The following is a 273209-nucleotide window of genomic DNA, read 5'->3' on the forward strand; positions in this document are numbered from 1 at the left end:
GTGCAGGATGGATCATGCAAGATGCTTATAACTACTGTTGGGATGAGGACCCAATGGGGTAAACTGATGGCTACTCTTAGTGAAGGTGGAGATGATGAGACCCCATTGCAGGTTAAACTGAATGGAGTTGCAACAATTATTGGGAAAATAGGTTTGTATTTTGCTATTGTGACATTTGCTGTTCTGGTTCAAGGATTGTTTAGCCGTAAGATACAGGAAGGTACACATTGGATTTGGTCTGGAGATGACGCTATGGAAATGTTGGAATTTTTTGCTATTGCTGTTACAATTGTTGTGGTTGCTGTTCCTGAGGGACTACCTTTGGCTGTGACATTAAGCCTTGCTTTTGCCATGAAGAAGATGATGAAAGACAAGGCACTTGTCCGCCATCTGGCTGCTTGTGAGACAATGGGATCTTCTACAAATATATGCAGTGATAAAACAGGCACACTAACTAGTAACCACATGACTGTTGTGAAAACATGCATTTGTGAAGAAATCAAGGAAGTGAGCAGCTCCAATAAGAGTTATAATTTTAGATCTGCAGTTCCTGAATCTGCTGTGAAAATTCTACTTCAGTCAATATTCAATAACACTGGGGGAGAAGTTGTTAATAGCAAAGAAAACAAAATTGAGATACTGGGGACACCAACAGAAACTGCTCTTTTAGAATTTGCATTATTGCTTGGTGGAGATTTCCAAGCTGAACGACAAGCATCGACAATTGTGAAAGTCGAGCCTTTCAACTCTGCAAAGAAGAGAATGGGTGTAGTTATAGAGCTTCCTGAAGGAGGTTTCCGAGTGCACTCTAAAGGTGCTTCTGAAATAATCTTAGCTGCATGTGACAAAGTAATAGACTCAAATGGTGATGTTGTTCCCCTGGATGAACGATCCACCAATCATCTAAAGAATATAATTGAACTATTTGCCAGTGAAGCACTTCGAACTTTATGCCTTGCTTACATGGATATTGGAACTGAATTTTCTGTTGACAGTGCTCTTCCCCTTAAAGGGTACACTTGCATAGGCATTGTTGGCATTAAAGATCCAGTACGCCCTGGTGTTAAGGAGTCTGTGGCCATATGCAGGTCAGCTGGTATTACTGTGCGGATGGTCACAGGAGACAATATAAACACTGCTAAGGCTATTGCAAGGGAAATTGGAATTTTGACTGACAATGGTATAGCAATTGAAGGCCCAGAATTCAGGGAGAAATCTGAGGAGGAGTTGCATGAACTAATTCCAAAAATGCAGGTGCATTCCTTTATTTCCTTACACTATTTTTGGACAACACAACAAATCTTGATGAAGCTGTTTCTTCATAGCCACTGGATATTAGTTGAATTTAGTTTACATTTCATCCTCAAAGAGATCAAAAATTGCATCTGCTACTGTGCAGCTCTTGAGAAAGTCCATTCATTAGGTTGTCATGCATACTCAGTAGTCAGTACCTATGACTACTTTTTGTGTAAACCCTAATATGAATTCTTAACCCTGGGTTTCAAATTAATTAATTATGTTTAGATCTTAAAATACTACATTTTTGGGGAAAATAATCTTATAATCTTTGTTTATTTAAGGTTAATTGTAAGATGATATGGTAGTGCTTGATGAAACAATCAAAAGTGGGATTGTTTTGTGGCAGTAAGGTCAATCTCTTATCACATATTTTGGTGCACCATTAGAAGTCTCGGACAGTAATAACTGACTTTATTACTCTTATATGAGTTTGCCTTTTAGATGCTCCTCATAATAAGAGAGAACTTTTGCACAACTATTTCAAAACTTTGCAGGTAATGGCTCGATCTTCACCTATGGATAAACACACTCTTGTGAAACACCTACGAACCACATTTGGAGAAGTAGTTGCTGTGACTGGAGATGGTACAAATGATGCTCCAGCACTTCATGAAGCTGATATTGGGCTTGCAATGGGCATTGCTGGGACTGAGGTATATCCTAAATGCTGTTCCTTCAGTTTTCTTTCAGAAAAGTTTTTAACTTCCAAATATATCTTACTAGTGGCAAAATTAGATATACATACATACATATACACATATATGTATATATATATATATACATACATACATATACACATATATATGTATATATATATATACATATATACATATATATGTGTATATGTATGTATGTATATATGTGTATACATACATATATATATACACATACATACGTATATACATATATATATATATATATTGTTGCGTACTGTTGCACAGCCCATCCACTATTTCCCCTCTTATTGTAGTTTTGTGTTTTTTGCCACTGTTCTGAAATCTTCTTAGCCACTTAAAAAGGCATTTCATATGCTTAAAAGTGTATTTACAATCCACAGGTGGCCAAAGAAAGTGCTGATGTCATAATCCTGGATGATAACTTTTCCACAATTGTGACTGTGGCTAAATGGGGGCGTTCAGTTTATATAAATATCCAAAAATTTGTTCAGTTTCAGCTGACAGTCAATGTGGTTGCCCTAATTGTCAACTTTTCTTCAGCCTGTTTAACAGGTAAGAGACCCTGCTGTTGTCACTTTGATATGGATTTATCACTTCTTTTGCATGAATTTGGCAATAATGCCTTTCCCTCTATTGTTTTGAGATTTGATATGATTTATCATTTCTCAGGAAATGCTCCGCTCACTGCTGTTCAACTTCTATGGGTTAACATGATCATGGATACGTTAGGGGCACTTGCATTAGCTACAGAGCCTCCTAACAATGACTTGATGAAGAGATTACCAGTTGGTAGGAAGGGAAACTTCATCAGTAATGTAATGTGGAGGAATATTTTAGGGCAGTCCATATATCAGTTTGTGATTATATGGTATCTTCAGACAAGAGGAAAGGCAGCTTTTCATCTTGACGGCCCAGACTCTGAGTTGATATTGAACACACTTATTTTCAACTCATTTGTCTTTTGTCAGGTAATGTCAAAATCATTGCCATATTTGACTGTATCAGTACTCTTCAAATATTTTAAGATACTTTCATCTAATTGGACGGTCCTTTCTAGATTCACTAGTGCTCATGTAGAGAAGAATGTGTTCCAGGGCTCTCTGCTTTATTTGATATACCTTTGAAATACACATGATCGAGTACATTACTAACTAAATAATAGAAGCTCAAGTCAAATCGGTGATGATGGATAATGTACATGAGTGACTTTGATTCACTTTAAATTTGTTAGAACTTTCAATATTTATGGAATTCAAGCCACTTAATTGAATGTGAGTGACATTGTTCTGAAATAAAATTATCCATAGATTTGACTGAGCTAGTTCTCCTTAATTTAGCTTTCTCTACTTGTCTAATTTTATATCTGCTTCAGTTGCCTGATTTACACCAATGGATGCTGTCTTCTTCTTCAGGTTTTCAATGAAATTAGCTCCAGAGATATGGAGAAGATAAATGTTCTTAGAGGCATACTGAAGAACCATGTTTTTGTTGCTGTGCTAAGTTGCACCATCATCTTCCAAATTGTAATTGTAGAGTTCCTTGGTACCTTTGCAAGCACTTGCCCTCTCACTTTGCAGCAGTGGTTTGCCAGTGTCTTCCTTGGATTCCTTGGGATGCCAATTGCTGCCGCTTTAAAGTTGATTCCTGTAGGCTCAAACTGAGATCAGGGCAATCTAGATACTTGATTTTTTTTTTTTGACATGTTTGTCCAAATTGTCATCTTGTACTTTGTTTTTGCCCCTTGTTTTGTTTAATCACTTGGTCACACAGCAGTAGCATCATTGGATGATGAAAATTTTATTGCACAGTAAAGTCGAAAGGCCAGCAAATTTTTTTTAGGGAGGTCGCTTATACTGCTGCAAGACATGTCAACCTTTTGTAAGCACGCTCTTACATATTCTTTCACTAAAGCATTACTTGGAATTGAAGAGATTTGTACGGACATTCTAATTTGATTTATGACGCATTACCTTGTTGTGCTTTTAAAGTTTTCTGAAGGCGTAACTCATGCCAAAAACTCGTTCCAACTGTACCAAATTTCACCATATTTACAAGAGTAACAATTTGCTTATGCAGGCAAGAGACATGCCAAGGTTCCAAAAGACATTGATTGGCATCATTTAGAATTTGTTTTTCACCTTTTCTGGCAGCTCAGAAGTGTGGGGTTCGTAACACTTGCGCCTGTTCTTTAGCTGATGAATCTAGGAATGGCTTAAATTGTTGCAGGTGAAGCCAGTAAGTGAAGTAGCTTTTACGTGTATTATTGATTGTTAAACTCTAATGAACTTGAAAGTAAAACAAAGTTGTCCCCAGGCAGCTAGACAACAGTAGTCTCTAGAAGCTTCTAGGTTAAGGGTCGTCAATGTGCAGGAGAGGATTGGAATCTTCTAGACCTTAGGGGTGCTGAAAACTCCCAATTGTAAATATCATGTTCAATAATTTCAGAGAGTTCCTAGAGAGATTTGAGATCCAAGAGGCTTTTAGAGGATCTGAAACCATTCCATGTAAGGACTTCCTTCTGTATAAAGGGTCCTTAATCGTTTGTATTGGCAGACCAATTTTTTCAAAGAAATACATGCCAAAATTCCTTTACTCTCTCTTGCAATCTATTTACATTTCTACTTTAAGCGTGACAATGATTTCTTTACTCTCTTCACCATTCCACAATCCAATTTTAAAAAATCATAGATTTGGTGATTGATAATTATCAATTTGAGGATCTTAACCTCTCTTTGCTGATGACAATATTTTAGGTAAACAGGATGCTTGTGCAAGTGTTGCTTTCTTATACCATAAAAGAATGACTCAATTTAGGGGAAAGGTGCTCCAAAGCAGGCAATATTAGCCGCCTAAAGCAATTTGATTATGGGAAATGCTAATGCTGAAGGAAGTGGGGAGGAGAACAAGGTAAATTAAACAAAAAATGGTTCTCTACCGGTAAAAAATTAAATAAAAGAAGAACTTAACATATTTAGGTGATAGCCAGAGGTGCTGGAAAAATTGGGATATAGATTAACCCTTCTTGAATAAAGCTAGATATCATTACATCAAGGCATGCATAGTTTCTTTAGCCAGCTTAAAAGAACAGTTGTAGGAATAATGCTGTGGGGTTATATGTACACGGTACACTCTTAACTCCAAGCACCGTATTCCAATTCATTAGCATTGCGAAATTTACTAGCAAATCAACACTGGAAAATATGCCAGATACCCAAAAGCACAATTGCACATGCTTTGTTTCATGTATTTTTGGCGTATTCAAATACCCTTTGGTTCAACAAAACTGTATAATGTTGATGCATGATAAGACTGGAGATTGTGGATGACAGGACGAGTGAAACTCTGTATATAAGCCAAAATGACTAAAATTTTTGAACTCATTGCGATTTGATGTTAGATCAGAGAAAAGTACCAAGTACTTGTTTGTCAGTTTTGAACCCCAAAAGCCATTGGTTGCTGAGGAAAAAACAAATCGTTCACAGGTTCACCCACAGTCCACCATATGCAGAAGCGCCAGCCTAATCTCCCCAGATCTCTGGTTTTGGTCAAATCATCCGACTAGGAAAAGGACTCTTTTTTGTTTTCTGTTCTTATTTACTGTCTAAAGAAAACAATGAAGCAGAATTGGGCTACCCTGGATTGGTTTCAAAGTTCAAACAGTGCTGTTGCAACTTTTATCGTTAGAAATTTTACCCAAAAATAGTCAAGGAGAAAAGATCTTTTCAGGTTTAGACAGATGTGCACAAAGGGAAGCCAGGAAAATACTGAAGGGCTATTCCAAGCTAAAACATATAGCAACCGTGGCTTCACAGTTATCTAAAACATATCGATCAACAATCGAATTATTGGTTTGAGTCATTGGTCATAGAGGTAACATCAATGGATAAGCCTTAATATATATCCCTACATTATCAGCAATGAAACTGGAATATGACATGGAGAAACTGTAGCTCAGTGCAAGCAAAAAAGGGAACAAAAAAAAAAAAAGAGAGGTTCCATCAGATTGTAATCAAAATAGAAATTGGCCTTGATTCCATAAACAATGTATAGGGTTCCATGACCCTCGAATCTCAACATAGGCAGGCAAACACTTGACAATAAGTAAAGAGCAGGGGGTCCGTCTTAAAAGGCATCACCAAACATTCAAACAAATCCAATCACATACAACCTTTACAATATAAGTAGGGTACCCTTTTCTTCATGATAGGCCAACATGCAACACAGATGCATCAAATCAAAATAAGCAAAGCTCCCCCTTTCCCCTCTCACTCCACATTGTTATCAGCCTTTTCAAAGACACAAGAAAAAGCATTCCCAAAGCATCCCATCAAAAGGTAGGGTTGCCAGAGACATTATATAGAACTCATACTAAAAGAAAGCCAAAAGATATGGAAATAAAAATTTAAAGAATGAGCAAAAAGAAAGAAAGAAAGAAAAAAAAAAAAAAAAAGGGGGAGAGGGGGGGTCAGTAAGCTTCAACTAACTGTTCTCCAGCAGCCTTCAGTACCACCATTCTGACCTTTTTCTGCACTTGGTGGCATTGGTGTATGAAAAATCTACTTTTTTATATGTTGCCCAAAGCTTTCCTTTTTCATTTTTCTTTCTTTTTTTTTCCTTTTCTGTTTCTCCTGTCTCTGAGTATTTGTTGCTCGAGTATACATATTCAATCAACTCGAAATCATGTCCATGAAGCAATAAATAAAAAAACACACTCATTAGAGACCAGCAAATAGCAGTAACAGGCCACAGGTAAAATATTGCGGTATGGTGCTCAAAAACTAAGATGTTCTCTAGCAGAGCCGCTTCTCATTAGGTATATCATGACCACTGTTGTCACTTTTATTGAATGTAAGCCTCTTTCTCTTGGTGAAAACTGCAGCAGAGCTTGAAGAATCGTCTAAAACATTGATTGCCCTCAAACGTGTTGGTGATAAGTCTGGGGAATTTACAGATTTTGGTATATCAAGTTTCTGCATTAAACTGTAGCATGTAAAGACATCTTCCTGTGACAGCAAAAGAAGCCCACATATCAATTCAAAAGCTGTCAATCAAGTATCCAGTAACTTATTTGACTCTTCTGAATATCAAAAACTGACTCAGATGACAAAAGAAAAGAAAAAATGGAACAAACTTTGACTCACAATTTCAAGAAATCCACAGTAAGAAACAGAATTCATTGTACACTCCAATGTTTTTCTTGTTAATCTCTGATCCAATGCCCTCAATGTTGCGGCAGCGGCAACGACAGAAGGTCGATGTTCCATTAAGTTTATCTCTATTTTCAAAGAGAAAAACATAAAAATACAGCTAATCAGTGAACAAAATCTAAAACCAGTTCAAAATTCTATATAATTTAAATTAACATGATTGGTTTGATAAGTACCTCTCATGATAGCCAGAATGAGTTGTACAGTCTTGGACACAAGATGGCCCGGTGGAGATTCCTTGCACATTTTTGTAATGAAGAAATGTAGAAAGGCAAATGGAGTGATTGAACTCATCCTCCATTCCAACGTATTCAATACAAGAAGCTCCATTCTTTGAATCACTTTGCTTTTAAAGTTGCATTCTTCAGACTGGAACTCTGAAAGTGCAGGAACTTTTATCTCCTCCATCTTTGCAGCCAATGAGAGACACGCCATTGACAACAATTGCATTGCCCATGATTTTTCACTCTGCAAAAAGAAGAGAAGATCAATGACAAGAGAAACTATGATTTGCAAGCAACAAATTTGGATAATTTAAAGAGAACTAAAAACTTACATCAATGGACCTCCTTGAAAGGAATCGATCAAAGTAAATGACAGATAAATAAGCTGTTTGGAAACGAAATCCAAAGACTGCTCTTGTCTGGATTGATTCAAAAAGAAGAAAGGATATCAATGCCAATGAAAGTTTGATAACTTAAGCTCAATCAAGGAAAAGGAAAAGGAATTGCAAAACTCGAAAGAAACTAACTTTGAGAATCCATGTGATAGCTTCCAAACGAGCATATTTGAGCCAGTTACTAAGCACCAAGGATTCATTCTTTTTGAACCCAAGACTCATTTCTCTATCAAATAACATCTGCACACACTCTTCATCATATACAGCAATGTAATTCTCATCAACTAACCCTTCCTTTTCCTCCAAACTAGTCTCATTTTCTAAGCAAAGAAGGCCAGACAAAGAAGCATCACCATCCATCTCCAAAACCCTCCTTTTAAAACTTTCCTTATTAATTTTTCTTCCCAGAAAATCTAGGAAAGCATATCAAATACAAAAGCTGATAGTAATTGCATGATTTATATAGAGAAAAAAAAATGTAGTTCACTTTGACCAACTTGGAATTATGCTGAGCCAATAAAAGATGATGATAATGGATTGAAACGCTATAATCTAGCAGAAATGGTTTACTGTTTTAGCGGTTAAAGATTGAAAAAAGGAAAAAAAAAAAAGAAGGGGTTTAGTTTGTTGGGCAATCTCTCCTTTCTTGTCTACAAATCAAACCCCCTTTTTTTTGTGTGTTAATTTTTGGGTTACTTTTGGTACTGTTGTGTAACTAGCATTATTTTGCTGAGGACTGAATTTTGACTGGGAGTTCTGATCCAGGGCGCGAACAGTTTTGGATACGCAAGTTTCGAGGGCGTGCAGAACACGGTCCAATAAGAAGACGGCATGATGATGTCAGGTAGATTCCGTACAGGGCTAGTTGTTGAAGCCCGCACACCAGTTCAGGCCTAGAAGGGTTAGACTCGGAATAGTTGGGTCCCTGTCCTGGAAGCAGTGGCCTGGAAGGTAATTGGCCCGAGTTAGAATACGAAGCAGGGTGCTATTGATTTAATGCACAGATAGGGATGTTAAATAAATACTTTTTAATTGAGTGATTTGTATTATTTGATTTGATTAAGTAAGATTATTATATTTAATAACTAAGTTTGAATAGAATTTAGATAATAAAATTATTCTTCATTACGTGTTTGGATAATAGTCTTAGGTACTCACTATCCGTTATTACAAATTATGATTTTAACATTTAAGTTTTAATTATATATATGTTATTTTTTGTTTATAAATTCTTATAATTAATATGATACTCACAAAAATTTATTAATTATTATTAATATGATTTTAAACTTTAACTTATTTTTTATAAACTTTCTTTAATTTACTAATTTAATTTTCATTAATAATATATATCAAAGTTATTTTTAAATTTATTTTTATCGAATATTTAACTGGCAAAAATATTAAATGAGTAGCGTTTAAGATATTTGGATGTGTATTCGGATATCAATTTAAACATTTAATCCTTATTTATAAAATTCGAATATTTTATCAAAAAATAATAAGATTGGAATTATGATTTTTAATAATTAGCAACACTTCACTTGTTTGACATCATTGTTGAAAGATTCTATAGCATCAAATAGATGAGGCTATATGGACGGGTGGGTCAAGCTAGGTAACAGAGCACACTGGGCAACCTAAAGAACAACGGTCTCTGAAAGGTTTTGGGCAAACAAGGATGTGCCAGTGTGTGGGAGAGGATTGGAACCTTATTACGAATGTTCTTTGTTCTTAGAGAATTTCTAAACCCAAGAGACTTTTAGAGGGTTTGGAGCCATCCCATGCAAAGAGAGTCTCCCTCTTTATAAAAGGTATCTATATATTTGTACATACACATTATCTCTAGCAATTTACATTTCTGCTTTAAGTGTGAGTGTCATTTCTTGCTATCCAACTTCCTTAAAAGAGGGGCTGAGTTAGGCAAACCATATTGTGAAAACCTGCCTAAGGCCTCAAGTTTGGCTTAGGTCTTAGCTTAAACAATAGCCAGCGTCGTATTACCTTGAAACCACGCTTGGATTCTCGGTCATAGGTTGAGATTTGGGCTCAAGCGGGACAGGTCCCTCTGACGATTTGACTAGTCAAATCGTAACTAAAATTTTTTTAATTGACTTAATTTAATTGGATTATGAATTAAAATATCTTTTAAGAATAACTAGAATCAATGTTAATCACTTAATTATCTAACAAGGGATTGATCATGCTTCTTTTTATCTGAATTAAAATAATGAGTTGATAATTTGTAAAAAAGAACATTTAACTTTTCTTTATTTAAAGAGTAAAAAATGGAATTGAGGATAGTTGACTTGCTATTTTGGTATCAACTTTGTATGCCATCCATTAGAAAAAAGGAAACTTTTTATTTGCACTAACTGATATATAAGGAATGATTCTCTCATTCAATCTTGTTGGTTGGTGCAATTGAACTCAATCCACATCTTTTTGGGCTTTTTTTTTTTTGTGCATTAATCTGTTTTGTTCTTGTTTTAATTTGATTTTGAAAAATTAGAATACTAAAAAAATTAAGTATGGACACATTTTTAGTAAATTATTAATCACTTACATTCTATTTGCAATTAAATTTTGGATAATTATTACAAATTATAAATGCAACATTTTTTTTTCTGATTTTTTTTTGACAGATTATAAATGTTATGTTTCATCATGAATAAATTTTCCAAAAACCTCAAATAAAAAAAAATCAAAATAATATATTACAAAAGTTATGAGTTTTTACATAACTTGATGGTTGCTTGAAAAGTTGATATGAATCTGTCATTTTTTATTTGATGGGGAAAAAAAGATTCAAATTTTCATTTTGGAATAAAGATCATGTAAAAATCATTAAACTAAATACATTATATGAGTGTTTTAAGTTATCTATCTAATGGAAAAATGGGTAATAGAAAACATCAATGTTCATGAAATTATGAACCATGTATTAAATGATTTCAAATCCTTCCTTTGGCCCTGTATTTGGAAAACACTTTTCAAGCAAGACAAATTCATTCAATCAAATTATTTTGATAATAAGAAAATGTTTTCTCTCCCAAATAGCCATTAAATGAAAGCGTTAGGTGGATAACAAGGAAAAATGTAATGTTAATATGAAAAATAAAAGATAGCAAGAAGCAAGCAAAGGTTCAATGTATGCACAATCAATACATGCAGTAAACTAAGGCAATTGGCAATGGCCAACCCCACGCCTCATTAAACAAGAAGAGGTATGACACAAGATCCAAAAGCCAACTTAACCATCAAATTTAATGGCACCTTGGCATGTTGCAAAACCCTCCAATTTAATAATGTAAATTAAAAAGCATTTGTTTTCAGTAATCTCCCCGCATCCCTCTTTTGTTCTTGAACTCCGTTGATTAAACTAGTTTAAGCAAAGAAATTAATATATCAGTACTTAATTATACCCTCTTTAGTTAACATTTGTTTAAAGTACGTAAAGATGAACCTGTTTATGTCCTTGGTTCTGCCTTGTTATATCTTATGCCTTTAAGGAATCTTCTTCGTCATCATTGTCATTTGTCACAGTCTTAGGTCATCACCTTCAGTTTTAAAAAATGACTTGGAGTGAGGCTGCTTTTGACCGCTTAGGGATGAGTTTAATTGCACTTAAAATGATAGAATATGTTATAATTATTTTCTTCTCTGCAGTCTGGATTCCTTTGAAATGCCAGTGATGCCAAGGAAGGAGACCAGCAAACTCAAATCTCCAAGCCCAGTCAACATTCCAGCAATATATTTTTTTCCCCCTGAACCTGATGTCTTCCTTGAGTCTTTCTTTAGAGGTTTTAATGAAGATTAAATTAAATCAGATCCAAGTTTTAGGGTGACTCGTAAACCCAATGAGTATATGTTCTGCCAGCAGCACCCTTGTTTTAAATACAACTCTGAAACTCCTTTAATTGAACAATATTTTTTTTTCCCATTGAACTCTTGTTATTGATCCTGGTGCCAGGTCAAATTTGCTCTGTTTCCCATCCTTACAACTCCAAAGTTAAATGTAGCTAGCTAGCTCTCGATGAGAAGAGAGGAGGGGATCGAGTTTTTCATCTATGGGGTAAGGTTTCAGAGGTTGCTTTTGGAGGTTTATCCATTGTGGGCATATCAAGTACTTAAGCACAATGTTCAGTTCGTTATTGACGATGCAGCAATATAAATTTGTAGAGGAAAAAGTTACAGCACATGCAACATGACATAGAAATTCATCATAATTCATAGACATATATCCAAACCTTGGGTATTGTGCAACTAATTATCAGTTGAAATTTGTTTAACATTGGGGGGGGGGGGGGTGTTTCATATCTACCGGTTTCCATGGAGACAAGAAATAAATTCAACTAATTATTGTACCAATAGGCAATAGTTATTTTCTTTTATCATTTATCTCTTCGTGAACTTCTGAAATTTGCCCCGTGAGTTTGTTTCCACTTAGTTAAAGAAAAAATATTAAATTTTTATTTCACATGAAAGAGAAAGAGATGATGTAGTATCTCTCTAAAAGATTAGGCTTGCAAATCATATATAGTCAATAAGGGGTTAACTTCACAGTGAGTGTTACTCTGACTAAAAGCCAAGCTTGCAAGTCCAGCTTGAATACGTGGATATGTTTGTTCACAGCATTGGCATAGATAGCATAATTTGTTTATATATATATATATATATATATACACAGTCAGTAAAATTTGCTTGAAGTATACCTGTCCTCATAAGCTCGTGTGTGGTTCATCTCAGAGATCTCTAATCAAAGTGAAGAAGACTTTACATTGATGAAGGATCAAAGATCTGATCTGGTATATATATATATATATATATATATATATATATATATCACATATCCAAAAATCCCTAATCATTTCAAATTGATGAAACAACACGTAAAGATGGGGTCCCCTGTTCTTTGACAGTAAATCATCCACTGTCTTATACCAGAGCCGAGCGTGATTTACATATAGTAAGGTGAAAATGGGCTCGCATAAAGGGACAGCGAAGCTGTAAAATAAGCGCATATTATGAGTATTATTATACGCTTACAAAGGTGAGTGTAAGGACGGTGACACATTGACATAGGGCACTCCTTGCTGGGAAGCTAGCTGTTGTCCCCTGCAACAACCATAGTGCATTTGTGCCCTGGAGATATCCCCCAGTCTTTTTCAGGCGAATGGTGTCGACTTCCCATGCAACCCTGTATTTGGGGGGCAGGTGGACCTTAATTTCTAACTTGGGCCCCTTTTGCGCCCATGCATGTTAGTATAATTTTAAGCTACCTATTTGGCATCTGATTGGCATTGTCAAGTTATCAGAGCTTTCCATTAGACATATAGACTGTTGTGTTGTCTATCGGTGAGTATTGAATACTAGCGACATTCACAGTTACTTACATCTCCCTGGTTTTGTTATTGCCAAGAATAATCTTCTTGAATAAGTGTGTTTGCCATCTTTTATCTTTAAAATTAATGTTAATAAAGAGCAATAAATCACATGAACACTGCCCACGAGTCTGTAAAATAAGCAGAGGTGAGCAGTTTAGATTAAGAAATTTGCAAACTGGATCACAGTAAATGCTTGCCATTGTAAAGCGAGTGCACATGCAGGGCATTTTTGTTCATATTTTTGGTAATTGTGAAGCCTTAAAAAGTAATAAAGGAGTGCATCCCAGCTGGGAAAAACCCAGGGTGAAATGAAAAGTAGACACTCGGCAGCTTTCCCAAAATGATGCATGTACATTCAGCCACTACGTACAGCTGAATATGGACCCCAGTTGACTCATTCAGGAAATTAATTAGGACCCATGCAAAACCTGACCATTTAACAACTTCAGGAACAATATATAATAACAAATCCATGACCATTTAATCAGTATAAACTGAAACTGGAAAACGTTGGCAGTGATAGAATGAGCATGTCTCTCTCTCCTGCTTGACCCAACATGAATTAATGTAACACTTCCTTCCAAGCCCTCTCCCTATCTGTTTCTAGAGAGTTTCAATTTTACTTTGAGCCTCTAGCTAGACCCAATATGAGTCACAAGTTAAAGGTGTTACTTGTGTAGAAAAAAGAATGGAAACGGTTGCTCTCCCAGATGAAGACATGTTCAACATTCCTTCCAATCAAAATTTTAGCAGTTTCTTTGACATTTTTTTTTTATTTTTATATCATTTCAAGAAAGTTCTAGTTATCTTTTTGAGTACTGATGTAGTACATGTACCCACATTGGGACTCTGGGAGGTTGGTGATAGGAGTTATATTGAACACCAGAAATTAAGTGTTCTGTCATGGAGGGAAATTACAGCAAACTTGATGGTGCCCTGAAGAAAACAGAAAGGAGAGAGGGGGAGCCCTGCATGATTGTGGTTGGTGCCTTATAAATTTCTGACAAACGAGTGTTATACCCCACGAAAACACGTCACCCACAAATACAAAAAACACACTAACTTCCATGCCATCCCTTTCAACAAAAGTGCCTGCTGAGCTTACCTTGTATTCCACAGGAAGTCAGGAAGGCAAAGGAGTTTGGGGTTCCCAATGTTTTGACTGCTCCTGCTCCTGATCCCCCCTTTCAAACTTCCCACTCCCCAAACCTCCTCTGGGCAGTGTGCTCACATGGGTGTCCGCTTCCAGTATGAATACCCCACCACCAGCCCCCACTCCCAAATCCCCCATGCAATAAAGGCCGCAGAAAGGCAGCAAATGCCAGTCTCATAAAAACTTAATCTGCATTGGGCTTTTAGGTCCAGATCCAACATGTGGGCCTTTGATTCTTAATGGTCTTTGGGCACCATAAAAACAACTCACTTTAGCTAGGTCTCTGATCAGCTACTCCCCAGGCCAGCTATGTTATTATTCTGTTATGAGACAAGAATCCTCGACTGCACTGACAATCTGAGAATCAAGTCCGTGAAAGGATCCCTTGCCGCCCCTTTTAAAAACGAGCTCTTTCGGTATTCGGAAATGGCTGCAAGCTTAGCTCTTATCTGCTTTGTTTTGTTGGTTTTTGAAGAGCTTATTCTTAATCTTAACATTATTCTGTCTGAGGAATATATACGTCTACTTTGGATTTCTTTTGTTGTCTTTTCCTCCTTTGAGAAAACGGAGGACATTTAATCCCCCTTCGATTGAAATCTCTTGGGCCACTAGCTCCAAAATCCACTTTGTAAGAGGCCATATTTCTCTTCACAGGACACTGTGAAAGGGCCAAATGGGTCTGTTTAATTGAGGTGGCCGATGACCATCTTGGATTTGGGCTTGGGTTTGTTTAATGGACCAATCATTTCCCTCGTATCATTGCGTGGCATTTTTTTATTGGATTCCCTCCAAGTACTATTTTGTTTCTTCTCTTGATTGGCTAAGAAAGTACTTTGATCATATCTTTGAATTGCATATAAGCCTGGCCCATGAATTTAGGAACGTGCGTGCAAGAGTAAAAATATTAATATCAAGTCACAAAGTAAGGGTAATTTCCTTAATGTTCAGTTGGCTGTCGCTTCTTAATCCATCACGACACTGCTTAGTTTACCCTCAAAATCTACAAAACCTCTCCGAGAATCCAGCGAAAACCAAATCAACTCTCCTCCTAAATCACGTGTTTCACCCTAATTCTTCCCTACAGCAGCCTCGTGTCCCACTTGGCGCGTGACGCCGACAATCCCACTTTTCCATCAGATCCATCAACGGTGGTCACCATGCCACGTCATGGGTAGCACAAGTACTGGCTCCACCTCGCAACACGTTGGCGGAATATTCCATACCACCCAAATTGAATAATTCCGGTAACAAGAAAGAGTAATAGAACCCTCCCCTCAAACCCAAAGTTAACCTTTTTCTTATAAAAGGGTTCCCTAATTTATTTACAACCGATTTTTCCCTTGGTTCTGTAATTCCATAAAATTTTGTCCTCCAAGCAAATAATTATTACCAAAAAGAACAATTTTAATGGCTGCATCGTCCTTCGATTCACTTTTGTTATTGTTCTGTTTGGGATCTTCTTCGGTTCAGTTTTGTTTTGTCGATCGTTCTTTAACTTCTAACCCATCTCATCCTCAGATTCTTAGTCAACGTCGTACCTGTTTCTGACACAGAAACTAGCGGAGGAGAAGGTCATCACTCATCACCAACATGGGAAAACGTACGAAACTATTTTTCTTCTTGATTTCTTTTTTATTCTTTGGGTAATTCCTGTCTAAAGCAATTGATTAACTTTTTGTCTCTAGGTTTTTTGGTTTCGCAATTATTTTATTATCTTTCCAGAATGCGAACAATTGCAGGGTATTAATTACTTGGTCAAAGCGCGTCTGAAGAATTTTCTATTATTTGTTTCTATCTTTAAGCTGAAGAAAAGGACTTCTTTCAATCTGGCAGGTAAAACTCAGCGAAAGAATGCGGCGATGTTAGATAGCGACGATGATAATAGTAGTGTAAGTTCATCGTCAACCATGCGTTCTGATCGAATGTCGGTGTCTGGCACTGAAGAAGTAGAGTTTAATAAGGATAGTTTACTTGATGAAGCTGTCGATGCATTATACGAAAAGAGGTTAGAATTAGTTATTTGCTTCTTGATTTTATTTATTTTTTGGATGAAAATGTTTTGCATTTGTATGGTTTCATTGTTTGCTGTGGTGAAGGGAACAACTGTTGGGTGTGTTGAAATTCGTTGCTTTGCAAGGTTTTCTCAAATTTGCACAATTTGAGACTAATTAGGGTTTGGATATGAATGTGGCTGAATTGGTTTTTATAACTTTTGTTGGTCAAGGGGTACTACACGAGTGAAGGCCTTGGAACTGATTATTGATGCCTTCAATAGCAACTTGCAGCACCAGTTTGTGGAGAAGAAGTAAGTTGCTTTTTTCCTAAATTCTTGTATATTTGTCGTAATTCATGTTATTGCAAGAATTGCAGATTAGGAGCAAGGTTCTATGAGATCTCATGGAGCTGTGATGGGTTGAATAGGATCCTTTAGTTGGTTTGTTAAAAAAAGGGTATCTAAAGAGTTAGGAGCGACATTTTTTTAGTGAGATTGAGCAATTAATCCTACTTCAAGTCTCATATTCTTAGATTGTTATTTTTCATTACCAATCGCATGTCCAGATGTAGCTGAAAATGTTTTTTATGATTCACAAAGTATGGTTGAATACTTAAAACTGTGTGCTTCTGATGGTCATATTATTGTTCTGTTGTCCAGATTTGCTACATTACTGCATCAATGTCTGAATTGCATCAAAAAGGGGTCCAGCAAAGAAATATCTTTGGCATCTCATACCATTGGTTAGTCTTGAATGCTTAATGCTGATACCCTTTGCAAATACTCATGCACACATGCACAGAAGAAAACACAAGGCTTCAGTATTCAAGCTGATAATTTCTTTTGTAGGTTTGCTGGCTTTAACTGTCGGTTCTGGAGATAATGCACGGGAAATATTGGAAGAATCAATCACTCCTCTCTCACAGGCTTTTAAATCTGGCTCTGAATCTTCTAAGATAGCTTCGGTACATAAGAAATTGAATAAAGATTGGAATTCATTCTCCCTTCAATTTTTTTGCTGGTATTACGAGACCCAACTATTTTTTTTTCTCATGACATGGTTTCTTATTGTAGTTACTGGAGTGTTTGGCTATCATCACTTTCATTGGGACAAATGATCCAGAGGAAACAGAAAAATCAATGCAAATTATGTGGCAATTGGTTCATCCTAAACAAGGTTCTAATGTAAGTACGCATGCCTGATTTTCTCTAATTGAAAAGCATCTGATAATGTATTAGAGGTTTTTGTATCAGTTATTTTTGGAACTTGTTAATGAAAACATGATGATGTATTAATGCATGTTGTTTGCTTTATTTGAGGATTAATTATTTCTGCTTGAGTTGTAGGTAATTACTGTCAAACCTTCTGCAGCTGTTATAACAGCAGTTGTGTCTGCCTGGTCGTTTCTTTTGACAACCATGGATGGATGGAGACTGAGTTCGAAACTTTGGCAAGAGTGAGTGACATTTCTGGATCATACTTTGGTCCTTTTTTTTCTCTCTGATAATCTTTTGTCTTGACAATCCCTGCATGTGTACCTCAGCTAATCCAATTGTTGGGATTTAAATCTTAGAAAAGTAGGTCAAAGAACCTGGTGTGAGATTTGAATTATGCTCCCACAGCATAGATCTCACTGGACTACAAAAGTAGGAGCACAAACCTGGGTAACTTGAATGGGCCAAAAACTGATTGGTCTTAGCAAAATTATGCAGGTCCATTACATTTTTGTCTAGTTTACTAGATAAGGATGACCGATCCGTGCGCATTGCTGCCGGTGAAGCAGTGGCAGTAATTTTTGAGATGGGAAGCTTAGAGAAGTTTGCAGCTGAAGCTAAAGGTTCCAGTGATGGCTCAGTTTCAGAAGGAAATAAATCTAAGGAAGGATTTTCACATATACAAGGACTGAAGGGAAAGATTTTGAACCAAGTCAGAGACCTCTCTGTGGAAGCTGGTGGTAAAGGTTCTGCCAAGAAAGATCTTAACAATCAAAGGAACTTGTTTAAGGATGTGTTGGAGTTTCTTGAGGTACTCTTATTATAATATTCCATTTCCATGAATTTATGATTCTTGGGACTTCTCATGTTAACCGTAATTCTCTTGGTGATGTTAGGAGGGTTATTGTCCTGAGACATCAGTGAAGATTGGTGGGGATTCACTACAGACATCAACATGGTCCCAGTTTATTCAGGTTTCTCTTCATCTTCTAGTTCTCCAGTTTTTTATGTTAGTTACATGCCATGAATGTTTACAATAGTGTTCTCTAATTTCAATCCAACAGTTGAACTTTTTGAGGCGCTTTCTTGGAGGAGGTTTCACTAAACACATGCAGGTTGGTGTCCTTTTAGAGACATTGACATCTGTTGATGCAAATTGCTTGTCTTTTTAATTTGCAGGTTGATTAAGATAACAATTTTTGTTTCTTTATGCAGGAAAATGAGTTCCTTCAAGATGTTCTTGGGTTCACTCCAAAAAGAAGGAATCTTCTTGGCAGTGAACATATATCCAACACTGAAAAGGTTGGTTCCTACTGTATTAACATGTCCATCCCAATCACAATATTTCTGTAATTATGGTAATTTAACTGTTTATCTGTCAGTCCTTTTATTTTTTGATTCTAATGGTAAGATTTAAGCCTGTGATTCATTAGGCCATCCCACCTCTTTATCACTTTAGCCAGTCTGTGGGGCCTTAACAATACATTGTGAGCTATCACATTTTTACAGAAGAATGCTCTGTTAATTCCTCAAAAGGTATGAAGTTAATATTGATTTCTTCCGATTCTTTGCTGCAGAGAATGTACAGATCACCAAATTCAGTCCTCAACAAAGCAAGAACCCAGCTATTGAACAAGCAGCGGATGCTATCTGAGGTGAGTGTCTTTCATGGAAAATAGGGCACTTTACAACCAAATGCACCATTAGTGAATTGCCTGGTTAATTGTTTGTTCCTTTCTTGTATTCAGGGTAGAAACATCGGGCACTTTGCTGTCAACGTAGGTGATGAAGATTTCTAAACTTCTGTAGGGCGGGAACTAATAATTGTCTGCCTGGCTCGTATTAAATCATACATTAATTTATTGAAACCCAAAACTCTACAACTAATAACTAGGGAACTATTTTGGTTAAATTGGTGATGGATTCATATACAGATAGTTATTCTAATCGTACTCGTGTAACGTTCATTGTACTTTTCTGTGCTTATTTAAGCATCGATGAGAAGTTTCTTGAGTTGAGATGTTCCTTTAATGGAATTGAATACTGTTTTTCTCCGTGAGCCCACCACTTCCGCATGATGTTAATGATTTACACATTAAGGATTTGTTTGTACTCTGAATTTTCCACATCAATCTCAAGCCCCATGCTTAGAAGGAACAGAAATCTGCCAAAGTTTCGATCAACAGTCCATGATCAAGCCATGATATATGATTGGTTGCTTGTTGCCAACTAGCTATAAAAAGAGATTAAAGACATCTAACGGTCGAGTATCTGAGTAAGCCTAACTAAAAACTTATAAATAATGTATGATTTCTGTTCTCAACTATAATGGCCCTCTTGTATCTAACCCAAAAAAAAAAAAAAAAAGAAAAGATATGACCCTCTTAATTGCATATAATGGAACACAAAAGAAATATACATTACAATTATTTGCAGCTTCCTGTAAAATAAGATTTAAGAAAACTTTTAAAATGGAATAGGATCGTCCGTATGCAAAGGAAAGCTTCTTTATCATGCGTGCCTAAAAACCAGTCAATCCAGAGAAGTGCTTATTCATGGCCCGATCCTTCCTGTAATGATGTCTTCCGCCACTCCTTCCCCTGCCCCTCTGATTTCCCGCATTTCCTCTCCCTTCCACTTCAGAGTTGTCAGACTGGTTATCTTGCTCCTCACGGGACTCTCTTGGTCTTGCTCCACCCCCTTTTCCCCTACCCCTAGGGTTCCTTGCATGATCTCTCCCTCCCATTTCAAAAACATCAGGCTGGTTAGTTTGCTCCCCATGCTCCATCAACTTCTTAACTGCACCAAGAGGAAGGTTGCCACCGCGTCCAAGGCCATGTATTAATTCTACTTGAGCTTGGGTAACTAAAAAAGCTTCATTGGCATTTGCAACTGCAACTGAACCTGCAACCTTATAACTATAATTCTTACCATCCTTGACATAGTACTGAGGATTCTTTCTGGAGCCCCACTTTGAACTAGGCGTAGATTGACCATAACTTCCTGATTCTGTACCCCAGGACTTCCCCAAATCTGAGCTAATTTTATCACTTAACATCTCATTTTCCTCCAATCCTGACTCTGCAACACTTAGACCTAGGTCATCAAAAGAGTCATCATACTCGTCTTCATACTCATACTGAGAAATCAGAGCAGCTTTTCTTGATGAATCCTTCTCCTCTCTGGTGTCAAGAGTAGCATAATAAGGTGAGTCATCTTCAGACTTCCTAACAAACCTCCCAACTGATGATGATGATGATGAAACTGATGGGCCCTCAACCAGTTGTCCACTAACTACTGGTACTGCTGTAGTTGAGGATACTGCTACAGTGTCAACGAGTTTCCCTTTCCCCTTATCAGTATCAACCAGTTTTCCTTTCCCTTTATCAGTCCTGCTCAGATTTGAAGCAGACTTGGGCATTGGCATTGTCTCCAGGGAAGTGTCCAAAGCCTGCAGATCTTCATGAAGAGTTCCCTCAAGAATCCTCTGAATAACCTCTTCTGGATTTTGGTTATAAACTTCAAGGCATGCAGCTAAGAACCCTTTGCCATGATCAGGAAAGAGATCTTTTATTTGGCTGATTTTGGATTCCATAATTGCTGCATCTTCATCCATCTGTACCTTATTGCCTGTCACAGAGGCTGGGATGGGAGTTTTAGGGGGTTGCACTTTAGCAATGCCTTGTTTTGTATACATCATAATCCCAGATAAATACTGAAATTGTTCATCATCCGTGAATATCCACCCTGCAAAAAGCAAGTTGAATACAAATTACTGCATGGATTAAGTACGAGCACATTTAAGAAAAAAATCAGAATAGCAAAGGATCAGTGGAGAAACAACATTCATTGGCACTATTGACATCCTCTAAATGCAGAAGTTTAATTTCAGATGGTTCTGAAAAAAAAAAGGGTCTGGTTCACAAACATTGCAGCAATACATCACTCCCGACCATGTATTAAGATAACAATTGTTCATCTTATCAAATGACAATAAATATACAATAAGCCACCTACAGTGCAAAATGTATAATTGTAATGAGAAGAAAAAACGTCATTCTTTAATGTTATGAGCATATTTACAGACTTAAAGAAGAAATATATGTATAGTTGCTTATTCACAAAATGGACCTTAATGCTAACAGGTAACTGCTCATCAGCATGGTGGTTACCAGCCTTAGTGGAGAGGCACCTAAGCCTAGGTTCAAGTACCTTTGTCCCAACCACCATTTTCTTCCCTCAATATTCTCCATTGTAATAAATGAACAAACTAATATGAAATATGATCATAGGATTTTCACAATTTGATTATAAAGGCAGCATCTCAATCTGAAGTTAAGGGATGAATTCTAATGAGTACACTGACCATTATTCTGCAAATTCTCAAGTTTGCTCATTATATTGCAATTCTTTTCAACATTCTGAAGGAAAGTATCCCGTTTCTCATTCTCCTGACTTTGTAGTGAAACTCCATTTATCTCCCTAAAAGTTTGAACCAAAATATCTGCTCTTATGAATGGATCTTCAACTGTGGCTGGAAACATCTTTGTTACAGTTGGGATGGGATGTCCATCCAAAAACACTTCATCACTAAGATAGCAAATATCTAATAGTTTCCAACCAAATTTGACTATTCTCATAGATAACATCTTCAAACTTATAGCAATATCTGTTAACATTCCATATTCTTCAGATTCAATACTCCTTCGAAAACCCTGCTGTAAAGATGGAAGCAAATTATCATGCACCCGTGAAAGAGTTGTGAGCAATTCTTCATTTCCGTAACTGCATACAGAGAGAAATTTGATATTAAATTGAGTCAGAGCATAACTTCCTGTGTAACTTGTGAGGGAAAGAAGGGACACATACAATAGAAGTTTCCCACATAACAAACCAAAGAAAAAGGTCCAAACAATAACATCGAATTGTTGTTAGATTATTTGAAGTGTCAAAGTTGAAGTTCCAATAGAAAGATCCTCAATCAGTTAGGTTATGCTCGTTGCGAATAAGTACTTGAAACCCACAACTTCAAGCAATATCCAGGGATTCTTATTGCATGGATAACAAGCATGTATTAATTCATATAGAAAAGAACTTCCAGTAATAAAAGAGGTACCTCATTTCAACAGGGCAAGAGAAAAACAAAGCTGCAGGTCTATATGCAGTAACAAAAGCATCCATAGATACAATGGCATCATTAATGAAGTCAATCACCTGCCCCAGGAAAAAATAAATGAATAATGTTAAAGCTTCACTTGCAGCACAGAAATTCAACTTGAGATAGGAATAAACCAATGATTCAGGAGGTCATCCTATCATATCACTGGTTCCACCTTTGACTAATCCCACCACCCCTTGACATGGTTCTGTCGTGCTCTTTATTTATTTGTTTGTTTGGTAATTAATTCGTTTTTTGAAATGAAAATTATTTACTTCAAAATACACATACTGGATATCTTTTTTTTTCAGCTGAAAATCATCCCTAGAAACAATATACAAGACCATAGTATCTTCCAACTGCGAGTTCACCACATCATAGAACCTTTCAACCACTGCCCCACACCTAGCACCAACAAAACACACTCACAATAACAACAAACCTCCAAAAAATCAGCATGAAGCCGGTCAAATCCATAATCTCCATGACTTCCAGAAGAAAAAAGAACCTGTCCAGTATGAGTAACACATACATAAGCAACCATGAATGTCATAACTAAGTAAAGAATTGATGCTACTGCAGATGAAAAAAATTACCAGGAATGCAGAAAATGTTTAATATTACACAACAGAGAAAGAAAATCTCTTGCAAACTCAAAGCTATTTAGAAAGTACCTCCAAAGATGTGCTGCACCGTTCATGCATCGTGTGAACAATACTCAAAAAATGAGACAGTACTCCAGTCAGATTATCATAGATTGTAGGCTGAGCTTTCAGAGCATTTGCAACCTGAAAAACATAACAAATGTGAGAGAAAGAGAGAGGGAGGAGGGGGGAGGGGGGGGGGGGGGGGGGGGGGGGGGCTTGGTGAGGAGCAGAGAAAGAGTAGAGCTGCAGTCAACTTGAGACATAAGAGGATATCTCCCACAATGATCAACTATGAGACACGCAAACTACTATGACCTAAAAGGGTATAGACGTGGAACATTTGAAAGATCTATCTAGATTGTAGCTAAGGTGAAAAAGTCCAAGGCCTATTAACAATTTAGCTTTGTATGGACTACTTAATTTAGAAACTGTGGAAAATAATTTTTATCTCAGCCTTATTGATTGGCCTTGGACTCTGACTCTGCAGGGTGGCTGACAAATATTGGTTGCAATTATGACTTGCAATGTGACCATTGGACATCTCCTTTTGACAATAGTGGAAGCTTAGAAAGCAAAAGGTTCAAGGGCAGCAAGAGATCTTTGGTCTCTTAGTTAATCAGAGATACTTGCATTGGAAACTGAAGCAGATACTCTTCATAAGAGCAGCTCACCTATAGGCCTTAGCACGGTCAATACATGTAGAAAGAATTCTAAATTCATTAACCATTAGAAAAGAGCATCAAGTCTTCAATCACTTTCTACAAAAGAATGCTTACCAGCAATTTGGTCAGATCATCATTTTCATGACCATATATAGCACAAATGTCCAACAACTTTGGCAAGTCGAGCAACTTCTTCTCCTGCAAGATGACTACATGCAGAATTAGTGAACAAAATGTGCATATGAAATATGATATACAGTAAAATTTAACAACATTTTGGGGTTGGGGGGGGGGGGGGGGGGGGAATTATATTGATGAACAGAAACTGCACATGAACAGGCTAAAATACACTCATGCCCCAATAAGAAGACACAGAAATGAGACAACCCACCTGCATGGTCGTTTGCACTAAGACTATCAGCAGCTCGAGCAGCAGGATCCCTATTTGAAGATCTACAATAGCAAGAAGGTCTATATCAATTTACCACAATACAATGGTGACTATGAAAAGAAGAGTTATACAACTGAAAACTTACATTCTGTACAACACCATGAAGACACGGCGGCTTAATTCAAGCTCTCCTACAATAACCCCAGCAACGATCCCTTTCACACCACGATGAGGAAAATCATACCACCTGCTCCTAAATTGCAAGAAGCTGTCCAGAAATTTGTGCAACGAAGTGTCCCCAGACACTGAGCAAAATACCACAATAAATGAGACTGAGAAATAGTAAATGCATTAAAAAAAACACACACACAATAAAATGGCAGTTAAAAGTTACCCTGTTTCCAGAATTCTCTGGGACTGAGCTTGAGCAAGCGAGACAACTCTCTGTTTAAGAGATCAACTACTCTCTGTGATTCAACTGGATCCAATCCTCCCTCCTCGGCGCCAAGCCCGGCAGCCACGGCCTCATCTTGGGGCAAATAATTTACGAAATTGCCATCGGGAGTTGATGGAGTTCCTCTGATAGGCACCCAATCTCCGTTTTCTCCCATCCGAACACGGCTACTGGCAGAGCCAGAGGGTGCGGCGGGACTGCCGGATGGCGGAGCATCTCGTTGCTTGGGAAGAGATTGCCTGAGGGAAGACGAGAGGGAGGTGGTGGGATTAGGGGTTTGGTTTTTGTTTTTATTTTGACTTTTGGGGATGAATTTCTTTTGGGTTTTGGGGAAATTACTTCGCCTGTCGCCTTCTTGCCTGTTGATGTGAGTATGTCTGTGAGACATTTTTTGGGAGATAGTCTGCGCTCAGAGCCAGCTTCTCAGTGTCCTAGGAAGAAAGATAAACTTCTCATCAGTGTTTTTCAATTTATAGTTGTCGCAGTCAGCCTGTTCCCATAAGGGTTTAGCTTTAGGTTGCTCTTCTCTTGTTTATTGCTATCTTTCTAAATTTTCTTGGCTTAATACGTAAAAAGGAAAAACCCCAAATTTAGTTACGGTTTTTTATACTCGCGGTAAGTAAAGGAGAAACCATCAAATTTTTTATTTTGTACTACTAAGAGTGTGATTATTGAGTATATAATTATTGAAAATATAACTTTACAATATTTGATTTAATAAGAAAAAATAATAGTTGCAGAGAATGTAATTACTGAGAAAATTATATTGTATTATTTAGTTTATAAGTATTTTATCGAAAATATAATATAAATAGATAAAATTATTTTTATATAAAAAAAATATATAAATTGAATAAATTTATAATTTTTAATATAAAATTTGATTTTTTAATTTTAAATAATTAAAATAATAAATAATAAAATAATATTTTTATATTAATTATTTAAATATTAAAAAATATATAATTATTATATATTTATTTTCACTTTTTGATAATTGAGTTTTTAAGTAAGGGATCATGCACTAACCAATGAGTGACAACTGTTGTTAAAAGTTTGAACGTGTTATATAAATAAATGTTCTCATCTATAAATAGATATTCAATTTTAAACATTCTTAATGTTTTTTTTTTTTTCATAATTACAACACTAAACATCTTTTCCTTTCAAATCCTTTTAATTTCTTAGTAAATTTTGTATATTCTAAACCGTTTAAATGTTTTTCGACATCAAAAGTATAAACTTTTCTTAAAATACTGCTAAATTTCTTAAAATTTTGAATTAAAATTTTATAAAACTCAAAGTCTCAATCTCTCAAATTTTTAGATTTGACAAGACAATTTAATCCAAATATGTTAGTGACGAGCTACCTTTTCTGCAGGCAATGAAAAAAAGAAAAAGCAGAAAGGAGAAAAGAAAGGTGAGAAAAAGGCATGGTAAGATGAAGGATAAAAAAGCAAGAAGGAGAAGAGAAGGTCCAAACAAGTGAGATCGAAAATTTGGATCGGAAAAAATATGTAACTTTCCTTTCCAGAGAGAAAGGTACTTTCCCTCCATGAGAGGAGAACGACCTTCTCTTATTGTAATGTGATTACAATTGTAAACATATTACATTCCTCTTTTGTCAACCAAACGTCACTATGTATTAACCGATCCACAGAGTTTTAAATAATTATCATCTAAACCTTAAACCTCAATCAATGGACGAAACACTAAAAGCCGCACTCAAGAAAACAATGATCAAACAGATTCAGGAAGAAGAATCCACCTTCACACGATTTGGATTGATTGTTGGTCACTTTCTAATGCAAACATAAGCCTTATAGGCAATTATATTAGTTTTAATCTCGTTAACATTTATATAACTTTTTATATTAATTACAAAATAACCTCTAAAACTTCATTAAATAATCGTGTATAATTCAAAAGCTAAGTCAATTTTCCTTCTCATGAAACCATTTTATTTAATTGGAATTATAATTTGGGTACGCAAAAAAAAAAAAAAAAAAAAACCAAATTTCTCTTCTTATGATGGGCAAACAAAAGAATCGAAAGCGCCCACTTAATTTAGGTGGCCAAGCACAAGTCAATTCATTTTTTTTAAGAAGATGGAGATGAGTAACTACCCCTGCAAACTGCTACAAAGGATGTTCATACAAATATCTATATCGTAAGTTAACAACAAAATTCTGCCGTTGCCACATGATAACAAGAAACGTTGCTTTGCTATAGGATTCCCAATCAAATCCTATATCATAGGGAACTCTCAAACAAAACTAGAGATTATTTTTTATTCACAATTTTTAAGTTTAAAACTAAATCGTTCCCAAAGTGTAACTCACAAATCTAATAGGCTCGCAAGGGGGAAAAAAAGTTTTGTACAATTGGAGGATGGAGATAAGCATCCTTACCAAATTCTTCAGGTGATGCGTGAGATACCATCGAGTCCATTCTCGGTTTGAATTTCCAAGGAGTGAAACAAGCAACCACTCTAGGTTGCTCCCCCTCGTAAGCCACTGTAGCTCATACCCACTCAAAGTTTGTTTCTTTGGGCAAAACCAAAGCAATGAGGCACTCAGATGAATTAGGTGCAACTGAAAGCATTGAACATGCCTCTTGTGAGTAGGGAAGAATAAAAAGTAGCCTGGACCACATGGATTTCATTGCTGGAATCTTAATCACTCCTGCACATTCCCTCTGCTTCAAGTATGAGATAAAATCCTGAAACTGGAGAAAGAAGTTGCAAGATTACGAACTTAGTGCAATTACATAACAGAAATTCTAAATTAATTAGGATTATTACTGAAATTTGATAGAGAAGCCACATTATTATTTTCCTTTTCATATAGGTATCAATAAATTGTTTTGAAAAGAGCACTTTTGGCAACGCATAAGATTGCTTCAAGCTGAAGCCGCTATTAGAAACAATCTAAATGGGGAAATGAGAGGCTTGAACATAAAATCTTGTGCACAAAGAACACAACGTAACATAAACTATTTAGGGATAAGTTTTTTAATATGAGATCACTTACGCCTTTATGGTCACCTGAAGAAGAAGGGATCAAGCAACAAACTTCCCTCTACAACACAAAAAAACACAAATGAATACAACTGAAAACTGGACGACAGTTTCTGTTAAATAAAAAAGGAAAGAAACTGCAAGAATATTCAACTCAGCTCTTTCCACAATAATAATCTTAAAAAAAGAAAAAGAAATATTATTGACTCACTTTATGTGGTGGGGTATTGGTGAACGTTGACTTTACATGCCGAAAGTCTGTGCGTTTGGTCATGTCTAATTTGGCAGGCCATCTGCAAGACACATCCAGAGGAGAAAGTTTTTAATATAAATTATTCTGTACTCTTGACAAAAATTATAATCAGGACATATATTAAAGGGGCAAAAAGGAGAAGAAGAAAGTTCATACTCTGCAGGTTCAGAAATGGCATTTGAATATTTGCAAAGATCTGACTCTAGTCTCTGTGCATAAATTGTGCAATAATGAGCCCCACTCTTACATAATGTGCCCTGCCACCAATGCTTTACACACAGTTCAGAACTTCCCGTATCAGTTGATTCTGCAATAGGTGGAGGGGGAGGAGGTGAATTAGGTGGAGGAGGAACAAAAGGTGGCAGCGACTGTGGCAATGGTGGCGGAGATAGAGGTGGAGGAGGTGGAGGTGGCATTGATGATAAAGGTGGTGGGACAACAGGATGTGGAAACATCTGCTCAAAATGCTGTATTGGAGGTCCCTGTATCTGAGCAAGTGGAGTCACAGAAGCAGGTATAAAGGGGGGTGGAACAGCATTGCCATGAAAAGTATTAGGCACCACACCTGGTGAAATTGGATTCTGAGGAAACTGGTGATTCAAACCTCTGGGATCCCAGGAACTGTTTGAAGGATGGTAAACAGGTCGCATAAAGGGAGGTGCCTGGAGTTGTTGTGGTGGTGGAGCAGAAAGGCCCTGTGTTCCTATAGGCATGCATGGCATGGTCCCAGGTGCTAAATGCAGCTCACTTTCAGGTTTCTTATAATTCCATACTTGTCCAGAGGCACCAGAGACAACACCACCACCTATAATACGGTTAGTTAATATACAACTATGATAAGAGAATAAGAGCCAGTATTAATTACAATTAGTTAGTATTACAACATTACCTCCTTGTGTATGATCTGCGATAAGGTTGTTGTCATAACCATCAACTTTTCTCAACCCACCTTCAGGCATATCAGTACAACCTGGAGCAGGCCAGTTTGACTGATATGGATGTGTAACTGGTGCTGCAGTTCCATGATTCTCACCCCTCAACTTGGGAGATACAAGTTCCATTGAGCTGCTAGACATGTTTGCCGAGTTACTATTTTTTATGTCAACATGGATAGGTGGAGCAGCACCAGACCTTCCACTGTCAACATGAGACATAGAGACATTAGCTGGCCCTGCATTAAATGCCGGCATATGGTTACTTCTTTCTTTTCGATGCTTTCTGAGATGTGTCATTACAGCAGCAGCTTCTTCTGGAGTCTCATATTCCAGCAGCAATGCACATTCACAAGTAAGATCAGTGACCATGTAAGGACCCTTGTAGACCGCTTTCCTTGATTCATGCAAAATTTCATCCTTTACCCATTGACTTGTAACGTTTCCAACGTAAACATGAGAACTAGAACCAACAGCAACACCATTCATGGCACCCCTGGTTCCCAACCCTATATCCATGAACATTACTCGCCAAGGAAAACAGCCACGGACATAATCCCTAGACCTTATGGCATCCATGATATTTCTGTACTCAACCAATGCAAACCCTTTGATTGGAAAGAAGAAAAATTGCTCAATGGGAGCAAACCTCTCAAGCTGAAATCTTATATGGCCTTCAGATGCATCAGGCCCCAAAGCTCCCAACCATAGCTGCCGAGAAGCTGAGAAAATACCCATGGCAGCAGGCTCACCATCAAAATACCAAGCAGTTTGAGAAGATGCTGAACCATATGATGCTGCAAACCGACTACTGGGAGATGCCACAGCATTGCTTACACCTCCACTAGAGGATCTCAAGGCAGAAGCGCCACTTGTATTTGAAACTTGATTCTTGTCAACATTCTTAACGTGATTTCTGCCTTCAAAAGAATTACTCCTGAAGTCCAGTGGTGTTCTAGTGACAGGTGAAAGCATCTGATGGCTTGATAAGTCCCTAGCAACAGAAGATCTGCTAGCAGACAAATCCCCATGGTCATGCCTTTCAAAGTCCATGGACCTTGAGCCTCCACTATCATGACCAGAACCGGTATTCAGGTGGACATTAGCTTCAAGGGGAACAATGTGAGGCTTCAGATACTGACCTGATACATTTTCAGCACAACTCTCATTGCTGGTTTTATTGCTTCCAGATTGGTCAGTTGAGGTTTCATGTTGATTAGAGCTTCTAGACACCAAGTGTGGCTGACTAACAAATTTCGAGGAATCAGAATCATCCTCATCACTGTCCGCTTGAACTTCTATACTAATACATTTTCCAAATGATTCAAAGATTCCTTCCAAACTAGATATAATCCCTGGCACAGATTTAGATGGAGACAACTTACACAAGTTCTTGTACTTTAAGACCATCCAACTTCTCAATGATGGATTTCTACCAAAAACCTGCATTCAAGGATATGGGATGGCACTAGAAATGAGCAATAGACAAACATAAGCAAAATTTTAAGAATACAAAGACAAATATAATCCGTACACCAAAAGGTAATTAAAATAATTACCATTGCTTTAGTGTCAGAAATAAGAAATTAGAAACAACTCAATTCCATGAAATTTATTTGATAGATTGAATAAAATATTACCAGACCCAACAAAGAGCTCTTCAGAGCAGGAGATGCATCTTCTGTGACATAGCAACTATCTGATCTTGGTGTCTCACCACTAAGCAAACTGCCTTTGGTGCTTATTCCAGGGGAATCTGTACATGATTTAGGCCCTACAGTTATTTTACCTAAAACACTTTCGACATCTACATTATCAAGCCTGCCTGTTGCCTGTCTCAGAAAATACAGTCCTTTATCAGCTTCTTCAGTTGCAGATGACCTGAAGAGCTCAAAACAGGCAGCAAGCAAATTCTTTGGACAACGGAAGAAAATCCACAGTAGACTTAGGGCATGGAATTTGGATAACTTAATCAATGAAGATTCATCTTCATCTGAAAATCTTTGCTTTAGCTCAGAAAATATTTCATCAGAATCCTGCATTCTCCAAATATCATTATCAACAATCTGAAACAAATCTTTTCCCTCAAAGGACGATACAAGAAAGGAGAGCACATTCTGGAAAACTGCTGAGCAGATGCCTCTGACAACTGATGATGTTGGTGCCTCTGCAGAAGCTGTGCAACAAAGATCAGCTAGACCAAAAATACAAGCTTTAGCGGTTTGAAATGCAACATTATCAGCATCTCCTCCCCTATTAATCACCGCCAAGCTAGAGTTATGCACATTGATAATGACTTTTGTAGCAGCTTCAAGAGCAGTTGGACAGTACAAGGCATAACGAGGAATGAAATCGGCGACAAGACGCTGCACGCTTGTACAGCCTGCAAACGAGTAAAAACCATTGTTACTAAAATAGTTTTAATGCATAATTATGTATATTTCATGGCATCCAAAACACTCTAAAGAAATGAAGTTCCATTTAAATCCAACCAAGTTATATTAATTCTATAAAAGGGTTCTTGTGATAGGAAGAGGAAGCATCAAAAACAAGTAAAAGGGTGCACCGGAGGAGGTGGAGAGGAAGATCGAAGTAGTTCCTCAAGTACTAAGTGTCGTGGCAAGCGGAAGAAAATAAGAAGAGAATAGGTAGAGAATTAGAGAGAAGTTAGAGAAAAGCTCTAGGTGAGAATGTTCTAGCTTTGGAAAAAAATTCTTCAAATGTATTGTAAAGGCTCCATATAAGAAGAGTTTTAATATTAGTTAACTGTTAATGAGCTTTAATATTGAATAACTATTAGAAATCCATTATGTGAATATTGAAATAATATGTTTAATGACCATTAATAATATAATACAATTTATTCTTGAGTAGATGGTAAGGGGAAGAGGTATAAAGAAAAAGCTATACGAGAACAAGAGGTGTACGAGAACAGATACAAGAGAAAAAGATGTACATGAACAAGTACAAGAGAACAAGATAAGAGAGGGAGAGCCACACTTTGTATTTCAAGAAAAAGTTAAGAAAAGACTTCTTAACTGTATCAACATCTAAGCCATCAAACCAAACTCTCCAAAACATCCAAGATAAAAATAACCCGTCAGTTATTTCGGGTTACTTTCATTGTTGTCCGTTTGAAATTATTATTTCATATGAATTAATGCTCCATTTATTCTAGTGTTACACTTTTTTAGTTGTTATGCGTAAAATAATGCTTCGCATGTTTTAATTGTTCTCATTATTTTCTATACACCATTCCGCTATAAAACATTCCTAAAAAAAATAGATAGTTACCAAAATCATCTATCTACAAATTCCACACCTTGAAATTTACTCACTAACTAGAATTGAACTCATTTAGGTTTAAATAAGAACTTTGTCTCTAATAAGATTCTACCAAAACATGTTTAATTGGATTAATTTTTCTGCTTCAATACACACTGGATCAAAATTCAATATCAATAACGGATAATAGGAAGGGTAAGAGAGTAAAAGAAGGTGACCTCTAGAAGCAGTTATGAGAGCTAGGTAAGCTTGTTCAAGCTCAGGCATGTGCCGAACATCTTTCCCTTTCAGGGCGATACAAGACTTAATCCTCTTGTAGTTCTCGTAAACACTTCGAATCTCGTCTCTGTTTCTCCTTCTCGCAAGAATCTCCTCCTGAGACAGCGGAGGTGGAGTGGTCGGTGGACCCACGGAGGTCTCTGGCTGCGCTACGGTTTCCGGTGGCTCCGGTGGCGGCTCGTACAGCCTTCGCTTCTTCAGCGGTTGTTCGGAAGATGCCATCGCCATTTCCGCGGAGAGAAAGAGAGATGCAGGCGATGCCGGATGCAGCAGTGTTTCTCTCTCGCTCTGAGGAGTGAGAGTTTTTTTCGCGGAGTGGGATTCGACGGATGAGGCGGTTTTCGATGTAAGGAAATTACTTGCGTGCCCTGTGCGTTACTGCCAACTCCGCAAACTTGCAATCATCGTGACATATGCCACGTAAGCCAAAATTTTTTTTTCTTATATTTATTTGATGGGCCGGGCTCATTTCGGTAAGCTTGCTGAGGCCTTCACAAAGGTCCAATATATCAAAGTTTTAATTTCGTCAAGATCCAAATTCTTTGGTCAATAACAAAAGTACCATGTCGAACTTAACAAAATAAAATTCATTTGTCTTGTTGTGTACCTGGATTAGTGCTTCGCTTTGTTTTTTTTTTTTTTTTTATAATTTTTAGTCATATTAATTTTATGTTATCAACAAAAAAATCTTAACTCTTATACTCTAAATCTTAAATTTAAATCTTAAATTTTGAATGTTAAATTCTAAATTTAAAATAAATAATTTAACGATAAAAGTGATCTTAATACGTGACGTAAAATTATGAAAAAAAAAAACACTAAATAAATTACCAAATGAGAGCAAAAGATTTTTATTCAGATCTCGGATTCCATGGCTAAAGATATGTAATCATGATTATTGGTATCTTAAAATAACAAATTTGTAATTTTTTAATTTAAAATTAAAAGATGATTAATATAAGATTTTATTACATCAAAAGAGTTAACATTACGGTATTAATTATGACGGTACAGATGCAATAATAATCCAACCAGTCCTACAAGCATGAATAAAAATTTTGTCCTATAATTTCAACTATATATCCTGCCAAATTAGTTTATTATAATTAACGTAGCATTTTATTCTGTTCTTGCAGCTCCCAGCTAGCGTATTAAGTCTGAGTTCACCATTGTGATTGAGCATGCAAACTCAACCATTGAAAGCATTGATGAAATTGAGGTCAAAACTCAAAGCCCTAGTTTTGGGATCTACGTCCAGAACGCAAACTAAGTCTAAGGCAACAGATCCATGGCTACATTATTGCTGTACACTTTATATTATTCTATCCAGTTTGGTGCTTAGTTCAGTTGATAGTTTCATGATCAGAAGCATTCATTGAATTTCTGTAACTTGACAATCCCCCGCGGCACACGCATCTGGAAGCATGTGCTAGGGGACATTCAGTTGGAATATACTAATAAATGAAAGAAAACAGATGGGATATATCATTATCAAAACAAGGATTACTCCTCGTGATTGAAAAATGGAAGTTCATTCAGATTTCTGAGTACTACAAGTCAGCAGATGTTTATTATTTATTGTTTCATTTGTTGTCAATTAAATTAAGTAGTCGCTCCTTCCAGGGTCATAGAAGTGTGGAGATTTTCTCGTTAAGACCGATATCGATGCCATTGTAAGCAATGGGAGCATACATCCACAGATCATCGGAACTTAAAAGCTGCAATCATACACAGAACACTCTATTAGAATAATGGCTTAAATGTATTGAAGTAACTCTTTCATAATTTGTTTTAAGGTTTTATTTAATCCTATTGATTCTCTTACCTTGATTTGGAGCTGCAAAAACTTCACATAGTGAACAGCTTCTTCAAGCATTGTGCTGATATCAACCTGTATTGCCATCAATGGAAGTATGAGTTTAGAACTTTCTGTGTTTGTGTCTTAGTTATAAATTAAGTAGCTATACAAACCTCATATATATGGAAGTGTAATGCTTACCTTTGTTCCGTTGGGCACAAGGTTCTGTAAAATTCTCAATCTCTCATTAATCCTTTCTCTTCTTTTCTGTGATAACCAAGCAAAAGGCAGTTAGGAAAAATGCCATAGTTGGAACACCTGAACTAGAGTAATGAACTCATAAATCATGATAGTTAGGCTAGCTGGTAGGGAATGTCTTACCCTTGCATAAAGGCTCTGGGGATCGGTTGCTGACCCTCTGCTAGCTCTTGTCTTTCCATTCAAGTTAAGAGCTGGAGAAGCTTTGGAATCTGAGGTTGCCACCCCATTAGTGTCCTGAGAAACAATGTCATCCTCTGAACTACAGGTGCTAGAACTCTGTCCATCCGAACCAATGTTACTCTCTCCTTCATTGCCATTTAAACTGATCTTGCGGTTTTTCTTTGACTGCACATTCTTATAAACTTTCGATGCCTGCATTTCCAATCCATGAATTAGAACTAATATAATAAAATTATATGCTTCAGAATAAGAATGCCCTAGTTTATTTCTAGTAGCTCAAAATTTCTCTTACATCTTTTGAGACCCGCGGTCTTCTCTTTGCATTCTCAGATGAATTGCTATTGATGATCATTTTATCTCCTTCAGCATGCAATTCCAGCACGTCAAACTTCCTCTTGAGTAGCAATTCGTTAGCAAGCACAGTATTAGCTGATGGGTGGCTCGCATCTAATAATTTCCCTAGGCTGTCAGTGCTCAAATCTTCAATGACATTAACAGTGTCTTCCCTTGCAAGGTTTGGGAATACTGGGGGAAATGAGCCTGTAATTTTATCACCTACCCCGCCAATATCCATTGACATATCCAAGGACATGGTGATGTCATTTGTTACAGCAACATGATTAGAACCACTAAGGCAGTAGGTTTCAAGATTTGGAGGGGAAACAAAGACACTGCCGCTAGAATTGCTACTTTGACTACTTTCCTGAGAATTGTAGTGAAAAGTAGAGTCAATAGCGTTGGAAGAATATGACAAACTCTCAGTGACACCAGCAATGCTCATAGTGCCTTCAGGAATCGGACAAAAAGTCGATGAATTTATGAAGCTCAATCCCTCATCATGCTCCATAGGGAAAGAAAACTGATGAAGAATTTGCTGTGTGAAATCAAGCTCTTCGGTGGAGAACATTCGGTTAAAGGAGTCCCATTCTCCATCAGGAAAAGCTGCGAGTGACTCCATCTCTCTTGTAAAACTGAGAAGGCTATGGAGAAAACAAGGAGGTTTTGTTTCTGTAGTGCTACTTGCTAATTGAAGCTGTCAAAGGTGCTTGAGGTGAGCAGAAACCAGGGACATATATATTTATACCCCGAACCCAGAAGAGAATGTTAGCAAGGATTGACCTCCATTAGTTTATTGAGTTCTTAATTCCAAATCATTATTCTGTTACTAATCCAGGAGTCCACTGTGGGGCCAAAACCAGGCAAAGTACAACTCATAGGGTGGCCAAGTTCATGCATTGATAGATAAATTAATGCAAAGGGTTCAATGACCCTTAAACACCTTGGACCTGATAAAAGTGCAATTAGAATGACATAAGGGTCCAAGAAACAATCATTAAGAGGTGACTAAATGTGATTAATTAGTCTCATTATGCAGGCGATGCAGTGAGGCTGAGGGAGCATGAAAATGAAGCATAAGGACTAGACTCTTCCCATTTTGACATGTCAGAACGTGGGAGTCTCCCTTGAATATAATAAGCATGAGGAATGTTTAGCAGATTAAACAAAAATGTAGCAGCAGGACGGCCAGAACGTGGGAAATGAGTCTGACATTCTTTAAAATGAACTTAAAAACCCGACACGGTAAACACCAAACTCGTTCCCTGTCCTAGATGGCAACTGGCAGGAACCTAACAGTTGTTGCTTTGCTTTAAGCCTTCTAGCTTGCTGTGATCATCTATATATCAATTTCATACATTGGTAAGACAGGTACAAAGTTATCTCTTTACAACTCAGTTTATAACAGTTCAAGTCAAATCCTCACTACAAAAGAAACTCTGCAAAAGCATCCCCTATTCCCGCGTTGCGTACGTGTCACTAACTGACCTATCCCTAAGCCATTGCAATTGCAAAGGCAAATTCATATGCATCAAGCTTGCTGAGATTGCAGCCCTGAAATCAGGCTGTGATTAATTGAAGCTGCCCCCGGGAGGCTAACCTGTCATCTTTGTTCATCAAGTGGCATATATCCAGGAGGAACAATCCAAGAAGAAATTGGTGAAAACTATCAACTAAATTTAATTATACACTAAGTGCAATAACATAATATAATTCATGTACCCAATCCCACACAATGAGACACTAATTAAGGCCAATTGTCTATACAGTTGCACCAGAAGCTTGCACCTGATCGATGAAAAGGTTCTAACCATGTGAAAATTATAATAAAATGAGCACAGATACCCTCAGCCTTTTTTGTTTTCGAGCATCTCTTCCATGTTAACGTTTTACATGCATGGTATATGTAAATGAATACTTTACATATCTTCACAGAACCAATCCCATTATCCCTAAAAGAAAAAGAAAGAAAATCTGTACTCAGATTTGTTAACAGGCAAACTTTTTTGCATACGATAAGAGATAGATAGAGAGTAACTTCATGAGAAATAAACAAAGCCAGGATTCCCTGAAGCTTAAGCACCATATCTATGACAAACTCAATATATCCCAGCCTTGATATCTTAGTCAAGGAAATTAATCCACGGTAGTAATAATCCAGTAGATTACCTGAACAAAGCCATAAACACACACACAAATTATTGTACTTTGGCCCCTATGATTCCGCCGAAACCCTCGTTACAAACTGACGTGTCAGACAGAGACCATTTTTGAGGGTTGTTAAAAGGAAAGTTCGTTAAGTCTTTGGTGTGGTTTGGAACTTGCACCGGCCATTGCACGACCTTTCAAACAACAAAACTCTAGCATGTCCTGAAAGGAACAAAATCAAGAAAGACATAGCCAAGCCGCATTGGGATTTTTAACTTACCAAAATCTGATATTATTCTTCTTCATTGGAATTTAGAATTAGCTGTTTCTTTGCTTTCCACATTCCCCTGAAAATCACCAACCTTTTTATATTGTAGCTTACCAAAGGTTTTTCTTCTTTCTTTTTCCTTTAAAATGACAGAGCATCAGGACAGCCAGCTTGCTTCCTGTCTAGTCAAACTGCCAACGACCTAATAATTTGCCTCCATCTTCATCTCCTACCTTTTGGCAATGTGACTGCTCTTTATTCAGCCACCTGTCCATTTGTTCCATTCCTACCTAAATTAGAAAACAATATCATCATTCATCCCTCAATTCCCGACCCGGTCATTTCCATTACTAAACAGTGAACACTATTAATTCATACATACATTAGTTAAGCACAAAAAAGAAATTGTAGGTGGAAGAAAGTAAGCTAATCCAAAAAATTCACCAAAAAAATAAATATAAATAAAAAATATTGACAAAACAAAATTTTAACACAAGGTAACCGACTTCATTTTACAAAGAGAAAGAGATGATAATTCCGTACTCGTTTAATTAAGACTAAGCATCACTGATTAGTTGTATTCATGTAGAGTTAAGTAATAAAGATACATAATAAGAGGGATATGTCTCCAAACCGATAGTATAGGGTGGAGTGTAAAAAATTAATTAATATTATCTGGTTTTTGAAAAGCCATGTTAAGGTGGGCCGACGTGGTTGGTAAAACAATGCTTTCTTCATCAAGCATAAAGAGTTAATAAGCATGAGTGTCTCCAGTCCACGCTTTAGAATATAATATTAATTTTGTATAGTTTATATATATGTTCCTTCAAATGAAAGTTTTAATTTTTGTTTTCGCACCTTAGTCTAATAGCCTTTAAAATAATGTAACATCAAGTGGTGCCTGGGGGGGGGGGGGGGGGGGGGGGGGGGGGGGGGTGGGGCGTTTAGAAGAACTATTTCATGATAATTCTTGCAATATCGAAATTAATTTCCCTAAATGATACAAAAAAGGACTTCAAATTCTAATGGTATATATTGACAAATGAAATTAAAGAGCAATAAAAAAAATGCTTCATTGAATTAGAAGTTCATTCAACTTTTTCCATTTATTATGATAATAAATTGAATATACAACTTTGTCAATACGCATGGATCCAAACCAAAAAGAAAGGGTCATGATATTATTGATCAGATTATATATATATATATATATATATTTAGAACTCCCCATATTCTCTCAGTCTTTTGGCTAAGTGTCTATATAGCTCATATATTATTGTCATTAAAGGAAAAAGATCTTCTTAAACTAAAAAGAAAAAAAAAACAAAAAAAGGGCCTCCCTTAGAATTTTTGTTTATATTATTGACATTTTTATTGTTGAAGGTAATAAAAAGAATTAATTTCTATTATTTAATTATATTTATACACTTGTCTTATCTTTTGCGTGTAATTATTAATTTACAAAGTCAATGATCACTGAATTTAATTATTTTTTATAGGTGCATATAATTATGGTTAAAAGAAATGATAAACTAATAAAATGTCAACTTTTTATTATTAAATGTATTATATTATTTCATGGGAAACAGGGAGATTAATCCCGAGGGTTGAATGATTATTATCAAAATAATGGTGAAATAAAGGGACCACTTATGCTCAAAAATAACCAAAAATAAAAAAAAATAAGGGACCACTTCCAAATTCAGTTCCAGACTTCCAACTCTTTTTTTTTTTGTTGGGGGGAGATGGCTGACTAAAATGAATCATACAATTAAATTACCTTTGCTTGTTATGCTTGGTTTTTGTTTAGTAAATCTTTATTTTCAAACAAAAATTAAAAAAGGTTAAGAATATAAAGGCTTGGGAAGAGCATGGCGCATGCGCGAAGAACCTTAGTCAAGTAGACCGTCGAGCATAATTGCAGTTTGAAAGTAACTACTAGTTCATCATTGCTATTCTTGTGTATTAAGGAAAAGATTAGTTATTCCTCTTACAACTATATTCCATGTATTAATTTACTATATATGATGGGCAAGGATAAAGAAAATGGACCATATTTTAGCTTTTCCCTTCAGTATGAGGTTAGGCAAACAGAAATATGAATTCATTAATTTATTCAATGCCATGGGAAGCTTCTATATATTATTATGACGATGAATACCTTAATCCTGGCAAAGTTTTCTACATGTCAAGTAATTGTTAGTTTGATGCTATGAGGCGAAAGCCATGGTAGAAATCTAGTATTAGGTTCAAAAATCAATTTCATGGTGAAGTAAAATCGCTAGTCTTTGGGTGTTCTCTTAAAGACATAAATGTAAAATGCTACAGCACAAGGGAGTTTACCCTTGCCTCTTCACTGTCATGGAAGCAAAAGCTTAAAAAACTGTTTTACCGCATGGCGAAAATTCACTTCGCCTTTCTTTTCCGACATACATACTACAATGTTTTTATATTGCTAAGATACAACTAAGAGGTTTTCCTATCCTCCTGATTTTCTTTCTTGGAATAGAAAATTGGACAGAACAAACTTGTTCCCTTCTGGAGTCTCCTTTCCTTTGTGATCTTCTCCATCACCAACTTATTTCACGCGGCAACATGGGATTAAAAAGTAATATACGAGTGCCAAAATCAATAGTCAGCAAGGGGTGAATTCAGCTTGACAACAAAAACAATGGCCTTCACAAGAGAATCTCTTGCATCAACAAACAAGACCTTTCAATTAAAAGCCAATCCAACCATCTGTGCAAGCAGGAATACAACCTTTGTAGTAGACACTCACCTCCAGACTCTCTTCAGAGATACAGACAAGAATGTCAACAATACCTAAACTTATCATAGTTCTTAGTTCAATCTAATGTGACCTTAAATACCAACCGTAGCCCTTTTATTGAACCAAGTAGTTTGTTGGGCTTCGGGCTAGCTATATTGCAAACTCAAAAGGCCGATAAACAGGCTCTTTGACTGCAAAACTTCTGAGATCATGCGGAGCTTACAAGAACAAACAGTGGTGTGTCTCCTAACCGTTCCCGACCCTGAAATATAAATGGAGAAGAGAATAAAAAGAAAGCAAATAGCAATGCATAAATAACACTAGAAGAGTATAATATGCTTTACGCTTGACGCATGGCACATGAGAAGTCAGAAACCAACAGAATACACAAGTCTGTAATTTGAAAGCTTTACTAGTTGATACAAGGAATTGGCAAGACAGCAAAACGGACATATAGCACAAACTGAAATGACAATGCAGTTAATAGTTGTATTTATTGGCCTACTGTCAATACATGACCTAATTTCAATGTGGAATTATATCCATGCCTCTTTGCTATAGTTGAATTAAATTAATGATAATCATTACATGAAATTTACTGCCATAAACTTTGCTAGGTTCATTTTCCAACTTTTTTTAAAGAGAGAAAACATAGATCCTAACGTTCAAACCTCCAGTGAACAAAAAGGACAAAAACTAGTGAATGAATGCAATTACATTAAAAATAAGAACCCAAGCTCCTTAAAACCCTACATCAAATACGTAAAAGGACAATTATAGTCATATTGAAGATGACAACGGAATTATATCTTTATGATCTTATTGTCAACCCTAATATGTTTTGGCCTAGGCTCAGAAAAGAAAGGAAAAGAGGATGACATTTGCAATATGAAACTAGAGCAAAGAAGATATCCCTCCTTTAACCTAGTATGGCACCAAAAAACTTGCCTACCAAGTCTAATTACCATAAGCAACATCTGGCAGACTTTTCCTTTTACAATATTGTAACACTTGTTTGTTTTTTTTTTTTTCCTTCAAAGCTGAATTACTATTCTAAATATTTATGTCTTATGATTACCCCCTTGACATGCCTCACTACAAACTACTCCATAGAACATTTATAGACATATTAATAAGCTGAACCTGTAGCTTTATTGGTCATAATAGTTCCAAAATAGTCAAGTCTAAGTAAAGTTCAGCATTATCATAGAGACCAGTTTGGAAGGTAGAAGAAACTGAAGCCTAACAGCTTAGCAATCTATAAACAGCTGGTAGATCTGAGATTAAGGACACATACCTTTAGCTCTGGCAATTCAATAACACAAGCACACTCCACAACATGCACTCCAACGCGCTCTACAAAAAATAACCAACCAGGGAAATAGCAATGTTCTAATAAGATAAACAGGAGCAACAGCAAGCTCAAACCCAAGGAGAAGACAATCCTAGGGCACTCCCTTGTTCTCCTCCCCAAAGTCATATGCCCCCTTATAGTTGTGGTGACCAATCACAGTCACTCTCCAGCATTTTATGTCACATAAAGATGAAAATAAGCAAGATCTCAACATTCATATTTAAATTCAACTACCGAGTAGCCTGATTGCAGCAGACAAGGTTCCACCAGTGGCAACGAGATCATCTATTATCAACGCACGATCTCCTGCTTGCACAGCACCAACATGCATCTCCATTTTGTCTGTTCCATACTCCAAAGAATACTCCTCTGATATAACCTCCCCTGATATAGATCAAAACATTTAACATTTAATACAAAAATCGTAGTCGTTAATAATTAGTACTATGCTTGCATTTGTAGGATAAATTGGGAGATTCCTGAAATCAAACCAAAGGCAAGATTATCAATAGTGAACCACATCATATTATTTGTTGAGTCATTCATGAAGTACTGCATGATGACAAACATTAACTAGAAAAGAAAAAAAGAAAATTTTGAGAGAGGCGTCACCACTTTTGGTAGAGCTGGAATAAATAAATAAGATTAAAAATTGTGATTCTTTAATGGTTAATCAGGTTCAATGCTAAACAAGAACTCAATCCCACAGAACTGTAAAAATCATTATGAGAGAAATCAGCTGCGGAAGATATACCAGGCAACTTATTGGGTTTCCTCATAGGAACAAACTTTGCCCCAATAGCCAATGCAATAGGTGGACCAAATATGAATCCCCTTGCTTCTATACCTGAATTTTGGCATCAACATTACATCAGCTACAAAATCATAAACACAATTGCTACATATCAAAAAAGAAAATACTACAGACATTAATATAGTAAAAAAAAAAATCAGATAACACTGAATTAGTGAAGTTTGATCAGTTCCCAGATGCATTTTAATGTCACTTCTTAAATTCTTGTACTTATGGCTTGCTAATCAAGCAGGGAAAAGGATTTTCACGTGTTCAAAACAGATTGATATGCATTTAAGAAAAGAAATTACCTGCAACAACAGAGATATCTTTCCCTCTGTACCTCTCAACAAACAAATCAATAGTATCACGAAATGCCTTGATATCAAGAAGTAAAGTTGTTATGTCTTGAAACAAAATCCCTGATCAAAGGAAGAAGAACTCAAAAACATTAATAAAGGCAAAAGAGAAACCTGTTGCAGAAAAACAAAAAAGAAGCAAGATGCAAAGAAGAGTAAAGGGAAGTTCTTTACCAGGTTTGGGAAAGTCTGGGATGACACGAATCACAGAAGAAATTTTGGAAATCCGAGGGTCTCTCTCATCTTGAGACGCCATTTGCTGTTGATTCGTCACTGAGTCACTCCCTGCTCAAACCCAACAAATACAGGACACACCCAATCAGATACTTTCGATTTTGCTTTGCCAGAAGAGAGAAAAAGCTACAGAGAGAAAGACCGCCCAGTTGACACTCACTGACAAAAAAAAAATCCAAAATAAAATAAAAAGTAACCAATCGTAATCGATTGGTGTTCATTTGACCAGACTGCCCCTGGCTTAAATATCTTCTTCCCATGTATTTTACGTTAATAGCCTTCAACAAACACTCTTTCGCTGTACCAGTTTAGTTGGGGGAGTAGTACCAAAACAACGACATTACCAGAGCAGAGCAGAGGAGGGAGGGCACGTTGGTAATTTCGCAAGCGAAGTTCCGGTGGCTGGAGGGGAGAGTAAGGAGCGATCCAGCCGCGGTTTCGTTCGGGGAACACGGCGTTGACAGGCGGAGTAATCGGTGTTGACAATTGAAGAGAGATTGAGTTTGAAGAAGAGAAAACAAAAGCTCTTTGCATCATCTTGCGCCAGCGATGACTTTACAATAAAACAACAAAAGAATCAGAAAGAAAAAAAAAAAAGCAGAATCAATCTAGAAGAGGATAAAAGAACACGAGTTTCGAATGTTAAAACTTAGACAGGTAACATACGTGCAAAGTTTAGGAATTGTAGAGGGTAATTTAGTCTATACGTGAATATTGATGTCCAAAAACGCCCACCAAACCGGGATCTGTAACGGGCAAGTCAATTATGAAGGATCAAAGTTGGAACTCGGAACTCGGAACTGAACTCAATTCATTTTAAATTTACTTCTGCTTGAGAATTCGGATAGATTAAATAAAATAATTTGAATCCTAAAACTAAATAGGTCCCAAATTAATTAGTGACAAAAGAGTGTCTCAGGTTTAATTAGAGTTAATCAATTAGTTTTTTGTTATAGTTTCGGTTAGTTGTTTAGGCACCCAAATCTGACCAGTTTTTTTTAGATGAGCTTCTTTATGTTTGTGGTATGTAAGAACAAAATAGATGTAGACCAAATCAGTTTGGGTTGGGTTCAACAAATGGGGCTTGGCAGTCTTAGTTTCATGTCTTAATTATGATTTCAAAATGTCATCTTCTCTATGGTTGTAGGCTTAGGCAATGAGTTGGAACCAAATCCTAACACTTGTACCTAAGCCAAACTTACATGCTTTTGGACTTTCGATGTTTTCAACTCAAAACGTGATGAAATTCCTTCCATGTCATCCGTGACTCCACCAATAGGGCAAGACCTTCACGTCCGCTCTGGTGCGGGTTGGGGTGGGTGTCTGAAATTATTAATTAGTCCAAAGGTGGGAAGGTCCGACCGAACAAGTGGCGTGCATAATAAATTAATAACGTCGCAATCTTCTTACGCAAGTGCTCCAACCAAAATAGTTTCAACTCAAAACACTAGCGCTACTTGGACAGATTGCGACAGCTTATGCCATCTTCCATTGAACACTTTCCCAGCCCTTGCTAAAAGTCTTTAAGCATCTGATGCTTTGCATATCCCAGAATTCTACTCCGTACAGGTAGTGAAAGAAAATGTCAAAGTGAGCTGAATCAGTTCCTTGAACATGTACTCATCTACAGACCTAAACAGATAAACATCAGTTATCGATTCCAGGCGGCAGTTTTTTTTTTTTCTTTTTTCGACTTGAAAAAACCTTGGGCCTGTAAAAACATTGAAAGCTAAAAAATCGCACGTCTGTCGTTTTCCTAACTAACTTTACAGTGAATTGATCGGTTTAAAGTTCAATGACTCTTCACTGACTGCTTTGGACAATCTAAAACGAGAAACCCATGTGTTGCTGTTTGGTAATAGCCTTCTGTTTTGCACCCAGCCGGTTACGTAGGCGGGCTGAAACTGAACTAAAGAAACACAAAGATTATGTGATTTATGTAAGCGATGACCTCAGAGTGCAGGGGCAGGCTGTGATGCTGCTGCGTGCTGCCTACATCTATTCCCCATGCTTATCCTGCTTTTATATTCGTCTTGCTCTCGGACTAAATTATTATATGTTACTTGTGAGTCTCTTTTGGCTTGAGGGAAACAATCTTGATTTGCTTGTGGAGGATCTCGCTATCTAGAGTATCGCTGTGCAAAGCATATCGATCGAGAGGCAAGTTGCAGAAGAAAGTAAGGCTACAAGGTTTTTGTAGTCATCTTTTGGCCTCTAGCTACATCGAAATGTCATCAGAATTTTTGGAGCGTAAGCAAATATGGATTATCTTTTGCTTTTAAATGATGGGTCTGCTTAATGTAACAGAAACGACACTTTGATTAGTGTATATCTTGATTCCGACCAAGTTATTATCCGAAACACCGACCTTATACAAAAGAATATCAAATTATCATGATATAATTGAATAAGATTAATCAACTTCGTCGCTTTATAAAAACTTGCTGATCATAAAAGAAAAATCGATTGCTAACATCATTCTTGTTATGGTACCAAAAGAAACCTCTTGAATATCTAAAAGAAGTATACAAATTTGCTTAAAAGCTTCAATTCAAGGTGTGGTGTTTTTGAAAAGCAGAGACAATATACATAAACTCCACAATTATTGGGGAATCATAATGGACTTCACATCTTGTTCCCAAGGCAAGAAAATGAAACCTCAAGATGTCCCACGAGTAGCTTCTAGCACATTATTAAGTGAAGCAATATTACATTCTTTTTTCATTTGGAATAGCTTCTTTCTTTATTCATTGTTTTTTTTTTTTCTCTAAGGCTGATTTGGTTGATCTGTGACGGCTCCTATCGAGTGGATCTGACATTGTGGAATCTGGAGGAATGTTTTTCTTCTTTTTCCCTTCTTAGATTTTAGTGATTAAACTTTGATTTGTTATTCGCTGAAAAAGAAAAACTTTTGATTTGTTGTTATTCGGATTTTGGACGGCTATTTTCTGATTTAACTGGGGCCCAATGGGGGACCCTACAGCCATTAGGCGGCCTCGCGGTTGTTCGCGAGATTGTCCCGATGTTTCGAGTAACTTCCCCGCAGCGTTCTAGAGAGCCAATCAACATTGAAAACTCAATCACAACATTAATTATAAACTCATTTTTCTGATTAATTAACCGACACTCATCATTTCTTGCAAAATTGTAGTAAGCTGTGACATATAGGCGAGCCAAATCGTGGGTTTCTGGTGAACTAACAGAATACTAGTAATTCAGTGAACAAGTTGGTCATCCATGCTGTTTTTACTTTTACTTTTCTAATACAGGCCATCCACTATGACTTTCTTCAAGAAAAAAAAAAATCTTAAATTGTCAATCTTTCCCACGTGTTGATCAATTCATGAACCAAACCAAACCCAACCCTTTAACTAATGGATCTTACCTTCCCGACGGACACCTTTGGGTTTTAGTCACTTATTTGCTTCAAGAGAGACGGCTTACCTGTTTTACCAATATCTATTTTCTCACTCTATCGGATGAAGTACTCTCATCTTTCTCATTCTAATTCAAACTCAACATATACACATCTTTATCTCTTTTCTTCTTTCTATCATCATCAGATATGATCGCTTTCTTTTCTGATTATTTGTGGACTCTGAGAATTCATTTGCAAATTCAAGTATGAAATATTAAAGAATATGATATTTCGAACGAAACCCAAATCAGAAGTTTCAATTTTTGCACAAATCAAGCATGAAAACTTGAAAAATCAGAATTTTTAAGCTGTTGTGGGGGAAGAAGAACTGTAAATCACCGCCAATAAAACTTAGATGATACATAAAGATATGTGAATGGAAATTAGCGTGTGAAAGACACAAATAAGAATGGAGAGAACAGCTGTCAAGCCCATTTTTTTTTCCCTTTTTCTCATCAATCTAAAGCAAACAATCAAATAAAAACAAAAAGGGTTTTTGAAATTCAGTAAGTAATTTTCAGTTTTCGATCAATTTGGGAAAGGGCTCTTGTAATGGTCCATGACATTACACAACTGTGAATAACAGATAACACAAAAACTCATAAAATTTGGAAAAGAGAAAGTGGAACCGGTTCAGAGACTTCCCAAATTTTATTTTCCTTAACTAACACGTGAGGAAAATACATTTTTCCCGGATTTCATGTGACTCTCAAGTCTATAGTATTAATGGCTAATTCAATGTAGCAAACCCAAACTTTTATGGGCGAAGAAAAAGAGTTTCTCTCTCCAATCAATTTCATAATCTTATATTATATAATTATATTCCTTTACTAAAATAAGGTATCGTACGTCGGAGCCTTTGCATCAACAGAGAAACTTAATGGGAAGTATTCTGGGTTGTTTTCCACGTCCAACTGATTGGCAATTTATAGGCTCATTAATCATCAAAACCGTGTGGGACTTAACCCAAAAATCTATGCCATCTGTTCACATGACACTGAAGTTCAGTTCCATTCTCACACTGTAGCCAAGACTGACTCCATTAATTTGATTTCGGAATCATCGGCCGCTGTAGTAAACTTTTTTGCTGTCAGAATGAGTGGAAAGTGGTGGAATGAATACAAATCTAATCAACTCATCAAAACTTGTTCGAAAGTTCTGGGCCACGTGCATGCACGAGAGATCTTTCACCGCCTCCATTTGTTATTGCCAACAGAAAGAGAGTTCATTCCCCGAATGATCTGGCAAGTAGTAATTAGCGGTTGATAAGAAAGCAGTGGCGCTGCTGCCCCAAAATTTAAGTTGATTCTTACTCGGTGGAAAGGCCAGCTGACAGGGAAAAGTCTTAGCCCCGGCTGCTTTGACAGAGCCGGGCCTGGGTGCTCCTCAAAATTGAACCGCGTTTTTTATTTTGGAACTCGGCTGTGTTGGGGTTTTAGTATTTGACTTGGACGCTGTCTTTCCAAGTCTTTCACTTTAAAAACTCACACTCTTGGAAAAGGACCCACACTCTCTACTTCCTTCTTAGACCTTACTATTCTTAGATTCAATCTTCATTCTTTGACCGACTCTATGGGGAATCGGCTCTTAGCCACCAAGAAAACTCAACTAAACGTGCTCCACCCCCTTTCCTATTTGTTTCTTTCACCTCATGCCAAATAACCAACTATTTGTCTATATTATATGAATTTAGCTTTTCTTTCTCACCACTTGTCACGCAACTTCCTTCCCTCCACTCCCCTTTAAAACCCCACCCTCAGTCTCACTCTCTTCAACTCAACCATTTCCCCTTTCACTCTTCACTCAACAAAAAAAACGCTTCAAAATATCCCCCACATCTCTCCCCACTCTTGCTTTTCTTTTGTATTTGATTTTTCAGTCTCTTTGAATCAGATGGCTTTAGAAGCTCTTAACTCTCCAACAGCTGCCACGGCTCCTTTTCACTTTGAGGATAGCAACTTAAACTGCCTGGAGTCATTTACCAAGCGTAAGCGTTCGAAGCGACCACGTTTCGACTACGTTGCCACCGAGGAAGAATACCTCGCTCTCTGCCTTATCATGCTGGCACGCGGCGGCGGAGCCACCTCCACTTCCAGTATCCCAATCCGCCACCGCTCTCCTTCTCCAGTCACCGCACCACCGCCAGCGCCAGCACCGACATCGGCAACATCCGAGCCAAAACTTAGCTACAAGTGCAGCGTTTGCAACAAGGCTTTTAGCTCTTACCAGGCTCTGGGTGGCCACAAAGCCAGCCACCGTAAGCTTTCAGGCGGCAACGACGACCAGTCAACGTCAACAACGACTTCTGCCACCGCCGGTGGAACCACTTCCGCAGCATCGAACCCAAGCGGTAGGTCCCACGAGTGCTCCATCTGCCACAAAAGCTTCCCTACAGGGCAGGCCTTGGGAGGCCACAAGCGGTGCCACTATGAAGGTGGAGCTGGAAATAGCGCCAGCGCGAGCGCCAGCGCGAGCACCAGCGCTAGCGGCGTGACGTCATCTGAAGGAGTGGGCTCCACCAATACCCTGAGCCACATCAGCAATCGGGGCTTTGACCTGAACCTGCCGGCTTTGCCAGAATTCTCACCGGCTTTCTTCGTTTCTGGTGATGATGAAGTGGAAAGCCCACACCCGGCTAAGAAGCCGCGTCTCTTGATGCCACACAAAATTGAAGTCAACTAAACAATTATAAGAATCTTTTAGGTTTTTTTTTTAAGTTATGTGTAGGACTTACATTTTAGGCCAGATTCGATGTATTTCTTTTCATTTGATGAGACAATTTTTTTTCTGTAAATAGCTCTTGAACTTCCTCAGTCTCAATTGCTACTGTTTTCTTATGAATAAGTCAATTCAATTAAATTTAATTCTTCTTAATTCATTAGTATTTATCTCCGGCTCACTACTTGTTTAATTCTAATACGTTTTCTCTAACATGCGCTTTGCTTAACGTGCGCAGCAGCAGACCCAGTAGTTGGTGGTGGTCGGCGGTGGTTGTTCAAGTTTCGGTTTAAAGGCAAGTGTGGTGCATGAAACTAAAGTCTACTTTGGTATTTACTGTTATGGTCAAAATAATTGGAAATTAGATATTTTTACTGAAGTTTAATTCTTTTAAAAAGCATTAAAAATTCTATTTTAAATTTAAAATAATAATTATATGAATGATTTTATAATTAAAAAAACATAAAATAAATATTCTAGTTTTTTTTAACTCAACAGTGTAAAAATATGGTGAAAAACACATTTGAAACTAAATAAACATGTATTTAAAATTAAAACTATTACGTCTGGATTAAAAATATTTTTGGACTCTACAAATGCAAATTATAAAAATGCAAAATAAAGTCCAACTGCTGTGTGTTTCTTTCAAGATTATGACGCGCATGTTGCATGTTGTATTGTTTTGTCGGCCTAAGTCGTAATTTCATTTGTACTATTTAACTAAAAGCTGGATTTTAGCGTTTGGGCCAGGGATGGGGGGGGGGGGCGGTGTGTTGAATGGATTGGTGACGGCAAGGGATGTTTGGTGTGGATAAGAAGATAGGCATGGAAGTATTGTTGGACAGTTTTTCTGTTTTTGCTTTGGCACGCCGTTTTCGTGTGGGAAAGTGATCAGGTTGACAGGTGGCTTTTGCTTAATGGAACATATTTTCTTCTTCTTCTTCTCCAATTTTTTAATTTCTTTTTCTATTATTTGTAACCGCTCTCTCTTCTTCTTATTGGTTTGGTTATGCTTATTTGATTTAATTAATTAATGGTATGGTTATGGGGGGATGTAGGAGAGTGGGGATTCTTCCTTGTCATGGCCACCATTTGTCCACACGACGTGTGAAAAGGCTTAGTTAATTTAGTGCTGTTTCATGTAGCCATGAAATTGAATATATATATTAGTATAAGGGTACGTGCCGGGTTTTGCTGTCTTCCATGTGTCACTAATTGGGTATTTTGGTTTCTTAATTTGTACCCACGATGGGTTTACTTTGCTTCTCGCGGTTTTGCTTGGAAACTCCCTTTCATGATTTTCTAACAATAGCTGTCATACGCACAATGCATGCGAATCTTCATCGATCTTAAGCACGTTCCTTTTTTGCAAGGTTCAGCTTTGTTTGTCTGGCTTTGAATGGTACAAAATACAACAGGAGGATTAATGGAAATGGGAAACCAACTACCAGCTTTTTCCAGTTTTTACATGCAAGATTTTGCTACTGTTAAATGTGACTTTCAAGGAACCTTCTCCTCCAAGTACAAGAACACCTTTGATTATCTTAGAGATCTTTTGCAATTCAAGCCACCACCAAGAAAAATAACCAGGGCAAGGCATTGCCGTGGGTGGTATCCGAGTAAACACCCAACCAAACTAAAGAAAAGGTGTACTGCCTTAAGTAAAAGAAATTTGCAGAATCACGAGTTTGTGACCTCCACATCATCATCAGTCTCTTACTTTGGCAATTTGACGTCGAAATGCTCCAATCTTGGGCTGATCTTTTCACACACAAGATGAGAGATGATTAAGCTGGTTTCTTCATATTGTTTAGCTAATTAAGTACGTAATCTTTGCCATGATTTCCTCTTCCATTTGCTGTAAATATAACCTTTATTATAAGCAAGTTCTTTGAATTTGATGTGTGGCCACGTTCTCTTCTAGCTAGTTCCTCTTTTTTTGTTTCCCAAGCGAATGTTCCACCAAAAGAAATTGAAATGTAAAACAAGATGCTGACTTTTATCCTTAAAGTGCGAAAGGTTACTTCTGAATCCAAGTCAAGTCTAGCAAAAGCTTGGGTCTTAACCAAAAGTATATAGGGAAAAAATGAAGCCCCCTTTGCGTAAGGGAAGAGATATACTGTCTTTGAACGCACAATCAACCCAAAGAAAAAGCAAAACACACAGATCCCACTAATTTTTAGTCCTTCTACGCTTTGGTGCATACGCACATGAGGTTAATGATGTGATTAAAAACTAAAATAATAAGAAACTGAAAGAGACAACAAGATTTAAGTGATGATCGATGAAGTCGACTAGACAATGTCTGAACTCAAGGCAACTGTAAAACCGCGTGGAAGAGTCATGCATATATAGTCCTGCTGCAATTCATGCCTTGCAAAAGTCTTCTAACAAAAGCATTAATAACCCTACTATTATGAAACTTTAATTTTGTATACATGTCTGTCAAGCAAGTTCTGAATAGATATATAGGCCCGCCATTGATAGATGCATTTCTGGCTGTCGTCTCATCCTCTCTTTGATCGTCGGGCCAGATAACTAACCTCACAAAACTACTTAAATAATTAAACTATACAAACTAGTAGTACACATCGGCAATGATTAATAAGTTGGTTGGCAAACCGACAATATAGTATGAAAGAAAAAAGGGGTTTGTTTCGATAACGCCACGTGGCTTGTTTAATCAGCTTTGATTAATGGAGAGGGCTATAGTAAATTAGAGAGTCAGAGCTATATATTTGAGCTAATTCGATTCACAAATTAAATATTAATTTGTTTGTTAAGATGATAATTAATACTAATAAATCTTAATTAGTGTGGCCTAATTCAGAAAATATCTACTACTATACCCATGGTGGTTAGTATATCTTGGATGACCCTTTGACAAGTCATGTAATTCAAAGTCAATAGTCCATTTTCCATAAAAAGAAAAAGATTTTAAGACCCTGTGAGTGTAAATAGAGGCACAAACAATTTCGTGCTGACCAAACTGAATTAATTTCTAAACCAATTTTTTTAAAAAAAAATTTGATATTAATTAGTATGGTTTAGAATAGTTTGATTTTTATAATATAGCATGCTTTAAAATTCCACCGAATTTGTTATTAGTTTGGCAAAATATTAACCAAGGAAAAAAAAACAGTTATTCTTTGGGTGTATACCTAATATTTCAAGTTTCAACTGCCAAATTCCACTGCCACTGCCAGGAAGCTTCTCTTTTTATCTCCAAGTTCTTTGTACTTGAAATTTTTTTTTTGGGTTGACCGTACGGTATGACTTGGAGAGGACGTCGGCGTTCTTGTTTGGTGGCCAAAGGCAATGAAAGAAAGATAAGAAGAGAAAGGCTCAAAGTCAAACATTGACTCAGTGTTGGCTGTAAATGAGTACATGACAACAAGTCATAAACTAATCTTTATCGAGATTAATTAAGTCGGGGAATCCGTGGTCCTCCTCACCGCTACCTCAGCTGAAGAAGAAAAAAGATGCTTTTAGGCGAGTGGGTAAGCCCAACTAGCACTCTACCTCTTCTTCCTATTTATTAAACCATATTTTTCTTTCACCAGTTGATACTAATCCAGCAAAAAGGTTCGGTAGCTTGACAACTGAAACTCGACCACATTCAATGCAATTCAGTATAACTATTCAACTTTGTAACAACTTCTTCCCCCCTAAGATATTAACTGTACTTCTGACATTAAAATATCATCATATTTATTGTATTAATTAAATTTTTTTTAATTTCGTTACTGAAATTTAATATTAATCTATTTATCTTAGAGTAAACTCCTTGGTAGGTAAAAAATGTTTGTGTGCGTATATGTATAAGAAACTGAGTCCAAATGAAATGGCTTACACTTTATCTTTTAAGTCAACTCTTTGCGTAGGATTCATTTGAAGAAATCAAGCAGAGCCCTGATTGCGGGGTAGGAATCATATCAGCATTCTTTGTACCCAGTTTCTGTTGTTCAAAGTGGAAGTGGGATTGGGAGCATTGTTTTAGTTGATATGCCACTGCTCTTTTGAGTAAATATTTTTATGGGGCATCATGATAGAAGCAGGCCGTAGATGAGTATTCAGTCGTGCATTTTGTCGCCCACATTGGATGGAATTAGATCGAGTGGATGATACGTGGCTTCCACATTTACCATAAAAAAACACATGAAAGGGTAGAGTAGAACACATCGATAAAAGCTCAGATTGGGCAAATTCCTTTTGTCTTTTTATGACAAAGAAGTAATCATCACGACAATGAGCTTCGCGGACAACAAGCATGGAATGGGAACAGGAATACGGAGGCATAATCTGATGTTGTCGAAGCTGAAGCTGTTATCATACAGTCTAACTCAAGTAAAGGGACTTCCCAGGTTTTGCACAAAGTACAATCACAGGAAGACGGAGACATAATCTGATTTTGTCGAAGCCGAAGCTGTTATCATACACCCTAACTCAAGTAACCAAAAAGGCACGCCCACCGTGGGGCTCGAACCCACGACCACAAGGTTAAGAGCCTTGCGCTCTACCGACTGAGCTAGACGGGCTTGAGTGGTTTTGTGAAATGCCGGCGACTTGATAACCGGACTACACATTTCAAATAAATTTATGAAACAAAATTATTGAGAAGCCCAAACCAAGCTTAAACGTGGGGCAGGCCTTAACTGGGCCAATTGTTGCATTTTTTTTTTCTGGTTTAATATGCCTAGACGCCCCCTTCTCCTTCTAATCTTTAGCAGAAATTCGAAAAAACAGTGATTATTATCCAATGCAAAAATTATCTTTCATCTTGATTCATCTAAAGAGGCAAATTCTTTGGGGTCCAAGGTTTGATGAAAAGAAAGTTGCTGAGCTTAAAATTCTCCCTTTTCTACCTTGGGCAATCACTGAAGTCTGAAATAAACAGACTCTAATCCAGAGTATCCATCTATTATCTATAGATACCTTTGTAACTGATTAAAACAGTACAATCACACTGTCGAAATGCAATTCCCAGGCGAAAAAAGGCAACAGAATTCTTTAGTTTTGTAATATTTGATAAGACGCATGTTGAAGATATATACTATAGAGTAGGAATAGATGGTTCTTATCGCTACAGACCCAGAAAACTGTACGCTGATAATAAGCCAAGAAACAATGATGTCATCTTCATGGAGACCGCAGGCTTCATTGTCCACCACTGAACTTGCTCCAAAAAGACAATTATCGTAAAAAAATCAAAAATAAAATGAGAGTTTTTGTCCTGGGTAGCTGAAGCCAGAAGTTTCCTTCTAGTCCTTGATAAGACTGAGATCCACTTGTACTGATAAATTTCGGTGTTTACTAGGAAAGCTACAATCTCACACTGTTAGCAGATAGGAAGGTCTGAAGCCTGGGCTCTAGTCTCTGTTTGTATCTGAATACCAAATTCCAGGACGAAGAGCTTGTGCCATGACAGAAAATCTTGCATCCGTTTGTGTTAGTAACATACTGATATCACAAGTTCAGTAGACCGGTGCCTTTTTGTAGTTCAACATTTAATATAGCATAATGGTGCGATAACATTGATACAATATTCTCATTATTGTGGGGGTAAGTAAAACTAAACTGGATGCAAAGTTAGATGTGGAAAGTTTCTTAATGAAGTGGGTTCAATAATGACGCTACATTAATTAGTATGTGTACTTAAAAATTTCAACCTTCCATGACTTTACACTTAACTTAGACTGCATTAAGTAATTAAGAAGATAAAAGGGTAGACAAAATGATTTTTAGAATATGCAAATGGTTCCTACCAAATGCATTATAATGAATTTTTTTTTGAATAAGTACTAAAAAAATTACTTTTTAATTATATAGTTCCTGAGGGAAATTGAAAGAAATCAATATTCATACTCCTAGCATGCTAATGTATGCTAATGAGACAAAAGTTTGATGTGCACTCGAGGAAAAAGGGAACTATCAGAGGAATATAAATTCATTTACCCAATCCTCAACACAGATGCTTCTAACCAATTATTCTGTTGTTATACGCCAGGGGAGCTCTCCCAATCTGCCACCGGTTACAATTAAAGCACCTATATAATAAAGACAAATATGGTTTCATCTTCTTTAACTAACTAGAAATGAAATTTGGTGCTCTTGGGAACAGATACGAAAAAAAGTGTTCCAAAGATTAGACTGATCAAGACTCAATGAGTCATTAATCGCATTTGCACACACACAGAGAGCGAGCGAGCGAGAGAGAGACATGAAAGCCTAAGCTAACTTGGTTTGTGGTGGGAGACAGATTTGAAGCTTCAGACCTCGATCTATCAATGTACATCAAATGGTACTCAGACAGGTAAAAGGAAAACAAAAAGAAAGAAAGAAAGAAAGCTGGATTGAGCTGAGCTAAGCTAAGAAGTTGCTTATGCTCAACAAAATCAATTATTTTTGCTACCAACCAATATGTTCCATTACTATGTATTGACTAATGCTAAAGTAGCACCTTTGCTGATAAGGATGGCAGGTTCCGTCCCGGACTCCGCATATTATTTCCAATCCCACGTCAATTAAGATTCCCACTCATATCATCATCATCATCATTTGAAAAACAAGCCCTTGTTTCCCTCAGAAAGCAAAACCTCAGTTACTTCTTCTAAGTTCAGTGCTTTTTCAAGTCTATTAATTAAATTTATAATTATACATTGGTTTTTTAACCTTTGATGCCATAAATAGGTGGATTTATGAATGAAAAATAATTTGGATTTTATGGAATTGCTAGTAGGTTAGGGCAGCATGAGAAGCAGGTGGGTTTTTTACTTTAGTAAGAGAGAATATAATTGAAGGGTTTTAGGGTGGGAAGGAGGGTCCAGGATCAGGTTCGCAGTCTTCTAGTTTTTGATAATTTCGTACTAAAGGGAAGTACATGAAGAGATTGAAAAATTGGATGGACTAAAACCATCCAACGATACACATCAACCAAAAAGATGGAATCCAACGGTGCACATGAAAACAAGAACAAAAAAGGAAGCGGAAACACGGAGCCGCTCGTGCCCAGAGTTTGGAAGATATTCCTCCCTCCTCGATTACCCCACCACCACGTACCCACCACCGTCATAAAAAGAAGAAGAGTTAAACTCTACCCGCCCAACCCAACCATGGTTAACTTAACTCAACCCTTTAATCATCACGTTAATTAATACACCCCCTCGCTTCATTTCTCTTTCGTCTCGTGCTATACGTTCGGATTTCAAGTTCACTCTTTTCTCACTCACTTTCTTTACCTGCTTGCTTGAAACCCAAGTCATCACCGGTCAAACTCGAAGGAAAGAGAATTTTTTTTTTTAAATTAAGATCAGACGGTGGATAGTTGAGGAAAGAACAAAATGAGCTGCAACGGTTGCCGAGTGCTCCGAAAGGGGTGCAGCGAGACATGCGTGTTACGGTCGAGCTTACGCTGGATCGAATCCCCCGAAGCCCAAGGCAACGCCACCTTATTTCTCGCCAAGTTTTTTGGCCGTAGCGACCTCCTCTCTCTTATTTCCTCCGTCCCCGAAACCCAACGCCCCGGTACCCCTCGACAAATACTTAATTGACTGTTTACATTATAGTATTTTTGTTTTATTTTGTTACGTACATTAAAATTATGTTTTTTTTTTTTCATTTTTTGTGTTTTTTATAGCTTTGTTTCAGTCGTTGTTGTTTGAGGCCTGTGGTCGTACCGTGAATCCGGTGAACGGAGCGGTGGGGCTGTTATCAAGTGGGAACTGGCACCTCTGCCAAGCGGCGGCGGACACGGTGCTTCAAGGCGGAGCTTTAAGGCCGATCCCGGGGATTTTGGCTGGAGTTCGGACGCCGAGTTGCGACGAGTCATCCGATCGTTTCTGCTTCAACTCATGCGATTTCCAAAGCCGGTACGCTCAGTCGAAGCCTTTGATGACGATGGTGATGATGGAGAATCAATCGGCTTCAGCAGCTTCGGATCTAAGCCTCTCTTTGACGACTAAGTTAGGTGGAGGAAGACGTGGAAGCGGAAGGCGATACGAAGAAGAAAGGAAGAGACCGAGAGCGGCGGCGGCGGCGTCGTTGTACTCGGAGGAATCGGAGATAACCACTTTTAAAAGCAAGGAAAATGAAGGAAGCCAAGAGAGAAAGATTTTGAATCTCTTTGTTTGACAAAAACAAGGACTTTTTGTTTTGCTTTTTTCGGGAAAACGGTCTTTTTTGATAAGCCGGCGATGTAGTGAATAATGAAGAGACAATAATAATAATTGTAGAAAGTTTTTTTCTTCTTAAATTTTAAATTTCTCGGATTTTGTTTAAATGACGATAAGCTGAGTCATTGGAACATGCCCACCGCCTGACACGTTTCATTCATAGGAATATAGACATTAGACAGAAACATGGAGGAAAATGGATGAGAATATGAGTATTGTTAAGCAATGATCAGTTTCATGATTGTAACTGGGGAACGATAGGAGATGATTAATCAGCTTTATCTAACATTAAGCATTCGTTATCATCTTTTTTTAAAGGAAATATAATTTTGTTCTTCTCGATGCCTATTCTTTTGCAAATACCCTTCATTATCCATGAGAAATGATTGGCCAATTCTTGCCCCGAAGAAGATGATGGATGGGTTAACCTTGGAAAATTTGGAAAGATGATATTCTCATCCGCTTCAACTTGGGTCGTTGAAGCTGCCGAGGTATGAGTTCTTGAGGATAATCAGAGGTTTAGGCGGGGAACTCAGCCATCTTGATCAATTCCTTGTTATATTCTTTTCCTAACCTCACTTTCACTTAAGCGAAACAAATGATAATGATGATAAAATATTAGTAGAATCTTTGATCAAAACAGAGCAAATATACCAAGTTGCAAAGCAAAGCAGGGCTGGAAACTCACATCAAGTGGGCTGATACTTCACTCTCTGGTCTCATGCAAATATGAAAATGAAGGAAGGAGGAACAGAAAGGGAACTTTAGAAAGAAAGAAAACAAACAAAAATGGTGGAAGGGAGGAGAAGGGAAAGGGGTGGGTCCCAAGGTTTACTATTTTGTTAAAGCCAAAACTGGTGCGGTGCACGTCAGGCTGCCCCGCCTCTAGTCCTCCTCCATTGGAAGTGGGTTCCACGGCATCACCCATTCTTTCTTTCTTTCTTTTCTTTTGTTTGTCCTTCACAGAAGCTCATTGATAAGGAAAGGGACTCCAATAAACCAAAAGGCAGAGCTGAGCTTGTTTTGTTCCTTTCCATCGCTTCGCCGCGTCTGTTAGCATATGGCGTGGGATCCCACATGCCTCGGTTTCAACTTCACTCACAGAACATATTGGATATCTCCCACTCCTATAGCATCACCTATTTACCACGATATGCCAAAAGGGAAGACCAAATTTCAGTGTGCAAAATCCTCCAGGGGATGGATTCCTTTCGCCAGGAAATTTATAAAGGGAATATAGAGATTAGAGATTAAAATAGCTCTGTAATCTTATCACTTTGAACTGCATAATATTCGTATGATGTGCAAAAACCCTTTTCCTTTGCCTTCTCAGTGTTTGGAATATATAAGTTAAATCAACTTCTTTTTTTCCTTCTTTCATTGGTTAAATTAACGAATCCATATCCATTAGATTTTATTACTTCCAATTCATGGTACGACGTGATCATGAATTAAGATGATACATTAATTATTCCAAAGAGGAAAGGACAAACACAGGCAGAAAGCGGCCAAGAAAATTTCAATGGACATTTAATCTCCAATATATCAAAGATTGATGAATCGAAAACCCCCACCATGTCTGAAAGATTTGAGCATTTACCCTCAAGATTTAAGCTATCACAGACATGAGATGAATGGAAAAGAAAGGGAAAATAGGAAAGATACTGTCATCTTTTAATTTATCTTAAGATAAACAAAATAGATAAACTTTTAATTAGCATGGTTGTCATCTAAGAACCTTTGCCATTTCTGATGCCAATAATTTCCTTCCATTATTCTATTTTTCTTAATAGCCTAGGGGTCTTATCTTTTTCAATTTTTTTTTTCATTTTTACTACCAAGAAAAGTGTTGAGAATTCATTGATTGCAGATGATGAAGAAGTCATGGCCCCGATCAACAACCAGTTGAAGGATGAAGAAATAAGCATACGGTGATGTTTCTTTGTTTTTTTAGTAAATGAGTTAAACGCCTAAAGTGCTGTCATTTTGATGTTTTTTTCTTCTTTTATGGCTTAAACGTTTTTTGCTTGTGTCATTTCATTAAGTTGATTTTTTTTCTTCTTGTTTAGCATTTAGAGCAAAACGTTGTAAGGCACAAAATTCCAAGTTGTGGAATTCTGTGCTCAGCTCAGCTAATTTTCCTTTCTTCAATTCTCATTTCTCAGAGCTGATATACATGGCGTTAGTTGTTACTATTATATATCTACAATATGAAAAGGAGTGATATATACTCTTCTCCATATTGTTCTCATTTTTCTGATTCCTCTTCTTTGTTTTTCCTCTGTTTTTTACTTCTCATTCTATTTTCTCTACTCTACTCAAATGCTATTGTGGATTCATTTGGTTTTCTTTCATGGTACCATAGCTCTAAATCGATCTTAAGGGATTGTTCTTGTTTTTTGGTTCTCATCTATTTCAGATTTCCAATTTCCATTTTTTATTTTTGGGTCATGGCTATAGCTGGGTTTAGTAAATTATGTGTTCTGGTCAATGCAGATGCAATCCTATCTCAAAGCTTTCAATCTTTGGGAAGTGGTGGAGACAGGAATTGAACCAATACAAAGGCATGCTAATCTAACTCTGGCTCAAATAAGGCAGTTTGAAGAAGACAAGGCAAAGAGGTATAAGGCTCTTTCTTGCGTACAATTTGTAAATTTTTATGAGATATTTGCTAGAATAATGCACTTAGATAACCCGAAGGAAGTTTGGGATCATTCAAAAGAGGAATTCCATGGTAGTGATAAAACTAGGAGAATTCAAGCCTTAAATCTGTTTAGACAATTTGAGATGCTGACAATGGATGATAATGAAACTATCAAGGAGTTTTTTGGGAAGATGATGGGAATAGTGAACCAGCTTAGGTTGCTTGGAAAAGAAATGGATAAGGAAAGGCTAGTGAGTAAAATGCTAGTAGGCCTACCCGAGAAATATGAGTCAAAAATTTCTTCCTTAGAGGGACTTTAGGGATATTAATCAAATGACATTAAAGGAACTAGTTAATGCACTAGAGGATTTAGAGCAGAGCAGAGAAGAGCTTTTAGGCAAAAAAGGCTCACTGAGAATGCCTTAGTTGTCAAAACAAAGAATAAGAAGCTTGGTAGCAGTATCTTTAAAAGGAATGAAGCTAACAGGAAAGACAAAGGGAGGAAGGTTGATGAAAAGAGACATGGGGATCATAAGAAAACGTTTCCACCATATTCTCATGGCAAAAAAACAAATCATATAGAAAAATTTTGTTGGTTTAAGCCGAATGTTGAGTGCAAGAAGTGTCACCAGCAAGGACATGTGGAGAAGGTCTGTAAAAACAAAGTTAAAAATGTGATGAGAAAGCTGCTGTGGTTGAAAAGCTTGAAGTTGAAGATGAGGTTTTTTTTTATGGCTAAAAATGTAGATAGTGAAGAGGAAAAGAATACCTGGCTGTTGGATAGCGGTTGTTCAAATCATCTAACTGGATGCAAGGATAACTTCATTAATCTAGATTCTAGTTTTAGAACAAAAATAGAGGTTGGAAATGGAGATTTTCTTCTAATCCTTGGTATAGGAACTGTTGGTGTTCATACTCCTGCAAGTAGAAGATTGATTTATCATGTTTATTTTGCTCTTGATGTTAGTCAGAATCTATTGATTATAGGACAATTGATTGATGACAACTACATGCTTGTCTTTAAGGATAGGGCCTGCACTGTTAGTGACCCTACTGGCATTGAATTGTTCACAATAGGTATGAGAAACAGATGTTTTCCTTTGAATTGGATGAAGCTTAAGTAGAATGTTTATAAAGCAATTTTAGTTGATATTGACTTGTGGCATAGGAGGTAAGGTCATATCAACCATACTTACTTGAAGCAAATGGCAGTGCATAACCTTGTTGAAGGACTTCCTAGAATTGGTGAACCTAACAGAGTTTGCAGTATTTGTCAATTTGGAAAACAAAAGAGAGCTACATTTCCTAAACGTAAAACTTGGAAAACAACTCAAAAATTGGAGTTGGTGCATACTGATATAGGAGGTCTAATGAAGACTGAGTTTTTAAATGGGAGCAGATTTTATTTGCTATTCATTGATGATGTGACAAAGTTAAGTTGGATTTATTTCTTAAAAAGAAAATTTGAAGCTTCAAGTGTTTTTGCTAAGTTTAAAGCTCTAGTGGAGAATCAGGCAAGCCAGACCATTAAGAAGGTTAGAAGTGACATTGGCTTTGAATTCACAGCAACATAATTTAAGCAGTATCTCAGTCAATTTGGCATAATACATCAGCTCACTATAACATATAGTCCTCATCAGAATGGGACTTTTGAAAGGAAAAACAAAACAACTATGGAGATGGCTCGATGTTTGTTATTTGAAATGAGCCTACCAAAGTACTTGTGGGTAGAAGTAGCTAATACTGCTAACTACCTTCTTAACATCGCTTAGACCAGAGCTCTCTCAAACAAGACTCCATATGAAGCTTGGTTTAATGTCAAGCCTTTTGTTAACCATCTTAGAGTGTTTTGTTGCATCTGTTACTTAAAAATTCTTGATGCAAAGAGAAGCGAGCTAGATGAAAAATCAATTGTAGTAGTTCATCTTGTCACGACCCAATTTCCTGAGTCATGACCGGCGCATGAGCTCAATGGGCATAGCTCACTAAGCCCAAGCAAGCCTATCCATTTACCTTTGCTTAACAAATTTATCATATCATGCATACACACATACACACACACACACACACACACACACACCTTTTTTCGGGTGTGAACATAGCCAAAACACAATGACATTATCGATAATAATATACATGCACTATATCAGTCATGTATTAAGCAATTTACATTGCATACACATATTCACACTGTTAGATTGTATTCACAATACTAAAGGACCCATGACTTCCAGCTGAGACATTTACAATAAAAAGGATTACTATCGAATGCCAGACACATACCCAGGAGATGCACTACGGGGACTCCTCGATCTAGGGTCCAACAGTCACCTGATCTGAAAACATGAATTTTTATAAAACGTGAGTACAATACTCAGTGAGTGAACAAGAAGGGAACAAGCATACCATAAGGAATGTTTATCGAAATCATGATGCATTCATTTTCTCAAAACCATGCAATTGTTTTAACTCCTTTAAACCCCTCATGTAAACCCCATATGAGTAAATCACTTTACAAAAATTCATGTTCAACTATGGTACCAAAGAAATGAAAAATATGACAAAAATCCACAAGTTAGCAAAATGGACAGAAAGTTTCTCGCTGTAGCGAGAACCAGTTCTGGTGAAGGCCCTCAAACCCGAGAGTTTCTCGCTGTAGCAAGAATAAATTTCGCTGCAGCGAAACAGAGCAACAAGAGAAACATTTTTCCTCCACTCAACAAAAGGGCCATCTTACTAAACCAACAAAATCAACATAAAACTCATGAAAATTCTCAAAGTGCAATGTATCAAATTTTACATATATGTCAACCATATATCACATTCATGAGCTTTCATTTCATAAGTCTAGATATGCATAATTTGATAGACAAACATCAATATCATCATAATCACACCCGGCTCATGTACATCCCCCCACATCGTGCACATAGCCGGCACCATCGTGTGCATCCCCCCACATCGTGCACAATCAGTGCCATCATGTACATCCCCCCACATCGTGCACACGGGCACTATCATCATCCATCTCTCACGCCACCATCATCACCGGCATCTGCATCCCCCCACATCGTGCACACACACGGTTACAGTCATTATACACAATATCATTCATCATGCACAACACACACACACACAGACACACACACACACACACACACACACACACACACACACATATATATATATATCATCATATTGCAATAATGCATGAATCCATAGCAATCACATATCACAACATCAAACCATTTAACAAAAGCTTGTTCCCAAGGTACATTTTCTAAGACAAGTTGGGTAGAATCTTTCATATTCCCCAAAACAAGTTTGAAATGCAAGTCCACTCACCGATATCGAAAATTCAGATTTCGGGTGCACTCGGACTAATAGTCTTCAAGCACAATTCTTTTGCTTTTTCCGGACGTCTCACTACCTTGACAAATAACAAAGTCAAGGAATTAACTATATTGTCTCTAAATTGATATAAACTAATTTAAATTACTAATACTTGATATGTAAATGCAAAAATACGTCCGATTACCGCTTAATGGCGGTATCGATTAAATTCGACCGATCACTCGATTAATTGGCGATTGTGTCCAAATCACCTCCAAATTAATTCATTTCTCCTCTAATACCTTAATTTACCACATACCATTTAAATAAAGCCAAATTCAACATTAGAACCCTCATAGTTCTTTATAGAAAAATTCGGTCATTTGGTGCACTAGCACCGAAATTTTTTCTACATAACCGTTTCACCTTAATTCATCATTTTTCAAGCCATTTTCCTTGAAATAAAAACAATCCCCCATTGATATTCAGCCCTCATGGTTTGACCAACAAGGAACCCTAGAGAAATTGAATATTTTTTTTGTGTTTTTGTTCATAACCATGCTTAACTATCCCTAAACACTAACATAGTCTAAAATCAAATTATTCCAACAATAATTCCTCTTTCATACCCATTTTTCAGAATTGAATTCATCATGATAACTCAATATTCAACCATGAAAATCAAGAACAAAAGAATGGGTAAGCTAGATATCAAGGAGAATTAAACAAATTCTAACTTACCTAGCTTGTTTCCTTAATTTCTTCACTTTTTCTTTGAATTTCCACCTAGGTTTTCTTGTTTTTTCCTTTGTTCTTTCTTTGTTCTTGTTGCTGGTTGCCTAGGCCGAATATGGTGAGAGAATTGGAGATTTAATGGGCTGATTTCTATAGAAAATAATAAAATAATCAAGCATACCACGTGTCACATGCTTATTGGCTCAATTTTTTAACTTTTTGACTTTTTCTTCTTAATTTTCCACCACAAATATTCTGGTATTTATCCAATCTTACCACAATTAAAATCCCTTGGTCTTGACAAGTGCTGGGGTGAAAAATTTACCGATTTGCCCCCTAGACGAAAAAATTATGATTTTGCCCCTATACTCCGAAATATACCGAAATTATATTATTTCTACTTTTCAACCTCAAATAACACTAATATTGATCAATATTAACCAAATGGGGTAAAAATCGTTTTATAAAAATTTTCGTTTGGTCCTCTAGTGGCAAAATTACCATTTTACCCTTGTGCTCTAAAAATATCGAGAATCACAATTTTTCACTGTTAAACATCATTTTATACTCCAATAATCATAATTATATTTCATATAATTATTCTTGGTCAAATGTGATCAAATCTTGGCTAGAAATCTCCATTTTATCATCAAATGGTAAAATGACCGTTTTGTCCCTAATCGGTCAATTTTCCTAATGGACTCCAAACTGGACCTTGAACTCCGAATCACTATTCTAATCCATTATGTGGGTTTCAAAATTTTCAATTTTCTCTTAGAATTTCTATTTGAGCTAGTTCAAGGCTCGATTTAACTTAGTTGTACCACTCGATACAATACCGTATTTTAATCGAGTTTGACAGGGTCTCACACATCTTGGCTATAGTGAAGTCTCAAAAGGGTACAAAGTTATGGATTAGACTTTTTTGAAACTTTTGCACCAGTAGCCAGACTTGACACAATCAGGCTATTGGTTGTACTTGCTGTGAATAAAAACTGGTCAATTTGGCACTTAGACATAAAGTCAGCTTTCTTAAATGGAACTATTGAGGAGGACATCTTTGTTGAGCAGCCTGAAGGCTATGTTGAACCGGGCATGAAAGAAAAAGTCTGCAAACTAGTCAAAGCTCTATATGGACTCAAATAGGCCCCAAGGGCATGGTATGATAAAATGGATGCTTATCTACAAATATCAAGGTTCCACAGAAGCAATAGTGAGCATACTTTGTATATGAAAAGAGCAGACAAAGGTATTCAGCTTATTATGTCTTTGCATGTGGATGACATGCTCATTATTGGTCCTAGTGGCAAGGTTGTGAATGAATTCAAAGCAAAGATGTAGACGGAGGTGCTAACCCTTATCTGTGCGTAACCGCACCCCCGAACCCATTTCTAAAAAAATCGTAAATCAGTTCTCGTTCTTTCATCGGACTTAAAATTAATTTAGAATTTCGTCGATTAGAACCGAGTTAATAGGTGACCAATCGCACCTAAAAAAAGAAAATTGGTGGTAACTCCTAATTATATTATTTTCGCCCACGTCTAGTAATCGGGTTTTCGGACCTGACACGTTACAACAGATTCCAGATGATAAAGACATCATGGCGCTAGTCAACAACCAGTTGAAGGATGAAGAAATAAGCATACAGTGTCGTTTCTTTGTTTCTTTAGCAAATGAGTTAAACATCGAGAGTCTTGTCATTTTGATTTTTTTTCTTTTATGGCTTAAATGTTTTTTGCTTGTGTCGTTTCATTAAGTTGATCTTTTTCTTCTTGTTTAGCCGTTAGAGCAAACCGTTGTAAGGTTGTGGAATTCTGTGCTCAACTCAGCTCAGCTAATTTTCCTTTCTTCAATTCTCGCGGCATTAGTTGTTACTATTATATATATACAAAATGAAAAGGAGTGATATATATATCCTTCTCCAAATTGTTCTCATTTTTCTGATTCCTCTTCTTTGTTTTTCCTGTCTTTTACTTCTCATACTATTTTCTCTACTCTGCTCAAATGCTAATGTGGATTCATTTGGTTTTCTTTCAAAAAGCCCTATGGGGTGAGGGGTGGGGTCATGTGTAGTTTTCACTCTAACCAAATACAGATAAACTAAACATTTTATCAAGGCAGACAAAAACAATACTTAAATTAAGAACCCATTGACTGAAAATGGAAACATCATTTATACATATTTACACACTTTCCTTTGGCCTATATAAAAAGAACAAAAAAAAAAAGAAAGTACCTGTATACTATCTAACTTCACAAATGAGAATATTTCCTCCAACCTACACATCAAATTATACAAAAAGCTAAAGTTTTTCAGGTATCAAAACAAAGGACCAAATGATCACTCTCATGCTTGTAAATTGCAATTGATCATCGAACACTTTCCTTATTACCTTTTGCACCACAAATTCGGATGAAATGGAAGTGGGGTTTGATGTCATGTTAGTATTAGGGAAAGGCAGTGAAATCACTTCATCTTTACAATTCTGTTGTCAAACTGGAAGGTAAAGGATTATCGGTTTAGTTGTAAAAGGTGTGTTCTCAAGCTACATTCCTTCACCTGGTCAATAGATCACTTAGATTAGAAACAAGTTATATATGGCAATTACTCTAATAAAGCAAAACAAATAAGATATTTACCTGCATGGCTGCAATTGCTGACAGAAGTTCTTTGCACTGATCAAGTAAAGCAAACTCATTTGCACTTAAATTTCTAAGTTCTGCCACGAAAGAGTTCACTTTTGCAACCTATTAACCAAAAAAATGAAAGACTAATTATATGCAAGTATACGGGACAGATGATGATTAGTTAAATCTGCTTACTAACATTACAATAGAGGATAAAAACAACTTCAAAAGAGAAGATGATAGTTCATCCAAAGTTCAAATGGTAACTTCAGTAACCCAAATCAATTTGATCGGCAACTGTAGTTACTGCTACAAATCAGAACTTCACCCTTTATGGATCATAAGGAATTTTACAACAGCCATTGTAAACGTATTATGACTATCCAGTTGACTCAATCGATCACGTGAGTTGAGTCAGACAAGAAGCTCTAAGGCTTAAGCTTATACCAGAGATCAACCTTTGACATTGTGGTACATGTCATGTGATGAAAATTGTAACTTCTTAACACACGGTTACATGCATTTCTAACGATACAAATCATTGCTGGTTGCTTTAATCAAGAAAATATTCTGTGTAGAGTACAAACAGGGTAATTGGAGAACAGACAAATGATGTTTTATTTGTTGATGAAGGATATATCATAATTACAAAAAAATGGAAACAATTAGCAAAATATACTGATAACCTGGTGACTTTATCTGTAGTATGGATGGTTTTTTTCATTTCACTGGGTTAGTAAAATCAAACAAATGCCAGTCAACCGTAGTATAAACTCATCATTCAAAATGATTAGGAACCAAACCAAGGCCACAAGACTTAAACCTAGGCCTTTTATACAAATGCAGAGTTATGAGATCATCATATTTCTTTTTATCATAGCTAATCTTCAAATGACTTATCATTGAATGTAAGCAAATCTCTATAAATGGTCAAAACATTTTAAATACAGGGCAAAATACCTAAAAATAAACAAAGAAACTAATTAATAACTAAAAGAGTACTCAACCTTAGTATTTGGCCAAGCAAAAACCTTCAGACAGGTAGCAATATTTCACTATTACATTAGTATTTGCAGATGAAGCTTGTCAAAAACTAGCTCCTAGGAAAGAAAAGGTTTCCCATGTTTCTTACTAAACATTAAAAAAGGGGCAAAGGCAAACTCAAATTTTGCACATAAAAAGGGAAAATGGAAGGAGGAGGGTGATGGGGGAAAGAGGGGTTAAGGATGAGGAGAAAAAAAAAATTAAAGGATTACCTTTGATAACAATGAGCATATGGAGGATGCCATTGCCTGCATTACGTCAACTGCCGAACAAATAGCATCATTCAACTTTGGGATATCAGCCTGTACAAATGAAAAGCCAAGCAAGATAATTCTTTAAGACCAAAGCAAGCTAACACATTAGCAACTGAGATGCCACAGCATAAAAGAAATTGACAAAAGTCAGAAAAAGGAACTTACCCTTGCCCCACCTACAACTGGAAGGCGGAGCGTGCTAGCCATTAAAGCTTCGGTAGCTCCAGATAAAGAACTGCAATAATCATGGTCCAGGATGGCCCATTCATCCAAAACTATCATCTGCACTCATCAATTAAAAATAATATAAAATAAAGTAGTCAATAGATGAAAAGGCATGAATTGCATGAACTTACACATGCAATTGAAATCAGATATTTTGAATAAAACAACAGCTACAGAGATGACAAGAATATAAATTTCAGGTTTCTTCAGATAAAAGCAGCAACTGCACAATGTATATTCATGAGGTTAGACATTCAAGTTCCAATTTCAAGGACATTTAATGAGGAAGATAGGAAAAAAGAAGGGGGAAGAGAATTAACCGGAAAGAGAGTGAGACAGAGATCTACACTTTGAAAAACTAGCAATAATCAAGTTAAGATCAGCAAAATATGAGAAGACATCCAAAACAACCCACGTAAAAATCAAGTCAACAAGAAACAAAGCCACAGTGGAGGGATGGTTCTTACTTGCCCCTTGAGGATGGACATCAGCTTCAAGTTTTGCCTAAGCAACTGTAACTCAGTTCTTTTGGTTCTAACAGATTCTCGCAGTTTTGAGGTAGTTATCCATGCATTATAAAGACTTTTCTGTTACAGAAACCATGATGACGAAAGAATTCTTTGTCAGATTTAACTAACGAAATGAAAATATTTAAAAAACATAACATGTAAGTAACCTGAAAAACAATAGGACAGTTAAAATGAAGTATCTTACACAAACAAACAAACAATGCAAAAGTTAATTAAATTAACTTTTAAAACAACATAATTTTGATTGAATTGTTCCCAATGCTGGGAACACCCTCTTTGACTCATTCCTTAGAGCAAGAAGATCAGCAACTAATGACCAGCCGCTTCCTCTTATGCGTTCAGCTCTCTTCACCTTTAATCTGAAATTGAGCCTATCTCATATGGGCTCTGCATTTAGCGTGAAGGAAAAGCCAAACAAGCATGCAGTCTCTTTTCATCCCATTCTATCATCATGTTCCTCTTTCATTCTAGTATCTTCATCCATTTTCACTTATCAAAAATTGTGCTAACAAATCCTTTTACACATCTGAAATAAGCATATCCTTACCAGAAAAGCTACTTATAAAAGGGAAGAAAAACATATTCACAAGAGAATTCAAAATGGACAACACCAACATCTAATCATCCATCTCTTCACCAATACTTAAGCCTCAAAACAACTCTCACAAGCTGCTTGTAAATAATAGCCCAAGAGCTAAGCCCTCCCAAGCAGAAGTGGCCTACAGAGTTGTTCTACCAAAAGCATCACTGTCTGTGTTTTTACCATCAATGTAACTCAACTCAAAATTTTGTTTTCCAGGTTCTTCTAGACTTTCAAGCAAAAGTTCTGAAAATTCGAGACAGTAAGAGCAAGACAAATTACAATGCAGCTGGGCTACATTCAAACAAATTAAACATAACATGAAGCCATGATATATAACTCAGCATTCCCATTGCAAAAGGTAAATCTTAGCTACAAAAGTGATGGTATGCAACATTTTTTGCCGTGAGTTTTACCGCCAAACTAAATTAAGCCTGCATTCCTATCGAAGTTGTAATCTTAAAGCATGCAAAAATTGACAGCATCGCAGCATACATCAAACAAATATAATGGTCAAAAGCAATAAGAGAAAGATTCAAAGTCAATTCTTAGAGACATACCTCTGCATTAGACCTCTGGGAAGACAGAGCAGCATCTTCTCTAGCATTAACAAAACGCCACTGCAACAACCTGTTATGAAGTAGCCTCAAAAAATGAGCATCTGAAACCTTATTCTCCCCAATCTTGCCCATCTTAACAACATCACCAGCAAAGCTCAAAATTGACGGCGTATTAACCAAATTACTACCCAACCCATTCCTCACTCTGGAGGGACTCATTCCCCTCAAAGGAGACGAAGTTGAGGATACCCCAAGCTTACTCGGCGATGCAGGCCGAACTGGCCCGCGAATTGGGGATGACTGCCCTCTGCTGTTCACTACACTTTTCGGAGATGATAAAGGACTATCAATTCCAAACTTCTCTGGTGCAATTAGCTTAGACTGCGCCGTATTTTTCTTAGAGACTGGCGAACCAGGATCTGAGCGGCGTAACCGATTATTAGTCTCTTGCCAGAAACGAGCCGGGACAACTATTCCCCGAGGCCCGCGCTTAATGTCTCCGTTACCGTTACAAGAACTTTCTAAAGCTCCCGAAGTACTACCAGAAGAAACACTTTCAGTATCAGAAACCGCGGGATCACATTGGGCCTCAGATCCAACAGCCGAAACAACCGTTAAATCTCTATTATCAATCATGGAATCTTGTAGTGCCCTGACTACATTGCCGTTCCCAGATCCTTTTAATCTCTTCCTCTCGTCGGTGCAATCCATGCTTCTACTCATCGAATTCGGCTGCCTTAACCTCGCAGGCCACCGCTCCGCCTTTGAATTTTCCATTTGATCTGTTGCTCTCCCTGGAGTCGTTGTTGCCGCCGTTGGCTTCCGCCTCTCCGGCGTGCCTTTTCTTGCCGCGCTTGGAGAGGGAGCTGGTTTAGCTTTGCTAAACTGATAGGAAAACGACTCTCCCTGAAACGAAACGGACAAGCTTCTCGTCGAAGTAAAGAGCAACTTTTGAACAGCGGACAATTCGCCGTTGTTGTTGTTCCCGTTACTGGTTCTAAAATCCAAAGAATTATTATGGCGAGGCGTCACCGCTTGCCTCCGTTCCACTGATTGCGAGCGCTTGATGGCTGAGGGAGTCGCGTGCGTCGGCGTCATAACGGCCGTCGAATGAGAAGTCCTCGCAACGAAAGGCGACGGACACCGTTTGGTGGAAGCCGCGGAAGAAGATGACGATGATGTGGAAGAATTTGAGGAGGATGACGACGTGGACAAATAACGAGAAGTGACTTCTCGGAATTTTTGACGGCGGGGAGCGATGGCATTGTCCGGGTCGGAAGGCAATAACGGAGGCCGTGACGGGTGCTGGTGTGGCCCTCCTCCGTGCTGTTTGGGGTTTACCGTTGCGGACACTGCAGCTACCATTGCGTGCACTCACAATTCAATTCCACTCTGACTGATTCTTTAATCTCACTCTCCTCCAAACCCTAACCGTATCTATTATGATCCCCGAAATCTTCACTTCCAAAAATTAATAAAGAGAGAAAAAAACCAAAGTTTAGAGTTAATAAAATTCCAGAGTTTAACAGAGTTTTTCTTTCTATTAAGGTTTGTAGTGGGAATTTCCGGAGAGGAAAAGAAAGAGCGGAAAAATGACCGTTGCCGACGAGAGCGTGAGAGGAAAAGCGAGTAAGAGAGAGAGAGGGGAGAGAGTGAGAGCAGTGAAAGGGGAATGTTTAGGCGAGATTTGAGAGCATAACGGTCGTACTAGCCTTTTTTTTTTCTTCGGTGCTTAGGGTTAAGCAAAAAAAAAAAAACTTTCAATAATTAATTTTTAATTGTTTTTCAAAATTGAAGAGGATGATTGTACGCGCAGCGTTTTATGGGAGGCTGGCGACTCGCGTGCTGGAGTGGCAACGTGTGTAGGTGAGGGTAATATGGTAAAATAATTGACACGTGGAGGCGAGTTTTGTGGGGATTAAAATTGCACGCTAAATATTGGGATATTTCTTCCGGGAGGAAAGGAATGTGGGGAGGGAGGGGGGCGACGTTGTGGACTGTGAAATATTCAGGGAGACGTTAGCCTCACGCTAACGACGCCCGAATTTAAATTCTTTTAAGGGAGAATTATTATGAGAGCAAAAATAGCCGTTTCAATTTCCTGTACAATATGCCAAATGGGACAAGCAACGACTTTACTAAAAGTCTGTTATCAATATTGACCTTTCCCTTTTAATTTTCAAGTCAATCAGAAAAAAAATTAAAATAAAATTGTGAGATTACCAAGCTTATTTCCTATGAGAAAAATATTTAACTAAGTTTTTCCTATCATGTTATTTATAGACTCAATATATACGTTTGATTTTAATATTTATTTAATAGTTTCCTTTTATTTTTGTGAGATAATATTTTTTATTTGGATGAATAAGTTCATAGAGTAAGGTATACCTCAATTGTTGAGTTGGCTATTGGATTGTTTTATATATTAATTTTTGAAATTTACAAGTTAAATATTGAATTATTAAAAAAAATAACATAATATCATGAAAAAAGATCTTAAAATTTTATCTAATTTCATATTGATCTGTGACCCATAACGTTTTACCTCACTCAATTGTGTAAGGTTCTCGTTATACTAATTCTTTTACTCATAAAAGAGTCTTAAATGGAAGAAACTCACTTTAAACTGGGTTAGGTTTATAGATTGATTTTGGTATTTTTCATAAAAGGTCACACATTAATGAAAAATTTGATAAATGCTAATATCATTACTCATATGTTCACAGTTTTAACTTTCAATCTAAAAAAATATCTATTAAATGAAAAAAAAATCTTTATTGAAAATGTATTTTTGAGATAAAAATGATTTAGTTGAAATAAATTGAAATTATAATTAGGCAGAAGTAGAGCAGAGAATTGGTTGTTAGTTAGAATGAATGCAACGGGGACAAAGGTAATCAAGCAAATTATTAAGGCGGTAAATTGGTTAAGTTCTCATACTAAAATTTTATAGATTCTAAAAAAGAAAAGTTATCTTTACTCAAATGCCTTAATTATACTAGCCAGGGTGTGTGAAGAGAGACCTAGGAATACGAGCATAGAGCCGAAGACCAAATGATTAAAATAAAGCGAAGTTATTAGCGTCAGCATTAACCAAAGCCTTGACGAACTTCTGGGAGCTTGGAAAGGAGAAAGTGACAATTATCCTGCTTTGAGTTGTTCTAACTCCACCCCACTTTTTACCTTATCAAAACCTCCTCACCCGTGTGAAAGAACCAACCCTCTCCTACCTCTAATCTTCTATTTATTACCTTAATTATTCTCTAATCTTTGTACTATATTCCATTTCCTCCCCACGCTTTTACATCAAGGCACCTTTTTCTTCTTTTCTTTTTCCCTTTTTTTTTAATCTTTATTTTAATATGAATTAGGAAATTTATTAACTATCATACATGAAAACGTGCCAACTTAATTGCACCAACTTCCAGCCAACTGCTTCAATGAGTTTTCTAGTTCTTTAATCTACTCCTAGACAACCCTTTGCCCAATTTCCCATGCTTGGCTTGGAAAAATGCAACACTGGGGATTCTTTTTTCAACCCTTAAACTACTTAAAACATAAGTTGGAATGAAATGGAACTATCAATTAAGTTAGATTGCTCTAAACTAGTCAAACAAAGAATCTATAAAATTTTGTTGCTCAAAATGTTTTAGGCAGATACAAACTTGAAGTTGAGTTCCTAGGCTGCTACATCTTAATGCATTAATTTATGGTTAAATTTTAAAGCCACGCCTGCTCCATTATCCACTTATGTGTGTGCATGCCGACCATTTGCTCCCTTCCCCACCCCAAAAGTAGAGAAAGAGTTAGATAGTTTGTTTTCGTGGCTCATGTTTTTCACTTATGGTCTGGAATTAATTGCAACAAAGTTTACCCATTAAATCTGTGTCCATAACGCATTTAAGCAATGAACCAGTCTTTTCTGTTTTTTGTGTGGTCCTAAAAGGTTTTGTTGTTCTATGCATCACTCAAAGAATCGGTCATGAAAAACAAATTTGATTCGATGAAATCTACACACAAAGAGAAAGAGAGAGAAAGAGAGCAGAAAGTCTCAAAAATTCCTACAAATCAGAATCACATCTTCCAGACACAAACACATGCTTCCTTGCCTTCCAGTTAAATTCCATCAAAGGACCACTCCCTTCCCCAAACAAAAGTAAGTTTCCTACTTTGGCACTCAATTTCCTCAAACATCTCTCTCTTTGGTAATGGTATACTGTCTACAAGAATTATGAATTATTCCAATTCTTGTCTACGAAAGCATTACCCGTTTTTGCTTTTCCTACCCGATATGGCTGATGAAATAAACCAGAGTTTGATGAATGTTTATCCAAGGAGAAAATAATTAGTTAATTAGAGGAATTAATTATTCATTAAGTAATGAGGGGATAATGAAATATGACGAGGAAGAAATTTGTTTATCAACTTTACTCATGATAAGCAATCATTCTTCCAATAAGAAAGAGATGCTTAACAAAAATGATGGTAATAATTATCTGCTTAAGTGAATGAAAAACTAAGCTAAAATGTCCTTCCTTGGAAGTGTTCTCAAGTACCCTGACCAGATTACTGTTCTATTGGTTACAAGCTTATTGGTAATGCAGGAAGAGAAGGCCAAGAAAGCCCCCACTTCCCAACACAAAGATGAGCACAACACCTCATAGTTTATCACTAGCCAAAAGCATCCCCTTCCAGGATGCTCCGTCCCATACTGTCTGCATGGTCCCTGTCCTTCTCGGCTATATAATATGGGTTCTCGCCGCTCTACCTCCCCATCTGTCCCACATTTCTGACCTCTCTCTATATTTTCTCTCAGGCTTGCAGGGTTTGAAGCTTTGCGGTAGACTGGTAGGCCTATCACTTGCCGGTGATAAATTCTCAAAAAGATACAAAGATATATCAAAAGGTAGCATAGTGAATCATGCATCTATTAACCCCACAAAGAGGAGAAAGAAAATAAAGGTTAATCAAATGGATAACATGGCAGAGCTTCCACTTTCCTCTTTGGAATACGAAGTGGGTCAGTTTTAATCAGAGAGAATATCAAAATAAAAACCCAGTTTCTTTACGAAAAACCAGAGTATAGTGTCTATGTCTGCTGGTATCATATCATGGCTTTTAACTTTGCTTAACGAAGCTATTGCTTGTAGCAGAAGCAGAAAAAACATATTTGTTCCCCACTGAAGAAATGGAATTTATATTATTTTTTTGTGGGCACATGAAAAAAAAGCCTGCCATAATTAACAGAAATCCTATTAGATTGAAAACCATAATTAAAGTAACTCCACTTGTTTTCTCTCTATTATTAGCAATGGTAAGGAAAAATCCAATAAAAGAGAGATTTACAGGTCCTCCAACACAACCATATAGAGTCCCTTAAGGATCCAAACATAAACATAATTACATTTTACCAAATCAAGCTCGTTTGGTTTCAGAAACTATTCTGAAAGATCTTCATTTTCCTCCATCAATTTCCTAAACAAAATTTTGCATTAAAACGGGGATGGCAAGCGTATCAGTAGGAGTGAGTAGCCAATTTCCAAAAGGATTGACTAAGACAGCAGATGGGTAGAGTTTAATCTCTTTGGTCAGAACTGACATCTGCCAAATAACTATAGGCGCCCAGAGCTGTCAGTTAAAATCGAAACTTTTTTAACAAATGATGGTTAGGAGGAGATCGAAAACGTCATGCCTTGAGCATCACTTCATTTATAATTGGAGTTAAAGTAACTAATCCTTATTAAGTAATTCTTTTAAACTCAAGCATATATGGTAGCTGGAGCCATGGCCGGGATAAGTGGTTTTTTTTCCTATGGTTCCATTGCTTTGGTGATTATGATGTCTACTTTTCCACTTTGGCATAAGCCCAGAAAAAAAAGAGTAATGTGATAGATAGCTATAGGAAGTGACTGAATAAAAGCAGTCACTTTTGCTACCCTTTATCATGACCTTCTGTGTTCCAAGTAAGCTGTTGGGGCAAAAGAAGTTGGCAATAGGCTAGGAGGTTAAAAATACACTTGGTGAGATGTTGATTTGATGGGTCAAAGTGTTTCACTTTGGAGGTAAAGGATTGGATGATATGAAGGAATACCAATAAATATGGTAATGAAGATAACTTAAGGAAGAAGAGAAGTGAGTATTTTTGTGTGTTGAAGTCAATGCGGTTGGTGATATTAACAAATTCCCATTTTCGTTGGCTTGCTGAGCTTTGGTTGTGATTTGGTCACCACCCTCTTTGTATATATCTTCTAACTGAAACCACTAATCCTGGTTAGCTTTAGTCTTTTTCTGTGAGCAGGTCCACCATGGGTGTGGCATTATGATTTTTTTCTATCCATGTTTTTTGCTTGTCTTCTGCTAGTTGCCTGGTAGCTCACCTCCACGAAATACTCAGTCCACTTGGAAGCAATGTATCGCTAGTCAAAATGTTGCCCATAAAAAGTCAAGTAGCCTTAGCCTTACACATGCAAAGAGCATTGAAGTAGGTGAAATATTTAAGGGGTTTGTGGAGCATGGGATTTCAAGTGTTTCTCAACGATTGCTGGAGCTAAAGGGAGGTATACCTGGCCAGCATTAACTCATACTAGTGTATCATACACAGAAAAAATGGACAAGCTAGTAGGGGTTTAGCGTTATTCACTGGGATCATGACATCTTTTTCGATATGGGACTAATGGTTTTTTATTGGAATCGTGATATTCATGGCTCTTCGTTGAAATCATGACATCTTCTTTTAATGTGAGATTTATGACTCTCGTTGAGATCATGACATCCGTCTCAATGTGAAATTAATGATTTCCATTAGAACCGTGACATTCTGTTTGTAGGTGAAATTCAAAAATTATGATAACTAGGACTGAAAAGAATAAATAGAGTAAAACTGAACAATATTTTGAAAATTTTTGTTGCTTCACAGTGTAAGTTTTTAGTCATTAATTTCAAGATAGAGATCAAACTTCATCCCAGTTCTCATCTTTTACTAGATAGTGTCCTGTTTGGGCCTTTTAAACTTGGAGATGTCTTGTTTTCGCTCTTTTTTGTTATAACTGAATCTTATTACCATATGATAGAGTTGAGCCGAGCTGAAATTCGATCTGTCTAGTTAGCATCTTTCGCCTGGTCCATATTCTAAGAACAGGGAATCGGCATGAATAGCAGACCTCAGAAGAAAAAAGTGGTAGTGTTGTGAAAACAACAATACCTCAGCATAATAAACGAACGTAAAAGGAAAGTGGTATCAAGTTGGGTAGTACAAGTACTAACATGGGTTCATGGTTTTATGTAATGATTGCATTGAATATTTTAGTTACTGCAAATTATGGGTTGTATAAGTGCAAATATCTTTTACTTTTACCTTTTTGTAAGCAAAATTTTTTTTCTGAATTCAAACCAGAGACAGCAATTTAGGAAGCCAAAAAGTGGATGTCCTGCTGAAAGAATTCCAGGGACATTCAGAGTGAGAAATTATGCTGGTAAAAGTACTTTTTAAGTACAAATTGGCACGGTCTGGTAATAACTTTGATAATTTACTGCTTCCATTATTTAATAAACGAGACAAAACCGTACAAGGAATAGGGTGGGGGGCTTTTAATTGAGAGAAGAAACGAGCACAGGGGTGGATTCATCATGATGGATTTTTGTTACAGCAAGGAGACAAGATTTCATTTTCAAAGCTATGCTAACAGAGTTTCGTTACAGCAAAGGGCAATCTCCATCCATTGATGAGAAGTAGCACAGATGTCAAGTCAGAATGATGAATATGGTTGTTGATGTTCAATAAGTAGGATAATTACAGCTCATATTTTGGGAGATGAAATTCCATCAAGTTCTCTTTGACCAGTTACCAAAGTTGAAACCTACTAATCATTCATTTTGTGCAAATTGGGTTATCAGCCCGCGGCTGTTTACACCCTTTTTACTGTTTTCTGTTGTAGTTGGATGATAATCTTATGATGTGCAAATACATGTGCTAACTGTACCCTGGAAAAAGGAGATTAGACAAGAAGAAAACTTAGAAGGCATAAAAATAAACTAGTTATTTCTGGAAATGGGAATTGACACGCACGATACAAGATCAAATACCAAACACACATTCATACACTAACATAAGCTGGATACATAGGCAGCTTGAAGTTATTGTCAGGACAGGATACAGAAAACAAGCTGCTTAAAATATCAGATGCAGATTACAGTGCTACATTCTTCAAATCATATCTGTTACTGAGAAATGAGTTTTAGGTATGGCTAAGTGGAACCACCACTAATGGGATGAGCGGGAGGTGAAGGTTTTGGTATGAATGGAATAAGAGGACTACCGTGCTCGATGGGACCAGGTTTTATAGATGCCTTTGAGCTTGGAACTGGATCAATTGGATGGTAATCTTCCAGATCGACATTGGTCTTCTTTTCATTGATTAGATTGTAGCCATTCCCCTGCAATTTCAAATGGGAAAATGTCTCAAAATCCTATAAGAAAAGGTTCCACGGTAGATTTTGGCCATGTTGCGAACGTACCTTCAGCTTTCTACTTGTTCCTGTTATACTCACACCATTACCAAGCTGGGAAAACTCCATACCTGGAATGACATTAAGTAGACGACTGCTATTAACATATGGTAACAATTTTTTATTTATACAATGATAAATATCTTGCTGCTGGTATTTACTAGATTTACCAATGCACTGCATCAGTTTTAGCAAGAATATTTGATTATCATCAAAGCAAAGAAGAGGACATTTTTTTATCAGACAATGAAGAAGCTTTGATAAAATATAATGAATTGCCTTGACATGCAAGCTGCAATTTAAGCTATAGCATTCATGACATGATTTAAAACGGGCCAACCAAGCCTATAATTAAGTTGATCAGATAGTTAGCAGTAAGATGGAATTAGAAGCCACCTGTAGTTTCCAATAAATTATTGGGCTAAATCCACCCTAAGCCGACAACCCAATAAAGGAGCAAATAACAAGTTTCTCTTGGCAAAATTAACTGAAAAACTAAACAGTTACCTTAAAATTGGCAAGAGTGGGAGGTGATGAAGACAACTTGAGAATAAAAAATTGAGACAGGGCACCGAAATTGTTGACAAACAACAATATAACAAGAAGTAGGATGTGGGGAGGTCGTTTTTTGTAAATAAAAACAACAAGCCATGTGCTGTTGTATCTAACAGTTCAAAACACTCAGATTCAGTCACCAAGAGCGGTACATTACAAGTTGTTCATAATATATAAACTTCTCCTTAACAATCAAATCCTGATTCATCTTAAAATTATTCTGAAATCCAAATTGCAAGAATAGATATATAATATATGAAATCCAAGTTAAAGTTTGGAGTAATTTGATAATATCAGCCAGATAACAAAGAAAGTACTTCAAAAAAATTAAGGTTAATTGACATTTTAATGTCCATGCAAAGCATTATGGTTTCAACTAATGAAAGCTAACATCAGAAGTAAGAAGTAAACAACTACAGAGTTAAATACCAGTTCTGCCAAGGTTAAGAAACCATGCATTCTGCAATAACACAATTCTCCAATGCAGCATTTACCCTTATTCCAGTCATGTAGGAAAACCCAGGAAGTTTCTCTTAAAGGACAAATGAAGAATTATCTAGACCAGTTATCGGAGTGAAAGAAGACAAGTTAAAAGAGTTATACCAGGAATGGAGGAGCTGCTGGAGAAGGTAAAGACAAGCAAAGCTGACCCGACCACAAAGAAGAAAACCCAAATCCCATGAACCTTCATAATGTCAATCTTATTGCCAGATGACAATTTCCCCTCCAAACAAAGAGTGTGTTTGTCCTTTACAATTGCACCCTTGACAAGACCTCTCTAAAACTCCTTATAAAGAGAACCTGGAGTCCCAGCTTTCGTCACCCCAGATTTGGAAAAACTTCAAAGTCGACCAGAAAATCCGTGGAGATAAGGAGATGTAGTAGGGTGGCAAATGACTATACAGTCTAGTGCCTTAAAACAGCCCATGCCTTTGAACATATAGATATAAAAAAGTATATAAATATTCCAAAACTTTAATGGTGGTAACTGAATAATAAAAGAAAGCATGTGAGTTTCATTGTCTCTCCTGGCTGTAGGGATACAGAAAAGGGGTAATTGCCATTGCTTTTGCAGAGAAGGGATTAGTGTTTACAGTGAGCAATAAATGAAGAGACTTTAATGCGGGAAAAACAAAAAGATGTGCGGTGGAATGCGAGCCGTTGGGCACGTCTTTGAACTACGGCGCCTTTCAGCACCTCTTTTGTGCCAACTGCCACGCGTTCTCTGAGACAGAGATTGACTATAAATAAATCTTGTTGAGAGGGTTCTACGATGCTCCGACTGATGGGGGTGTAGCTCATATGGTAGAGCGCTCGCTTCGCATGCGAGAGGCACGGGGTGAGATTCTCCGCACCTCCATTAAGCGAATATTTTCCTTTTGCCTCCTATGTAGATAAAGGCTTGAAGCTCATGGGCCAAGATTAAATTTGCTTTACCACAACCATCAGGATTCAGCACTGAGAAGAATACTGGTGGCCCAATTAGATTGCTCTGCATAAAATCCAGGTTTTCTGTAAGCTATAACCATGGATTGCAATTTCTTGAAACTGATAGCTCCGCACTGCCAGCTTAGTTACTTACCGCAGGATCAAGCAGCAGCCAAGGAATAAAGCTCAATATGGATGCCTGCAACTAAACAAACTAGCAATCATTAGTGATGAGCTCCAAAGTAGAATTTAGAAGAGAGTAAGGTCTCAAAAATTCAAAGAGTTGTTAGTTGACAGAATGAGATCCCTGCAGGGTAGGATTAGAAAAAGGTCTTCAAATTTGGTCCTAAATGATACCGAAGCGTTAGAATGGACTTCAAAGTATTAGTGAGTTTCTTAAACATAAGGAATTTGGTTGTCTACCAGTTGCTTCAACAAAACTGAACACAGCTTTAACATCTGTATGAAATTTCATAACAGTTAAAGGAGACAGAATCTCCACCAACATATACAGGATGCATGCTCTCTGTCCTATAATGGTACTGAAAAAGAAAAAGAGAAGCAAGCATTAGTTCCAGTACGAGTTAAATAATGATGATGTAAGAACAACTTGAACGCTAGCTAAAGAACACAAGAAAAGGAGGCAAAATTGCCACATTGGACAGTTTATGTTGTAGTATCTGTTTGATGCTAACCTACTCAGGCAGGCAAGGTGCTAAACGCTAAGACAAACAAGAATATGAAGACAACAAGTTTTACCTAAATAAACCCCAGTTTCCTTAGCATTTCTACGGAAGCACGGACTGCAGCACATCAACCCGTACTTCCTGATCAAAGCATGAGGTTGCCGCAAACAAGCAGAAACCCCAAGACTAAAAACCAGCTTACCTTCTTCTTTTGAATAGAAGGAAAGAAAACGGTTTTATAATATATAGTAAGTAGTTCTTGGGATGACAGTTCTACTTCCACACAATTGGCCTTGTTTTTGCTTGTCAGAGAGAAGCCTTAAGCTCGCTTTGATCAGGTTTGCTAAGACGACGTTGTGTATCTGTCGTGTTCTGCGTCAGAGAAAATGCATGTTCCAGTGAGGTCGGTTTAAGCCCATAATGACATTTTCTTTCTGAACAATCTAGTTTTTTTTCTTGTTGTTTGTTTGGGTTAAAGGCCCTTGTGGAAACTGGAAAGCAGAATGAGCGTTGAATTAACCAAGGGATATAAGGGTAAGATTGTTATTGATAATTGTGCTTGAATTCAGGATTTTCTGATCTGAAATCGAAATGAACAGGGGAAAAAAGAAAGGAAGAAAGAATCAAAGGCTTTCACATCACAACCTTTATGGTTTGGAGACCTCTAGCTTTGAGACCATAGCTAAATCTAACCAAACCAAATGCAATTTTGATGATTCGAAATGAATGATTGCATGATGTCTTTCGTCGAAATGAGAGCTGAATTGTATAAGCCACGACGAAATGCACCGCCACCGATCAAAATCAAATGATATAGACCTTTCACCGTTCATTTAATCTCAAAAACAGGAAATGATAACGACTCATCCTCTAAAACTTTAAAGTAAAACCTCAAGGCTAAAGGAGCCTTCGCACATCACACAAGCCATTATCAAATGACATCAGCTGCAAGGATATTCGCCTTCCGGTCTGTGCATATCATTCATGTTTCCATATGAATGATATGATCAATCGCTAGAAGAATCATTTCAGAAAGATTGTATATGAACCAAATGCCAAAGCACTTTCACCCTAACCATCAAATTTTTAGATCTTAACACCATGTTTTTTGCACATTGTCCTGCGAAAGTTGCTTCAGAAAATGGCTAGGAGATCATTCAAAAGTTCATAGAAAGCTAGAGTGGCTACCTAATACCCCATATATATATGATAGCGCAAACATGGCAGCATGTTTTTAGAGACACCAAAAACACATATACCACATATTTAGCTTATTACATAGTATATTAGATAGAGCATGGAGATAGGAAGTGATGGTACATTCACTTGGCAGGCAGCTGATATCTACAGATAGCTGACATGAAAAGGAAGAGGAGCAATCTCACAAACCAATCCCTCCTTCTTCTCTTTTCTTCTTTATTGTGGTTGGACCAATATCCCTATCAAGCCTTTCTAACCCGGCGGATAGGGATGTAAACTGAAACCTGGGTAAACAGCACATGTTCAGAAGCCGCGGCAAAGAAAAGGAGCTCGCCTAGCCCATTCAAAGCAATTCGACAGTGGTCTCTTTTTGCATCTTCTTGGGGATCGACCAACTTCTGTTTCGTTTCTCCTCAGCATCTCCCACATCACATGCACATCTTCATACTCACAAGATCTTACATCCTTTCGCAGCTTCAATAGCCCTGTTGGTTCCCAGAAGCACAATGAGTAAATAATCAGTGAAGGAATTCTCTGTAATTTCAAACAATCCCATTCACTTGAACATGTTTAAATAACCATCTAAAATCCCAAATTCAATGTCTTTTAAATGGTTCTTAATCAAGTATCAAAGCTAGCCTTCAATTACTGTATCAAAGCTGAGGAGATAAAGCTAAGCCAGCCCCTTTCTTCCACAGCACAACCCCAAAACAATGCCATTACCCCTTTTTAGTTGCTTATTGTTACCTTAGTTTTTAGAAGATAAATCAACACAATTAAAACTTTAAATAAAGGAAAAAAAGGATTTGAAATAAGCTCATCAAGTAAAAGGAGCTGATCCCATATTAACAAAGAAATGGGAATCTTTCTTTATAAGTACTTTTCTTTTTCCTGTAAAAGCCGTAATGCAAGATTGCCACCGTCAGCTTCAATCATTGCTTCCAAGTGAAGCACATAATATTCCCTAATTATTCTTTACAATCCAATTATGCTATAATCAACTTATTCAAAAAATGCACACGGATAAAAAAAATTAATTTATTTAAACACAACATCTTCACCAAAATGATCCGATAACGAAATCTTGAGAATGTGGACGAGAATTCTTCGAACGTGCGGTTCATAAACATTTCAATTGGAAAAAAATATGAAACTTCTCACAAAGGAGAAAATAATGCTTTTTTTTTTTAAAAAAAAAAACACTTTCTTGATCTCAAAATGAAACCGACATCCTGAAATTGGCGGCGAACAAATCAGACGGTCGAGAATTGAGACTTACCGCTTTTACGAACGCCGAGGCGAGTGGCGACACCGGTCCAAACTCTGCGCATTGGAATCGTCATTCTATCAAAGAAATGCATTTCTACCAACGAATTTTTCCCAACGGAAATTCTTCTTCTCGTCCAGCTGAGAGGAGAGAGAGTCCTCCGAGAAACGAAAAAGTCCAAAAAAGGATGAGGAGATTTTTCAATTACCTGCAACTAAATTCACCAAAAAAAATCAAAAGAAGAAAGAAATAAGAGTCCGAAAAAAAAATCTAATCGATTTAGAAACGAGATGTTTAAAGCGGAAGAGTAACGAACTTTGCTATTCCTCTCTCTCTTTCTCTTTCGTTCTCTGTCTTTCTTTCTTTTTACCTCTCTCCCCTTGCCATGCTTTGCTCTTCGCGTTCTGAATTTTAATGGCTCTCTCCGCAAAAAACAACGTAGCGAAGATGACGCCATCGTCTTCGTGAGGCTGCCTCGTGTCCTTTTCTACCCGTTGGGCCCCGTGTTTGGATCCAATGCCTCTTTCGCGCTCGAACGCGACGATAAAACTGGTTACTACCTGAACCGGTGGTGCTTGCTCTCTCCCACGTGGGCGTTTGCAATTGGTTACTTGCTTCTCGCATCGTACAGCCACGTGAGGATATTATGCTCCGGGACCCTCCAGGGTTTTAGCGGGGAAGGTGTTTTTTTCTGCTAACACTTTCTCCGTGGCGCGTGGTTTAATTTTTCGGAGTCGTCCCCGAAACAAATAGTCGAGTGATGTAGACCGCGACAATCAAAGATGGGGAGAAACGAGAAAAGTAAAGAACGCCAGTCCACGTCAGTGGGTGTATATGCTCAAAGAGTGAGTTACGTGTCCTTCGAACAATAGTTTTGTCGCGCCATGGGAACACGTGGTGCTGTTTGACGGAAAGTCTACGTTTCGGGGGCCCCCGGAGATGCGAGAAGAAAAATATCTGCTCGTACCTGAAATCATTTCCTTAATCTAAGCTTTACCTTTTCAAACCCTTTCTTTTTCTTTTTTCGTACCCCTTGATACTTAGACCAACCATAATGAATGAATTCTACACTAATGGGGGTAATATATTTTCTCTAATCAGATTAGAATAGGTGAATTATTGTGAAAATTGAATGACAGGTTCGTCGGTCCACGTTTGGTGGCATGAAACATATTGTCAGCAATATGTTGAACTGACAAAAATGAAAATCATTCAATTCATTAATGTTTTGGGCTGTGTAGGATGGTTGTACCAATTTTCACCGGAATAATAAATGAAAATGATAATTCAGTCTCTTTCTCAACAGAATCACGTTCAAAATATCATTTTCTTTTCGGTTAATAGATTGGTTGGTTTTATGCAGAAATCTTTTCAGATCTCCTCAATTATGATTTGACGTTTAAAAAGCATGCTTTTGACAGGCTTGATTAGCACTGTGCGTTCCTCCAACCCAGAGGAAAAATGCTACAAATGGACCAACCAACGAGATAATCAACCGAAATCAGATCCATGGTAGGGTCAAGAACAACATCATATCTCTTTACTCAAATTCCCTCTCCTCAGCAACATATCAGAGATGAAATTACTAAATTATAGTTCCTTGGTAATAGAGAACAGTAATAACTAACTAAGCCCCCAAAACCCTATTTCGTGGCTCAAGAAAAGAATAACGAGAATCGCGAATCAGAATGGTTCAACAGCGAAGCTAACCTTACCAATCTAATTCCGCAGAAGTGAAGTCAAAACAATCACTAATCGATGCTCACTTTCTTTAAGCTTGCCATGTATGTCAAATAAATTGTCCATATGTAGGCACATGTACTGTTCATTAAAGGCTGCCAAAAGATTTTAGCAAGGTGTTTGTTATAGCAATTGGATCTGACAAAGTTAAATAATTTCAATAACATTCTCCCCTGTTCAAAATGAGGATTCAAAAAAAGGAAGGAAGCCAAAAATACCTGGAGATGAACAGGTACAAACTTGTATGTAACAAAATCACAGAGCGGCCAGAACATAGCACCATTTATCAATGTCGGGAGGAGGTCACGCTTCAATCTAGCCACAATCTCTTCACCACTTTCGCCTGAGTTTGGTACCACAATAACAAGTCAGAGAGCAATGCTTTGCAGTAACCAGACCACCAATAGAAAAAAACCTGAAACTTAGTCATATACAGTAAGTACAAGATCGGAACAGGCCCTCGACTGGGGAGAAAAGCCATGTGGTAGAACTAAACTATCATGCTACATTTTAAGAGGCTTGATTCAACTGCTGAAGCTAGCCAATAAGAAAACTAAAACAAGAACAATGTCCCATTAGAAAAGTAATCAAATGAAGGGTTTCAAAGCCAGGCAACCTCACAGAGCAGGCCAGTAGCCAAAAAAGCAGCGATTGATACATGCAACAAATGGAGACCTCGCAATGCATAAAAGGCTTGAATGACACCATTTCATCCAAGAAGAGGTCTCAGGGGTTCAGCTGAAGAGAACCCATGAAATAATGATGGTTGATATGTGGCCTGCTGAATTCTACAAGAACCATAAGAGGCCCCACCCAAGCAGAGATGTTGAGAATATAGTCTGATAGAAACGAACATTGTACTGATACAAAGTTTCTCTTTTTCTATTAAAACAAGGAACAAAACCTCTTACCTTGTAGAGCTGCATTATAGGAGAAGAAAACTGTAGTGCTCACAGGTCCGTAGACAGCCTGCCCCAAAAACATTTTCTTGAAGGTTGTCAGCATATCCCGTCTGGGCAAAGCTTTTGACAATAAGTTAAACCAAAGATGTTGTGACGGCCCCAAGAGAAGCAACCCATAAGCAGCCATTCGTAATGTCCTTATTGAGTCATAACCAGAAGATTCTGAAGTGATCATCTAACAAAGATGTGAATTATAAACATGTTAGAAGGAAAAGTAATTATGGTAAATCACCAGATAAAACAATTGCATTATAGAAATCCAAATATAATAACCAATATCATAAACGATATCATATTTATAACCAGGTTCGCTTACAGTAATTTAAAAGTTAAGTTAATTGTATGCACATGAATAAGGATATGGTAACAGATAATTGTGTCTTAACGTAAGAAAAATTTTACAGAGAAGCAATAATTCAACAAACAACAATGATTGCATTGTTGCAAAGCCATTCTTTCCCTCTAATGATTGCATTGTCGCAAAGCCATTCTCTAGCTCAGACGTATAACAAGTGTAAATGCAAATATAAACCAAATACCTAAGTAGAGTTCAATAGAGCAGGTCACAAGACATGTTTTCGCGCACTCTGTCATCACTTCCTTAAAAATTGAGTTCTATTTCCATCAAAAGCAACCAAATAGTTTAAGAATTTAATCAGAAACAAAAACCAACGGATTGCAGCTTCAAAATCCTTCAAGAAAACAAGAGAATTGGAGCCATTGTGGATATAAGAAAGTGATCGCATTTCCTTTAATATCAAACTTTAGTTATAACAATTCCTAAATATGGAATATTGAAGGAAAATCTTACACTAACCTGGAAATTATGTCAATATTTTCAGACCCTTTTTTGCAAAATTGAAAATTTTTAAACATTAAATTTGGTTTGAGGAAAAACGAATATCTAGGGATTTACCTGGGATGTGAAATCAGCAGCAGCAAAGATAATTGAAGTTGTGACAGCTTTCGTAATAAGAGGTTTGGATTCGAGCTTCGCTAAATACCATCGCAAAAACCCGACCTTTGATGACGATGACGACGTTGAAAAGGCACGCGAAGGAGGAGCACCTTTGAAACCTGCGAGCTTACAAGGGGAAGACAAGGGGCAAAGTCTCCATCTTTGGCTCGTAAGAGTAGCTTCGCCGAAGCTTTTCCCATGGAGGAGCGAATGGCAATCGGCGGAGAGTCGAAGGAGGCAGCGTTTGCTCAACCTTTTTAAAGTGTTGCCGCTGCTGCCCATTTCTGGAACGCGCGCTTCAACCAACGAGACGGCTTGCTCTGGTGTTGTAATCTAGATTGAGTAGGCCCATTAGCCCATATTTATATGGGCTTTGGTCCATTACTAACAGGTCAAAGTTGGTCCAAACTTAGCTTCTTGGTCTAGGCCTAATAAAAGCTAAGAACCACATCGTTAAACGCTTTTACTGCTTTCCCGATCCACTGTAAAAACTACTCTCTCCTCCGGGAAATTTTCCAATCAAATTTCTGTATCTTTTCTTAATATCTTTTATTTCATTATTTGAGTTTTCAATTTCTGTGCAAATTTCGTAATTTCGTAAGCTGAAGGGATTCCTGTTATCTGCCGTTGAGGCACAGAGGCGACAGCCGATTGCGGAAAAAGTTTGTCATGGACCCTTCCATAGTAAAACTCCTTGAAGAAGACGAGGTTTTTTTTTTTCTTTTTATTTATTATTTTTGGGTTTTTCTTCTCTCTGCAATATCTCTAGAATTCGGAATAATTTAATGATAACAGGACGAGTCTATGCATTCTGGAGCAGACGTGGAGGCCTTCCAGGCTGCCTTGAATCGAGATATCGAAGGCGATGCCGCCACTACTTCTCAGACGTCTGGTTCAAATACCGGTATCAATTTTTTGGTTTTCAACTTTTGTTCTGCTGGAATTTGATTTACAATATACAAGACAAAGAAACCAGATTTGCTTTCAAAAATGGTAACTTTAGAGTGAAATTCAGTTGCTTTGATTATTGAGAGTGTAAAATTTCTTAATTTAGTGTCATTAGCTTTCTTTCTTATGTTAATATCAACTGTTATGAATTGCTTCTTCTGGGAAATACACGAATGATTGTTGTGTCCACGATTAAATACAGCAGTTTTGTCTCAAGGAAGCAATCCAGCTTCCTGTCAGTCAGTTGCACAATGGCCGTCCAAGGGGCAAGATGGGAACACCAACTTTCAAAATCAACGGGCCCTTCAAAGTGCACAGCAACAACAGCAGCCTTCTTCTGAAATGGAGCAAAAGCAACAGGGAGCTGTTGTTGCTGGGAGTCAGCATCACGTACGACAGCCAAATGATGTTCCCCAAGAGATTAATCGTTTACCACAACAACAAAAACAACCCCAAGATGATCGTCAACAAGGAGTAGCTGAACAAGTTTCTGCCCAAGTTCCTCAATCGACTGGGGTTCAGACTACTGAAAAAAGTCCTATCCCAGCACGTGAACCAGAGAGAACCAATAATCAAGACAGTGAATCACAATATATGAAATTACAGAAGATGAGTAATCAGCAGGCTGGTGGGACAGAGCAGCCAAATAATCCTATGAATCGAGGAAAGCAAGTACCGTTTGCTGTTTTGTTGCCTGCCTTACTGCCCCAACTTGATAAAGACAGAGCCATGCAGCTTCATACCTTGTATGGTAAACTAAAGGTGGGTTTCTGTGTATGCAATAGACTGTATGGATCTTGTTTTACTGCAGTTATCCTGTTTATTTAGTGATGGATGCAATCGACTGGACAGACCTTGTTTTGCTTTTGCTTCATTTGCTGATTTTTCTATTGTCTTTAACTGTTAGAAAAATGAAATTGCAAAAGATGGGTTTGTCCGACACATGAGAGATATTGTAGGAGACCAGATGCTGAGGTTGGCAGTAAACAAGTTACAAGTGCAGGTGAGCACAAATGTCTTATGTATTAAAGTGAAAATTGATGCTTTAGTTGATCGCATGTTAATTTCGAGATCAAGCTAAAATTCAGATCCATAATTTCAGATGAGTTCCAACCAATTCCCATTACAGTCCCAGGCTGCAGCACGGCAGAATACTCCGAGGATGCCATCTGTTAGTGCTGGTGCCACACAGTTCGCTGGTCCACATTCATTAGCTCAGCTGCAGCAAAAAGGCCCTAATTCTCCTGCCACTCCATCTCGTGCTCCCTCTCCAGCAGTCCCCATGCAGACAAATTCAAGTTATTCATCCACTGAAAACAAGGCTCCAAAATCTCAAGAGATGGACCGCCAATCAGATTCTCGCTTTGGAGTGCTAGGAAGCCAAATTTCTTCCTTTAGTACAACCACCGTGAATCAAGAAAGAGACCGCTCTTCAATCCCAGTACAAGGACTTAACAAGCAGCAACAACAACATTTGAATTTCCCGCAAACTTCTTTTTCCATGCATGGGAGCAGTAGTTATCACCCATACTCTGGGCCAAGTGTTAATGCTTCAGGATCCTCTTTAAAGCCGCAACCTCATGATTCACAAATGAGGCAAACTGCACTTCATCAAAGCATGGGATCAAATCCTGTAGGAGGACCAACCCAGGCCATGAACGTGATGAGTGGACCTAAGTTTGAGAGGCAAAACTCTAGTAATGACCCAAATAGGTTGCAGGGTGGTTCTCTTTCTCACTTTTCAAATAGTTCAGTTCCTTGGCAAGCGTCATCAAGTAAGGAGACAAATCCTGGCCCTTTGTCATCAGTGACATATGTGAAACAGGAATCTGTTGATCAAGGTGCTGAGCACCAGCACAAACCTCATTTGTCTGCATCCCAGGGATTGCCTACTGCACTAGGTGAACAGGGAAATGCAGTTACAACTACTCCAAAGGATGAGCCTTTAGAGAAGCAGTCTTCTAGAATTGGCTTCTCAACGCCTAACAGTATGGTGCCTCCTAATTCAGTTTCTCCCATTACTACACAAGTGGATTCTAATGTTCCGGTAATCTCGTCTGAGTTTATGTTTTCACATTGTGATATGTTGATGGATTATTTTGAATGCATGCTGATGCATATTAGAAGAACCACTGCATTTAAAACTCTTAACATGAAAATTTATTAAATATTTGCTATCTTTGGTGTGATGCTTCTTTTATGCATTAAATAATTCCCAACTTTGGAGTGATGCTGTCTTTTATTGGTTATGAAGCGCATATATACACCTGAATTGCTAGGTTATAACCAATTTGATTTTAGGATTGACCGAGTTGTTTGCTTGATAGTCTTGGTGGGATCTTTTCTTTCTAGGGAAGGAAACCTTGGCCTATTCCTATGTTAATGGATCACATGCTGTCTTGCTGGCTGGTTAGATTAAGCTCTTTAGTTGTTCTGACTTTTTATTAGAGAGTATTTCAAGATGAAGCAAATTTCACAGTCCATGGACACTGATGTCCTTTTGGTCCTTGCAGGTTATTAGCATAGTAATTTATCAATTTAATTTTTGGATGTCTCTGGGGTATCCTGGTAATTTTCTATCTTGCTGTAATGGGTCAACCTTTTTTTTTTTTTTGGTATAAGTTAGGTCTTATGCCTATGTCTCATGATTTTAGCTATCTGAGTCCAAGGTGGACAAGATAGTATTTGCCTATTTTTAATCGTTATAAGTCCATTTTCCAAGTGTTTTTTTCTCTCTGTACTGCTACAGTGCAGACTACTGTTCACAGAATAGGAATAGTATCATAACATACCTTATTCTAGGTCTGTTGCTGCCCAAAATTTCCAGTATTATTTCCCTCAAATCCAGCTTCTTTTTGGCCATCAAAACTCAATTGAATCAAACAGTAGTTTTCTACTTCTAGCCCACCTCTTTGCATTCTAAGTAGGTAAACTTCCCAAAATGTATCCTACATTGTAGGTGGTTGAAACACGTAATGTAATATATGGTATTTTTCTTGAATTTTGAAGTTACTTTCTCTTCAGTTCACTTATTTGAAATTCATATAATTAGTGTTTTTCCCAGTGAATTGCATGCTTATGACTTCTTGCTATCTTCTGACAAATTTCCATGTTCTTTCTATGTTTATCAGTTGGGCTCTCGGAATCCCTCTGTGCCCTCTTTGGCTGGGGCCAATTCAAGAACACCTCAAAAAAAGCCTTCTGTTGGCCAGAAGAAACCACTTGAAACTCTTGGTTCATCACCACCACCATCAAGGTTAAATCAACCTCTCTGTTGCATAATAGCTTGAAATGATTACCAAGGATCAATTATGAATTGTTTGATTCCTTCTTGACATTAACCTTTTATTTCATCATTTTTCACCTATATTCAATGGGATTTGCTACAGTAAGAAGCAAAAAGTATCTGGAGCCTTTTTGGATCAGAGCATTGAACAACTAAATGATGTCACTGCTGTCAGTGGAGTCAATCTCAGGGTATGATACTTTATGGTCATTTCTGCCTATATTTAAATTATTATTATTATGTAGTTATGTAAAGAAATATAAGCCTAAAAGAGAAGTCACATCCTTTTGTCATTCTGCTATCAAATAGGAAGAGGAGGAGCAACTATTTTCTGGCCCCAAAGATGACAGTCGAGTTTCAGAAGCATCTAGAAGGGTTGTGCAAGAGGAAGAAGAAAGACTGATTTTGCAAAAAACTCCGTTGCAGAAGAAATTGGCTGAAATTAGTTAATACTCTTTATACTTCCCTGGTCTAATGTTCTTTAATTTCATACATGTGCATTCTGTTTTCCAATATAAGCAATATCTTTCTCACAGGTCTATGTCTGGTTTTCTGTTCTTCTTGCAGTGGCCAAAAGTGGTTTGAAGAATATAAGCAATGATGTTGAGCGATGCGTGTCCCTGGTAAGATACTAGCTTCTTGGACCTTTTGTTTATAATGAGTTCATACATTTCCTCATGTATCTTGATCTCTAGTGTGTGGAGGAAAGAATGCGTGGACTCATATGCAATTTAATCAGACTGTCGAAACAGGTCAGCCTCAATTACTCTCAGTTAACATGAGTTCTCTCTTGTATCTTTCTAATTTGGGATGAATCTCTTGAAGCGGGTTGATGATGAGAAGTCTAGGCACCGGACACTCATCACCTCAGATGTTCGGCAACAAATTATGATGATGAATCGGAACGCTAGGGAAGAATGGGAGAAAAAGCAGGCTGAAGCAGAGAAGCTCAGGAAACTTAATGAAGTGGGTATTGTTTGTATTTGATGATATGATTGTCTATAATGCATTAAGAAAATGTAGGGAGGAATTAACAATGCACATGAATGCACCGACAGATATAAGATTGGGTGTTAAATATAATTTTTTCTTTACATTCTATATATTAAATATCTGTGGATGCAGCCTGAGGCTGAGACTGCTGTTGATGGTGACAAGGAGAAAGATGACAATAGAGTAAAATCAGTTAAGGTATTGGCAAAGAGTAATTTTTCTAAGCATTATATGTTCCTTAATTATCCAAATAAAGGAAGTTTCTCTTGCTGGTAATGTCCAGGCGAACAAGGAGGAGGATGACAAGATGAGGACCACTGCTGCAAATGTTGCTGCACGGGCTGCTGTTGGAGGGGATGACATGCTGTCAAAATGGCAACTTATGGCTGAGCAAGCCCGCCAGAAACGTGAGGGGGGAATGGATGCAGCATCTGGTTCTCAAGCAGGTAAAGATGTGAACTGCAGGCCTCTATCTGCATCTGTAAAAAATACAAAGGACAATCAAGAATCAGAAAAGAGGGGCCCACTCAGTCCTCTTGCATCTGGTAAGCTTGGTTCCTGGCTAGATCTCTTGTCAATTTTAATTTGGATGCATTTAGCTGGTTAATATGGTTGTAAGGTTTATCATGCATACTGTTACATTAGATGGCACTGTCATGAATACTGGTGTACAACTGAGCAATTTGGAATTGGTTTCTATCATGTTTGATCATATAGATTGGTAGTTACCATGATCATGTATTTTGCATGAGATTAATGCATTTATTGAACCATAGAAACAATGTATGATATTAAACCTGATTGTAATCACTTGCAAATGTACATGTGTGAGATTCGGAAATTTGATTGTTTATTTGAACAAATGAATTATCTGTGTTAAATTCATTTTTGAGCATTTGAGTGACTGTGTAAGGCAAATGTACAAATATGAAGTCGCTGAAACATCAGAAAGTTATATTTTTGGTTTGTAAAGTATTAATGAATTGATAAAACCCAAATAATCAATATACTATGACTATCATATTCTTGACCTAAGAGATCAGAGTTTGTTTCTTTTCCAATATAAATCATTCTGCACCGACTGTTCCAATTACTTCTGCAGATTTTCTTCTGTTACCAAGTTGTTATTGGGACACTCTCTCCCCCAAAATTTTCCTTACCTTGCAACCAGGGGAGGGTGGTTCCTGTCTTGTCCACTCTATTTGCTTCGTTTCTCACTCTACTTTCTTTCAACAGGGGCAAGTAGGAAATTTGGCAGGAACCAAGTTATCACGCCCCAAACTAGAGTGGCTCGTACTATTTCTGTTAAGGATGTGATTGCAGTTCTGGAAAGAGAGCCCCAGATGTCTAAGTCTACACTTATTTATCGCTTGTATGAAAAAATCCGCTCCGAGGCTGCAGCTGAGTGATTATCTTGTACCTTTATGCCATGGTGTCTCAATGTTTTCCATCAGGGATCTGATTACAGATAATGGAATTTGAGATACCTTGGCCGATTTATCCTCTAGCTTAATGGCAGAGAGTTTGATAAAGCAGCTGGATAATTGGTATTTCAAGGTTTAGGTGCTGTGTCAACCAGATCTTTACTGCATTATCCAGGCCTCAGAGCACCAACCATATGGCCCAGCTGGATCATTTCATGTTTATTCTTTTGTAATTATTATAATTAAAAGTTGTAACAAATAAACTAGTCTTTCATTAATCTTTATTTCTAGCAAACTAAACACTGTTTTCTTATTAATTTTAATGCTCTACTCTTATTATAATTTTTTTTTTATTTTGTACCAACATTGAAAGAGGTTATTGCCTTGTCTAAACTTTATTCGATACGTAAAGATTTGATATGAAAGTGAATAGATTTATACTAATATTTTATTGTTATTTTAAATTAGTAGAAATTTGATACAGTGATCTCGAAAATATGCTTGATACAAAACTAATTAAATTTTTATTCATAACTGATAATAAATAAAAAAGATTGCATAAGATCAGAATTTCTTTTCCCTAAATTAACTACGTGGAATGTAACCCAAAAATGAAAACAAGCGGTACGAGAAAAGAAAAAAGGGGAAAATCTCAGTTCCGGTTCTTGCCTAAAACTATTATCATCGGACAACAGCAAAGCATAAACAACGTTTGTCAATCAATTTGGATAAAAGACCAGATACGACATGTCGAGGGCTAGAGAGTACGCTAACGTCAACGTTCATCGTCCCAGAGATTACTGGGATTATGAATCTCTCACTGTTCAATGGGGGTAAGATAAGCGAGAACCCTAATTTTTCTTCCTTATCTATTACTGTATTCTAGTTTCCGTTTTCTTTGGGGTGATTATTAGAAAGATTGAAACTTACAGTTTTGAGTTGTTAAATGAACAATCTTTATGTTTTGCTTTTATTTTTTTTTTTTTTGGGGGGGGGGGGGGGGGGGGGGGGGGGGGTGTTGTTCAGTGATCAAGATCACTATGAGGTTGTTCGAAAAGTTGGGAGGGGAAAATACAGTGAGGTGTTTGAAGGCATAAGCGTAATCAACAATGAAAAATGCATCATCAAAATCCTTAAACCTGTCAAGAAAAAGAAGGTAATTTCTTCCAAACTCTCCTTTTCTGCATCTAATGTGTTTGGAGCCAGGCAATTACTACAATTTTTTCAATGCTTTAATTCATCTCCTAACTGATATTTAATTGCTATTATACTCAGCTGTATTTATCTTTTATATCCTCTTGCATCAAGCAGCTTTGCTTGGTCCATTTTTTAGCTAAACGTGTAATGGACTTACGTCCTGTAGTAGTATATGTTTAGGCAATAGTTCTCACCCAATTTGTTAGTGGACGTATTGGCATGACCGACAAACAGATTAGAACTTCATGTTTCATAGTTGCCTGTTTGTAACAGTTTGTGATGTGTAAATCTTTAAAGGTTTAGGGGTTAATGTATCCCTTTATCACTTTTTCTCTACCTCATTATTTCTATATTGAAGTGTTTATCAATTACCTTGAAATCCTTGCAGATAAAGCGGGAGATAAAAATACTGCAAAATCTTTGTGGAGGCCCAAATATTGTAAAGCTGCTTGATGTTGTCAGAGATCATCACTCAAAAACTCCTAGCTTGATTTTTGAATATGTCAACAGCACTGATTTTAAAGTTCTTTACCCTACACTGACCGACTATGACATCCGCTACTATATATATGAGCTTCTTAAGGTAATTTTGTCTAATCCTCTTATAAAGTATTGCTCTTCATTTTTTCCTTTTTTGGTCATGCTTGTATATTCTGTCAATTGAATATTGATTTTCTTGAAGTTGTAGGAATTTCTTATTGTCTTTTTTAATGGCATGAAGTAGCATGTTAAAGGAGCCCATGTCATTTCATGTTTTACAAAGGGTATGCTAGTCATTGCATGCAGGAGGCTAAATTTCAAAGTCCACTGTATAAGCTATCACATGATCAATCATGTTACTTCTGTTATTTCAGGCACTGGATTATTGCCATTCTCAAGGTATAATGCATAGGGATGTCAAGCCTCATAATGTTATGATTGACCATGAACTGCGGAAGCTTCGCTTGATTGATTGGGGCCTTGCTGAATTCTACCATCCTAGCAAAGAATACAATGTTCGAGTAGCCTCAAGGTACTTATGAATTGCATGAACTTTTCAATCAACCCATTTTCTTTCTATTTCAATCTATTAACTACTTGTGTGTAAAATAAATTTGCGTTAGAATATGATTTCATCAATCTTGCAGAATTAGGTGATGTGAGAGAAATTCAAATTCCTAATTGCTCGTTTTAATTTTTTTTTTTTTGCAATGGTTGGTCTTTAACATATTATGATCAGTTAACGAATCCTGCAAAAGGCTCCATGAATATGTGAAGTGGAATTTTCAGAAAAGCTTCAGGCAATTTCATCATTAAGAATGCGTGAATCTTTTCCTGTTTAAGGAAATACACAAAGTGTAGATTTATTTATTGTTTGATAGAATTCTGATAAAAAATGTTTTGTCAGAATTTTAAAATTTCTATCAACGCTGGTTTTCACCTGCTTTGCCAGCAAGAACAAAAAAATCAGATGAAGTCCACCTACTTTTACTAAAATTGACTTAGGTAGTAATGATGTCAGATTATCATTGACTTGTGACATTAAATTTTTCGAGAATTTAAAATACTTTTTCGTTGGTAATTTCAGGTACTTTAAGGGACCTGAACTCCTTGTTGATTTGCAAGACTATGACTATTCATTAGACATGTGGAGCCTGGGGTGTATGTTTGCCGGAATGGTAAGCTGTAAGCATTATGGTGGATTGCTTATTGTTTATGGTGTATTCTAAGCCACTAGGAAGTGTTCTTATAGTGGAACAACTTTGCTTATTATGTGGCGCTATAACAATTTTCATTCTTTGTTTTCCCCTGCAGATTTTTCGCAAAGAGCCATTCTTCTATGGTCATGATAATCATGACCAACTTGTTAAAATTGCCAAGGTAGTTTTAAATTTTGTTGTCCAACTTAATGATCTTGCAGTGTTCTTTTCATTGTTATTATTCTGCATGCAATTTTCTTCCTTCAAATTTTTTTGTCATTTTGTCCCTTGTCTTACATGGAGCAAAGAGCAGTTTGCTTCCTTGCCAGGTTTTTTACTTGTTTTCATTCATAACACGTATGCCTCAAAACATTCATGTTACTATTGTGCCGTCCAAGTTTGCTGGTCTGGAAGTTGAAAGAAATGGGTATTGTGACATGATTCAAAACAGTAAAATGCTAATTCGTTCTTGATTTGCAGAAAGGAAAATGTTTTTTTAACTTTTGGTATAATTTTTTAAGGTTCTAAGATTGTAACCTAAAATGCAAGAATTTGATCTTGTGAAAATTGTAATGTAGGTCTTACAGATTAGTCTTTATACATCTTTTCTGTACGTGGATCATAGGCTCAGTTTGTTATCATCTAGTTTCAGGATGACATATCAGAATCCAGAATGCACTTAATCCAGCAGCTGATGAAAACTTAAAAGAATAAAGATATTTTTTTGTCCAGAATGCAGAACACTGGATGCACTTAGCCTAGCTTGTCTGTGTCTTTGCTTATTTGAGCCCCATGCTATTGTTGCAAAGAAGTAGGGGCACAGGGGATGCAAATGAGCCAAGCTGCTTGAGCTCCCAGCTCAGCTCTGCCTGTATTTTTTAGGCTTGCATGGAGCTCAAGCTTGATCAAAAAGACACCAAGCCAAGCCTGAGCCTGGCAAAGCCTGGTTCAGCTCAACTCAGTTGCATCCCTATGCAGAACAATTGGATTTATGAGAAATACCAAGGTTTTAGAATAACAGAAAACATTAAACACTTTTTTTTTCATTATTTTTTTGTCCAGGTGCTTGGAACAGATGAGTTAAATGCATATTTGAACAAATATCATTTAGAGCTTGATCCTCAGCTTGATGCTCTTGTGGGAAGGTATACTTATGTCCATTTTCATATTTCCACGTTCTTTTAATGCTTAAAAATGCCAATTGATTTAGCATAGTGGTAATTTCAGCATTATTTGAAAGAGTATATCCCCTCCCATTCTCTTATTTTCCCCAAATGTTTGCCTCTTGTTGATTGAATTAATGCATGGAAGCAGTTTTCTGGTGCATGTGCTTTTATGGTATCTAACTACTTTTTACTACTATTTCAGGCACAGCCGAAAGCCGTGGTCCCGATTTATTAATGCTAATAATCAGCATCTAGTTTCTCCAGAGGTATGCTGTTGTCTTGTTGATGAGCTTGAGATATCAACTATGCTTATTGTGTTATTAGTACTTGTCCTTTTGCTGGTGCTGATTATTTTGGCTTACTGCGGTGACATACAGGCCATTGATTTTCTCGATAAGCTTCTTCGATATGATCATCAGGACAGGCTCACTGCCAGAGAGGCAATGGTATGTTATGTTCTGCTCACATAGAAGTATGTCAGGGCTATCCTTTTCTCCTGATCTTGAACTTCACATAATAATTTTTGTTTCAGGCTCATCCGTACTTCTTCCAAGTGAGAAGTGCAGAGAACAATAGAATGCGGACACTATAACTGCAACCTCTTCTGGAGTCCGCGAGTCAGCTTTTTGAGCAGATTCGTACCCGATTGAGGCAGGCTTCTTTTTCGTGTTGTAACACTAGCATATGTATGGTTCCTGGTAGAAAAGTCTTGTTCAGTCTGTTACAACATTCATATATTTTTTGTATGCTGGCATTCTTCAACTCTATTTGGTAGAGTGGTATTTATAATTTTGGGATCATAGTTTGTCCATATTCTTCTAACTATATTCCCTTTACCCGAGACAATTTCAAGTGATATTTTTTTCCTTTTTCCTTCATCCAAAATCTTACCCACCCCTCCTCTCACCCGTGTTTCTTTTGCTTCAACGAGTGGTTTGCGTTAGCTTTTGATGGTTATCTAGAATGTCTGGTTGTTCCGTTTCAAAGTACAACTTAAGGCCTAAAGTGTTTACTCTACTGTCTTGAGCCTAAGACTTGTCTAAGAAGGAAATAAGCCGGACCCAACAACGCAATTGTGCAGTTCTCACAAACACTCGATGCATCTAGTCAATCTCATGCATGGTTGCTTGGTAATAGTCAAGTGTCTTTCAAGCGAATACTCATTGCAGATGTAAGATAATGTTAAGCATAGATTTTTCTAACGATCTTTAAAGGGAAAACGGGGTTCTCTTCAAGCAGGTGACTGATTTTGATAAGGGGAAAACATTCACTGTTAGAATAAAGGGTTAAGGTTTAGGCAACAAGAAAGCAAGACAGTAACCATAATATAGCAAGAACAATTTCAGATTGTGTTGATATCCCATCTCCTGGCAAAGATTTTAACAGAAGCTTCAAATTTAATTGACAATATGATACAAGAGATGGAAACCTCAAATCCAATCTGCAAGTTCTATATTTATTATTGGATATATCTCATTCATTTCTTAAGGTGAGGGAAACAAGCATAGACGTCAGATTTTGGGTGCTTTGCTTCAGCATGTTCCCTGCACTTCACCTCTGACGTGGTGCATATGAATGTCTGCATGCAAACCTTGCACTGCAACCACCACTCTCCATCAATCAGTAACCTCTCACTTACCACGATGGAAGAATGATACGCATGAAAACTCCCACAGGCCACAACCACATGAATCTTTCAGCAGTAGGAAAATTAAGAAAAGGAAAAAAGCCAAGAATGTTCATTCACGATTTAATTACCTGGATCGTCATGGCTTTCTTGTTTGATTCCAGCTGACTGCCTAGATCACATAAAAGATGCCCAAGTCAGAGTTTGAGACTGAAATTTCAAGGCGTAAAAGTAAAACGAAAAAAAGAAGAAGAAGATCTAATTAAGTTTTAACGAGGATAAGAATTAAGAAACGTTGTTTACCCTTAGCGGGTTTGTTCTTCTCCATGTGTTTCTCTCGAGCCATCCTTGACTTCTGGCCATTGCCTCCTCCCATTTCTGCTGCTTCTTGTTCTCCTCAATGGGTAACAAAGAAGTTTCCCTAGAAAAGAAGGGAAGATTCTCTTTTGTTTACGACTTCCACGAGAGATCGAGAATGAAGGGCTTATATAGCCAAAGTCCACTATGTACAGTGGGCGTCCGAAATGACAAGCATCTAACATTTTTTCGCTATTAATTGAGTGAATATTAAGGAACTGTGTGTCATTCCTTTACTCGTTTGCCACTGTGTTCGTGAACATTGGTTTGGCAACGTCACTTTCCTAAATTTTTTCTTTTTCTTTATTGTGGAATAAATGTCCTGAATTCGGCTCCCCAATAAACTTCTTCTCGAGGTCGTATATTTTGTTCCCACACAACGCAAATTACTTGCTAGCTAGGCCATATCTTATGTAGATTTCACACTTGCTCAATTCCATCACTACCACCAGGAATTAAAATATTAGATTTAAAATTAAGGGCCCAAACTTAAACCATTAAATCCAAAAGAAAAGAGCAAAACCAAACAAGTATGGTGATGCTAAAATTAGGTATAAACAGTCCAAATTTAAGATGAAGACAAGGGAGACAAGATGAGCTCACTAGTCGGCAGTGAGGCCCTTATCTAGAAATTCTAGAGATAACGCAAAACACCATGTTAGTCAAAAGGGCACCTGGTTAATGGATTGGGAAATTGAGATAAGCAAGGTGCTTCGTTTAGATATGGAGGGATATTCAGCCTAAGCCCGAGTGCTCAGACGTACAGCTGGAGCTCACCATAATGATATTTGTAGTGGTTGGAGAGGTCACCTATTACTCACCTCCATAAATCAGCACACAAAGTGGTGGACCCTAAACCCCTAAACCGACTCTGCTTTCTGGAGCCACAACAATCAATGCTTCCAGCTTCTTTGCCTTTGACAAATTCCCATTGCCTTGAGTTGTTGGATGGGAGTTCGCAGATTGCAGCTATTAAATTTCACAGGGTAGCCTTGCTAGCTTCCCACTTCCCTGTTAGGAGTTGCAGATGCATTTATACATGTATTGCCTTTGTCAAGGGGGATTTTTCGCAAAATTAGAGACTACCCTTTATTTCAAATCAACTTCTTTTTCATTGGAAAGTAACTTCTTCAGATTCTCATTAACTTAACCTATGTGAATTGTATGTGTTTTTATTTTTTAAAATAAAAAACCTTGTAAACAGTCATATGAGTTATTATAATATATAAAAAGATCTGCTTAAAGAGTATCTATGAACACTAAATTCAGGAAAGAACAATACGTTTATTATAATTTTTTTTACTTAATAATCACCTTAACCAGTGTCACTGTGCACTGATTAACATTTCCTTATAAACAATGATAGATTTTAGCATACATCATCAACTTTTAGATTTAGTAAATAATGTTACACCTATGAACACAATGCAAGCGGAGCTCGTATGACCAGGACCCTTAACATTGTTATATTCCAGGACGTATTGATATATAATGATTTGGAGATTTCCATATTGGGGATTCATGGTTTTCAGTATTCTATATATGGCAACTTTTTATCCCTTGATTATGAAGCTCCCTTGAACTTCTTGCCTGCCATCATAGCTCGTAAAAATACTTCGATCCAACAGTGCAAAGACCAGTCATCATTTATCTGTCTTCTGTTTGCTTTAAATTTATTTATGCTTTGTTACACGAGAAAAACAAGGTATTTTTGTGCTTTCATAGCCATAGGCCAGGGTTGGAAGACAAGGACAACTCAGTCGGCTTTAGTAAGGTTTTAAAGTCACACTCGAAACCCGCTACAGCCCATAGGCCATAGGTTGCCATGAGGTACATCTCAGGCCCATCTGCATCTAAGCATCGATCCATGTAATCAGTGCTCAAAGACTCAAACAAAACAAGAAGAAAACAAAGACAAAGTCAGTCTCCTCCCTCTATTCTTCCCCTAAACTAATTATATTTGTCAAATCCTTTTTCAATAAATTAATTCCAAAGATTTTCTTTCAATAATGGAGGCTGCAATTTTTAATTACTTCAAGCAATGGCCATGGTTGCAAACTTGTGTATGGACAACCCATTTTGAAAATAAATATTATAAGATCCATGCCAGATGCAATTAAATGTTTCTGGTCTTCTATGAGTAGAAGACTACACAACTTAAACTCCCAAGTTTAATATGTTGTATTTTATCCAAAGGAAGAAAAGAGAGGGAGAGAAGTAAAAGAAACTGATTTCTGATAAAGATAACAGGTAAACGACTAGGCATTTGACATTTTCCATGTCCAAAATCAAAAGGGCAAAGGCAAGATAAGCTGATGTTTGTCAAACAGGGAATTCAAATTCCCAATACCTCAAATGCTGAATAAATCTCTTTGCATCCCCACATTTCTGCTTAGGCAGCTAATACCATCATCATCATCATTCAAGAGATATGCCCCCCGCCCCCCCCCCCCCCCCCCCCCCCCCCCCCATCTTTTCTTTTCTTTTTAATTTCCTACCTTCACGTTAATGTACGTCACAGAATAAAGATAAGCACTCGAATGCAAATGCTTCACAAACTTAGAAAAAGAAATAAAAAGGGTTGCTATTGATCATCATGCAATTACACAGCTGCTTCTGCTTGAAAAAGGGCTCAATTGGGTCCATGTAAAGTTAATACTAACCATCATTATTTCCGTACTTTGACTAATTTGAACCAGTCTACTATTGACACGTGTTTTAATCTCTTTTTTATGATTCTCTTATCTTTAACAAAAAACAAAATCACCTAGTAAACTACTCACATTATACATATAAGCTGCATAAACCCAATAGCCTAGCTTGTAATTCTTTCCATCTACAACATATATATATATATATATATATATATATAAGTTTTCCTTTTTCAACTTCTCCATTGTAAAATATAACTACTTGTATTTAATTATCAAAATGTTAAATTCTTACTAAAATTTTCTTTTTTGTTATCCTAAAATAATAATAAAAAAGCATTATAAAGTGGTTTATATTTTTATTTTAAAAGAAAAGAAGTAAACATTTTATGGGATGGCAAAGAACCCAAAAGAAAGAAAGGAAAAAGAAAAGATAAAAGAACAGAACCAAGTTAAGACCTTGTCGACGCAAATCACGCTACTTACAGAACACAGCAACATCTTTTAGTCTTACATCTTGGGGAAAAACGTAAACGTTGAACACCAAGGAAGGAAAATGAGAAAAATGTTGGAGACAAGGAACTCGAAATCATTGTAGCCAAACCAGTTAACACACGCGCCGTTTTCTGCGAATGGGGGAAAACTCGGACAAGGAAGTATAATCAGGGTGGCACTTATCTACCCGGAGGATAACGTAAGCGGTAGCCACGTCAGCTTCACTTCGGAGGTTTATGCACTTTTTTGTCAAACAAAAAAACTCCGTGACTTAAACCAATGTTGCCAGCCAACAAGGGTCCCACAAATTTTGCAAAAGTGATCCCAATCCCATTCCCACCCTCAAAGCTTAAAAGCCGAATGTGCTTTGCTCTCCTCTGCAAATATCCTTCCCTCTCCGCCTTCTCTCTTTTTCTTTTTATATATTTTTTACCAATTTTTGCAGAAAAAGAGATTACCTATATAATTCATCGTTAAACAACTTTTACTTCTTGCTAATTTCATCTTTCTTTCTGTTTTAATCTTTGATTTTGAGAGTTCTAATCATGGAGATTATCCTGGAGCTCTTTCTGACGGCTTTTATTGCTGTTATTTTTTCCTTCTTGATAGCTAAGATTGTTTCTTTGGCTATGGGTGGTGGTGATTCTGTTTCTGGGGTAGAGGAGAAATCTTTGACTGACGTTGATGATGATATTATCATGGAAGAGCTGGAGTTTGCAGAGAACTTGAAAGTTCAGGGCTTGGAAAGTGAAAAGAAAGTTGAATTTGCTAAGGAAAGTGCTGAGAAGGTTGATGTTTTTGAAGCAGAAGAAGCTGGAGTTGATCAGGGTTTTGAAAGTGAAAAGACAGTTGAATGTGTCCAAGAGGCTGCCGGCGAGGTTGATGAATTTGAAGCTGAGGTTGTGGAAAGATTGAATGTTCAGGGCTTTGAAAGTGATAAGGAAGTTGAGCTTCTGCAAGAAACTGTCAACAAGGTCGATGATTTTGAAGCAGAAAAATCTGAGGTCGGTGAAGCAGAAGCTGAGGTGAATCTTGATGATATTGTTGTTGAACAAAAGATGGAGAAAAAAGAAGTCGAGGAAATCGGTGAAGAATTAAAGGCTGACAATGAAACCAAAGTGCAATCTGAAGAGATTAACGTTGAAGAGAGTCAAATGAAAGGACTTGGGGAAGAAGAAAAGGAGGTGAAACTAGATGATGATGATGATGATTGGGAGGGGATAGAGAGGAGTGAATTGGAGAAGGTTTTCGGAGCAGCTGCCAAGTTTGTTGGGCGTAAAGGAGATTTGGCAGGTGTGGGGAATGATGATCAGATGGAACTGTACGGACTCCACAAGATTGCTACTGAAGGGCCTTGTCGCGAGTCTCAGCCAATGGCTTTCATGGTCTCTGCTCGCTCCAAATGGTACCAAACTTTCCTGTATCTATGTTTATTAATTGATTTTTCTTCTTCTTTTTGCTTATCTTTTTGGTTCGTGTGGAATGTGGATGGTTAGACTTGAGAGAAACGTATTGTTTAAAGCTCTCTCAGGTTTGTGTCATTGTGGAGGAAAAAGAGCAATAGCCCATTAGAGTAAATAAATCAAAGTTTGTAGTACTTGAGAGAAACGTATTGTCTTTGATGCGCTAAAATTTTAATCATTTGTCAAAACAACCGAGGAGAATTTTAAGTTTAAACAATTTAGAAAGCAATTTCGCAATGAAGTTATAAACTGGAAATTGAAATTGTGGTAAATTTTGAGAGAACTTTATTAATGGGATGGTTAAATAAGAAGGGTGGGAAATGCACCTATATTATTGGTCATTTTGTTTCCCATTGTTATGATTAACCAGTAGAAGGGGTTTCAGTTGACAAATTTGAGATAATGCATTGTCCTGTTTCTTGTTCTTGTTATAGATAATGCCTCATATAATTAGAGCTATCTGAAACACACTTAAGTCAATGTACAATGACACACATTAATTAGATTTTCTATAGTGGTCAAATTTGGATTGACTGCTATAACTGGGAAATTTTGTCGAACTTAGAAAAAAGCTGAGTGTGAAACACATTGGGGGCTAGCCTATACCAAATTACACGGTATAGCTTGATTGGTAGTTATAATAACAGGGTTGACAGCTGCTATGTATGAGTGATGGACAGCACTGCTTGCATTGTGCAAGGAATGCTTGGCAAAGGCTGGGGAACATGAATCCGGAGGCGGCTATGGAGCAGTATGTTGCCCTTCTTTCAGACAGAGTTCCAGGATGGATGGAAGACAATTCTGATGTGAGTTCCATGCCTTTCAGGCAGTGACTGTGTTTGATTTCTTTACCAACTACCATTACAGAGAATGTTTGGCATATTTTATTTTGACACAAATCTATGTACAGGGAAAGCATAAATTTGAATCTGCAGAGCCAGGAGCTCCTGGTGGCATGGCGCCTGATATAAGTTCATTTCCAGATCAGCAGACCAATTTTACACAAGAAAGGTGGTTTGTTGTTGGCAATGATAAATTTTTCTTCTGTGCTCATATCATTGTTTATCACACCAAATTTTTTGAGCCACTACATATGTACCGCAGGAATGAAGTATTGAAATCTGCTACAGGAGGAGGTGACATAACTGAGAGCACAAGCACTGAGAAGCAGGTATTATTTTCATTTCCTCTACTCCTTATCTAGCTTATGTGGGATGGAATATGTTATAATAGGTTCAATGGAAAAACCATTTTATCAGAAAAACATGCAAAATGTATGCATGTATTCTAAATGTCTTGACTATAAAATCTAAAACATGTATAACACTGAGCTCTGAAGAAGGAAAAGGATCAAAATTGGACTGCCTACTAATTTATGTGGTGGATCCACTTTCAAGCCATTATTTTACCATGCTAATACATTTTAAGGATTCTTTTCAGCAGAATTCTCCTCCAAATGCTAAATACTTAACAAATTTCATCTAGCAGCTTAACATTTCTTTTTTATAATTCTTTAAAATGTTGAAGGAAAAGCAGCTGAAATCTAACAACAGAAGATTTTGGCAGGTCTAAAAAACAGAGTAAAAGAGTGATGACATTATCTATATTTTGATAATGTCAGAATTTGAACCAAGGTCTTTGGTACTCCTGGAATTTAATAGTAACTTTCTAGGCATCTATGAGAGGTGTGATAACATGTAAACATTCCTATTATTCTGGACCTAGGTACTTGCTGCAAGGACAAGTGCTTCCATTTGTCAGCTTCTGTCATTCATGGAAACAACTTGATTCATCTATTGGAGCAGCAATCATGTTGAAAATGATGCTGTTTCTTAATTATTTGAGTGAATTTAAGTAGCCGTTCCAGTTTTATGATTTTGGAAAGTTCAGATCATTGATGATTCTATTCTAGCTGTGTCAGTTATTATCCCAAGCCTCCAAGAATGTGAAGCTGAAGCTTATTTCTATCCAATATTTAGCTCAATAATTGTTATTGCATCCTTTAAGATGATTTCCTCAAGCGATTCTCGAGAGGGTATATACTGATTGAAATGTAAAAAGCTGCATGGTCTTGGGTTCTTTGCTGATCTGTGTAACATCTACGACAGAACTGTCTGATTACTTATTTTATCATACTGTTGCTTTTGGTCACCGAAAATAGATTACATGTAACTTTATTTATTATGAAATTTCAGGCCAAAGACTGATTAGCATTTGCCCTGACTTCATCCCCCCAACCACAGGGGCCATTCTCCTGGGTTTTGCTTGGTCAGAAACAAGACTACTTTCACCGCCAAGTATAGAAATCTGCCTAGATTGAATTAATCTATCGTGCTGTTTATCTACTGTCCGGTTCGTAAATGATGTTGTGTGGTTAAAATAGTAACTGTTAATTATTGTATAGTAAGCATGTACATAATATGTGAAGCATCCATGTTTGTAACAACTCAATGGATGGCTGGTTGTGACCGCTCAAGTAAAATATTAATGTATGCATTTACCTAATTGTTCCTGGTTTAATGCTGCCTCTTTTCTGTGGCTGATATACTTTTCAATCTTTGACTTCTTTTTCTATTTGTGGTACAAGCAAACTTTTATTCTTTGGCTCTAAAATTTACGAGGGCTGCTGGGAACTTGAGGTGACGTGAAAGAATGTCCATTCAAGAGTTGCATCTGTTTTTGAGTATCCTTGGCATGGAAGACATTTAAAACATGATATTATTTCTCGTGCAGTTTTAAATTGTGAAGGGGACCAGTCGGTTTCTCTGGATTTAAGTAATCGTTTCGAGAGTATTATGCTTGATGTTGATTGGAATATTGTAGTAGTATGAGGCAGTGCATAGCTTTTACTTCAAAGTTTTTTATTGTTGAACGTGAGCCACGTTTCTACTGTCACAAAGCAGGCCGTGGGGTGGCTGAAGGGACAAGCTATGACTTGTACTTCGGCACTATCCAAGTATTCTTGAGATCATTTTGTTGTTATTTTAAGGACAATACCGAAGTAAATGATGAGCTTGATGGTGAAGAGTTAAAGATGAACGAATAAGAGTGATTGATGAAGGGTAGGATTTGGCAGCGGAAATACCATCACCCCTATCCATGTGACTAACAAAGCTAGGACAGGACTTAGAAAGAATATGGGCAATTTTACGAAAGAGCAGAGTCGAATTGTTAGCATGATTGGATGGAACGTAACCTAGTGGAACTAGCCTAGGGCTAACCATGTCTTGGCTTTTCCTAGTTTTGAAGGTAACCATTTCGAACTAAGCAAAGGATGGTCTACAAACTTTTATTGCACCATACTTTAGTTGCAACTATCTTGGCGTCTCGGTTGTCGTCTGGTTCAGGCCTAGCTAGAAAACAATCAGCGACCTAACCTTAATAAATAAGAATTGCTTATAGTTGGCTTTGGCTTAGCTTCGGGATCTTAGAATCTAGATTACTTTGAAACGCAGATTGAAGTGTGAATTGTGAAAGTGATGGAACCGGTTGGCTTAGCATTAGCTACATTTCTGCAGAGCTTTTTGCTTTTGGTATATGTATTTGTGAAATTATGCTATCAAAACTGTTCATTCGGCAGAAGAGAAAAGTGGGCTCCTACCGTTTAGGTTGTCATTGATCATATTTAGTTAGGAGGTAATTTTGTAGATGTAGAGACAATAGAACTTAGTTATCATAGGATGCAGCTAACATTACACATTTGATGGAAAAACAACTTAAGAAATGGAGACATGAGCACTATAAATTGGAGAAATCTCATCCTTATTCTCTCCATAAACAAACATCATTGGTGCTATTTCTGGAGATGGTCCTTCCCATGACCGTATCCTCCACGACCATTTCCTCCACCTGAAGAGCCATGCCCAGTTCCCCCACCATTGCCTGGCCAACCACCACCATCACCACCTTCATTGCCAGAACCGTACCCGCCTCCACCTCTGCCCCCAAACCCACCACCTGAACCATAGCCACCGCCCTGACCCGAGCCACCACCAAAGCCTCCGCCAGATCCATAACCACCACCGCCGCCATTGCCTATACCTCCCCCACTGCCAAAACCACCACCAGGGCCTCCCCCACTGCCAAAACCACCCCCAGAACCACCACCATAACCACTATATGCGGTCACTGGATAGCCAAAGTCTTCACCATGCCTGTGTCCGAGCCCCTTGTTCATCCCACGATTCACATCACTCAAAAACCTTCCTTCTCTCTTAGCTTCGACCACATAACTAAAAAACCACAAACACAAACAAACGAGTCCCCATAAAACCGCAGTACGTCTTTCCATGACTCCACTACAAATTAACCCAACCTGACACATAAAGGACAGCAATAAAGTGCTTAAAAAAAAAAAAAAAGGAAGCTTAGAGCGAGTATGGACGATGTAGTTAATTTAAAAGCTCATGCAAAAGAATGTAGCTTAAAGATAGCAGCATTGGCACTCTTCCAAAGGGCCATATGCATATGTATATACGTGAAGAAGCAGTGTGTAGTGGCAGTGGCATTGTGCCGCGCCCGTAGAGAGGTGTGATATGAACCGCAGCGTGCTAGCTGGTTTTGGTGGTGAGGCCAATTTGCATGACCACAGCTCCCAAAGGGTGCAAATTTGGCATGTACCCTCTTCAACTCAGTTGGATCATGTAAGGGCTAGGGCCCTACGAACAAAGCATAAAAATGCTCGCTTGGGTTATATGTAGAGGTGATGAAGTGGCGGGCTATCCATTTAGATTTGGGCACGAACTTTTAGGTCTCAACTCAGTCCAGCTTGATTCTCCAATTATATGAAATATACACCAAAATCAACTTTGGGTCTATCATCTACGGCCTTACTCTAGCAATGATGGCCTTCTAGAAAGATGAGCTCAGCTTGGGCTTGAAGAATGTGGAATCATGGACCGTGTTTTAATGCAGTCAGAGTTGAAGAATGAGGGCCCCTGATTTTTCTACTAGGTGGACATTAGCCTTTTTTTTTTCTTAAAAATCTAAAATTAAATTGATTCATAAAATGGGTCCAATCTATTTATTTATTGGAAACATTTGAATTGTATTTAGTATTCAAACAACACCCTTGACAAATTATTTGGATAGACTTTCACGGACTTTCTAATTCGTATTAACTATTGAGTTTGACCCTTTTCTCCCCTTATAGTCCTTAGTTAGAGGTTCATGGGCCGGGTCGGACTTTCCATTTTGTAAACTAAACTTGAAGTCCAACCCGACTTATCTATTCTAATTATTAAAACAATAAATTAGTATTTTATATTAATACTTAAAATGTTTTTTAAAATTAAAATTAAATAAAATGTAAATAAAATAATAATATAGAGTTAGGCCTGAACGAATAATAAATTTTGATTTACATAATAAGAGATAATGTTTTGCCGGCCCTTTACATTTTCTTTGTATATAATGGTATAAGTTATCTTTTGTCTACTTGTAAAGAATTTGAAATATGGGATACCCCACGCACCCTTGATGCTCCTCCTTGAAGGGGTTGGCTTATTGAGTCAAGGCAGCTAGCATTATCATAAGGTGCAGGCTTCAATAATAGGGAATAATTAATTATTAATAATAATCCTAAAATGCGTTTAGCATTTTGTTTTAACTTTTAAAAGGATCATCAAAGATAACATACTGCTATCAATATGCGGGTACTTTTAGTAGATTGCTTTTTGCAGCATCTATTAAATATAATTATCTTAATCATGATTAATCCATTATGCAATTCTTTTTAGAATTCATCAATATGATAAAAACCCGTGTTTATATTAAATAGAAGGACAATGCCACCTAATGTTTATAAAGTAATTATTAAATTTATATTACAATTAATACATTAAATGAAAAATAAATAAATGGATGTCAATTCTTGCACGAAAACGATAGGACGAATATGATACGATTACTGAGACCATAATCGAAAAGAACAAAAACCCATGACAATGTCTCGTACCTGATCCTGCTGACCAACTTTTTACTTTATCAGAATTATGGCCATAGGAAGAAAATGAATGATTTGGCCGTGGTTTTACTCCCTGGAATCTCGATGTTATGGCTACCATCATTTCAAGGCTTGGAAATTTAACCCATTTGAGTGCAAGTGAAAAAAACAAGTAACTCGGTTAAAAAAGAGAGGTGGGGACATGGCTTTAGGGAATCAATATCCAGAGGTAGTCCCCGTAGAGTGAGTAAAATCAAAGTAAATCGATTATACATTCAAATTAAACGTGATTTGAGTAAAATAATTTAATTTAATTGATTTATTAGATCAACTAATTTAAAATATTTAATTCAATTAGGTTTTTGGTTGGTTCTTAATTTTAAAAGTTTTAGACTAATTTACTCAAAAAATCAAACTCATTATATATATTATATAATATTTCTTATATATATTAAGAATAATTGATAATAAATTTAATTAATAGTATATTTAAAATATATTATTTTTATATATATACATATACAAATCATAATAATAATAATTTAATTTTAATTTTATTTATTTATAAATCTGTATTAATATAAAATTACAAATTATATATTTTAAATTATATAACTTATACATTAATGTTGTAATACATGATAGTAAAAATCTTACATATTAATATGTTATAATTATTATATTTTAATAATTTTTTGTAATATAAAATATTATAATTATATATATAATTATATAAACATAATACATATATTCAATTTATACATAAGTATTACTATAACTTATGATAAACTTTATTTATATGATTACACTTAATAACTTTATTAATTATCACTTTAGTTTTTATAATATATTATTTATAATTAGTTATTATTTATATCAAACTTTGATATAAAATATTATAATATATAAATTGTGTCATTAATTTCATATATACATAATATAGTAATATATTATATATATATATATGCATATATTTAATTTATACATAAGCATTATAGTAACTTATAATAGATTTTATTTATATGATTATACTTAATAATTTTATTAGTTATCGCTTTCATTTTTATAACATATTATTTATAATCAGTTATTTTCTATACAAATTTTGATATAAAAATTAAAATATTATAACATATGAATTGTGTAATTAATTCATATATATAATAAGTAATATATTATATATACATATATTTAATTTGTACATAATTTGTATATTTTATTATTATAAATAAAATTTATAAGTTTTAATAATACAATTTGTAAAAAAAAAGTAATAAAATTTTGATCTATTGATCCAAAATTAAACATATCAAATCAATTCTATATATTAATTAATTTTTTAAAAATATTTAATACATTTGATATTTAAATATAACAAATTAAACTACTTAATTCACTCCTTTACTTACCCCTAATCGCTTGCATGGTAAGCCACCAAAGGGTTGCCTGTAAACAGATCCTCCGGGTTTTAATAATTGAGGGTGGCTTTGCCTGCCTTCTAACTTACGCTTGCAACCGGTTTCGTTGGCTGTCAATTCAATCGCTAAAAGCGCCTTTAAGAAAAGGAATCAAAAGGGGAGACGATTCAATAGTTGGGGAAAGAGACAAACGAGCAAACCCTCCAAAGATTTTACGTGAAAAAAATCCATTTAACAAGGAACCGTAAATGTTTCCAAGCCTTGGGAGCCAGAAACCCAAATCTAATAATTGCACGTAACGTGAGAGAATGAAAGCAACTGTTAATCGATACGTGTTAAATTTGTAGTGAAACATAAATATGGAATTTGATTGATAGAGGAGGTCAGGGACAGGAAATATTCTGGCTTTAAAGATTCAAGAGCCCCACGAAAGCTTTGTTTCCATAAACAAAGAAAAAAAAATTGACTCAAGGAATCGTATGAAGATTGAAAGATTCTGAAACCACAGCCAACCATTTCCCCTTTTTTTTCCTTTTCTTTTTGCATAATTGTATCTACTTGGTCTGCCAACAGGATTGAAGGTAAACTGAGATTGATAAGATACCGACATGAAGAAAAAAAAAAAAAAAGAACCACCTCCAAGGGGAAATGGTCCATTGTGCACACCATTTCAACACTATTAAATGACCATGATATTGACCACAAGAAAAGCTTAATAAGGCAAAGAAATAGACTGGATTTTGAATATCTAGGCTCATCAAGTATCATTAAACAACACCCAATTTGAGGTCCAAATTTTTTTCTAATTTAAAAATGATTATAAAATTTTTATAAAAAATAATAATTCTTAAAATTAAATTAAAATTATTTGACAAATTTACTATTCTAAGTTTTTTTTATATAGATAAGTTATTTGACAAAAATAATTTATATAAGTTTTAATTTTAATTAAAATTACTATAAAGAGTATTTAATTAAATATTGAAATTATTTCTAATAGATGAAGACATTTTCAAAACAAAAAGAAAAATTCTATTGAAAAGCTTGCTTGTTTTTAAAGAGTATTTTTGAAAGTTCATCTTTAGATTTTTTTTGAAGTTTTTTTTTTTTAAGATTTTGTTATTTAAAAAAAAATTATTTTTTTTAGATTTTTTTAAAATCTTATTTAATCCCTTTTAAGGGATAGATCAATTAAAAAAAATCAAACCAAACAAACACTAAATTTAAAAGATTTCGTTGTGTTGATTATATAATCTGTCTATCCAACTTATGCTAAACTTGAATATTAAAATTCGGATAACTCAAATGAATTTAATAAATAAATACTTAAGTGGGAATCTAATCAATGATGACAAATAGATTGAACCAATCCAGGTTCAACCGTGTCGTGTTTTGCCATCAACACGACTAGACGTACCTACTGGCAACTGTTTCTCTTTGGGGTTCTTAACATCAGTCGTAATAGGAGTGACACCGGCAGAAGCTCAATCTATGTGAGTAAGAGTGTAGAAGAAATAGATGAAGCAGGCGCGGCTAGGCCCTTAACATACTTCCTTTCATTTTAGACAAGAACTAACTGCAGAAGTAATTGCTAAACGACACTGATCCAAAAATACTTGGCTATTATTAGAGGGAAGGGGGGTCCAGTCCAGCTAATTGTCACTAAACTATAACATCAGATAAAGTGGGAGAAACAAACCTTTCGAGTCTGTTGTGATTAAACATTTACAATAATTCTATCATCTAATCAAAACCCTCTCTTTCCTATGAACCTTTTTTCGATTACTTTTGCTGAAAATAGGCCACCAGATGACTTTATTTCTTGATGTTCACACCCAGCACGGAATTCTATATTCTCAGCGCTTTGCGATGGGCAAGCCATCAGTTTCCACTATGGCACTGTAGCCTGGTAATGATAATTGCTTGAATTAAAGTAAAGTTAAACAGCAGGCAGGTTTAATCCTTGTCAGCATCCTTGGACAAATGGGGAATTGGTGGAATCCCCATTATCACTTTCCTCGTGATTATTGGCAGATGCCGAAGGTGGGTTTTCTGGTGAAAGGACAGTGCTGATCTATTAATCAACATAATTGCAATTACAGACATATTATTATTGCAGATCTAACAGTACAACCTCTTTTCCTTCTTCCAATCATCAGCGTTTCTCTGTGCATTACAATGACAAACAAAGACTTCCCTGATATTTCATTTGCCGCGTTCATATCTTGAACCCTGCGTATGGTACCTGTCAAAAGAGAGAGACATATTTACACGTACATGTTAATTCTGTGTTAGATTTGCCAGCAAGGTTCAGGATTTTACAGACTAATGAAAGGAACAGGCAGATTAAGCCATTAAGGGCATTGATCACCACGGATGATGTTGATGACCAAATTAGAGCGACCAAATTGAAAGGAACTTGTCTTTTACCTGTTAAAGTGTGACAGACCACCTAATTGTTGTAAAAATTCAAATCTCTACCTTTGATTTTAGAATCAAATCTTTTGACAATTGCAGGTTTCTTGTTCTTTCAACTTTTCTCTGGATCCTATACCCATCAACTCAAGGTTTACATCAGGCTGCATGTAATTCATATACAAAGAGGAATTAGCCTCTTCTAAGGATTCAACATGTGCTATAATTTATGAACGGATAGGTGGATCAAGATGGGTGTAAATACGAAAAGGGGAAGCTACCCAGATCGAATTCAGGAGGTGGTTTGCCCAAATATTTAATGATAGCAACAACTAAACCCGTTTTAAAAGCAACTTTTCTTAACAAAGCCATTTTCATACCGTGAATGAATGCCCTGTTCTCGGGGCTTAGAATTAAGCAAATTTCCATTTTAGTCGCCATTAATGGAGAAGTGATAACTTTGATGTAAGAAATATCCAAGTATTCAAATCAGTAGCCATTGTTTGCCGCTTGATTCCTGTTTTTACGTAACCCCAACTTTTGTGATTATAGTTCTGCAAGAGAATTTTATGAGGTTTGAGGGGTTTAACATTGTTTTTTTATATATTTTAAACATCAATCATTGAAAGACGAAATTACTAATATTTGACAAGGCTACTTTGTCGGGAATGGATTCTGAGTCAGACCAGTCTCATCATATACTAGACCCTTGGTGACCTATGCACTCATCGTTGCAAAGCAAGCGAAATTCCAGCTAGGAAGAGAATCTATTAATTAGTCCAACCTTAGCGTTGCTTCCCTTCCCACTTTCATTCATCCACAAAAAAAAAAAAAAACACATCCGGCAAGTCCTTGACAGGAGAGATGAAGCCATTGAAATTCAACCTACTAGAAGTCTTCCTGTTTCTGACTTTGTATTACACATGCGCCGTAGCTGAAGAGAAGATCCAGCAAACCGAAAGGACTTACATAGTTCATATGGACAAGTCCCACATGCCAGAAAGTTTCACTGATCACTCCTTATGGTATGACTCATCTTTAAAATCTGTCTCAGACTCGGCATCCATGCTTTACGCATATGAATATGTCATCCACGGTTACTCCACGAGGCTAACAGCTGAGGAAGCTGAAACACTACGAAAACAACCTGGAATTCTCTCTGTCCTGCCTGAAGTCAGATACGAATTGCATACAACTCGAACACCAGAGTTCCTTGGATTAGGAAGGAGCAGTGATCTCTTCCCCACTTCTAATTCAATGGGTGAAGTGATTGTTGGCATATTGGACACAGGCGTTTGGCCCGAGCTGAAAAGTTTTGATGATTCGGAGCTTGGGCCAATACCAGCTGGCTGGAAAGGCGAGTGTCAGGTAGGCAAAAATTTCAACTCATCAAGCTGCAACAGGAAGCTAATTGGTGCCAGGTTTTTTTCAAAAGGGTATGAAGCTGCGTTTGGACCTATTGATGAAACCATGGAATCAAAGTCCCCGAGAGATGATGATGGACATGGAACTCACACAGCAACTACAGCAGCCGGGTCAGTTGTGCCTAATGCTGAATTGCTTGGATATGCTTCTGGAACAGCACGTGGGATGGCTTCACATGCCCGAGTTGCTGTCTACAAGGCGTGTTGGCTTGGTGGGTGTTTTGGCACTGATATTCTAGCAGCCATGGACGCAGCTGTTGCTGATGGAGTGGATGTTTTATCAATGTCTATTGGGGGAGGAATGTCGGAGTATTATGGTGACACCGTCGCCATTGGAGCATTCACAGCAGCAGCACATGGAATTTTTGTATCTTGCTCAGCCGGAAATAGCGGACCCATGCCAAGCAGCTTGTCAAATGTTGCTCCATGGATAACCACCGTAGGTGCTGGAACATTGGACCGTGATTTCCCCGCCTCTCTTACTCTTGGAAACGGCGACAAATACTCTGGCGTGACACTTTATAATGGAAAGCAGTTACCTGATTCCTTGGTGCCACTAGTTTATGGTGGTAGTGTGAGTCATTCAAGTAGTGGAAGTTTTTGCATGGCTGGAAGTTTGATTCCAGAAAAAATTTCTGGGAAAATTGTGGTATGTGATCGAGGGGGTAGTGCGAGGGTGCAAAAAGGAGTGGTGGTGAAGGCTGGTGGTGGTGTAGGGATGATTTTATCAAACACTGATTCTTATGGAGAAGAGCTAGTTGCTGACGCGCATCTCTTACCTTCAGCAGCCGTTGGGCAGAAGGCTGGGGGTGCAATCAAGAAATATATATCTTCCAATCCTAATCCAACAGCCACAATTGGTCCTGGAACCACAAAGTTAGGCGTTCAACCATCTCCCGTGGTAGCAGCATTCAGTTCTAGAGGACCAAATCCAGTCACTCCAGCAATACTTAAACCAGACATTATCGCACCAGGAGTAAATATCCTTGCTGGGTGGACTGGCGCAGTTGGTCCTTCTGGATTAGATAGTGACAAAAGGCATGTAAACTTCAGCATCATTTCAGGCACATCAATGTCATGCCCCCATGTTAGCGGGTTAGCTGCACTTCTCAAGGCTGCTCATCCTGAATGGAGTCCAGCAGCCATTAAATCTGCTCTGATGACCACAGCCTACACAACTTACAAAAGTGGTGAAAAAATCAAGGATGTCGCAACTGGAGGACCAGCAACGCCATTCGATTATGGTGCTGGGCATGCAGATCCAGTTGCAGCCCTTGATCCTGGCCTTGTCTATGATGCCAATGTTGACGACTATCTTGGTTTTCTTTGTGCCTTGAACTATACACCAGAACAAATTAAGAGCACAACGCACAGAGACTTCACCTGCCATACAAGCAGTAAGTACACCCTGGGAGATTTTAATTACCCATCCTTCGCTGTTCCTCTGGAAACTGCCTTAGGCGGAGAGGGTGGTGCTGGCGTCTCAAGCACCATAAAATACACTAGGACCCTTACTAATGTTGGTGACCCGGCAACCTACAAAGTTTATTTGCATTCACAGACCCAAGCAGTAAAAATCTCGGTTGAGCCAGCAACACTAAGTTTCAGTGCCCAATACGAGAAAAAGAGCTATACCGTGACATTCACAGCTACCTCTAAGCCATCTGGTACAACCAGCTTCGCCCGTCTGGAATGGTCAGATGGAAAACACATTGTTGGTAGCCCAATAGCTTTCAGCTGGACATAACCATGACAAAAATTGGGTTCATGATTCTAATATTGGGACTGCCAAGTGCCATTAAAGCACGAGTGATCTCTCTTACAGAGTGATGAATACTGTCTTTGTAGTATTTACATTACAGCAACTGTGCAGGCAGAGCCAGCTGTGTTTATAAATATTCTCCAAGAAACTGAGGGGAGCATAAATTAAAAAAAAAAAGTCAGGACAAGGTGGGAAATAACTGTACAGTGACCTACCTGTATAAGGAACTGGCAAGTGAAGTTAGATTGGATTCCTAGTTATAATTCATGTTTTCTAAATCTTACATACTTCTAAATTCCTGTCTTTCATGATTCACATGCACCATTGAGTAACATAAAAGAAGGTTGCTGTCATTCATATTTCTTTTTTTTCCTTTTGCCATTGATTTCATACTTAAACCTATAAGATTCTTCATAAAAAACTAGCTGCCTAAGCAATCAAGCATTACCGATCAACTAAAGATTTTGGGTCTCTCTGCCACCCTCAGTGTTACAGCAAAACCAACAGAGAAAACAGAGCATAGGATATTCATCATGCTTTTAATGTGTATTACTGGGTTTGCCACAGCAAAACCAAAGGAAACAACGGAAAGAACCAACAAGAAAGCAGAGACATTGGCTTTTCATTACAGATTAGGTAGCTTTAATGCTAGTGATGATAGCAAAGGAGGAAATTTGAAGAGCAATTTAAACAAGGAATTATTCATTACAACAGCAAAAAGATCTGTCAAATACTTCCTCGGATATCTGCCTTGGCTGTCAATATAAAATATTAACTGACTCATGTCTCTCTCCTTATGCATAAACTGATTTTTTCCTCATTATCTGAAGCATGTAGAATGATTTCCTCAAGCAAATTTTGAACCATGATAAATTTGCTTATAAATAAGTAGAATCAGACAAAATGAACAGAATTTTGACTAATTTGTCCTACTTTCAGCCAAGAAGCTTAACCAGTCAAAGGAATTGGTGATAGATCCAGCCCATACACATTCGACTAGTTCTCTTTCTACAACTGATTCTCTGCATGATGTTCTCTGCACATAGTTAATCCAGTGACAAAAAGATAATGTAACATGCATGCAATCCTAATTATCCAAAGTCAGCAAATGATGGAAGATGATGTTGAAGTGCTTTTGCGATCAAACTCTAGTTTAAGGGATGAAAACATTTCTGATATTGGAAGTATGTAATCATCATTCAGGGTCCTGTAAGGACTGACAAACAGGGAGATAATACGTATCGAGTTGCCAATATTTGTGCCTCACACCTTGCCAAACTTCTTCTCCCAAGCAATCCTTAACAGGCAAGGGAATCAATTGTGTCGAGTACCCCAAATTCTCCAGTTCTAGTGAAACTAAATGGCAGTAAACAACATGGAAAAATGCATTACCTCCACAAAGGCCATTAAAAAAAGAGTAAATTCCTCCAGGCTTCAATAGCTTAGGAAGATGCTGATGAAACTCCCTCAGGTCTTCATAGTATTCTCCATAGGTGTCAAAGAAAATACCTAAAAAGGTTTTGCATACGATTCAAAGTGTTATTAGACAGGAAGGTAGGACTATATAACACAAGGATACATTTCTTGATTAAAGGTTACCCTACATTAGTAGGTAGCAATTTTTTTTTACCTTTTGTTTCTGCGGTTCTATAATGTAAGAACTCAAACTAATAGTACTTCCAACTAAAAAATTCTACTTGTTCAAAGAAACTATACTACATGTTTCATGAAAACTGTACTAGATAGGTTGGTGAAATTTCTTTATGTGATACAATGTTAATTGAATCAACTTTATTAGCATATCTCAAAGTCGGAAGATCTCTAATCTAGAACAGGGATATAATTACAGCATGGTGATGGAGTTGATCCATATCAGCAACCAAATAAGAAATTAACATATATGTAAATGACATATATGGTATACATACAAATGGACAGATATTGAAAGGGTAAAATGAATCTTAAATTACCATCATAAGATTCAAGCTGCGAAAAAACATCTTGCCAACGGCCAAATATTATTTTTACGTTATCCTTCTTGCCCCAACCAGTGCGAAGCATACGCTTATAGACATCAGGATGAGCCTCAATAATTGTATGCGTAGCTGGACCATACTGTTGAATAGCTGTATCCACAAGACCCATTCCAAATCCAACATTTAGTATGTTACCACCTCCTGAGCAAACTGCTTTTGCATGAGCTTCCATCAATGGTTTCTCCCAAGCCATCATGACAGCCTTGCTATCAGAGTCCATCAACTTATCCTCACTAAAAGAAACCCTATCTACCAAGTAATCCCCTTCAGAATCACCACTCTTTTTTGTTTTCCTGGCGATGGTTCCCAAAATCAATTCAGCCTGAATTCCTGTTCAATTACAAACACTTATTTGTCACACATTAGTGATTCTCTATTCAAATTATCTCCTTTTAAATCAATATATTTAAACTAAGAATAAATTAATCGATTGCCGTTCTTTGTTCTAATTGGTTTCAATTAGTAACTTTAATGAACTACTCAGCTCCCTTTCATATTAAACTTCAGGTAGATTCTATACTAAAATCAAATACGGTAAAAATTACACACGAAGTTACGAATTACCAGCATAGACAAGGACTTCAAAGGCTTCCTGGTGACCAGAGTCCATGGCGAAGTCACCAGCAGACTGGTTAGACGGAGAAAGAGCGTTCCAGGGCGCCCCAGCCTCGAGGAGAGCTCTGATAACATCGGTTTGGCCGAGCTTGGCGGCGTGCATGAGCGGCGTGAGTCCATCGCTGTCGAAGTAGGAGGCGTCGGCTCCTGATTCTATCAAAGTTTTCACTTTGTCGACGTTGCCGTTTCTTGCTGCTTCGCAGAGTTGCTCTCCTTCAGTTTCCATGTCTGCGCGTGGGTTGTCGGGGTTGGTTAGACAGTGGAAATGTGAATTGAAACCCTGCTGCTGACAAAGATCAAGATGGATTTTGTGTTTTTTAGAGTTGTCTCCACTGTGCTATACTATAATTAGGAAAAGCTCCCCATAGTTTTATCAAATTAAAATTATATCCTCTATGTTTTCATATCCAATAATATAGTAGATGTTATGAATATTTTTGTGAATATTTATTTATATTATCTATATCTAGATTTGATGTAAATTAAATTAGATTAAGATATAATCCTTTTAATCCTTAAGTGTTATCTTTATCTTATAAATTCAATCTAGATAAGAGGTTATTAGCTTATAAATAGACTTTTTTACTTGATTTGTAAGTATATATTTGAATAAAATCTTCTTATTCCCTCTAATTACTTTTTTTTCCTCTAAATATTTTCATTTATATTTTTCTAAAGTTGTTCTTTTAAAATTTGTTTCATAACATATTATCAGCATAATTCTTTGATCTCCCAAGTTTTATAATTATTATGTTTTCATCATTTTCAAGCTTTAAAAGGATTTCAATGATTGGATTTTGATTTCTGATTTTAAAAAAAATCAGGTAAGTAACTTGATATCTCTTTAGTATTTTCATTCTCTAAAAATCAACCTTAATATGAATTTTACTATCACAGAGTATATATTTTATCCTTTGATTAGAAAATGAATTTACTATTATATAACTATTAATGAAAAACCATGAATGTCCATTCCTTGAAGTGAATGTGACAAACGAGCTACTATTAAAAACTATGAATGTTCATTGCCTGAAGTAAATGCGACAAACGAGCTACTAATAAAAAAATTATAAATTCGTTCATTCCCTGAAGTGAATGCGTTTTCATTTAATAATTATGGTTATAATCATGAATCCATCCATTTTTTAAAGTGAATGCAATATCGTTTAATTATGATGGCCATAATAATTTACACTATCACTATTTTAATTATAATTTTATCATCAAAAGTGGATAGATAATTTTATCACTAGAAGTGGGTAGGTAATTTTACAATAAAAAATGGATGGATGCCTTTAATCCACTAGAAGTGGATAACCCATCATATGTGGATTACCCACCAAAAGTGGATGTATACTTATAACTTATCACAAATAGATGAATATTTTCAATGCACCAAAAGTAGATGGATATCTTAACTCACTAACCCACCAGAAGTGGATAACCCATCAAGAAGTGGATGAATACTTGTAATCCACAAAAAGTGGATAAATAATGCAAAGAATAAAATGAATATTGAAAACGTATTATTATTGATGTGGTATGAAAGATCATTGGTTACGTACCTATTGTACGTCTTAAATTTTATCAAGCATCATTGAAAATTAAAGCATCTTGTGATAATTTTAATCATGATCAAGTTAATATAGTACATCAAGATATTTGTCCACCCTGAAAGAGAAATTGATTACATGGTTGGTAATAAAAATATCTATTATTGATTTTATTCTCCTAAAAAGGAATTGATCATTCGATTGGTAATAGAAATATCTGATAATGAACTTAATAGTAATTGGTATATGTAGTATAACTATATTAGGAAGATGCTTTAATATGTTTTCATTATATTTAAATGGTATGTTCTTATTATGTGTTTTAATTCTATATTTAATATTCTTTTATGTTAACTTATAAGTTTCTTATTGTATATATTTTATTTTATTGAAGAAAATAGAGATATTGATCTTGTTGGATCTAAGATCAATAATGTAAATATATGTCTAGCAAACATTGTTACAACACACACTATATTTAAAGAAAATAAATATTTTTTGTACTTGACAAAATCAATGTCAGTTCAATATCTGGTAATACAAAATTAATTGGAGGCTTCAAAAGAGCTAATATTTTACTACATTGAGGAAAAAAGTAATAGAGGATGTATTATTTTTTATTAAGTCTCAAAGAAGTATATTAAGTTTTAAATATATTCGTTTGAATAGATATCATATTGAGACAATGAATGAAAGAGATGCTTAATACCTTTATATTATATCTATTATCTTAAGTAGAAAGTGTGTGTTGAAAAAAAAATTACTCACTCTGTTATCATAATTAAATTATACAAATATTATAACAATTAAAACCCATAGTAAACCAAAAGTTTACTAATAATTTTAATGTTTGGCATAACTGGTTGGACCATCCCGGATCAATAATGATGCAAAAAAAATGATTAAAAATTTGTATGATCATTCACTAAAAAATCAGAAGATTTTTCAATCTAATGAATTTTATGTGTTGCTTGCTCTAAAGGCAAATAAATTATAAGGTTATCACCAGCTAAAGTTGGGATTGAATTTCCTACGTATTTGAATAATATTCAAGATTATATGTGGATTCATACATCCACCATGTGAACTATTTAGATATTTTACGATTTTAATCGATGTATCGACTAGATGGTCACATATGTGCTTATTAACAGCTTGCAATTTGGCATTTGCAATCATTCGTTTGTAAGCACATTTTTTTAGTTAAATAATCAAGATTATATGTCTTGACAATGTTGGCAGATTTACATCTTAAGCCTTTAATATTGCATATTAGTTGAAATAACTATTAAACAGCTTATTGCTTATGTTTATTCACAAAATGGTATAACAAAATTATTTATTAAACACTTCCAACTGATTGCAAGGCCATTACTTATAAAATTCAAACTTCCAATGAGTGCTTGGAGGCATGTCATTTTGGATGCAGCAGCATTTGTATGCATCAGGCCAAACGAGTTATTATAAATTCTCCCTATACAATTGTTTTATAGTTAGGAACCAAACATTTCCCATCTAAGAATTTTTTAGTGTGCAGTATATGTTTTAATTGCTCCACTACAATACACAAAAATGGGTCCTCAAAGGAGGTTAAGAATATATATTGGATACGAATATCCATTTGTAATTAAATATATAGAATTATCAATAAGAGATTTATTCATGACAAAATTTGTCAATTGTCATATTGATGAAACAATTTTTCCAACATTAGGGGGAGAAAAATATGCAGCTGCAAAAGAAAATTTCTTAGAATGAATTATCATTAATTAGTTTTGATCCTCGCACAAATCAATATAAATTTGAAGCTTAAAAGATAATTCTTTTACAAAATATAGTAAATCAGTTGCTAGACATATTTACTGACCTAAAAGAATAATTAAATCTTATACACCAGCTGCAAATGCTCCTATTAACATTAATGTCATTGTAGGACAAGGCACGTCAGAAGCGTTAAGACCAATCAATTTCAAAGATAAAATCCTCGAAAAAAAAAAGCAGTAAATATTTAAGATGGTCAGAAAGAGGAAGTAGAAACTCTATAAGAGACCTTTCACATAATTGAGAAAATTTCAAAAGAAATTAAAGTATATGAAATCATTAAAAATGAAGAGATCTCAATCAATTATGTCATGATGGGAAAATATGAAACCGGTAAATAAACGTTGATGATATTTTGTATATAATATAGAGCTCAGTATTATGAAAGAAAAACGAGGATTTTGAACTTATATTTATTAAAGAATGTAGACATATAAATGATTGGCCAATATGAAAAAATGCAATTAAAGTGGAATTGAATTTAATTGCAAAACATGAAGTTTTTGAACCTATAATCCGTACATCAAATGATGTAAAACTAATGAGATATAAATAGGTATTTGTGCAAATATGAAATGAGAAAAATGAGATTATGAAGTATAAAGCACGGCTTGTCGCACAAGGTTTTCTCTAAAGATCTAGTATTAAAGATGAAGAGATATTTTCTATGGTGGATACAATTACAAATCTATATTAACTAGTCTGACAATAAATGAGAAAATTAAAATGCGTCTAATGAGTGTCGCTACAGCCTATTTATATGGCTCACTAGATAACGATATCTATATGAAAATCCCTGAAGGATTTAAGTTGCATGAATCATAAAATTTGAATTGTCGAGAAATTTATTCAATCAAATTAAATAAATATGCATATGGATTAAAGCAATTCAGACACATGTGGTATAATCGCCTTAGTGCATATTTATTGAAAGAATGCTATAGAAATAATCTTATATGCCCATGTATGTTATAAAAGGGTTTAGATATGAATTTATTATAATTGCTGTCTATGTTGATACTTAAATATTATTGAAACTCCTGAAAAGTTATTAAAAGCCGTTGATTACTTAAAGAAAGAATTTGAAATGAAAGACCTTAAAAAAATTAAGTTTTGTTTGGGTCTTCAGATTAAACACTTGACAAATGAAATTTTTGTCTTTCAATCTAATTGTATAGCAAAAGTGCTAAAATGATTTAATATGAAAAAAGCATATCCATTGAGTTCACTAATAGTTGTAAGGTCATTAGATGTAAAAAAAAAAAAAAAACTTTTTCCTACCTCATGAGGATAATGAAGAATTTCTTGGTCCTAAAGTATCGTATCTTATTGCAATTGGAGCACTAATGTATCTTGCTAGCAAAATATGACTTGATATATCAATTGCTGTGAAGTTATTAGAAAGATATAGTTTTTCTCAAACTCAAAAACATTAGAATGGAATTAAACATATACTTCGATATCTTCAAGGAATAATGAATATAGGCTTATATTATTCAAATGCATCAAAATAAATTTTAATTGATTATGCAGATGCAGAATATTTATTTGATCCACACAAATCTCAATCCCAAATAGATTACTTGTTTACATTTGGAGGTACGGCTATTTCATGACGTTTTATAAAACAAACTATAGTTGCTACTTCTTCTAACCATGCAAAAATTTTAGTAACTCATAAGCAAATCATGAATGTGTCTGGTTAAGATCTGTAACTCAACATATTTAATAAATGTGTGGTTTGTCAACTAAGAACGAAATTCCAAAAACGTTATATGAGGATAATATTGATTGCATAACACAACTAAATAAAAGATATATTAAAGGATATCGAACAAAACACATAGTTCGTCAAAATTTTTCTTCACTCATGATCTTCAAGAAAAGGGTGAAATAAGTGTTCAACAAATTCAAACAAGTGACAATCTAGCAGATTTGTTCATTAAAGCCATTCTTACTGTAACATTTGATAGTTGGAATGTATCATTTTAAAGATATCTATAATGTAATCATCAGGGGAGTAAAATACCCACTATATTCTTTTTCTTCATCAAGGCTTTTCCCACTGGATTTTTATTGATAAAGTTTTTAATGAGGTAATATTTCAAAAGTGTATTTTTAAAAATATTATGTACTCTTTTTCCTTCACTAGGATTTTTTTTCCCATGAGGTTTGTTCCTAGTAAGGTTTTAACGATGCATATTTTTAATACAACGGATATTCAAAGGGAAGTGTTATGAATATTTTTGTGAATATCCATTTATGTTATTTATATCTAGATTTGATGTAAATTAGTTTGGATTAAGATTTAATACGTCTAATCCCTAAATGTTATCTTCATTTTGTAAATTCAATTTAAATAAAGGGTTATTAGCTTATAAATAGATCCTTTCACTTTATTTGTAAATATATATTTGAATAAGGTCTTCTTACTTTCTCTAATTACTTTCTTTCCCTCTAAATATTTTCACTTATATTTTTCTACAGTTGTTCTTTTAAAATTTATTTCATAACAGTAGAAAATTTGTTTATTGGTGACAGTGATTATATTTGTTATTTTTTTAAAATTATCATTTTAAATAATTTTCTTGTTAATATTAATAAGATTTATCTAATCTTTAATTATATAAAAGTTTTAATTGCATCAAATAAATTTTATTAAAAATATTTTATCACAAATATTAATAAAATATATTCAATTTATAAATATAAGTTCCAATTGCATAATTTCCATTAAAAATGTTTTTCTAATAGTGTTGAATAATTTATAATAGTATTGAAATCTAAAATCCAAAATTTTTAATTTTGATTCTTGCAAATAATATTTATTTTACTCTTTTCTTAATTTACCTATTTTTTAATATTTACAATCATTTTTTTGATTAATAAAAGAGGATTTTCAACAATTTTGAGACTTGAGTCCAAACTTGACACCACGAAGAGAGAGGACGAAATAAAGGTACATGTTAATGATTCTGAGACCTAAGTACAAGGGTAATTTCAGATATTCAATAAGTCTCTTTTGACAAAGTATGCTGGCGTGATAAATATGCATTTCAATTTCAGATTCTGATCAACCTCAAATGAACCTGGTTATAGAGGAAAAACTAATCCCTCTTCTTCAATTATCATTCATTTTTCCATCAAAGTTATTTACAAATTTTTTTGGATCTAATTTTATTGAGGGAAGAAGGGGAGGAGATTGAGTAAGAGAAAGTTGGATAGAATTTTTTTTTAATCTTTTGTCTTTAAAATTAAGAAAATCAGTAAATTTATTTTTAAATATCTCAAAATTTTAAATTTATTTTTTAATGAGGTGACATCATTTGTAGTGAAATATAAATCCATTATAAAATTTCAATTATATATAATTGAAATATCAGTTGTATATTAGATGCCATTATCTTTTATTTATAAACAACTAACTTCACATATTTAAAAATATTTGTATCTTATATATAATTATTACTTAAAAATAATTACAACGTAAACATGTACTTGCAATGTGCATGACAATAAATATTAAAATATACAAAAAATACGATAAAATCAAATTAAAAAAGGAAAAAGAAAAAATGAAGGTATAGATATAATTTTCATAACATATGGAATCATATGGTTTCTAAATCTATAACATAAGTAAAAAGGAAGCCAAAAAGGGCTTTCTCAGTTTGCCACATTTTAGTTTTCTTATTTTACCACGTGGCATCTTACAGTGTGATTAGGAAAAACAAATTGCCATTGAGTGAGTCAAATAAAAACAATGAAGAATGCTTTTAAAGGGTGCCCACGCCCAGCTTTGAGGAAAGGGGTTTTAAATTTGTGACAGGACTTTCAAAAGAAAACCCAAATTGCAGGAGGAGAACGGTGGTTAGGCTTTTTTAGATAGAGAGGAAACTGGCGGCAGAAGGAAGGGGAAGAGAAGAAACGAGGAAAGGGAAAGAAATAGGAAGCCACTGCCAGAAAGACTTAGGCCAACAAGGGCGACGACGCCGGGGACTGAGTAATGGAGAGAAGGTTTAGAGAAAGGGGTTGGTTGCTGCCAGTGGAAGAAGAAGAAGAGAGCAAAAATGTAGAAATGGGATAGGGTTGGCAACTAAGGTTAGGTTAAAATTAAAATCACGTGGTTTTATGAAGGATACAAAAAAGAAAAAGAAGTGGGTTGGATTCATCCAAGTCTAACCTAGTTCAGGTTTAGTTAATTTATTTTTTTTATTTATAATTTCTTTTTTTATATGTGAATTAAAAATATGAATATAGGATAAGAATAAAAAGTGAAACAATTTTTTTTGATAAATAATAAAAAATTAACAATTAATTGAATAAAGTTAATAATGACTTATCAAAATTATTGAAGGATCCTCAAATTATTTTCGCAAAGTGAATTAATTCAAAAAAATTATAAAAGCATAAGATAAGAAAGTAGTAATTAAAATTGACAATAATTTAGAAAATTTCATCATTCAAACTAAGAACATTTTTATAAGTGTAATTAATATTCATTTAATTTTGACTTTTAAAAAATATTCATTTTATTTTAATAATTTTATTATATAAATGATGCAACTTATCAATAATTATTTTATAAATATTATATTTTCAAAACATGAATTTTATTTCGCTATTAGAATAATGTAATTAAAAAAAATGACTATATCAACATTAGCATATATTAAGATATAACAAATCAAATGTTTTTTAAAAAGTTTATTTAAATAAAAAATGTTGCTTAGTAAGACATAAAAAAATATTTTTAAAATATTGAATTTTTAAAAGAATTATCTTTAATTTATCATTATTACTATTACTTATAATATTTTTAAATTTAAAATTATTTTTCTTTTATTATTATTTTTATTTATAATATTATATAATTTAAAATTAATTTTAATAACAATTCAATACTCACGAAGAGGGGCACCACTCTAGTAATGTAATAATGCCATGCCATGTTATCTTGTTCGTTGATATGAATTCTTTTTTCTTTTAAAATGATATTCATTACTCCCACGTTTCAAATGAAAATCAGCTCATGATTTATTTATAGTTTTTCAAATTGCCATTAAATATGAAAGAACAAGAACACGTTCTAGATTCAATCCAAAAAATAAAGATCTTTAACGATAAGTATATCCACACGTACTTGACCTTATTCAAAGTTTTCAGGTGCTGGACGAAGATTCGAACACACGGAAACATGATCTCACTTCGGTCAAAAGCGAACACTAATTTATTAGTTTACTAGTTCTAGTGTGTTGAACTCTCTTCCGTCTCTTTTTGACACGTCGGCATCGAAAACGACGTCGTGTGAGGTAAAAATGAGTGCTTCTTCGCGGCTGATTCAATCTGACCCGCGGGCAGCTTCGATCCATAATTATTGACATCATGCGGCTGCTGTGACCGACCCTTTTTTGACCTTATTTATTTGAAACTCCCTCCGTCTCTTTCTCTGATTCTCACCCTTTTTCACCCTCTCCTCTATTTTGCCCTTTCGTTACCAATTTAAATCTAAAAGATTTTGTTGATCTGCGCCTTCAGTTCCGGGATTTTAGCGAAACTTAGATTCAATTAGCTTTTGTTTTTGAAGAAAACAATTGGGGGCGCAGATATTGTAGATGTGGTTTCATTTAATTGTAATTAATTGATTAATTAATCGAAGCGGAATATTGTTTTTGCGTTTCTCTTTTGAAATGGCTTCGAGTTTTGATCGGTGGGAAAAAGATCCTTTCTTCTCTGTGGCTGAAGAAGTTCAGGAATCTGCTGACAGGTAAAATGATTTCCTTTTCTCATTTTGGGTTTCTTTTTCCAGCTGGATTAATTTTAATTTTTTTCTTAGATTTTATGGAAATGTTTTGGAAAGTACAGAAGATTAGTCTTCGAGGTTGAAAGTAGAATTTTTTTTTTTTTAGGAATTAGGTCCCTAAATGCTAAATTAAGATTTAAAATTTCAATTGGTTGATGATTGCTTGAGAATTTGATTTCATTTGTATTGGTCGTTTTTGAGTTATTTGGAAGATAAATTGTCTCATGTCAATTTTGTTTTCGGGAATCCAAAGGATGGAATCGACATACAGAACCTGGATACACGCGAAAAAGGACGTTTCTAGTACGTGGAATTTGGAGGAACTTCGTAGGGATCTGCGTACTGCCCTTGGCACTACCAAATGGCAGGTCATCTTACTATTTCTATCTTTTTTATGTGTGGTTCATTTCGTGAATGTTTTGGTTGGGGTTTTGCTTGGTTCAGCATTGTGAGAAATTGAATTTTTGACTTGCAGTTAGAGGAGTTTGAAAAGGCTGTCCAATCAAGTTACGGTGGGAGTTCAAGTGAGGATTCAAGAGATAGGCATCACGAATTTATTGTAGCAATTGAGGATCAGATTTCAAAGATTGAAAAATCATTGCAGGAATCAGCTCTTTCGGAGGGTAAGGCATTGATGCCTTGGGTGCGTTTGGATGAAGGTGAATGCAATGAGCTTGCTTTGTTTTTGTCTGGACCATCTGTATCTGGAGAGAAGAAACTTCCTCCTAAGAGTCATGGTAGAGAAAATGAAATCACACAAGGAATCGATAAAGAATCAGTGGCACATTGCTCAAAGAATCCTCAGTCTGTTGAGTGGAGCTCCTCCGAGGCTAAGGGCCAAAAGTCACATGGGCATAGGAGGACTGCTAGTGCTAGTGCTGACATTGGTGCTTGGAAGATTGCAATTGCTGATGATGCTTTACAGCAGAACTCTTCCAATGGTCAGCCCTCTATTCCCCCACGAAAGGTACCAAGCTTGTCTGGTTTCCTTGATTCCCTGGATTCTGTAGCCAAGTTGAAGTGGCCAAAGAATGGCATCAGGAAGTGCAAGGCAGTAGATCGTCATCACGAGTCTGATACAGAGTTGTTGAGACCTCCTCAGTTGGATAGGGTGAATGTCTACTCTACTTCTGTACCATTTGAAATATAGTTTTTTAGATTTGCCTTCTTGTTACCATGTTCTGTGCTGCCCCACTAGTGTTCATAAGTTCCTATTTTATCATTTCTTCCTGCAGGGCATTAATGCATGCTATGAAAGAAGTAAGAGTTGCCTGAATTGCGATGATTGTTATGATAAGCAACTTTATGGCTGGTATGGGGCTATTCAAAGACAGCTTCAAAGGTCTCAGTATCAAATGCAATATAGTCGTCCCATTCAACTGTCCGTTTGGATTGTCCTCTTCCTTTGCTTGATTGGTGAGCTTGCTTCAAATTTGTATTACTAGGTTTCTTTTTTTTGGGCTTATTAACCTTCAATTTTTAGCAATTTTTTTATCATTATGCTAATTAGCAAAGGCAAAGTTCATTTTTCACTGTTATCATCCTAATTAGATTATGTGCTTGATGCTACTTGGATGGTGAATTCTCATTCAACTGGAGTATGAGAACAATAAAATGTACAGAGAGTAAAGACTGAAAGAAGTGAAATAGAAGTGTATATGAAAAGTGCCCCAAATAGACCACTAACAAATAGAGATGCACTATCTAGCCTATAGGACCTTAGATTCCTTATTTCATAATATTTTGGCATATTTAGAGCATGATATTTTAAATGCATACTAATTGTGAACAAATGATCAGAGTAGACGAGTGAGACAAACATTGAGGTTAATGGTAAATCAGAATCCTAGAGTTTTAGGTCAATCAGAATACAGTATTCAGTCTTAACAAGCTTAGAAATAAAAATGAAGATGGAGTAAAATACACGGTCAAAAATTTCCTAAGAGTCTCATTTTTGGTATATAGGTTGATTATTCAGAAGAGATGAGAAATTTACAAGGATGTTATTGATAAAGCTAGAACAGGTTCAATGGAATGGAGAAATGCTGCTGGATATCCTATGATTGTAAGATATCTATCAAGGTGATGGACATCTATATCAATTATGGTTTATGGTGCAAAGTTTTGGGCAGTTAGATGGATGCATGCTAATACAAGAAGAGATAGGTTACAAAGAATGTTATCTATAAAGGATGGTGGCCGCTTTCACTGCGAACAAATTAGAAAGTGGATAACTCATGGTTTAGAGAGCATAACATAAGCCTGTGATACATAATATGAAGGAGTAACTCTATGCTGGTAGAAACACTGAAAAAAGCAGGAATCACATGGGGTGTATTAAAATAATTAGAACCAAGATTAACTGCATTTATAGACTCCTGCAATCAATTCAGATTGTTTGCTTCCTACGCATTCAGATTGTGGTGCTAGTGCCACTTCTTGCTATGTTTTAACTGTATTCGCATTTTCTGAAATTGAGTCCGTGAAAGTCTATGAAGCCTAAACATTTTGTTTTCGTATGCAGTTTTAATCGCATTTCATACAATATGAAAAGGAGATGCAGAATCTTAAGTCAGCAGTTTTTACTCAGTGGCTTGCTATTTGGGATGTAGGTGGTTGAGGAGTATAGATTGTGCATATTATACTCACTCGATGTTTGACCCAGGTAAATTTTGGGTGAAGGCAGTACGACAAAAAGCGAGAGCACCTTTTTTTTGTCTTCTCTTTTCCTTGACCACTTCTTGTCTCTCCCTTCCAATTTTGATTTTTCAGATGAAAGGAAAGTCCTGTAGTTTAATTAAGGAGCACAGGGATGACGAAGTTGAACTGAGGCTGTTGGATCATGTAATATATGTTCTTTTTTCTTTTCTCCTTACAGACGAGTTTGTTGTATTACTACAAATCGTGTAGCATTTCAAGCCCCCCTTCCCCATTTTTTTTTCTTTTAGTTGTAACCAACTAGCAAACTGTAGAAGAGAAGTGGGAAATTTAATTAAATCAGACCTCAATTATGGAAAGTGTTGAAGTTCCTTCACTTGTGTCATCTCATTTGCATATTCAACCCACCATAAACATGGATCATCTGATACATTATACATTGTGGGAAGATGCATTCAAAAATTATTGGTGAATTCTTATCGTGTAATACAAATGTTTAATGGCTAATGACCTAGTAAAAACTGAAGATTATTGATCTCCATGAAATGGCTGCATCGCCTCCATGCTCTTTGTTTTAAGGCATATGCCAAGTATCATTTTCCGATTAATTTGTTGCTGCAAAAATTTATGGCTGAGGGGCTTTGAACATTTTTATTACCAGTACTCGTTGGTTCACCTCATTTACATTTCACTTTGCAAAAGATAAGGTTTTGGCGTATAAAATGCATTTTATTGCTATAGCATTTACCAATTATCAAGGTAATTAAATATGCTAAGTTTCCTTTTTCTCAATCCTCAACAGCAACTCTCACCAGGACAACAACTGAAGATAAAAAGAAGGAATAAACATGCCAAGACTTGGTAAAAATCTAATACTAGTAACATTCTAGACCGATATTTATGTCTAGGGAGAAAGACATCTTGATTTTGGCTTGGTGGTTCATGTTGATTTTTCTGTTGATACCAAATCAATCAGACCATCGATGAGCCTGTCGTCAGGTATCGGTAACTTAAGTAGGAACCAGCAACCAAGAGCGGCACAAAGAACTCGACAAGGCCTGCATATTTAGGCATGCTGTCATCCTTGATCACAAAAGCACTCATCTCTTTCATATTTTTCGGTTCATCAGTTGAAGCAACCTGGATATCCGCATCCTTCTTCAAAGTGTAACCCTGAAGAACTCCGACCTGGTACTTGAGGAGCAAGTTCTGAGCCGCCTTGCTGTGTCCGATATCCTTGAATTCCTTTGTCGCATCTTTCCCTGCTGACTCCAACAGCACCCCTTCTCCTCCTGGATGTTCTTCCAGGAACTTTGTCAGGTTCAGTACCTACAAGAGTTAGTCAAGTCTAATTATTTGCTACATAGATATAGTTTATACGTGGACGAACGTGATCAGTATGCAACTCTTGGATGTGGATGAAAAGAGAGAGCAGGATTACCCTGCCATCGATGACAAGCCAGCAATCTTTCTTTGATTTGTGTTGAGCAACCTCTGAGAGGGTGTAAACCGTGTGTTCAGCCATTGGTTCTTGTGAGAAAGGACTGAAAAACGAGCGACTATGCTTATCTTTGTCAGGGCTACCCTAATTTATCCTAGATGGACGGAGAAGGTGGAGACTTGGGGATAAATGAAACAATGGGATCAGGTGAAAGCAAGGGACGGGTTAGCTCTCGCTTCCCCGCATGCGACCTACCAACCTTAGTGATGAAAGAGGAAGGTAGCACGCGCAGAGCAATAAAGATTTGTCAATTTGTCTATCTGGTGGCTTGTTATTGGTTAATGCTGTTGAGTAACTAGAGTTGGTCCACTGACTCAGGAGTCAGGCTGTCAGGTTTCAGCACAACAGTTCGATTGTAATAAGGAAGGTTACTAATTACGACTTCCCTAGGAGAAAATGCGCAAGTAGGGACGGAACTAAAACGGGATGAAGGGGCGGGAAGGAATTGTTGAAGAAGAGCCTAAAAGAACGATAACTTTGGGAGATAGGTTCCTAAGCCGCTCCGTTACTTCCTCCTTTCCCTGGAACAGATTAAGATCGGAATTTATCACCACAGACAACTAGCACAAGTTATTTGAAGCCTTTGAACTTGTAACTTAACCCTAACGGTTAAGATTAATGAGCTTTAAATTGGAGGTTTCCATATTCAAGCTTTTAACATGGACAATTCAATTTCTGGTTTGGATGGTAAAGCCTATGGAAATAAGAAATAATTATCTCTTTGTTTTCTATTCTGAAATTCAATGAATTTTCATTAGTGATTTTAATAAAAAAGAAAAAAGAAAAAAGAAAAAGACAGTTTGCTGTTCTATCCAGCTTGCAACTTGTGTTTAGGCATGCAAAATCCACAATATTACCGTCCGCATCCCTTCATCAGTCTTCCCCTGAATCTAAATAAGCCTTCTTCTAATACTTCCATAAGCAAGGATACCACCAAAACTAATAGAAATTATTCGTAGAAGCTTAACTTTCCTTTTGAAAATGAGAACTCTCACCAAGTCAATACCATATGAACAGTCTCAAGCTAGAACATAACAAGCTCAGCAATCAGCATCTCAAGCAGCAGCAGAAAAAATATGAAAGACTATAAGGAAGCTCCTTCGACACACCCCCATGGATGGAATTTCACTTCGTAAAAGAAACTCCACTCAATTTCATTGATTCCTCTCGCTGAACTTACATTACTCCAAACTGAACCTTAAACATCTCAAATACAAAAGTAAATCCAGGATGTACCCTGTTCAATATGACTGTTTGCAGGCAAAAACTTGTGGATAATGCACTAAACTGTGACATTTCTCTAATTCATACTTCATTGGTTACAGATCTTAATTCATCTCCAAACTGAAAAGATTACTGTGACTCACGAATTTCCTTGCTGCTTTTTGGTATTACTTTGAACTCACCATCCTTAGTTCGGTCCTCTTTGCCAAATTCTAAGCCTTGGAATGTGACCCTAGACGATCTGTACTGGCTACCATAGGCAGACCCAAAGCCCCATCCAAGGCCAAAGCCAACCCCACAGCCACCACCTTCGCATAAAGAATAAATCCAATGTTAACTTACGACTCATTCATTAGAGTCAGCAAAGCAGATTAACAAAGGAACCATAAGTATTTAAAGGAATACCTGCACCAAGCCCAAAGAGACTCAAAGGCATCCCTGCAAATGAGAAAAGAAACCACAAGTGAGAGAAAAAGCTTATTACTGCATCCATGGAATGAGAAGGAGATATATTCATAAATTTCAATTCTAAGACAATACCTTAATTTAGAGAGAAGCTGCAAACATTTACATATATTCACAAAATATGAAATAGAAGTCATTCAAATAACAATTAAGTTCATAATTTAGCCATATATAATTTTTCATATTGATCAATTGCAGAATAAAGTTAAAAGGTTATCATGTATCCCAAACCTGACGAGGCAAAAACAAAAGAAATAATTTTATAAGGTTTAAAAAACAACAAAGAAGTAAACTGAGTTTAAGATTGTTGAACTATCTCTAAGCCCAACAAGTGTTAAAGGTTCTAAAACTAAACCTTCATCATCATAATTCCATGTTATAGAAAGTGATACTACGTAAAACATCCTTATAGTTTTCTCACTAGCTACCAAAGACAAAAAAGAGAACAGAAAGAAAGGGCCCGAGATTCAATTCCCATCAATGAAGAAAGCTACCATAAGACTCAACCCTCATTTCCAGGCCAAGGAAGACTTTGAGATGAACAGGAAACAATAAGTACATTACCAATTCTCAACAAATTGGCACATTCAGATCTCGTCACACTTCTAAGTATCATGATTCAATTGCTTGCCAATTGAAATGCCCATCGGCAGCAGAACAATCATCACCAAATAGTTTCATAACATCTTAAAAGGTATCTCTAGTAAGCTAAGACTGGCAGATGAAGTGATGAACATATAACATATAACCCTGACAGACAGATGATGAAGGGATCATGACTGGTACTACATTCCCGTCTGACATCAACAATTCAATCTAGAGTCTTATGTCTAACGTCAACATGCAACTAAAATTATAATCTTCAGCCCACATCAACAACCAAGGCGACTACAAAGTCCATGTCCCATATCTCACAAACGATGAAAACAAGTACTGACAACTACTTCCTTGGATCAAATACGCATGACTAGAGCGACAGACAATACATTTCCACTGTTTGGTTCATATATTTCAGTCTGGGGATATCTTTATGCATGACAGTTAAAGGAAAATAAAGAGAATTTAAGCTGAAACATAAAATTTAAAAAGAGATAAAAAAAAAAAAAAAAACCTCCAAAACCCCATCCAACTCCGAAGCCGCAACCAACACCAAAACCTGAGGGCAAAATTGACAAAAAAAAAAACAGAAAAGAAGAAAGCGTAAAGACGAGAAATTTATTTCAAGAGAATATAAAAAGAGATGCAAAATACACGTGGGCATACCAAGGCCAACGCCAAATCCATTGAAGTTTGTAATCATTTTGCGTTCGGCGCTGAATAAGAAGAGATGCTATCAAACTGAGAATTGAGTGGAAAAAGAAAAGATAAAAGAAAGGGGCAGTGAATTATTATTACAGTAGAACAATGGAAATGACAGTTACCTTACTCAACTGTAAGAAACAGGAACTGGTATCAAAGATTAACTAATTGATCTCCCACGAAAAGAACAAGAACCGGAGAACAGATTCAGATTAGGAACTGAGGTCTCCCTGCTTGTGTTCAGTTGTTCGTTATTTTATTTATTTATTTTTTTGGCACGGCAAAAACTGTGGAGCTTGAAATGACCAAAGTGCCTGCTTTGTTCTAAGGAAGAGGGGCCTTCCAAGTTCCAATGGGGATGTAGATTGTAATCAAAAAATTAAATATTGTAATCTCTCCCAACAACCCGAGCCCAGAGAGGCCCAAAGGGCCAGAACTGCCCAATTGATTTTGTGGCGGCCCTACAGGCTCTGACGTGCATAACATATGACATTTATTGATTGATAATGACGGGGAAGGTAACCTCCTTCTTGCTTTATTTTCACAGGCCCAACCATGGGAGGTTGACAAGGGCTGATTAAAACTTGAGATATATATTTATATCTAAGAGTTAATTTTGGGTTGGACTGATGGGCCAGGGTGGGGTCAATTCTATGATAGTGGGGTCTTGACAAATCTTTACAACTACTCCTATCCAACTTACTTAATGGACGATAGTCCCACCAGGCATGATCGTTATTCTGATTTTTTTTTACTTCTAGCATTATGTTTTGTTTCATGGGCTTGGATCTGGCTCTTCGGATGTTGTCTGCTCCAAACTGGTGCCCTGCCTTAAAAGGAACGTAACCTTTCGTCATGGATAACGTGTTTGATATCCGTACAAGTATATATCAATTCAATGATAAGACTTGACAAAGTTTTACAACTTCCATAAACTAGTACTTAACAAAATGATTACACAGCGGGGTCCAAATCCAAGTAATTTCCGAAGTCAAACCAACCGATGCTTGATAAATGCATTTGCACACTTAGTCTAGACAGACAAATACAACACATTCCATAACCAAACTGTCCAAACTCACAAAAGAGATCATTTGAGGCAACCTAACATTTTGGTTCAGCATTCCACTCAACCAACTCATAATTTCCGTATCTTTCAGGAAACTGCATCCCAATGTTACCAACAGCACCGAATGATTCTCTACTCCGCATTACAAGAGGTCAAAGAAGCTTCAGATCAGCGATGGAGAAAACTGATGGGAAAATATTTAATGGAAACCTTGAATATGCAAATATTTGGTATCAAAATTGTGGAATCACAACTAACTGTGATAGCAGAATAATAATAGGCTGATGTAGCTGTAAAGAATCAAATGTAACACAGTAATCACCGGCTTTGGAAGCAAAAAGTTCAATCAGCATCTCCTCTGTAGTCAAGTTGAATGAAAACTTACTGTTACATAACCTCAGACTGAAGTCAGACAGGGTATTTCAAACAACTTTAACCAGATAAGGGAAGTGATCAGAGTACAAGAATACAGTTCCCTGCCAAATTAACTCTGCCAGGTCCTTAAAGTTGGGCTTCATCTCAGAATTGTTTTGTGCTATTGTCAACCCAATATGAATTTCACCCAATAATGATACATGAGTAAGCAACATCATCAGAGGGAATGTATGCCAATTACTTCCGTCCATTTTAAAATAACATATGAACCTCTGCCAAGCCTTTAAATAGGTGGGAGGCATCTCTCTATATCATAATTCAAGCAAAACCATAAAGTAAAAAAGAAGGCAACTAATCAACAAATAAATGTTAAAACTTTTACCCATTGCTATTGTTTGTGTGTCTGTTAGGGGCTTATTGACAAAGAACAACACCTTCCAGCTCCAGATAAACAGATATCGTCATGATTTGGCTCAGAAATGTATATTTCTTTGAGAAAAGGAATGATATGCATTAATATACACAAAGATAACCATGGACTATAATACTTCAAAGCATTAGCATATAGTTACCCAGATGTTAATACTTCAAATTTCCAACGCTTTGTAAGTTGATCAAATCCAGAAAATGAACTAGTAAATTATATGGCAAAAGGACTCAGCACAGCAGTCTCTCCAAGTGCTTGGAAAAGAAGAAAGAAAACCTTAAATATACTATAACTAGCATCTCACATTCAATAACATGATAGCCTGGACATGTTAAACATGTGTCAGTAATCTGCTTGTTTCATAGTTGCCTCATTCTGTAACATTCAAATGCATGAATTCCAAACTTAATTTCGAAGTGATATGCAAGCTTTGTCTAATAAAGAAGTTTTATTGCATAATTCAGGCTCGAACAAGATAAAGAACGAAGCGTCATAAGCTAAAAGAAACAATAAACCTTACAGCATCCCCCCAAATGCAACAAAAACTTCTCTTGGAGCCTACGCAAGTGTTTCCCATATCGAACAGGTCCAAGCGTTTGCCGCTAATAGCTTAAATCTCACAAGTTCACATGTACTTACTTTAGAGCAACAACAACTATAACAAATTAATCTCCGTTACCAAAAACTGGAAACAAAATAGTAAATCAAGGCACAATCTTGTAAGCCTTCATCTTATCAATCCACGTAATAAACGAATTCTTGGAATTCCGAAACCCCAAAAATCCATGCTCCTTACTCTTATTCATACTCGACAGCGGCGGCTCCCCTGCTAAGATCAAATCAACAAACCACCAAAGTCCCACCTCCTCCAACCTCGTCTCTTCCAACTGGTTCTCCTTCACTATCTCTTCCCACACTCTTTCTTTCCCTTTCATCATCTCAACCAGCCCCAAATTCTGCCCTTCCTCGAAACCAAATTCTTCTATCCCAAATTGCTCCGCCAAAGCTCTCCACAAATGCTTCCACTTAAAAACATCCCCATTATTCACATTAAACACTTCGTTTTTTGCATACGGATCCACCGCCGCCCATATCTGATGCTCCGCAATCAAATCCGCATCCGAAACATTAGAGTAACTTTCCCAAGCGGCTCTAATTCCAGGAAACCACAACGGTTGCCCTTCGTGTTTACAAATCGCGGCGTAAACGCAAAGAGTTCCAACGATGTTCATTAAACTATAAGGCGAAAACCCGAATATCACATCGGGTCGGTGAACCGACCAGGTTAATCCTTCTTTTTTCTCGGTTTCTTCGAAGAGGATGTCTTCTTGAGTGTAGTAAAAATTGGGAGCGTTTAACCGCGGTAAATCTTCGGTGAAAGGCGGATCGTGCGGTTGGATTTTACCCAGCAATTCCAACGGTCCGAGGTAATTTTTGGTTCCGGTTTGGAGACAGACATGGCGGAGATTGGGTGCGTTAGGGATCACGGAACGCAAAACGTTCCGGAGCATGGAACCGTTGATTTCGCAGTTCTCGGCTTCGGATGATCGGTTGATCCAGCTGACGTAGAAGATGTGGGTGACGTCGGTGAGTGGAGAGAGCTTCGATTCGGTGTCCTTGGGATCGGATATGTCGCACTGAATGTACTCGATAGGATGGTCCACGTTCCAGTTGGGCCGGGGGCGACGAGCTACTCCGTATACTTTCCATGGGCCGCCGGGGGTGTCGGTTAATGGAAGGATTTCGGCCAGGCTGTTACCGACTATGCCGGTCACTCCAACTACCAGTCCAACGCTCTGGAAGCTTATCGGCGCTTCACCTTCCTCAAATTTCTTCTGCAAAAATTAAAACAAAAAATAAGCACCTTTCGTAATGGTAAACAGAAAATTTTTAAGCCTGAGAAGAATCGGGGACTTGCCTTAGCAGCGCCAATGGCACCAGCCCACCACCAGCTCATGTTTTTGATAGATAACTTGGATTGGGTTTGTGGGAAAGGAAAGGAAATGACGATGGAAATAAAAAAGCAAGGAGAGTGATGATGGGACTTGGAACTAACAGTCTGGCTCTGGCGTTTAATTAATCAGGGGTTCGAAGATTCGGATTGGCGGAACGTTTTCTTGGGCCGTATTCAATCGTTTGATTTATAGGAGAGGAAATGAGAGCCAGAGAAAAGAACAAAGGGCTGAAAGTAGCCGTGACAACATCATATCGGGCCAGGTTTGGAGATTTATGTGGACCCAAGTGGGGGTATTTCAGTCTCTTCGTGAGGAAACCGACTATAATTCTACTGTCAGTGTTTGCAAACTTTTTTTTTGAAATTCACTGTTTGCAAACTTAATTCATTTTATATAGTTCAATCAATCAATTATCCTTATTTTAGTGTTTTTTTCCCCCCCAAATTCGAATATATTTTGTCTGAATGGACCGTATGAATATATTACGTTTTTCTTTTATTGAAAAAGCTAATCTCAATGTTTATAAATGACGTAGCTTTCTTCCTTTCTTGAGTTACTTTTGTATCAAACTAAAGCTGGCGTAATTTTACAAAAGTTCGTGATCCATTTAAACACGGAGAACTTATTTGGCTTTTACTGTCGGCCTGGTTAATGTTTTTTAAATTTACATTCGGTTCAAAATTCAATCCTCATTTAAATTCATTTAACTTAAATTTTATAATAAAAATATAAATATTATAAAATATAATTTTAAAAAATAACTATTAAAGAAAGCATTTTAAAAAAATAAGAGTATGTTTATAAATGAAATATATAACTTATTTATAAGCTAATAACTTCTTATATAGATAGAATTTATAAAATAATGTTTAAGGTATTTGATTGGAATGGATTAAATCCTAATTCACATCCAAATTTTTTAACATATATAATCAAATATAAAAATTCACATCATATTACACTGTTATGTCTAGTTTGTTTCAATTGCTTGATTTGGTCTAAATTCTTATATAATAATATAATTAACATTAACACATATATTTATAATAATAAATTTTTTTTCTTAATATAAAAAACTATATTCAAAACCTAACCTCCTGTCAAGCCAAACTTGCAAGCTATACGGACCACTAGACCTATTAAGAGAAGGTTAAGTAGCTAAGTCATACATTGCACGATCCAAATGCCTATAAGAGAATTTAATATAAAATATTACAAAAAAGGGGTATATAGAAAAAAAGCTACTTTAAAAAATATATGGAAAAAACTCTACATGAAATGTTTGGAACTACTGAAAACTATGGAAAAGAACTATTTATGACATGAAAACCCATAAAAAAAAACCGTTAAAGATATGAATATTTTCGCTAACTAGAAGTCCAGAAGCTAAATAGTGGGATTGCTTAGCTGTTTCTGTACTAAACGTGCAGTAAACATTTGAATGTAGTAAAGAAGAGATTAGTAGTACTGTATTAGCGCATATGTAGAACCTTTGACAATGAAATTTGTAAAAGAGACGTAACAAACTTTTCAAGTTGATGGAACCTTTAACAACCGTGACACATGGCATGGTAAAAGTTGTATTTGTACGAGCAAATAAAAATCAACAGATTCCACCCAGTGCACAAATAGAGTCCCGATGCATTCTGATAATGAAATTTTAAATTTCTTATCTTAGGCCGTGCCTTTAATTTTTTACTAGAGTGATGGCCCCTTCGCACGGGTGTTGAATTTTTTGTTAAAAATAATTTTAAATTATATAATATTATAAATAAAAAATAGTAATTAAAGACAAATAGTTTTAAATTTAAAAAGATTATAAATGATAGCAATAACGATAAATTAAAGATAATTATTTTAAAAAATCATTATTTTTAAAACATTTCATCATGTCTTATTAAGCAAAATTTTTAATTTAAATAATATTTTTTTAAAACATTAGATTTTTTATATCTTAATTTATGCTAATGTTGATATAATCAAATTTTATTAATTGCATGATTCTAATAGCAAAATCAAATTCATATTGAGAAAATATAATATTTTAAAAGTAATTATTGATAAGCTACATAATTGATATAATAAAATTATTAAAAGAAAATGAATATTTTTAGAAAGTCAAAATAAAATGATATTGATTACACTTATTAAAATTTTTTTGGTTATAATGATGAAATTTTCTAAATTATCTTCAATTTTAATTAATACTTTTCTATCTTATATTTTTATAATTATTTAGAATTAATCCACTTTGTGATCCATATCATGTCTCATTAAAAATTAAAAATTTATTTCACTTCAAACTTGGATGAAATCCACAAATATCTATCCAAATATTTTATTTTATAATATATATATATATATATATAATTAAAGATATTTTCATATATCTTAAATTTGTATGTAAGTATTAAGAAAAAATATTAAACCTCACTATTTTTTGCAGTAAAAAAATAACCCATCACTGACCAGAATATTAAAAAAATAGAAAAAACAGACAAAAAGTCCAAATCTTGTTCCAAGCCTGTGAACAACACTCCTCAATCACAACCCAACGCTAAAGATGTTGACACGTGACAAAATAAAAAAGTTTCATTGAGCTTTCTTTTAACCATGTAATAGGTATTGGATCCAAAACCTAATGAATTTTTACCTATTTAAATGAGCCCAACGAGGATGCAAAGTTGGCCTTCAGAAACTTGGGCTACAACCCAAGTAGAATGCAGCAGTATATATATATATAAACGAAAAGAGGACGGGCAAACAAAATGGAAAAACTATCAACTTTTTTTTACAAAAATAAAAGAGATAATTTAAAGATTTAATTATCTTTCTTATTTTATGATAAAAGCAAATAGTAGAGAAGCAGAATGAATGAGCAGGGGCAACTCAATAAATTCATAACATAAAGCAAAATATGCAAATGAGGTTTTTTTTTTATTAAAATTAAAAAAATTATTAAAATTTATTCTTTCAACTTTTTGAGATGTAAAATTTTTAATTAATTTTTATAATCAAGTTCTTTTAATATTTTTCTTAATTGGTAATATAACCAATCTATTTAATATTTCTTAAAACATTGATGATCTTAAATAAGATTTTACTAATTTTAGTTTTAAAAAACTTTTTTATCCTGAAGCAATACTTACTGAAATTATTAATATTATTCTAAAAGCAATATATGAATTTTGAAAAAAGAATCTAAGTCTTTTTATATAACTAAGTATGTTGATTGGAATGTTATCTTTCATTTGTATAATTTCTTTTAAAATTCTTAAATTTGAAAATAAATTTAAATCATCAATACTAGAATAGTTGTTATATTTTAAAGAACATTTAAAATTATGGCAATATTCTTTCAAACTATTATCATCTAATGACTTCAACTTTTTAATGTTAAATAGAAAATCAAAAATACTTTCATATATCTTAAATTGTTCAAATCTACTTTGGAGTGAAAAAATTGCTTGATCTAATATATTTAAAAATTAATTAATTCTAAATGATTCTTTAGAGATCTTATTGTTTCATTAACATTCTCATTGAATTGTTTTTTCTATGAATGATACGTGTATCACGAAATTTAGGTTTTATATTCATTTTAAATGCAATTTCTTTATAAGAAATCATAGTAGATGCAAATACATATTATTGTTAGTTGAAAGGAAATAGGAGAGATAATTGAGAATTAGTATTCTAAGAATTGGAAAGAAATAAAAATCGAGATTTATTGATAATTGCATTATATACAGTTATCTTGCCATATTTTGAGTGATAAAATGGCTAAGTATTTGAGTTTAGGCAAAGTTGTAAGTAGTTTTCTTTGTTTTTCTTTAACTAGTTAACTCATAATTGAGCTAGTTTATTTCAAGTTATTTTAGTTCTTTTTTATGCTAAAAATGCCTATTTTTAACTATGATTGATTTAGTTCCTATGTTTTCAAGGTCCTCAAAAGAAAAAGGATCAAGTGGCAAGGAATTACACAAGTTGATCAGGCGTAGACTTTACTAAACATACAATGGTATTTTAGACATAACTCAAGCTATAAAAGTCCAATCAAAATGATTCATAGATAATTAGAAAGTTAAGAGGAAGAGCTATAACTTTCATGTTTATCACTTCATCCAGTTCTGATCAGAGAATGGTCAAAATTGCATTAGAAGTAGCTTGATCGTAGTAGCTCTACATTGGGTAGCTTGAAGGAACCACAACATTGCATCGCTGTCCCCCCTCACCAAACAGAACCTCCAGCGCTGCAGCATCAAGCTCCCAGCACTGCAGCATTATCTAGTACTACAAACACTACCTTTGGCAGTGAACTCAACGCTACAGCATTAAACCCCCAATGCTATAGCGTCAAGTTAAACAATGTGGACCCTTCAATTTTTCAGATCAGAAAGTCACTTTTAAAGATTATAAAAGAGAGTTTTTTTTAGGGAAAAGGAAGGGGGAGGAGCTGGAGCAGCTTATCATCAGACATAGAAAAAAATTAAGGATTTGGTCTACACAAAAGAGGAAAAGGGAGAAGAGAAATGAAAGATTTTCTCGGGAGCTGTATCATCCACATCAGCTTACCTTTCTCACACTTGTTTCATCTTTCTCTCTTTTTTATTGTAGAAATGAACATTTTTCTAGGCATATTGGGTTTTGTATTAAACATGTTGAATTAAATTTGTATTCCTAGAATTGTGGTTAATCTCTACTTGTAGTTTGGATACTTTCATTTCCTTTTACTCAATATTAATGGGTGTTGTGTTGTTTGTTTCAAATCAATGATTATCGCTTCTAATTGCTTGATCAACAATTAGATTGAGTTAGGTCTCTAAATGCAACTTGACAAAGGGAATTTAGAACAGACTAAGAATTTGAGTAGCATGTGTTCACTTCACTTAGGGCATAGGTGATTTGATTAGTATTTAGAATAAAAATATACTTCAATACCATGTGTAGCCAAGATTAGGGGATAAGCTTATTGAACCTACCTTAATTAATTTACATAGACATATGAAAAATTAGTTAAGATAGGTATGTTTATAATATCTCGATAGAGAATTGTAAATAAATTTGAACTCTAGGCTAACAGCCAACCCTTTGATATAAGTATAAGAAATGAAATTAAATCCAAATGAAAAGTAGAGTATTTCCACAGTCCTAGGCTCCATTTTACTGAACTCTTAGAAATTTCTTAGCATTAGTTCATTAGTTTAGTTTGTTATTTTAATTTCAGTTTTAATTAAATTTTAAAATTGGATTCACTTGGATAGGATTAGGGTGCTAAATTTTAGTAATTAGCAAGAGTTTATATACAATTCCTTGAGGAAGCGATACTTACTTACTATTATATTATTTGTGCAACACGTACGCTTGCACGTGTGTAAAAATATAACAACATTTATTAAGCACGAAAAATGAGAAAATATGTTATTTATTAATTATCTTTAATTTTTATATATTTTTAATGAAAAATAAGGATGTGGAAGTAAAAGAAAATAGATGTTTATTAGGTATAAGAGAATAAGTAAATTTTTAATTTTATTAATTATCTTAATTTTTATATATTTTTAATATAATTAATTATAATATAATTATTATAAAATTATGTATCCTCTCTAAATTTAAAACCTAAAACTCTTGTCTGGGTGGCTTTTAACCAAGGGCCGGCCCTGAGAATGACAGAGGAAATAACCTAAGGTCCTAAGCTACGAGCTGCTTCACATGGAGATATAGACCATATCCCATGCTTAAAACAAGCCTTAAATTCAAAAAGCACCGTACAAACCTAGAGCTAAAGACAGAAGAGTAAATATAGCCTCGAATCAATCAGCGAATAAACAAAAAGTATTGCTTTAATATATAAAAAATAAAAACGAAAGTCGTATAATTCTACAAGAAGATCCAGTAGTATATGTTTAGCTCCATAGTGGAGGCCGCAGTCAAGAAACTAAGGTGCGAATCTGCCAAACTTAAAGCGCACATTAATGATTTGTTTATAAAAACCTTATTGATAGTACGTAAAAGTTAGTTATGAGTTGCACTCCACTATACGCAGTCATCCCTAATGCATGCATTCTCATTACACAATATATAATTATCTTAAGCGTTTATATATGAAGATTTACCCTTTTTCTTTTGGGGTTTTTTCCTGCTTCCCAAGCTGGTAGATTGGACGGCTGATTTTCCAGCTTGACTGACGTGTGATCTCAGGTCGCTATATTATTTGTTATTTGGAGTTTGTTCTCATCTTGGGTTTTGGCAGTGGTTGTGTCCTATGCATATATAGACTGAGAATTAGTAGGGTTGTTTAATTTGCAGTGTTGTAATGATCTGAAGTGCAGATAAGATTAGTATAGAGCAGCAGATGCATAGTGTCTGAGAACTTGTAGATGAGGAAATAGATTAGCCTTCAAAACTTGCATTGTTGTAATATCGTATATATCATCCTGTTGATAAACTTGTCTAAGCATTTCTAATAAATTTCATTCTAAAGCCTACCTAGAAAGGTTTCTGCTGAGAAAAAGGCAATACTACATGTCTTTATGGTTTTGGGAGATATACAGTATCCTGACGAAATGATAATGAAGGTTTTTCTAATAAATATGCAAAGACACTTTTTCTTAATTCCTTGATTAGAGGCTGCTTGGATGAGTCAGGTCGCATTGAGTTGGGTCATTAGGTTCTGAAAAAAATTTAGGTTATGATTGTTTTGAGTTTGAGTTATTTTGTTCAAATCAATTTGGGATAAAATCGTTTTAGATTTGATTCATTCGGGTTTTTCGAATTTAAATTATTTGGATTCATCAAATGGTTGGGTTTAAAGTAAAATCTATTTAAGTTCATGTTAATCTTTAAAGTCGTTCGAATTCGAATCATTTTGAATTTAAAACAATCCAAATTCGTATCGTTTTGAGTTCAAGTAATTCTGAATTCAAATTTGATAGATTTGAATTGTTAAAATTTTTTATTAAATCAAGTTAAGTCGAGTTCAGATCAAATGAATTAATTTTTGAAATTTAAATTAATTTTACCGACCCTAATCTTAATGCCAGCTTTTAAGAAACCCATTTATGTTATATAGGCTTCTACTCTATATCTACCTTAGCATCCTCGCCTTGAAAACTAAAAACAGTAGAAAGTCGAGTGCTGGGCTGATGATGATTGATAAAAGGTTGGCTTTTCTGTGCTTTGGTTGATTTTGTTTTCTTCTTCAGTCAATACATTTTTTCAGCAATGTGCTCAAGTGGTCCTCTCCACCCCTTGCCATATATTTTTACTTTTGAAAAATAAAAGACCCACTGCGAACACCACTGGCATTCCACTTTCATGGTATCTCCTCTTAAAAGTGAAAATTGAAGTCATTATCAGTCATGGCTGTCATTTTTTTCTCTAACTCAAAACAGCCAAAATATTTCTCCATGATAATTTTTTAATTTGAATCACAAACAATCCGCAATGTCATGGAGAATTTGAGATTAATGAACCATATATGGAAAACTTGATGCCCAAACAAAGGCATCATTACTTCAACATGTAGTGATCTTTATTTGGCTTTACATAGATCGAGCCACAACAGCTTTGTTTCTTCTTCTTGCCCTTTTCGTTTCTTTCCAGCTTCTTTCCTTTACAATCAAAGGTTCTTCAATTATGGTGGACAGCCCTGAAAAAAGTTACCAGCAAAAGTCATAAACACTGCAATCACGAAACTAAAAGGTGCGCTATCACTTTAGAAGCACGCCAAGTTGCAGAAAATGTATGTACTACTAGTATCCATTTGAATTTCAAAAGATTGAGGTGCAGTGACTTTGTACTATTTTATGATAATCAAGTAAATGCTCACCGGATGCCATACTTTTCTTCTCCATCATCATCCTCATCATTTCATCACATTCTTGGTCTTCGTTGCTACTTATCTCATAATCATCGTCTGATTCTTGTACTGCTCGCAGATGACTGATCGTGGCCTTCGATTGGGCATTGGCAAAGAGCCATGTGGCATCCATGTGTTTGCTGATCATACGAGCTGCATTATATGGAATCTTCAAACGCTTGCTAGTCTCTGAGTTGATGCAGCCATTGATGAACATTATACAGTCCATCAAGCTCTCTTTAGCCAACCCTTTCATGTCATAAGCCTGCGATCGTCTCCACAAACTTTTACCATGAGAATTTGCAGGATTGGAGAGACAAAGAGCTCGAGTCGAGTCTCTGATGGCAGCGTCAGGGTCTCTAAGCATCAAATAACACTGAGCTCGATTACTGTAGAGAACCATTCTCTCTTTTCTAAGCTTCAAAGGGCATGCATCTAATGCTTCGGTGTAGCTCTTTACAGCTGCTTCTACATCTCCCAACCAGAACATATGGTTTGCTTGTTGCTTAATCAGGTTTCCTAGGACCCTTCTTTCTTCAACTTTTTCCTCGGACATAACTTTTTCTCTCTTTCTCCTTTCTACCTTCAACTCCCATGTTTCCTGTAAACCCTTTTGAACTTGGCTGTTCTTGATTCTAAATTTGCTTTGTTTATAATCTAAGAGGAGGGCTTTTGTGATTGTTTCACCTAATCTTGATCTGTCTCCCAGGCTTTTGAGTTCAACCAAATCGATAAGAAACATGGTGGCAATTTCAATAACCTTGTACCTCGTATCTGGGTCATTGAGAAGCAATAGAAGACAATCAATGGCCATGTACTGCCAATCATCTGATGATCTCGAGAGATGACATAGATTCTCTAAGACATCCTTAGATTCAGAGATGCTTTTTCTTCCATATTTACTGTAGCACAAAATTCTAATCAGTCCCACCCCAGCTGGTGATGAGTGATTTATCAATCCACCCCACATTCCAGACAATTTTGTCAAAAACTCTTGCTTACAAATAAGATTCAGAGATCTCTCTTTGCAAGCAAAGCAGTTGAGAAGATAGAGAGACCAGCACTGAAGCTGGCTAGCCCATTCTTCAGCCTTCCGGTTTTCCATTTCCAAACCACCAACTCCTCTTGTAAGCAAGTCACAGTGATATTTTGATCTCTTACTTTTATCCTTCACACCTACAAACTTAACATACACTTCATCCAGGCAAGTGGAAGCTAAGTGCATGCCTAATCGCACTACCTCCTCTTCATAAGCGGCTACTGCTTCAAAGGTTCTCTCATAGCTGGCAAGGTGACCAAGAGCTCGAACCGCAACTCTTTGTTCAACCCAACTTATCTTTCCCCTTAGAAGCTCCATTAATGGAGGTATCACACCTGCCAGGACAGCTTTCTCCGCAAACTCAACCTTGTTCATAGTATAAGAACCAATAACATGAGCAGCATAGTAGGGAATGTAGATGTTCTGGTCCCTAAGAAGCCAGCATCTATCATTGATTCCTTTGTCTATGAAACTTGCCATGCAGTCAAAGATGCCAAGGGATGGGAACTCAGGATCATCTGGCTGCGTCATGGCAATATTCCAAAGGCCACTCAGCACCAAAACATGTTGTTGGTCATCGCCGATGAGAGGCATTTCCTTGAAACAACTTGCTATTCCAGCTCTTCTGAGAGATGGGTCTGGCTCTTTCATGATACAAAAGAAACAAAATGGATTGCTGCATGTCTGCTCCAAAACCATTTTGTCAAGATCGCTGGTTTTAGGAGTGGTAAAGATGGGAGTCATCTTCCCCTTTTTCTTTAGGGAATCCATTGCTTTAGAACAAAGACTGGGTTTAGTGTTTCCAGGATTTGGGCAGGGTTAGGGTTTTCTATAGTACTATAAAGAACCAGGTGATGAAGAAGAAATTGGCAAGTGACTAAAGGTGGCTAATTAGCAGTGTAGTGACACCTAGCGGCGCATGAAAAGGATTTTATAATCTAACTTTGTAACTTTAGAAGCGTTTTCCATATTTGAAACGAAGCAAATGTGTGCCTTCTTGTTTCTCGAGAAGAAATAAGCCTTCAGCCCTTCACAGGTTTACTGGGGGGTGGTTCGGGTGAATTAATTATGTCCTGACTCCTGACACATATTGTACTTTGTTTCATTTATTTAATTAGGTGGATGAGAAACGATGCAACTAGTATTTGCGAGGGTCTCAAAGGAATAAGTAAACCATCTAGTATCCATTTAAATTTCCCACTAAACAGATTAAATTTCACATAGACGCAAAAGCCATTACGGGGCAGGCTGCAATAGAACTCCGCAACTGAAAATGAATGTGTTGCTGGTTTGCTTCATTTTGTAAATTGATTCATCTGGCGCTTTATTTGGTTGTTAAATGCTTATGTTAGACAGAAAGTTGACTATGAGGATAGACTTGATGTCACTGTTCCTCACTTCCTCCATATTCATCATCAAAAGCAGCCAAATCCGGATCATGTATCTTCTTTTTGCTTCACAAACCCTGAAAGTCATTATAGGTGGTCTTGATATTATCCAAATTAGCACTTAGAAAGAAGGAAAACAGCAGAAGTAGTAAGAAAATAGTACTCCATAGGTAAAACATATAAGATGTGGAAGTAGTATTTCTGCTGGACGTCCCTGAGTTGACATCTGCCAGCGATTTTCTTTTTCTTTTCTTTTGGTGGATGATTCGTCTGGTAGCGATGTTGTCAATATGTAACTGATTATTTTGAACATTGATTACAACATTTGATCATCTTTTGCTCTCGTCTTTGTTGGGTTAGTGCTTGCCACATCAGAAAGCTGTGGTCCTCACCATTGGTGACGTTAGAGGTTCGGCCCCTGGTTGAATTCTTAATCCGGAACAATGCTGTTTCACATTGCTTTATGCTCACTTTCTCCATTGTTTTCCTTTTCTTTCCCCCAACACTATACATTTTCTTTCTTTGTTCTAAAACCTGTTTTGTCTTATGTGACCAAGGATCAGGTAACCAGGACAAGCAGACTAGTCAAATCTTCGAAAATCTCCAAATCCCACCAATAAACTCAGATTAGAACAAATTTCTAGATTTCCTGTGCATACTTGTCATGATGCTGTCTGGAACCTTAAGATTTTTTTGGTTTGAGAGTTCATCAAATCTGATGTTAACTTCTTATTCTGAAAGCTATTTGAATAGGGTCTTCCATACATGTCTATAACAAATGCCCTTTTCTACAAAAGTTTTATCTTTTCAGTATCATAGATAATTAACTTTTGATACTGGAAGAAGCTTCAATTATACCAAATTTTGTTCACCTTGCCATTTAGGCATTTCTTGTTCATATAATTCACAAAAAACAGAGTCAGGAAGCTTTGAATACACAAATGAAGGGCTCACCAAATCAGAAATCTGACACTGAAACAAAATGAGGAAAACTCTTATGGATGCCAGATATTCAAACTCAAACGACAGCTACCACCCTCTTCATTCCGCCATTTCTCTGTTATGATAATGGAAAATGCAATGTACATTCTGATGGAGAGTGCAGAGAAATGTTTGAGGGACCACAGCTTCAATATCTGACTACAACGTGCTGTCGACTCAAACCAAAAGCAAAAAGTGGTCCCTTAACATTCCTTAACCTGTGTCTCCAAAAAAAATATTAACTCCATAACCACTTCACCAGCAAAGCTCTTATATATAAGAGCAGTTAGAATATAGATTAAACCAGCAATAGTACAAATGTTGAAGGTCTCAAGATTATGCGGCTACTATATAAACACGCTGCATATGGAAGAAAATTCATGAAAAGCAGGTCTACAGGTTTCACTCTGTCTCTAGTGAGTGAGAGACTATTAATAATTCACTAATGTCTGGAGCTTGCATACATTGATACTATTTCTGGTGTGATGATTTCAAGTGAAGTTTCCGAATGCACATCTAGCTGCATTGGGATGCATAAATTTGTTTTCTTTATTGCTTCCCTGTTCAATCCGCGTGGAAAATAACTGCGTTAATTTCTAAGGTTATGATGATTAAGACTAGATTCGCAATCTAACCTCACTGAAGAAAGTGAAACTGGGAAGATTAACATTTGCTTTTCTGATCTTTCAACTTAAAAGTTCCATTGTTTCTTTTCACTTAAACACATTAATCACGCAATCATGTGGACTTGATGAAGAATCTTCAAGTAATTCTCTCCTGAATCCATGATATGAAATGAGAGGTCGTTTAGATTCTAGATTTTGGCCATTAGGCCTTAGCCTACAGGTTCTTCTGTAAATAAGAGATATAAATAACATTTCCAGGTGACAAAAGGAACAAATTCCATATGGCTAAATGAAGTGAATACTAAAGGCCAGCCTAGCCTACAGGTTCTAATTTGCTGTAACTGAGGAATATCAAAGCATTTCCAGATGAGTAAAGATTTAAGGAACAATTTCCATTAAGCTAAACTGAGAAAGTACTAAATACCATGAGCATTAGTAAATTAAAACATGCCTGATTCTCCTAATCAAAATGCTGGAAACCACCACCTCTAAAGTCTAAGCCGAGAAGCTTATTTCTCTTCAATGCAAAACAACGAAGATTGTGAATGAAAATTGATACATGACTTCCCAATTTGAATTGGAATGTAGCAATTGACCTTGTCTATGAGTGTCTCCGGATGCAACAACTCCGACTTAAAGTCATGCATGTGCCGACCTAGTTTCCAAAGAAAGAGGGCTTTAACGTGAAGCCACTGAAAGAAATTTGAACTAGCATTAATTCTGTAAAGAAGTCTCTACATACAAATTTTGCGCTACCAATTACCATCCGAGTACTTTGGCCTGTTCACAAGCAAACATTATCATCTAAGAAAGAAAACTTATACTCCTACATAAATATTTAAGCCTGTTAAAGCGCTTTCAGAATAAGCGTTACAATTTAGTACAACTTCACAAATGTGAACAGAACATTTAACACTGATTAACTGCAGACTTTACATAAAAGTGAACGGCCCCTGCACTCTAACTGAGGAACCACATCACCAGTAATTCTAATAAACAGAAAGCAAGCTAATGCTGTTCTTTTCCATACTTGCAGAATTGGTTCTAAAAGTCTTCTCTTTTTGTCTCTCTTTCTACCATGAAATGGGGTTAAATCCCCAAAGATTAAAGTAGAAGCAACTCCCCCTAAAGAGGGGACAGAGTTGCTGGGCCAAAGCTTGCACATCCTATGTAAGTTATAATTTCTACATACTAAGGCAAATGACAATCATATAAGACTTCAGTAAGCAATTACTTCTCTAGCTATTCGGTCCTTGAATGATTAAAAAGGATGATGTTATGATTGGAGTTCACCTTTTTACAGGACTGAAATGACTAATAGTTTCAGGGATTAGGACAATGCATCTTGGCTTGGAAGATATCCCCGTACATACCCCTAACCGCACCATCCCCACTTGCATCCGATGTTTCAATTAATTATAAGAAACTAGGAGGTAATTTTCAAGACAAAGATAATGGTATTCTTGCTGGTCATATTTTAAATGCATTTACAAAAAGAAAAGAAAAAAAAAAGATATCAACTACTTCTTCAACGGCAGTAGGTATCAATCTTTGTTAAGAAGAAATGATATTGGTCTTGTAATGCCCCTGCTGAAATACAAGCATTTAAATGAAAGAAAAAAAATTGCAAGACAATCTTCGACCAAAGCATTTTCACTACAGCTAGAAAATTCGTGTTTTGGAGTCATGGTGGAATCATGGAAAGGGGCAGGAAAAAGCAGCATGGAAACTTTTAGGAGGTCTCCCATTAAAACAAACCAGAACAGAGTATAGTCAAGTAAACTCTCCTTATCTAATTGGCTGATTGCAAGTGTGGGATTTTTCCACTATTGAAAATAATCATATAAATCCAACTGTCCATACCAAAGAAGTTGATGTTGTTGCTTTGTCTCTTTTCTACTCCACTCTTATCTTTTTAACATTCGCCAACATAAAAGTAGCTTCATTTGACAAATTTGAGCAAAAGTTGTCTTTTTGTAGTCTTCTCCAGAAAGGACGAGGGCCCAGTGGGCCTTTCGTAGTGGAATTGAATTTATCCCAACCACTACCACGTAACTTCTCGGACAAGCAGTACTATTTGTTGAAGTTGAGACCTTCGATGAAGACACAGCGACATGAAGGTTACTCTTCTCATGGTGCAGCAGCAATTTGTCAAAGAAAGGTTGATGACATTTCGGAGTTCTTTTCCTTTGCAATGTTGGTTCACGTTGCACATGTGTGCATGGCTCTAAGCGTGCTTAAGCAGTGTATGAAACTGCATGTGATATGCTGATATGCACAAGAAATGTATTTTGTAGTGTTATGTTTGTGTTAGTAGTAGTAGGTGATAGATTTGTTCTTGATATCTGTCTAAATTACTCGTAATGCTTGGTTAGTGTATGATACAAAACTTTTACCTGTTTTATCAGCATGTATATGTATCCAATTTTGAATGAATGAAACATATGGGAGAAGTTCAAAACTTGAACCAGTCTTCAGAACATCTTCTTTACTTCTGTTTTCTGTTTTAAACCCTTAGATGCCAGTCTTGGCTTGATTCTATGTTTAAAAGGTATTTTAACACTATTATCCTTCAGAAACATAAATCCATCAAAACTCCCAAAGTTAATTATTGACCTGACCATGTTTCTACAAATCCTCCTCTTTGTAGCCCTTTATTCAATCACCACCCATTTGCTCCACAAGTTTCAAAACCATCCACCAATCCCTTTTCCCAGTTTACCCATCATTGGCCACCTCCACCTTCTCAAGAAGCCTCTCCATCGTTCCTTAGCGAAAATCTCCAACAAACATGGCCCAATCCTTCTTCTCCATTTTGGCTCTCGCCCTGTTCTCGTCATCTCATCTCCATCCGCAGCCGAGGAATGCTTGACCAAAAACGACATCGTCTTCGCCAACCGGCCTCCACTTCTATTCGGAAAGTATCTGGGCAACAACTACACCAGCCTTTCCTGGGCTCCTTACGGTGACAACTGGCGGAACCTAAGGCGTATATCGTCTCTTCAACTTCTCTCAACTAACTGTCTCCAGTTGCTCTCTTCCACGCGCCTTGATGAGGTCCGCTCGCTTCTTCGCAAGCTTTTCGAGAGTCGAGATCGGACGGTGGAGATGAAATCCGCACTCTTCGAGATGATGCTCAACGTCATGATGCGGATGATAGCGGGGAAAGGATATTACGGTGATAATGTGGCAGAGATAGATGAAGCGAGTAGGTTTCGTGAAATGATGAGGGAAACGTTTCTTTTGGGTGGCGCATCAAATATGGGAGATTTTTTGCCTGTGTTGAAGTGGGTTGGAAAGAGCGAGAAAAGGATGATAAACTTACAGCAGAAAAGGGAAACATTTAGTCAGGAGTTGGTACAAGAGTGGAGAAGTAGAATGAGTGATGGGAAAAGTTCTTTAGTTACAGAAAAGAAAAGGACCATGATTGAAGTGCTGTTGTCTTTGCAAGAAGAAGATCCTGAAAACTACAAGGATGAGACTATTAGAAGTCTCATGATGGTAAGATGTTAACGGTACCAATAGTTTTTTAATATCGTTTTTCTTTTCTTTCATTAGACAGTGTCCTAATTTGGGTCCTTGAATGTGATAGGTTTTGCTTCTCGCAGGAACTGATACTTCAGCGGGTACATTGGAGTGGGCGATGTCTTTTCTTCTGAACCATCCGGAAGTACTGGAGAATGCACAAACTGAGATGGATGCGGTTGTTGGACAAGGTCGGCTGATGGACGAATCAGATTTGCCTAATCTTCCTTATCTTCATTGCATTATAAGGGAGACGATGCGAATCAAACCAGTCGGTCCGTTGTTAATACCACACGAGTCATCAAAAGATTGCGTGGTCGGAGGGTATCATATACCGCGTGGCACCATGTTAATGGTGAACTTGTGGGCTATACATAATGATCCTAACAATTGGGAGGAGCCTACAAAATTTAAGCCAGAGAGATTTGAAGGTTTGGAAGGGACTAAAGATGGGTTCAAGTTCATGCCATTTAGGTCAGGGCGGAGGAGCTGTCCTGGAGAAGGGTTGGCCATGCGAATGGTTGGCTTGACACTGGGGTCACTAATTCAGTGCTTTCATTGGGAGAGAATTGGTAAGGAGATGGTGGATATGACGGAAGGGCCTGGCCTCACCATGCCCAAGGCTCAACCTTTGCAGGCTAAGTGTCGGCCTCGCCAACCCATGGTTAATTTGCTTTCTCAAATTTAAACCAAATCCTCTATAAAGTTTGTGTAATTTCCTCCCTATATATTGGGGTTTATGGGATTGAACCTTTCATGAAAGCTGTCGACACATTTCCACTACTGATAACGGGTAAGAGCTGCTTGTGCCTAGCTCGTAGTCGTAGAATTTTTATGATATTTACTGTACAATATTGCTGATATATATAGACAATGGATGTGTAAGTTTTTAATCTTTGCCTTGCTCTTGCTATGCTCTAGTTAATGATGATGCTGGGCAACTAGACTGAGACCTGGATATATTCAGACTAGTTGCCAGTTGTTTGAGAATTTATGCATCTGTTTTCATTCTTAAACTGAAACCTGGAAAAAGATGAACACCTTGGTTCAATGTTTGGTGTTTCTAATCTACTAAACTGAATTCTAAAGTGGGATATCTGAGGCATCTAATTGTTAATGATTAAAAAACTTTGTATACGTGATTCAAATGAATGAGAGATGAAGCAGTGTCCATTTTGGTTAATTTGATTTCAAAACAGGGCTGCTTTCACTTTCATTTTGGAGAGCATATGATCGAATTGGCTGCATCTAAAAAGCATCACAGGTTAAATTAAATTGATTAAAATTATTTTTGAAAGAAAGATCGTGATACCCAGTATGTTTGTGTGCACAGAAACTGATGCTCTCTTCAGTTATTTATTTCATTTTCTTTAAGATGTCCCAAAATAAAATAAAAAAATAGTTTTTAAGCATGTAACATTTTTATTTTTTATATTAAAAAATATTGAATATTAATATTATAAAAAAATTTAAATTTTAATATAAAATATATCAAAATAAAAAATTTTATTTTAATCATAGAAAAATAAACAAATGATATCATCATAAGCCTCCTGCCCAATTTAGTGGATGCTAACTGAGAAACAAAAGTCTTGGTATTTCAACAACTGGAAAGCCACGGTATGAAGCTTGTTGTAGAAATTTTCACAATTTCCAACCTTCTCCTATTACCTGTTGGATTTGCAGGCTTCTTGAAAAGAAAGATACAGATTTTCTATTTCACCTCTACACAATTTTGCTGTAACCGAGTAATATCTCACCAGTAATTTTAATTAATAGAAAGCAAACTGGGTTTTGTGGTGATTCTAATTCTAATGATTCTGACTGTTTCAAAGTTGCATTTACTCTGTGGTGATTCGGTGATGGTAGGAGTCCTGTGCTACCCTGTATGACTCTTTCGCTGGTTTTTTTGGAATATACGTACTTTCCAGGGTTGTGGAGAAAAAGGTCCGTCGCTATATCTTTGTTGGGATATTGTGTGGGCTCTGTTCGGGTTGAAACCTTGTATGGCTAAATCCTGATTGAAACTCTTGAGGAATGGTCTTACAAAAAAAATAATGCAAGTTAACGCTATTCTTTCCGGTGCATGCAGAATTGGTCCCAGAAGTCTCCTCTCTTTCTCAGTCAATGCCGTGAAATGGGGATAAACCCCCAAGGATTAAAGTAGGAGCAACTCCCCGCAAAGAGGGGACATTGTTGCCGGGCCAAAGCCAGCACCTCCTATTTAAGTTGCGTTTTCTCCACATACCAATGCAAATAACAATCCTATATAAGACTTTGTAAGCAGTTACTTCTCTAGCTATGCGCTTCTTCAATGAATAGAAACGATGATGTTATTATTATAATCGGAGTTCAGCTTTTTACAGGACGGACTTAATGACTAAAAGTCTATGCACCCCCAATTGCATCCCATGTTCAACTGCAGGGTAGATATCAAACTTTGTCAAGAAGAAATAATATTGGCCTTGTAATACCCACGCTGAAATACAAGCATTTTACATGAAAAAGATTTGCAAGACAATCTTCAACCAAACCCTGTTTTAAGAACGGAAAAGTCCTGCCCCAACTTTCCGCCCTTCTTTTCTCACCAACAAAACATAGGAAACCTCGTTAAAGTCAAAACTATGATTAACTGTCCCTACTTACTCCCCATTTTTTCTCCGGTATGTGCTGGCTTTTGATCTTTTGATGCCCATCTCTTCACATTCTCTATTAAAACTTCTTTTTCTGAAAGGCAAATGATTCATTGATAAAGCGAGAATGAAAATTTTTCTGAAGTTATAGTAAGAATTTTTTATGAACCCAAACTATTCAACTAGATGGACTTGTACTTGACATAATTCATCTCTAAACAAAATCAGAAAGCTCGATGAACCAACCTAACAACATAAACAATTGAATGGTAGCTTTTAAAACCACAACAAATTTATCAGCACAGGGACAGTCATTCGAGAGAATCTAAATCACGTGGCTATGAATAATGGATAATGGGAAATATGGATGCCAAGTCATATATCTTGTCTCCAAATTCCAAGGCTATCCATCGTCCACGTTATTTAATTCAAAGATAATGTTTTAGTTTTTTTTCCGATGATTTATTTTGATTTCCCTCATTAATGTTTATTTAGTTCCTAATTGCATTAAACTGATATTTATCAAACAAAAGTTTCTTTTGAAATGTTCCTTATAAAATCCATAGCCATAATTGATTGACAGAAATATAAAGACTTGAGAAAGAAGTCGTAAAGGTGGAAAATTTGTTGGGAGTTGTTCATTATTGTAATAAACAAGATTAAACTTTTAAATAGGTTTACTAATATAGTATTCTGCTTTTTTTATTACGTGAAGTGACAATGTTTTGCTGCTGAAAAAAGAGGAGGCACACAGTTGGGGCGGGCAGGAAGTTGGGTAGGAGAGTTTCCTTCGGTGGAAAATTCCTGTGGAGTGTTGTGGAAAGGCAATCATCGAAAGAGGAAAGAAAAAGCAGCAGGGAGACTTGTAGGAGGTCTCCCATTAAAACAAACCAGAAGACGGTGTAGTCAAGTAAACTCCGGTCATCTCATTGCTTCATTTGCAAGTTTGAAAATTCAAGTATTGAAGATCTAGAAGGGGAATAATTATAGAAATCCGACTGGAAGATATTGCTTGGACCTTTCTCTACGCCACTCTTCACACTTTAACATTAGTCAAGCTTAAAGGTAGATTCACATGACAAATTTGTGCAAAAAGTAACCTTGTTCGGCTTCTCCGAAGAGGCGGAGAAATCCTATCATATTGGAAAAACCACAACAAACACGGCCCATACTGGAGAAGGTGGAGAGGTTTCCGTTAAACCCTCCAAACTACAACAGCATCACTTCTCTGAAAAATCCAAAACCCTCCGACGACAACTTACATAACTTGTCGGACAGGCACTAGTATTATTGTATTTAAGAAACACAAGTACACCTAAACACCCAAGGTTAATTGTTTCACCATGTTTCTACAAATCCTCCTCTTCGTAGCCCTTTATTCTATCACCACCCATTTGCTCCACAAGTTTCAAAACCATCCTCCTATCCCTTTTCCCAGTTTACCCATCATCGGCCACCTCCACCTTCTCAAGAAACCTCTCCACCGTTCCCTAGCGAAAATCTCCAACAAACATGGCCCAATCCTTCTTCTCCATTTTGGCTCTCGCCCTGTTCTCGTCGTCTCATCTCCATCAGCAGCGGAGGAATGCTTGACCAAAAACGACATCGTCTTCGCCAACCGGCCCCAACTTCAATTCGGGAAGCATTTGGGCAACAACTACACCACCCTTGCCTGGGCTCCCTACGGTGACAACTGGCGGAATCTGAGGCGTATATCGTCTCTTCAACTTCTCTCAACTAACTGTCTCCAGTTGCTCTACACCACGCGCCTTGATGAGGTCCGTTCGCTTCTTCGCAAGCTGTTCGAGAATCGAGATCGGATGGTGGAGATGAAATCCGCACTCTTCGACCTGATGCTCAACGTGATGATGCGGATGATAGCGGGGAAAAGATATTACGGTGACAACGTGGCAGAAGTAAAGGAAGCGACTAGATTTCGTGAAATAATGACTGAAACGTTTCTTTTGGCTGCCACATCAAATATGGGAGATTTTTTGCCTGTGTTGAAGTGGGTTGGAAAGAGCGAGAAAAGGATGATAAAGTTACAGCAGAAAAGAGAAACATTTACTCAGGAGTTGGTAGAAGAATGGAGAAATAGAATGAGTAATGGGAAAAATTCTTTAGTTACTGAAAAGAAAAAGACCATGATTGAAGTGTTGTTGTCTTTGCAAGAAGAAGATCCTGAAAACTACAAGGATGAGACCATTAGAAATCTCATGATGGTAAGATGCTAATAGTTCTAATAGTTTTTTTAATTCGTTCTTCTTTTCTTTCGATAGACAGTGTCCTAATATGGGTCCTTGAATGGGACAGGTTTTACTTCTTGCAGGAACAGATACTTCAGCGGGGACATTGGAATGGGCTATGTCTTTTCTTCTGAACCATCCGGAAGTACTGGAGAAGGCACAAACTGAGATGGATACGGTGGTTGGACAAGCTCGGCTGATGGATGAATCAGATTTGGTTAATCTTCCTTATCTTCATTGCATTATAAGGGAGACGATGCGAATCAAACCAGTCGGTCCGTTGTTAATACCACACGAGTCATCAAAAGATTGCGTGGTCGGAGGGTATCATATACCGTGTGGCACCATGTTAATGGTGAACTTGTGGGCTATACATAATGATCCTAACAATTGGGAGGAGCCTACAAAATTTAAGCCAGAGAGATTTGAAGGTTTGGAAGGGACTAAAGTCGGATTCAAGTTCATGCCATTTGGGTCAGGGCGGAGGAGCTGTCCTGGAGAAGGGTTGGCCATGCGAATGGTTGGCTTGACTTTGGGGTCACTAATTCAATGCTTTCATTGGGAGAGAATTGGTAAGGAGATGGTGGATATGACGGAAGGGCCTGGCCTCACCATGCCAAAGGCTCAACCTTTGCAGGCTAAGTGTCGGCCACGCCAACCCATGGTTAATTTGCTTTCTCAAATTTAAACCAAATCCTCTATAAAGTTGTGTAATATCCTCCCTATATATTGGGGTTTACGGGATTGAACCTTTCATGAAAGCTGTAGACACTTTTCCTCTATTGATAACAGGTAAGAGTTCCTTGCGCCTGGCTCTCAGTCGTGGATTTTTATGATATTTACTTTACAAAGAATTAAGTATGTAATAATATTGCTGATATAGTGTACTGATGAAGTATATATAGAGACAATGGGTGTGTAAGTTTATTATCTTTGCCTTGCTCTTGCAATGCTCCAGTTAATGATGATGCTGGGTAACTGGACTGAAAGCTGGATTTTTTCAGACTAGTCGCAAGTTGTTTGAGTAGTTTTGCATCTGTTTTCATTGTTAAATTGAAATCTGGAAAAAGATGAACACCTTGGTTCAATATTTGGTGTTTCTATTCTTTTAAACAGTATACTGAAGTGGGATATCTGAGGCATCTAATTGTTAATGAGTCAAAAGCTTTGTATAAGTGATTCAAACGAATGAGGCATGAAGCAGAGTCCATTTTATTTAATTTGATTTCAAAATAGAGCTGCTTCCACTTTCCTTTTGGAGGGCATAGATCCATTTAAGTAGCGTAAATTTTTTTTAAAAAAAGTTAAATATAAAAGGCATCAGAATCAAAAGTTTTATCTTTATCTCTGTAAATGTAAAAAACAGAAATGGAGGAATACTTTGTTCATAAACACGTGATATCATCATAATCCTCTCGACCAGATCAGCATATTTGTTTATTGGTTGGGTAACTTTTAGTAGATGTTAACTGAGAAACAAAGTCTTGGTATTTCAACAACTGGAAAGCCACGGTCTGAAGCATGTTGTAGGAATTTTCACAATTTCCAACCTTCCCTGTTAGTGTGATAAGAGCAATATTTGTGCTACTGCATATCGGATTTGCTTGCAGGCCACTTGAAAAGAAAGATGGAATTACCTCTGAACAGTGGCTAAGCTTGAGTTGTAAAAGGTTCAAATAAAAAAATGAAGAATGCAACAATCTGACGTGTTTCTGCTTAATTTTCTATTTCACCTTTACAGGTTGGTTTGTTTCACCCACTCTTGTTCTTATCACCTTCCAATTACCACTACACCAAAAAAAATTCATATGTAATTCCCCGTTTTCATGTTTGTTGTCTGCCAGTCATTGTCTTCATCCACTGTTTCTAGATTCCCCATTCGATGTTCTTCAGAGGAGGATAAGAGGAGGAAAAAAATAAGTTGGATAATAAAAGTAAGGTTTTGCCTATTTTATGAAACAGAGCATGCTACAGCTTTGAAGCTTGATAAATTTCCATGGCAAGCTGGTGTCTCTACCTACCTATATTCTTAGCCTTGTATGTTTTCACAAAGCACTTCCTAAACAGAATTCATAACCTTCCTCCAAGTCCTTTTCCCTGTCTACCCATCATTGGCCATCTCTACCTCCTGAAAAAACCCCTCTACAGGACTCTGTCGAAGATTGCAAATCGGAATGGCCCCATACTGTTCTTCAAATTCGGTTCACGTCCGGTCCTCGTTGTCTCATCACCGTCTGCTGCAGAAGAATGCTTCACCAAGAACGACATCATTTTCGCCAATCGCCCCCGCTTGCTCATTGCAAAACACTTGGCTTACAACTACACCGCCCTCTCTTGGGCTCCGTATGGTGATCACTGGCGAAACCTCAGACGAATAGCATCCATCGAGATTTTGTCAACTAACCGCCTCCAATTGCTATCAGGCATACGCATGGATGAGGTAAAGTCATTGATGAGAAACCTGTCAGGCCATCCAGATGAACCGGTTGAATTAAGGAGAGCATTCTTTGAGTTGACATTCAATGTGATGATGAGGATGATAGCAGGAAAAAGGTATTATGGCTGCGAGAACGTGGAAGATATGGAGGAAGCAAGAAGGTTTCGAGAGATTCAAGTGGAGGCACTGGAGTTGAGTTCAGCAACAAATATTGGAGACTTCTTACCGTGGCTTAAGTCCAGGAAGCTGGAGAGGAAGTTGATGGAGTGTGGAAAAAAGAGAGATAAATTTATGCAAGATCTGATAGAACAGCATAGAAGAAAAATGAGGAGTGATCCTGATGGAGAGAGGAAGAAGACCATGATTGAGATTTTGTTGTCACTGCAAGAATCAGAATCCGAGTATTACACAGATGAGATCATTAGAGGCCTCATGCTTGTAAGATCTCTGTTCCCTTCTTTCTTCTTTTGCTTATTGGTAAATATTAGTAATACAATATATTTCTTTACTGATTTATTAACATACTATGACCTCATAATTTTCGGATAGATTCTATTGATGGCGGGGACAGAAACTTCAATCAATACTATGGAGTGGGCGCTTTCACTTTTGCTTAACAACCCGGAAGTCCTTAAAAAGGCTCAAATTGAAATCGTCAACACTGTGGGACACGAGCATCTAATTGATGAGTCCGACCTGGCACAACTTCCTTATCTCCGCAGCATCATCAGTGAAACTTTGAGAATGTACCCACCAGTTCCATTGCTAGTACCTCATGAATCATCAGAGGAATGCATTGTAGAGGGTTTCCGAGTTCCAAGTGGCACGATGCTATTGGTCAATGCATGGGCCATACAGAACGATCCCAGCATTTGGGAGGACCCAGCAAGATTCAAGCCTGAGAGGTTTGACGGAGTAGAGGGCGCAAGAGACGGATTCAAGTGGATGCCATTTGGGTCGGGGAGGAGGGGTTGTCCAGGAGAGGGCCTGGGGCTGAGAATAGTTGGATTAACACTGGGGTCATTGATTCAGTGCTTTGAGTGGTCGAGGGTTGGTGATAACATGGTTGATATGAGGGCTGGAACAGGATTCACCATGCCCAAGGCTCAGCCCTTGCAAGCTGTATGCAGGCCACGGACAACCGTGCTTGAACTTCTTTCTCAACTTTGAACCGATTTAGCCTCCAAGGTTTGTGTTTTCATGAAATGAAGGATCGGGAAAGAGGATTCAAAGTTGTTCATTGGACAATTCAACTACTATAAACAGCCATAAGAGATTTCAGTTCTCAGGCAACTTGCAATGTTTTGTTGCCCACTATCGTGTGGTATAAATTACTTTTGAAGTACTTACTTGTTGTACTTTACACCTTGTTAATTAGAAATATGTGATGGAAAGCGAAGCTTCGGCCCTGCCATTGTTGACCACATTCCACCACGCTCGCCCTATGGCCCAAAAAATTCCACTACGTTAGCAGTGTGCACGAAAACAAGAGGTTTAGCAAGTTTTTGGACGACCTCACGCATAGAAACTACTAACTCCCTTATCCCTTTATCAAATTCCTCCTCAAGAACCAGATTTCTATCCAGCTAAAATTCAGTAACCGCGGTATTCACCCATAAGGCGTTTGCCTTTCTGCATAGTTAAATAAGCTACTGTGGCTAAATTCCTTCTTTAGAAGAGAGGTCTTGAGAGCATAAGGAGAAACGATCTTGGACAAATGTGAGAAAGAAATCTTTGGGAGCAGTGAGACAATCATCCAGGAAAAAGCAAGTCCTGATTCCACAATGGCATTCCTTTGGGGGATAAAAACTACATTGGTATTAACCTGCGAAAATATTACGATCATTGTGCTCTATTTACAAATTCAAAGAGACATTGATCCAATACAAAATTCTCATAGACAACTAGAATCCCGTCTTTACCTTCTAATTAGTTAGTCAAGTAAAACTATTACATCTAGTCAAGTTGTGTAATACTTAGCCAAAACCCCTTTTCTTTAATATCCCTCTTCAGATTGAATTGTTACCACCTGGGTCATGAGCTTTTATCTAGTGTATTAACTTTGGCTCGATATGGTGCAGTAGCCACAGTAGTTTTTACCCTTGGACCTTGAGAGAACTCACAGGCTTCACTAATTGAAGCCAATCTTATTTCAGCTGGGGGAATGAAACAGTCCATTGACAAGCCCGGGACATTGAATGCCACTTCTTCAATTGCCCATGCTTCTTCCATCCTGGTCCTCGTGTGGCTCATTGCAGTATCACCAAAGCGGAAAAGGGTCACTACAGAGCGACCTGAGTGAGCAATCATTATTCCCTCAACAGGCCTGTAATCCTCAAGGAATGAATTGATTGTAGTCTCCCAGTAGACAGCATCACCCCCATTGTTCTGAATTCTAGTCAAATGTGAGTCTTCCAAGTGCACAAGGAGTCCAGTTTTCTGGCTGAAGTAGCCAAATAAAACATGTCTTATGATCTCAGCGGGTCCTTCACTCCTGGCCTTCAATGTTGCAGGATCTGCACACAGCTTGAGGATAAAGCAGTCCTCCCCATTTATCTTCTTTTCCCCAATGCATCTTGCATTCGTAAACATGCTTGCTGTTGTTCTTGGATCAAGACCCTGCAACAAGAATACAGATTCAAATCGTTGGGTAAATGATTATGCATAATGAGGAATAATCTGAGATGAAATACAGTGAATATGTGAGAAAAGGCAACTTTACCTGAAGTGCACGGCGCAGTGGTCTAACAGGCCCTTTAGCTGCATGTGCACCAAGCCAAGGAGTGTGCCTCCACACAAGCTTGCCATTGCACCCTGCATGAACCTTGCTACCTCCAAGTGCAAGCTCCACATACCACATGTCCGGATTCATTTGCCACAAGACAAACCCACCTGACTCTGCAGCTTTAGAAGAATTCCGGTTCCTTGTAACCTTGTTAGCCGTCTCGAACTCAGAAGCTATCATTCTCACCCTTCCCATGGCATAAGCATTATGGATGGAGTTTTGAAGCTTTTGCCCACCTGACGCAGCAGTATACTGCTGTAATATGTATTGAGCAGATGAAGATTCCTGCAAAATTATAAACTGAAACATGTTAAAGAGAGCTCCTTCTAGGAAATGCCGAGCCCTAAAAAAAAAACTATACTGAACAAATTCGTCCGTTTAGCTTTATTTCTCCCAATAAAGATCACCTGAGAGATGCTAAAAAACCTGATCCAGATTGAAAACTAAGTAGAACACAGAAAAGCTTAAAACTTTAATAAGCAACCCGACTATAATCCCATTAAAAATCACACCTCTTTTCACCCCCTTCATCTATAAACTACTGAAAGTAAATAGCAAATCAAACACATCGCCAGAATCAGCCCTTATCTTCTGGGTAGATAAAGCCATCTCATTTAACTATCAAGATGCACATTTTTAACTATAGCTTGAATTCATTTAGTGTTCTCTTTCCCATCCTTGGGATGAAAGGAGAAGTCAAACCCCACAATAGAATCTTAGCAAAAGATTTTTGACAACCCAAATTCCAGTACTTTCAGTAAAAATTTATTTAACAACAGAAAATTCCACCTGATAAAAGAAAATACTAGAGCTTTTAAAGCAACCAATTAAATGCAGCATTCGAAAAAAGAAAAAGAAAGAAAGATAAACAGGGACTAACAATTGGGGTATCTTTAATGCTGAGGTGAGGCAAAGGCTCCAAAGTGCTAACGTGCACCGGCGCCAGCGGCGCACCCAAGACTCCAAGCAACAACCTCAGATCGGACCGCTTACACGTTGAAGTCGAAACAGAAGGAGCGCGTGCCAGCTGACCCTTCATCCACTGGGCCCACCTACCTTCCATCCTCGAATCTCCACCGTCCGTTCCATCCGGATCGGGCCCTTCTTTCAACGGCGACAAAGCCTCCGCCGGCCTAAAGCTCCCAGACCTAAAAATCAACGGCTCCGGCTGCGACACATGGTGGTTGTTGCTCCTTCTACGGCGCAGCAAGCTCGACATTGGTGACGCACTCCTCGCCGGACTCTTGGGTCGCGATCGACTTGGAGACAACCCCCTCACCACCGAAAAAAAGCCCTGCTTTCTCTCCATTTCTTCGACTCCGTCACTGAACTGAAACGACAGAGCTTATCGTTAAGCTTCCTTCCTTCCCCTTTGTGGTCTTAAAGCGCGCAAGAGACACTAAGGTGTAAGAGAGAAGACGAAAGAAACAGGGAGAACAATGCTTACTGAAAAAAGCAGCTTTAAGATACTGAGAAAAATAAAATAAAACAAAAGATAGAGAGAATGGCGTTAAGAAGAAGGAAATTGATTGTTTTTTTTTTTTTGTTAATGAAAGGCAAGTAATTAATTAATAAATTAATATCTCAGGCTATTCCCGCGGGACAAGCAAACTGTATCCCAGGAGGTAGGTTACATTCTGCTGTCGTTGCCTTTTAAAAAAAAAATAAATGAAATAAAATAAAAATATTTTTATTTTTATTTTTTGTCGTTTTTATTTGGGACTGACAAAATGTTATCTCGTGACGGAAAATGAAACGGCGAATCTGTTCTAGTGAAGGGATTTGCTTGGGGGCTAGCGCCGGCGTTAGCAACGGTCAAGTGTGGTCAAACAATGATTAAAATAACAGGGGTAGTGGGATAATAATAATCAATCCTGAGCGTGCTAAGCGTGCGGGGATGAGAGTGATAATGTTGCAAGAAGTTGTAATTACAACACTTTCTTCTTTTCTTTTTTCTTATTAGGTCTTGATTAAAAAAAACAAAATCCTCAGATTAAACTAACATGGGAGCCTTTTTTTTTAGTTTTGTACTAAAATTAATATAAGTGCATCAAATAATCGGATTATATTCCTATTAAGAAGAGAAAAACAAAATCTCGAAAACTTTTTATGGATCAAGGAAGTTATGCATAACTATAAGGCAGCAAATAACAACTAATTATTCTCTATTTAACATTTAAATTCCAATCCAAGAAAAAAAATAAATACCCATCAACCACTTGTTCCTATTTATTTTTGCTTTGTTCAATCCGTGATCTACGCCAATTGCCATGCAAATGACTTAGAGAAAAGGCACGTGGAGAGAAGAGAGCTTATGATAAAATGAACATTTGAACAAACAAATATGGTCCCTGGAATTTGTATTAATAGCTGATCTTAAATGTGAAAAATGTTCAAATGGAATAGGGGGGCACCTCTACTCTACCGGCATAGATTTGACAGAGCAGATACTTAGCATGACTTCCGCTATCCCAAACATTTAATTTATTTATTCTTTGGAATAGACAACACAACGAAAGTGTTGCACCCAATTACAATATCTCTTTTTTCTAAAATGCAGCCATCACATAGCCTTCCCCCCCCCCCCCCCCTCCCTCCCCCCCATTCGTCTCATATCACATCGCCAATCACGGGAGCCTAACTTTTCGCTTTTGTTTAGTACTAGTTTTTGTATGCTCTTCTTCTCTTTGTCCAAAAATGGAAATAAGAATGATATTTCCCTTGCCTTTGTATTTCTCACCCATAACAATTAAAATATTTTTTATAGTTGCAACTTGGTGGGTTTAATGAACAATTTATACCAATGATGGGGATGACCCATACCATTAATTAAAGATTATGCAGCTGTTTAAATTTGGACTCATAGCCAATGACTCCCACTGAAACTTGTTGGTTATGATTGCCTAAAGCAGCACTTAATGAGCATTATTTGATGGAGAAAATCAATTGCAATCATGCTACATTAAATTCTCAGTTTTTAAGCAGCAGGTCTCAAAAACCCTGCATTAATGACACCTTTAAAGACCTCTAAAATAACTAAAGAAAGATTATTTAGAGGTTGGAGGATAAGATAGGGACATGAACAAAAGAAAATTAATGGAGCAAGTACCTGGCAAGGAGGGATTTGTAAACGAAGAAGAATCATATGCTATATCAATCCATGTAAGTAACATGTTATATTGCTATTATATTTTGCATAATTGAGTAAGTAACCTTGATTTTATCAATGCATTCGAATATTTGATTTATTACTTAATGCATAATTTTAATGATGAAATTAAAATTTGATGTTTAAGAGATAAAAATCAAAAATTTAATATTTATAGGGATAAAATTATAAAATTTGAAAAAAAAAGAAGAATTATTAAATTTTAAAATTTTAAGAGGCAAGAGCAAAAGCTTTTACTAACCTCATCCCTCTGCCTCTGCATGATTCTCTGTTTAAAAAATAAATTTGGGATCTTATTTTTTCAATTACAAAAAAAAACCTTAATTTGATCTATAAACTAGAAAATAAAAATCGACCCTCGGGCAAGATCTTTTGGACAAAAGAAAAATATTCTTAGATAGATCAACAAACCATCTTTCGCTTAGTCTGTCTTTTTCTTTCTCCCTTCTCTTTATTCTCTCAGAGCGTGAGTTTCGCTGGATTTGTTGAGAGCTAGACCCAACGACCTTAACTAGGATGGCGGTCCAACAACCAAAGTCAAAAAGACAGGCTTCACATAAGAGCAAGTTAAGACATATTTTCAGCATCTGCTAACGCAAAATGTGCCAACTCATAAGAAAACATCTCGAGATCTCATCAGTACGTTTATCTAACTCATCTAAATCCATGAGTTTCCCGATTCTCTGCCAAACAAGTTGAATTTTCTTTCCTGAATAATATCTCAGTGTGCCAATCATGGGTCTGTTTTGGTCTGCATTGATCGTTATCTCAGCTCTGAAACAAGGCAAGCAACTAGGCTACGAAGCTTCAAGACAAACAATGCTTTGGGCAGCCCACCTTTGCCATTGGGGTGTGGGACCTTTCTTAAACTTCAGTTGTCTCACCTTGCCCTTGTCCAAAATTTTGTTTCTCAATATATTCTTTCTAATTTCTATTTTTTTTTTCTTTTTAGAATAAATTATCTCGTTGCAATCATATCTCTACTCTTAACTCCGTGTTGACAGTATGATTAAGATTGAGCAGTAGTTTGATTTATTTATTGAAGTTGCTTGTAAGGTTAGACAGTGAAAGGTAAATTGAAACTCTTCTTACACAATCAAGTGCCAAAACGCAACTTATCTTACAATCTTGTATTTCGTCTTATGATTATAAATATTTAATCTATCCATTTTAATTATTAGTATCATTGAACAAATAAAAGAATTTTTTTTTAGAGTATTAAATTTTCTAAAGATAAGGTTCAAGTTCATCACTTTACTCTTATTTTGAATGTATTGAATTTAACATGTAAATAGAGTTTATGTCTGATCAATACAAGAAAAGAGATGATTAAGTTAGGTAGATGGTGGGGTTATTATGATTGTAGGATATGGTTTAGTGATTAGGCTTAAATTGTTAAGTCTTTTTTGACATCTTTTCTTGTCGGCATATTTGAGATTAATGTCACCAAACCACGACTATTAATCTAGTGGTACCAGCGAGGTGACTACAGAACTAGAGACCTTGGTGTGAATGATGCCAATTAAAAGTCAGAAAAGTTAAGATTAGAATCTGACTTTGGATAACTTTGAAGACTAAGCAGCAACCAATTTTAGTTGTGCATTCAATTCCTGATTTAAACCGATCTCCCTCACCGCCCACTTTATTCAAACCCCACATTTCACGTCAAAATGTTGAGTGGAAAAGAGTTTGAACCAGAGCTTCTGAGCTGCATCTCATTCAAAGTACAGTTTGCCGTACGAATTCGGCCCAATTTCTGACCCAATATATTGATTGAGTTAATGGGCTTTTCTTTTCTTTAGATCCCCTTGAATCCAAACAATGAGTTGCTAGCCCAAATTTTGTATCTTACCCTGATTGGGCTCTTTCTATATTTCCTATGTTTTACCTTTTTTTTTTTCCTTTATCCAGTAACTTATCCCTTATCTATCTTTAAAAATGAAAAATACTAAAACGGTAACTTTTCTTTTTTTATATTTAAGATCTGCATGTCCCTAGATAAGCTTTTTGTATGTGTGTGTGTGTGTTTTTAAGTAAGTATTTGGGCTTATTTTAGTACCCAAATTGAATCCACTAGAAAAAGATTTGAGATTGAGTGTATAATTTTTGTAAGGTTAAATTATGTTAATATTTTATGTATTTTATAAAAAAAGTGAATTTAATTTTTTATAATAATTTGTGTAAAGTAAATTTTTATATATTTTTAATTTATTAATTTTAATTCAAATCTCCTTAAATATTTATCATTAAATATGTTAACATATGTAGTACTTTGACTTATTGATGTGATGTTGATTATATACCAATATGACATTAATTATGTTGACGTGATATTGATTGGACTGACAATCAATTTATATTGTCCTTTCTTGTAAGCAACCTAAGAAAATGTGCTTTGCATGATCTTACGTTTTGCTTCCGATTGTAATTTATTTTTCTAGTACTTTCAGTTCGTGTTTTTGGGTAGAGATTAATAATCTTTTTATTTATTTGTTTTTTAAAATTGAAAGTTTGAGATGGTATTAGAATGCTAGAAACTTTCCTGGGCAATAGGCTCACACTGGGACCCGCTCAAATTACTCTCACTTCTCAGTCCAAAAGCATAAAAGTTTGCATGGACAACCGTGGGTTTCAATTTCCATGCGCAGGTGGATCATTCATTTGACATGAAGCTGAAAGGATGGGCACGTTCTTTGGCTTTACAGCTATCAATTCCCGTGTTGGGAGTGTTTAGGTAGGGGGTTTCCTTTTACGTATTAAACCATCCAAAGCCCACACAATTTTTGCTCTTTGGATGAATGTTGCTTTAATTCTGATTCCAATACAATGATGTTACCTAAACTTATGCCATTAGGAAGATTAATTATCACTACTGATTCAGATTTCAGACATCTCTGTGATGTTTTTAAAGTTCTGCTTCTCTAATTCAGCTTTCAGACAACTGATTTTAATCCTGTTCAACTGTATTACAACTCATAAAAGAAACCATTAGGCATTATGCAAATGCAGAGCATCGTCATTTATATTACCTTCCTTAGTTATTCCAGAGAGAGAAGAATCACTTGGTCACAATTTACGGCAAGAGACTAGTATTATTTCGTCTTGGAATGGCCATTAGATAGATTCAATATGACATTGTTTTTATTACCAAATGAGCAGATTGCTCGACCACCATGCCACTGAAAAGTTGAGCTGTATATACTTCTATTATAGGCTCAAGGCTTATTTATAAAGAAATTTCCAGTCCTTTTTCAATGTCGTTTTGTTAACAATAATCTTCAATCCAGGGTCATTTACCTAACTTGAACCATCTGGGATTTTTTACAGATATATGTGGCTGTAACCTGGTGCTTATCTGCTAGAGTAGGCTGGTCACCTCTTAATTGTACCTACCTTGAACCCGTTATTCCAGCCGCAACTCAGCTAAGGCAGGCTGATTTCATCTCTCTTTGATTCCAAGTTGCCGAATGCCTATTTCTCAGCCATGAGCATTCAATGCGTTCAATGCTTCTGATCGAATCAAGGTTCAGTGACATTATTGAATCATTGAACGAGTCAATAGACATAGCATAGGTATACGTTATACCCAATCTCTATCTCATTCCTGCTCCCAATTAAGTTGCCAAATCTTTTTGTAGAAGATGAATAAAAACAGTTTGGCATCACACTCATTGACCTATTTCGTCCTTCGGCGCATGTTTCCGGATGAATCCCAACAGACCACGTGACATGGCACGCTTTAGGTGGCAAAGTACAGGGCCAACCATCTCCTTTCATGGCACCGCATTCCTGGAAAGTGATAGCAACATTATAGTTTTCTTCTTTCCTTTCTTTCCTCTCTCTCTCTCTCTCTCTCTAACTTTCCAGAGTCTTCTTCCGACCCCCCATGCCCCCAAAAAAGGAAAATAGTAAATTGTTTCAAAAGAAAAGAACGGGATTGAACATTCAAGAGTAATCTTAAAGGCATGAATGCATGGTAGCCAAGCAAGTACGTACCTAGGGAAAGTGTTCAGTGTCCACCCGCATAACTCCTTCCAAGGAATTACACTAGTTACATTTCACAGCCCATTGGATATGTTTCATTTTTCAAATCAAAGATCGCTATCACTTCAAAAAATCAGAAAGATCTATCTTTAGACCATTTCCCAGTGACAATTGGCAAATGCTGGCAGCCACATTAATTTCTAAGAGGTTTTGTGGAGTCCCACATAGATTTGTGCATCATCACATTCACAGTGATTATATGAACAAAAGGACACATTCTACGTTAACTTGACGTTACCCACTCCTTAAACCTACGCTCACTGCTTCTGCATGCAAACTGGAGTAATTTAATAGGAACAAATGGAAATTTCCGACGCATTCTTCTTCCAAGGGATACAATTAATTTATAAGCTTTACTTAAAATTAAGTAGCAAATTAAGAGATTCACATGACAATGACAAGAAACAAACATAAAAAGTTTAATTAAGATCCCCTCACTTTAAAGTTAAAAAAACTTTAAATTGGTTTGTATCGAGATTGCTTTCCCTAGCTGGTACTGGATGACAAAACTTAGAATGATAAAAGCAGGAAAGAACGGGAAGGCGAAATTAAGCTTCACGTAATGGTTTTAATAATCAACCCAGTAACTTTTCGTGTCATTAAATGTTGTCGAGGAAGGCCAAATAAAAGAATGGTACGAAACCAAAATTAAAAAGAGTTGCTTTGATTGGTACTTGATGTTCCTTACAGTTCAGTCCTGTTACTGGAGAGGCAATGTAGCTAAAGCCATCAACCAACTAGGAGATGCCACCCCCACCAAACCCAAGTATCCCCACGACAGTCTGTAATTTGCTGTTGATGTTACTTAATTTATCGTTTTAAAGAACTTCCTTGCTTTTTACCTACTCCTCCTTCTCCCTATAAATAAGCCCCTCCCGGCTCATTCCATTGCCAACTCTCATAGGAAAACATTCTCATATTTTACTTAGGTTTCAACAAAGAAATAAAAAAAGAGTTAAAAACTACTACTTTCTTTGATTTTTAGGGCTTATAACAAAAACTTTTTTCGTAAAGATCATGAAGCTCATCTTGGTGACTTTCCTGCTTGTTTCTCTTGTTCTCAGCTCCTCTTTCTTTGAGGTGTCAATGGCCGGTTCAGGTAAGAAATATGGATAAGCTAATTGTGAACAAATGGAAAAACTCGGTATCTTTGATCGGTTTTATTTTGAGTATGCTAATGATGAGTTTCTGGGTTCGTCTGTGGAAGGTTTCTGCGACTCAAAGTGTAAGGTGAGGTGCTCAAAGGCAGGGGCAAAAGACAGGTGCTTGAAGTACTGCGGGATTTGCTGCAAGAAATGCAAGTGTGTTCCATCTGGGACATATGGGAACAAGCAGGAGTGTCCCTGCTACAGGGACATGAAGAACTCTAAGGGTAAGCCCAAGTGCCCTTAGATTGTTTCCTAGCTACTTGCATTCCTGTTCCTTTTCCCCATAACAATGTAGTAAAAACTGTGCAAGCCTACGTTTGCTCGTGGGACTAAACATTTGAGAGTCATGGAAGAGGAACCATTAAAGGTTTCTATTAAGCTATAAATAAGGTTTATGTAAGTCAAATTTACCTGTTAAATAAGTATTTTTAAGTCTTAGATATTGCACTATCAAAGGAATAATAACTGGTGTCCTTCTGCTGGTTTATGAATGCCCTATATATTTGATTAATTTTTCATGTACTTAGTAATTATCTAATTTGATCTTTATATCATTTACATAATTACTATTATTTCAAATTTCATTACGCTGTGTAGTCTCTGACAACTCAATGACTCACTAATGGTTAATTTGTGCTAAAAATGTGATTAACTTGATGATCTACACTCAGAACAGTAAATTGTAAGGTCTTGATTATGGCCGTGATCTTAAAAGCGAAGGCCAGCTAGCTTTGGCAGGCTTGAATTGTACTCAACGATGATGTACAAGCTGAAGATCTTCAATTAAGTTTGTGGCGCTGAGAGATGCGTGAGTTGACGCCTTGTTCAACATAGGTTTTTGGTTCGAGGTTGACTGGTTTAGTAATTCTCTAAGCAGCCTATTCACTTGCAATGTAGGATGTAGCAGCCACTTTGTTTTGTCCCTGGACCCTGGCGGTCCCCCTTTGGCCCTTTTCTTTATGATTGCCGCTTGATATCATGCCACCTAGCATGATTATTTCGTCACCATTTGCCAGGAAAAGGCTTTGAGCCTTGAAGGTCTAAAGCACCAATGCACCATCTCAACGAATTTAATTTAATGGGGGAACGGGAGAATAGAATTTGGGTTTGGCCCTTTAATTTCTACTCTTTATTTTTTATGAGTTGTCCGGTCATATGGTCATCGATCAGATTCTTGCAATTAATAATACTTAAAATCAACTGTACATAATCCAACCAATAAGTAGTAGCAGTAATTTTTTTAATGGACCTAGGAAGACAATAGCATTTCACCCTCCCTTCCCTTCCAAGTTCCATGGTCTATTCGGGAGTCAGTGTGGATCAGAAAGGAGAAAAAGATTGTCTTCTTTGCCCGTGAGATGTCATAATTTCTTTAACTTACAAGGACAGATACGTTCGATGTTGAACAGTACAAGAACTGGAAAAGAAGAACAAGTTAGCCGAAAAAGACCCCATTATGCCGCTACCATAATGTTTGCCACCAATCGCCGTACCCTTTGCTCACTTGTATGCGAACTTCGAGTAATAACCCTTAGCAAGATGACATGGTGGGCATGTTTTTGAAGTTCCAGAGCGCATTAGAGGTTTCTGCCTTCTGGGACATGACCCTCCAACAATATACTGCAAAGTAGAAAGTGTCAATATCAGCTATTATTATCTCCATAAGTGGAAATCTGGTAGGAATAAGTTCACGGGCTAGATTCCGTCTCCATTCGAGGAAATCCTTCTCCTTCTGCTACCAAGATCATCTTAGAGGCAGCCAGCCAGAACTTATGGGTTACATTTGAGTGTAAAATCATCCTCGCCAAGCACCCAAGCAGGTGGTGAGGAAGGTCAGAAAATGGAAATTACTCGTCTCTTACTAAGAATACACCAATAATTTGAAAGAAGACCGTAATTTTCACTCCCAAAAACTCGATTGTCTTCCTTACTCTTGTTATCTCTAACCTTTTCCACCATTCGGTTCACATTATTGGAGAATTAAGCTTGACAGGACCACTGTACTCTGCTTGGGTGTGTATTTTCCCACTTTAGACGATTTCCTCAGTTGCCACACCCAAATTGTAGGGGTTGTGAGGTCTTTATCAACGAGCAATCACCTTCGACTGTAATCAGGGCCAGGAACACAGCGTTAGCATCCTCACAATCAGTCTAGAATGCCAGAGCAATGGGGTTTACTTTCTCTACGCTGGAACCATCAGAGCTTGGGGTTGAAGGCCACCAATGAAATGTGGGTAAATGTGATACTATACATACTGCACTGCCCACGACACGATGGAATGATAGAAACCGCATGTTTCCAATACTCAAGACTGGGGAAAAGATAGAGAAGAATGACTATAATAATTTCATTCCTCAAATGGGTCTTGTATTACTTGATCTGAGAGACTTGTTTCCACATATGACAGTCAAAAATATGATCTAGTCCAATTATCTATTTGCACTATTGGTTTTCTTTTTTCTTAAAAATGGAAAATAAAAATTGTACAACAGAGGGATTGCATATGTATCTCCTCATACTGATCTGGCATGGATCCACCACCATCATCATTTTGTGAGCTCCAAAAGCATGTATTCTGTGCAAGATTATAAAATAGTATACAAGTAAACTATGCAGCAGACGGACGAAAATTTAAGATTGAAGAGGCTGAAGCTCTTGCTCCGGAGTAGGAGCACCAACAGGTTCATATGCACTGATTGCCTGTTGTCTGCGTCGATGAACCAACCATATCCCAATAGCTGACAAACCAAGAATCAGAGTAGTTACAAATCCAAGAGCCAGTGCCAGAAAGTGATGTTGCCACCATGTCCTGCGAAGCACCAGTAGGAACCCAAATGTTATTTCTGAGCTAAACCAGTTCAAGATGATGGGAAAAGATAGTAGTAATATACACAGCCTAGGAAAGAATGTCCTCAGACCAACAAAAACAGGGAAGTTGGAAGTGTACTCTAAAATCCATAGGATTCTTTGTTCTGATGTAATTGCATTTGACCCAGGTTAGACAACTATAAATCAGTCACATGGACATGAGTTTTGAGACCCTATAAATCAGTCTCAATGTGAAATTTTATAAAAATTTTACTGCACCCAACTACCCATGTCACACACCTATCTGAGTTCAAGTAAAATAGCTTCATAGTAAACAAAGTCCTAAAACTGAACCTTGACCTTGGGGTAAAAAGACCCTAACTTGTAGCGAGGTAATAGATACTACGGAAAATATCATGGTCTATTACAATAATCTAAACAAAGAGGCCCATTGCTGCATCATGTGCCCTTGCAACCATCCTAATTACCATATGCTGGGCTGCAAAATAAGTGCTAATCAGTTGGCCCTTCACTCCACCAGGACCATCCACAACTACTCTATTGCCAACTCACTCCCATCTTTCTAATGACCAATCACATTCTGGCTTTCCAATCCCATCCCTTCAATTGTGACCTTAATCAACACAGCAATCATAAGACAGTACATATTTCGTTCTTTATTTGTATACTTTATTAATCTTTACTTTCATAACTACTTTCACATAACTACCGGTAAACATGAGACACTCTAAATGCACCAAAAAGCAGACAACATTTGGCCTACAAGTCCCCAGAAAAAAAAAAAGGAAGGCAAGATGAAAAAAGTAGGCAATCCAACTAAGACAAATAGGATCATTTGACCCAGGTCTCCACGCAGCCAATACTTCAAGATACAATGGTATTAGTGTTGGGGGTTAAAAAAATGATAGATTTTCCTCCAGGTCTTTGAGTGGGACTCAGAATTCCATATCTTATCTCTAGCACAAGTATTACTTATTATTTTCATCTGCAATAAGTAGGCTAGACTTTAGGGTTCCTTCATTGTCCAAAATGCTCCAAAGATATGTTCATCACAATAATAGTAGCCAATTAAATCCACCCTAGTAGCATAAAAGGAATTAAAATAAGCGGAAAGCAAAAAAGAACATACATCTTCCTTTGAGGTTCAGCATTCCATTCAACCAACTTATAATTTCCAAATCTCTCAGGAAACTGCATTCGATGATCCCTTAAGCGCAGAATGATGCTCTGCGCATAATAAAGGAAAATAAGATTCAGTTCAATACTGTGGTAAATAGATAGGTAAAGAATAAGTTGAATATGCAAATATTAGTATCACAGACTTCACAGTAGCGATAATACCAGTGCAGTCGTATTAGAAATATAATTGGCAGATGCAGCTGGAAAAATGCCCCATCTAACAAGGAAATCATTTCCTTTGGAAGTGACGTTCAACAGGCGAACCTGATGAATCAAAACAATCGCGTAAGTACTGGTGAACCAGATAAGGCTAATTCATAACTGTCAAACACAAAGCAATATGAAGAGATACTAGTTACACTAACAGATACACCTATAATTCTAAAACGATACTATGGGAGGTAATGGTTGGGCTACAAGATAAGTGCATATAACGGTCACCACCATATGTCCCCTCCCCAGTCCCCACAAAATAGAAGAAAAAAACCACAAATAATCATAGTGCAAGCATAATTAATTTCTAAGCTCGAGTTAAAAATAGAGATGTCCATGGCTTGAAGCTAAGCTTTATACATAAAATCTTAACTAGGGCCCAGAAATCTTTAATTAGATCCAGCTGGAACTTTTATCGGGCCTAGGCTTTTTTTCTAGGCCCATCCCAACCTATAGGTATACAAGCCCACCCAAAATTTGGGTGGGCTAGCGGGCCAACTGGCAGGTGGACACCTCTAGTTAAATCTGCAAATTACATGATTTGAGAAAAGCCATGAAATTCTACCAATGGTTCCAACTATATGTTATCATTAGTTAAAATCTGATTCAGATTACATTGCACCAATGACCAAATAAGATGGTTCTTCCTCAAAAAATGAATCAATAAAAAAAATTTCAAAAGCAGTCCAATGTACAACCTCAAATCTAATTCCCACAAGGCTAAAAAGACTTAGTTAAAGTCAAGGTAAGTAATTAAACTGCACCTGTGATTTATCAACTTCCAGTTCCTGGGAAATTAAGTCTGCAAGCTCCTTGAAGTTGGGCTTCAAGTTGGAATCATTTGCGCTAATTGACATATCAAATGTTATAAATCCAATACGAAATGAACCTGATTATCATGTGGGGGGAGACAATATTCATCAGAGAGAATTTACACTTTACACCATCCATTTGTATAAATGCATGCATCATTATCACTCAGAAATCAAAAAGACAACTAAGCTTATCATCATACTTAATGACAGACCCACAGAAAATGAAATAAGCACCACGTGGTGCAAACCTTAAATGTGTAAAGCAACCAGCAAGCCCATTTTGTGAGCAGAAAATGATAATTATAGCGTAAACAAGATTATACCAAAAGGATATGGTATGAAATTAGGCCATCTTAACAATAATAAGCTTTAAATGCATAAGCTGTGAGTATCTGACTAGTATATAAAACCAGATATATATAAACACACACACACATACCAGGGGTTGCATGTATGCTTTTTATCAGGAACTATAAGCCTCCTTTTAAATCTACGGGAGATTTTTATGCTTAAGCAGTGCACCTGGAAGAACATTTGGTGGCAACCCACTTGGGGCTAGTGCCGGAGGAATTTCCATGTTTGTATCCTTGCTTTGGGAGACTAAAGGAGCTGGCGCAGGCGCACCAGGGAACTGCACTCTCCTCCATAGCTCAGAACAATTAGTTTTCCAAAAGCCTATCCTGTCATTACCCCGATCATAAGTGACTAAGGTGTTACGGACGACAATGCCTGCCTCAAACAAACAAAAGTTAAGAGATTATTACTGCAGTCATCTAAACAAACATGATATATTGAGTTGGACTGGACCATAGTATACAGAAAGAACTTTAGATTTTTGGCATTCATTTTTCAAAAATATATGGTAGGCATATGCTACACACGCACATTCATGCACACACATTGAGGGAGAGAAGGCTTTGTGTTAAGCAAATGATGCAACATACCTCCTAAAAGAGTAGTCGCTTCTGCATTTTGGAAAATTCCCAAGCAATATGCACCACTAACCTTTGTATGCTAAAAAGCATCCCATTAAGAGACAGAGGATATATGTGTCAGAACGTTGTTTGAAGAATTAGCACAGAAAATAGATGATGCAAAAATGTTTTATAACCACTTAAATTAGCTTTGCCACCAATCAAGGACCCATTTTGCTCTTCAAGAATGCAAAGTTCAAAAAAGGTTAATTACCCGGAACAGGTAGTTTTCTGGAGACAGCAATAACTTCTTTCCATTGTTAAATACCATCTCAACCTCTGGGAAAATTTTTGCTAGTTGCGAAAAATCCCTGTATCACGTTTCAAGAAAAACCATTAAGATGGACTCAAGACAACAAGTATCAGCTTTCATATAAAATGAAAAAGTTATTGGCAACACCTTCCAGCACTGGAAAAACAGATATCATCATAATTTGGATCAGGACCATGGACCCTTTTGAGAAAATGAACTTCCCTTATGATCTGCATTGAAATAGCCAAATAACCATGAAGAACAGTTCCAAACATTAGCATGCACGAAAATAGATGCTGATATTATGTTAATAAAGTTTAAACTAAAACAAAAATAAAACTTAAAGACAATTAAAATTAAACTGCCAGAATAGTTTGAGTTGCAGCAAGTCAAGAACAAACACCAACATTAAGTATTTTCTGATGAAAGATATTAATCATGGTTGCAGCCATAATGAACTCTTGATGCTGTGGTTGAAGCCATAATTTTCAAAAAATGGGGCCACAGACCAAGCAACGGTTCAGAATACTAAATCCTAAACGGCTAAACCACAGAAATCAAACCCAATAATCATAGTTGTCATAAACATGTTAATTTCATTCAAAGGCTTTCACAATAACTTACCAAATGCAAATTGCTATAAGTCAATTATAATATTGTACTGTATAACAGTTAATATTTTACTAGTAATTTAGTTCCTGTCAAAGTGCCATTACTGTTGTCCAGATAATAATGATGGAAATGGACTCCGTATCTGTTGAAGGATAAGAACCATGCAGAACAGACATGCTTCAAACTTCCTAAGGAAGCAGGTTTTATAAAATGACAAGTTCCAGAAATTGGATAACTAAAGCATAGTACCAATATTTAAGAAGCAGCACCTCCAAGTGCTTGGAAAGTAATAAAGCAGTTTTCATAAAGAACAACTAGTTTAAGTAACATTGTTACCCAGATATGTAAAAGATGTATCAATACTCAGTTTCCTTCATAGTTGCCTTGTAATATAATACCTAACTGCATAAATTTCTAACTAATTCTCTCAAAGTAATATACGTTACAATAAATGACAACATGAGCAGTCATTCATCCATTAGGGCACATTAAATGCAACAAAAGCACATCTTTTAATCATCATATGCAAAATCAAAAACTTTTTCTATGCCTCAATTAATAATTCTGGCTTCTGAAAAAAAAATAGTAAAGTATCATAGGAGAAAGAACAGCATAACAATTGTAGAAAAGACAATGAGAACCTGGCTAGCAAAAATCTAAAATTAGCATGAAACTCAAAGCTATTAGATCTTACAGCATCCCTAAATGCAACAAATGCAGCTTTTGGAAGGTAAGCATATGTTGTTCCACTGTCCAGGACTGTTCCATGCCTTCCATCAAAGATCCCAGGGTGTAACTTCAATGGCTTTCCAGCAACATGCATTTCCTTAAGCTCAATGTTGTAGTAAGGGCTGTTGACATTCAAAAGCTACAGTGAATGTGTAAGACGAACCAGATGCATTCTTAGGAAAAATGCATCCACAAATATGATCCTTTGAAAGAAGTATACCTACGGAAAGGGTCCGAATGGGAGAAGACCATATCAGGGGGAGGAGTGATATTTCCAAGAACCATTGCACCCCCACCAACATCCATCCCACCATAACACAAAGAAAATGAATCACCAATAACACTCTTATCAACAAGTTGATCCACAATACTTAGCCGCCCACGACCCAAACCCATTATACCATCAGCTCGTTGGCTGTAAAGATCACCTGTTTCCATATTTTCACAACCAAAAACAGCACGCTGAGGCACAAGTTCACTTTCATTCCCAAAAGAAACAACATCCTCTCCAAGCACCCCACTGCTGGAACTCATCTCAGCATACCGTCTATCATATGTGCATTGCTTTTGCTCATCATCACAATTACAACTCGGATTGCATTTTACAGGTTGATAAGTGCTAGACAAATCCGGTTGGAACCTTGGATCCTGGATTCCAATAAGAGATTAATATTGCCACAAAATCACCAGTTTCCCCTGATATATTTCTATTTTCTAACAGTCACAGATTTAAGAAATCAAGAAATTAGAACAAAACTTAAATCTAGTAGCCAAGCATACCTCACTTTCTCGTAATGGTAAAAGCTAAGAATCTAAATCGCCATTTAACTCCTCTGTTACTTCAAAATTCTACTAAGCTAATTACCCACTAATTTCAATTTGATAAAGTTAAAAACCGCAATCTCACTTTAAATAATGGCGTCAATTTCAAATTCATTAATAACAATTAAAAACGGAAGAGCTGAAATGCACGAACTTGATAAGAAGGGACCGAACCTGATGCTTGCCGCACTGTGCACAACTGGAGCAAGGAACGTAAGTTACAGTACTTCCGGTATCGACGATGAGCGCGAATTCCTGAGGCGGCGTCCCTATCCATAGCCGAGTCGTATAGTAACTGCAAATTACCAAAAAGAAAATCCTCAATATTTCGAAAATTCAAAAGAAAAAAAAATTGGAACCTTTTTTACAGAATATATACCCGTTGGAAAGGAGATCATCATAGAGTCTCATCCGAGCGTTTGGAATGGAAGGAGAGAACTCCGACTGCTGGAGATGACGGCGGAGATTGTCCACGTGTCGGTGCAGGGAATGATTGCGTGATGATTGATGTAGAGGGAGGACCATCGGCCGTCGGTTATGATGTTTTGCATCGACGGTGGCTAGATGGAACCAGAGTACGGAACAGACAATTAGAAGGGAAGAGGTTCGGTGAAGCCAGGTTCGAGCCATGGCGCGTCGCTTTGGCCCCAGGTTGTGGTCAATGACGACAGACCATTGCACACGGAGGACCCAAGAGCGTGCACTCGACCTTTATAAAGGAAACTGATAGAAAGCTCTTAATAAACCGGCATAGTGGGGAGCCAACGAGGGCGAGACACGTCATGGGTTGCAGTGACTTTTAGTCAAAGTAAACGGTGAATCAAACGGACGGCCATTAGAATCCGGTTTGATTAAGTGGTTGGTTTAGTGGAGATAATTAATAATCCTTGCGATAATACAAAACAAAGCAAAAAGGTTTGAGTAGTGACAAAGAAATAAGGGGGCATTGCATCACGATCCTGCAAAGAAACGTGCCCAATCATTTGCCAATGGAGGTGGCCTCGTTTTAGGAATGAAAGCTTAACTTGTCTTGGTTGCCATTTTCAAAGGTTGAAATGTCCCGCAAATGAGAATTTGAACCGGTTTTATCGATATTTTTTCACAAGAGTATTAATCAAACATGAGAAAAATAATGTGAAAGATTCACCGGGGAAAATGACGTTGCTCTTCTTCTTCTACCATAAATAAGTAGGGTTACTTACATGTTATGATGGAGTTTTTCACTTAATCGTCTTCTAAGATAAAAATTTGTTAGCTTGTCGTTGAATATGTTGCACTTCCTCAATCCATCAACTTGGAATTAGATCAATACAGTCACGAACCAAGATAGAATATATGTGAAATCCTTCTGTAATACCCCAAAGTTCAGCTATAGCTATAAGACTAGTAGTAGTACCAATATTTAACAAATTAAAGAAGAGAAACCAAGCACCATCACTATCCCAAGTAAACCCTCCGTGGAAGCTAAACCAGTGCCTGTCTTCCTCGCACCATTTTCATTGCATAGCTAAAAAAGAGGATACTCATGGCTTTCAGGGACAGCAAAGCCAGGAACATAACATGGTTTTCAAAAGTGAATTTTCGTGCAAGGTAAGAGTACTTTCAATTAAGTTTCAAATCGTTGGCCAAAAAAGATGCTAGTATTAAGCTTCCAAACATTATATAAGTTCATTTGGTGTAACAACAGGATTGCAGCAGCATTCATTAGAAGGCTGCAAGAATGACACTCAAACCCAGAAGCAAAACAGTAACTCAATTTTTACATGAAAAAGGAGTTAGAATAACTCAATGCCCTTGAAGAAAAAAAAAATGCTAGATACACATTGTAGGACAAACAAAAGTGGGAAAACCTCAAAATATGGTTTATCCCCTTTCAAATCCCCAAAAGAACAATTATACATCAAGTTTCATAATTTCTGTATCCAACTGCAGAGTATCCGCTGCTTTCAAGATCCAAACATGGAGTGTAGCATAACTCAGGGATTCATGTGACAGCCAACAAAGACTACAAACTACAACACCAACAATAATCCTACACTATGAGGCATCAGATCAACTATAATCTGAGTAAATCCACAATAATCCTAATGTGGTAGAAGATTTTGAGGGGAAAAAGAAATGCCTAAGATCGATTGTAGTGAAAATCTCTTATTAGCATATCTCCCCATGTTATACTTTTGTAATTTTCTAAAAGTACATGTGTAATTTTCTAAGCACCCATTTTCCATAAACATGGCTGCGCATCATTGGATAGTTAACCCGCACCAGATTCAGCAAAGCATTGTAGACAAAGCCCTGCTCATGCAATAATAAAGAAACATCACAACAAAAAAATAAGCTGCAGCCTAATAACAATCTCCGGTATAAGTTGCTTTTTCTTTTTTGTTGGAATTTGTAGAAGTTGCTATTAATACAGAAAAAGTAAAGCATATGGAAAACATTGCATGTTGTGGTAAGAGGGATATGGCCTACTAGAGGATCAGGCCAAAGTTATTTTGAATAGCTGACTCAAGGCAAGAGTTAGTTATACAAGTTCCAGCAATTTGCATGTCAACAAAGGATGAATTCTACAAAACCAAGGTCTTTTTCATAAAAACCAAATTATATAGAAGTTAAATCGAATAATTTACTCTGATAACCACGCTGGTCAAACTTGTCTGAGTGCCTACCCCAACCCTATCCAGGTGCAATAGATTAATGAAGAAGCTTAAGGCACATATTTATGCGATACACAGACACCTTTGCAAGTGCACCAAATGACCAAGAAGATGGAACCAGCAGGATGTGAGAATTATCTAACCTTAGAAACTGACAAAGCAGACTGGAAAACATAGTTTCCAAAGGGGTCGACAAGAAGCCTTGATACAGTGGGACTTCTAAGCAACTCCATTATAATTCTTGTAGACTGCTGTTCTCCCGATTCAATCAAGCACTTCTCCACAACATTGCTTCCATACCTATTGCAGGAAAGAGATGCATAATTCCCTTCGAGCTCCCTCAGAAGACTTTCTGTTATTTGTGGATCTTTTAATCCCAGTATATGTTGCACCACATAATTGCTAGAAAAAATGAAAAATAAAGGAGTCCATCAAGCTCAAATAAATTGTGCACCATATTGCTTACAAATTTAAAAAACACAACATAATTCCACAACAAAGCAAGGCAGTGCAGTATCAATGGAAGACCTTTTATACATACACACTCATCAACTTAAGATCAATGACTTTCCGGCACATTAGGTTTCCAAGAAACATACCCATATTGATCTTCTGCTAGGTGTAGAGCATTTGCTATTATCTCGCGAACCAGATGTGCTCTTACCTCTCCCTTAGAGTGGTCAACACATTGTTGCAGAGCACAACACCCACTTTTATCTGTTGCAATTTGATAACAGTTATACGCCACCTCATTCAGAAGATACTGCCAATGAAAATTCAGTGTCAGAAAATGTGTTAGATTAGATTTTTTAGATTTCTAAATACAAAGTGGTAATGATTCCCTGGTTTACTGCATAAAAGCAAATTCTTTATGGTTGATATTAAATCTTCATGATTTGCAAACCTCCGCTGTAGAAAATCAATTGTTTAATCCTTATTGGTGAAAGAAAAACTAACAGACCGGTAAAACTGCAAGATCAATTAATAGTCACTTTTTAGAAAAATGCACAGCATACATGAATGAGCAATCTTCTCTGGCAAACTGTACCCATGTGCTTATTTACTCAACAATGTTGCCAGTAAATTGGGCACTTCCCATCAACCAAAAGAATGTATGGATCAAATTTGTTGGGAAACAGAAACAAATTGTGTGGTACAACCAACATTTTAGATGTACTGAAGCCAAAGATACAAGCTCAAGGGTAGAAAATACCAAAAATAAATATGAAGACATGAAACAGAACTTACAAAAAAGGGAAGTCAGGGATTTAAATGACACATATCTAAAGAACATAACATGGTAGAGCAAGATATTTCGCAATAAAAACTATGAGCCCACAAAAGTATAGACTTTACATCCTTGCAGTAAAGACCAGTCAGAAACCAGAAACATGGACAAAACTACATATACTAATTTGATATAAGAGAACCCAAAGCCATAGCAAAATGAGACAGGAAAGTTGCCTAATTTTCACAGGGAAATTACTTGTGTATAAGAAACAAGCAATGGCATAATTTTTGGCAACCTAAAGTGACTCAACTTTTCACGACATTCACAAATGTATAAAACAGATCTTGGTCCAGTTTCAACATTGATAGAGGAAGACAGAAAGCAGCAGTAAATGCATCTATTTCATTGTCATAACTTTTAGAAACGAAGGATCATAGTAACCTCTGCACTTTCATTCAATCTATGTAGGAACCAAGAAGAAACAAATGCACGGTAAAATAAAACTAATTGAAACAAGATGAAAAAATCAAAATGAAGCTTAATTCAAATCGTAGCCGATCCTACTACTCTAACACTTGGATGTTACCTTATTATCTTCGTCGGAGAAATTTATCAAGCAACATTGGATCACACGATGACCATTCATGTCCTTGGTCAATGCAACTGCACCAGCGCTTAGAGCTGACATAGCTAATGAGATTTGGTGATGAGTAGTAAGTTTCTCCAACAATTTCTGTACAGCACGAGACCTACCACCAAAAAGAAAAAGTTATTGGAAACAAACTTTTTCCTTCGAAAAAAAAAAAGGAAACGAGAATAAACCAAACCAAACATACCCATGAGTATTGAGACAAATGTTAACAAGCCGAAAATCATCCTCAGTAACCAGTAAAAGAATCTGATTCTTTTGTTCATCACTACACACTTCCACAACTTTTTGAACAACATAATTTGCAAAAGGGTCCAACATCAACTCACCCACATGGTTAATAGTCTCCATGAAAATCATATCAATTTCCTCCTTTGAAGCTTCGCCAACAGCCCTTTGTAAAAACCTACATCCATATTGATCTTTTGCTAAGGCCACAATCCTACCCCTCAAGTCCCCTAGCCTCAAACAATTCAAAGGCTCCTGTAACCAATGAGGCCTCCTAAAACTATTACTATTATTCTGATTATTATTATTGTTATTAGTAAAACTAGATCTCATTACATTCCTGTTTTTTGAACAACAAGCCCTTGTGCAACAACCAGCCGCAGCAGAACCAGCCAAGAATCTATTTTGACTGGAAGAGGGTAATATTGAGAATTCATTGAAAAGTTCACTCCTTCTTGAATCAAGCAAATACCCATTTCCATTTAATTTGGAGGGTTGATATGAACTAGACATGAAAGTATCCCAACTATCAATATCTGGGCCCACCATCATCCCCCCATCAAAACCCACATTCAAACCCTCAACAGCATTGTTTCTCTCTTGTCCTGTTCTTGCCAACCCACCACCAATGCCACTCCCAGACCCCTCCAAATATTCACCACCAAGAAAACCCGGATAGCCTAACTCTTGATTCCCCCGAGTTGACACACTGAGACGAGAAAAGGCTGATTCTAGGGTTTGATCAGAAGGGTTGTTTTGGACGGAAGTTTCTGGAAGCATAGGTTGTATGTCATGAGAAAAAGGGAGACAGCTTTCGGGTGACCGCCAAATCGGAGCCAAAAACGGCGTTTCAGAGAAAAAAGAAGGGCTACCGTGCACTAGCTCCATCAAAACCAAGAAACAAAGAGAGAAAACTTAAAAGGGGAGATAAAGAAAGAGAGAGAGGAGCGTAAAGAAGAGAGTTTTTGGAAGGGCTTTGAGGTTGATCTTAAAAGCACGTATTTATAACAAAAATGCGGAGATAAAGTCAGGGTAAATTTTAATTCAAGAAGAAGTTATGTGAAAGAAATATTGTGATTTGATTGGACAAACTGCCATATTTGTTTTTGTTTTTGTTTTTTTATTTTGTGTTGGGAGAGAATAAAGATGGAAAGGACTTTAGACAGAAAGAGAGTCATAGATGGAGAGTGAGACTGTAGAGATATGGCTGAAATAAAGACTACGGTTGAACGGGTTTTTTGCATGCAATTTATGGAAACTTTTCACGCTGCGGGCCAAATGCCAAAAACTCGAAAAGCTAAAACCTTGTACCAACACAGAAACACAACTGTGTTTCCTCGGTTGTATGTCTGTCTGTCTGTCTGTCACCCTCACCCCCTCCCCCTCCCTTCCAATCCTGTGGGTCCACCATCGCTGACCAGTTGTTATCCAGTCCTTTGTGTTTTCTTCTCCTGCTTGTCATTTTGTCTTCTTTTCTAGGAAGTCGTCTTCTTCTTCGAAGATTAATTACGATTAAATTTTAAATTAGTTTAATCTCCATGCTTTTGATATACTCTCAATTTAATTTGTAACTTGGGATATTTGTTTTCTCCTTGAAATCTAAAATAAAAGTTGATATCGAATCCTAATCAAATCGATAATTTTAAATTATTTTTTTGATAAATATTGAATGAAATGTACCTTATATATTAGTTTTATCCTTTTCAGTTTAGGTACTTGGGTATCCATGCATTAAATTAGATAACTTGCCATTTTATTTTTTATTTTCCAAACGATTGGAATAATGGAGATTTGTTCAAGCACAAAGCCAACAGAATTTTTCTTGAATGGTAGTTTAAGTTAATGACTAATTAATAGCGAGTTCTAATTTTTTTTAGTGATCTTATCACTTCAATAATTTATAAATTTATTCGTGTTTTTTTAAAAAAGTATTAACAGTACTACTATTTAATGAAAAAATAATATTGCTAAATTTGTAAATTAATCCCATAAATCCTAACATTCTCTGTTATAATTAATTAGCTGCATTTTTTTGTACATATAGTTTAAGCTCTAAAGTTATTCACGATGAACACAAATGGAGATTACTGACCTTTTTTTTTTTTGGGTGCTGACAAATGGAGATTAGGTTTGATATATATCAAATTAAATTCAAAATGTTTATCTAATCTAAAAGTTTTTTGGTTTTTATACCTATAGATGAAAATTCTTCTATATATATATATATATTAAAATTAAAGAAAGTTTCAAATTTAATTATGAGATATATTTTTATTTTTATATTATATATATTCATTATTACCATTCATAAGTATGACATACAGATATGTTGCATGATAAGGATAATTTATTATTAATATTTTGAAAATTATATGGCTTATCGTAAAAGTCTCGTCAATAAAAACCTGAGAGCATGTTTGTCATGTTTATAAAAAAGTTAATTTTTGTGTGAATTGGATGATTAATTATGCAAAACAACTATTTTTGAATTTTCACACGTTTTTTCATTTATCAAATGATCTTAGACCATTGTTTTCGAACGATGTTTTTGGTGTATTTTTGTCTATATTAATCCATTAATATGATTATTTACTCTCTTATTAATATATATATATATATATATATATATATATATGTATATTGAATTATTAGTTTGGGTTCACTTCATACGCGACCAGACGGAAGAATGTAACTGGTTACTAAGGTAGGTGGTCCAAATTCCTGAAGAAGTGAAGTCAAATATTGTTATCAACGAAACTTACACGCTGAATAGCATATTGACCAGGAAAATGCATCAGTCTTTAGTTGATTTACTTTGGAAAGCTCACCCTATTCTTTTCCGCTCCTCTGAGGTTAGTAAACAGCAACATTGCCAAAATTGTGTATGAGCCATATATATTATTGCTAATACTCTAACTTATACGAAATTTTGATACTCATATTTCTTCCATATCAAGTAAAGAACGTTACAGCCGCGTTTTCAACTATTTTCTATTTGACTGCTTTTGCTTTTGAGTGTATCATCAATAACAGGTGTGCTCTGTTTTTTGAACAAAAAGAATACATACGTAGTATTTTTTTAACAAAAAGAATCAAACAATTATAATTAAAAATCCAACTAAATAAGATTATGAAGATCTAATAAAGAAAATTAAAACCCCAATAAAAGGGAAATAGTCAATATAATGTTTTTTTATTTAATTCGTAAGTCAATTTCTTTTGTATCAAATGTGATAGAATTTGAAAAAAAAAATTTAATCACTTGATATTATAAAAAGTAAATTAAATGTGCAATTCTTTTGTTTGGATCACATGAAAACGGGATGAGTTAAATATTATAAGTTTACAAAAAGAAATTTTTCTTTTTTAAAAAAAAAAAAAAACCTATTTTATACCTTTTCATTCAATAGGTAGAATAGGAAAATAATAACACATTTGTTTTATTTCCTTCTATTTTCCTATACTCCATCTAGTAAAAAGGAAAATCCTTCTTCTTTCCATTTACTTTTCGATTATTTTCAACCACAAAATGTCGTTGGAATGAAAATTTATGCCCTTGATTCTGTTATACTTTTAAACCGTTGAGTTACCAACCAAGTGCGTCGCCACTTCCGTGAGATTTCCAACATCTTACGGTCAAACTAAATGTAAACGCCAGAAGTTTGATACTTCTAACACGGTAACGCGTTACGAACTTCTCAAAATTGTAACTAACAGGCAGAAAAGAAAGCAATTGAGTTTTGTAAACAAGCGTTTTAAGGCCACTAATTAATGTTATTGTTGAATTCACTCAATCTATTAGAAATGTCCTTAACATACATCCTAGCAAAATCCTTCTTCATAAATGGCATTTGATATTTTATTAGGAATGTGTTGATAATATGATTACTGATAATACAATCACTTAAAATATTAAATTACACGTTTGATATACATAAGAAAACAGTGATTGATTTGAAAACACATTATTGATAATGTAAGAGTAATTTACAAAATTATTTTTATGTAAATAAAAATTGTCATTTATTGCATTATCCATTTAAAAAAAACATTATGCATTTTTTTAAAAAAATTGAACTAGCTTTTCAAACTGATACCATTGAACATTGCTGTGATGCCAGGCGATATGTACTAAACTCAAAAAGAAAAAGAATGTAGTAGAGCTCTCGCTTCACTCACAAAACAGCTACAAGGCAGATCTGGAAAACAACTTGATACCCAGAGGAAGAAGCCCATCATATAGAATACCAAAATCTCTCTTTTATTTCCTATTAGCCTTTCCCCTTTTAACTGGAATTAGAGTCAGTTTCTTGGCAGAATTGCTAGTTCCAGCTTCTGCTGTTGGTAACATTGAAATTGCAACTTGATGCCGATTTTTGTCTGCTCTCTCATCCGTAAATGGTTTCAACTCAAATGCTCCACGGGTGAAATCTTTAGCTACCTTCAGAAGAATCCCAACTTTCAGGGAACTGCTCACGATTGCCCAGAAGTTAAGGAATTGCACGTGTTGGTCAACCCTCAGTACGAATCTTGGCCATGATTTTGGGTTTTCAGGGTCTGCACTCTGTTTTATCACGATAAGTGATCGACAAAATTCCTGTTCAATTTTTGAGAAGAAGTTGAATAAGAAGAGAAGGTCGGGCTATAGGTAGGACAATTTGGGCAAAAAAATATAACTTTCCCTTTCAAAAATTGAACGAGAATTTTGTGATCACTTGCAAAGGGGAAAGTTTACTTTCCCTCCGTTCTGTGGCAGAAGGGAATGACATTCCCTTTGCCCATCGTAATCACATTACAATGAAAAGCCTTTCCCATGTGTTTTAGACAAACCAAACGCTGTAATGTGATTATGTCCAATTAAAATACAGGGAATTACAATGAGAAGACTTTACCGTGTGTTTTAGACAAACCAAATGCTGTAATGTGATTATGTCCAAATAAAATGCAGAGAATGTTCCCCACATGCAGCATACCAAACACCACTGAAGTATTCAGATTGTAATTCTCTAAATCAGGTGAAAATAAAGATGAAAGCTTAATGAACACTGTAAGAACAGCCAACAGAACACGAAATTTCTAGAACCAAGAGTATGACACAGATTCCAGAACACAAGATTTGCAAAATTCATCTCTTGTTGTATTGTGTGGTCCCTTCTGGGAAACAAGAATGGCAGTCTGCCTGTAATACATGAGAATCTGTTACATCAAAGAATATAACTAAGCAGTTTCTTCTAACCTAACTTTAAAATGGACAAGACAAAACTCAACTTAGCCTGCGGGTTGTAAAAATGTTTCTTCCATCCTCCACAATGAAAGGGAATCTAAAAAAGTTATCCTTACCTGATTTATGAGATGAAATTCAAATCTGTGCAGCTCTGCAAGCAAAGCGGTAGATCTTGAATCAGCTGCTTTCTATTGTTTGGATATGTGTATTCAAGCTTATTGATGCACCAAAAGAATGTTTCAATTTTTGAAATATCGACCAATAGCCATCATGCTTTTTGGAGGCTTGTGAAGCTCTATAATTCTGAGAATTCGTTATTTGTAGCACTCACAGGATTTTCTCAACTCTAACTTCCAGTGGCGGAAAATCTCTTGGATAGTTCTATGCTGAACCAAGTGGAAGGAAGACCACCACCCCGTGCAACAAGATAAACAATGAACGCTATATATGCAGCTGTCCAACTACAGATGAAAAGTGCAAACAGTGGTCCCTTGACTTCAGAAACAAAGAAATCCAGCAAAAGATACCCATTGATTATTATTACCAGGGCAGCCACAGTCCATGCCAATCTCTGCAAAATAACACAAAAAAACAACAAAAGTTAGCTATATTTTTAATTGAAGCGTGAAATCATTCATGAGAAATTACTGAACAAGAATTTATAAACAAACACAGACATTTCGCAACAAGGAAAATGTATGGCATCGCTTTTCAAAAAAGAAAGGAAAATGTATGGCATCGAATTGCTGCATAAGTATCTCCGTGGGCTCAGACACAGCTGCATTTCCAGTTACCACACAAGTTCACAAGACAATCACTCCCCACTAGAGTCAAATGCTCTCTCAATGAAATTATGTAGGAAATTTATGGATCCTAATGGACTGTAGGGAATGATGGAGTATACTTCATGCTCTTTAGTAAGAACTTTCCAAGAAGCAAGTAAGGTGAAATTTCCTTTGGCCTGAGGGTTCTCTAGAAAGTCCCTCTAAAACAGAATGGTGTCCTTAACTCCCTCTAAAGTAGCCTTAATCAGTAGGACTACTAAACTTAGACGCAAGCCTCACCATTTCGGTACTAGATTATACTTTGCAATGAATGGAGATATTATAGAATAACCAAAACAATAGCAATGAACATGTCAACTTCTGAAGGTCATGAGATCAATAACCTAGGCCCTAAGCTACTTAGAGATAACCCTCAAATAAACGTCATATCACTCCATGACATATGCTTTCCACCTAGAAAAGCAAGCTTACTGCATACACTCATGTATTAGCACAGGTTTATTCCTTTCCACTGCATAGGCCTACCGATGAGTAAATGCATAGGAAATAAAGACGACGGTACACATTGAATGGGTCCAATGGTTGCAAGTTTTGCATGACTAGTATCAAAATCTTGATTAATTTCGGTTTCCACAATAGAAAACCTACTCAAGTTTCTTGTATTTAAAAGAAAAACAACTAGTTGAGAAATGAAGCAAGCTGTTATAACGATAGTAATAGAAACTTATGGTAGCTGACCGTGTTTCTTATCCTGTTCTATGTGCTAGCAAATTGTTTCGAACACGAAAATTTATAGTACTAATAATAACGAAATGATTCAGCATTGCTTCCAAACATAATAACTGCTGATAGTACAGTTACTAGAACATGCAGCAAACTACCAATAGTCACTCATGTGAAGCGATAAAGAGTACAAATAAAATGGAAGAAGTGTGAAACAAAAGGCTTACCTCAAGAATAGGCCCAATCCTAAAGACCCCCATGACCTGCTCCTTGGAGACCAAGGTTAGAAGTGGGATAAGTGCAAAAGGAATCTGCACTGACTGAAGCACATTAAGCCATTCATTCAATATATCCAACGAGGCTTCAGATGTGTTAAACACAAGAGCCACAATGATAGTTGGCACAATTGCAAAACTCCGTGTGATCAATGCCCTCAACCACTTCTTCAGACGAAGGTTAAGAAAACCTCCCATTATAAACTGCCCAGCATATGTGCCAGTTATTGTACTGCTTTGTCCAGCTGCCAGCAAACCAATACCCCATATGTAGAGAATCGGAAAGACTCCTCCACCATACTTCTCCTGAAGATACTGCCCTGCGTTAACTAGTCCTATGTTATTTGCTTGTTTTGTTCCATAGAATCCCTTAGCAAAGACAGTTGTCACAAACAAATTGATCATGAAGGAAACCAGAAGCGCAACAGATGACTCAATTGAGTAGTAGTTTAGTGCCTCTTGAACCCGGCCTCTCTTTTTGGGATCAATCTTTCTTGATTGTACCAAAGCAGAATGCAAGAATACGTTATGAGGCATTATGACACAACCCACAACCCCCACAGCCTGCCGAATTGTTTTTGAGCTAAGTCTAGGAACCAAGATACCTACAACAATCGAACCCAAAATGATACTCAAAAATGAAATATTCAATTCATGCAAGATAATTCGTATGTTTTAATAAATATATTACCTATTAGTAAATCTTTTCCATTGGGTTTTGTATCACCAAACATCCAAGCAAATGATGAAGCCATAGTAGCAATTAAAACAGCAAAAACAGCTTCCAATTTCCTGACGCCATAATTCTCCAGGAATAATAAGATAAAACTGTTAACAGAGAGCGGGTGAAACACTTGTTAGGGGGAAAAAATAAATTTTCAACTCAAAAAGATAAAACCTGACTTGATCTTCCCCAGTTAACACCCAGAAACAAAATTAAAGCTCAAATTAAACAAATCCAAAATATCACCCATATAAAGAATAAAAATTGAACTTGAGGAAACAAATTAAAAAAATTCAAGCAAAAAGGCAAACGGGATTCATCAAATTGAGGACATTTACCAATCCGATGCGGTAATTAAGACTCCAGCCCATAGCGGCAAAGCCCCATGACTCAAAATTTGGATAGCTATAGCACTCCCAATAACCTCCTGAATATCAGCTCCAATAAGCGCCAACTCCGCCATGAACCACAGCACAAACCGAGCCCAATTCGGATACTCCTCCCGGCAAAGCTCCGCGAGATGCCGACCGGTTGCCACCCCCAGCCGAGCCGACAACAACTGGATCAGCAGGCCCATGACGGTAGCCCACATCAACAACCAAAGCAAAGAGTAACCCGCAATTGCCCCAGCCTGGAGATCTCCTTCCAAATTACCCGGATCTAAAAACGCTATACTCATTAAAAAACCCGGGCCCGTAAACAACCAGAGCTTTTTCCAGGAAAAAGGAGGGACATAATCGACATTTTGGAGGGATTCCGGTATGTCCACGTCGACGATCACGATTTTCTCTCGGGATTCGAATGCGACCTCGTTTTCATCGTCGGACAAGGACGAGGAAGGAGATTGAGATGGTAAAAGGCGTTTGGATTCGGATTCCTCTGCGGCTGTGTCTTTGTCTTTGTCGAGGTCTTCTTTCGATAACTCCTCGTCTCGGCTTAGGAAATTCATCGTCGGATGAGGAATATTCAGCTGGTCGAAATTGAGTATTCTGTTCGTTTCTTTTGCCGCCGGTACTGTTCCGTTTGGTGGGGGAGCGCACTTCCGTCGAGTGTCGTAAGGAGTTGGATTTATATGGATTTCTTTTCGTCAGATGGTGAGAGAGGTTTCAATTATAGCATGGAAACGTTGCAATCGGTTGTTTCCACCATTAAGAAAGCGACACGTCGACAGTGATGTGGCAATCCGCTCAACTCAGTTAGTGGAACTCAAAGCACATTCCCTATATATCCATTTAATCTAGTTCTTATTTTTCAACTTGATGTTTATTTCATTATTTTAATCATTTTTTTTTTACAAATTTTATTTTACTTTGAAAACTTTGTCTTTCTGCATTTTACCCAAAACGTTGGATTCATTTATTGTTACATTTCTCCAATCCAAGTAAAATATTTGTATTGTATAATGATGTTAATAACAATATTTAGATGCAAGTATTAAGCAGAAAGAGTATAGATTAAGTAACAACAATAAAATCCGAAAGTTTTATAAGGTAATATATCTGAATTGGATATTTTTAGATATATATGCATCCAAGGGCAAAGAGATGAGATTTACAGCATGTACATTGGATGATTAAATACAATTTTCATTCATTAAAAAAATTAATTTTCTATTTAATTAACATTAATGTAAAGTCAAGAAAGTAATGAAAAAATTAGTCAAAGTTTATTAATGCTTGATCCATGCTAAATGGTTTTTATATTAAATTCTAGTTGTTTAAAATTTATTGTTCTAATAAAAATCAGAATATAACACTAGTGCTTAATTTAAATTTATTGCGTACTTGGAGACAAACAACTCTCAAACTCAGCATTGTTGTACCAGGTAAATTTAAGGTAGCCATCCTCACTTCTTCCCTTAGAACGTACTTGGTTAGGGGAATAAAATAATCATTTTTCTTTATTTTCATTTTTGAGGTAAAATTATATTTTATTTAATAAAATAATTATTTTAAGATAAGCTTTAATAGCCATTACCAAAGCTCATTTGGTAATGGCTATTCCAAATTATTAAGAATAAAAAAAATTGATTAGATAAATATACTCTTTTACAATTTAAAAAATTATCTTATAAAAAAGTACTAAATTTATTTTTTTTCTCTCTCTTCCTCACTCCTCTCTCTAAAGATATAAAATTTTTTACTTTATTTAAAAAATGAATATATTTAAATATTATTTAACTATAATAAATATTATAAAGAATATTATTTAATATTATTATTTGAATATAATGAATGTAATAAAGATATTATTTAGTATTATATAAATTTAATGAAGAATATATTTTGTTTTTTAATATTAAATATTATTTAATTATAATAAAAGGTTTAATTATCTTCTAATACAAAATATTATTAAATTATAATAAAAATATGTTTGTATTTTGGTGAAACTATTGTTTAATTATAGTAAAAGCTATTTTGATTTTATTACTTATAATATTTTTATCTTTTAACAAAATAAATTCTTTAATTTTAATAAAGAATATTTATTTCTCATCATAGTATTTTTTTAATTAAATTTTTTTAAAATTTTATCATTTACCCATTATTCCTTAACTATTCTTAAAATTATTCTTGCAAACTAAATAATTGAATAAATAATAATAACAATTTTTATCATGTTCTATTCTCATGAATCAATTTATATAATAATAATTATTTTCTTATTTTATTTCTTTGGAATGGTTATTCTATTCCTTATAGTGAACCAAACATGTTGTAATAATTATTCTCCCATATTCTATTTTTTTAGAATGACTATTCCATTTTTATTTTATTCCTTTCAGTGAACCAAACATGCTGTTAATGTATTATTCCAGTACTAAATGAAAGCAACATAATTTTGTCCAATGATACTATTTTGTGTACAAAATTGGTACAATCTTAAGAATTTACTGAGTGCATCACCAAAATAATATACATATATATATATAAGTAAGAATAGTGAAAAAAATTTTATTGATTGCAATGAATATTTTTCTCAATTATATTTTTAAATTTTTATTATAAATACTATTAAAGATTTATTTAATTTATAAAATAAAATTTCTAATTGTATCAAATAATTTTTATTAAAAAGTACGTTTCTTAAAATTAATATTGAATAGTCTATAAATAAATATTATAAAACTTTAATTTTTTAAATTTCAAATTTTTAAATTTTCAAAACACTTGTATTTATATATAACTATTATTTAAAAATTAAAAAAAGTATTAACGTGTAATTTATGTGTCAAAGGATACTAGTATAATCAAATATAAATTAAGATTAATTACGTAATTAAAACCCGAATTATAGTAAAATTATCAATTTACTACTTAACAAAAATAAGAAATAAGTATTTGAATAATACTTATGTCTGTCAATTCACGCTTTAATTTAATTTTGTTAATAAAACATGTGTGATGTGTTGGATTCAATTTCCTGGATCATAACAAGACAAAGGACAGCGTTAAGTTAATGATGGTTAAGGAAACAAGCCATATGGCGCAATATAGTGATGCAACAGTTCGGAGTTTGAATTGCAAACATTTATCAAAAACATATATATATATATATATATATATATATATATATATATATATATTGTCTCAGATTCTCATTATCTATATCACGAAATGAGTTGGCTATTATATTATAATTTGATCCTGACCAACGTCTTTGCTTCTTCCATTCAATGATTGTTGCTATGAATATGAAGATGAGAATTTATAGTATAATTGAAAAGAAATTCCCAAGTCTATGAGCCTATTAAAAAAAAAAAAGTGCCACAGAAATTGCATATGCTTGCTTTGGGCTTCACTGCTGTGGCATCTCAAACCATAGCCACTTGGACTGATAAATCGAAAAAGGTTGAGCGAGTGGAACGCATTCATTCTTCTTTTATATTGTTGTCAGTTGATTCCCTCTTTTCCTTTATCAGCATGGATCCTGTTTTTGCAATTGTGCAAAAGCTAAGAACTGAAAGAAAGCGCTAAAAGTAGCTCATGTTTCTTGGTTGTCTGTTAGCATCTTAAAATTGAAAATTACAAGTGAAAGCAACGTGTATTTTTGTACATAAACATCTGGCTTTCGATAGATTGTTATATATTCTCGTGTGGTTTCTTGCATCAGGTCGCTCTTACTTGGTTCATTTCATAAAGAAGATGATAGAAGAATATCGCTTTGCTAATTTGCTCTCAATTGTTGATTTAACAAGGATGAAATCCAATGTTTAAAATGGGTCAGGATGGTTGACATTTGGGGCTATTTTATGTTCAAGCCAATATCCGACACAGCCGAACGAACGAGTAGAGTGCTATAATAGAGCACGAGTCTCGTGGGAATACGGGAAGACGCAAAAAACTAGGGGCCAAGTGGCCCAACTCGGTTCAAATTCGAGAAACTAGTTTTAGCATGGCAGGGCATGGCTTGCATTTAGCATGTAGGAGCTGAGCTTTGCGCATGGTAAACCCTGTTGCTTCCGTCATGTCCACCAGGTCGTCACTAATCCTAGACCACTCAAAGCACTGGATCAATGACCCTAGCGTTAATCCAACCATTCTCAGTCCCAGGCTTTCTCCAGGACAGCCCCGTCTCCCTGACCCAAATGGCATCAACCTGAACCCATCTCTCGTGCCCTCTAGATCTTCAAACCTCTCTGGCATGAATCTTGTTGGGTTCGTCCAAAGCTTAGGGTCATTTTGTATGGCCCACACATTCACCAATAGTGTTGTGCCAAGTGGAATACGAAAACCACCTAGCACGCACTCCTCGGATGATTCATGGGGTAGCAGCAGTGGCGCCGGTGAGTACATGCGCAATGTTTCATTGATGATGCAGTGGAGGTAAGGAAGTTGGGCTAGGTCGGACTCATCAATTAGACGGCAATGTCCCACTCTATTTGCGATTTCCGCTTGAGCCTTTTCAAGTACTTCACGGTGGTTAAGCAAAAGAGAAAATGCCCACTCCATTGTATTGACAGTAGTATCTGTTCCTGCCAACAACAGAACCTATGCAAATCCTAGTATTAGTAAATTAAAGACATTGACAAAGATTGTGCTTGATCAAGACTGTAAGTTCTGCTTGAGGCACAATTTAAACAGTAATATCTGTTCCTGCCAACAACAGAACCTATGGAAATCATTGTATTATAAAAGACATCGACAAAGGTTGTTCTTGATCAAGATAATAACTTCTGATTGAGGTACATTAACCACAATTTTGCTTTGAAAAATCTGAAAGGTTTTCATTTTTTTTTTCAAGATTGTTACTTATCCATGGAGGACAGGATAGATCCACCCCAACTCGTAGAGGCACTAATGAAATGATCTTGAAATTTTATTTGATTATTCATTGAAAATCTGAAAGTTGAATTGTTTTTCTCTAATTAAGTTATATATATATAAAGCTCGTTGAGACACCAATGAAATGATTTTGAAATTTTATTTGACTATTTATTGAAAAATCTGAAAGGTTGAATCTCTTTTTTCTAATTAAGTTATATCTATATATGTATAGGGTTCAGGGAAGTGCACTAAGAGGGTCTTACCATTGAGCCACAAATTCTTCTAAAGGGGAAATATATTGGATATATGGTTTTCATTATCTGCTTCCAGCCTCTATGTTCTATTCTATGGATTTGGGGGAAATTATCTTACCCAAATCTTCCATCCTTATTAGAGAAAAAGCTAAAATCAAGATGTGAACTTCTGAGTCATTAGGTTTAATTGATTAATTCAGAGTTAAATATAGTAATTACGAATTATATTCCTGTATACGAGGGAAATTGCTCAAGAAGATAAACATTTGGCAGATTCATATATCATACTAACTGTGAGTACTTTCCAGCAACTAAGGAAACAAGGAAGAGAACTTAGATCTTACAAGTACGAGGGCTCTAATCATCTGATCCGTGTAATACTCGGGTTCTGATTCTTGCAGCGATACCAAAACCTCAATCAATGTCTTTTTCCTCATTCGATCACAGTTATTCCTCATTCTTCTTTTATGCTGTTCTATCAAATCCTGCATGAACTTGTCTCTTTTGCTTTGACACTCTATCAACTTCCTCTCCAATTCTCTAGACTTAATCCAAGGCAAAAAATCTCCAATATTTATTTTGGCACTTAGCTTGAAAGTCTCAACATGTACCTCTCGGAACCGTCTTGCTTCCTCCACATCCTCCAAGTTCTCCCCGTAGTATCGCTTTCCTGCTATCATCCCCATCATCATATTGAGAGTCAACTCAAAGAAAGCTGTCCTCAACTCAACAGGCTGGTTTTGATGATCCAAGAGCTTGCGAATCAAAGACTTCACCTCATCGTTGCGTATGCTAGATAGCATCTGGAGGCGGGTAGCTGATAAAATCTCAATGGAAGCGATTCGTCTAAGATTTCGCCAATTTTCACCATAGGGGGCCCAAGCTAGGCTGGTATGATTGTAACCTAAGTGCTTTCCAATAAGTAAGCCAGGGCGGTTGGCGAAAATGATGTCGTTTCTGGTGAAGCATTCTTCGGCAGCAGACGGGGATGAGACCACAAGAACTGGACGAGTTCCGAATTGGAGGAGGACTATGGGTCCATTTCTGTTTGAAATTTGAGTCAGAGTTCGATGCAAGGGATTCTTAAGCAGGTAGAGGTGGCCGATGATGGGTAGACAAGGAAGAGGGCTTGGTGGGAAGTTTCGGATTTTGTTTAGGAAATGTTTTGTGAAAACATACAAAGCTAAGAATAGGGGAAGGTAGAGAAACCAGGTTGCCATGGGAGCATCGGTGGAGGAGTTTTGCTCTCAATGTCTATGCTATGTTTTGTTGAATTAGTTTTTTCCTGTAAAGCTTTTTGTCTTCTCCTGAAAAATAAGGCATTGAATGTACAACTAGAATAGGAAGATTATGTCTCATACACAATAAACAAACAAATGTAGACATTTTCAAAAGAATTAGATGGCTCTTGATGCTAACATTGGCCATTTAATAATCATCTCTGTCCACAAAAAGATTGGTTTTTAATTCGCTAAATGGGCATCATAATTGATCTTTTTTCAAGAATAATTTATTGCTCAACCAAGGGCTTTCTTTTTTTTTTTTTAAATTAAATATTACTCAAGTGGACACTCTTCTATTTATGCTCCACTAATTAAACATATGCACCGATCAAGTCTCATAGATTCAAGAACTAGCAAAGCCAAGTCCACCATCTCCTCACCAATCCTCTCCCATTCAAAGCATTGGTCAATGCCCCCAGTGTCGAACAAACCACGCGCACGGCCAATCCTTCCCCAGGACAGCTCCTTCCTGACCCAAATTGCATCAACTTGAAACCATATTTGGTCCCTCCAGAACCCTCAAACCTTTTCGGCTTAACTTTCTAGGCTCTTGCCAAATCATAGGATCATTATCTATCGCACATATGTTTACCAACGACACTGTTAGTGGGGCAACAATTCTCATTGCGAAATGGGATCAATCGCAGATGTCATCAAATCGTTTATTAAATTGAATGTGATGACAAGAAGTTGGATTCTAGTTAACAAAATTGAAGAGACAAATTATTAGAAGGCGGTTGACATTTCTTTATTGCATAAAATATTGAATTGTGTAGCGGAGTTTGGAAAGAATAAAGGCATGACATTGAAACAAGTATAGATATATATAGAAATAACTGTAAAAAATAAACCTCGTCATAAACTCAATTCAAAAATACTTTTTATTATAATTTTAACTATTTTTAATCAATTTTTGACATGATTCGACAAAAATACCCTTTAAACAATTTCAAACAAATTAAAATGATTTTGATTTTCTCCATCCCGCCATTTAGATAAAAATTTCAAAATTAAATCTTGATTTTCCTCTCTTGCCAAATACTATTTATCTTACAATTTAGCTCTTTTTCGTCATCCCAAAGAGATGATATCAAGGTATGTGTTTTAGATTCCTAATTTTGTCAGTTTATTTATAAAATCTCAAAGTTAAAGAGTTAAAATTAATTAGACATATCTATAAATTAAAACACTATATGACTTTGATAACTTAAACTTGGCTGATAGCAGGCAAATTAATTAGTTATTAGGTATTGCACTACTGATTGTTAAACATTGTGTCACTAGTTTTTAGATATTTCGAGATTGATTTTTAGATATTACGAAACTGATTTTTAGGCATTAAGTGACTAATTTTAGGTATTACGTGATTGGTTTTTAAGTATTACGACTAATTTTTAGGTAATGTCTAAGTCACATAATATTTAAAAATTAGTAATGCAATGCCTTACTAAGTAGTCACGCAATGTCTATCTACCAGTCAAATAATCTCATATTAACCAGTCACGTAATATTTAAAAATCAGTCATACAATACTTAAAAATTAATAACGTAATATTTAAAAACTAATTATGTAATGTCCAAAAATTGATTACGCAATACCTAAAAACCATCAAAACTATTGAATTTCATTTAATAAAATCAAAACGCTTAAAAGTTTTACTTTATGTATAAAAAATAACTTCAAAATACTCAATATACATAAAGGTTTTTTTTTTGTCAAAGAGTACTCTAGAGAAAAATGTTTTAACGTAAAAAGCTTAAAAGATATAAGTAAGTTTGAGGTACGGATCTAAACATATGAATTGGTTTCATTAAGGGTAATTTTATCTAAAATTAATTTTTCTTAATTAAAAATAGTTAAAATAAAAAAAACTACTTTTAAAAACATTTTATGTATGGGAGGTATTTTTGAAAAAAATTGATATATATATGCGTTCTTGTTATCGAAGTGCAGATAGCAGTCTATTTTTTATCATTAGTTACGCATCTGTCGCTCTCATATGAAAGGTTTATTCTCTAACTGCATTATACTGGAGTGAACTAACACAACTCCAGAGTAGCTGCTTGGCTGGAGATCTTTAGATATTAAGCTTTATTTTTGGTGGGATAGAGTCGGTGACGAGGTAGCTCATGATCGAGAAAGCATGTTCATCATTGCTTGACGAGGCCGACACTTGGCATGCAAAGCCCGTTCCTTGGGCATGGTGAGTCCACTCCCTTGGGTCATGTCCACCATCTCTTCACTAGTTCTCTCCCACTCAAAACATTGAATTAGTGAACCCAATGTCAGCCCAACCATGCTTTTCGCCAGTCCCTCTCCAGGACAGCTTCTCCTCCCTGACCCAAACGGCAGTAACTTGAAACCAACTCTAGGCCCTTCAAAGCCACCAAATCTCTCAGGCTTGAATTTTGTGGGCTCCTCCCAAATGTTAGGATCGTTCTGTATGGCCCACATGTTAACTAATAACGTTGTTCCTCGCGGTACTCGGTGTCCTCCAACCATGCATTCTTTGGATGACTCATGAGGCAGCAACAGTGGAGTTACTGGGTACATCCGCATCGTCTCACATATGATGCAATGAAGGTAAGGAAGCTTCGCCAAATCTGATTCATCCATCATGCGATCATGTCCAACAACATTATCAATTTCCATCTGTGCCTTCTTCAAAACTTCTGGATTGTTCAGCAGAAGAGACATTGCCCACTCCATTGTCCCCGATGAAGTCTCGGTTCCGGCATTTAGCAAAACCTGTACATTCAAGAAACAAAAATTCAGGAACCAATTCCCTCTATTATATTCACAATCTGAAGTAAACCATGGACCGTGGCTCTTCAAATGTCAAGTCAAACTACATCAACTTAAACCAAAGCGTTAATCTTTCTTCTAAGCCCAGTGCAGAGGGATTAATTATTTGATCTTACCATCATAATGCTTCTGATAATCTCATCCTTATAGTTCTCAGGCTCCTTTTTTTGCAGAGATAACAACACTTCAATCACCGTCTTCTTCTTCCCTACAGCTAGAGAACCACCATCATTGCTCATTTTGCTTCTACTTTCTTCTATTAGCTCCTGCATAATTATATCTCTCTTTTCCTGCAAGGCTATCATTCTCTTCTCATAATTTTGAAACCAATTCAGTACGGGCAAAAAATCTGCCATAGTCGTTGCATCAACCAAATGAAAGGTCTCTTTCACCATTTCATGAAACGTCCTTGCTTCCTCCACTTCCTCCACACTGTCACTGTAATACCTTTTCCCAGCAATCATTCTCATAATTACATTCAGCATAAGCTCAAAGAATGCTGATCTCATATCCACGATCTGACCTTGATTCTTTAACAGCCCCAGAACAAGCATCCGGACCTCGTCGCCCCGTATGCTAGAGAGCAACCGAAGACTCCTGGTGGAAAGAAGTTCGACTGTCACCACCCGCCTTAGGTTTCGCCAGTGATCACCGTATGGAGTCCAAAGAAGGCTGGTGTGATTGTAGCCAAAGTGCTTCCCTACCAAAAGGTAAGGGCGATTTGCAAACATGATATCGTTTTTGGTTAAGCATTCCTCGGCAATGGACGGAGATGACACATGGAGAACATAGCGAGAGCCTAATTGGAGCAAAAGAATAGGCCCATGACGTTTGGAGATTTCGGAAAGGGATCGGTGGAGAGGTTTCTCGAGGAGGTGGAGATGACCAATTACTGGTAAAGCAGGGAATGGGGTTGGAGGGAGGTTTCGGATCTTGTGAATTATGTGGGTGCTGACCGCATAAAGGGCTAAAAAGAAGAAGAGGTATAAAAACATGTTGCTTGATAGTATATATTTCAAGTTCGGCTGGGAAATCCAAGCTATATATAAAGATGATTTGTGTTGAGTAAGTTGAAGATCTTGATAATGGAAAGTTTATACAAATTTAAAACTCACCACGTGGAACATATTTCTGAATGGAGAAATTAATGAGAAATAATGTCACTTGTCATATAGTTTAAGTTGCAAAAGGTTGATTACATAGGTTTGGGTGATATGTTGATTCTTTGTAAATTCCATACAATCTATAAAATTATGGCATTTTGGTCTTTCATGAAGTTTTATTCAAAAGTTTCAACCATTCTAGTGTAATTTTGTTTTTTGCATGATATCATTTGATGGTAGGATAGTGTTCTTTCCTGCCAATATATTTCCATTTTGAACATTAAATTAAGAACCTTGACTTAGGCAGAGCTATATCCTATGGTATTGGGTAGATTGGTTGATGTCTAAATATAGAAAGGCAATATTAGGGGATTTAATAAATCTTATCCGAATTGGGCTTGAACCAAAAGAGAGTACAATCTAGTGGTCAATGTTCTAACATTAGAAAAAAGTGAAAAACTACCTAGTTTACATAAAGCTTGCAGAAAGGATTTCTTCGCAATTGATCATTCTGTGATAGCATTAGGAAGTTGTCACTAAAGTAGGGTGAATTACCTCCAAAAGTATGGTTATACTCCATTGAAAGTTGGAACTACTATTTGTACCAGCTTCAAAACGTTGACATTTGAAGGTTATTGACGGTGGGATATGAGTTAATTTTGCCTAGTTCATGGGCTTAATTAGCTCAAAGTTTGAGACCTGTCCCGTCTCTCTTGATATAGCTTATCTTCCTTTTCAACGGATAAATTCACTAATTTCCGGGTCACTTAATTAATTAAGCTTTTTCCCAAACTACTACGTACTTATAGTATAAGATGATTTTTTTTCTTTAGATTACACATAGAAGATAAATTATTATGTAAGAAAGTTTAACATGACAATATTATTTAAGAAAAAAATATTGCAGCTTAAATTATTGAACTTACAGTATGACCAGAAAACTCTACATGTAAATGATTTTTCTGTATTGTAATGGACTACACTTTTAGTTAGAGATCTTGAGTTATAAATATAAGAGTTTTTCTTTAATTAATATAAATATATTTTTTGAATTAAAAATATGAGTCTGTAACAAGTAAAATAGAGTTTACCTAATTATTCATTGATGTTAGACCCTTATGAGAGATATCAAGATTGAGATAATTAAGTTTGAGTTAAAATAAGTCCCTTTCTCTATGAGTGAAAAAATTAATTTAACGAATTTCACATAGCTCACATCAATTAGAGTAAAGATCTTCCTTTACCTAATATTATATTTTTTGAGCTGAAAATATTGGTCTGTAACAATTACACCAGCATACTATTTTTTTTTTGAAAAAGAACGTGAATTTCATTAATTTCTAAGACCAAGTTACATATAGAGAACATTACATATCCGTAAGACCTCTCAACAATCCCTCCTATTACAACCGTCCCTATTACATGACTTGAAAGCCTCATTAAAAACCTTATCATAGAGTACAAAATACATAAAGTACGATACCTCTAATCACCCTTCGTTGAACTCACACATTTTTTATCTAAGAATATATTGCACTTGTACAGACATATCATCAATATTGTGCCATATAATCTGATCATATGGTATCTTCTTGTCCATCTGAGCTACCTTGTTCGCTTCTCTGCTACAACGAGTCACCTGCAAGCATTCTACCAGGATGCTATCTTTTTAATGTTAAATTGCTGATATTACTTCTTGATTTTGCACCACAGGTACATTCTTGAATTTCTGTATCTGTCAAACCAAAAAAGTACTTGTAATGAATAAGCAAAATTTAGGTCATGTTATTTCAATGGAATTCATGAAAATATTGTCAGCTAAAAACAATCAAATTAAATAAAAAAACAAAAAAAATAGAAATATCTTGCATATTTGTTAATTTGCATAAATTTCATTTAAAATATTAATAAGACATAAAAAAATGACAATTGAAATTATAATTATACTTCAATATTAAAATAATCAGACTAATCGGATGGATACTTGGGGAGCAACGAATGTATGAAAAACTTAAGAATAGTTTCAAAAACCGATATTCTTGCCTCCCCAATGGAGCCAAAGAATCATTATAATTTTCTACATACATAATTATGATCTATATAGCTTGCCTAACTCTATTCGCTTTTAGACTTGTAGCATTATTCAAGACAATCCTAGCTGAAATTAATGGAGCTTGTAAATATATTCAAAAGGACATTAGAAATCCATTTTTCCTTTAACTAGATACGTACTCTCCCGTATAGGAGTTTTAAACTAAAACCTCTTGAGTTTTTCATTCCTTTTATCACTTTAACCCATTTGCCACAAGGAATAAGATATAGTTTAATAGTCTAATCAGATTTTAGACTAATTTGATACGTTAAATAACAAAAACAATTTAACTTTGACATAATGATTATTATTTGTCTGGAAGAAATTTAAAATTTTAAATTTGAACAATCTTTTTCCTTTGAATATCTTGAAATATATCAAAAGAAATTTGTATTCAATAATCACATGACAATTATAATAATTATTCGTGTTGAAGTTGAGATTTCTTTTTCTTGGCAAAAAGAAAAAAGAAATCTTAAAGTTGAGAGAGGAGGTTCATCATGGCTGGGCGTGGCCTACACCTTGCAACCAAGGGCTGAGCCTTGGGCATGGTGAGCCCATTCCCTTCAGTCATGTCTACCATCTCCTCACCAATTCTCTCCCACTCAAAGCATTGAATCAGAGAGCCCAATGCGAATGGAACCATACGCATCGCCAAGCCCTCTCCTGGACACCTCCTCCGGCCTGTCCCAAAGGGCCAAAACCTGAACCCATTCTTCTCTGCTTCTAACCCATGGAACCTCTCGGGCTTAAATTCAGTGGGCTTTTCCCACAATACAGGATCACTCTGCATAGCCCAAACGTTAACCAATAGCATTGTGCCACGTGGGACATGAAAACCTCCCACTGTACATTCTTCGGATGATTCGTGTGGTACCAGTAGGGGGGTAACGGGACACATTCTTAGTATCTCGTTTATGATGCCATGGAGGTATGGGAGTTTGCCAAGATCTGATTCCTCGATCAGCCTGCTTTGCCCAACTTCAATGTCTATTTCTTCCCGGGCTTTCATAAGAGTTTTTGGGTTGTTCAGCAAGAGCGACAGCGCCCATTCCAGGGTCCCTGCTGAAGTGTCAGTCCCTGCTGCTAACATTACCTAGATACAAAGAAATAAACCTTCTTCAAGGATCCATAAGAAAAATTAGAGGAAACCCGATCTTGGATTCTACAAGGAAGAAGAAGACTTGTAATTTAAATGGATAGATAAAGAGAGAAAAAAGAGAAAGCTTACTTGAATCAGGCCTCTGATCATATTATCTGTGTAATATTCAGGATCAGTTTCCTGCAGGGATAACACAACATCAACCAGAGTCTTGCTTCTTTTTTCAGAATATGAATCCGTTACTGATTTTCTGCGCTCTTCAATCAAATTTTGCATGAATCCATCCCTCTTCATTTGTAATATTGATAGCTTCTTCTCAATTTTATTCAATCCGATCCACTGCAAAACCGGCAGAAAATCTCCAATATTTGTGGTTCCACTCAGTTGAATGGCCTCTGTCACAATTTCTTTAAACTTTCTTTCTTCCTCCAACTCTTCGTCTCCTTCTCTGAAATACCTCTTCCCCGCAGTCATCCTCATCATAACATTAAGAGCCAACTCGAAAAGTATCGATTTCATCTCCACAACCTGAAACCCACCGCCGTTTGAACTCCTATAAAGCCTGAGAATCAAAGACCTGACTTCATCCATACGTATCCCAAGATTTTTTTGAACACGATTAGATGACAAGATTTCGAGAGAGGCCATACGCCTCAAGTTTCTCCAGTGATCGCCATACGAGGCCCAAAGAAGGGTAGTATAATCATAACCAAGGTGTTTTCCAGCGAGAAGACGGGGGCGGTTTGCAAATATTACATCATTTTTGGTGAAACACTCTTCTGCAGCAGATGGAGAAGACACAACAACGACAGGGCGAGATCCGAAATGAAAGAAGAGTACAGGACCATGTTGCTGGGAAAGTTTAGCAAGGGTGCGATGGAGGGGCCTTTTGATGAGATGGAGATGGCCTATAATGGGAAGAGAAAGAGCAGGGCTTGGTGGGAGTCCTTTGTCTTGGAGCAATCGTTTGGTAAGAAAGTACAGGAAGAGGAAGAATACAACGTAGTAGAAGATCGAGGCTTCCATTGATAAGATTAGATGCTGCCCTGACAGTAGAAAGAGCTTGGTTGTGGGTGGGGATCCTGAACAAGATAGGATCGTTTATAAAAGAATTGCTAGTTAAATCATTCATTCAAATTAAATACCATTTAAGTAAAATAATTCGATTTAATTAATTTATTAAGTCAATTGATCCAAAATATTTAATTCAATTGATTTTTTAAAATTTTTAGACTAAATAGACCAAAAAATTAAACTAATTACATATATTTTTTTAAATTTATATAAAATATGATATACATTTAATATTTTTCTTTTTTTAATTCTTATTTTTTATTTTTTTTATTTATGCATTTTAGATATGTCAAAGATTGAGATTGTGAATTCCATTTTATGAGTACAGAGGTTAAAAATGCATTTTTCACACTTCAATTGATAACTTTTGACATAATTTTTTATTTTTAATTTTTAATTTTCTTTTACATTGTTATTAAAAAAGATTTATACTAATTATATTTTTTATTTTTTTTAATTGTTAGATAGCTTATTTAAGTGAATGTGAAAAGCCAAGTCATAAAGGAGATTCAAATTGATAATTTATTATATAGACCTGATAATTTTGGATATGACACATTAACACAGCATGAAAGACATGAGTTAAACAAACTTTTGGTTTAGTGTTAATGTATTTCGTGTTTAATCATATCTGACACGTTAAGACACAAAAATTTACATGTCTTAACGTGTCAGACATGACAAATACGTTTAAAACACGTTTACTTAATTGTATTATCGCGTTTAAACGTGTATACATGACACGTTTATTAACCTATTAAAAATTAATAATTAAATATTATTTTAACCTTATATAAATAATTTGAAATAATTATTTTAATAAGTTTTTTTAAATTTTATAAAAGTAATAATGTAATTATTACGATTGAAAATTATGAATAATTTTTTATATTATTAGTATTTGAAGGTTAGATGTTAATAATGTATTTTATCATATTATATGATAATGAATTATATATATATTATTTATATTAAATTTTATTATATTTGATATTATTATTATTTTTGTTTTGTTATAATTATTTTTATAATTATAGATTTTAAATTTAAATAATAAAATTATATTTAATTGTAAATATTTTTATTTAATCGTGTCGTGTCGTATATTGACACGTATAATAAACGTGTTAATCGTATCGTGTCGTGTTACATATTTATTAAACATATAAGTATACGTGTTTTAAATTTAAGATACGAATATTAAACGTGTCTGTTCGTATTTAGCCTTAAAGTGTTTCTTATTCAATCGTGTTTGACACATTTACGACACGAAAACACGAATTGCAAGATCTAATTTATGATGGTTAATGATCTTATGTTAGATAATTTTATTTTGTGGATGTTAATTTTATTATCTTTAATTTTTTATTATGTTGAATATTAAATATTAATTTGATAGTTTATATAAAAAGGCAAAATTATATGAATGAAGGAACAAACGTCATTTTTTTATGTTTACATTATTTATATATTTTATAATTATGAATGAAGTTTATAAATTTTAATATTGTCATTCATAAAAAAAATAAAATAAAATAAAATTTGAATCTATTGATTTAAAATTGAACTAATCGAACCAATTTGATATTTAATCGATTTGATTTTTCTTTATGTTTAATTAATTTTGATCGATTTTTTAAAACTATTTGATTAATTTGATATTTAAATATAATAGATCACCCAATTATTCAGTTTTACCTGTTGATAAGTGGTAATTTAACTAAATGATATTAATGCAAAAGTAAAAACCGCATTTCGAGCGAGCCGCTAAGCGAAAAGGCGCCAAATGATATATACCTATCCATAGGGAATTAATTGTCCTTCTTTTTTAATTTTGTCGAATATATTTGAAAACGTCTAGGATCATCTAAATGGTGAATTTTTCGGGGACGAGCTACCGTTCCAATTTATCCGTCCAACAAGTAGCCTAGCCTCGCCAAAACTGTTGGAAAATTGCATAAAGAATATGCTAGGATGTTGCCGCCCTTGGATTCTGTTCGCTACTGCCATAAATCTTTTTACTGCTGATGTTGCGAAAGCAAACATTTATGGTTCCAAATTGATTGTAATTGAAGATTAAGACGTGTTTCCAAACGCAGATAAAAAAAAAAAAAAAAACCATGGAAAGGTCAAAATTTGATTCATGATAGTCATAAAGTCTAGTACACGATGAGAAATTAACCTGTGGTAGATGACAAACATAACTTTGAGTTTGCATTAGGATAGGTCTTTCTCAAAAAATATTACAAAAGCCATGACTCTGTTTTTGTATCTTCTACCTTGATATTTCTTTTCTTGTAAAGTCAGGGACTCATCCAACCTAAAATAGCAAAATAATTCAACATAGTGATGGAAGAAATATGAATTTCGTCATTGTATTTTCAGAGGAGCAATGTGGTTCAAAGGGCCTAATGACATCAACCTTCACAAAACATTAGAAGATGCTTCACCTGCCTTGGGTACATCCTCTGTCGAGTTCAAAGTACTGAAGCCTACAATTATAATTTTCTTGTTAACAATCAACATCATATTATTCTAGTCAAGCAGTGCGTGCATCAACTCAGCATGAATAGAAAATTAGAATCCATAGGTACATGTCACCTCAGTGCAGTCATCATATTTGTAAGATCGTTGAAGATAATAAGATAAACAAGTTCATCAGTAATCTTTAAGCAAATTACCTGGTGCTGCAAAGCAAACGCGTATTTTCACCATGGGGACAAACACTTTTTGGCCTACGAAGTGAAGAAGTCGTTCAAAGCAAAGGACATGTATTCTAGAAGGTTTCGATCTATATATCCTTCACTAGTCACCATTTGTGAGGAAATTTTTGGTATCATGTTACATTGTCATCTATATTACTGACTTCTTTCATTTCCCATAAACAAGAGGACAGGAAGTTGAACCTGTTCACCAAGTCCTATGTAAGTGACTGAATCCAGTCTAGAAATGGATATCGTCCTGCCTGCTTCACAATCTTTTCTGAGAACAAATGGATAAGAATGATACGACAATCACATTATATTCATTTACTAACACACGACTATGCCCTTCTCAAGTGATAAAGATATGAGAAGGGAGCTGGCTCTGGCTACCAAAACAAATACAAACTGCTAAAGCCAATATATTCTCCATACTGCTTGACTGAGAAATATAAACTTTGGGAGGTATTATTTGCATAAAGGCCGAGCAATCACAAAAAGCCAAAACGGCACTCCATTTACCATGGGCAAGACTCTACCTCTCTCCGTAGTGACAATGCAAACATGAATTTACAATCCCATTTCATTAGCTCCTAGGGACTAAATAATCTTCTTGCTTTGTGAATGAGTCTTCGACATATTGGACACATCTTGTTATCCTCCTCCATAATCCTGCAAAATTTTTGTTAGTGAAAGTTTTAAGAGAATCATTATGTTGTAGAGAGGAACTTTTTCCAATTTGTACCTTTGAGCACAATCATAGCAAGTGGCACAGTGGCCACAAGGAACGAAGAAGCAGTTACGTTGATCGTCATAGCATATTACACATAATTTTGCATCATATAAATCCTCTGAAGAGCTACTAGAGGATCCTGTTTCAGCATCATCATTGTCTTCCTCTGCTGTCGTTCCATAGGTCAGGTGAACAGTTTTCTCTGGCAATATAGGTTCAGTCTCAGTCCTCCAGGATATTTCCCTAACTGCGGTATCAACTACTGTTGTCTCAGTATCACATGCTCCAAGGTATTTCAGCACCAGGAAAATGATAATGATGAAAAAACCTACAGATGACAAATCTATTAGGCCACCAAAGCAGTTAAAAGCAATTTCGAAACAGAGAGAACAACAAATTAAGTTTCAGGTCTGCACTTGAATATAGTACCTAAAATTGCTATGTAAGTAATAACACGAGCAACAAAAGATAGCTCAATGTATGATCCAGCAAGGTCACCCTGAAAAATTAATTTCATTGCCTAATGTTCAGGAGAAATTCGTTAATGATTTGAAAAAGTTAATTGAAGTACAAAAGGGTTGAGGCCTTACATTGTCAGGTGTTGAAACTATGACATACTGAGTGTCAGGAAACAGAAGTTTGAGCCGGCATGATCCATTTAGTGTTGAACACATGTTGCTAGCTTTAGTTAAATCATAAACCTTTGATGTAACATTTAAACTGAATGTCATTATTATGCTTCTCGGATTCGAGCTAACCACACTAACATAGTACTTGTCATCTTCCTCAATGGTGTACTCCGCCTCTTTACCTGAGTAAATAAAAAAAAATTGTTCGGAACTGTATGAACATCATTTCTTGATTCTATCAACACTCTAATCTATCTGAAACTCTTCTACGAGAAGGTTGCTGCATTGGTGCATTTTTCATGGTTTTGCAATCCATGCTCATAAAATTACTTGTATTGTTAGCATCCTTTCTGGTTAATGCTGGTTCTGGATCTCAGATTAGCATTCCTTTTGTTTCTACTATGCTTTTTGAACAAATTTGAAGACAAAAGTAGAACATAACTACACTTGGATGGAAAATGTGAAATGCAAAGTAATTTTTATTAATCAATATGAGCATTTGAAAAGGAGTAGCTGTCGCACCATTCAAATACCAGTTGGGAATAAAATTCTCTGTTAAAACCTAAGACCTAGCAAACAAAATTATTTTCAGTTGCTAAGATAAAGCAAAAAAAATCCTAAGATAGACTGCTTTCCCAATTTCAAATGCAATAAAACAAATCATTATCACATGATTGACAAAGCGCCTGTAGCTCAGTGGATAGAGCGTCTGTTTCCTAAGCAGAAGGTCGTAGGTTCGACCCCTACCTGGCGCGTACTTATAAAACATAATCAATAATTTTGAAATGAAAATGGAGGATAGGACTGGATAGACTCAAACATCATTTATAGCAATCATTTATTTTGTTTGAAATTGATAGAAAAGGAAAGAATGGGTTACCATTCATTGACTCATTCAGGAAAAGGGCATCAAAGGAAGTCGAAAGGTTTGGCAGCAATGTTTCACGTTTTCTTTCTCCTGCAGAAACACGGGCATGTTCTAAGTTCTAATCCAAGTTCCAGAGGGACTAAACTGAACTCAAAAAAAAGAGAAACCAAGACAACCACCTTTCATCATAATCACTTCAATTTTGTCTAATCTACTGGTTTGAGTTGCCCATCTTATGCAGATTCTAGAACCCTTGTTCAACCACAAATAGTATCCCTGAAATTTAATTTTCAATCTTATCAAAACAATCTACTTAAACTCAAACCTCAATTGGTAAAAATTTAGAAAGCATTATTATAGAAGCTGATAGAAACTGTAACAACTCAAATTCAAAAAATCTTATGTTACCTTGCGGCCATATGATCCAACAATCAAATAATTTGAAGAGCTCCAATTGGCTTCCCCGTTTAATTCTGGCTTCTCGGAGAACCCAAAAAGAAGAGCCCCTTTCCCGTTATCATCTCTAACTTCAACCTGTTCTACAAACAGAGAAGTAGCCTTCATCAATCGAGAAGAGCTTGGCCCAAGCACCATACGGCAATCCGCATAGTAGCCATATCGGAGGCTTACTGACACTGCAAAACCCAAAAAAAAAAAAAAAGAAATGCTTTGTTTCAGACCCAAAGGTCAGGGAAACTAGACAATTGCAAAACATGTGAAAGAATTACATGCCACATATCCATAAAGTCAAAGGAGCTAGCAGTCGTGCCCAAGTCTCTCGCCACCGTTGATGTTGAGCATTGCTGGAAGCCGGTAAGAGCCCTGGCCTGTACATGTTTGCTCTGTGGATACCGAGAGAGAGAGCGAGAGAGAGATGTGGCAAGAAGCAATAGATCAGAGGGGAGAGACATGGTAGAGAAGACTAGTAGGTTTTCGTGGTACCACAACTAACCGTTTCGTTTGTGATTGGCCGGGAATTGAATGGCAAGTTATTTTGAACGTTAGGTTTCAATTAATGGTGAATGCCTGATTGGTGGTCTTATCTCCGCCTTAAAACCCCTCTTGTCCTTACTAAGAAGTTTTTAAGAACTTCGTTGCTTGTTTTAACAAGTTCACCCCCTGTCCAAAAAGAGTGAAATAAGGCGTTGGGTTAACAAAATAATTACTACGATTTTCTACAGTTTTGGAAGCGCTTCTTTTTGTTTTATGAGAAGTTTTTTGGTAAACGTTTTGGAAGCACTTCATCTAATTAAAAACTTGATTATAAACTAAGTAGATAGATGGTACATTTGTACCTTCCAGTCAGACATGCTGAAATTCTGCAGGAAAATAGTTCATGGAAGTCTTTTTCTTCCTTTTTTGAATGTTCGACCGTCAAAAATTGACATGATCAATCAGAAATGGACATCCGGTCAGCATCAAAAAGGTCAAAAGTCAAGGAAAATAGTTGTTGGAAGTCATTTCCAATAGCCAAAGGTCCTTTACCTTTGCACCTAAACCCCCAACCTTCTTCACCCAATACCAGCAACCGGCCAACCCCCACGCCCTTTCCCTTCGCCGGTGGCTCCCCCTTCTGTGCTCGTCCTTTCTTTCTCCCTCAAGGCGCGCCTCCACTCGTTTCTCTCTCAACAGGCTATTTCTCACATCACTCATCTCCCTCACCGTGCTTCCCCCACCATCGCCGTTGGGCTTACTGGTGACGGTTTCGCAATGCCAATGGGTCTCCGTCTTCCTTCACCTCTTTGCTCTAAAGCAGTACTCAAGATGCCTAAACCTCCTTCATTTCAACCTTTCTTTCCTTTGTTTTTAAATTTTAGAGCCCAATCACATAAACTACCAAGAGGTTGCTGCATTTTTTATTTGGATTTATGTCGACTTGGGTAATGGGTATATATGGAGATTTTAATATACTTGTGACTGCAACTGAGATTTGAGTTCAAATTGAGTAATATATTTGTATGATTTCTATTGAATGGAAGATGGAAATGGTGATAATAATAGGGGAAGGTTTTCTACTGTATTTTAAAGAAGTTATGCTTTGTAAATCCTCTGGTCTAAGATTGTGAATGCCAAACTGTAAATAAAGCGCACATAAAAAAATGGGCATAATTGCAGCTCTAGGGAGAACATTTGACCCATTTTTCTTGGACTGAGGACAGCCGACTGGGCATCATTCACATGAGGCCCATATAATGTACAGCTTCAGGCCCGCCAAGAATGCAAATCCTTATGATGCCACAGACAGCCCGATAAGAGCTACATTTACAACATTTGCAAGATCACAATAAGAAACAAAAGCTGCATTATCTTTAATCCTTTATTCAACAGAGGTTGCTGCAAGGACAATTGCATGTTAGCCTTTACACAACAAATGTCAATGAAAATTTGGTGCAGAATTCCTGCCATTCGAGGGAAGAGACTAATAGCCGTTTCTGGTCAGATCTGCCAGGCATGGTCCTGTTGGAATGTGCTTGTGAGTTTCATGGAAAATATTCTTGGGTAAACCCGGTAAAAGAGCGTTGCTAAATGTTGACATTCAATGGAGCCTTTCCTCTGAACAAGACAAAGATTGCATGCTAGAAGTATGCAGCCGGTGGCAAAAGGGCGGTCACACGTGTGGCGAGTTACTGGCAGGGGAGGTAGAGAGCAGAGTCAGGGGTTCGAAGAAAACAAGAAATGGGCGACACGTTGCAAATTTGTTTGGCTTTTCTGTGTCAGGGCAGAAAGGGGGGGGGTGGGTATCGTCTTCGTCAAACTCGCCAAAGAAACCACAACTGAAAGTGCGACACCATGTGCTGCCTGGGACCCCTTTAGGAATACATGCCTTTATTTTACCTCGATCAGATCAAAATCAAAAAATATAAAGATGCTTTCTTCCTCTTTTTATGCGAGAAATATTTGCAACTCAAGTTCTTGTTGAGTTCTTTCGATTTCCTTGTTTTCGGACTTCAATCTTTGTTACATATACAAGCGTATGTGGTAGTTTTTCAACCATGTTGAAATTCAATATTCTAAAGATCAAAGAGTGATTAGTTTTCTGAGTACGTATACGTAGGAAAAGATTAGAGAATAAAACGTTAATCCTAATCTTAAACTCCAACTTTTCTAGAGATAACTAAACTATAAATTAATTATCATCATGATTTCAAAGTGATAACTGGTTACTATATCGTTACTATGGTATTAACCATCAATTGCGAGTCAAAGGATAAACTCTTTACAATTTTATTTGTTGGGTTTATAGAACAGTCAATTCTACTAACATTGACTTGGAACAACCTTACAGCTATCTCCTTACCATTTAATTTATCTAGTGCATCAATTACCATAGCAAAAAGGTCTCCCCCAAAATAAATGCATGATGCCTTCTTTTGAGGTATAATAACTTAACACTTCATCTCAGTCGTTTAGGATTTCTTCATGCAACAAAATAAGGAATTAATTAGGAAGACATCCTAAACCACGAAGTGCTTGAGAAATAAACAATCATTTACTATATATTCATATCTCAACGTAGACATAGTCGGGTCAAAAGTTTTTTTTTTTTATTGGTAATCTGCTAACCAATTGACCTTCTTTATTGCAAGTTTAGATATTGAAGTACAAATTTCATGTTCCATATCCTTAAGAAGAAAGTCTTTGGCCTCACACCGCCTTCTCTCTCTCTCTCGTCACTCTTCTGCGAATTGCCTGACAGTGACAAAATTGATTTATTGTCTTCATCTCTTCTTCTTTTCCATCTTTCTCCTCACCTTATCTTACTTTTTAAACCCTTCGCCTTCATTTATTCATTTCCAAGAGCCTAATATCAATATATGTTCCACTCTTCCACAGTTTTCTAATATAAGTGATGGTGATGTATATTTGATCCTCTCCTCTAAATACCATATTTTTCTACTTATAGTCATCTTCCCTAAGCGGTGCAGATTTGTTTCAAAAAAGAAAGTAAAAGCCCAAGAACTAAAGAGGGAATAATTAGAGAGATGGGTAGAGTCAAGCTCCAGATCAAGAGGATTGAGAATACAACTAACAGGCAGGTCACTTTCTCAAAAAGGAGAAATGGGCTTATCAAGAAAGCTTATGAGCTTTCCGTTCTCTGTGATGTTGATGTTGCTGTGATGATGTTTTCTCCGTCTGGAAGAGTTAGTCTCTTCTCCGGGAATAAAAGGTACTGTTATGTATTATCTTGATTATTAAGTTGTCAGATATTGATCACAATCTTAACATGGTGAGAAAAGCGAACTGAGAATAGTTTATTTATACATCCTTGAGTTCTAGCAAAATTCTGTTACATAAGGCTCCATCTGGCAGCATGAGTGAAATGGTTTGTTTTTGGTCTATTGAAGCATCGAGGAGATTCTGGGACGGTATGTCAATCTTCCAGAGCATGAGCGAGGACGGTAAGGGAAGCTCATTTAATTTTTTGGAGTTCTTTTTCTTTGCTGATATTCATATGGTGTTAATTTCTTCTTCATTGATGTGGAAATGCTGGCTTGTTACCATGCAACAATACATCAAGACTGCGTAATAAAGAGGTAAAGACACCTTCCTCTGAACATTATCAGTAGTTGCCCAACATATTGCTTTAGGCTTATGAATTTGGTTAAGATGCAAATATTTTAAATATTAATTTGCAGTTTCTACTAAAGGCACTTGGTAAGCTAAGGGATGAAACCGATCAAACCTGCCAAGCAGCCAGGTTTTAAATTCTTCCCCTCTCCAAATTAAAGCCCCTATATATTTTCACATTGGTGCATTTTGACGTTCGTTTCTCAGTTTCAACTGTTTGTCTAACTAGCATTAGTTTATAAACTTGATTCTCCCTTTATAACGTTTCTATCTTTTGTTGCTGTTATGTGAAGCAGCCCAGTAAGCACGGATTCCCAGCTTGAGGTATTTGGCCAAAAGAACCTTCTTTTAAGCTAATGACTGTCAGTTTCTTTATAATTTCTGTTAAGCAATCATATCATTTCACTGAAATTTTAGGAGTTTCAACAAGAGATCCTTAAATGCAAGTCCCGAATTGTGGACATGGAGAAACGACTAAGGTACTCTTTCATTAGCACCAGTAGGGTAATCAAACCCTAATCTCATTCCGTTCCCTGAAATTAATTAAACAGGAAACGTCTTTCAGGGTATTTGAAGGTGATCCTTTCGAAATCACAACCTTGTGTCAGGCTGAGTTCCACGAGCAGATCCTAGAGGAAACATTGAAGCAAGTGCGCTTGCGCAAGGTATATATGATCTGTTGCATACTTGACAATCTTAGCCACCTAAATATATACGCATAAGAGTTGATGAGTTTATGATTCGAACAGCAAGTTTTACAGGAAAAATATAGTTCGCCTGGTCTACCACCAACTACACAGGTATTTAGAATGATCTTTCCATAAAAACTTTGCATAAAACTTGATTAAAATATTAGCAGTAGTTGTTATGAGAAAAAAAATACTTATATATCTAAAGAATTAGCTTGCTAATGTTATTGCTAGGTACATCTTCCTCCAGAGACTGCAGATGTAAATGGTTTTGTTACTGGAAGTTCAAGCAGTATCTTGGAATGGATACCGCAAAGAGACCCACAGATTCAGATTTTGAACTTTTTGGGTTCAAATGGTCTTCTTCGGCCAAGGTGCTAATAGGAAACTTATGTGTATACATATATAGATTTTAATAGCATAATTAAATTTATTTGTTCGCTTAATTAAATGGAAAAATATTCCTTCGATTAATCATTTGCAGAGATCAATCACAACCAGGTGCTGAAAATATCTTACCACCACCGCAATCGACTCTCCTTCACGGAGAAGAAATAAATGTTGACGATCAGTTGAGCCCTCGAAGTGGTTTGGAGAACGACAACATTGTGCAACGCCCTGAGTTTGGACAAGTTGTTGATGTCAACTTGTCCCCTTGGACTGAGCTCTATCCAACAGGTATTTGTGGACTGAGATGATTTTATGACGAAACTAACTGGTGATGATTGAATAGGCATAACAGATATGAGATACCCATGTCTCTCTCTCGTGGGCTGTGAGGACTAGTTCCTAGCTTCTTAGAAATTTAATGAGGGATTGGAAACGAACAAATTAAGTAGAGGGAATGAAACAAAAAATTATAAATGATCAGTTTTAATTTACTACTTATTAACTAGATGTGAAAAAGTTTTTTACTCATACACTTCATTTGTTAATTAAGGGAATATATATATATATATATATGCTTCTTACTGGTGAACCTTTTTACACTAATCCTAAACATTTTTTTGGACTGTCAGATTTAATTTCTGGAGCTTAGCTAACGTTTATATAAGTGTTTTAATTAGCAAAAACTTAGGTCCTTGAATTTGAACTCTGACGTTAATCAGAACGTAGAGAGCAATGTAACCATTCTATATATGAAATTTGTAACAAAATTGACTGAAATATGTGGTGGCAGGGGATGATTCTTTTCCAGATGCGCAGCCCGGAGGACGCGCACTCCTCGAACTATATTTGTCTCAGTTTACACCCTCATCCATCTCGACAATGAATCAACACCAGACATGATTCTGTAGTGTACTACCCATGGTTTTTTGCTGGGTTTCCTCGAGATTTGGTGTTGGTGGGGTAGTGTCGTGTTGCTTTGAGATTATTATGTGCTTGTATTTATCCTTGATACTGTTTTTTCAGTACGTCAAGCGGTTAAAAGCTAATTCGATCACGGGCTCTTGGCCCAGTGGTCACCCAAAGGGACAGGTTGATTTGCAGGATCGGATCCAGGTCCTACCTTCTTTACAGGTTCATGACTTCATGCCCCTTTAACTCTAGGGGAATAAAAAGAAAAAGCCCCTAAAGAGTATTCACGCCCAAAGTTCCATCGCTCTGATAAATTTTCCCTGAAGCCTCCAGCTTTGATTGCTTCGAGATGTTTGTGGTGATCATAAACTTCAACGACAAATCAATCGTGTGTTAATAATCAAGTTGATTCACTTGCTTTGACCTATTCTCAACCCCACTGAAGTGAAGGAAGTCAAGAAGCGGAGGATAGACCATTTATGAGAGCGTGGCTTTTTCAAAAAATTTTAAATTTTTTATTTATTATGCATTTTTTAATAGAAGACAGAAGGTAGAATACGACTTTTCAGAATTTTTTTAAAATTATTTATTTATTATATATTTTAAATACTTTTTATTTAATAATTAATATAAATAAAAAATAATAAAATAATTTTACAATTAAAGTATTACGAACTTGATATATTTTATTATCAAGATTTTGAAAAACACTTTTTGAATTGTGTTAGATTAATAGAAAAAAAAAATTATCATTTGATTGGTAGATAAATTCGTTTTGTTGTAATTCTTTCGATTTCTATAACAATTGTAGAAAGAGTCATTTAAGTAATGAAAATTGTAAAAACAAAATTTCAAAATAACATAGATGGTGAATTTTTTATAAATAATTTAATTATTTATATTGAATTTTTTTAATATAGAGTCAATAATTAATAAATTTGAATTTAAAAAATATTATTTAGTATAATTTTTTCAAACATTGTTGTAAATTTTTTTTTTTTGCTGTTTTAATTTACATATTATACAAAATTATTATTTATTATAAATTTTTTAAACATTAAGTAAATTCAATATATTAATTTTAAAAATTTTTAATTTTTAATTTTTTTCATCTTTGATTTTCAACACCAATCAGTTAACTCCACCCTAACGTCCACGTCACCCGGCGACGGGTTTCCGTCGTAAACCACAGTGAGGAGACGTGGTAGGTTCTTTGCCTTGCAATGGAAATTAGGTAGCTCCACCTCAACGTCCACGTCAACCAATGATGAGACGTTGCAATGATGGGTCAATAGAAGTTACGTAAGAACAATAATATTAATTGTGGTCGCTAACTTTGACAAATTGAGTTGGGATTCAAATGACCAAGTCAGTCTGTGTCGGTAACAGACTCCCAGCTGGCTCTCGTAGTGTGAATATATTGACCCGTCACTAGGTGATCTTGAGATTGATCACGCGGGATTTCTGGTATTAGTAAATTTGCTAGCCCTGATGCTTTTTAGTTTGCAACTCCGTTTGCAACAGATTTTATTCTTCAGTTTCTTAATTTCTGATGAAAACAATACGGGATTTAATTTCTGAAATTTTACCTTGTATAACAAGAACGCGCCTCTGTCTTTGCTACAAGATATAAACAGGATACTAATTATTAAAAAAATATGAATGGTGATGATATCATGAGATCATGATAGTGCTAGAACCAGATTTGTTTAGTGGTGTCACCCGCAGATAGCTAGTGATTACAGCAAAATTCTAGAAATTAACAGTTTAGCAGAATACTTTCATTTTGCGATGTTTTCATGTGAACTGTGAAGTTCCTAATGAAGCTCTGAAAGTTGACTAAGGGCGTTAAACAGTTACTCTACAGGGCTTCCTCTAGTTTTTTAAGTTTATCAGATAGCAGTAAAAAATTAGAAGGAAGAACTAGAGGTATGTTGCAGAACTGATTCAGATTTTCATTCATTGAACTGCTGATATATATACAAGGCTAAGTATACAAAAATGTCTAGCATATCTTCAGAATTTGGTAGACAAATCTGCATGAAGTATGGCCAGCACTAAGCTAAGTTAACAGACTGCCAACTCGATCAACATTTGTCAACGTAAACAAGCACTAAGTCATCCTAAGCATGCCTAATTACCTGCCACTAAACTGCAGAAGACTGAAGTCAGCATAGAAAAAGAACAAGTCTTCAAAGAAAATTCTAACCAAAAGACACAAGACTTCCAGGAAAATCTCAATTCTAACAAGTTTTATACGCGGCAAATAAAAAGGGCAAGAACTGCAAGCAAGCTAAAGAGTAGTCAGATTGCTATAAATACTGTCACCTACATTTTGAACCCAATACTCGTTCATGCAATTCAAAGAAACATGAATTTCTTTTCCCACCTCCATTTTGCCTTATTAGCTTTTCTTGTATATTCCAAATACATATGTCTTTGTGTGGAGTCAGTCCCTCTAAGCATTGTCACAGACAAGGAGGCCTTGATCTCATTCAAGTCTCAGATGAGCCTGGAGCCTCCAAACCCTCTTTCTTATTGGCACCAAAACTCATCCCCCTGCAATTGGACGGGGGTCCTCTGCAACAAACCTGGCAACAGAGTGGTTGCTCTTAATCTTTCTGGCTTTGGACTCGTAGGATCCATAAGCCCTCAGATTGGCAATCTTTCATTCCTTCGTTCCCTCGAACTCCAAAACAATCAACTAAGAGGTGCTCTTCCACACCAAATTGGTAATCTTTTTCGCTTGAGAGTTCTAAACCTGAGCTTCAACAGCTTAGAAGGTGCAATACCACCAAACATTAGCAAGTTGACTGAGCTCAGAGTACTTGACTTGATGACAAACAAGATTACAGGGAGAGTGCCTGAGGAACTTATCCACCTTATGAAGCTCCAAGTTTTGAACTTGGGACGAAACCTTCTCTCAGGTGCAATTCCACCATCCATAGCAAACCTTTCGTCTCTCAGCACTTTAAATCTAGGCACGAATACTCTTAGTGGCAAGATACCTGGTGACTTGAGTCGTCTTTCAAATCTGAAGTATCTTGATCTCACCATTAACAACCTCACAGGCACTGTTCCTTCTTCCATTTACAACATGTCATCCCTAGTTTATTTAGCCTTAGCTTCAAATAATCTCTGGGGTAAACTTCCCACTGATATTGGGGACACACTCCCAAATCTTTTGGGTTTCAATTTCTGCTTCAACAAATTCACTGGAACAATTCCAGGATCTTTACACAATCTCACCAATATCAAGATCATACGAATGGCACATAACCTTCTCGAAGGAACAGTGCCTCCAGGTCTAGGAAATCTTCCATTCCTAGAAATGTACAATATTGGGTTCAATAAAATTGTTAGCTTGGATAATGATGGTCTTGGATTCATCACTTCTTTGACAAATAGCTCTCGTCTTAAATTTCTCGCCTTCGATGGCAATCTTTTGGAGGGTGCAATTCCAGAATCCATTGGCAATCTTTCCAAGGTGCTCTCAAAATTATACATGGGAGGTAATCGTATTTCTGGCAACATACCATCCTCGATTGGCCATCTTAGTAGCTTGACTCTGCTTAACTTGAGCTACAATTCAATCTGTTGTGAAATCCCACCTGAGATAGGAAAATTGGAGGAACTGCAAATGCTGGGTTTGGCTGGAAACCAGATATCTGGGAGTATTCCAAGCTCCCTTGGCAATCTTCGAAAGTTAAACCAAATTGATTTATCAGGGAACCAATTGGTGGGTGAAATTCCTTCTACTTTTAAGAACTTTCAGAATCTGCTTTCCTTAGATTTGTCAAATAATATGCTCAATGGAAGCATTGCTGGAGAAATTCTAAATCTCCCTAGTTTGAGCACTCTCTTGAATCTTTCTGGGAATTTTCTAAGGGGAACTTTGCCTCAAGAGATTGGGCGCTTAAGAAGTATTGTTACAATTGACCTGTCTAACAACCGTTTCTCAGGCAATATTCCCAGCTCAATTAGAAGCTGTAACAGCTTGGAGGAGTTATTCATGGCTGAGAATATGCTATCAGGTCCAATTCCTAGTGCTCTAGGAGAAGTGAAAGGCTTGGAAACATTAGATCTCTCTTCAAACCAACTTTCTGGCTCCATTCCTGCAGATCTTCAAAAACTACAGGTTCTTAAGTCCTTGAACCTTTCTTTCAACGACCTCGAAGGGGCAATTCCAACTGGTGGCATTTTTAGCAATCTTTCTAGCGTCCATTTGGAAGGAAACCCAAAGCTTTGCTTGAGCTCGGTATGTAAGAAGACCCAAGGTCATGGAAGATTATTAGTCAAAGTTTATGTTAGTATCACTATAATTATAACTTTAGCTGCGTGCTTTATTGTTGGCTTGTTGCTCTACAAAAAGAAAAGCAAGGTAAATATCACGGAAATTTCTGAATTGCTCAAGGAGCAGCATCAAATAATCTCTTATGATGAGATTCGTAGAGCAACTGATAGTTTCAACCCTGAAAATTTGATTGGAAGTGGGAGCTTTGGGTCAGTGTATAAAGGGTGTCTTAGAGATGGTGTTCGTGTTGCAGTCAAAGTCCTTAAGAAGGAAAGGACAGGATCTTGGAAGAGTTTTCTAGCAGAATGTGAAGCTCTGAGAAATGTGAGGCACCGCAATCTTGTCAAACTAATCACATCATGCTCAAGCTTGGACTTTCAAAACATGGAATTTCTAGCCTTAGTGTACGAGTTCCTTGTTAATGGAAGCGTTGAAGACTGGATTGAAGGCAAGAGAAGGAACACAAATGGAGATGGGTTGAATATTATGGAAAGATTGAATGTGGCCATTGATGTTGCGAGTGCATTGGATTACATGCACCATGATTGTGAAGTTCCAGTGGTGCATTGTGATTTGAAGCCCAGCAACATTCTTTTAGATGAAGACATGACTGCCAAAATAGGAGATTTTGGGTTAGCCAGGTTGCTCATGGAGAGTTCAGAGGCTCAACAGTCCCTTGGCTCCACGTATGACCTAAAGGGTTCTATTGGTTACATACCTCCAGGTTAGTAACAAGTTAACAATTCTCCTCATAGTTTGCCATCTGCAAATAAATCATAAATTCTTCTACTGTGTTTTCATATACGGTTATTCAAGTCCATCATGCAAATTTTGAAAAATTTTGTTCACCACATATAAATTTCATTAACGTGAATGGTGTATATGGCTGGTGCTGTAGAGTATGGGCTTGGGAAGAAGCCGTCAAAAGCAGGAGATGTATACAGCTACGGAGTAATGTTGCTAGAGCTATTTACTGGGCGGAGACCAACACATGAGAGCTTTGTGGGAGAACTAAATCTAATCAAATGGGTGCAGTCAGCCTTTCCCTCCAGCATGTTGCAAATTCTGGATCCTGAACTGCTACCTTTGATGAAAAACCTGCAGAATGACAGCCAACCCATAAACCCTGAAATACAGCTTGATTGCTTGACCACAATCTTTGGAGTTGGACTATCTTGCACCACGGTTTCCCCTGATGGTCGGATAAGCATGAGAGATGCTCATCGCAAGCTTAAAACTGTCAAAGACACTCTCAACAACCGTTCACCTGCCAAGAATACGGAGCATGGATGATGGAAATACTATGTCTTGTATAATCGTCGATTATTATACCATATATAGATGGCTGAACCAAGCTTTGGTTAAACACTTTTGATACTTTGAAATATAATACTACTAGTCTACTACTCATCGTGAGCTTTGGTTAGCTTCCTCCCAAAGCCCTGATTGTGTCTGTATTGGATTAGCCTTGTGGCCAAGGCCTGTTTATCTGTGTACTACTTTTCTTTTTTGGGGGTCAATATATATGGTAATGAAACAAAATATATAAATTTTTAATGCTAGTACCTTACTTCGTGTGGAAATACGAGAAAATTTAAAAAAGTGAAGAGATTCAAATTTTAAATATAATCTCTCTAAGAAGGAATTGCAATCATGAGATTAACTTTTAGTTATGAATTAATACTATTTAAAATCAATAGGCTTGACGTTTTGCCATTTATTGACATATTTCACCGATGATAGATGCATGAAACTGCTTTGTCATTTTACCAACCATAATCAATGGTTATTTAATTTCTTATTCTTTCATTTCACCGTACATTATCAAGTGACCTAATTATTAAAAATGATATCAACAACAAGGCAGGTCTTCTGAGAGCTGTTTTAATCTTTATCACAAATATTTGATTAAGTTAGAATTTAATATATATATATATATATATGTTATTAAAAAACTAGTTTATATAAATATTTTAAAGAATAATTTTTTGAAATTTTTATTAACTATCATTTATAAATAAATAATGGTCAAACTTGTAAAAAAATTAATTGGGAAAAATTAAATCCAAGCGCTATTTATTAGAGGAAAGGGATATTAATTTTGTTGATAGTATTTGTAATAGTTCGAGAAAATACTAACATATCATTATATGATAAATGATTCTATTAAGATATAATATTAAAAAAGAGTCTTTGAACTATTTTGAAAATTTAAATAAAATTTTTTATTAGTTCAATCAAGCTATTAAGTCAAATAGGTTATTTTGATTAATAATTGATTAATTGTTATTAGTCAAAATGTCATTTGTCATTAGTTATTTTTTTTCATTTAGGAAAAAGGAGATTCAAACCCTACTTTTTAAGTAAATAGATCATACACTGAAAATACTAACATATCATTATATGACAAATGATTCTATTAAGATATAATATTAAAAGAAGTCTTTGAATTATTTTGAAAATTTAAATAAATTTTTTTATTAATTCAATCAAGCTATTAGGTCAAATAGTTCATATTGATTAATAATTGATTAATTGTTATTAGTTAAAATGTCATTTGTCATTTTTCTTATATTTAAGTAGAGAAATTATGCACAAATCAATGAACTAAATGCTCAAGTGCATTTGCTATTTTATAAGTGTTGACATGATATTATGACATATCATAATGAATGATAATAAGACACAATAATATGATAATATGACATTTTCATACTTCACATCAACATCATATTAACGCTATATGATATAAAAATAACAAGTGAACTTTTGATTAAGGAGAATTAATCAATTTAGTATTAAAGATTTACTTGATTTAAAATAAAAATATATAATTTTAATTGAATATAATAAAATAATAATAATAATAATAACTTATTTAATTTTTTTTAATAATTTAGAGATTTTTAAAATGTTATGCCATCTATTAACTACTTTAAGTTCTACAAATATCTTAGAAATCAATTTTAATAAATTATTTTTTGTGTTGATCTGTGTGAGTTAAATTTCAAAGTTGTGTGATTGGCTTAGGAGGAAAATATATGGCAATCTTTGTTTCTGTCCAAGCAAAATTCTATCTATCAGCAAGGGCTTAGATTAAGTAATTAAAAAATTTTCAACCTATTTTTGTACTAAGTTTTGTTTTCTTTAATTTGAATTTGAATAATATATTCGTCTAGGAAGAGATGATTGAACAGTGTATTTGAAAAAAAAAATAAAAAATATAGTAAACTAGTTATATCAGTTTTGTTTTTGTATAAAAGACGGGATTTCTTAAACAAAAACCACAAAATTCTTGATTAACATTTATTCAGTATAACAAAAACGGGATACTGCCAAATTTCATTGGAAAGATAACGTGTATGAAAATTTTCTAAAAAAATTATGGTTTATTTCTATTTAGATAAATAACAAATTTGAAAAATTTATCAAAACTTTAATTGTTCAACAACAATTGAAGTAAAGTTTATGGATTTAAAACTATAAAATGAGATTTAGCAATACTCTAAATTTCAAAGCCGAATTTATTCACAAGCTTCACATAAATAAATTGGCTTAAATCTTGCTTGTAATAATAGTAGTAGAAAATTTACGACCGTAGTTAAATGAACAGGAAGAAGAGGAAGGAGCACATGGCCGAAAATTCTGCCGCGCTCTGAAATTTTGGTCACTTTGGGTCTTTACTCTCTCTGACCTTTCAAAAAGAATTCAGGGGCAGCGGGGCGGCTGAATTATGGAAAAGTTGAGATAAGCCCGCGATGGTTTTTAATTAAGGGAAGAAAGCCCCCCGCCCCTCCCCCAAATCCCCAAAAAAGCTCTTTGTCTATCCTGTTTTCAAATTTAAAAAAAAGAAAAGAAAAAAAGAATGGAGCCCGCAAAACGCAAAACCCACCAAAACGTTAAAAACTTAAAAAAAAAAACCACGCATGAAACTCAAAACTTAGCGCAGAGTTTACCAAATACCGCCAAGTCCAACCCCCAAGTTTTCAAAACAAAAACCAAAATGGCGCTTCTCATTTCACCCCTTTTATTCCCCCGGACTCTCCCTCTCTTTCCTTCACTACTAAAGCTCCCGACTCTCTCTCTCTGCAACTGCAAAAACAAAAGGGTTAGCTGAAGAGGGAGTGAGTTAGAGGCAATGGCCGATCAGGAGAACTGTGCGAGAGTGACGAGGGCGGCAGCCAAGAAGAGGGCTGCCGAGGCGGCGGGGATAATGGAGGAGAGGGTGACGAACAAGAAGAGGGTTGTTTTGGGGGAGCTTTCCAACTTGTCTAACGTTCTTTCGGTGAATAAAGCGCTGGGGAAGGAGAACCGGAAGCAGCAGCCTAAAGTGAAGGGGAAGGCAAAGACGAGAGTCGCAAAGCCAGCGTTGAAGGAGAAGAAAGAGGAAGCTCAAGATGAAAAAGATGTGGATATTGATGCTAAATCTGATAACCCACAAATGTGTGCGCATTATGTGTCTGATATCTATGAATATCTTCACCAAATGGAGGTATTTCTCTCCCTACTTAACAAGAATTGGTTAAGGCTTCACAAATATATGTTCTGTCCTAAGCAATGAATCTTTTCGGATTTAGAAACCTAGTTTTCCCTTCTCCTGATCTAAATGATATGAGGCATTGTTTGAAAAGTTTTGGGCTTTATGTTGGGATATTGATTTAATTTGGCCATGGTAATTGAAATAGGTGATTTGGGTTTGAATAGGCTGATAACTTTGGCAATAGCCAATAGGGTTTTGGGTATGTTAATAATGGCTATTGACAATTGGGTGATGTCTGCTGAAAATGCTAAAAGGCTTTTTTTTTTCCTTTTATGATGCAATTAATATTAGGTGGATCCGAAGAGAAGACCTTTACCTGATTATATTGAGAAGGTACAGAAGGATGTTACCGCAAATATGAGAGGGATTTTGGTGGATTGGCTAGTAGAAGTTGCAGAGGAATACAAGCTTGTTTCAGATACTTTATATATGACCATTTCTTACATCGATAGATTCTTATCGTTAAATACTCTAAATAGGCAAAGGCTTCAGCTACTGGGTGTATCTTCAATGCTCATTGCCTCGTAAGCTTCTGATTTCTTTGATATGTTGGTGGTTTTTTCATGGAAATTATTGTTAGATTTGGACTTACTTTTTGTTTTATTGTTTCAAGTAGAAAGTATGAGGAAATCAATCCTCCAAATGTGGAAGATTTTTGCTATATAACGGATAATACATACACTAAAGATGAGGTAAGATCTTTATCCTTTTTTCTATTGCCTTTTTCCTTTTAATTTTCCATTTGTATAGTACATTGCTTTCCTTCATTAATTAAAGTTGTTGGTTAAATGTGAAGGTAGTGAAAATGGAGGCAGATATACTCAAGTCCTTGAAGTTTGAATTGGGCAATCCTACAATTAAAACATTTCTGAGGTAAGAGGGGGTTTATCTTGACAATAGATAGCAGTTAATGGCAACTACTAAAGCTTGATGCTTTACTGAACTGACTTGTATTTGTGTTTACCTTGATGTTTTTCAGGAGACTTACCAGAGTTGCACAAGAGGATAACAAGGTAAGAAAAAATCCCCATCTCTTGTGCATTTGTTCTGAAAGTCATGGCTACTATTATCTGTCATTGACTGTATAATTGCTTTGGTCTTCTACAGGCTTCCAGCTTGCAGCTAGAGTTCCTTGGATATTACCTTGCAGAGTTGAGTTTGTTGGACTATGGATGTGTAAAATTTTTACCGTCTATGGTTGCTGCTTCTGTTACTTTTCTTACAAGATTCATAATTCAACCAAAGAGACATCCTTGGGTAAGAGTTTGTTCTCTCATGACATTTTATGGTCTTGATTTGTCCTTGGCTAGAAAATATTTACTTATCATTTGTGTTCTGCAGAGCTCTGCTGTGCAACAATACTCAGGTTACAAAGCATCTGATCTAAAAGAATGTGTCCTTATCATACATGACTTGTATTTGAGTAGAAGAGGAGGTGCACTTCAAGCAGTTAGAGAAAAATACAAGCAGCATAAGGTATGTACATGTAATACCAGGCATTGATATGATTACATTTTATTTTGTTGTAATCTAATTGAAATAAAATTGATTCTTCTGGAAACAGTTCAAATGCGTGGCAATGATGCCTGCTTCTCCGGAGATTCCCGCTTCTTATTTTGAAGATGTTCAAGAAGTTGATATTTCCTATGCTGAAGATGTTCAAGTGGTGAAAGTTTGACATATTTGATTTATGATTGGTGTACACTTCTGTCATTCAACCTCTTGGAGAAGGCCTTAAAGTGAGGGAAACTGAATTGTCAAACACCAAGAGACTGACACTTGAGCTTGCTAACTTGATTGGTTGAAGGACTCTTAACTGATGTGGTACCTATGATGTAATTGGTTAATGCTTGGAGATGTATATCTGTCATTGGCAGTAATGCTGACCTGGGAAGTGTTTTGAATATGAGCAGAACCTTAGTATGTTAGCGATTCTTAGAACAATGATAAATCCTGTTGACTGAGAGGTTGTAAGTGGTTTTTTTAGCTTCTTCTGATTTTGAAAAGTTGAATGGTCGAGAGATGTTCTTTTTTCTATCAGTTTTTCCAGCCTTGTGGTTGAATGATGTAAAAATTATTTTGTTGATAAATGATTATCTTCCTCAAGAAGTATTGAAATTCATACTCTTACCCTAACTGTGAGAAGTAGGATTAATCTGGTTTTCATCCAATTGATAAATTATCTTAGACAGAACCCTGAACTAACATTTGTTCATGTTATTTAGGACTTCTGATTGTTCATGGATATTGTCATATTGACACTTTGTTTTGGATTCAGATTGTGTCAAGATGGTTGTACTTCATTCTGAGGAGGTTAAAATAACAAATGTATCCCAGTAAACGATTATACCTTTTTGCTTGCAAGTTTTTTCAGTTTAAGAAAAAAATTTCTAGATTCTCTTTTTATGTATAGTTGTCTTGCGTAATGATAACAATCTGTCATTTTCAATTGATTTATAAATAAGAAAGGTTTTTTTTTTAATTGAGAAAAGGGGATTTGAACTTTATTTTTTATGTAAGGGATAATCCACTAACAAGTTAACCAAATGTTTGGGTGCTTACAAATAAGAAAGGTTATGTTTCTTTTTAGCTTCTTGGCTTGTAACTTGATACCCATTGACGTAACTTTTGAAAGGTTCATGTTTATTTTTTGTTTCTTGGTTTTTTACTTGATCTGCATGTTGGCCTGATTCCTTTTGCCAATGGATGTGGCTGGAACTAAATTGGCGTGGAAAGACATTCATGCTCCTGAACATGCTTTTAAGCCAAACCCAAGCAAGCTACTGTCCTATATTCCTTTTAACTGCTGGACTTTCTTATGCAGGAAGTGATCTTTGCCTGAGAATTGGTTGACCTGTGCAGCACTACTAAAACTATGAAATAATACTGCCATCAATTCTTATGAACAGATCTGTGCATAAGAAATGATTTGAACTTAGCTTTTGCTTGTTAAAGTACACTAGACACTTCATGAAATATGGATTACAGAACTTTTCATTTAATTTTATAGAAGGATGGAGAGATTATAGGCGGAGGTCCAAGTCGACTTTTAGCAACTCTGGTGGTGGTTTAGATGGTTGGGGATCCACCTGATAACTTCCTGGCCACTTCAAAGTTGTTTCTCTGTGCATGAATCCTGCCCATGCTCCCACAATCTCTTCGTTGGAATCATTGAATCTTGCAGCCACAGGTCTCCATTCTGTGCTAAGTTCGCGCACAAGTGAATGGGGCTGAACACCACGTGACCGCGCCATATTTATGGGCAAACCAATCGTTGCCATCAGCCTCTCGGACTGGTATCGTCTAACTACTCCCCTCTCCCTTTTATGGGCGTTCTGGTGGCCACCAAGTGCCTGTGTACTACTGAATTTTCTTCTGCAGAAGTTGCAGAAGAACTTGTTGGAAGCGTATTTTGATTGGGAACCTCTTCCTGAAGCAACAATATCCTCATGCCTGCCAAGACTCAAGCTCAACCACTCCTTCGAATTGCCTCCATGGTTGCCTTTGAGGTAGCCCTCATCGTGCCTTTCCTTAATCTGATTATTAGCTGACATTTCTGCTACTCCTTCGATTTTGAAAGTCATCTTCACCTTTTGAAAGATATTCAAAACCTGAAAGGTTTTAATTGGAAGCTTTCTAAGATTGGATAAACTGCAGGATCAAAGAGGAACAATTGCTGAGATGTATCGAGATGTATCTATATGTATATAAAAGGAAAGGAAGTGGCAATAAATGTTTCCCAAGTTTATCACGCTTCTTAGTGAATGGATCCATTGATTGCTGGCATTCCGAGGGCACTGCTCATGTCTTGTCAACAGTCAGATAGCTTCTCGCCCTTTCCCTAGAGATAGAAGGAAAATGAGAAGGAAAACTTTTTCCTTTTATATATATAAATATTTGATTTTGGTTAAAATTTAATTTTTAAAAAATTATAATATAATATAATATAATATAAAAAATTATGAGGATAATCATTATTTTATATAAAACAATTAAAGTAAATGAATCATTACTTTAAATGAATAGTAATAGAAACAATATGAAAGAAATTATATATAATTTTTTTTATTATCTTTTACCTACCACGATATTTAATATTTCAAGAATTATTCTAATATTCTTTTTTATCACTTTTGACATACCTTTTTACTTATTTACTACGCTTCTTTTCTTTATCACAAAAACTCACTTCACAATATCATTTCATCGTCCTTTAGATTCTAACAACTCCATAACTTAACAATCAATGTGGTGCAACAACAATTACAACGCTGTCATATCATAATCTTATAATTTATACGAATTGCCTGCCATGATATGTTACTTTTTCAAAAGATCCCAATGCTTGCTTATGTTTAAAGATAGTACATAAAGAGTGAAGCCCCTTGAGTTATCTGCAGTTCACACGAGTCTATCCACCATCAATCCATAACATCCCTGGTGTACTAAATCGAAATTCAATTTCATCGTTTTTTTTTTTGTAAAGTAATTCAATTTCATCGTTGATGGGATCATTCAGTGATTTTGACGAGATTGAGAACCGCTCATAAGGTCAAATGTACCATGAATAGGGAAGGGATTGTAGAAAGGAGGGAGAAGGGCAAGGTTTAAGGTCTAGATGTTCTCAACCTCTCATTCTTCTCGGAAGCATTTGGTTGATTTGGCAGCCAGACTACATAGTCCAGATCGATATTGACGCACAATGTACCATATCATCGAGTTCAGAGGTTCATATGTTCACCAGCCAATGAAGCACCAACTACCTCTAGTTCTCCGCCAGAGTTGTTCCTATTTATGACTAGACATATCAAAGTTGTTTCTTTTTCATGGGGCTTGTTTTGTATTGATGGCGACTGAATGCAGCAACACAGAGGTGGGGGTTGATGGATTTTCATGTTCTTTGTCTTTCCATAATGAAACTTTAATTCGGCATTCCCCAAAGTCGTGGTGGGCAATGCCAATCACCAATAGTTGTTTCCCACGTGACAAGAGGTCAAGAGCACTTACTTTGCGCAATTAGTTTATTTTTTTTTTTTTTGAAAAGCAGAATTGTACCATTTCAGTAGACATAAGCTATGCAAAAAGTACATCCAAGAGGAGGCCGGCAATCTCCAACCCCATCCAGAAAGAACCTGCAGAAACCAAAAACTTAATCTGCAGCAGCTAGATCACTGGAAGAAACCAAAAAGAACAAAATTTATATCCACCCTGCAATTAGTTTAATTTGCATTGACCATAAATGTATAGCCTGTGGCAATATCATAATGTGTGACGCACTTATATGACTTGTGCCTTGAATAACAAAGTTAGTACAACATGAATTTATCTGGTATGTTAATAATTTGTTAATTAATTGTTATTTATCTAATGATAAACTGAATACGTGGTTTTAAAAGTTTACCAAAAAATAAAATAAAAATTTTGATATGCAGAATTATATTTGTTTAAACTTATTTGTCACTGATACAAATTCAATGATTGGTTAAGATCAAGTTAAAGATTCGAAGTTGACAATACTGAAATTAAGTTGCCAGGCCTGTAGACGCACAGAATCTTTCTGTTTTGTTGGATTGAGGCAATGAGAAAATTACATCAGAAGTAGCTGCTAAGTTTGTGCCGTGGCCCTCCCCCTGGTAAGTTGCCGACTCTGCGATTCTGATGAGAAGGAAGCGGGTAGTGGATTGACGAGTCAGGAGATTGAAACTTGAAGCAGAGGATTGTCATGTCTATAGGCACCTTATCCTAAACAGAGCAGTAGCTTAAGTGGTGATTGGTGAAAGGTGTGACAATATTACATGAGGCGATTCGCTCCAAATAAAATTTGCCAAAGTACCAAATAGGCAAATACGCAACTTCAAATGATCAAATGAATCGTGGGATGGTTCGCTTATGCATCCATCACTCCCTGACATTCCCTCAAGTTCGAAGACAGTAGTGGCAGTATGACTCTCAGAAAAGACATGGTTTATTATGGGCTTCTTTTTATTCGTCAACGAGGACTTGAGCCTTTTTATATAACAGTTGCTTTTTGTATGGAGCTATCTATATAAACATTGGGCTCCGGCCTTCTTTTTCAAGAAATTTGAGCTTTGGGCTGCTTGAGTTGTGTTCTTTGGGTTTGCAGGCTCATTCCACCAGACGTTAATGCTTATAATTTCCAGTAACAAGTAAGTAAACATTTCAACGTAGGGTATTTCTCTATGAGCAGAAAAACACACGACCGAGTCCTTTTCTCCTACTCCATGATTTGGTGCTGTATAAAATTTTACCACTTCTGGCCCAATACCCGTATGGTTAGGAAAGGAGGTTGAGCATTGGGCCCAACTGAGATTAATTGGTTGCATTGGGCATTTTCTTTTTTTCTATTTTTAATGATTAAACACATAATTAAAACTTATTATGTACACAATTGACCAATTTGAAGGGAAATTTTGAAAGCAAAAGAAATACTATACTATTATCTTTTCTAGTATTACATAATTGGGGTGGTTCATTTTCCATATTCTGGTCGGTTGAGTGGATAATAATGCTGCGAATTCTGACTCGCCAGCTATCTTGTCAAAAGTTTGGCTAAGTTTGTCGCGCAATCCCTCCGGTCTCACGACACGACAATCCTCCAGTCACGGAGTGGATCAAATTAAATTAATCTGACTCTGTTAAGTACTACTAAATATTACTTAAGCAATAGATTTTCTTGTACTTTGAAAACTGGTACGCCGTATACTCAAAGGGTATGTATTAGGAAGAAGCGTCAGCTGTTTAAGTTGCTCATGACAAGACCATTCAGAACGTGTACTTTAAGCAAAGATTTGTATATGTATTTTCATTGCCTTGGACACGAGCTTTTGCATGTCGAAGGGAAAAGTCCTCGGAGAATGGCATGGCCAATAGCTGGTGAGTTTAGATACCCCGAAAATCTTTTTCTTTTCCTCTCTTTTTCTCTGCCCTCTGGGATGAAGTCGCTATAAAGAGAAAATTGACTACTTTCCAAAGGAGACAAATAAAACCAGGACAAAGATAAAGCACTAGAGCCAAGATCTATATATACCATAGTACTACTACTATCATTCAATTGCTGTAAATTGGACGTGGAATGACCCTTTTTCCAGGGCCTGAAAGCGAGAAGGAAAAAGCAGAATAGAAAGAAAAGTTCTCGTAAAGCACAAAAAATATATTCTAATAAAGAAAAGCAAAAAAGAAAGTGTTCTTCGTGAGATGTGTCCCTTGTTTGCAGGGTGTACTCAATAACACTACATCACCTTTTCTTACTTCTCTTTTTCTTACATTTCCGAACAAAGACACTTAGCTTTCTCTTGTTGGTGCTTTTTCTCTCGAACCCTCGCCCTTGTTGGACCCATTATATAGATTTTTTCATTTCTTTGAGGAAGTCGAAGATTTTAGATTTCTCTATTTCTCTTTCTCTCCCACCCCACTAAGAAGAAAAACCCCGATTTCGCTTGGCAACAGCATGCACTTTCAACCGTCTCTACAGGTGGCGTTGTTGCAGAAACTAGTGGTCGTAATAATGTTGCTCTCTCTGTTAGTCTCAGGAGACCAGAAGGAAGAGTCATCAGTGCTTGTTGGCATGAACGGTTACTCACCAGGTACTAAAGAGAAGCAACCTGTGAGGCAGCAGCAGCACCAACGTTTGAGGCATCACTTTGATGCGTTCTTTTCAAGCAAGAGGAAAGTTCCAAACGCCTCAGATCCACTCCACAACCGTTGAAGCTTCTTTTTCAGTGTTATATTTCTCCAAGATTTAGTTAAAATGTGGGAACATTTGAAAAAAGAAGACTTTAAGCTTTATAAAGTGGAAGCCATTAAGCGCTTGCAAAGTTGCACTTTTGGTTTTTTGCGCATTTTGTCAAAAGATAGTGGGTTTTGTGGGGATCCTTCTCTATCCCCGTGAATTGCATTTGCATCCATGTTTTCAAAATTTTGTTGGATTTTTAAGACTTTGTCATCCATATTTTGTATTGTCTATACCGCAATATATGTGTAAATGATATATATATTAAGTAATGAAGAAATTTGGTCTACTATTATTTGACCGTGTGTTCCTTCCGTTGGTTGGTTTCAACAACGAAACGTCCTTTATGTTGTCTCTTAGCTCTTTTCTTTCTCTCCCAAGTTTATTGCCTCCTATTCACTTTTCAGAACCTCGCTTTATCGAAAGAGTGATAGGTTGCTTTTAATAGGTAATAGGTTAAGAGTTTTGGTGGTATCAGAGAATAATCTCTCTACTCCTTGCTCTAGCGCTAAAGAATTGTTCTTGTCTATTTGTTTTATTACTCCTTGAATTGTTTTTGTCGCTCATTGAATGTAATCATGTATTGTCAATAAAGCGGCAGAGCCTTCGAGTTGAGTTCTACATGTGACTTGTAAGTAGAAATCGAGCTCTTTCTCTTTTCTTTTTTTATTCAACAAAGAAATATTGAGTTGCTTTTACTTTTTTAATATAAGTTTATCGAGATGAAAGGTTCATTCCGTACAATGTTACTCTGCCACGCTATATTAAGAAACAAGTGAAAGATAATTTCAGTTAATACTTGACAGTTTTATTTGTTCAAGGAGTCATCCATCGTTGTTTCGACTGTCGTTGTCATGAAGCATAGAACTCGCTCGACCATTAAGCCATAAATATGGTGCTCGCTCACAATCATTGGCTGAATCAGGATTTAGGTAAGGTATATTTACCAAACAGGAGGATTATTATCCAACTGTTGATAGTTTTGGGAGACCTGTTCAAAATTGTTTTGAAAATTTGATCTGATCTGCAAAAACCCAAGCTGAGGCATACCAACACTTGGAAGCTTACAGATTTTGTTACTTGTACTATGATGGGTACTTTGCATTTCGACTACTCAAGTAATTTATCTTCTTCTATGTATATCTAGAGAAGGCCCATGTTTAAGTAGAGATTGGCTGCTTAAGCTTGTCAGATAACTTCAGCGACGTAGATATGAAGTTGAGCTTGAGTACTTGAGTTTTTCAAAGCATAAAAATGAAGCCAAAGCAAACGAAAAGCTACTCAAAGACAACCTGTTTATTTATATAGCAAAACGAGAAAGTAGAAACCAATGCAGTCGTACGTTTTTCAACTTTTCCATAGGGGATATGTCAATCGTTTCCCTTTTTGTTTTTTTGAATTTTGATGGCAGGGGTGTATATCTATGAGAAGTTAGGAGTGGACCCTCTGCTTAAATGGAATCGTTCCTGGAGCTGACATTACGCAAAGGCATGTGTGTATGTAGATTTTGGCAGGGAGACCTTTGCATCGAGAAGCAAATTTTGAGCTTTGTTGACCACTGAAAGCAGTACGACATGGACAAGATGACACTCAGAAGGGCAAGCGTTAGAGATTCCAATTAGCCTAATCATTTCTACACATCCCACCCCTACCCTACCAACCCCTCAAACTTTGCAGAATTTTAAATCTCAAAACCATAACTTCTTCCTGTCTGCTGAAAGCAATGCACATTTATCAGACGCTTTCTCAGGCTTAATTTGTTTATTTTATTTTGATGGGGCTTCGGCATGAAAACTAATAACAACTGTCTCTGGCGTGTTAGAGATATAATATTATAGTAGTATATTTACCATAGTTATTAGTGGATTCTTTTTAATCTGTTCCTTTAGGCGTGCATTACCCGTGGAAAATTACTCTTTTAAGAACGGGCTGGCCACCAAACAAAGGGTTCCTAAATTGGGTTTACAGGAAATTGGCTTTGAGTTTCTCAGGAAAGTTGCCTGTTTCTGTGAAAGTAGAGACCTCTTGTACCGGAATTGTGGCTTTATTTTCCAATAGGCTCGGCTGAAACTCCTTAATATTTGCCGTTCGTGCTAAGGGGTCCCGATTTGGGATGGATGATTAGGCATGCTTAAGTGCAATAACAAAATTTTTGTGAAACATCTTCTCAAAGTATATCATCCCTAAAGAAAAATACTTCATGAAATAGTAATTCATCATTTTCAATTAAAGATTGTCATGTTTGGATCAAACTTTTGAGTGAAACCAGACAACGCATCCAGTAGCATTGTCGTTATACAATACATGGTGGTATTTTTTTGTCGTGCTTTGGTTTGTACCATAGTTTTGGCCATACGGCTGATATTGGAGTACTACTTTGTCTTATTAGGCCAAGAGAAATTGCAGTCAAAAAAAAAAAAACAACAGATATTGGTGGTTGCATAAATAAAATTTGGGTTTGAATTCTGAACTAAGTGGTCTCCCTTTGGGTTTACTGATGAAAGTGGACCATGAAAAGTTGGCCAGATGAATGGGCTTACAGCAAATGGATTTAGAAAAGTTGGCATGGGCTTTGCGGATAGATATCCTTGCACTAGGTGCATTTACAGCGTTTTGAATGGGAAATAGTTGGGCTTGGGCAAGAGAAGGTGGACTTGAGCCAATTTCTGGAATAATCGTGTTTGAGGCCTAGCCTTTGGTGCCCCTTTTTGTGTCTGTGAAAAATTTAACTTAACCCCTAGCCCAACTTATTAAAAACCCGATAATGGCTAAATTGAGTGCTTGATATTATCAGGATAAAAACTTAATCGAGCTCGAGTATCAAGTATCTTCGAGTTGATACTTAGATTTCACCCGATTAGCAAATTTTTTACTTAAACCCATCTCAAACTAGAATATAATATGTTCAAACTTTACCCAATATAAGATATTTTGAATTTTAGTTAATTGAGTTGAGTAACTTTGGATTCCCGAAAAATAATACCCATCGCCATCCCAATCTTTACTCGGCATATTAATGTAGTATATTTGACTTGACCTCATTCTTGTTTGCTGATTGGATTGCTGAGCCAATTGCCTGGGCATTGTCAAGTACCAATCCGCTAAGTTGCCATTGAAGACAACTAGTGTTCCTTGACTTTCGCTACCGAGGTGTCATAAAAAGTTATTGGTTTAGCAGAAGATATAGATAGGCGTTGCCCTCTTTAAAGATCAAGAAAAGGAATTGCTCTGACCTTTCACAGTCCAGGGACGCAATTTTTCTTTGAAACACGACAAGAGTTATTTTTCTCCTACAGAGTTAAGAATTGTTATCTGGTGAAAAGCTTTTGTCAGCTCGTCAAAGCTGTGATCGACCAACTGAATTCCACCACCTAATTCATATTTCAATTGGATAAATGGGCGATAGGATGGGTAAATTTTAAGTGGGTATGGACGGCCAAATGGTTACCGGTAAAGATTGCCATCTTTGGTTTGTCCCTACATGTTAAACGCGATCCACAATTTGAAGTTATAAAAGTCAGGGTCTCTCTCTGCCTTTCTGTCTTGTCTCTAATCTAGCGTTCCTGATCCGATTTTCTGTTTTTCCATGGAAAACCTGTACCATTTCCTTGGTATCATATTCTTCATTTTTCTCACCATCAAGCTTTTAACTCAAAGGAAGCAAAATTTGCCTCCGAGTCCCTTTACTCTGCCAATCGTTGGCCACCTTCACCTCATCAAAAACCCGCTCTACCAATCACTGGAGACCTTATCATCAAAGTACGGCCCTGTTTTATTTCTCAGATTTGGTTGCAGGCGTGTCCTTGTTATATCTTCTCCTTCTGCTGTCGAAGAATGCTTCAACAAGAACGATATAATTTTTGCAAACCGGCCTCGGACTATGGCTGGGGATCTTCTGACGTATAACTATGTTGCTTTCGTGTGGGCTCCTTACGGACCTCTTTGGCGGAACCTCCGCCGTCTAAGCGTTGTCGAAATTTTCTCTTCAAAAAGCGTTCAAAGGTTTTCTTCCATACGTGAAGAAGAAGTTGCCAACTTTATTCGTCACTTGTTTAAAGTCTCTGCGGCTAACGGCACCCAAAAGGTGGACTTGAAGTACTTGTCTTGTCTTCTGACAACGAATGTCATGTTGAGGGTGGTGGCGGGAAGGCGTGGTGTTGACGATGCTACGGACATGGAGGCTGAAGAAAAGGTATTCCTCCGGGAATTTAAGAATATATTCTTCCCAAACTTGGCAACGAACATATGTGATTTCTTCCCAATTTTGAGGCGGGTTGGTTTCAAAGGGATTGAAAAGAACATGAGAGAATTGCACAGGAGGAGAGAAGAATACATTCGGAATCTAGTAGATGAAATTAGATTAAGGAAAACTAGTTCTTCTGCTGACGTTCCTGAGATAGAGGAAGAGGGAAAGAATCCTTCGCTCATCGAAAAGCTTCTTTCTATTCAAGAAGAAGATCCTGACTTCTGTTCCAATGAAGTCATCAAGAGCATGGCATTGGTATGTACTAACTTGCTCTGTCTCATAGATTTAACTGTTTTTCACTCTTTTGTCAGCTGGAATTAAAACTAATACTAGTGATTAAGGTTGACTATTTGAGCTTTTGATGTTTGGAACAATTTTCTGAAACAAATATTGGGTATGCAAAAAAAAAAAAAAAATCATCAGATCCCAAAGAGACCTTGAGGAGAAATTAGTCAAATTACCATTGGCAGATGCTGGAAATCACTCCCCTGCCTCTGGATGGACTGGATTAGTCAATTAAGGCTGTGGTAAATGCAAAATAAGCAAAGCAAATGCTTTTTGGTTTGTCTGTCGCTTATTGTGCCCAAAAGGAAAGATTTCAACCTTAATGTTTTCAGCATTAACATGTTTGAAAGAAAAAAGCCAAGACAACATTTTTTATGAAGATCAAAATTCAGACAAGCAGATGAAGATTGGGCCTTCAAACTTAACTGTGACCTCTTATTTAGCGTCCAAATATGCGTTAAGTACTCCTTGAACTTCTTAATGCCATACAAATTAACTTTCTATAATAAAATTGATCCTTGTTTTTGAAGTTTTAAAATTAACTTGTTTGATGTTATAAACAAAAATAATCTGTTTTTAACATTCGGCATGCAACATATGCATCAGATGATGTTCGTCGCAGGAACTGAAACGACGGCAGTTACAATGGAATGGGCAATGTCACTCCTATTGAATCATCCGGAGGCGTTGCAGAAGGTGAGAGCAGAGATCGTCAGCCATGTTGGACATGAGCGCCTGCTAAATGAATCAGATCTTGCCAAGCTACCCTATCTTCGTTGCGTTGTAAGTGAAACACTCAGGTTATATCCTCCAGCACCGGTTTTGTTGCCTCATTGCTCATCTGAAGATTGCATGGTGGGTGGATATGAGATACCAAAGGGCACACAGCTCTTGGTCAATGCTTGGGCCATCCATAGGGATCCTAGTATATGGGAGGAGCCAACCAAGTTCAAGCCTGAAAGGTTTGAGGGAGCTTTCGTAGAGAAAGAAGGATTGAAATATCTGCCATTTGGACTTGGGAGGAGAGCTTGTCCAGGCGCGACCATGGGCATGCGGTTAGTTTTGTTGGCCCTAGGTGCAGCTGTACAATGCTTTGAATGGGAAAAGGAAGGGCCAGAAAAGGTGGATATGAGCCCAGGTACCGGAATGGTTATGTCAAGGGCTAGGCCATTGGAGGCTTTATGTTGTCCACGTCCTGATTTGATTAAACTTCTCTCCCAATTTTAGAAGTCCGGACTTTTAACTACAATTTAGAGCTTCCAAAGAGTTTGAGATTGTAAGTTTGAATAACTAAATAAGTGCTACGGAGATTGGCCTTCTTTCTAAAATAAGTTGATGCTATGTAAAGATTGCTGTTGTTGAATTTACTTTTCTTTGGGATAAATTAGTAGGCGATGTGAATTTTCACCGATACCCAGTGTATCAAAATAAAATTTGAACATACCTTAAGAATTCCGTATCTAAATTTTGTCAGCCAATAGCTGGGGTTTTGCCTGTTGCCTCTTGACCTATGTGACATTGAACATCGTGCACCAACCCTAGACTGTTCGATTGACACAAGGTAAACATGAATCTGGGGACGTTATCTCACACTTTGTTCTTCTGGACCTGTTGCGTTAGTGGCATTTCAAGTTTTTGTTCTATATGATTTCTAGTATAATTAAATCGTTGAGCAAATTGTTGTCTTTCCTTTTCTATGCAATTAAATAAACTGCTAGTTTCAAACTTGAAATGACAACATAGTTCATGATACTTCAGAACGGGGAACAGATTCTCTGCTATTAGAAAATACATCAAAACTATTGCTTTTAAATCCTTGAATCTTGGAAGTTAAGTGTAATAACTCATGGGTTTTTTTAGGATAATGTACAATTATTATTATTATTATTTAATTCTTGGATAAGGTAAATGTATTCATTGAAATAGACATACTTTGCGGAGATATTTATTACAACAATAACAATTGTTGTACAAGATCTTGGTTTAATTTTATTACACTCTCAAGATAATAAATGTGAGCGCATTATAACCTAGAACAAGAGCCCCCGTCCATTTTCATTTTGAAGTTAATAAAGGATTTGCGAATCTTGAAGTAATTTTTTTGCTCAAATCAGAGTGAAACCAGATAACTTGGTTTGCCCATTGTACTCTCTTGAAATCAGTGGCCAATATTAGAGGAAATTGTGATAAATGATCAATTTCATAAAACTTATTTTAAAAATAACTGTTAAATGTTTTTATTTAATTTTTGTCAAGACTTGATAAAAAGTCTTTAAAACCCTTCAGACAAATTAGATATTTCTGATTTCTTTTTTATGTTATCCAAAACAGTGTCCATCTAGTTCTCTTGTACCCTTTAAATCATTCAAAATGATGTTTTTAATTTTCTCTTTTTCTTTTTAAAAAATCTTAATAATAAAAAGAATTTAAATAGGGTAAAGTAAAGAATTTGTTCAAGATTTTTCATCTATTTTGAAATAAATAAAAGGTTTCAAATTCGATGCAAAATTGAAATAAAGAGACAGTGGAAAGAAAGAAGAAGAAGATGAAAAAGAACTGCAGGCATTTTGGTTGTAAAGGAAAGAAAAGGAATGGTATAAGATTTTCTGTCCATTTTGAAATAAATATAAAGTTTCAATTTTTTCAAATTCAGTGCAAAATTGAAATAAAGAGAAAGTGGGAAAAAAAAAAGAAAAAAGAAGGTGAAAAATAACTATAGAGAAGAAAACGATTTTTGTATTTTGATTACTTCCATCCATCTTTGGTTTAGTAAAATCTTATAAAAAATTTTAAAAAAGTCCTTATCAGATGATTTTGTTCATGAATCGCAAAATTTTGTGTCACTTTCTAATGATTTTGTTAAAAAAATGTATAAGAGCTTTGTTAGAAAGATGTTCTCTACTGTTTACGAAAATCTTAGAAGATGATTATAATATTTTTTCAATATGACGTATAATAATTTTTTTTAAATATGGCGTGAGACAATTCTTTTTTTTAACATGATATGTAACAACTTCTTTAACATAGTGTGTAACAATAATATTTTTTCAATATGGTGTATAATAACTGTTTTTCAATATGGCGTAAAACAAATTTTTTTTTTTCAAAATGACGTGTAACAATTTTTTTTTCAACATGATGTGTAACAATATTTTTTTCATGTGCGCTTGAATATGAGGAAGTTTCATTAAGGGTAACTTTGTCTAAATTTTTTTCTTGACTAAAAATAATTAAAATTAAAAAGAGGATTATTTTAAAAAATACCTAATTTTTTAGATTAAATGCTCAATTTGTGGGCAAAACTTTTGAGTATTTATCAATTTAGAGTCAAAACGTTTCAATTGTAGCAATCAATAACCAAATGTTTTCAATTTCTTACAATTAAAAGTTAAAGTGAGATGTGTCTGACACGTGTAAAAGATATGCATGGAGCGGATGCTGACTTGTTGTGTAAGATACAGAAAGATAGTTTTGTTAGAAAGTCTTTTCTGTCAAGTCAAAACGGTTCATATTATGGCGTGACGTGAAATAACTTTTTCATTATGATCTGTAATAACTAAATTTTTCAATATGGCGTGTAATAACTAAATCTTCAATATAATGTGTAATAATTAAATTTTTCAACATGATGTATAACACCTAAATTTTCAACATGACATGTAACAACTAAATTTTAAACATAACGTGTAATAACTAATCTTCAACATGACATGTAATAATTACATTTTTCAACATGATGTGTAACAACTATATTTTTTAACATAACATGTAACAACTATATTTTTTAACATGACGTGTAACAATTAAATTTTCAACATGACGTATAAAAATTAATTTTTTAATATGGCATGTAACAATTACATTTTTCGATATGGTGTTTAACAATTAAATTTTCAACATAACATGTAACGATTACATTTTCAACATGATATATAATAATTATTTCTAACATGGTGTAAAATAATTAAATTTTAAAATGTAACAAGTTAACTGCTATGTCATCAGCTCACGCAATTTTTTATCGCGTGTGATACATGTTCCATCCACCTGTCAACTTAGCTATTAATTGTAAGGAATCGAAAATGTTAATCTCTTAATTGCTATAATTGAAATGTTTGTCCATTAATTGAAAAAAATGCCCAAGTGATTAGCCATAAGCATTTAGCCTATTTTTGAGGATTAAAAAAAAATTGTCCCATATTTATATTATTTCTTGACTATGAACAATCTAGGTAACTATTGTTAATGAGATATTTGCCCAATGAAAAGGTGTGTTCTAATTTCATTCGGAGTTTATGCTTAAATGCCACAACCCGGATTAGGTGGTCCTGTTCATGCTGGGAACAGGGTGGCCCTCTAAATCCTGCCAACAAGCAAATCCTGTCTTTCTATCACAGTCCAATTTTACCTCTTGAAGTTGCCAACCCGCCATCGCCCTAAACGCCCCCAAGATGATCAATAATTGACTGCGTAGTGAACAGTGAGTACAGACATGTTGAAAAGTGTTACCTTATCTGCTATGCTCTCAAGAAAAAAAATAATGGAGTAAGGACCAGTGTATGCAGTGCAGATTTAAGACGAGACTATCAATTTAAAGGTTGTCCACATATACTTTATCTAATCGGGAAGGACAAAATTCCGGAGTCTTTTTCTCTGCCCTTATTCCTTTGTTTCTCGCGTTCTTGATCTGATTTTCTAATTTTCCATGGAAAATTTGTGCCAGTATCTGGTTCTTATACTCTTCATGCTTCTCACCCTTAAATTTCTAACAAACAAAAGGCAAAAGCTACCTCCAAGTCCGTTTTCTCTTCCAATCATCGGGCACCTTCACCTCATAAAAAATCCACTCTACGCAGCATTGTAGACTCTATTGTCACAGCATGGTCCTGTTTTATACCTCCAATTTGGTTCCAGGCGTGTCCTTGTTGTATCTTCTCCATCTGCTATTGAAGAATGTTTCACCAAGAATGACATAATATTTGCAAATCGGCCACAGACCATGGCAGGGGATATTTTGACGGACAAGTACGTTACCATTGCTTGGGCTCCTTATGGTGATCTCTGGCGGAACCTTCGTCGCCTCAGTGTTGTTGAAATATTCTCTGCAAATAGCCTTCAAAGGGTTCGTTCCATACGTGAAGAAGAAGTTCGCAACTGTGTTCAACAATTGTCTAAGCTCTAAGCTAATGGCACCCAAAAGGTGGATTTGAAGTTCTTGTTTTCTCTGTTGACGGTTAATGTCATGTTGAGGATGGTTGTGGGAAAGCGTGGCGTTGAGGAGAAAGCTAGGGACGTAGAAGCAGAAAAAGTTTTCTTGCGGGAATTTACCGAGTTATTCTTTCCAAGCCTTGGAATAAATGTTTGTGATTTCTTTCCTATTTTGAGGTTGGTAGGTTTCAAAGGAATCGAGAAGCATATGATACAAGTGCAGAGGAAGAGAGATGAATACGTTAAGAATTTAATAGATGAAATTAGATTAAAAAAACCTGTTTGTTCTGTGGACTTTCCAGCTGCGATAAAGGACCGGAGAAAGAAGCCTTCGCCGATTGAAACGCTCGTCTCTTAAAGAGAAAGATCCTGAGTTTTGTTCAAACGAAGTCATCAAGAGCATGGTACTGGTAAGCAGTACATTCCAGCCTTTGATCAATTTTTTTTTTGTAAGCCTTTAGATGATTCATTGAAATAAATGGAGATGATCTTAAAACTTCTAACCTGCCATATGGAGTCCTGCCTTTGATCATTTATTGTCGTTTTACTATTTAGTCAGGTGAATAAAAGAACAGTAATTATGCTCAAAGACTTGAAACTTAAATCATGGAACCATTTTTTCAAGCCAATTGCTTATCAAAAAAAAAGTTTTCAAGCCAATCTTCTGGATGGGTATTATGTAAATTTTGTGCAAATGAACAGGGCATGCAGTGAGTCCGCTCAGTGGTTGGCTTGTTGGGGATTCTTTTTGTAGAGGTGATTTTGAGCTGTTACCCATAGATTTAGAGTGTAACAGGTCAGAATCTACTTGTTTCCTCTCAGAGGTGAACGTTTTTGTTCTCCCCTGCTTCTTAGTACACATAAAATTTCAAAAAAAAAAAAAATCTTCTGGATGGAAGTAAATCTTGTTATATTAGAAATGCATCTTTTTGAAATGAAGAAATTCTGACAGCAGCAAGAGAATTAGCCTTGTATCGATTAATCCTTTACTAGTATTCGCTTGATCTCTTACTTAGTGACCTGATTCCTATTAGCCATTTGAACTTCTAAATGCCATGCATAATAGAATTGAGCCTAAACTGTTTCTGAGAATTTTTTTTTATAAGCGTTTCTGAGAATCTAGAAATGTCAGGAAATTATGGAGCAAGGAAACTAACTTTTTAAATAATATGGACAGTTTGTTGTGATATGCTAGATTGATGTTTATATCTTAAAGTAATTTTACGTGCCAAACATACCATCAATCTCTATGCGATATTTGCATCAGACGATGTTCAATGCAGGGACAGAAACGACAGCAGCTATAATGGAATGGGCAATGTCACTTCTCTTGAATCATCCAGAGTCAATGCAGAAGGTGAGGGCAGAGATTGATGCCCATGTTGGGCATGGACGCTTGCTAAATGACTCAGATCTTGCCAACTTTCCCTATCTTCGTTGCATTGCAAACGAGACACTAAGGCTCTATCCTCCATCACCGCTTCTGTTGCCTCATTCTCATCTGAAGATTGCGTGGTGGGTGGATATGAGATACCTAGAGGCACAATGCTAATGGTGAATGTCTGGGCAATCCATCGGGATCCCAGTTTGTGGGAGGAGCCAAGCAAGTTCAAGCCTGAAAGGTTTGAAGCAAGCTTTGGAGAGAAGAAGGATTCAGATATCTTCCATTTGGACTTGGGAGGAGAGATTGTCCTGGCGCTGCGATGGGCATGCGGTTAATTTTCTTGGCCCTAGGTGCAGCCATACAATGCTTTGTATGGGAAAACGTCGGGCAAGGCAAGGTGGATATGAGCTCCGGTTCTGGAATCACTCTGTCAAAGGCTAGGCCATTGGAGGCTCGGTGTTGTCCACGCCGAAATTCGATTAAACTCCTCTCCTGACTGAAATGCCTAGGCTTGGTTTGGAGCTGCTCTACCATTTAAGTTGTGACAATATTTAAGTGCTAGAGCTAGAGGGACTTGGCGTCCCCTCCAACCCCTATTTCTGTTGTAAGGTCGTATTATATAATTGATTGCCAGTGTTGAATTTTCATGCTAGGTATGCAAATTCAACGTTGTTTCCTGTCTAACTGAATAAACTTATATTGAAATTTGAATTTATGTGACCAAAAAAAAATTTGAATCAACATTGTTCCTGTCTAATTATGCCTTTTTTTTTTGAAAGTTAAATTCATTTCATTTCAAAGACAGAGTATTCCCCTTGTACAAGCAGAGTAAAAGGACTAGAACTGAGGAGACAAACGTCCTGCCCTTCCTTCATCATATTGGTTACAAAAAATCTACCAGTATCTACAACCCTGCCTGTCTATACAAAAATCTCAGCATATTAACCCTGCCTTCGTGTCTTGATACCAGGATGACATGAAATGTCGTGCGTTTTCGTGCCCATTTCTTAGAGAAAATCAGGTATATATGCACGAATAAGATAAACTGCGAATATGGACTTGTTTTCATCTTGAGCTACTATATTTGGAACGTTTCAAGTTTTGGTTATAGATGCTTTTCAAATGTGGTTCACAATTAAATGAGGTACCCTTTTCCTTTGCCTTTGTTGCTAAAGTTAACTTGACACTCGGTGTGCTTATCCGATGCTTATAGTGGCCAAGGGAAAGATGAGTGAACAAGATTGACTGGAACTTGGTTATACTTGCCGAGAAACTCCAACAATATCTTTCCACATTACGAGTCAAACTGCAACTCGACATCCTTGTGCTGCAGATTAGTCAAACAAATGATTTATTTTGTTTTATTTTTTTAAAACAAAATGTAGTCAAACAAATGACTTACTTTTCCAAAGAAGACATCCTTTGTTTTTTTTTTTTTTTTGGAATGGCCATCCTTTGCTTACCTATTACTCCAATTTTTTTCTCATATGATAGAAGGTTATATTATCTCATCTCCAATTTGACAAGAAAAGAACAGAGACGGCTACTGTGTTTGATAGGTCGAACATGGAGGTTTCATATTACCTAGTGCTGGTAACCTCTTTTCTTTTCCTCATACACAAACTCTTCATAAGAAACAGAGTGGTCCGAAGAAACTTGCCACCAAGCCCACCTGGTCTTCCTATAATAGGCCATTACCACCTTCTGAAGAGGCCAGTACACCTTACCCTCCATGATCTCTCCAAGAAGTATGGTCCTGTCTTGTTCCTCCGCTTTGGCTCAAGACCAGTCCTTGTCATATCCACTCCTTCAGCCATCGAAGAATGCTTCACAAAGAATGACGTCACCTTTGCTAACCGTCCTCTCTTGCCTCTAGAAAGATTGCTGAATACGATTTCACCACGCTTGTGACCTGTCCATATGGACACCACTGGAGAAACCTTCGCCGTCTCACTGCCATTGAAATTTTCTCATCAGCACGCATCCAAGGGACTTCAAGCATCCGTGCCGAAGAAATCCACTTCCTGGTCAAACAACTGTTCAAGAGCTCTTTCAGGGAAGTGGAAATTGAGTCATTCTTTTACATCTTGACTTTCAATATTATGATGAAGCTAGTTGCTGGACACAGGTATTTGGATGATGATGTGCATTCGGATAATAATAGAGGCATGATCAATGATCTAAAGCAGATGTTTAATCCAACTGTCAACCTTTCGTGGAGTGACCACTTTCCCATCTTGAGGTGGTTGACTTTTCAAGGGGCGGATAAGAGGATCCTGAAAACGCATGTGGAGAAGGATGATTTTCTGCAAGCTCTAGTTGATATGCGCCGACGTGTTGTTTCTTCTCCTTCTATTACGGATGGGGAGAGGAAGCGACCGATTATAGATGTTATGTTATCGTTGCAGGAATCAGAACCAGATTGCTACACTGATGAAATCATCAAAGGAATAATAATGGTAAAACCTAGAGAAATATGTTTTCATCTGCTTGAAATGATTTGCATTTTCTGTAAGTATGAACTTGTAGTGAGTTGCATTTACGTGTTAGAGATATCAATACCTACTGAATTTGCTAGAATATAGCGGTGGGGAAACTCGATTTGACACACAAGTCAAAGCAAATCCTGATGCAATATAGTTGTCTGCAACGTGTAAGGCACTATTAGTTATTTTTTTTAAAGTTAAATATTATCATTAAAAGGAGAAACCAATGGTTAACTCCTTCAAAAGAACAAAAGAACTGCAATTTTAAGGCTTATGCGCAGTCCTGGAGGTGGCATACCCCTCAAAAATTACATTGCAAGGCCCAGCAGCCCTTAAGACAAGAAATCCTTAGCAAAGGTATTCCTAAATCAATTCCTTAAGGGAAATCATAAACTCAACCTATCATCAGCATCAAACATATCTAAACACCCCTTACGAACAGGCGAAAACAACAAAAGACAAAAGAAACCTGCATTGGCAAGAATGTGCATCAGCCCTCTCGCAGATAAAAACCAGGAGCTCTCTTGTTAATAGATCTCTCTCGTCCTTTTCTCCCTTCTCTTACTTGTAGTGTCCTCACAGGTGAGCTTCAGATCCTCCACTCCACCAATAACCCTGCTGACTTCTCGCCCTGAAGTCCCTGTTGCCATAGAACAACACAGCACATTCATCGAATTACAACGATGAAACCTGAGCTTGTTCATAACAGCTCCCTCCTGTAACCATAGGAGCATAAATCACCCGTCCCTCTGCAGATACCTGTTCCCCACCACAAGGATATAGAGCAGAACAGAACCTTTCATCAAGACAAAACAATCCCTTATGGGGACACCCTGATCCAAAAGTCAACCACACCTACATGTCAAATTGGCAGCAAAACTCACCTAAGATTACCATTCCCTGCAGAGGCGCTGTCCCTGACTTCAGTCCAGAAGTTGACCAGATCAGTTGCCCTTCCTATTCCAGCTTTTGCCAGGGAATCAGCTTGCTGATTGGCCTCCCTTCTTACATGTAATATTTCCCACTTTTTCACCTTTCTTTTAAGCGTTTCAATTTGAAGAATCCACTTCCTCATTCTCCAGGGAGCTTGACTAGGTGATTTTATCCAACTCACCGCATTAAAGGAATCACTCTCAATGACCAGAAAATGGGATTCGTTCCAATTTGAAGCCGCAAACATCATGAAAGCCTGTCTAATAGCCAGCACTTCCGCAAGATTAGCATCTCCCCTCCCTATCGCCTTGGAAAACATCATTTTGGTTTCACCAACGGAATTCCTAAGGATCCCACCAATTCCTGCTTCTCCTGGGCATCCACTAGCTGCTCCATCTACGTTGAACTTCATAAAACCTTCCATAGGGTTCGTCCACTCAACCATCGGTCTTGTTAGTCACTATTAGTTTAGGGGCAGTTTTTAAAAGGCACTATTAGTTAGTCACTTATCCAAAAAAAAAAAAAAAACTTGTATTTTTGTGTCATAGCGATGAAACTATTGGTTAGTCACTTACAATTGATATTATATTTTGCAGAAGTTTAATTGTGTTTAAGCATTTTGTAAACAAAACTTGTTTTTGCCTTTCAAAAGAAAACCAAAAAAGAAAATAATTCTGTATAAATTATAATCTAGTGCATTTAACATTGAGCTTCTGGTGCTCAGGTAATGTTTACAGCTGGAACAGTAACATCAACATCAACCATGGAATCTGCGGTGTCTCACTTGATATCGCACCCTGAGGTCTTCAGAAAGGCAAGGGAAGAAATTGATGCAAATATTGGACAAAGCAAACTACTTCATGACGCGGATCTCGGTAAGCTTCCATATCTTCATTGCATAATCAATGAAACACTTAGGTTAGGTTCGACAGGGCCAATAATTCCCCCTCACGAGTCGTCAAAGGAATGCACGGTCGGAGGTTACAATATCCCACAAGGTACAATGTTATTGGTCAATGCATTTGCGTTGTATAATGATACCAAGTTGTGGGAGGACCCTGATATGTTCAAGCCTGAGAGATTTCAAGGTAGCGGGTGGGAGGGAGAAAGGGGAGGGTATAAATTCATACCGTTTGGTTTAGGAAGAAGGCAATGCCCCGGAGAAGGGTTGGCCATGAGGCTCATGGCTTTAACACTGGGGACCTTGATTCAGTGCTTTGAGTGGGGGAAGGCAGGTGAGGATCGTCAGGCCAATCGTGTAGCAGCCAACGCGCACAAGACAGAGGATGTGGCTTTAAAGGTCATATTTCGACCCCGTGAAACTCTAGCACCGAGCGTTCTTTCTCAACTCTGACTGATTTACAGAGTCACAGTTTGCATTTGTTTAATAATTATTCACTGTAATCATAAGAAAACAGATAGTACTTAAAAAAGAATAACCATAATATACATAAGAGCCGAGAAATTCTTTTTTTATTGTACCTTTAATGTTGCACATCAATATTATTGAGGCATTTTTAGCCTGTTACTAAGGATTAGAAAACTGAAAATATTAGGAAAGGCTTTAAGTTGTATATCAATGTCACTTTCTTTAACGTTCTGATCATTTCATTTTTTTTGACTTAGGAGTAGTTAAAGTAGAAAGTACATCTTCTTCTATCATTTTTGACAATTGATACTATCAAATCGATCCAATTTCACAAAATTAGAAACTGATTCGATCCCTCAATGTTTCACTTACAGTAGCCATTGGTAAACCGAAATAAAATCTTAAAATTGTTATAACACAGGACTATAAAAACAAGGAACAATAAAATGAATTAAAGGCGTGTATTAATGTTAGTGTTTTTAAAATTTTTATTCACCCTTACCATTGGTATATAAAATGTTTATGCACAATAAACCTCAAAGATATAATGAAACTTAATGATTGAATATGTTTTGTATTGACAAAATCAATCTATTGAATACTTAGCGATGTACAATAAAATTATTAAATTATTGTAAAGTTTTTTTATAGCAAAATAGTATAAAAGTGATCTGAAAGGAATTTGAAAAACGTTAAAAGAATAATTGTAATTTGTTTTTGTTAGTGCATGTTTTGAAAAATTAAAAAGTTCTATTTTTTTTTTTGAAAGTTATAATTTCATTTTATGCCAGAAAAAGTCTCCCCTTCAACAAACGAAATTATATATCCATAGGTTTTCAAATAAAGCTATTAGCTGGTATCGGTGGAGTTCTTAGGAACCACCAAGGTGTCATAAAAGGTACTTTCTCCCACAACATTGGCATAAAAGATTCAAACTTCGCTGAATTTCAAGCCATTCGCAAGGGTTTTAAATTTTTCCTTATCTCTCCATGAGCCTCTAAATCTGACTTGGAAGTTGAAAGCAATTCCTTTAACGCCATTCTCTGGACGAGAGACCATAGCAAAGTCTCTTGGCGTATGAAACTAATATCCAATGCCATTGAAACTCTTATTAAATCCATTAGGAAAGTCACCTTTAATCATATCAGCCAAGAGATAAACTTAATAGCAGACGGTCTTGCTAAAGTCGGGGTTTTGAGAGCTGATAACTTCAATACCTTCCTTCAGCCACCAGGAATGGATCCTTCCTCTGAAGCTTAGCAAGGGTTTGTTAGTTATTGAATTTATCGATTGGACTGTCCCTCTCAAGTAGGACAATTCTAAAATGCACTAATGTTTCACTTTCCCTGTTCGCACATCAGACTATTTTTGATGCTTGCCAATCCTCGTATGTGAGGATGCTTTTGTTCTTTTGAAAACTGTTTTGCTTGTTATCTCTTTAAGAGACTTCATCAATAAATTTGCCTTTCAAAAAAAAAAAAAAAACTATTGGCCTAAAATCGTCGCCATTGATGTATAGAAAAGATTAATGTCTAATAGTTGTCATCACCCTTAAGACTCAGCTATACAATTACAGAAAATTCCTCCTGTGACTAGGAGAAGGACCCAACCCCTAAAATTTAACATCCAAATAGATGATAGACACAACATCCCTTTCATCGAAAAGACTTCTACACAGCAACATCCTCTTAGTTAGCCACGTTCACTCTCTCGGCAGCTGGTAAAAAATGAAACAACATACCAACGTGGGTAACCATGGACCATTACAAAATCGTCCTCATGCCCCGATCAAAAACTGCTAGACCTCCTTTGCTTCCCTTGACCCTTCATTGTCAAGTCCTCGCCATTTGTTATCCGCATTTGTTTTGCAATTGCATGACCTTGAGAGCTGGCCAATCATAGGACAGAGCTCAACGCAACCAACCACTCCCAATATTTGCTTAGAGCGTCCACAGTTGGTTCCCAAGGTGATCATCCGTAGAACAACAAGAACCATGAACCAGAGACGAAATCCAGCAACATAAAAAAAAAAAAAAATCCAGCGGCATCACCAAAAAAAAAAAAAGAAGAGAAATGACAGCCTTCCAAACTCAAAACGCCAAATATGTTTCTTTATACAAGCATAACTTTTTGGATAAATATAATTATTTGAACAAATATATTTATTTTAAACAATATAACTATTTGAACAGACATACTTGTTCAAAAATAATTTTTTTTAATATGAAATTGTATCTCGTACTATTATTGTTGAAAATATCTAATGTAGTCATCTCTTGAACTTATTATAATCCAGTATTTATCCGTTTTTCAATATGAAAAAATCAACTAAAGCCAAATTGACTTAGCGAAAATGAAATTAATAAAAAAAAAGCCAATATTGTTGCAAGGCATCGGTAACAATTTATAACCCCATGTAGAAACTCAGTACTATAACTTCAATAAATGCCGCTAGAGTAACGATAAAATGAGGAATTCCACTCTAATAAGTACACTTGTCATCCACATATTTGTAAGCTCGGCAATTAGTTTGATATTTTGAGCATTTCTTTTGTCAGAAGAAAATTGTGCCTAATCTTATCCGGTTACTACAAAACGAGAGAGGAACCCCTCATAATTCACCAACTCTCAGAAAATGGAAGTAGCTAGTTTGTACAACATCACACTCAGCTTCTTTCTTCTCCTCTTTGTGTTAGTTTTCAAATCCATCATACAAAAACGTAATAGTCCGAGAAATTTCCCACCTAGCCCTCCTGCTTTGCCAATCATCGGTCATCTCCATCTTCTAAAGGAACCGCTTCATCGAACTCTTCATGAACTTTCAGAGAATTATGGCCCCATTCTGTACCTTCAATTCGGAACTCGTAAAGTTCTTATAGTCTCCTCAGCATCAGCAGCTGAAGAGTGCTTTACAAAAAATGATATCATTTTTGCAAACCGCCCTCAGTTGCTTGCTGGCAAACATCTCAATTACAACAACGCTACGATAGGATTAGCACCCTACGGTGATTATTGGCGTAACCTTAGGCGCCTCACCACCTTGGAACTCTTCTCCACGAGCCGGCTTGCCATGTTTGCTGGCGTTCGGCAAGAGGAAGTTCAGTTATTGCTAAAGGAACTATTCCTGGCCTCGAGCAGAAAACCAGCTATGGTGGAAGTTACATCAAAGCTTATAGAGCTTGCTTTCAATATTATGCTAAGGATGATTGCGGGAAAGCGTTATTATGGGAAAGATGCAGTGGACGAAGAAGCAAAGCAATTCCGAGACCTCATGAGAGAGTTTGTGGAGATTCATGGAAGCGCAAATTTGAATGACTTTTTGCCTGCGCTGCAATGGGTAGATTTTCAAGGAGTAGAGAAGAGGATGAAAAGAATTATGAAGAAGCTTGACAAATTCTTACAATCCCTTCTCGAAGAGCATAGGAGAATGAGGGAAGATTCAACAGAGTCTTTAGATGCATCTGATGCAAGCAAAAGAGGGAGAAAAGCAACTTTAATCGACGTCATGTTATCCCTGCAACAAACAGAACCGGAATTTTATACTGATGAGACCATAAAAGGAGTTATTCTGGTAAGAACCAGGCATCTTTTTTGTGAAATATTATTTTTTGCCTTGCAGTTCAATATGTGTCTCCAAAGTCAGCCGACGTATTTGACAAGTGCATCAAATTAAATAATGTTTCAATAAAGACAAAAATGGAATCTTTCAAGAAATTTGCCGCCTAAGATAATCATCACCCAGTGACGACATCTGTATGAAGTATTTTTCAAAGTTAAAGATTTGTTATTCCACTTTTGATTTCGTGAGTATCCAACCAAAACTTTAATTTAACTCCACTTGCTCTAGCTTGCCAATTATCGAACTCTAGCAGAATCCGTCAAGAAAGAATTTCTACTTTAGAATTATGTTTTTGTTTTTTGTTGACCTATGTTGTGTCTGCTGTGTTCTCCACCTATTATAAAGTGTGGATACACTCGTAGTTTGGGGAGTGCTCTTAGACTGTAAGTGTCTATGGGGAGATAGTCTTTTGTATTGGATAGAGATACTTGTATTCTGTGGTTATTTTGCAACGGTATACCCCTGGTCTTTGTAAGGGGCATAGCCTTGCAAAATGGCTATATGGTGGGGAGCTCAGGCTCACCCTGTTTTTACCTATAATATATTGAAATTTCAAAAAAAAAATGTAGTGTTAGTATTTTTATTCTAATTCTTTGCGCCTTATTCCCATATTATACAGCTCCAAAAGTGCCTTTCCATAGCCCGGAAGAGGAAAACTGTACTAAATATTTTAAACCTCAGATTGTCAGCATGTTTTTGCCTCAAATATCTAGATTTATAACTCATTGAAACATCTTGCAGGCAATGCTAATTGCTGGAACTGAAACTTCAGCGACTACAATAGAATGGGCTATGTCACTTCTTCTTAACCATCCTGAAGTAATGCATAAAGCTTGGACTGAAATAGGTGCTAAAGTTGGACAAGACAAGTTCCTGGATGAAACAGACCTGACAAAGCTGAATTATCTACAATCTATAATTTCTGAGACGTTGCGGTTATTTCCGCCTGGACCATTGCTCTTACCACATGAATCATCAGAAGACTGCATTGTTTGTGGCTACACCGTTCCGCGTGCCACAATGTTATTTATCAACGCCTGGACTATCCAGAGGGACCCCAAGCTCTGGGTGGACGCCACAAGGTTTATGCCAGAGAGATTTGAAGGTGGGGAAGGTGAAGGGTGTAAACTACTTCCGTTTGGTGTTGGAAGGCGGGCATGCCCTGGAGCTGTTTTAGCCAAGAGAGTGGTAGCACTGGCACTTGGTGCCCTGATTCAGTCCTTCGAGTGGAATAGGATTGGCACGGAGGAAATCAATATGAGGGAAGGCACAGGGCTCACCATGCCGAAAGCTGAGCCCTTGGTGGCTTTGTGCAATCCCCGGGCAGACATGATCAACCTCCTCTCCACACTGTGACGTGAAGTCTCTGGTAACAGGAGATACTAGCATTATGAAATATGAGCACTCGCATTTACGGGAGCACAGAGGGATAGACTTTGTTAAGCTTATATGCATATAGAAGCCACTCTTGGAATAAAGTATTAAGGTAAAGCCGCCCAAGTGCCTGCGAGTTTATGATCCTTCTATGTATTAAAAGTCAAGATGATTAAAGATTCCTTAAGAGTTTTCCTTATAATGAACTTACATAGATCAAAACTTGCAAATATAATTTAATTAATTGTCATTTAAACTCGTAATAGAGCAGAATCATCTATCAATATTAAAAAAGATAAAATCCTTATACGAATTTATGCAAAAGCCTTAAAACTTAAAAGCAAGAACTCAGCAGTATCTTCAAATAGACAATGTTGATGAATTTTTATAGTGACTCATCAGATTAAAGGGTTTTTTTTTGTTCCTTGGGATATATTTAAGCAGTTAAGCTATCATTTTTGCTATATAATGGTCAAGTTATCGGATTCTTGATCTCTAATAGATTTCAGTAGCTTGGAAATTGCCAAGTTGCATTTCTTAATTGCTTGTTTAACCGTCACTAGTTTGCCAAGACAGAAACACAATAATTAGCAGTGCCTTAATTGAATAATTATCTAAATTCATCTTGACCCTTTATACTAAACCAGGCAGATGCTAAGAAACGTAAGATAGAACGTTTCTTGGTGAGCAAGGGAATTTTTCGTCAGCATACAATTAAATTTTTTTTTTTTTGAAAAGTGATTTTATTTAATCTCTTCATCAACAAACATACAATTAATTAACAAACATTTCCCCCTCGGCAGTAAGAACGGAAAATGTCATCACTGAAACTGCCATTCCTTTGCTTATTTAATTTTTAATTCTTCCTCTGCACGTTGTTATGCAAGGGAATTCGGGAGAGTTTTAAATGTGCTTGGCCAACACCCAATCAACCTCGTATAAAGGCTGGTTATTTTGACCATGGTGTCAAACACAAGCTATTGGTCCATGGAGCAAACCTGGTTTTATTACCCTTTTGCTGTTCGTATTCTTCAGCTGCTTCTTTCAAAGTTCATAACAAACACCTTAAAGAAAGCAACCACCAAGACCACCTTCACTTCCCATAATTGGTCATCTCCATCTCATAAAAGAACCTGTCCACTGAACATTACAGCATCTATCTGGCAAATATGGTCCAATCTTTTCACTCTCCTTTGGTTTTCGCCCAGTGCTAGTCATATCATCCCCACCATTAGTCGAAGAGTGCTTCACCAAGAATGATATTATCCTTGCAAATAGGCCTTGTTTTCTCTCTTCCAAGCACCTGAACTATGACACAGCACCACAATTGGAGCCGCCCCTTTTGGCCATCACTGGCGCAATCTTCGCCGCATAGCTGTGCTTGAAATTTTCTCAACCAATCGACTTAACATGTTTCTAAGTATTAGACAGGATGAAGTTAGATACTTGCTCAGAAAATTGTTTGAAATTTCACATCAAAACTTGGCAGAAGTGGAGATGAAGTCCAGTTTATCTGAACTGTCTTTTAATATAATTATGAGGATGGTATCAGGTAAGAGATATTTTGGGGCAGAAGTGGATGATTTTGAGGAAGCAAGGCGATTTCTAGATATGATAAAGGAAGCACTTGAACTGACCGGAGAAGTGTATCCAGGGGACTTTTTACCATTTTTTCGGTGGATTGATTTCCATAGATTGAAGAAAAGAATGTTGAAATTGCAAAGACAGGCGGATGCAGTTTTACAGGACCTTATGGGTTAAAGAATAATAATAACCTAGATTTAGAGAGAGTGATTTAGGTGTACGTGGGATAAGGATTATGAGTTTGAGACTGTTCTTGTAATATCTTAATTTTTTCTCTTAGTGAATTTTTCTCTGTTACTGTACCTGTGGACGTAGGTCATCAAAAGACCGAACCACGTAAATTCTTATGTCATTGTGGGTGTGCTTGATTTCTTTCTTTCTTTATTCTATTGATTGGGTTAGATCTTGGGCAATTCTTTAGAGACAATTCCGCAATTTCTCAACAAACTAGTATAAGAGCCTCAAGATCTTGGGTCAATTTGAATCTCGTTATAGCAACTTCGTCGACCAAGTATGAGATTGAAAAGTTTAATGGAAAAAACGATTTCAGCCTGTGGCATGTTAAGATGCGCGCATTGCTAGTGCAACAAGGACTGTTGAAGGCACTGAAGGGAAAAGAGTATCTTCCTTCGAATTTATCTGATGGTGAGTAAGATGACCTTATGGAGAAAGCACATAGTGCTATTCTCCTAGCTTTGTCAGATGAGGTGCTAAGAGAAGTCACAGATGAAGAATCTGCTGCTGTAGTGTGGCTTAAATTCGAAAGTATTTATATGACTAAATCCTTGACGAATTGGCTTTATATGAAGCAACGATTGTATACTCTCAAGATGAATGAAGGTACGTCCGTTAATACCTACATTAATGAATTTAATAGAGTTATTCTTGATTTAAAGAATACCGATGTTAAAATTGAGGATGAAGACCTAACCTTAATTCTTTTATGTTCTTTGCCTCCATCGTATGAAAACTTCATGGATACTATATTATATGGCCGAGATACTTTCACTTTCGAGGATGTAAAAGCATCTTTAAATTTCAAGGAATTGAAGAAGAAAGTTAGTGGTATCCAGAATGAAAATCAAGCAGAAGGTTTGGTTGTGAATAGAGGAAAAGATAGAGAGAAGGGTATAGACAGAAAAGGTAAATCTAAAGCAAAAGAAAAAACTTGCTGGAATTGTGGTCAGAAAGGGCACTTTCGTCAAGACTGTACTAAATTCAAAGATGATGAAAAGTTCAATAAGTTTGAGAATACTGCAAACGTGGTTGGAGATGACTTTGATGCTTTTGAGAAAATTAATAATGTTCTTGCAATTACTAATGGTAACTTGATGGATACATGGATTTTGGATTTGACTTGTTGCTTTCATATATATCCTAGGCGTGATTGGTTTACAACTTATCAATCTGTTAATATGGGCATTGTACAATTAAGAGATGATTTCTCTCTCTCAGTTATTGAGATTGGCACAATTCGAATCAGGATGTTTGATGGTATGACAAGAACACTTGAGGTAAAACATGTCCCTAACATGAAAAAAAATTTAATATCCTTGAGTTTGTTAGATAAGAAGGGCTACAAATATAGTGGCCAAGATGGTGTCTTGAATGTATCTAAAGGAGCCTTAACTATCATGAAGGGCAAGTTATCCGGTGACCTTTATTGTCTAGTGGAAAACACGGTCATTGAAACTGTTTTTGTGGTCTCATCTAATGATCCTGAAGATAATGTAACACATTTATGGCATATGAGATTGGGTCATATGAGCAAGAAAGGGATTAGAAAACTGAGTAAGCGTAGTTTGCTATATGGTCAAAATAGTGAAAAGTTAAATTTCTATGAGCAACATATAGTGAAATTTAACACTACAACTCCTCGAACTGAGAGTGTAGTAAACTACATCCATTCAGATTTGTGGGGTCCTTCTTCTGTGGCATCAAAAGGTGGATCATTATACATGTGAATCTTTATTGATGATTTTTCAAGAAAGGTGTGGACGTATCTTCTGAAGGCTATGAGTGAAGTGTTAAACACCTTTTTGCATTAGAAGGTATTGATCGAGAAACAGACTAAGAAAAAGATCGAGAGCTTTCGAACAAACAAATGTTTGAAATTTTACAAAGGTGAGTTTGGTCTATTATACAAGAATGAGAAAATCGTTAGATATCGCACTATTGACAAAACACCATATCAAAATGGTATTGTAGAATGGATGAAGAAAACACTTCTGGAGAGAACAAAATACGTGTTCTCAAATGTTGGCCTAACCAAAGTATTCTGGACAAAAATTATCAACATGGCTTACTACTTGGTAAATCGGTCTCCATCAACTGCAATTGAATTTAAGACTCCCAAGAAAGTTTGGTCTGGTAAGCCCGCTGATTACTCTATATTGAGAGTATTTAGTTGTCCTGTTCATGCTCATGTGAGTGATGGTAAACTTGAGTTGAGGACGACGGAGTGCATATTCCTAGGCTATGCATATGAGGTGAAGGGTTATCAGTTGTGGTGTACTGATTGTAAGTTCCCTAAGTTTATGGTGAGTCGGGATGTTATCTTTGACAAGTCTGCATTACTTTGTGGGATAAAGTCTAGAATTACAAACACATTAGACCAAGAAGTTGGCAAGCAGGTGGAGCTTGAAATCAATGCTCTTGTGACAGTGCGGGATGATAGTGAAATCCAGAAAGAATTGCAAGAGGTACAAGAATTGGTATCTCAATGAAGCATTACTTGTATTGATGGTGATTCTGATTCTTATGTTTTATTTGTGGAAGTAGAGATTGATGAGCCTTACTTTTATCATGAGGAAATTACATATGCCGAGTCTTCTAAGAAGATTGAGTCTCTACACTAGGATCAAACATGGAAGCTTGTGAAAACACCTAAAGTTACTATTGAAGTTGGCTTAGTGTGTGAAGGAGGTGTAAACATTAGTCGTAATGTGGTTGGCTTCTCCAAATCAGATTTTGTTGGTGATCTAGATAGTAAAAGATCTCGAATGGGGTATGTGTTCATTCTCTCAAGGTCTGTAATCAGTTGAAAAATAGTAGCTAGTTTGTTTACAACTGAAGTTGAATATATGGCTGTGACCGAGGCAGTGAAGGAGGCTTTATGGTTTCGAAACTTGGTTAGTGATTTTTGTTTTGGACAAAAATCTAGATGTGAGATTGTAGTAAAGAAAATAACTACATATGAAAATCCGGCAAATATGCTAACTAAGTCAGTTTCTGGGATAAAGTTCAAGCATTGCTTGGACTTGATCGATGTTCGTAGTGCTTGAGGCCCTTTGGGGCAGTGGCGGTGTCGACAGAGATTGGTTCGTAAGGTGGAGCTTGGTGAATTCAAGCCTAAGGTGGAGATTTGTTAGGATAATCTTAAATTGTGATTTAATTAGGATTGTTTAATTCTAATTAAATTAGTATACGTTATAAAATAGTCTTTAAATCTAGTTATACTAGAATAACAATTCCTAATTCTATTAAGATAAGATTCCTAATTATATTAGGATAAGGTTATTGTATTTGGCACTATAAAAGGACCCTATGGGTTAAAAAATAATAATAACCTAGATTTAGATAGAGTGATTTAGGTGTACGTGGGATAAGGGTTTTGAGTTTGAGACTGTTCTTGTAATTTCCTGATTTTTCTTCTTAGTGGATTTTTTTCTGTTACTGTGCCCGTGGACGTAGGTCATCGAAAGATCGAATCACGTAAATTCTTGTGTTCTTGTGGGGTGCTTGATTTCTTTCTTTATTTATTTTATTGATTGAGTTAAATCTTGAGTAATTTTTTAGAGACAATTCCGTAATTTTTCAACAGAAAGAATTAATGAATAGGAGGTGGACTTGACTGAAGGGATAGGACTCACCATGCCCAAAGCTAAGCTATTGGTCGCCATGTTCAAACCACGCAAATCCATTATTAATGTTCGTTTAGAGATATGAATTACTAGTGTCTCGTATCAGCCAGTGGCAAATGCCCTCGTCTTGAGTTTGAATTTGTTATGGATGTGTAATAAGCCAGATTTCCCTATCCATTGTCTGACAGTTGTTTTTGGTACAACCATTGTTTCACACTTTGACTCCTCATTAGTTTGTTGCTTACGGCCTTTGCAAGCTTTCTCCTAAGGGATCTTATTTGATTAATGAAAATGTTGGATCGTCAAAAGCCCATATGGCCCAAAGTCCTCCAACAAAATAAATGTCAAAAGATCTAGGTGATTGGTCCTAATTTTTTTTCCTTGTAAAAATGGTTATGGGATGTGGTTTTCAGTTACGTGGCTTTTCTTCTCTATTTTTATTGTTTCCCCCAAGAGAGACATGTAAGTGCAAAAAACATTAGAAACATTACAATCGGGTTGAGGCAGACAGACAATTGAGGGTCGTTGGGGGAAACCTGCTTGTTACACAAAGTAGCCCATGGTCCAAGGGGCTTAACTGCTTTAAGTTGTCTGAAGCTGAGTTGGCTCCATTCTTGGGTTGGTTGCATTGAGTGTAAGGTTGCTTCTTTGCAAAAAATTCGTGTATTGCCTTAAACGAAAATCAATGTGGAAGGCAACGTTAAGGAATAAGAAGTTGATTTGTTGACAATCAAATCACAATCAACTAAACAATATAAGAAAGAACATGTCGAAAATTTTTGAAATTGAAGTCTAATTAATCAAAACAAGAGAGTCTTGTCTTTAGGCATGGGAAGATCTTCTTAGTAAAGTTGGTCGGTCCATTTCATTTCAACCCACACCCGGCCCACAACCGATGCTCTTCTTTCCCCCACCTCAAATATGCTTGTTTATTGTTTTTAATTCCCATAAAAAATTCCCCTCCCAAACTCAAAATCCCACGCTCCACTCACCATCCAAACCCAAAAAAAATGGCCGATCCTGAATCCAACACCACGCAAGACAACGCCCCGGCGGCGGAGTCTAACCAAGCCCAAGCCCCAGCCCACGTAGATGACACCACCGCCAAGCTCAACAACCTCACCCTCCGCATTTGGCCCCCCACCCAACGCACCCGCGACGCCGTCATCAACCGTCTCATCGAGACGCTGTCGACCCAATCCGTCCTTTCCAAACGCTATGGCACGATACCAGAGGAAGAGGCCTCCGCAGTGGCCAAGTCTATCGAGGAGGAGGCTTTCTCAGTCGCCGGAGCATCGTTCTCCGCCGACGACGACGGTATCGAGATCCTTCAGGTATATTCCAGGGAGATCAGCAAGCGTATGCTCGAGACTGTCAAAGCTCGAGCTGCCGCCACCGCCGCCGCTCCATCAGGCCCGGCGGACGCAGACTCGAGTAACGCGGGAGCTGCGGGTGGTGAGGACATTTCGTCCTCGTCCGTAAAGGCCGAGGCTTGAGTTTGAGGATTCTTGTTTCTCTCTCTCTCTCTTTAGGGTTGTTCTTTTTGGTTTAGCATGATTATTGGTATTGCTAGGGTTTTTTTAATTTAATTTGCCTTCCTTTTTCTGAGATCTGTTTGTACTGACTATGAATATTTCGGGATGCTTATATATCACGGTAATAATATCTGTGATAGTAATATTTATTAATATCTTGGGGGTTATTTTGGTTTTCTGTAATCTTGTTGGAAATTTGTTTGCTTCTTATGATTTGATTGGTTTTTGCTGCTCCGTTAATTGATACAGTCAAAAATGCAGAATGAAGGGTGCTAGAAATTTTGTTCATTGATGATTTATTTTCCTGCAACTCATCAGCATTGTGTATCTTTATTCACTGTGCAGTTATCTGTATCACAGAACTTAGGCAATTCTGCTGTTCATGGTTCAAAGTTTCAACTTGTTTTAACTCAGAATTTTCATATCTTAAGGGAGAACATTATGGAATTTGAAGCAATCGAATTGAAAGTCTTTTAAGAGTTATAGTAGAAAGAGCTATGAGTTGTAGGTCAGGTTTCTCTATTTTATATAGATATGATATATAGTCTTAATATTTCTGCAATATTCTTTTAAGAATATATCCTATAATACCTTTTCAGTTGATTTGGAAATTTAATTTGTGTTAGGAAAAATTTTAGGTCTTTAGAGCAACCAGGATGTGGAAGTTCAATGAGGTTGTGTGCTGTAAATTAGAATCTAGCATGCAAAGGATAATTTAAGTGCTTAGAACAAGTATGTGTATATGTTCATTAGAAATGCATACTTATTAACTTGTCTGTGTATTAGTCTCTTGGTAATATAAACATGCAATTGATATGAATTGTTGTAGACATGTGCTCATGTGACATGTATTCTTATGTTTGAGACAAAATTAGGTATAATGCTTTAACAAATTTTTCATGTTTTTAGTTGACAAAATTAGTTATAATGCTTTAACAAAATTAGGTATAAACATGTATTCTTATGTTTTAGCTGTTTTCAGGTTCCATGGTTATATAACGTATGTGTACAGTATGTTTTCCTGACTATTTGAACATCATTTTCTTATGCTGAATGGTGAACTCTTTGCTTGCTACTATGTTTTCCTGACTGATTAGAGCATCATTTTCTTTTGCTGAATGGTGAACCTCTTTGCTTGCTACATTGCTTAAACTGCATTCTTCACATTTATCTACTTTTTAAACTTTTTTTCCTTTAAAAGCTTCAACTAGTGTTGCACAACACTTCCCCACCCAATTCTAGTTGCAGCTTAAGCAATTTATATATAGTCTGTTTTCTCGCATACAATGAATTGGACATATTGAGGATCTTATCTATGTAATCACTCTTGTTGCATTGCAATGGCGTCAAACTTCTGTTGGCATCCTTGTTACCATACCTGCAGCTAACATCTTTATTGAAGGAATATTCTTTTTTGACCATTCAAGAAGAATTTTAATCAACTCCATCTAAGCAGTACACCAAATCTAAAGCATTTTTATATCTAAAGATGCAGTAGCAATGACATTATGTCATCCATACCACAGTAGAGAAAGCAAGAAACAAGCCTAACATGGAACAGAATTAGACTACCAACCAGGAATTCCAAAACATCCGAACTGTTTATGCCATGCATAAACACTGATATAGTAATTTTTTTTTCTCTTTTTCATCCATATTCTGGACACTGACTAATGAACACTAATGTAATTACTTAGCAAGCATGGTTTGCTGGGCCTGATTCTCCTGTTGCTGCTGATAGTTGAGAGGCCTCCTGAAGAGCATGATGTCTGGTTCAGGGTGATGAATGGCATAATGGACCCAACTGCAACTCTGTTGTACTCCAATTGCACGCCACTCAATTTCTGATTGAAGGAATATTATGATTCTTTTACTTTGTTAGTGCCATATGACCCCAAATTTTCTTTTGATTTCTATGCTTTAGGTGGTTATTATCTAAATTGCTCATTTTCCTAGGTAAATGAAATATTCCATCTTTAAATCCTTTTTATGTCGTGATTCCTTCCAAGCGGGTGATTGCCTGATATTTAATGCTAGAAAAATATCTTATTGTAGTACTAGCCAATTAAGATATATGTGAGCTTCTGTTCTCATAAAGTCTGTTACATGCTCTAATTCATTGAGTTCTTTGCTTGCCTATATAAAAGTTATGTTGAAGGAACATAACTAAGTAATCCCTTTTATTCAAGAATTCTTTGGGCAGATTACGAGTTTCTAGAAAACTGTTGGGTGATGTAGCTTCGGCCTTCAAAATTTAGGAAAAGACCATTTTGAGGACCATTTTGAGCTTGACCATTTGTTGTGAATGCTTACCTGGCTATACATCTTCACTTTGTGTTTTCCATAAATTCTTATGCTTGAACCTAATATCATAGAGAATTCTGTCTATTGTCAAACTCACCTTTCCAGTGTAATCAGCAATATCCTTGTGTCTTGGCACACTTTTTGCTTGTCTGCTTCAATCTCTACCAACTGATGCTTGGCCATGTGCTTACCCTATTAAATTTGATAATATCAGGGGCGTTTATTTCCTTTTCCTGCATTCATCATCATATTATTTATCTGCCATATATGCAGTTCCTTACCCTTAGGCTACTCGTGGTTTCCTTTCCTCATAATATGTTTGCTTATAGAATCCTTTTTTTCAATCATACGTGTCGTAACGTGCGGGTCCGGAAACCCATCCGCCAGATGCGGGCGAAAATTAAAATCGGTTTAGGAGTCGTCACTAATCTTTTTTATTTAAGGTGTGATTGGTTACCTATTAACCCGATTCTAATCGACGAAGTCTTAAATTAATTTTAGGCCCGTCGAAAGAACGAGAACTGGTATACGTTTTTAGAGATGGATTCGGGAGTGCGGTTACGCACTGAGAAGGGTTAGCACCTCCGTGGCGCCCGTTCCACGAACGATACCATTTAATCTTAAGTTATCTTAATATAGCCTTCTCCTAATTTAATCTCTACTTTATTAATTAAATTTTTATTAAATTGACAGATTGAGTTTTTTTCTGTTTGGTTTTACGTATGCACACGATGCAAGCGTAAAATGATGTCATGACTTGTTTATTTTAGATGATGGAGTCGGTAATCTTTTATTGGAAAATTATTCGAAGACCATCCCAACGTTTTGGTGAAGTCTCGAAATTCTCATCACCTAGAGATATCCCTGGAAGAACTCGTCTCTACAAGCTCTTCGGGGAAATCCCATCATCGGGATTCTCTCGTCATTTGCAAAATAAGAGTGACGTGCAATGCCAGTATAAAATGATGGAATCTATATGATCGTATTTATTAATTAGTTGATTGATAATAATAACATGCTTAATAATTTCAGATAATTTATTAACTTATTCATATATTTATCGTTATTATTTATCATTATTATTTATCATATATATATTTTTTTAAAACAAGCATTATTCGGACTAATGAGTATAGGGGTATAGAATTCGGATTTATCCCGACGCTTCGGTGAAAATTCGTTTCGAACTCCGCACTTAAGTGACCCACCCGAAAGAGACAACTCTTTACCCCTTTTAGGTGGTAATGCTCAAATAATTGTTCCATTTATTTTATTTATTATTATTATTATTATTATTATTATTTATTTTTTATTTTATTATTATTTTATTTATTTATTTATTATATATATATATTTTTAGAAATATATATAGTTGCATCATGAATTATTATTATTGTTATTATTATTATTATTATTTTATCATTTGCAAGTCTCGAAATATACTTATAATATAAATATTTTTTTTATTGACTTATTATTATTATTGTTATTATTTATATATGTATTTTTAATTTATATATATATATATATACATATTTTTACAAAAAAGATAAACTAAATCTATAATATATTTAAAGAAAAAAAAAGAGATAAATTTCTATAATTTTCTTTTCAATTTTAAATTAAGCAAATAATTAAGTAAACTAGATAAGCCCAAAATAATAAGCCCAAATCCGTAATAAATGGGTAAGGTCTCACCTCGCTTGGGCCAGAATGGTGGCCCAAATTGTTTGGGCTGCACGGGGTGTCCCAAGCCCACTCCCTTGGTCCGTCTGGCCCTCTCCTAAACGCACCGTTTTGGGGCTCCGCGGACTCCCTCAAACGACGTCGTTTAGGCGTCGATCTTTTGAACTTTTCACTCCACTGAAACGACGCCGTTTAGACCCTAAACTCGGGTATATAAGTCCCGTTTTTGGCCTTTCCTCTCATTTTCAGATTTCATTTTCTCTCTCTAACTGCACCCTCTCCCTTCTCTCTAAAACCCTTTCCTCTTCCACCAGCGTCGGCGTACTGTCTTTAACCGGCTGCCCAGGTGTCCCTCTTCTTTATTTCTCTCTCCCGGCAGATCTCCTCTCTGCCTTTCTCTCCTTCTTCCTTCTTCGACTTCCTGCCGATAGGTCTCCCTCGTCGTCGGTCTCCCTGTCAGTTCTCCCCTACCCGAATAAAAAACTTTTTCTCTACCCCTAAACTCCTCTCTCCCTCATTTTTCAGATCTAACTCCTTTTTCTTTTTTGTTTTGTGTTTGTTTTTGCTTTTTGTTTCTGTGGTTGGGTATTTTTTGCTGGTAGATCTAGGATTTTTTTTGTTTTTGTTGTTCTCGCTCTTGTTCTTTGCAGGTAGCCTTTAAAGAGCCGGGTTGTCCAAAAATTTGGACAACCCGACAATGGGGTTCTGGCACCAGGGAGTTGGTGGCCAGAACCCCATCATGCGGGGTGGTTGGGGAAGGGATGGCTGGGCGTACGCCCAGCCATCCCCCTTTTATTTATTTATTTATTTTTATATTATTTTATATTTTAGTTTATTTTATTATAATTTAAAATTATTTATTTATTTATTATTATTTTTTATTATTTTTTTATTTTTTTTAAGTGTCTACAATACGTTATGAGTTGGTATCTTAATTTTGCTACATTGTACTTTAATCTGCATTATGTCTAGTGTTGTGCTATGTGTGTGTGTGTGTGTTTCATTATGAAAAAGCTAATATTCAGTAGAAAGAAGCTTTCTGTTTCAAGATTTTTGTTGTTTCATGTAAGGATAATGATTAATGGTATTTTCACTTCCAAAATTCTTTTCCCTCGTCTCCAACAAGGGAGCAAAAGACAGAAGTGAGCTTTGGAAGTGTAGATGTCCAATTTTGGTTATATAGAAAAATTACATCAGAAATGTTTCAAGCGTAGAAGAGTCCGAGGCATTCTCGCCTAAGGTGTTCAAAGCCAAGAGTATTCCAAGCTGGAAGCGCCTAGGGGTGTTTTAAGCATGGAAGCGCTCAGGGGCATTCCAAGCACAGCAGCATCCAGGAGCGTTCCAAGCGCATAAGCGTCCAGGGGTATTTCAAGTACAGAAATGCCTAGAGGTGTTCCAAGCACAGAAGCGCCCAAAGGCATTCCAAGCGTAGAAGTACTCAAAGAGCGTTACAAGCATAGAAACATTTAGAAACAAGTATGGAACAACTATTTGTGCAGGAAAGTGAAAGTAATTCAGAACAAGTAGCAATGTTTGGGATGTTCTAGAGAGTTTGACTTGGTAGTTCAAATATGGAGATAATTAAGAGGATTTTCTTTTAATCTTTCTTTGAAGTACATGTGTTTTGCTATTTTTTTTATTTCCTCATTTTTCAAATATACACGTGATGCACTATCAAATATTAATATTTCATTTACTCAAAACTTATGTTCACTACTCAATTACATTGTCATTTTTTTAATATCTCATAAAACGTTCTTCAATTGCTCTTCTATGATAAGTATGTTTTCTCATAATTAAACGTGCTCTCTTAACTACTCTTAAGAAAGTGTTCATATTCAATATAAATAAGAGGATATTCAATATAAATAAGAGGTTGAGAGGTAAGGAGAGGAGATTAGAAACTCAGCAGAGATTATTCTAAAAGCTCTTTCTAGACTCTTCTAAGCATTCTTTCTATTCAACTTTTGTTGTTATTTGTCACTTCTTTCATCTTTTCTCATCTCTCATTGCTTGTCACCCAAAATATTTATGCTTCGAGGATTGCTCTAATTTTTCTCACTATCACGTCTAATGTATTTCAATTCACTCATTGCAATACATCATCTTTCTCTAACCAAAAGAACCCTTTACAGGAAGAGAAGTTAGTTCTAATACAGGACATTTTTACTTGTACGTTATACTTCGCTGATCACTCTCCCGTTGTCCAACTATGTTTAGGACAACTGACAGACAACCGTGTTATACTTGCCCCACTCTTCGCCCTGGTTAGTGGTTAGTTTAGTTGAAGACTATCCCTACTTTTAGGGACCTTGGGCTCGACGAGAGTGAATTTGTCCCTACCTGTAAGACATTTTTCTCATTAATCAAGGAATTCTTGGAAATAAAGGGTTTTATGTTTGAATATTTCAGAAAATTGACTCTTGTTTTGTTTGTTTGCTTTGGTCCTTTTGTGAATGGCTCTGCACGGAGAAACTGTTGGTTGAACAACATTCTTTTTCAACCGAGTTTTAGGTAGATATCGCGAGCAAAGCCAAGTGGGGACATAAAACGTTCTCAAAACAAGCTTTTACACAATAACTCTTGAGAGAAACGATTCAATGTGGAGAAGAATTCTCTACGATTACGTTATTAAGTTTAATAATAATTATATTATGGTGCAACATTAAGACTTTTGAGCGTTTCCGGGGGACCTAAAATTATGCTGGTCTTAGCCATATTGAAATGGATTCAAATATTTCAGGTCAAATTTTTTGAGTGCCTATTTCCCCTTTTCAAACTCTGCTTCCCCCTTGGATCATACGCTGGAACAAAAAGTTCATTTGTTGGGTTACATCATTCATGGCTGCAATCCTACAACTAATGATCATAATTAACTATCATCATTTGCTATGTACAAAAACAATTGATAACGAATCGAGCAATCCTGGTAGCTTTATCTAAGAAGGTTTGAAGTGTAGTATATCTACTCTGTTTTCATAGGTCAGGACCCCCAATGCGAAAAGATGATTTCGTTTGCTACTTTTTCAATAATGAACAAGTTTAATGTCCACGTGTTGTCATCTCGTAGTTAGGTGGTGGTTGAAGGAATTAGATTATCCACCAATCCATAACCAATGGTTTCTCTGCCTCGGCGACATGAATTC

General features: G+C 36.4%; 44 protein-coding genes, 1 long non-coding RNA gene, 2 other non-coding genes and 2 pseudogenes across 68 annotated transcripts in view; 22 read left to right on the forward strand and 27 right to left on the reverse strand.

The window, feature by feature from the left end:
• The window catches only part of LOC18591987 (autoinhibited Ca2+-ATPase 1), a 6036-nt gene extending 2132 nt beyond the window's left edge, over nt 1-3904 (forward strand). Inside the window, exons 3-7 of the mRNA XM_007018448.3 lie at nt 1-1254; nt 1794-1952; nt 2357-2528; nt 2646-2944; nt 3389-3904. The exon at nt 1-1254 is cut by the window's left edge and continues 698 nt beyond it. Of these exons, the coding sequence (XP_007018510.2) occupies nt 1-1254; nt 1794-1952; nt 2357-2528; nt 2646-2944; nt 3389-3637 (2133 nt within the window). The 3' untranslated portion in view covers nt 3638-3904. The remainder of the gene's footprint in view (nt 1255-1793; nt 1953-2356; nt 2529-2645; nt 2945-3388) is intronic.
• A 2100-nt stretch (nt 3905-6004) lies between these two features.
• On the reverse strand, nt 6005-8448 carry LOC18591988 (cyclin-D5-1-like). The gene is made up of 5 exons (XM_007018451.3): nt 7935-8448; nt 7740-7826; nt 7360-7651; nt 7118-7251; nt 6005-6979 (listed from the first exon to the last, which is right to left on the reverse strand). Exons 1-5 carry the CDS (start codon nt 8160-8162, stop codon nt 6767-6769), a joined length of 954 nt encoding a protein of 317 aa, XP_007018513.2. The 5' UTR covers nt 8163-8448; the 3' UTR covers nt 6005-6766.
• A 7174-nt stretch (nt 8449-15622) lies between these two features.
• Nucleotides 15623-19609, forward strand: SAT32 (interferon-related developmental regulator family protein / IFRD protein family). The gene is made up of 13 exons (XM_018125772.2): nt 15623-15942; nt 16176-16347; nt 16567-16647; nt 16996-17078; nt 17185-17300; nt 17410-17520; nt 17683-17792; nt 18049-18361; nt 18447-18524; nt 18615-18665; nt 18766-18852; nt 19128-19205; nt 19299-19609. The coding sequence occupies exons 1-13, from the start codon at nt 15933-15935 to the stop codon at nt 19347-19349; spliced, it is 1341 nt and encodes a 446-aa protein (XP_017981261.1). The 5' UTR covers nt 15623-15932; the 3' UTR covers nt 19350-19609.
• Nucleotides 19610-19723: 114 nt separating this feature from the next.
• Nucleotides 19724-25374, reverse strand: LOC18591990 (Ubiquitin system component Cue protein). 2 transcript variants are annotated; one of them, XM_018125773.2, is made up of 9 exons: nt 24803-25374; nt 24554-24713; nt 24409-24470; nt 24132-24226; nt 23383-23496; nt 23151-23216; nt 22667-22764; nt 21917-22335; nt 19724-21297 (listed from the first exon to the last, which is right to left on the reverse strand). In XM_018125773.2, exons 1-9 carry the CDS (start codon nt 25248-25250, stop codon nt 20072-20074), a joined length of 2688 nt encoding a protein of 895 aa, XP_017981262.2. In that variant the 5' UTR covers nt 25251-25374; the 3' UTR covers nt 19724-20071. The 2 variants fall into 2 exon arrangements, with proteins under 2 accessions (XP_017981262.2, XP_088665358.1); XM_088809232.1 differs by lacking the exon at nt 24803-25374 and having other exon boundaries at nt 24132-24215; nt 24554-24632.
• Nucleotides 25375-26977: 1603 nt separating this feature from the next.
• Nucleotides 26978-33018, reverse strand: LOC148761126 (nucleic acid binding protein). Its single transcript, XM_088809231.1, has 7 exons — nt 32570-33018; nt 30707-31449; nt 29024-30509; nt 28291-28939; nt 28093-28174; nt 27895-27942; nt 26978-27589 (listed from the first exon to the last, which is right to left on the reverse strand). Exons 1-7 carry the CDS (start codon nt 32856-32858, stop codon nt 27386-27388), a joined length of 3501 nt encoding a protein of 1166 aa, XP_088665357.1. The 5' UTR covers nt 32859-33018; the 3' UTR covers nt 26978-27385.
• Nucleotides 33019-34193: 1175 nt separating this feature from the next.
• On the reverse strand, nt 34194-35897 carry RSL4 (root hair defective 6-like 4). The gene is made up of 5 exons (XM_007018459.3): nt 35162-35897; nt 34810-35061; nt 34630-34695; nt 34456-34521; nt 34194-34348 (listed from the first exon to the last, which is right to left on the reverse strand). Exons 1-5 carry the CDS (start codon nt 35825-35827, stop codon nt 34256-34258), a joined length of 1143 nt encoding a protein of 380 aa, XP_007018521.1. The 5' UTR covers nt 35828-35897; the 3' UTR covers nt 34194-34255.
• A 4417-nt stretch (nt 35898-40314) lies between these two features.
• LOC18591993 (adenine phosphoribosyltransferase 1-like) lies at nt 40315-43937 on the reverse strand. Its single transcript, XM_007018461.3, has 8 exons — nt 43798-43937; nt 43476-43684; nt 43072-43182; nt 42850-42960; nt 42500-42592; nt 41980-42129; nt 41689-41747; nt 40315-40653 (listed from the first exon to the last, which is right to left on the reverse strand). Exons 2-8 carry the CDS (start codon nt 43666-43668, stop codon nt 40600-40602), a joined length of 771 nt encoding a protein of 256 aa, XP_007018523.2. The 5' UTR covers nt 43669-43684; nt 43798-43937; the 3' UTR covers nt 40315-40599.
• Nucleotides 43938-48307: 4370 nt separating this feature from the next.
• On the forward strand, nt 48308-49423 carry STZ (salt tolerance zinc finger). The gene has a single exon (XM_007018463.3). The coding sequence runs from the start codon at nt 48443-48445 to the stop codon at nt 49229-49231; it is 789 nt and encodes a 262-aa protein (XP_007018525.2). The 5' UTR covers nt 48308-48442; the 3' UTR covers nt 49232-49423.
• Nucleotides 49424-53732: 4309 nt separating this feature from the next.
• On the reverse strand, nt 53733-53805 carry TRNAK-CUU (transfer RNA lysine (anticodon CUU)). Its single transcript has one exon. It is a non-coding gene; the product is annotated as a tRNA-Lys (tRNA).
• Nucleotides 53806-56445: 2640 nt separating this feature from the next.
• LOC18591997 (LOB domain-containing protein 38-like) lies at nt 56446-57518 on the forward strand. Its single transcript, XM_007018465.3, has 2 exons — nt 56446-56791; nt 56904-57518. Exons 1-2 carry the CDS (start codon nt 56608-56610, stop codon nt 57395-57397), a joined length of 678 nt encoding a protein of 225 aa, XP_007018527.2. The 5' UTR covers nt 56446-56607; the 3' UTR covers nt 57398-57518.
• Nucleotides 57519-66284: 8766 nt separating this feature from the next.
• LOC18592000 (QWRF motif-containing protein 2-like) lies at nt 66285-71690 on the reverse strand. Its single transcript, XM_018126316.2, has 6 exons — nt 69972-71690; nt 68769-68888; nt 68242-68358; nt 68035-68124; nt 66791-66898; nt 66285-66710 (listed from the first exon to the last, which is right to left on the reverse strand). Exons 1-6 carry the CDS (start codon nt 71334-71336, stop codon nt 66663-66665), a joined length of 1848 nt encoding a protein of 615 aa, XP_017981805.1. The 5' UTR covers nt 71337-71690; the 3' UTR covers nt 66285-66662.
• A 6292-nt stretch (nt 71691-77982) lies between these two features.
• LOC18592001 (Glycosyl hydrolase family 35 protein) lies at nt 77983-80656 on the reverse strand. The gene is made up of 4 exons (XM_018125928.2): nt 80614-80656; nt 79635-80523; nt 78486-78547; nt 77983-78404 (listed from the first exon to the last, which is right to left on the reverse strand). The coding sequence occupies exons 2-4, from the start codon at nt 79720-79722 to the stop codon at nt 78216-78218; spliced, it is 339 nt and encodes a 112-aa protein (XP_017981417.1). The 5' UTR covers nt 79723-80523; nt 80614-80656; the 3' UTR covers nt 77983-78215.
• A 1670-nt stretch (nt 80657-82326) lies between these two features.
• LOC18592002 (uncharacterized) lies at nt 82327-84087 on the reverse strand. The gene is made up of 3 exons (XM_007018471.3): nt 83929-84087; nt 83625-83826; nt 82327-82830 (listed from the first exon to the last, which is right to left on the reverse strand). Exons 1-3 carry the CDS (start codon nt 84067-84069, stop codon nt 82649-82651), a joined length of 525 nt encoding a protein of 174 aa, XP_007018533.2. The 5' UTR covers nt 84070-84087; the 3' UTR covers nt 82327-82648.
• Nucleotides 84088-85100: 1013 nt separating this feature from the next.
• On the reverse strand, nt 85101-87589 carry LOC18592003 (uncharacterized). Of its 4 annotated transcripts, XR_016027793.1 has the most exons (5): nt 87231-87589; nt 86264-86489; nt 85969-86140; nt 85571-85767; nt 85423-85447 (listed from the first exon to the last, which is right to left on the reverse strand). XR_016027793.1 is itself a non-coding variant. In XM_018125927.2 (4 exons), exons 1-4 carry the CDS (start codon nt 87552-87554, stop codon nt 85364-85366), a joined length of 759 nt encoding a protein of 252 aa, XP_017981416.1. In that variant the 5' UTR covers nt 87555-87589; the 3' UTR covers nt 85101-85363. The 4 variants fall into 4 exon arrangements, 1 of the variants encoding a protein (XP_017981416.1); XM_018125927.2 differs by lacking the exon at nt 85969-86140 and having other exon boundaries at nt 85101-85447; nt 85571-85695; XR_016027792.1 differs by having other exon boundaries at nt 85571-86140.
• Nucleotides 87590-87753: 164 nt separating this feature from the next.
• On the forward strand, nt 87754-94367 carry LOC18592004 (transcription initiation factor TFIID subunit 4b). 3 transcript variants are annotated; one of them, XM_007018474.3, is made up of 14 exons: nt 87754-87980; nt 88068-88176; nt 88423-88982; nt 89128-89223; nt 89323-90267; nt 91352-91476; nt 91610-91697; nt 91816-91951; nt 92074-92129; nt 92202-92258; nt 92332-92472; nt 92632-92697; nt 92783-93044; nt 93736-94367. In XM_007018474.3, the coding sequence occupies exons 1-14, from the start codon at nt 87942-87944 to the stop codon at nt 93906-93908; spliced, it is 2853 nt and encodes a 950-aa protein (XP_007018536.2). In that variant the 5' UTR covers nt 87754-87941; the 3' UTR covers nt 93909-94367. The 3 variants fall into 3 exon arrangements, with proteins under 3 accessions (XP_007018536.2, XP_088665245.1, XP_007018538.2); XM_088809119.1 differs by having other exon boundaries at nt 92632-92691; XM_007018476.3 differs by having other exon boundaries at nt 88426-88982.
• A 136-nt stretch (nt 94368-94503) lies between these two features.
• Nucleotides 94504-98765, forward strand: LOC18592005 (casein kinase II subunit alpha-2-like). The gene is made up of 10 exons (XM_007018477.3): nt 94504-94756; nt 94950-95079; nt 95509-95703; nt 95975-96132; nt 96688-96778; nt 96915-96980; nt 97862-97944; nt 98168-98231; nt 98343-98411; nt 98498-98765. Exons 1-10 carry the CDS (start codon nt 94671-94673, stop codon nt 98555-98557), a joined length of 1002 nt encoding a protein of 333 aa, XP_007018539.2. The 5' UTR covers nt 94504-94670; the 3' UTR covers nt 98558-98765.
• A 505-nt stretch (nt 98766-99270) lies between these two features.
• On the reverse strand, nt 99271-100084 carry LOC108663129 (uncharacterized protein At2g23090-like). The gene is made up of 3 exons (XM_018126213.2): nt 99896-100084; nt 99724-99764; nt 99271-99562 (listed from the first exon to the last, which is right to left on the reverse strand). The coding sequence occupies exons 1-3, from the start codon at nt 99966-99968 to the stop codon at nt 99443-99445; spliced, it is 234 nt and encodes a 77-aa protein (XP_017981702.1). The 5' UTR covers nt 99969-100084; the 3' UTR covers nt 99271-99442.
• Nucleotides 100085-103439: 3355 nt separating this feature from the next.
• ACBP3 (acyl-CoA-binding domain 3) lies at nt 103440-107078 on the forward strand. Of its 2 annotated transcripts, XM_007018478.3 has the most exons (5): nt 103443-104500; nt 105259-105364; nt 105469-105569; nt 105663-105729; nt 106754-107078. In XM_007018478.3, exons 1-5 carry the CDS (start codon nt 103641-103643, stop codon nt 106763-106765), a joined length of 1146 nt encoding a protein of 381 aa, XP_007018540.2. In that variant the 5' UTR covers nt 103443-103640; the 3' UTR covers nt 106766-107078. The 2 variants fall into 2 exon arrangements, with proteins under 2 accessions (XP_088665422.1, XP_007018540.2); XM_088809296.1 differs by lacking the exon at nt 106754-107078 and having other exon boundaries at nt 103440-104500; nt 105663-106738.
• Nucleotides 107079-108209: 1131 nt separating this feature from the next.
• On the reverse strand, nt 108210-108918 carry LOC18592007 (uncharacterized). Its single transcript, XM_018126176.2, has one exon. The coding sequence runs from the start codon at nt 108880-108882 to the stop codon at nt 108352-108354; it is 531 nt and encodes a 176-aa protein (XP_017981665.2). The 5' UTR covers nt 108883-108918; the 3' UTR covers nt 108210-108351.
• Nucleotides 108919-115199: 6281 nt separating this feature from the next.
• Nucleotides 115200-117816, forward strand: LOC18592009 (subtilisin-like protease SBT1.7 pseudogene; annotated as a pseudogene). Its single transcript, XR_016027832.1, has one exon. The product of XR_016027832.1 is annotated as a subtilisin-like protease SBT1.7 pseudogene (transcript).
• A 360-nt stretch (nt 117817-118176) lies between these two features.
• On the reverse strand, nt 118177-120467 carry LOC18592010 (ankyrin repeat family protein). 2 transcript variants are annotated; one of them, XM_007018484.3, is made up of 4 exons: nt 120122-120467; nt 119492-119887; nt 118914-119030; nt 118177-118557 (listed from the first exon to the last, which is right to left on the reverse strand). In XM_007018484.3, exons 1-4 carry the CDS (start codon nt 120396-120398, stop codon nt 118478-118480), a joined length of 870 nt encoding a protein of 289 aa, XP_007018546.2. In that variant the 5' UTR covers nt 120399-120467; the 3' UTR covers nt 118177-118477. The 2 variants fall into 2 exon arrangements, with proteins under 2 accessions (XP_007018546.2, XP_007018545.2); XM_007018483.3 differs by having other exon boundaries at nt 118177-119030; nt 120122-120466.
• An 8427-nt stretch (nt 120468-128894) lies between these two features.
• On the forward strand, nt 128895-132366 carry LOC18592011 (Syntaxin/t-SNARE family protein). 3 transcript variants are annotated; one of them, XR_001929080.2, is made up of 6 exons: nt 128895-129313; nt 129603-129717; nt 129825-130460; nt 130585-130765; nt 131874-132014; nt 132122-132366. XR_001929080.2 is itself a non-coding variant. In XM_018125935.2 (5 exons), the coding sequence occupies exons 1-5, from the start codon at nt 129237-129239 to the stop codon at nt 131897-131899; spliced, it is 1035 nt and encodes a 344-aa protein (XP_017981424.1). In that variant the 5' UTR covers nt 128895-129236; the 3' UTR covers nt 131900-132366. The 3 variants fall into 3 exon arrangements, 2 of the variants coding, with proteins under 2 accessions (XP_017981424.1, XP_088665247.1); XM_018125935.2 differs by having other exon boundaries at nt 131874-132366; XM_088809121.1 differs by lacking the exon at nt 128895-129313 and having other exon boundaries at nt 129829-130460; nt 131874-132366.
• A 349-nt stretch (nt 132367-132715) lies between these two features.
• On the reverse strand, nt 132716-133693 carry LOC18592012 (uncharacterized). The gene is made up of 2 exons (XM_007018486.3): nt 133449-133693; nt 132716-133336 (listed from the first exon to the last, which is right to left on the reverse strand). Exons 1-2 carry the CDS (start codon nt 133530-133532, stop codon nt 132980-132982), a joined length of 441 nt encoding a protein of 146 aa, XP_007018548.2. The 5' UTR covers nt 133533-133693; the 3' UTR covers nt 132716-132979.
• A 944-nt stretch (nt 133694-134637) lies between these two features.
• On the reverse strand, nt 134638-136831 carry LOC18592013 (uncharacterized). Of its 2 annotated transcripts, none has more exons than XM_018125938.2 (5): nt 136619-136831; nt 136461-136535; nt 136309-136353; nt 135138-135170; nt 134638-135040 (listed from the first exon to the last, which is right to left on the reverse strand). In XM_018125938.2, the coding sequence occupies exons 2-5, from the start codon at nt 136495-136497 to the stop codon at nt 134862-134864; spliced, it is 294 nt and encodes a 97-aa protein (XP_017981427.1). In that variant the 5' UTR covers nt 136498-136535; nt 136619-136831; the 3' UTR covers nt 134638-134861. The 2 variants fall into 2 exon arrangements, with proteins under 2 accessions (XP_017981427.1, XP_007018549.2); XM_007018487.3 differs by having other exon boundaries at nt 136461-136510; nt 136619-136823.
• A 1965-nt stretch (nt 136832-138796) lies between these two features.
• LOC18592015 (3-oxo-Delta(4,5)-steroid 5-beta-reductase-like) lies at nt 138797-140516 on the reverse strand. Its single transcript, XM_007018489.3, has 2 exons — nt 140286-140516; nt 138797-140202 (listed from the first exon to the last, which is right to left on the reverse strand). The coding sequence occupies exons 1-2, from the start codon at nt 140322-140324 to the stop codon at nt 139072-139074; spliced, it is 1170 nt and encodes a 389-aa protein (XP_007018551.2). The 5' UTR covers nt 140325-140516; the 3' UTR covers nt 138797-139071.
• A 7258-nt stretch (nt 140517-147774) lies between these two features.
• Nucleotides 147775-149996, reverse strand: LOC18592016 (ARM-repeat/Tetratricopeptide repeat (TPR)-like protein). 2 transcript variants are annotated; one of them, XM_088808993.1, is made up of 2 exons: nt 148169-149996; nt 147775-147976 (listed from the first exon to the last, which is right to left on the reverse strand). In XM_088808993.1, exons 1-2 carry the CDS (start codon nt 149994-149996, stop codon nt 147870-147872), a joined length of 1935 nt encoding a protein of 644 aa, XP_088665119.1. In that variant the 3' UTR covers nt 147775-147869. The 2 variants fall into 2 exon arrangements, with proteins under 2 accessions (XP_088665119.1, XP_007018552.2); XM_007018490.3 differs by having other exon boundaries at nt 148157-149996.
• Nucleotides 149997-152587: 2591 nt separating this feature from the next.
• Nucleotides 152588-154015, reverse strand: LOC108663071 (uncharacterized). The gene is made up of 2 exons (XR_001928991.2): nt 152963-154015; nt 152588-152875 (listed from the first exon to the last, which is right to left on the reverse strand). It is a non-coding gene; the product is annotated as an uncharacterized LOC108663071 (long non-coding RNA).
• A 262-nt stretch (nt 154016-154277) lies between these two features.
• Nucleotides 154278-156638, forward strand: LOC18592017 (cytochrome P450 81Q32-like). The gene is made up of 2 exons (XM_018125789.2): nt 154278-155721; nt 155813-156638. Exons 1-2 carry the CDS (start codon nt 154843-154845, stop codon nt 156431-156433), a joined length of 1500 nt encoding a protein of 499 aa, XP_017981278.1. The 5' UTR covers nt 154278-154842; the 3' UTR covers nt 156434-156638.
• Nucleotides 156639-159090: 2452 nt separating this feature from the next.
• LOC18592018 (cytochrome P450 81Q32-like) lies at nt 159091-161554 on the forward strand. Its single transcript, XM_007018492.3, has 2 exons — nt 159091-160600; nt 160692-161554. Exons 1-2 carry the CDS (start codon nt 159722-159724, stop codon nt 161310-161312), a joined length of 1500 nt encoding a protein of 499 aa, XP_007018554.2. The 5' UTR covers nt 159091-159721; the 3' UTR covers nt 161313-161554.
• A 450-nt stretch (nt 161555-162004) lies between these two features.
• LOC18592019 (cytochrome P450 81Q32-like) lies at nt 162005-164415 on the forward strand. The gene is made up of 2 exons (XM_018125790.2): nt 162005-163499; nt 163611-164415. Exons 1-2 carry the CDS (start codon nt 162621-162623, stop codon nt 164229-164231), a joined length of 1500 nt encoding a protein of 499 aa, XP_017981279.1. The 5' UTR covers nt 162005-162620; the 3' UTR covers nt 164232-164415.
• A 440-nt stretch (nt 164416-164855) lies between these two features.
• On the reverse strand, nt 164856-167457 carry LOC18592020 (uncharacterized). The gene is made up of 3 exons (XM_007018494.3): nt 166727-167457; nt 165784-166131; nt 164856-165680 (listed from the first exon to the last, which is right to left on the reverse strand). Exons 1-3 carry the CDS (start codon nt 167153-167155, stop codon nt 165096-165098), a joined length of 1362 nt encoding a protein of 453 aa, XP_007018556.2. The 5' UTR covers nt 167156-167457; the 3' UTR covers nt 164856-165095.
• Nucleotides 167458-173964: 6507 nt separating this feature from the next.
• LOC18592021 (peamaclein-like) lies at nt 173965-174692 on the forward strand. Its single transcript, XM_018126064.2, has 2 exons — nt 173965-174158; nt 174267-174692. Exons 1-2 carry the CDS (start codon nt 174077-174079, stop codon nt 174449-174451), a joined length of 267 nt encoding a protein of 88 aa, XP_017981553.1. The 5' UTR covers nt 173965-174076; the 3' UTR covers nt 174452-174692.
• Nucleotides 174693-176539: 1847 nt separating this feature from the next.
• LOC18592022 (aspartic proteinase 36-like) lies at nt 176540-183349 on the reverse strand. Its single transcript, XM_018126063.2, has 12 exons — nt 183014-183349; nt 182809-182929; nt 182033-182460; nt 181778-181934; nt 180619-180701; nt 180433-180529; nt 180189-180258; nt 179767-179973; nt 179194-179318; nt 178379-178480; nt 178167-178264; nt 176540-177017 (listed from the first exon to the last, which is right to left on the reverse strand). The coding sequence occupies exons 1-12, from the start codon at nt 183262-183264 to the stop codon at nt 176840-176842; spliced, it is 1917 nt and encodes a 638-aa protein (XP_017981552.1). The 5' UTR covers nt 183265-183349; the 3' UTR covers nt 176540-176839.
• Nucleotides 183350-184430: 1081 nt separating this feature from the next.
• LOC18592023 (pumilio homolog 15-like) lies at nt 184431-188308 on the reverse strand. Its single transcript, XM_007018499.3, has 5 exons — nt 187359-188308; nt 187109-187271; nt 185891-186054; nt 185435-185693; nt 184431-184929 (listed from the first exon to the last, which is right to left on the reverse strand). The coding sequence occupies exons 1-5, from the start codon at nt 188285-188287 to the stop codon at nt 184822-184824; spliced, it is 1623 nt and encodes a 540-aa protein (XP_007018561.2). The 5' UTR covers nt 188288-188308; the 3' UTR covers nt 184431-184821.
• Nucleotides 188309-191639: 3331 nt separating this feature from the next.
• Nucleotides 191640-196204, reverse strand: LOC18592024 (metal transporter Nramp2-like). 3 transcript variants are annotated; one of them, XR_001929125.2, is made up of 5 exons: nt 195469-196204; nt 195098-195234; nt 194359-195011; nt 192740-193194; nt 191640-191996 (listed from the first exon to the last, which is right to left on the reverse strand). XR_001929125.2 is itself a non-coding variant. In XM_018126259.2 (4 exons), exons 1-4 carry the CDS (start codon nt 196077-196079, stop codon nt 192970-192972), a joined length of 1626 nt encoding a protein of 541 aa, XP_017981748.1. In that variant the 5' UTR covers nt 196080-196204; the 3' UTR covers nt 192414-192969. The 3 variants fall into 3 exon arrangements, 1 of the variants encoding a protein (XP_017981748.1); XR_001929124.2 differs by lacking the exon at nt 191640-191996 and adding an exon at nt 192414-192578; XM_018126259.2 differs by lacking the exon at nt 191640-191996 and having other exon boundaries at nt 192414-193194.
• A 3092-nt stretch (nt 196205-199296) lies between these two features.
• Nucleotides 199297-201971, reverse strand: LOC18592025 (cytochrome P450 81Q32-like). The gene is made up of 2 exons (XM_018125437.2): nt 200999-201971; nt 199297-200124 (listed from the first exon to the last, which is right to left on the reverse strand). Exons 1-2 carry the CDS (start codon nt 201872-201874, stop codon nt 199504-199506), a joined length of 1497 nt encoding a protein of 498 aa, XP_017980926.1. The 5' UTR covers nt 201875-201971; the 3' UTR covers nt 199297-199503.
• Nucleotides 201972-203936: 1965 nt separating this feature from the next.
• Nucleotides 203937-205742, reverse strand: LOC18592026 (cytochrome P450 81Q32-like). Its single transcript, XM_018125616.2, has 2 exons — nt 204860-205742; nt 203937-204686 (listed from the first exon to the last, which is right to left on the reverse strand). Exons 1-2 carry the CDS (start codon nt 205736-205738, stop codon nt 204066-204068), a joined length of 1500 nt encoding a protein of 499 aa, XP_017981105.1. The 5' UTR covers nt 205739-205742; the 3' UTR covers nt 203937-204065.
• A 2594-nt stretch (nt 205743-208336) lies between these two features.
• On the reverse strand, nt 208337-210137 carry LOC18592027 (cytochrome P450 81Q32-like). Its single transcript, XM_018126191.2, has 2 exons — nt 209170-210137; nt 208337-209034 (listed from the first exon to the last, which is right to left on the reverse strand). Exons 1-2 carry the CDS (start codon nt 210064-210066, stop codon nt 208414-208416), a joined length of 1518 nt encoding a protein of 505 aa, XP_017981680.1. The 5' UTR covers nt 210067-210137; the 3' UTR covers nt 208337-208413.
• A 2731-nt stretch (nt 210138-212868) lies between these two features.
• On the reverse strand, nt 212869-215974 carry LOC18592028 (E3 ubiquitin-protein ligase APD2-like). Of its 3 annotated transcripts, none has more exons than XM_088809333.1 (8): nt 215816-215974; nt 215455-215681; nt 215226-215322; nt 215059-215136; nt 214140-214360; nt 213979-214048; nt 213562-213877; nt 212869-213488 (listed from the first exon to the last, which is right to left on the reverse strand). In XM_088809333.1, the coding sequence occupies exons 1-8, from the start codon at nt 215955-215957 to the stop codon at nt 213410-213412; spliced, it is 1230 nt and encodes a 409-aa protein (XP_088665459.1). In that variant the 5' UTR covers nt 215958-215974; the 3' UTR covers nt 212869-213409. The 3 variants fall into 3 exon arrangements, with proteins under 3 accessions (XP_088665459.1, XP_007018571.2, XP_007018572.2); XM_007018509.3 differs by having other exon boundaries at nt 215779-215969; XM_007018510.3 differs by having other exon boundaries at nt 215775-215916.
• Nucleotides 214861-214933, forward strand: TRNAR-CCU (transfer RNA arginine (anticodon CCU)). Its single transcript has one exon. It is a non-coding gene; the product is annotated as a tRNA-Arg (tRNA).
• A 2921-nt stretch (nt 215975-218895) lies between the features above and the next one.
• On the forward strand, nt 218896-221776 carry LOC18592030 (agamous-like MADS-box protein AGL66). Of its 3 annotated transcripts, none has more exons than XM_018125424.2 (11): nt 218896-219214; nt 219393-219446; nt 219566-219581; nt 219684-219745; nt 219909-219939; nt 220033-220094; nt 220181-220280; nt 220377-220415; nt 220539-220678; nt 220789-220982; nt 221485-221776. In XM_018125424.2, exons 1-11 carry the CDS (start codon nt 219030-219032, stop codon nt 221592-221594), a joined length of 993 nt encoding a protein of 330 aa, XP_017980913.1. In that variant the 5' UTR covers nt 218896-219029; the 3' UTR covers nt 221595-221776. The 3 variants fall into 3 exon arrangements, with proteins under 3 accessions (XP_017980913.1, XP_017980912.1, XP_007018574.2); XM_018125423.2 differs by having other exon boundaries at nt 218898-219214; nt 220365-220415; XM_007018512.3 differs by having other exon boundaries at nt 218899-219214; nt 219912-219939; nt 220365-220415.
• A 2020-nt stretch (nt 221777-223796) lies between these two features.
• On the forward strand, nt 223797-227459 carry LOC18592031 (uncharacterized). Its single transcript, XM_018125665.2, has 2 exons — nt 223797-226621; nt 226796-227459. The coding sequence occupies exons 1-2, from the start codon at nt 223975-223977 to the stop codon at nt 227188-227190; spliced, it is 3042 nt and encodes a 1013-aa protein (XP_017981154.1). The 5' UTR covers nt 223797-223974; the 3' UTR covers nt 227191-227459.
• Nucleotides 227460-229897: 2438 nt separating this feature from the next.
• LOC18592032 (putative cyclin-A3-1) lies at nt 229898-232559 on the forward strand. 2 transcript variants are annotated; one of them, XM_018125666.2, is made up of 8 exons: nt 229898-230389; nt 230729-230961; nt 231051-231129; nt 231234-231310; nt 231417-231450; nt 231545-231694; nt 231779-231913; nt 232002-232559. In XM_018125666.2, the coding sequence occupies exons 1-8, from the start codon at nt 230036-230038 to the stop codon at nt 232113-232115; spliced, it is 1176 nt and encodes a 391-aa protein (XP_017981155.1). In that variant the 5' UTR covers nt 229898-230035; the 3' UTR covers nt 232116-232559. The 2 variants fall into 2 exon arrangements, with proteins under 2 accessions (XP_017981155.1, XP_007018576.2); XM_007018514.3 differs by having other exon boundaries at nt 229900-230389; nt 231054-231129.
• Nucleotides 232560-233350: 791 nt separating this feature from the next.
• On the reverse strand, nt 233351-234153 carry LOC18592033 (zinc finger protein 7-like). Its single transcript, XM_007018515.3, has one exon. The coding sequence runs from the start codon at nt 234019-234021 to the stop codon at nt 233461-233463; it is 561 nt and encodes a 186-aa protein (XP_007018577.2). The 5' UTR covers nt 234022-234153; the 3' UTR covers nt 233351-233460.
• A 7546-nt stretch (nt 234154-241699) lies between these two features.
• Nucleotides 241700-244183, forward strand: LOC18592035 (cytochrome P450 81C13-like). The gene is made up of 2 exons (XM_007018517.3): nt 241700-242688; nt 243325-244183. The coding sequence occupies exons 1-2, from the start codon at nt 241774-241776 to the stop codon at nt 243943-243945; spliced, it is 1536 nt and encodes a 511-aa protein (XP_007018579.2). The 5' UTR covers nt 241700-241773; the 3' UTR covers nt 243946-244183.
• A 2890-nt stretch (nt 244184-247073) lies between these two features.
• On the forward strand, nt 247074-250051 carry LOC18592036 (cytochrome P450 81C13-like; annotated as a pseudogene). The gene is made up of 2 exons (XR_016027951.1): nt 247074-248336; nt 249194-250051. The product of XR_016027951.1 is annotated as a cytochrome P450 81C13-like (transcript).
• A 696-nt stretch (nt 250052-250747) lies between these two features.
• Nucleotides 250748-254205, forward strand: LOC18592040 ((+)-piperitol/(+)-sesamin synthase CYP81Q2-like). The gene is made up of 2 exons (XM_088809105.1): nt 250748-251769; nt 253454-254205. The coding sequence occupies exons 1-2, from the start codon at nt 251413-251415 to the stop codon at nt 254081-254083; spliced, it is 987 nt and encodes a 328-aa protein (XP_088665231.1). The 5' UTR covers nt 250748-251412; the 3' UTR covers nt 254084-254205.
• Nucleotides 254206-256640: 2435 nt separating this feature from the next.
• On the forward strand, nt 256641-259293 carry LOC18592041 (cytochrome P450 81Q32-like). The gene is made up of 2 exons (XM_007018523.3): nt 256641-257669; nt 258459-259293. Exons 1-2 carry the CDS (start codon nt 256734-256736, stop codon nt 259071-259073), a joined length of 1551 nt encoding a protein of 516 aa, XP_007018585.2. The 5' UTR covers nt 256641-256733; the 3' UTR covers nt 259074-259293.
• A 6170-nt stretch (nt 259294-265463) lies between these two features.
• WPP1 (WPP domain protein 1) lies at nt 265464-266226 on the forward strand. The gene has a single exon (XM_007018524.3). The coding sequence runs from the start codon at nt 265549-265551 to the stop codon at nt 266032-266034; it is 486 nt and encodes a 161-aa protein (XP_007018586.2). The 5' UTR covers nt 265464-265548; the 3' UTR covers nt 266035-266226.
• Nucleotides 266227-273209: the final 6983 nt, after the last annotated feature.

Source organism: Theobroma cacao, chromosome 8, assembly GCF_053813885.1.
Source record: "Theobroma cacao isolate CCN51 chromosome 8, ASM5381388v1, whole genome shotgun sequence".
Lineage (NCBI taxonomy): Eukaryota > Viridiplantae > Streptophyta > Magnoliopsida > Malvales > Malvaceae > Theobroma > Theobroma cacao.

Excerpts from the sequence above, each read along its gene's own strand:
- LOC18592033 (XM_007018515.3), bottom strand. The coding sequence starts at position 234,021 with ATGACTTTCAAAATCGAAGGAGTAGCAGAAATGTCAGCTAATAATCAG.
- LOC18592041 (XM_007018523.3), top strand. The coding sequence starts at position 256,734 with ATGGAAGTAGCTAGTTTGTACAACATCACACTCAGCTTCTTTCTTCTC. Across the intron at positions 257,670-258,458 it reads CCATAAAAGGAGTTATTCTG|GCAATGCTAATTGCTGGAAC; the intron begins GTAAGAACCAGG and ends AACATCTTGCAG.
- LOC108663129 (XM_018126213.2), bottom strand. The coding sequence starts at position 99,968 with ATGGGAGGAGGCAATGGCCAGAAGTCAAGGATGGCTCGAGAGAAACAC. Across the intron at positions 99,765-99,895 it reads GAAGAACAAACCCGCTAAGG|GCAGTCAGCTGGAATCAAAC; the intron begins GTAAACAACGTT and ends TATGTGATCTAG. Across the intron at positions 99,563-99,723 it reads AGAAAGCCATGACGATCCAG|TGCAAGGTTTGCATGCAGAC; the intron begins GTAATTAAATCG and ends TGGTGGTTGCAG.
- LOC18592024 (XM_018126259.2), bottom strand. The coding sequence starts at position 196,079 with ATGAATTTCCTAAGCCGAGACGAGGAGTTATCGAAAGAAGACCTCGAC. Across the intron at positions 195,012-195,097 it reads TGGAAAAGATTTACTAATAG|GTATCTTGGTTCCTAGACTT; the intron begins GTAATATATTTA and ends CGATTGTTGTAG. Across the intron at positions 193,195-194,358 it reads GGATTGGGCCTATTCTTGAG|AGATTGGCATGGACTGTGGC; the intron begins GTAAGCCTTTTG and ends GTTATTTTGCAG.
- LOC18592026 (XM_018125616.2), bottom strand. The coding sequence starts at position 205,738 with ATGTTTTTATACCTCTTCTTCTTTTTAGCCCTTTATGCGGTCAGCACC. Across the intron at positions 204,687-204,859 it reads TTATCAGAAGCATTATGATG|GTTTTGCTAAATGCCGGAAC; the intron begins GTAAGATCAAAT and ends TTGAATGTACAG.
- SAT32 (XM_018125772.2), top strand. Across the intron at positions 17,301-17,409 it reads AATCTTCTAAGATAGCTTCG|TTACTGGAGTGTTTGGCTAT; the intron begins GTACATAAGAAA and ends TTCTTATTGTAG. Across the intron at positions 18,525-18,614 it reads CATGGTCCCAGTTTATTCAG|TTGAACTTTTTGAGGCGCTT; the intron begins GTTTCTCTTCAT and ends TCAATCCAACAG.
- LOC18592023 (XM_007018499.3), bottom strand. The coding sequence starts at position 188,287 with ATGGAGCTAGTGCACGGTAGCCCTTCTTTTTTCTCTGAAACGCCGTTT. Across the intron at positions 187,272-187,358 it reads ATTTGTCTCAATACTCATGG|GTCTCGTGCTGTACAGAAAT; the intron begins GTATGTTTGGTT and ends TTTTGGTGGTAG. Across the intron at positions 184,930-185,434 it reads CTGCTTTGTCAGTTTCTAAG|GGCTTTGTCTACAATGCTTT; the intron begins GTTAGATAATTC and ends TTGCATGAGCAG.
- LOC18592011 (XM_018125935.2), top strand. The coding sequence starts at position 129,237 with ATGGCTTCGAGTTTTGATCGGTGGGAAAAAGATCCTTTCTTCTCTGTG. Across the intron at positions 129,314-129,602 it reads GTTCAGGAATCTGCTGACAG|GATGGAATCGACATACAGAA; the intron begins GTAAAATGATTT and ends GGGAATCCAAAG. Across the intron at positions 129,718-129,824 it reads TTGGCACTACCAAATGGCAG|TTAGAGGAGTTTGAAAAGGC; the intron begins GTCATCTTACTA and ends TTTGACTTGCAG.
- LOC18592035 (XM_007018517.3), top strand. The coding sequence starts at position 241,774 with ATGGAAAACCTGTACCATTTCCTTGGTATCATATTCTTCATTTTTCTC. Across the intron at positions 242,689-243,324 it reads TCATCAAGAGCATGGCATTG|ATGATGTTCGTCGCAGGAAC; the intron begins GTATGTACTAAC and ends CATATGCATCAG.
- LOC18592018 (XM_007018492.3), top strand. The coding sequence starts at position 159,722 with ATGTTTCTACAAATCCTCCTCTTCGTAGCCCTTTATTCTATCACCACC. Across the intron at positions 160,601-160,691 it reads CCATTAGAAATCTCATGATG|GTTTTACTTCTTGCAGGAAC; the intron begins GTAAGATGCTAA and ends TGAATGGGACAG.
- WPP1 (XM_007018524.3), top strand. The coding sequence starts at position 265,549 with ATGGCCGATCCTGAATCCAACACCACGCAAGACAACGCCCCGGCGGCG.
- LOC18592012 (XM_007018486.3), bottom strand. The coding sequence starts at position 133,532 with ATGGCTGAACACACGGTTTACACCCTCTCAGAGGTTGCTCAACACAAA. Across the intron at positions 133,337-133,448 it reads GGCTTGTCATCGATGGCAGG|GTACTGAACCTGACAAAGTT; the intron begins GTAATCCTGCTC and ends TAACTCTTGTAG.
- LOC18591988 (XM_007018451.3), bottom strand. The coding sequence starts at position 8,162 with ATGGATGGTGATGCTTCTTTGTCTGGCCTTCTTTGCTTAGAAAATGAG. Across the intron at positions 7,652-7,739 it reads TTTCAAGGAGGTCCATTGAT|AGTGAAAAATCATGGGCAAT; the intron begins GTAAGTTTTTAG and ends TTCTTTTTGCAG. Across the intron at positions 6,980-7,117 it reads ACTGTGGATTTCTTGAAATT|GAAGATGTCTTTACATGCTA; the intron begins GTGAGTCAAAGT and ends TTGCTGTCACAG.
- LOC18592000 (XM_018126316.2), bottom strand. The coding sequence starts at position 71,336 with ATGGTAGCTGCAGTGTCCGCAACGGTAAACCCCAAACAGCACGGAGGA. Across the intron at positions 68,889-69,971 it reads CCCAGAGGTCTAATGCAGAG|AAAAGTCTTTATAATGCATG; the intron begins GTATGTCTCTAA and ends TTTCTGTAACAG. Across the intron at positions 66,711-66,790 it reads CAGCAATTGCAGCCATGCAG|GTGAAGGAATGTAGCTTGAG; the intron begins GTAAATATCTTA and ends TCTATTGACCAG.
- LOC18592002 (XM_007018471.3), bottom strand. The coding sequence starts at position 84,069 with ATGGCGTCATCTTCGCTACGTTGTTTTTTGCGGAGAGAGCCATTAAAA. Across the intron at positions 83,827-83,928 it reads AGAGAGAGAGGAATAGCAAA|TTGCAGGTAATTGAAAAATC; the intron begins GTTCGTTACTCT and ends TGGTGAATTTAG. Across the intron at positions 82,831-83,624 it reads CCTCGGCGTTCGTAAAAGCG|GGCTATTGAAGCTGCGAAAG; the intron begins GTAAGTCTCAAT and ends GGGAACCAACAG.
- LOC18592015 (XM_007018489.3), bottom strand. The coding sequence starts at position 140,324 with ATGAGCTGGTGGTGGGCTGGTGCCATTGGCGCTGCTAAG. Across the intron at positions 140,203-140,285 it reads GTGCCATTGGCGCTGCTAAG|AAGAAATTTGAGGAAGGTGA; the intron begins GCAAGTCCCCGA and ends TAATTTTTGCAG.
- LOC18591990 (XM_018125773.2), bottom strand. The coding sequence starts at position 25,250 with ATGTCTCACAGACATACTCACATCAACAGGCAAGAAGGCGACAGGCGA. Across the intron at positions 24,714-24,802 it reads CAGAGAATTCTGGAAACAGG|TGTCTGGGGACACTTCGTTG; the intron begins GTAACTTTTAAC and ends TATTTTGCTCAG. Across the intron at positions 24,471-24,553 it reads TTCATGGTGTTGTACAGAAT|ATCTTCAAATAGGGATCCTG; the intron begins GTAAGTTTTCAG and ends TTGCTATTGTAG.
- ACBP3 (XM_088809296.1), top strand. The coding sequence starts at position 103,641 with ATGGAGATTATCCTGGAGCTCTTTCTGACGGCTTTTATTGCTGTTATT. Across the intron at positions 105,365-105,468 it reads GGATGGAAGACAATTCTGAT|GGAAAGCATAAATTTGAATC; the intron begins GTGAGTTCCATG and ends ATCTATGTACAG. Across the intron at positions 105,570-105,662 it reads ACCAATTTTACACAAGAAAG|GAATGAAGTATTGAAATCTG; the intron begins GTGGTTTGTTGT and ends TATGTACCGCAG.
- LOC18591997 (XM_007018465.3), top strand. The coding sequence starts at position 56,608 with ATGAGCTGCAACGGTTGCCGAGTGCTCCGAAAGGGGTGCAGCGAGACA. Across the intron at positions 56,792-56,903 it reads CCCCGAAACCCAACGCCCCG|CTTTGTTTCAGTCGTTGTTG; the intron begins GTACCCCTCGAC and ends TGTTTTTTATAG.
- LOC18592004 (XM_007018474.3), top strand. The coding sequence starts at position 87,942 with ATGGACCCTTCCATAGTAAAACTCCTTGAAGAAGACGAG. Across the intron at positions 88,177-88,422 it reads GACGTCTGGTTCAAATACCG|CAGTTTTGTCTCAAGGAAGC; the intron begins GTATCAATTTTT and ends GATTAAATACAG. Across the intron at positions 89,224-89,322 it reads TAAACAAGTTACAAGTGCAG|ATGAGTTCCAACCAATTCCC; the intron begins GTGAGCACAAAT and ends CCATAATTTCAG.
- LOC18592019 (XM_018125790.2), top strand. The coding sequence starts at position 162,621 with ATGGCAAGCTGGTGTCTCTACCTACCTATATTCTTAGCCTTGTATGTT. Across the intron at positions 163,500-163,610 it reads TCATTAGAGGCCTCATGCTT|ATTCTATTGATGGCGGGGAC; the intron begins GTAAGATCTCTG and ends ATTTTCGGATAG.
- LOC18592027 (XM_018126191.2), bottom strand. The coding sequence starts at position 210,066 with ATGGAAGCCTCGATCTTCTACTACGTTGTATTCTTCCTCTTCCTGTAC. Across the intron at positions 209,035-209,169 it reads TGATCAGAGGCCTGATTCAA|GTAATGTTAGCAGCAGGGAC; the intron begins GTAAGCTTTCTC and ends CTTTGTATCTAG.
- LOC18591993 (XM_007018461.3), bottom strand. The coding sequence starts at position 43,668 with ATGATGCAAAGAGCTTTTGTTTTCTCTTCTTCAAACTCAATCTCTCTT. Across the intron at positions 42,961-43,071 it reads CCCAGACTTTCCCAAACCTG|GGATTTTGTTTCAAGACATA; the intron begins GTAAAGAACTTC and ends TCCTTTGATCAG. Across the intron at positions 41,748-41,979 it reads TGCTGCAATCAGGCTACTCG|AGCGCGTTGGAGTGCATGTT; the intron begins GTAGTTGAATTT and ends TATTTTTTGTAG.
- LOC18592028 (XM_088809333.1), bottom strand. The coding sequence starts at position 215,957 with ATGTCTCTCCCCTCTGATCTATTGCTTCTTGCCACATCTCTCTCTCGC. Across the intron at positions 214,361-215,058 it reads CCTGAATGAGTCAATGAATG|GTAAAGAGGCGGAGTACACC; the intron begins GTAACCCATTCT and ends TTATTTACTCAG. Across the intron at positions 214,049-214,139 it reads TAGTTTCAACACCTGACAAT|GGTGACCTTGCTGGATCATA; the intron begins GTAAGGCCTCAA and ends TTAATTTTTCAG.
- LOC18592021 (XM_018126064.2), top strand. The coding sequence starts at position 174,077 with ATGAAGCTCATCTTGGTGACTTTCCTGCTTGTTTCTCTTGTTCTCAGC. Across the intron at positions 174,159-174,266 it reads GGTGTCAATGGCCGGTTCAG|GTTTCTGCGACTCAAAGTGT; the intron begins GTAAGAAATATG and ends CGTCTGTGGAAG.
- LOC18592020 (XM_007018494.3), bottom strand. The coding sequence starts at position 167,155 with ATGGAGAGAAAGCAGGGCTTTTTTTCGGTGGTGAGGGGGTTGTCTCCA. Across the intron at positions 166,132-166,726 it reads GCATTAAAGATACCCCAATT|GAATCTTCATCTGCTCAATA; the intron begins GTTAGTCCCTGT and ends ATAATTTTGCAG. Across the intron at positions 165,681-165,783 it reads CACTGCGCCGTGCACTTCAG|GGTCTTGATCCAAGAACAAC; the intron begins GTAAAGTTGCCT and ends TTCTTGTTGCAG.
- LOC148761126 (XM_088809231.1), bottom strand. The coding sequence starts at position 32,858 with ATGGCGATGGCATCTTCCGAACAACCGCTGAAGAAGCGAAGGCTGTAC. Across the intron at positions 28,940-29,023 it reads CGCAGATCATACACAAGGAG|GTGGTGGTGTTGTCTCTGGT; the intron begins GTAATGTTGTAA and ends ACCGTATTATAG. Across the intron at positions 28,175-28,290 it reads GCCATTTCTGAACCTGCAGA|ATGGCCTGCCAAATTAGACA; the intron begins GTATGAACTTTC and ends TGTGTCTTGCAG.
- STZ (XM_007018463.3), top strand. The coding sequence starts at position 48,443 with ATGGCTTTAGAAGCTCTTAACTCTCCAACAGCTGCCACGGCTCCTTTT.
- RSL4 (XM_007018459.3), bottom strand. The coding sequence starts at position 35,827 with ATGGAGTCACTCGCAGCTTTTCCTGATGGAGAATGGGACTCCTTTAAC. Across the intron at positions 34,696-34,809 it reads CCCAGAGCCTTTATGCAAGG|AAAAGAAGAGAAAGGATTAA; the intron begins GTAAGACATTCC and ends TGGTTATCACAG. Across the intron at positions 34,522-34,629 it reads TTGTGCCCAACGGAACAAAG|GTTGATATCAGCACAATGCT; the intron begins GTAAGCATTACA and ends ATGGCAATACAG.
- LOC18592001 (XM_018125928.2), bottom strand. The coding sequence starts at position 79,722 with ATGAAGGTTCATGGGATTTGGGTTTTCTTCTTTGTGGTCGGGTCAGCT. Across the intron at positions 78,548-79,634 it reads CAGCAGCTCCTCCATTCCTG|GTATGGAGTTTTCCCAGCTT; the intron begins GTATAACTCTTT and ends ATGTCATTCCAG. Across the intron at positions 78,405-78,485 it reads GAACAAGTAGAAAGCTGAAG|GGGAATGGCTACAATCTAAT; the intron begins GTACGTTCGCAA and ends TTGAAATTGCAG.
- LOC18592005 (XM_007018477.3), top strand. The coding sequence starts at position 94,671 with ATGTCGAGGGCTAGAGAGTACGCTAACGTCAACGTTCATCGTCCCAGA. Across the intron at positions 98,232-98,342 it reads AGCATCTAGTTTCTCCAGAG|GCCATTGATTTTCTCGATAA; the intron begins GTATGCTGTTGT and ends GGTGACATACAG. Across the intron at positions 98,412-98,497 it reads TCACTGCCAGAGAGGCAATG|GCTCATCCGTACTTCTTCCA; the intron begins GTATGTTATGTT and ends TTTTTGTTTCAG.
- LOC18592007 (XM_018126176.2), bottom strand. The coding sequence starts at position 108,882 with ATGTGTCAGGTTGGGTTAATTTGTAGTGGAGTCATGGAAAGACGTACT.
- LOC18592031 (XM_018125665.2), top strand. The coding sequence starts at position 223,975 with ATGAATTTCTTTTCCCACCTCCATTTTGCCTTATTAGCTTTTCTTGTA. Across the intron at positions 226,622-226,795 it reads TATTGGTTACATACCTCCAG|AGTATGGGCTTGGGAAGAAG; the intron begins GTTAGTAACAAG and ends CTGGTGCTGTAG.
- LOC18592040 (XM_088809105.1), top strand. The coding sequence starts at position 251,413 with ATGATGAAGCTAGTTGCTGGACACAGGTATTTGGATGATGATGTGCAT. Across the intron at positions 251,770-253,453 it reads TCATCAAAGGAATAATAATG|GTAATGTTTACAGCTGGAAC; the intron begins GTAAAACCTAGA and ends TCTGGTGCTCAG.
- LOC18592022 (XM_018126063.2), bottom strand. The coding sequence starts at position 183,264 with ATGGCTCGAACCTGGCTTCACCGAACCTCTTCCCTTCTAATTGTCTGT. Across the intron at positions 181,935-182,032 it reads CATTCGGACCCTTTCCGTAG|CCCTTACTACAACATTGAGC; the intron begins GTATACTTCTTT and ends GAATGTCAACAG. Across the intron at positions 178,265-178,378 it reads TTTCTAATACGACTGCACTG|AGCATCATTCTGCGCTTAAG; the intron begins GTATTATCGCTA and ends TATTATGCGCAG.
- LOC18592013 (XM_018125938.2), bottom strand. The coding sequence starts at position 136,497 with ATGATTACAAACTTCAATGGATTTGGCGTTGGCCTTG. Across the intron at positions 135,171-136,308 it reads AGTTGGATGGGGTTTTGGAG|GGATGCCTTTGAGTCTCTTT; the intron begins GTTTTTTTTTTT and ends TCTCATTTGCAG. Across the intron at positions 135,041-135,137 it reads TCTCTTTGGGCTTGGTGCAG|GTGGTGGCTGTGGGGTTGGC; the intron begins GTATTCCTTTAA and ends CTTTATGCGAAG.
- LOC18592017 (XM_018125789.2), top strand. The coding sequence starts at position 154,843 with ATGTTTCTACAAATCCTCCTCTTTGTAGCCCTTTATTCAATCACCACC. Across the intron at positions 155,722-155,812 it reads CTATTAGAAGTCTCATGATG|GTTTTGCTTCTCGCAGGAAC; the intron begins GTAAGATGTTAA and ends TGAATGTGATAG.
- LOC18592010 (XM_007018483.3), bottom strand. The coding sequence starts at position 120,398 with ATGGAAACTGAAGGAGAGCAACTCTGCGAAGCAGCAAGAAACGGCAAC. Across the intron at positions 119,888-120,121 it reads TGAAGTCCTTGTCTATGCTG|GAATTCAGGCTGAATTGATT; the intron begins GTAATTCGTAAC and ends GTAATTGAACAG. Across the intron at positions 119,031-119,491 it reads GCAGCTTGAATCTTATGATG|GTATTTTCTTTGACACCTAT; the intron begins GTAATTTAAGAT and ends AAACCTTTTTAG.
- LOC18592025 (XM_018125437.2), bottom strand. The coding sequence starts at position 201,874 with ATGGCAACCTGGTTTCTCTACCTTCCCCTATTCTTAGCTTTGTATGTT. Across the intron at positions 200,125-200,998 it reads TGATTAGAGCCCTCGTACTT|GTTCTGTTGTTGGCAGGAAC; the intron begins GTAAGATCTAAG and ends GGATTTGCATAG.
- LOC18592030 (XM_018125423.2), top strand. The coding sequence starts at position 219,030 with ATGGGTAGAGTCAAGCTCCAGATCAAGAGGATTGAGAATACAACTAAC. Across the intron at positions 219,940-220,032 it reads GCACGGATTCCCAGCTTGAG|GAGTTTCAACAAGAGATCCT; the intron begins GTATTTGGCCAA and ends CTGAAATTTTAG. Across the intron at positions 220,416-220,538 it reads GTCTACCACCAACTACACAG|GTACATCTTCCTCCAGAGAC; the intron begins GTATTTAGAATG and ends TGTTATTGCTAG.
- LOC18592016 (XM_007018490.3), bottom strand. The coding sequence starts at position 149,996 with ATGGATTCCCTAAAGAAAAAGGGGAAGATGACTCCCATCTTTACCACT. Across the intron at positions 147,977-148,156 it reads GAAGAAAAGTATGGCATCCG|GGCTGTCCACCATAATTGAA; the intron begins GTGAGCATTTAC and ends AACTTTTTTCAG.
- LOC18592032 (XM_018125666.2), top strand. The coding sequence starts at position 230,036 with ATGGCCGATCAGGAGAACTGTGCGAGAGTGACGAGGGCGGCAGCCAAG. Across the intron at positions 231,130-231,233 it reads ATACATACACTAAAGATGAG|GTAGTGAAAATGGAGGCAGA; the intron begins GTAAGATCTTTA and ends TTAAATGTGAAG. Across the intron at positions 231,451-231,544 it reads TTGCACAAGAGGATAACAAG|GCTTCCAGCTTGCAGCTAGA; the intron begins GTAAGAAAAAAT and ends GGTCTTCTACAG.
- LOC18592003 (XM_018125927.2), bottom strand. The coding sequence starts at position 87,554 with ATGGGCAGCAGCGGCAACACTTTAAAAAGGTTGAGCAAACGCTGCCTC. Across the intron at positions 86,490-87,230 it reads CTGCTGATTTCACATCCCAG|ATGATCACTTCAGAATCTTC; the intron begins GTAAATCCCTAG and ends CATCTTTGTTAG. Across the intron at positions 85,448-85,570 it reads TTGTACCTGTTCATCTCCAG|CCTTTAATGAACAGTACATG; the intron begins GTATTTTTGGCT and ends ATCTTTTGGCAG.